General features: G+C 41.1%; 9 protein-coding genes across 29 annotated transcripts; 5 read left to right on the top strand and 4 right to left on the bottom strand.

The window, feature by feature from the left end:
• The first annotated feature begins 13,990 nt into the window (after nucleotides 1–13,990).
• On the top strand, nucleotides 13,991–73,354 carry col27a1a (collagen, type XXVII, alpha 1a). The gene is made up of 61 exons (XM_026298322.1): nucleotides 13,991–14,370; nucleotides 18,439–18,509; nucleotides 22,912–24,422; nucleotides 27,273–27,326; nucleotides 32,603–32,656; nucleotides 34,793–34,846; nucleotides 34,992–35,045; nucleotides 40,912–40,956; nucleotides 43,216–43,269; nucleotides 43,719–43,763; nucleotides 44,840–44,893; nucleotides 45,859–45,903; nucleotides 48,499–48,552; nucleotides 49,973–50,017; nucleotides 51,749–51,802; nucleotides 52,013–52,057; nucleotides 53,091–53,144; nucleotides 53,553–53,606; nucleotides 54,146–54,199; nucleotides 54,286–54,339; nucleotides 54,598–54,651; nucleotides 54,784–54,828; nucleotides 56,104–56,157; nucleotides 56,259–56,303; nucleotides 56,411–56,464; nucleotides 56,559–56,612; nucleotides 57,887–57,940; nucleotides 58,474–58,527; nucleotides 61,340–61,393; nucleotides 61,687–61,731; nucleotides 62,898–62,942; nucleotides 63,193–63,246; nucleotides 64,317–64,370; nucleotides 64,723–64,776; nucleotides 64,886–64,939; nucleotides 65,035–65,088; nucleotides 65,241–65,348; nucleotides 65,456–65,509; nucleotides 65,631–65,738; nucleotides 65,861–65,914; nucleotides 66,052–66,105; nucleotides 66,581–66,637; nucleotides 66,728–66,781; nucleotides 66,863–66,916; nucleotides 67,016–67,069; nucleotides 67,390–67,443; nucleotides 67,661–67,768; nucleotides 68,063–68,170; nucleotides 68,343–68,450; nucleotides 68,527–68,580; nucleotides 69,289–69,351; nucleotides 69,437–69,490; nucleotides 69,574–69,609; nucleotides 69,721–69,738; nucleotides 69,851–69,886; nucleotides 69,991–70,017; nucleotides 70,162–70,212; nucleotides 70,302–70,470; nucleotides 70,553–70,662; nucleotides 70,773–70,991; nucleotides 71,107–73,354. The coding sequence occupies exons 1-61, from the start codon at nucleotides 14,318–14,320 to the stop codon at nucleotides 71,251–71,253; spliced, it is 5,295 nt and encodes a 1,764-aa protein (XP_026154107.1). The 5' UTR covers nucleotides 13,991–14,317; the 3' UTR covers nucleotides 71,254–73,354.
• Nucleotides 73,355–74,788: 1,434 nt separating this feature from the next.
• Nucleotides 74,789–103,789, top strand: cdk5rap2 (CDK5 regulatory subunit associated protein 2). 7 transcript variants are annotated; one of them, XM_026296978.1, is made up of 51 exons: nucleotides 74,789–74,972; nucleotides 78,111–78,166; nucleotides 79,370–79,431; nucleotides 79,996–80,106; nucleotides 80,592–80,668; nucleotides 80,826–80,949; nucleotides 81,185–81,363; nucleotides 81,445–81,592; nucleotides 81,760–81,813; nucleotides 84,385–84,504; nucleotides 84,584–84,703; nucleotides 84,858–84,950; nucleotides 85,195–85,413; nucleotides 85,552–85,722; nucleotides 85,847–85,957; nucleotides 86,038–86,175; nucleotides 86,326–86,505; nucleotides 86,655–86,849; nucleotides 86,956–87,147; nucleotides 87,368–87,497; nucleotides 87,599–87,738; nucleotides 87,837–87,953; nucleotides 88,080–88,223; nucleotides 88,340–88,452; nucleotides 88,541–88,680; nucleotides 90,363–90,503; nucleotides 90,621–90,730; nucleotides 90,826–90,969; nucleotides 91,489–91,590; nucleotides 91,719–91,906; nucleotides 91,995–92,340; nucleotides 92,437–93,982; nucleotides 94,181–94,282; nucleotides 94,684–94,832; nucleotides 95,296–95,693; nucleotides 95,793–96,043; nucleotides 96,419–96,470; nucleotides 97,600–97,772; nucleotides 98,658–98,984; nucleotides 99,340–99,465; nucleotides 99,539–99,655; nucleotides 99,779–99,968; nucleotides 100,827–100,957; nucleotides 101,099–101,305; nucleotides 101,387–101,455; nucleotides 101,550–101,806; nucleotides 101,966–102,112; nucleotides 102,199–102,337; nucleotides 102,479–102,525; nucleotides 102,636–102,690; nucleotides 102,977–103,789. In XM_026296978.1, exons 1-51 carry the CDS (start codon nucleotides 74,920–74,922, stop codon nucleotides 103,117–103,119), a joined length of 8,844 nt encoding a protein of 2,947 aa, XP_026152763.1. In that variant the 5' UTR covers nucleotides 74,789–74,919; the 3' UTR covers nucleotides 103,120–103,789. The 7 variants fall into 7 exon arrangements, with proteins under 7 accessions (XP_026152763.1, XP_026152764.1, XP_026152765.1 ...); XM_026296979.1 differs by having other exon boundaries at nucleotides 99,542–99,655; XM_026296980.1 differs by having other exon boundaries at nucleotides 91,492–91,590.
• nup188 (nucleoporin 188) lies at nucleotides 103,790–116,731 on the bottom strand. The gene is made up of 43 exons (XM_026296987.1): nucleotides 116,673–116,731; nucleotides 116,162–116,216; nucleotides 115,983–116,056; nucleotides 115,811–115,895; nucleotides 115,634–115,714; nucleotides 115,323–115,367; nucleotides 115,134–115,226; nucleotides 114,896–115,015; nucleotides 114,524–114,735; nucleotides 113,967–114,081; nucleotides 113,614–113,814; nucleotides 113,309–113,389; nucleotides 113,121–113,213; nucleotides 112,916–113,035; nucleotides 112,703–112,829; nucleotides 112,451–112,609; nucleotides 111,938–112,064; nucleotides 111,714–111,801; nucleotides 111,544–111,620; nucleotides 111,325–111,439; nucleotides 111,088–111,208; nucleotides 110,915–110,981; nucleotides 110,383–110,508; nucleotides 110,042–110,282; nucleotides 109,748–109,954; nucleotides 109,499–109,668; nucleotides 109,315–109,384; nucleotides 109,158–109,225; nucleotides 108,868–109,063; nucleotides 108,649–108,726; nucleotides 108,443–108,528; nucleotides 108,186–108,331; nucleotides 107,933–108,111; nucleotides 107,339–107,539; nucleotides 107,145–107,237; nucleotides 106,882–107,034; nucleotides 106,400–106,537; nucleotides 106,239–106,313; nucleotides 105,853–106,068; nucleotides 105,601–105,732; nucleotides 105,449–105,522; nucleotides 104,820–104,949; nucleotides 103,790–104,601 (listed from the first exon to the last, which is right to left on the bottom strand). The coding sequence occupies exons 1-43, from the start codon at nucleotides 116,696–116,698 to the stop codon at nucleotides 104,422–104,424; spliced, it is 5,241 nt and encodes a 1,746-aa protein (XP_026152772.1). The 5' UTR covers nucleotides 116,699–116,731; the 3' UTR covers nucleotides 103,790–104,421.
• Nucleotides 116,732–117,784: 1,053 nt separating this feature from the next.
• On the top strand, nucleotides 117,785–121,383 carry dolk (dolichol kinase). The gene is made up of 2 exons (XM_026296990.2): nucleotides 117,785–117,920; nucleotides 118,341–121,383. Exon 2 carries the CDS (start codon nucleotides 118,467–118,469, stop codon nucleotides 120,036–120,038), a length of 1,572 nt encoding a protein of 523 aa, XP_026152775.1. The 5' UTR covers nucleotides 117,785–117,920; nucleotides 118,341–118,466; the 3' UTR covers nucleotides 120,039–121,383.
• A 419-nt stretch (nucleotides 121,384–121,802) lies between these two features.
• Nucleotides 121,803–125,253, bottom strand: phyhd1 (phytanoyl-CoA dioxygenase domain containing 1). Of its 2 annotated transcripts, XM_026296991.2 has the most exons (12): nucleotides 125,159–125,253; nucleotides 124,232–124,390; nucleotides 124,122–124,127; nucleotides 123,870–123,945; nucleotides 123,726–123,773; nucleotides 123,592–123,647; nucleotides 123,450–123,512; nucleotides 123,349–123,370; nucleotides 123,117–123,245; nucleotides 122,847–122,963; nucleotides 122,431–122,557; nucleotides 121,819–122,103 (listed from the first exon to the last, which is right to left on the bottom strand). In XM_026296991.2, the coding sequence occupies exons 1-12, from the start codon at nucleotides 125,189–125,191 to the stop codon at nucleotides 122,055–122,057; spliced, it is 885 nt and encodes a 294-aa protein (XP_026152776.1). In that variant the 5' UTR covers nucleotides 125,192–125,253; the 3' UTR covers nucleotides 121,819–122,054. The 2 variants fall into 2 exon arrangements, with proteins under 2 accessions (XP_026152777.1, XP_026152776.1); XM_026296992.2 differs by lacking the exon at nucleotides 124,122–124,127 and having other exon boundaries at nucleotides 121,803–122,103.
• A 740-nt stretch (nucleotides 125,254–125,993) lies between these two features.
• On the bottom strand, nucleotides 125,994–140,967 carry lrrc8aa (leucine rich repeat containing 8 VRAC subunit Aa). Of its 2 annotated transcripts, none has more exons than XM_026296989.1 (3): nucleotides 140,747–140,967; nucleotides 131,899–134,023; nucleotides 125,994–130,376 (listed from the first exon to the last, which is right to left on the bottom strand). In XM_026296989.1, exons 2-3 carry the CDS (start codon nucleotides 134,011–134,013, stop codon nucleotides 130,101–130,103), a joined length of 2,391 nt encoding a protein of 796 aa, XP_026152774.1. In that variant the 5' UTR covers nucleotides 134,014–134,023; nucleotides 140,747–140,967; the 3' UTR covers nucleotides 125,994–130,100. The 2 variants fall into 2 exon arrangements, with proteins under 2 accessions (XP_026152774.1, XP_026152773.1); XM_026296988.1 differs by lacking the exon at nucleotides 140,747–140,967 and adding an exon at nucleotides 139,235–139,410.
• Nucleotides 140,968–141,484: 517 nt separating this feature from the next.
• Nucleotides 141,485–142,739, top strand: dnlz (DNL-type zinc finger). The gene is made up of 3 exons (XM_026298362.1): nucleotides 141,485–141,850; nucleotides 141,970–142,109; nucleotides 142,444–142,739. The coding sequence occupies exons 1-3, from the start codon at nucleotides 141,563–141,565 to the stop codon at nucleotides 142,595–142,597; spliced, it is 582 nt and encodes a 193-aa protein (XP_026154147.1). The 5' UTR covers nucleotides 141,485–141,562; the 3' UTR covers nucleotides 142,598–142,739.
• A 180-nt stretch (nucleotides 142,740–142,919) lies between these two features.
• On the top strand, nucleotides 142,920–145,852 carry uck1 (uridine-cytidine kinase 1). The gene is made up of 7 exons (XM_026298361.1): nucleotides 142,920–143,136; nucleotides 143,580–143,739; nucleotides 144,407–144,503; nucleotides 144,593–144,735; nucleotides 144,815–144,909; nucleotides 144,991–145,039; nucleotides 145,121–145,852. Exons 1-7 carry the CDS (start codon nucleotides 143,047–143,049, stop codon nucleotides 145,312–145,314), a joined length of 828 nt encoding a protein of 275 aa, XP_026154146.1. The 5' UTR covers nucleotides 142,920–143,046; the 3' UTR covers nucleotides 145,315–145,852.
• Nucleotides 145,853–145,904: 52 nt separating this feature from the next.
• On the bottom strand, nucleotides 145,905–183,810 carry rapgef1b (Rap guanine nucleotide exchange factor (GEF) 1b). 13 transcript variants are annotated; one of them, XM_026297545.1, is made up of 27 exons: nucleotides 183,514–183,810; nucleotides 164,684–164,829; nucleotides 163,687–163,865; nucleotides 162,030–162,186; nucleotides 161,089–161,177; nucleotides 160,846–161,001; nucleotides 160,176–160,226; nucleotides 159,571–159,685; nucleotides 159,275–159,458; nucleotides 158,518–159,039; nucleotides 157,748–157,950; nucleotides 155,750–155,911; nucleotides 153,852–153,998; nucleotides 153,260–153,352; nucleotides 152,229–152,314; nucleotides 151,763–151,868; nucleotides 151,017–151,092; nucleotides 150,699–150,783; nucleotides 149,684–149,776; nucleotides 149,278–149,463; nucleotides 148,462–148,546; nucleotides 148,254–148,348; nucleotides 148,089–148,167; nucleotides 147,898–147,999; nucleotides 147,612–147,709; nucleotides 147,365–147,493; nucleotides 145,905–147,128 (listed from the first exon to the last, which is right to left on the bottom strand). In XM_026297545.1, exons 1-27 carry the CDS (start codon nucleotides 183,539–183,541, stop codon nucleotides 146,978–146,980), a joined length of 3,603 nt encoding a protein of 1,200 aa, XP_026153330.1. In that variant the 5' UTR covers nucleotides 183,542–183,810; the 3' UTR covers nucleotides 145,905–146,977. The 13 variants fall into 13 exon arrangements, with proteins under 13 accessions (XP_026153330.1, XP_026153329.1, XP_026153328.1 ...); XM_026297544.1 differs by having other exon boundaries at nucleotides 159,275–159,461; XM_026297543.1 differs by having other exon boundaries at nucleotides 160,846–161,004.
• Between the last annotated feature and the right edge of the window lie 18,598 nt (nucleotides 183,811–202,408).

A 202,408-nucleotide genomic window follows, 5' to 3' on the forward strand; every position in this document is an offset into this window, starting at 1 on the left:
AAACACGGGAAATTCTCAAAAGTCCATCTGTCTTTTTCTGACCTGTTTGGATTTCTGCAGGAGGTTCGGCTGGTGAATATAGGTGTGACTGTACTATGATATTAATGAGTTTTGTAGAAAGGCTCCATTCAAAATAGGCCTTGAAAAAAGAGGGGAAAACGGGGGCCCACTGGGACTAGGATTTCAGTTGAGCTTGCATCCTGCCTTCCTCTAAGAAAAGGAAGGAGTGAAATCAAAATTTATAAATTGCACACTTATCCTCTATTTCAGTTGCTGGAAGCAGCAGAATGCATGTGTGGGTGGCAGTTTGTTTTTTTGTTGTTTTTTTTTAGCTGAAATAATTTTTTTTTTTTAACCGGAAGCAAACGCACGGGACACTACAGAACAGAAGATATAAGAAATAGATGTAGACAAATAGAAGTGCCCTGAAGCATTTTTACAGACTCCAGCTTTAGACAAGCCTGTCATTAAGGTTTGGTTTACTGGGACAAGTGTGGTGGTTTAAGCCAGGAGGCTTCATATGAGACAAGGCTGCATACGTCTGAATCCCTGTTGGGAATGACAGCGGCCTCCGCCTGGTTGCTGGCACCAAAAATACACAGCTGGTGCTCACTAAGCATTGGGTTTGCAAACATATATAAAGTTAATTATTGTATATGCTCAAAGAAAAATATAGTAGACTGTAGCTAGCTACTAATTTTCTCTCTCTCTCTCTTGACTATTAGACTTTCAGTAACAAGCCCTTTCCATGTACATTAGGATTATGGGATTGCATTTATTTAGTTGTTTCTTGTTGTGTCAGTTTTACTTGTTTTATTTGCATCCTGAATAATGTTGATAAATATTGTAATATTTCACTGTGTTCTGTTAGCTTTTTCTAATATTTCAACGGTGAGTGAATGGAGCAGCTGACTCTGCAGCATGCATTGTGCACATGCAACCACCAGAGGTAGCATTGTTCTGCTGCAGACCCATTGGTGTTGAGCTTGACGTGTATATTTGCAGTGTGATGTTTGCCAAAGGACGACCTGTCCAGGGTGTACTCCTGCCTTTCACCTGAAAAAAGCTGGGATAGACTCCAGCAGATCCCCATGACCCTAAATAGGAGTAAGTGGGTAGAGATAATGGATGGATGGATGTTATTACTTATATCCTGATTAATTCAGTGTAATTCAGTGAAGATTCTGGCACATTCAAAGCAGGTTTCTAAATACTATATGAGAAGTCTGGCCATGATGCTGCTGGTTTGTTGGTCAACAAAAAATAAATCTTATTTCTCCTACACTTCCACCTCTACCCAAGAGTTTGTGCATTTTATGTTGTGGTGTGGGCAGCCAGGGGCCACAGTCATCAGAATCCATCTCAGAGCCTTCATTTACCTAGGTCCAGAAAAAATAGAAGACAGAAAGAAACAGGGAAAAGGCTAAAAATGAAGAGACAGAAAGGAAAGAGTGAACATGCTTCAACAAAATTACTATGGGTCAAAGGGGGGAACATTATCAAATGAAAGAAAATGCATTTAATTAGAAAGAAAGCAAGTGAGAGATTAAAGGGACAAGAAAAATGATGTGAAGAGATACCAAGATGACAAAGAGCAGAAGCAATGCAGCACTATTCCCTTCTCAGCCTTCAGGCCTTGGAGCCACTAACCATGAATCCAGCTTTTGTGATGTAACAGTGTATTGACCCTTGGAGGGGCTCCAGACTAAAAGAGGGTGTTTACTTGAACACGCAAGGAGCTCTAAGTGTTTCACAGCCTCCTGTGCTATAAGAGGGTCAACGTCCGCTGACTGCCACTGCAAATGGCATTGCAATAGACTGTCTTCCTTTTGGTTCCCTCCCTCCCAGAAATAACAGAGGCACATAGAGACTGTATTCAAAATAAGTATAAGTCGGTCCAGTTACAGTCAGTCACGTGTACCAGAGCCACAGATTAACATGGCTCTGCTCTGTGTACAGTAGAGGTCCAGTCCTAAATAAAGTGAGGCAAGAGCACTGAGAAACTGATTGGAAGTGAATCATACCATCTGTCACTAGTGGAGACTCTGTTTAACATAAAGGCTGATTCACTTCTTAACTGTAGATAGTGCAGAGAGGATTACAGTGGGAGCTGATGTCATGTCTTAAAATATCCTAGAGGTTAAAGACGTGTGTCTGTGGTCAGGTGGGTAAACATCTCCAAGCAGACTGGGATATCCTGGGAGACAAAAATGTTGAACAACAAGTTTGACTTTTATTATTATGTGAAGTCAGATGCTGATAAGAAAGATGATTATTGCATGATGTCATGTAGATGCAGACGTTTTCTTGCTAAATAATCGTCTACTGTTACTTTCCCTCAAAAACGATACGTTTTTAAACTTATTATAATAAATATATATATATTTTTTGCATTTTGAAAAACCTGAGCTTCTAGCTTACTGCATAGTTGTGCACCTACAAGAACAGAAGAATAAACGCTGCTGATTAGGACTAAACTGAGGCTCTGAATATCAATAATTTTGGAGGTATTTGGTCACAAACTGATCCTGTGATGGGCCTGCAGGAGAAGTCAGGGGATCACAAAATTCATTTGGCTACAACATCTAGGAACCTGAAAGCCTGCAACAAATTTCATGGTAATCCATTCAATAGTTGACATTTCACTAAAAGCCAGAAATGTCAACTTGAAGAATGGATCTAAAAACTGAAGCAGTTGTTCCAGACAGGAGGACTATAGATTTAACCTTATCTGTTCAGCTGGAAGTTTGGAAAATGATAGATTTTCATTTCCAAAAATGTGAGTCACAGGATAGCATTTTGGGATTACATGGTCTGGCACGATGGTAACTTATGCCCTATCCTGTTATAAGCCACGTTACCTTGGCTTATCATGCCCACAGTGTTAGTCTGTATTACAATTCTCCTGAAATGTGTTTGTTCCTAACACATCTATATAGTATTGTATTGTCACCTAAGTCTAAGAATTAATCCTCTAATTTATGAGTTTCCCTAAAAATAGAAAATTCCATACTCCACATGTAGGAAAACGTCAGAAATCCTTTGATTTTATGAGATTTGTGGGACCTAAAAATATGGCCATGCTGTTCAACTCTGTAGTACTCAATAAAACAATAAGGCAGTAAAAACATAAATGGCAAAATCAGAAGCTTGGTGTGTACACTCCAAATACATTAGAATGGTCTCATTCAGATTGACCCTGCCCATTATGGGGACAGCATAAGTCTGTGCATGTGTCATCCATTGGATGAGAAAGTGGAAACCAGCAGAAACTCACAATGAAGACAATGTGAGTCAAGTCAGTGGTTATGTGCAGTAAAAGCAGTTACAGTTACAGTGATGTTATGGAACAAGCATGTTTTTTATACCCATGAGAGGCAGTTATTCATGCTGTGTTGTAATCATTTCCTAAATCTTTTAACGGCATACTACTCTTGTCTGAGCTGTTTTAAATGTTGAGTTTTAAAAATTATAATTTCCACATTCTAACACTTATTGAGTCATAAAACCATTCAAGACGTGTTTTACACGGAGGAAATTATGCTGATTTTAAGCTGATGACTGCAGACATATACAAACGGCCTTTGTGTATATTCTATTATAATGTTTTCAGCTGGAACTAAAATGGTCTGACTCCTGACATTATGTGTTTGGTTACTGGGCATGGTATGGTGAAATATTTGGAGTAGGTGCTATTGGAATAACAAAAAAAGTTATTATGGTGCTTTTAATTATCTAAACAGTTTTGTCATCCTCCAGTGCAGTAGCCCTAAACTCACCGATGTCCCCGTGGGCACATTTTGCTGGGCTTCCTCTCCATATCCAGAGAGTAGTTTCTCAATGTTCTCAATGATTTTATGCATCTTAAACATCAGTTTCTGCTACATCATTATCATTTATATGTTCTCACTTTTATAAGCTTTGCACTGGGAGAAGGAAATACTCTTATTTTACAATTCAAATACAAAAAACTAATCTTAGGATAGACAAACAATGGCACTAAATAAAAAGAAAATGAGAAGTCATTGAGTACAAGTTTGGTTCTGAGAAAGTCTACAGCCATGCTGGCACTCTGAGACTGTACTCATAGGCAAATGTTTATATCATTCTACCATGCTGACGTTAAGCAGCTACTATTTTCCATGTTTGCCATGTTTAGTTTATGATGTTAGCATGTAAACATTTGCAGTTAAGAATAAACACAAAGTACAACTGAGGCTGATGGGAATATCACTGCAGGTATTTACAAACTGAAATTACAATCTGATGACGCCATTAGAAGAAATGCAAGAATTTATCCTGTTTGGAACTAAGAGTTTGTGTAGCAGGTTTCACAGGTTTCACCTTGAGTCTTTATGACATTTCACTCTAAGGTGAAAAAATAGAAAGTCAGGACATTACCGAGGTCAGTATCACTGATCGTCGATGAAACATGAATATCTGTGTTAAGTGCTAAGTACACCCTATTTTTGTTGAGAAACATCACTCTGATCCAAAAATGTCGACTTGATGATGGTGCTGGAGGAGAAATCACACCAGTCCTGAGCGCACGTGATCTGGAATGCGTGACTGTCTCCTGTCTGGTGTCTGCAGCACTGCCATCCTTAGGCGCTGCTAGCTTAGCTTAAAACATGACATAGGGACTTCATAACTCAACAATCAGACTCTAGAAAGGAGGCCAGAACAGAGCTAAGTGCAAGGTTCAGATCTCAGATTAGAAACTGTAAGAATTAAAGGTTGAGTGCAGCAGTGGGTACTTATTTGTCCAGAAGAAAATAAGCATACAGTCCAATGGAAACATTACAGTCCCCCCCATATATTGTGTGATGGTTAAGTAGCAGCATGGAAGATGTCTGTTTCTTATACCTAAATACCCTGTAGATATACACAGGATATACACAAACCTAAGTATTATCATTACTAGTATTTATTTTGGCTAGGGAGGAAATGGAATGTGTGCTGGGTGTAACAATCTGGTAGAATAATAGGCAGTCTGACAGAAGGAGGAGGAGACGCTGAAGGGTCCTGGTGTGTCTACTTTATTAAAGCACTGTTATATTTTTGACTGAATGATGTTCATGTAAGCACAGATGGTCTTTTTTCTATGTTGACTTAATTTTCACCTTACACTGACATCTCACCTTGTTTCACATTTACTTGGAACACCCACTTTGGTTACGTCTCCCCTGCACCACGCTCGCTTCACAGGCCACAAACATGCCACACAACTGTTGGAAAATTGCACCCAAGTAAAAGTCACCATAGTTGACATGGTGCCCTCGTTCCATGTTTTCCCCTATTTTTTTGTTTTTTGACTCAATTACTGTCATCCACAGAGCTTTGATTTTTATGGGAAAAATTTCTTGTTATTTTTATATACAGTATATTCTTCAAAGTTACAATTTGGGATCATTAAGTTCAACTAGAGGCATGTTTATGGAGGGAGGATCTTGGTGTCAAGATGATGGAAGACGAATGGGGGAAAAGCACAGAGCAAGGTTTCTCTCACCAAGTACATCAAAGTTCTCCAGAGTTTTCTTCTAAAAGGACAGATTCAAAAATCAGTGTGGTCTTTACTCCCACCATTATGGGAAATGTGGCTTGGCTCTGGATGGTAGTCCACATTCACGTACAGTTTCCAAAAAAAATCACATCTATCACACAATCTGTAATTTAAAATAATATTTAATAATAGTGAAAAGGTTTGAAAAGTTCTTTGGAAAGTGTATTTAAGGGCAAATGTCAAAAATGACTGTTGTACTACAAATTATTACATTAAACATTTGGCACAGTATATATTTAGTATATATTACTGACTAATTATTTTGCTATTGTGTTATTACATTTATTTAACTGAAATTGCAACATAAAAAGCTGAAGAGATATGAATTTTTTACAGCTTTAATCAATTACTTACTGGCACCATCAACGTGCAGTAATCCCTTTCACTTCTTTTGAAGAGTATTTTATTTGCAATGATGACCTGACCTATAATACAGCCTCCCTTGGCTCTATATAGTTGAATAAAACATTTCCTTTTCTATTTGCCCTATCTAAAACAAAAGTATTTCTATCCGTCAATAAACAAATGCCCCTTTTAAAATGAAAATCCTCTTCATAAAGTGATCCAGCTCTGAATGAACCTGGTCTGAGAAACACAGAATGACAAGCAGTTTTCAGTTGCTGTTTCTGCTCTTTTACATCACATAAGCCTTCCTATTGCTTGCCAGAGGAAATGAAATGTTTATTATATAGTCCTGAGGGCTTTTGCAGAGAGAGGTTTGGTGAATATAAAGAAAGGATAAGCTTTTCCTCCCTCCCCTCCAAACTTGGCCTTCTCCTGTGCCATATTAGAGGAAGGGTCACAGAAATAGTAAAAGTCAAGCAGCAGGTTAGATGAAAGAGCAGGAAACAGGGGCAAATGGGGCTAAGACTGGCAGCACAGTCAGAGCTCTGCCAATCTTCTACATAGACACTGCTTACATACTCCACTAGGCAGGATAAGCTGAGCACAAGTGCAGCTCCTCAAATAAGCCCTGCTACCCACCTAGGATAGCTCTGTGGCACGTAAAAGCCTCATGACTTGCCCACTGGGAGGCTTTAACCTGGATGAATGGATCCTAAACCAGTTCAATCTCTTGCTTTTCCTCCTAGGTTTTGCCTCCAGTTTGATAAATGCAGAAAACCTATGGAATAGATGGAAACCCTACTGCTTCAGGCTACATACAGATACAGTAAGCCACATTCTGCTGCGTAAGAATTTCAGGCTCCAAGTCAGGGTCTCTTTAATAAGAAGAATTATTCAGTTTGGCCGTACTATTGATGATGGCTTGTGTCACTGTGAGGAAGAGGAAGGACATAGGTTCAAAACAAGGCCCCATTACTTGTGTCTAAAATCCTCCAATTTCCTGTAGTCACTGTGGCCACAGGGAGTCAGATAATGTCCCACTATCAGAACCATCTGACTGTTATTCCCACGCACAGCTGCTGGCCTGGGCCGGTTTTGCTTTACAGAACAGCTAAGCAGTACATGTTCATATGCACACACAGTTTTTGCATACACTGATTGCATGCAAACATACTTATGCTAATGTAGTATGCACACAAACAGCAGCATTTACCAGGGTTTACCAGCTGTTATTCAGGCAAGGGTGAATTTCATGGCATAGAAACCACAAGTTAAAATTGCTCAGTGTTCTCACAAAGAAGGTTGAGGCAGGTTGTTTGTTGTTGTTGTATTAGCTGCTATTCTCACATCATTCATGCGTGGCCATGAGACACTGCCGTGATTCCTTCCAATTAGCAATCTCATGACCACACTTTAATACCTTGTGGGAATGAAATATTTTTGTTCCTTCTATGTTATTTTTAGCACATGATTATTATTTAATTTTAAATTTAGTCTTTAATAAAAATATGTATAGGTTTTACTTAACATTTAGTTTTCTCTGGTTTTAGTAATAAAAAAGGTATTTTCTTTAGTTTTCATTAGTGCCATTTTAGTCCCATGCAGCTGCATTCATTCACATTTTGACTAAAACCTTGTCCACTGTGTTTAGTGGGAGGAGCTAAATTGTGATGACACTGATACAGGTGTAGTGGACAGCTAAAGGAAGATGTGGATGGTTGATGCTTACGTGGAATATATGAATTCCCTGCTATTAACAAGCTGTTAAACTGTAAACTTTAATTTGTGTTATGAGGATGGTTAATAGGTATCTCATAATCATGTGAATATCAAGTTTGATTTCAGTCTTTTTTTTCTTAGATAAAAATCAGGTCAACCACAGTGATAGTGTTCAGTTTCATCACAGTGTTTCTTAATGGGGTAGCATTGGGCTTTATGGTATATTTACAGTACATTTATGATAAGTGAATTGAAGTTTGTAACAAACCTTCACTCACTGGAAATGTGTGTGATTGTCAGTGCAAACATATATAGTATCTAATTAAAGCTAGCCAAAGTGAAAGGGGTTATATACTTCTCAGGGTATGTTCCATTTTTCATTTTCTTACAAGTGTTTTGTGGTGTAAAACTCATGTTACTTAATAGTAATTAATTTAAAGTGTTATTGTTGCAAATTAAAATATTGTATATAGAAAAATATTAATGTATTCATTTTCTAGTGAAAAGTGATTTAGCAGGGGGTTGAAAACCTGCAAGGCAAAGGTACAGTGTTTGACGGGATATTTGTTGGACAGTTTCTCAGCTGGGGGCAGTAATGGTCAGGCTTAATTCATGGCAAAAAATTTCAAACTATTCCTTTAAAATCTACAGTATCTACAGTAATACCTATAGAGGAAGTTATATATTATGAGGGACATCCCTCCTTGTCAAGGGGAATAAGTTCAAGCTCCAGCTTGTCATTGTTGGAATCTGGGATAGTGATGTGTGTGTGTGTGTGTGTGTGTGTGTGTGTGTGTGTGTGTGTGTGTGTGTGTGTGTGTGTGTGTGTGTGTGTGTGTGTGTGTGTGTGTGCGTGCGTGTGTGTGTGGAGGTGGGAATGAGGGGAGCAGTCAAGCAGTAGCAGAGACATACAAATCCAAATGAAAGACCATCTGTTTGAAGGGGTCTGGGGATCTGGGGATCTGAGGAACTGACACTTCCTGACCACATCAGAATTATTCAGAGTGCTAGTGACAGAGGAGCCACAGGGTAATTCAAAAGGTGAAGGGCGCTCGTCCTCAAAATCCTCTCTTAACATGCAATATGTGTCTTCTCTAATATTCAAATGCATAGCCTTTACTCCTTTATCATCCCCTATAGCCAGCAATATCATTCCATGTCTCTGTATCTGTTCTTTTAATAAAGCAGTGATTTGTTTTAAAAAAAAAAAAAAAGGCTTGTGTGAGGAAGGAGACAGAGAGGCTGATGGGGGGTAGGGTGAGCCATCTCTGGGATGCAGAAAACACTGAGCCTGGTGTAGGACCTGCACCCATGGGGGGAGTGGATACAGCATCATAATGACCAAGCCAAATATTTGTCTAGTCCATATTTTGAGAGCATAATGAAGTCCTTTTACAGAAGGCATCACTGGAATCTGGACACTGATTTTTTGCCAGAGAGAGCAGGTTTCACTCTGCCCTGCTGTTTCCACTTAGGCTACTGGTCTCTGGTGGCCCAATCTAAATTCAATCCAGAGTCTTGGGTCCAGAATAAGAATGAATTATATTTTTGTTTGACAAATGATTAGTCCTGAATCAGAAATTGAAGTTCAACCTAACCAGGAGATGAATTGCACACTGGGATGGGATTTCATTACACTGTAAATTGAATAAGACATTTCCTGGAACTTAACTTACATTACATTTTGCCTACTGTACATGCTGTCAGGATCTACTGTTTGTGGAGGGAGGAGCTTGAAAGGTGGAATTTCACAGCACCTGATCCAGCCAATTTCTCTCTCACATCTAAGACTCTGCATACCTGTGCACACACTCACAGTACCTGTATAGTATACGTCTTCTGCGATTAGATGTGGACTGACTTCCTAGTGTGCTTTGCTGTTCTGATACTGCCAAGTTGGTCCTGTGTCAGTACTGTCTCTGGCTGCCAAAACAAATGTGTCAGCAATGATAAGCTGCAAGAGCTATACTGCCCTAGATCCTTCTGCTCCTCTTTTACATATTGCAGGATATTTCTTTTAAGGCTAGAGCCTTACCTGCCATGTTTTTTTCATAAAAAAAAGGTGTAATGAATTGTACAGAAAGTATCAGGGTGAGTAGAGAAGTTAAACATTATGTTTTACTTTTTTGAAAACCCTCCCCAGTTTTTTTCATATTTTTTCTTTTAATCAACCCTTTTACAAACAGAAAAAGTGAAACTCGCTTTAGTTTTATGGTGCTTTATATTATTATTATTATTATTCTTTTTGCTCACTGTTCCCATAATGTAGTTTTCAGCTGTGGCAGGCAGCTCTTTAAGCAAAAAATGCTCTAAAACTCTTTTACAATACCTGCCCCAGCACTAAACAGCACAGTTGGTGATTCGCAGGTGAACATAATGGAGGTTTCTCTCAGGATCTGGTGGAGACCAAAGCAGAATTGAAAGGAGAGCGAATGTTGGTCCAGAACTGCTCGATGTGTAAATAAACAATGGTTTACTAATGAGTCCACCATATCACCTTAAAAGATGATGTCAGTTGTTCTCACAACTTGTTTCTGCTGCCCCCAAGTGGCCAAACAAACTGTTAAGTTTAAGATGATGGACTCCAATTTTATATACCACACTAAGCTGCAGTTCCTGAAGGAAATTGAGTGCTATCACAGAACTCACTCAGTTATATGGTAATGCACTGAAAATTTCCACACAGCTGTCAAAATACACAACAGATGTTAAATTAGAAATTGCGAGCACTATGACAAACATAACAAAATGATGCAGTCCGTTTACCAAATACTGCAGCCATTCTTTATTTTTAGGGTTATTACTGTCACTTTGTATGGAATATTTGCACGTTTGTGACACTACACTTACTTTACGATTAACTCAGTTGTACTTCTGCTTTCTGTTAAGATGCAGATTAAAGGGAAGGTGGAAGCTGCAGCAGGATAATGAAAAAAAATGCTGTTCTCTCCGGACAAGGTAAAGTTCAATTACAGGTTTCTGCAAAAAATGTAGACTACCCTCCTTAAGCAGAAAGAAAAAGTACATAACACTCTCCTTTTTCTGGCCTCCCCCTTCATTCCAGTAATTTTCATATTCTAACCCAAGTAGGGTGAAAACCCCTGTCTTATGATCACAGTAAATGTGCATCATTTTAGTACATTCTAACAACATAGTAAGGAAATACTGCAGTGAACAATCTAAAAACAGCACATAGTGGGGGGACTTAACTCCATATTTCACACTTCATCAAGTGTAGCTATGTGTGGTGTTTAGTGTTGACACTTTCAATCCAGGGTACCCAGGTCTGTGATTCTGCCCCAAAAGAGCTTGTCTCCCCCAGCAGGTTATTCTGGTTATTATGAGAACTCAACATGCTCATTATGGTTGTGGCACTGTTTGCAGGGTGGCTGTCTACTCTGGTGTGCCAGCACTGGAAATGCTTGTGGTGAAAGAATGACAGAGAGAGAGAGAGGGAAGGCACAGCGGAGGAAAAGAGAGAAAAATGAAGAGGATTTAGCAGACAAAAGCAAAGAAGACAAACCAGAGACTGAGAAAAGGGAAAAGACAAAGAGAAACAGAAAGAGAAAGCTGGTCAAATTGAACTGAGAGTTCCAGAAATCACAGCAGACAGGAGCTTGTTTGACCACTCTCCACCAAGTAATCCTTACACAGGAAGGAGACAGGACCAGGGAACACAAACAACTGGACAGAATCACCTGTAAAGGAAAAACACAAACCACAGAGACACTCCACATATACAAACATGCGCATGTGCATTGACACACGCACGCATTCCTTGAATGAACGGACCTCTTGTGTGCAGAGGAGCTGAGAGAGACAGCACAGTCTGGTTCACCGCCACCACCTCCATAACCTCTGCCACTGCCCAGCGTTATAACACACCTACACAGAGGTGACTGTCTTTACCACCTATTTATTTGTTGAGTGATATCACCACTTTTTAAGTTAGTTAATTTGCATCTTTTCATTGCTTTTTTTTTTTAAATAAAATGACAGTCTATGTTACATAAGTTTAATGCAACCACTGTATTTTTTTGCTGACTTTTCATACTAAAACATCATTTTCCTATTAAAAAGCTCAGTCATGTGGAAACAATTCAGAACATGCTACTTATGTAAAACAGTGGTGACAAACAAACCATGAGAAACATGTGAACACCCAACTGAGCCCAGTGCCCAACTTTCTTAGATTTCAGTCTGTACAACACTGTAGTGGTTGTTTATGTGTATGTACACTACACAGCTCACTGTAAACACTGATATGCAAACAGCCTGTGTTGCTGTTACTCTTGCTGCGCATCAAAGAAAAGTCTTGTGTCCTCACTTAGACCCAGGCTGCAATTTGGGCTCAAGGCGTGGCTCAGCACCCATTGGGCTGTGTCCGCCCTGTGTACCAGTAATGACCCCTTCCCTATGGGGGAGTGTTTGATCTGGGCTGCCTGTGTGCTTTAGCAGGGCCTATTTCTGGAGCGTGGGGGGGATAAAGGGAGCTTTCAGACATGGTGCCAATGACCATAATTAAGCAGCTTTAAGGGGTGGCAGTGAGCGCGCTTGCATGCGCAGGGTTTGTAATTTGGAAGAGGGGGGCAGAGTCGCTGTGGCTCATTGGAAGTACATGGTAGGGTCGGGTGGCACCCAGCACTGGAACATAAGGGTCAGTGTCTGTAAAAGGGACTGTAAAGAAGATGTTAATGACTTGTGTCCATTAGCACCCACCCCTGGGGCTGGCTGACCAACAGGCTTGGTTGAAATGCGGAAAGATTGCCGTAGCTGACACACGCAGTCGGCCCCACCCTAACAGAGCATCATTGTAGGGGACCTCTTACTGCTCAAGGAGTCTGGACAGTTTGCACAAAGGGACAGCGCTAATGGACCCATGTCACTAACATCCTTACTCCATAGCCTCCTCAGCCGGTTGTTTGTTGTGTGGAGCATTCATCTGAACAAGCTGTTTGCTGTAGCACTAATTCAGAGTGTTTAGTTCTATTCATTCAGATTTAGTGAAGTAGGTGGTGTTTAGCTGATAAGATCCTAATATTTCAGAAATTATCCATGATTTACTTCAGATTGACTTAATTACAATTTAAACCTGATTACTGAAAATGTTTTTTTCCCCCCATTTAAGAAATGATTGAAGAGAATATGGGCTGATGCCCAGTGCTGTAAGTGTATGATTCTCAATACAATCAGTTTAGCTGATGTGGGAGGTACTCCTACACTTCATTCATTTGCGCTGTCAGGTTGTTCATCCAGGTTACAAAAACAAAACACAAACAACACAAAAGTTGTCATTATCACTCGTTTTATCCAACAATGCAGAAAATGTTGGTTTTGATTTGACCAGGTTTTGATATTTCCATCTGGAAAGGTGAAGGGAGATGAGTGGAATTTGGTTTTTGTTGTTCACAGCCATGAAAAGCTCAGATCTGGCTGTGGACAGAAACACTTTAAGCTGAAGAAATGGTGCTTAGTCTCAGTTCTGAAAGAAACATGAAATGTCTTATCACCCTGTTAAACGTAAATGTTCATGAAATATCTCAAACAGGTGGTGATGTCTGGCTCTGTCAGGTGGTAATTATCGGCTCTTTGGCTGTGCGGAGCTCTTTGGTAGGCCTCATCCTGCGCTAGGCCATGACCCCTCTTAAGATAATGAGAGCTGATCCAGATGCTGCTCCTTCTTCATGTTTCCATTTACACTTCCCCAGCAGAATGGGCAACTAAACACTGATGTCTCTCATGGAGGAATGTAGCAAAATATCTGTAGGACCTGGTTCAAAATGTTTTCACCAAGTGGAAACAACATTACTGCTACACTATGTGTAAGACAAAAGGTATCAGTCCAGACAATGACTGATACCAAGATCCTAAACATTATGTGTAATCCCTGCGTTGGGGGGGGGGTTACTCCCATCTATACTAAAACTCCCCTCATAGTGTTTCAACATTTTCACTCCAGGGGCTGATGAGACACATTTACAGTAAAATCTCTCTTTTCCTGGATCTCACATATAAAATCCAAAGAAATGCTTTGAATGACTCATAGCGCTCATAGATATTTTGCACTCAAACACTGAAGGACAACAAGCTGGACAACTACAAGAGAGAATCTCCAGCAGCCTTTGGTATTTGTGCTTGCTCCTTTCCGTCTGTGAAGCGCTGCCCAGCATGTCACCGTGGGTCATTCATGGGGTCCCCCGGTGCCTGGGGCTCTGGGCAGGATCCGTGTGGCCACCCGCTCCTATGGAGAAGGCGTGTAGTTGCTCGATGCAACCGCTGGGTTTGTAACTTGACACCTGGCTATGCGGTGCGTTTGCCATCGCTTTACCCACAGAAAACCTATTTAAAAAGGAAAGGGACCAGTCCAACGCTCCTGACTCCGTAACCCCCTCCAAAGAACCCAGCTTACTCTCCGGCTGCGCGTCCCTCTATCTGGATCGGCATAAATGAATGAAACACAGGGGAATATCGACACACAATCGCACAGGAAAACTCTCTGTCAAACCAGCCTGCCAGAAGGAATTTATGTCGGGCTTGACAGGCAATTCAACATGAGTTTTACCCTCTGGAACTTCATCTCAAGCTTGTCAAATGTGTGAAACGGTGACCGGTGTCTTCTGCGCCCCTTACAAAGGAGTCACGCTGTGATTAACGGATCAGGGTTTTGACTGCCAGGACAAATGAATACAAATGAATTTAGGCACCCGAAGGAGAGCTTGCAGAACCTCTCATTTAGACACAAAGTAAGTAACCTTTCTTTCTCCTTGTTTATTGCTTCTGTGTGCTCTGATGAGAGGATGAACATCTGCGCTGCACGGACCTAAGGAGCTGGATGTCTCCATGTGCGTACCTGTGCTGTGCCGGCTGGCTGTGGTCCAGCTGCCCATGCAGGAAAGGTGTCCACCGGGGACATCGAGTCTGTGTGTTGGTCTGTACAGACCATGGCTGTCATTTGTCATCATTTGGCATTAGTGGACTATGGCATTTACCATAACTTCGCTAAATTTGTCCAAATGTTTGTTTCCCCAATTTTATTTGAATATTTTAATTAAACTGTAAAAAAAAAAAAAAAAGCAAACATCAGGACCAGGTTCAGTTGGAAGCAGTTTACATTTAGTATCCATGTACTTTGGCATACAGAGTTTACTACCCTGACATCTGATGGAGCAAACAAAACAGGCAATTATTCAGAGCTATAAAGTTTAATGAGACGTTGATCAGCATCACTGGAGCCTGTTCTGGGTTTTGTTAGGATGTTGTCCATGTTTTCACTTTGCATTCAGGGTCCACAGCCAGATGCACCAGCATTAAAGAGGATTTTAAAAGTTGGATGAGAAATTAAAAGACAATGCGTTTGGCTTGTTAACTAGTCATGAATGTACTGAAGAAAAGATGTGGCACAGGAGGCAGGAGTTTAACTAGTGTGATTTAAAATGCAGATGTTCTGTAAGTGTTGACAGCGCAGGTTTTCACACACAGTGAAAAACACACTGAAATATATGGACTTTCGTTTTGACTCGACTGCAGTGTTGTCTTTTTCATTGAAGGACATGTAGCCACCAGACATCCATTCATTCATGCCACAGTTTTTAACTTGATGTTTGGTTTTATTGCGTCGCGAACATCTGGTTTAGATGACGGGCCAGTGGCGAGACAGTGTAAGGTAGGAAGGGTAGGAGAGATAGGAGAGGAAGGAGAGGAAGGAGAGGAAGGGTAGACTTTAGCACTTCCTCATCCTTTTTCTGAAACACCTTTGACTAAATGGGATGAGCTTTATTTAACACACCTGTTCATTTGACATTGTGACGTCTGTAGAAAGTAAACCTTAAGAGATCATTCAGCCGCGATACAACAGTAATATAATTACATCATTCACTGAAGGTGTAAGGTGTGGTATATTAAACACCGTGTACCTGCGCGGTGTCAGCTGCACAGAGCATCATTCAGCACATGTCCACATGATGTCGCTCTTTGTGTCTCACTCCTGGCTTGTCACATGCAGTTATTCCATGTGACGGTATATTTTGGCATTTGTAGACTGAAAAAACAACTATACAGTTACATTTTTAATACGGTGTATATTAGTAATATATAGGCACACAGACATGTAACTTGTATAAATTATTTCAGTCTCTAGTAAACCAAAAACATGACTCATTTACATGTTCATCTGCTCTTAGGCATAATACTAATTGGGAAATTAGATAAGAGAAAATTAGTCATGAAGAAAAAAATGAGACATTACTGGACAGAAGGAAAGCAGATGATGGGAATGCTGTGCCAGTATACTTCCAAACTTATGAGATGCCTGTACCACTCTCCTCCTCAGTGTCAGCTCATCCATAGGAATTTTCCAATGTGTGTGTGTGTACTCAAGGGGCAGGATCACCTTTGGGAAATCCTTCCAGGGAATCACTGAGTAGTTGTAAAACCTGTGGAAAAAAAGGAACTGGCTCCTGAGCAGCTTTTTCTCAGCCTTTGACTGGTTGCTGGACTGTACACAGGCTGCTGTTTGAGTGTGTGTAAGGGAGGAGGTGGTGGCGGCGGTGGTGGTTTTGTGAGTCAAGAGGTTAGAATCAGAGTTCAGACATAAGTAATCCAGTCAAGATTCAGACAAAGATGTAAAGACGTTGATGCCAAAATCATGTTATTGTAATGATGGTTTCAAAAAGAAGTCTAACAGAGAAAGACTGAGACTGAATCTGAGACTGAATCTGAGACTGAATCTGAGACTGAATCTGAGAGTGCATGAATTTCATTTTGAAAACATTTCAACAAACACCCAGTTTCTCTCACTCACTAAAGCATTTTATTGCTCGGTCAAACTGCTTTGGTGGCCAGTCCGCTCACCATGCCTCGATTACTTCTCAGCTGTTTGAAAGCAAATGAGATGCATGTGCACAGTTAAAATCAGCTGAGGTTCAGTGAGGAGAAAGATAGCATCAGCAGTACAGAGCTGTTTTCTTCCCCCTCCTGTCTTTGAAATGTGACTGCAGGGGATCACAATACAACATATAGGTTAGACTGTCTGGTTTAATGGATGACGTAGGAGTTGGTGCTGTTCAAACTGGCGCACATTTTGTCCAGTCAGCTTAGCCGCAATTTCCCTCAGGGAGTATTGTCATAGCTCACTGTTACAGCATGAAAACCACAGCTCAGTGTACAAATGTCAGACAAGCTGATTTAAATATCCACTGCATACAAATCCACCTCAGTCAAACCATGTTCAAATGCTCCGTAGACGAAAGAGCTTAACCTGTCAAAAGCACCCTGACAATCTAAACAAGCTACTGAGAAATTTTAAAGTTAAAAGCCAAAGAAAACAAGGCTGTTTCCCAGTAAATGTGGTCCAGTTTCACAGATGTAAACAGCCCGAGGGGCAAAATGAGACCCATTTTTGCTGCAGTAAAAATTCTCAGCATTCATGACTCATTTTCAGAAAGCAGATCTCTCCTCAGCTGATAAGAAACTGACTAAGACTGGAGCCAGCTGGATGGCTGAGAGATACACATTGGCTCACACAAACACACACACATCCTGAAAAACCACAGGGGTTGATTGTGATCAAGCTTTATTAGCAACCAGGAGCTGGAGTCTCCACAAACACACACTATCATACACATACTATTAGATATGTACCCCACACACACCCTGATTATAATCATTCAGACCAGTGGGGTGAGCAGCCATAGGTTGTTTGGAGTCATATTTCTTAGAGACGTCTTTATTCCAGTTTTTGTTGACATAAATGCAAACATGTTTATGCAATAGTTATGGATTTGGAGCCCTTGGCCCACACCCCCATCTGCCTGCTTCCCTGTGGCTCTCCAGCCACAGCTGCTATACACATTTCCTCCTCCAATGTGTGTGTGACCATGTGTGTGTGCATGACCTCCAGTGGTAAACAGTGGCTCCCCTGCCTGTCACCAGAGCACAGCCCCCCCACTGAGCCCTGCACACACTTCCAGGCATTCTCCTTTTAGCTCTGCAGCACACCTGGATGTGGTGAGGCTGTCGAGATAGACTATTACATTTTATTTTGTGTGTGTGTGTGTGTCTGTGTGTGTCTGTGTGTGTCTGTGTGTGTCTGTGTGTGTCTGTGTGTGTCTGTGTGTGTGTGTACATATGTTGGTTTGGGGGAGGACGTTTGATGGATAGGTTTAGTATAGTATTTCTGCCTTACAAAGCCTAGCTTGAGCTGTGTGTGTTTTGAAGCGAGGTGCTCTGATTGATTTTGCAGAATCCTGTTCCCATTTGTTATTAGTATCAGTAGCTCAATAGTAAAGCATATGGTTTTACTCTAATCCGTGTTTTGGTGTGAAGTGAGAGTGAATTGATGTGATTACACATAAATATAGTTTATGATATTTAAAACAGCTGTTTTTTGTTTTGTTTTTTTAGCCTCAGTCATGTTTTTGCAGCCTGTTAAGACTCATAGCAGTTCTATCTTCATTAAAGCATACTTCACATTACTGGTGCCACCCACCAATGGTTTTATTAAAGCCTAATAAATATATAAATATAATCTGTTACAAGCTTTAATAAGGACAGTGTTAGTGCTGTGAGGTAGCGAAAAAGGCCTTTGACGTTTAGGTCTGTTTGATCACCTCCACAAAAACCCATTTAGAAAAACCTGATCAACACTTTAAGCTCATTTTTGCTGATTATTTTTTAAAGGATGTATTAAAGCCATTTGTTACAGCTTCTAAAAAGCTTTATGAAAGAAATGGTACCAAATATTTTTTAGTACTTGAATGATTCAATGCTGTGTGACTGCTGCCTGTTCTAACATCCGCTCTTCTTTTCCCCAGGAGAGCCCTATTGCTCTGTACCGTTTTATACTGTACTTGTTACCTGGGACTTACACAAGTACACTCTGAAGGTAAGACTCACCTTCGGCTCACCTTTTTTCAGTCACATTATTTTCCCACCTCTTTCCCAAGGACTGACTAGTGGAAAAAGTATTAAACTCGGGGGGGATTTCTGAGATATTCTTCGACTGTTTGGTCATTGCCCAAGTGCATAAACACACTGCTATGAGAACTGGGCCAGGTCTTGTCGTGACAACGTATTGAGTAAGCCGAGTGATTGAGGGACTGATCAGATCATAGATTTAAAGCTAGCCAATACAGAGAAAAATTACTCTCCAAACGCTCCTGCCTCCCTTCTCTGATTTACAACATTGACTAGACAAGAGGTAAGGGTCACTGTTCCAGACAAATCCACAATAACAACTGCCCAAGTTCCTTTTTAACAAAGTAGTTATTATTTCTAAGCCCCTCTGCTGTCTAATCAATGTAAACAGCCTGTAATCAACTTTTTATACTAAAAAAAAAAAGTAAAGTATCTGCTCACTTTTGTCTCTCCAACAAAACTGAGTGACATGCAGCTTGCAGCTCAGCCTGTATTACCATTGTTGCCTGATGCTGCAAATACTCCACAGGGAAAATCTGTTTTGGGATGCTTGTAATCATTTGGGCAATTTCTTGTATCATTTGGTGATTTCCTCTGATGGAAAGCTGCACAGTCCAGTGAACTGGCCCCTTCTCTTTTCCGCTTATAATGATTGAGACTGACAAGGCACAGAGTTGAATAGGCCCAACACATGGTGATGCAAAATTCAAAACAAAATGTCTGAGTTAATCGGTTCAAGGCTGAAACCTCTTATTCAGTCCTATAAAGTCAAAGCTCAGTGATAAGCCATGTAAAAGCTTACATTTATTATCTTAGGTGAAGACATCTTACAATTACCCTGCACCCCACTTCAGACAAAGTGGTCCAAAAATCCCATTACCGAATGGAAAAGGAAAACTGGGCTATTTTTATGACAATTGAACTGGTTTTAGGATCGACTCTTTGAATTGCACTGCTCACAGAGATGCTCTCATAACCAACTGGACAGAATTATCTATCCTCTGGTGAGCTGAGGTTGATCCTTTCTTTTTCTGTGCCATTTCTGAAGCAGTAGCTCTGCTCTCCACACTGCCACCACCACTTTGAACAAGGGGTATCGCACACAAGGCCAGTGCCAAGCTGCATTTTATGGGGGAAAAAGCTCCTTCTACATTATCACTCCCAGGACTCCTGGCAGGTAGATGGCTCAGTTCTGACCAAACGCTTGCCCTTTTGGAGCACAAACTGAAAAAGCTTTCTGTTATGGTTCATTACAGAACTGCAATGGCATAAATTTAATAATAAAAAAGTCCAATTTAAACTGGGCCCAGTAATTAAGTTGTATACTATACCACTGCATTGTCCCTGGTTTGATTCTGTCCAGCAACATTTGTTGCATGTTATACTTCACTATATTTTTATAGTTGTTTTTTATTAAGAAACCTCATTACTGGTTTATAGTAGGTGAGCATAGACCAAGCAAAGAAAATGTGTTTGAATGAATCAGTGATCTGATGCTCTACAAGGAATAACATTTCAGAGTGAAGAGCCTTGGACTTTCTCTGTGCCCTACTTGAGTGACTTGGCACAGAGCAGGGATATGAAATCCGGCCATGTGTTAAACGCAAGTATGTATGTGTGTTCACATCCATACAGCATATTTCATACCTAAAAACACATGGTTAATAGTTGCCCCAGTAATAGTGCAATTGGTACTGTATTTAAATACAGGACAGGGATCTATGCAAGGAGCAGATGCAGTACATGTAATGCACCCCCCTGCTTCACTGCCAAGTCCCCTTGTCCTTTCCTGCAGAACAGACCACACAGAGAGGAACAGTATACACTATACCCCTGTAGATCTTGTTCTCTCAAACTGTTTTATAAAGCCCTAATGTTTTGAGGGAAGGAAAGTCTTACAGCCCTATACAGTACATGGACAGACCACAAAGAAATGTCTGTCTCAGAGGCATGCCCACATTTGGACCACTTTCCACAATGCTGAAAACTTGTTTTAGATGTGAGTACAGTATCAAATCAAATTCAAAACCTTTTAAAACTCAACATTAGTAATACTTTAGTGATTCTAGACTGGACAGATTTGGCCTTTTTAGTCACATTACATGTGATGTACTGTACATGAACTCTTTCTAAAACATTACAGCAATTGTTAGGACCTCTGATTTGTCTTTCCCTTCATCTTTCCCATTTTCTGTCATCTCATTAACATTGCAAGGCCACATTTTTGTCTTTTCACAAACAGGGTTTCTGTGCACGTCTCTATTAGACAATGCCCAGTAACCACAAGTCAGAATGAGCCCATAGACAGCAAAGCTTGATGAGCTTAAGTCTTAGATCACGGGTCAAATGGAGAAGTCCTGGGACCACTGAGACTGAAACAGTGAACAGAGAGTCAAAGTTGGATGAAAGGTTGGAAACTGTGTGCTGCCTCCAGTCAGAGAGATGCTGTACAGACTTGTGGTTACTGTGGTTGTGTTCTCAGTGTCCACACTGACTCTGTTGCTGAGGAGGACAGAGGGGAGAAGGGAAAGCAGGAGGCTTTCTGATGCTGCCGATGTGCTTAGGTTCATTAATCCCTCATGGTCTTAAAACAAAGAGACCATGCCTTGTTATCAGTGAAGCATTTCCAGCAGCATATAACACAAGCACTCAAATTTGTTAATTAATTTAGGACTCTGACAATGTTTGCCTCACAATTCACAAACATGTCATACTTAGTTTTGCACAGTATCCAATTGTCTTACTCTTGATGTATACAAAGAGAGGACTAGCTTGGTATTTTGGCGTAACCAAGCCCCCTCACTCTTAACTGTACCAGCCATCATGTTTCCATCAGGACAGGGTGAACAATAGTCGGTTACTGCTCCATGTTTCACATGAGCTCAGGGATGACTGTGCTAGTTATTGGTGCTTTGAGTCCCTGTAAAGAAAATGTTGATGGAGTGAAGATATAAAGATATAAGATATAAAGATATAAATATATAAATCTATGCTCAGTGTCACACAAAAATCATTGAAGGTTGATCGGATTCACAAAACCTCCAAAAGAATAACCTGATAGCATACCACTTTCCTAGAGCAAACCCAATTCACCAAAGACAGGAAAGCAAAAATTAGGTAAAGACCATACATTTTGAACCACAGTGCTTTGGTTTGGTTTGGAAAATCTGACTGATTTTTGTTACTCCTTGGAGCTGTTTACATGTGGCCACATTGGGCTTACATCTTGGTGTGAGCAGCTCCTTTAAGAATTTGTAGGCCTGCACAGCAATAAACATGCTGAGGCCATTTGTTGTGCGTATGCTTAAGACTGTTTTATGCTTCACTAGAGGCAAAATGATGCCACAGCTTGCCCTGTTGGAGAGAAGCATAAGGCTGCTTACCATGACTTTTGACACAAAACCACCACAGAACCTCTGCAGCATCTACCGACTTAAAAAGCATGAACCACACAGCCAAGGTCACTCCACACTCCCACACCACCAGCCTAGTTTTATGTCTGTCTGGCCCTGTACATAGTCATTTCAACTGGTCTAAAGCTGCACTAGATACCTAAACTATTTTTACTTTTTCCCATCTCTCCAGGCCGCAGTTTGCAGTCAGTTTTTTGTGGATGTCTTTTCTGTGTTGGCTGAAAGATCAGTCTGACATGACATATGGACATGGTGCTGCTATGCCTGTCCTGTGTAATAGCACAACATAGATTGGTTTCATTTTGTTAGTGGAAAATTGGCTCAAAAGCCAGTGTAGTCAGTCCAGACGCCACTGGCAAAGATATCTAAAATATTTCTGCTGAGCTTCACTTATTTCAAGAAGAAGCTCTGACAATGTGTCCAGAATGTCTTTTTAATCACTTTAAGATGGTAAATAGTTTCCCTCAGCATGATTGCTTTCATCCATATCTCCTAACTGTAAATGTGTGTGTGTGTAATTGTTGCTCACATGTCCATGTTTCTGGGTGTTACATCAGCAAGACTGGTAATAATTGTGTGATGAGTGTTTAGGGATGACACACACATACAATATCTAATCAATCTGGGTGATCAATTGAAACCCATTGCTCAACTGTGTCTGTGCAAACAGGGATGTATTTTCTCAATCTGAAACCATCCATTAGCATTTAGGCCTGTAGAAGAATTACCATGTTCCTGATTCTATATTTACAGTTTGTACATGACAGAAAATGTTATTTCTGTATACTGAGGTTACAGAACATGTAAATAGGAAATGAATGATCACCTCTAAACAAGACAGGTAATCCGAAGGATAATGTCTTTAGACTTAATATAGATCTGAAAATATATTTTCCAGTCATTTTCCTGTTATAATCATTTGCAACTTTTTAACACCTGTTTCTCCCTTCTATCCAGATGTGGACATCCTCCAAAAGCTGGGGCTTACGGGAGAGCCATCTCGCTCTGTACCAGCAGGGGTCATTCCATTCAGATCAGGGATCATCCTCAACCAGCGCGCGCAAATCGAGGCTCCAATGCGCTCAGTCTTCCCGGCAGCCGTCTGGCCCAACTTGGCACTGATCGTGAGTGTACGATCACACCGCGTCAACAGTGCATTCCTCTTCACCCTGATCTCAGGCCGCAAGAAGCTTCTTCTTGGTCTGCAGCTTGTTCCGGGAAATCTGGTCCTTCACACAGGACCAAACACCTCAGTGGCACTGCCCTATGAGCCCCATGATGGTCAGTGGCACCGGCTTGCGGTGGGAATTAATGGACAGAGAGTGACTCTATATGCCTCCTGCGGAGAGCAAAGTGTTCATGCGGACTTTGGGTGGGTCAGTGAGGAAGGCCTGGCTCCAGAGCTTCAGGGTTCCTTCCTGTTGGGGCGGACAAGCCAGCAGCAAGCCTCCCCACAATTTGAAGGAGCCATCTGCCAATTTGACTTGGTGCCTTCTGCACAGGCAGCTCACAACTTCTGCAGGTACATTAAGAAACAGTGCAGGGAAGCTGACACATACAGGCCTAATCTTTCTCCCTTGCTGCCAATTCTACCACGAGAAACAAACATCACAGGTACCGCTGCTACCCCTAAACGTGGTAGCCCAGAAACGTCCAGGAAGACCACGGCGTTGAGTCTTGCCAGGAGTGTTGCAGCAGCTGCCTCCGCTGTCAGATATGTAGCCCCTGCCCAAACAATAAAGCCCAGTCCTGGGACAAGTTTTACACCCCTGCTAGGCACTGTGATGCCAGTCACAGTCCAGCTTGGTTTGGCCTCCCCACCTCCCAAGACCAAAACTGAAACTGTCACAACACCACTCAGGACAAGAATACCCCCTACAAAACCACCAACTCCAAAGCCATCCACTTCTAAAGCTTCATTTCAGAAAGCCCCCAAACCTAGTTCCCCAAAGCCCACTCCCCAAAACAGCCCCAAAAAGTCAACTGTAGGAATAGACAAGAAAAAAACTGCTATTTCAGCTACTTCAAGCACCAAACTCTCCAAGACAAAGCCTGACTCTGCCTTATCAGACCAAGATGCAATTCCAAAGACACCACAACCTGCCACAGTCAAGAAAACATCTACCAAGCCTAATGTTACAACATCTAAAGTCACTCTGTCCAAACCCAAAACAAACTCTGTCAAGGTTGTTCCATCTAAACCAACGGTATCCAAAGTGTATCCCTCAAAATCAACAATCTCCAAAGCAACAACAGCTAAATCCCCTAAGCCAGTCTCCAAACAGACCACCAAGCCAACAAAGCAAACTAAAACAACCAAGGCCCCAGTTACCCCGCAACCTACCAGGCCTTCCTACAGCACAGTAACACCACCTGCTACTGATGGCTTCCAGAGCTGGGAGGTGCCACCTACACAGTTCTCTCTGTTGGCTGGACCTAAAGGACTAAAAGGGGCAGCAGGCCCACTGGTAAGAACCTCTGTTCTGTTGTGTTGTTTTGTTAGTGCTTGTGTGTGTGAGCCAGACAAAAAGCAATTAAGTAGATTTACAACATTTGCATATATGTGTTTACGCACTAATTTGGATTAAGAGTTAGCTACCACTGCATACATTATGGATGTAAGGTAAGGCCACAGAGGTGTGTGGCAGTATCTCCATCATTTTCTTTCTCCGTTCTTCTCCTGTGCACAGAAACTTCCAGGGTGGGTGTCAGGTCTGACGCCTTGTCACCTCTGCACCAGATTCCTCTGTCATAGAGGGCTAGTGGAGGTCACATGCTAGGTCATGGGTCAAAGTAGTCAGTAAACACCATCATTCAGCTTCCAAATACAGACACAAAGGTGGGGCAGGCCTATAGTATATCACAGGAAGTAGGAACACTGAGGCAAGCATGTCTACTTTCAAACTTTCTATAGATTTCAGTTCACACTCAACATCAGGGTGAATCTCAGTAGCATATTGGCTGATTTGAGATCATACTCTCTGGTCATAGATGATTTTATTTGTGTGAAAACTGAAAACAGAAACTATACTCAGATTTGTGTGTGGAGTAGTCTGTAATTCTATCACTGGAGATTTCAGAGTTTGTTGCGTCTAGGTGTGGGTATTTAACCTCTGTGCTGATGTCCACACTAGACGTGACTGCGATTACAGTGAACCAAAGTACTGCCATTTAGAAAAACAACCTGCAGTCTCAATATAATGTGTTGTAATCTATCAGGGAAAAGACACAGAAAGAAGGATGATTAGAGAAGTTTTAAGGTCATTTACTCAGGAACTGTCTACCACATTTAGTTTGTCATGTTATGCTGAATAATTGCTAAGGTATATCAATCAAAAGGTATAGCAATGCTTTCAACACCAAACTGTGCCTAAATAGCCTACTATACAAAACCATCAGAACAGAAACTGTAGGATGTGGTCTAGTTAGAGCCTGACGGTATGCATAGTTTGAGTCCTGACTTCAGTGCAGTCCTAATACAGGGCAGAATATGTTTAACAAGTTATATTATTTATCGTGGATGTGCATGCTTGTGTGTGTGTGTGTGTGTGTGTGTGTGGGTATATCTGTGTGTATCCCATTTTCTGTGTTTCCATGTACTGCCCAAGGAGATCCCTTATTAACCCAGTCACGCTTCCTTGGAAACATAGTTTGGATGTCATAAACACACATGCTCTGTGTATACTTGGTTTCTCATTTCTTCTCACAGCACAGTCTTACACACACACACACACACACACACACATACAGTTGTCTTTTACAAATAAACAGTCAGAAGCCTATGAAAAGCATTAAATTGACTAAGGTTCCAGCACTAGCGTCATCATTGATCATGCTTGATACCTAAAGCCTTACAGAGTATTCCACTGAAGGATAGCAGTGTAGGAGGCACAGTTCCCCTTCTGAAGCACCTCTGGCTCCTCACTGCTTCTTTAAATGTGACTTCCTTTGAGATCTGTTCACCTGAATGTGATTTATATGTTCAAAATGTTTATATGACTCCTAAAAGTGAGAACTGGGGTTTTAAGTTGAAGCTGTGCTGGCTGAGAGTTAAAGCTTCTCTTAAACCAAAGTGAATGTTTGAAAATTTCCTGCATATGTCGACCTGTGTATTCAGATGAATGTAAGTTCTCTGAGTACCTAAAAGTTTCCAGAATTAGAACATGTTTATGCTGTGTAATTTCAAATTATGTCAATAAAAGCATAGCATAGCTTGCGCATATAAAAGTAATATTTTTTAAATTTTGAAACAATTTCTTTCATAAACCACAGCAAAACCTAGAGCATAATTCAGATTCAACACAAATCATTCCATAACTCCCTCGTAGGCGCAGCCAGTAAGTCTAAATCTCATAACTGAAAACAGTCTTTGCCATCAGACTTTGTTTGAAATGTGAGTGGAAAATGCTTACTGATGTTAGATTTTCATGACAGTAACTTTTTCTTTTTTTTTTCGTGAGACTGCTAGAGACCTCTCTGTGGAACAGTTCTCTGAGAAAGATTGGTAAAGACAGGTGCAAAGGGGAAAAGACAGTAGGAATAAACAAAAAAGTACAATGCAGGAGGGCCGAAGAAGAAGTGTGAAGATGGACAGGATGTGTGTTGATGTTGATGGGTCCTTAGGCCACCACAGAGCACACCACCTGTAACAACTGGGGTGGTCTCAACATTGGAGGTCATCCTAGAAGAGATGTTGGGGCACCAGTTACAATCAACAGAGCAATGTGGAGCAGACTGTAGCCAGTCACACAAGTAACAGCTACAGTCTCTTTAAACTCAGATTAGTGTTTGTATGAGAGGTTAGCTGTTGTTTTGAAGATGCTATCTCTCAGTTCATAGCTTTGTGAAAATTGTGGCCACTTAATAGGACCTATACATGCATTTTGCAGTGAACAGAACATTTTAAATTGCAATATAGAGGCTTTAACATTCATTTATATGAGGATTCAGAGCCGTGTAGGGAAGTTGTTGTTAGCCACAGCAGCCATGAGGGCTCTGTTTTTCCTCACGTCTTTTGATTAAAAGAAAACGAACGAGCACTCAGGGGCATTGGGTGGCAGAGGAAATTGCCTGTTGTTTCTAGTGTTTCTACAGTCTCTTGCCACACACTGTCAGAACTTCCTGGTGGATAAGGTTGACCTCTCCTCACCTGGAGATGGAATTACCTTAGAAGGAAAAAGGATCACTTTTTACCCTGCAGCAATCATGCATCCTGTCTATGGAAAGGAGTCTTGGTTTTTATTGGTTAGATATTTAATGAGGTCATCTGGATGGTGTATGTAAATATGCAATCCTGACTGAATGCTCTCTGTCTACAGGGACTACCAGGACCTCCAGGAAAGCCAGGCCTGCCAGGCAAGAGGGGTCCTCGGGTAAGTCTCCTCGCTTGCCCTCAAACACTTCCAACCAAATGTACTTCTATTTCTTTCCTCTAGAAGTGCAACCATGTTAATGAAAGTCTTTACTACAGTTTATTGTGGCTATCTCTCTGTGTGCGTGTATTTTGCTACTGCTGCTGACGCACATGTTGACCAAAAGCTCAAACACAAACAGTCAGTAATAACCCCTTTGGCAGAGAAGTGACTCAGAAAGACATACAGACAAACAAACGGGACAGAGAGGACTGTATCCGTGTGTTAAAGCCTAGGAGGCAACGTCCTGGACCATTTTCTGCAGTTACAATAATAACTTGCCAAGCCAAGCTCTCACATCATTTTAAATCCCTCCCATCACCCAGCTGACAGTTACACACAATCTCTCACACACAAAGTTTTCCTATGCAAGCAGATTGACCATATTCAGCACTGGGCTGCGAGCGCTGACCTCCCACCCCTAAGCATAAACAGGAAAGCTCCTATAAAGACGGCCTTTCAAAAGGCTGCCTATGCCACAGGATGCCTAATAAAAGCACTGTAAACAGACAGAGAACACATGGCTCCACTGGACTTTCTTCTCTTCACTGAGCTGTTGCAGAAGGCTGAACCAACACTTCATAGGATCCTGTTCTAATGAAAAGCCTCATTCTCTGAGGCAGATAAATAGATATAGTCTCATTCTTGGTTCTTCTTTCAGTCAGACTGATGTATCCTGATATCTATTGGATAGATTACCATGAAATTTGGTAGAGCTGTCCCTGATGCCCTGAAGATGAATCTTGGCATTTCCCTGACAACAAAATCTGCTTCACCAGTACAGCCTCACCAAGTCGCTTCTGTAGATGCTTCTGTAGACTCAGATATGCCTTCAATTTCTTGTTAATTACTCGACAAAGAACTTGAAAGAACCTGAACTAATCTAAATGACACTTTTGGTTCATGTCTATACTGTGCATATGTACTGTACTGTTTGTATGTGGATCCATGTGCTTGTGTCTTTTTGTCTGTTTCTTGTGAGGCTCTAAAACTAAAACTAACTGCTGATCACTGTAAATGTATAAGGAGGTTTTTGTCTCTGCCTAAGTAAAGCTGCTTCAGTCACAGCAGCACCTGCCTTCCCGCATATAGTAGTCGTTCCACAGCATCAGTTCCACTTGGTGCATATTTTATAATCCAGACCCAACGTACCTTGAATACAACTTTAACTGGCCTTAGAAATGTAAGCACAGTGCTGTGTGAATTGGTAAAGCCAAGTATTACGTAAGTATGATTCCACATGGAACTATTTTTGTGTTACCAAACAGCAGCTTTTTTTAAATATGCCCCATATTTAACTTCAATATTTTAGGAACAATTTCTCTATTCAGGACTAGCAAGCAATAAATCAATATAATGAAGAGTATTGGTAAATTCCCTGCATATTAATAGAAAAATCAGTTACAATAAAATGGTTCAAACACTATGCACTGCAACATGATCTTCCCAGCATTGGTTGGAGTCTGGACAGCTTTGGACATAAAATATCAACTCTAGCATGTCTTTGGTTAAAGCTCTATGTCTGTGTCAAACCCCATTCATCAACAGTTTGTATTGACCACTCACCTCATACTGATTTACATCCTGGTGGCTTAGAAGTGGCCTTTGACAGCCACAGCAAAGCAGCTGTTGAACGGCCTGTGGCATTGTCAGTGGAAGTGGTGGGTTTGCAAAGTGCAAACAATGAAAACAAGACTCTTCCCTAAAAAAGCACTGGTAAAGGCCATTGGTTTTGATGCCTCCTTAACAGGGGTCTTGCCTATATAAAGAAACATGAAAACTTTCTGTAAACTTTTTTCATTTATCAAGATTAATTGCTACTGCCATGCACATGTGCATCTACACATTATCCGCTATTTTTCTTAGCCAAATAGGAGTGTGGTTTCAATTTGGAAAAAGACATTCGCTTGTTGATCATGGAAATAATCATAGCCACATCTGAATTTAGACTGCAGTTTGCTTATGAGGCTGCATGCTTACAGATGGCCTTGCATAATGTGATCGTACCCACCTCCTTCTATGTGAAAACCTAAATTCCACTCAGCTTTTTGCTAAAGACAGAGCTGCTCACAGTTTCTTGCATGACCTTCTGCAGCCTCGGATTACTGTCTGTATGATGACACACAGAGCACCATTGATCCCGCCAAGCACCACCCATGAACCTTGACCTCTGATCCCACACATGTGAGTGTGAGACGCCATCACTATGACAACCGTTGTATGATCAGAAGCCTTAGCTTACTGTCAGTGAATAGTCAGGGCAAGCTCCTTTGAGTCTGTTTGTCGGTGTATAATGGCGACGGTGGTAGTAGGGTGTGAGGAAACGTGTGGGGGGATGCATCGTGGGTACACAGGCCCATATCTATCTGAGAACTGACTGCATATATTTGTCTGGAGCCTGCTGGGTAAAAGGGTCTTTGTCTGAGTAAAATTTAAAAAATTAGATAGCCATCTTTTTTCATGCTTTTTTGTCACTAAATGAAATTCCCCGACATAAAGCTAATTCAGATCCCAGATGGACATTTCATATAGAAACTCAGAAAACTGAATGTTTGAACTTGAAGGTGTTGATCTCTGCTATGCCAGTGTGTTTTGGTAACACCAGGTGACAGATCAGCTTTTTTAAGGGCCTGTCTAATCCCTAGTGTAAACTGTGTATATGGACGTGTCCTCTGGAACATTGTTGTAATAGACTTCAAGACAGTGTAAAGCACAGACTATGCTCTAGTTCAATATTTTACAATCCCCCTTTGGGCACTTTAATACATTTTTTAATACCAGATTTGAAATGTTTGGCATAAAGTTAGCTCTAGGTTTCCATCAAATTTGTAATGGACATTATGAGCCATTATTGTTACTGCTACAAATACTTAAACACCTTCACTTCTCATATACTTGTTGCTGTATGATGTAGTTAAAAGCCTCTAAAAACATATGGTTGATGTATAAATTTATCTAATTTATTCATTCTGGACATTTCTGTTATTCCATAGTTTTGCTGTAAGTTATGTGGCAATTGGCTGCGCCTTCTGTTTTTTCACTCAGTGATGGCAAAGCATGATTTAACAAATATTTTCCAGCATCCTCCGGGGAAGTGTTTATATGGTGCATGTGTGCTCATTTTATTGTATTTATGCAGCCAGCCAGTGGTTTCGCATGCACTCTTGATCTGATGTTAGTTAATCAGATATTACCCCCTTCAGCTCACAGCATCATTCAGAATGGCTTTTATCTTTAATGCCTGTGCATGATATTTTTATGACTGTACATACATTTAAACTGTCTTTACAAGCTTTGTTGAAAGTCAGAATAGGTCTAAAGCATAGTCCATTAAATGGGCTTGTCTAAAATGTTCTCTATGGGAATGTATACTTGGGTGAGCTGTATCGCATTCGGATTTAAGATCCAGGACTAGATTATCAGGATGTCTTGGCTCTAAGTTGCACATGTGGTGTTTTTATTTAAGCACAGATATTTGTATACCTCAGCACACATATCCCCATAAGATGAAACATTAGGAGCTATCATGTGTATGTATAGATTTTGCTCTCTACTTAGGAGTGGCATGAATTGCACAGAGCTGGAAGTATTATTACCACAGGAGCCACAGTAACGCCCTCCTTTGCTGTTCAGAGGTTGGTGGTTTTTCATTTGATAGCCCTCAGCTTGTGTGCACCCCACCCTGGTCTTCTCTAATTAGACACCTGTTCTGAGAGAAAGGAACAGGCCATGGAGGCAAAAGCACCGAACCAAATGCTGGTGCCAGCCCGTGCCTACCAGTGTAATGCCCAGGCTTTGGTAAACCACAGGGTTAATTTTGAAGCATGTAATTGAAACATGTCTAGTTTGTTTAAGCTTATTTAGGGCACAACAGTGCCCCTTAACATTGTCTGCACATAGCAGATCCTAAGAAAATACCAGCTGCATACAAACTGAAAATGAAAGGGAAAGCAAGTGTGGGAGGAAAAGAGAGGAGAACTTTAAAATGTGAAAATACTTGGAATGAAAATATCTTATGTGTAAACACAAGTTAAAAACAGATTAGATTTTTTGAGTTTCTGACCTTATCAAAATGTACAGTCTGCTTTGTAATCCTGGGTGTTCTGTGATTCAAGAGAAAATAACATGTTAACACACGCTTAGTAATGGCCTGTTCATTCATGAGAAGCTCTGTCTCAAGTAAATCAGACATGACTGTCTTCAAAGCGCCCTTTGACAGGAAGAGCAGTTACAGCAAAACACAGTGTTGTCATGTCTGCACCCGACCAGTATGTCTGTTTTTAAACTTTGCTCAGAGGGCTTTTTTGTTGAGCTGTAGAACCAAGCCCAAAGATTACTTCGTTTTTCTCTGTGCAATAATAGAGAGCTGCCTGTCTGGATGTCCGTAGATGCTGCAGAACCGATCACTAACATAATGACTTCCTGATTTGTTGTGACTCACCTCAGTGAAACTGACTGACCCGGCCCTTAAGGCTCTTTTTCCACCCTCTCTGACTCTCTTGACCCTTGACCCAATGCGTAGGGGCGCAGGGTTGCCACACCATGTAGAGGTCAGAGAAAAAGTCACTTTGAGCAAGAGAAAGTAGACAGACAGATAGATGGGTTGTGGAGACACAACAACACCCCCTGTGCTTCTGTCTGACAGCAGCTGTTCAAACCAAAGAAAAATTAGTGTTGATTTATTCTATGGCTTCCAAAGGTGTTCTCCTGAACCTTCCCACGGGGGCTGCTGGACTGGGTGAGATGGTTCACATTACCAGTACGCTGCTACTGTAGATCTCACTGTTTGCTTTCAGACGCACTTGTGTTGCACTGCAGACAGAAACACACACCAGCAAAGGAATTTAAATTGTTATGATACAGGACAATCTGCATTGCTCATTAAGGTGCTTGGCAAACGTGTGTGTGTGGAGTTGGGAGGCTGTGGTGTGTGAAGCAACAGGCTTCAGGAAAACCACATCCATATGGTGAAGTAACTTCACAGAGCCCCATTTTCCATAAGTTCTACCCCCATCACCAACCCCGAATGTCTCACCACGTAACTCACACATATGTACACTTCATGTATAGGAAAACTGATTAAAGTAGCATGAAGGCTGAGGTTCTCCAGACACTCTGTATCCCCCAGCCCCCACCTACCTAGGCCTTCTGTAGTATCAGTATAAAGATTGAAAAGATTGATCGAAATTTCCTGATTACTTTTTGATTATGTTTTCTTTTTTCTGGTTTTTCCACAGGGCGCTCCTGGTCCCCATGGAAACCCTGGCCGACCTGGTCCGCCTGGACTCAAGGTATCTAACCCACTAACTCATGATCACATATGAGGCTTTATTATTTAGCCAACTGCTCAGTAGCCATGTTGATTTATCCCACATAAAACCACCACATAATAATGTACCAGACTCTACTGCTGATTTTATTGAATGACAGTGATATAAGATGTGTAACTTTTTTAGTTTTTCTATATCAGCTGGAATCCATCATATATTTGTGCTTTATGGCTGAAGGGACAGAGCCATCTAAATTCATTGCAGTGACATCTGGAACTTAATACTGAGGAGATCTATCACACAGCATGTGTTTTAAGGGTCAATGTAAGGATTCCTCATTTATATTTTAAGTTATTTAACAGTTTTCAGAATCATGGAGATCTGCTTATTCCAAGCCTTATGTTCTGTAAGTCAGTCTGCTTCCATTGCAACCTGGGCAGAGGGTAGTTCGACACCTGGAAAGTCAAGGTGCTTTAGGGAGTGAAAGACAAGTCACAAAGTCAAATGCCAAATAAATCTATTTTTAATATGTGAGTGCTGGGGACCGTGCCTGAGACAAATTCCTCGTCCGTTTGTCTGGACTGATGCATGCCTTAGCAAACACCCTTCACCTACCTGTATTTAAAGTGCAGTTTAAAAGTGCCTTACATAAATGACAGCTGTGGACACACCACCCACCCCACAGCCCTGACCTTCCCTGATCACCCAAAGGGACTGTGTTTGTTGTTGCCTCGCTGATTTATATTATTCCTTCTCCTTCTCTGTTCAAATTCCTCACTTGAATTCCAAACCTTCCCGTTCTTATGTAAATATTTCTATGATTATCTGTTGCCTATGCCTTTTAGGCGGTAAGCTGTATGTTAAAGTTCTTCCACAATCAACTGTTTCCATTTTTAATAAAGGAAAGTTCCTTTGGGCATCCAGTGGCCTGTTGGTTATAGAAATAGTTTGACATTTTGGCAAAACACACTTTTTATGCTTTCTTGCCAAGAAGCAGATGAGGAAATTGATACCAGTTGCATGTCTGTATGGTTAATCTGAAGCTACAGTAGCAGTAGCTTAGTTTAGCATAAACACTGGAAAGAGCTTGCCTGCATCTGGTAAAGTAATAAAATTTTACTACCAGCAGTTCTAAAACTTGCTAATTAACACATTAAATTGCATTTATTTAATACAAAAAAAAATAAACAAGCATAAAAATGACACTTTGTGGTTTTATGTGTTACGTGCCAGACATCCCCTTCCCTAGGAGCAGTGACTCCATCACTACATCCGCTCAGTGACGTAAATTTACATTACTGAAGTGCTTCTAATTGGATTTTGAAAAAGACTTTGCTAGTATTGGATTTAGTTTTTTCCCTGTTTCCACTATTTATTCAAAGCTAAGTGAGCCTATTTCGCTAAAGTTTCCCCGTTAAATGAATATCTAACCTCAAACAATTTGTATAAATGAAACAATAATAATGAATTGGTAGATAAAATCATGTTAAATCCAAAGCCAAATCCAAGAGCACCAGAGGAAAATCAATTACGTGGAAAAAGGCAAAGAGTTAAAACCCCGTCTGAGTGAATGAACACTGAATGTACTGAGTGTACATTGTAGGTAGACTGGTGCGGAACAGGGACCTTCTACCTGGCAGATGTGTTAAGAGAATGATTTCTGTTTGATGTCTTAGTGTGCACTGCAGTTTTTAGTCTTTCATCGTTAAGAAATGAAACATGGTTGTAAATAGCAGGAGTGGGAGTCGGCTCTCAGTGTAATTTCCAGTCCTTAGCTTTGATGTCCTGAAGCCTCGTTATTGTTACCTGCTGAAATTGAAGCTTGGTGTGTGACTGGAGAGGCACTGAGCTCAAAGAATGCATTGTGGCAAACAAAAGCTTCTGTGCCGTGCCAGTTCTTCTATATGAAATTATCAGTCACATGATCAGTCCTCTTGTTTTTCATCAGTTGTAACAATCTCATCTAGTTTATAGATGTTTATAGAAACAGGCTTTTGTAGCCTTAACCTTTTCCCTAGTCCGAATGAAGGTGCTGGTAAGTGAAATTTCTTAGTTAATGTGACTGTTAGTCCAATACTTTTAAAGATTGAAATCACTGAGGTATAGTGGAGTAATTTTCACGTGTACAAAGTCCCCCTTTGTGTTTTTTCTTGTCAGGGGAGAAAAGGAGACCCTGGCAACTCACCTGGACCAGCACCTAAAGGAGAAAAGGTATTTTATCCATTATTTTCTTACATGCTACATTAGTTTGGAACAACGTCCTGTCTGGCAAACCTGTAGTATATTTATGATTGTTATTTATGCAACTAGACATTCTTACATTTGTGCCTTTTAACATTTCTGCTGTATGTTCCAGGGAGACTTGGGGATTATTGGCCCTGTTGGACTGAGTGGCCAAGAAGGTCGGAAGGTAAGACTGAAAAGCTACGATCCCTTCAAAACGTCTCACATCTTCAGTTGACATTGAGTTGATATTCTGAGTTGAGCATCCGATACACATCTGAAAACATTAATTGTTTAGGAAACAGTATGTAGTAAGTATCCCATTCGCTATTGTCGAGATGTGTCCTTGTCTCCCCTCCCTAACTCTCTCCATCTTTATTTCTCTCTTCTTTTTTTGATGTGTTCACCATTTCTTCCATCTGTGTTTGCTGGATCCTGCACAGAGGGGTCTTAATGTTGGCAGGAACGTTGTCATGAAGGATGAAGGGGGAGGTTTTTGAGAGGATCGAGACCATGTACTTACACGCTCAGAGAGCAGAAAAAGAATTCAATATGTTTAAAATCCAAGAGGAACATTTAGGTTTTGTGTATGTCTGCGATAACTATCGTGTGCACGCTTTTCTGCGTAATTGATATGAAGTATGTGGACAATTTGTTGAGTGGCAATGTCAAAAAACAGAAACAAACAGTACGTGTCACTTATTGTAGTTAGCTTGTTAGCTTGCTGCCTAATTAACAATCTACCAGAAAAACAGAAATACATAAAACCACATAGATGACCAACATAAACATGAATATATATTATTAATATATGAGGTCTAAAAAAACATCCAGTTTGAAATCTGTTTGAATTACCACATTTGGACATGGCAGGTGATGTCAATGGGGGGGGTGTTGTCGTCTGACAAAAAATGCACAATACAGGAAGCAATCACTGTATCTTGTCTGCTGTCTAGGTCTGAGCTAAAATACTCTGGTTCAACTTTTCCCAAACTCAGATGTAAACACACGTCTCATGGTGGCAGAAGAAGAAGATCTCATAAACTGATTTCAGTCACACTGTGTTTCACACAGAGCTGAGACATGCACATATCTCAGACAGTATAAGAATGGGTTCAGTAATTGAATATAGTGGGTAGATTGTATACATTTCAGCAGTGGTGTAAAGTGCCTCTGCATGTATTCAGTCATATCCACAGTGCTCTGTAACAGTGTGTCACACTCTAGTTGGACAACTGCCTCAAGCTGAACATATGGCTTTTGTTAAGATCTGCTTTTCTCGCCTTGTGTGTGTCTTTAAGTCCATTTGTATGTCTCTGTGTTTCTCATACACTTTCAGTCGGAATGGAACATTTAAAGCTGCTGGAAAACATTCACAGATTTCTTTCCAACTAAATGAGTGTTGGCACTGGTTTGAAAGTTACACAATAACAATTGGACCTTCAGGTGAGAGAGCACCTCTTATATAACCCTGAGAGGGATGAGAGACAAAGACAGAAAGTACATAAACAGGCCCACAGTCTCTATATTTGGTCAACCGTCTTAATAAAGCCAAAGAGTCGATTATAGCTGCACATTAGGAGTCTATCAGACACTCGTGTCTGGGAAGCTGTTGCCATAGCAGCTTCATCAACACACACTGACATCATGAGAGCATGCCTCAGGTGTTGGTCAATGAACCACAGACATGATGACTGCAGAGGAAACTTGTTAAATTAACCACACAGAGTCAGCGTCCTTTCTGTACACGATGCAGAGACTTAACCCTGTCTCATCCTGTGTGAAGCAATGTACAGTACAATAACTTCTTAGAGTTCTCAGCTGCACTAACATGCCCTCACATTGCAATACTGTGACCGAGCCGTGACTCAGTGTCCGAAGTGTAGTGCAGTAGGCAGACTGTCTCTCGAAACAGGCTCCGTTCCGTTCTGTTCCCTTTGGTCTAGTCAGGTGGGATGTCTCAGGCGCTTCCTGTTCTAAAGCAGGTCTCGCCGCTGAGACTGAGACCTGGTGCAGCATCAGCACAATGTTGACAAGCAGCGATGACTTTAATTGCAATTACATTTCAGTGGCGGGCCACCCTGAAACCCCCATGTGCTGTTTCTTCCTCTTTGTACCTCTCTGGTTGTTTGACTTGCTCCGTCTCGCATGCTTGGCTCACTAGCTGTGGTTTAGGAAAAACTGGACACGAGCAGCTTTACGTCTGTTGTTCTCACACACACACCCAAATACACACAGACACACACACATGCATACATACAGGCTTCTAAATCAATGCTATCCTGACACTTCAACAGGGAATTCTGGAATTTGGCTTCTGGTTTTCCATGGAAAACTTTAATGGAGAAAGCAGTGGTGCTTTGAACATGTGATAGGAGAGTGTGATTTTACGCCACCAGACAAGCCAAGCATGTTCCACTCTGTACAACATTTGTTCTTCTAAGCAGAGTCTGAATGGCTTTTCAGTATGGTAGGTAGGGTCAGGGAGAGGGGACGCACACACTGGGCCAAACCACAACTACAAGGTCACATTTCAGTCCACACGCCCTACCTTATTGCTTCCATCCTGTTTTCTGTCTATTCCCACTGCTGGTCAATCTGTCTCTTCTCAGTTTTTGTCTGTCTTTTCTTTGTCTCTCCTACCTCTGCTTTTGTCCCTGAAAGCCAAGACATGCTATCTCTTAGCACGGAAACTCTGCAGGATTTTGAATACACATTCTGTTTTTGGTAGATATACACTATTATTGGTCAGTACTGTACAGTAGGTTATAGTGGGTATACTTCTGACATCAAACTGGAGTCTTCATCTTATTTTGAAAAACTAACAATAATCACTGGTGCTGGCTGTATTACGCTAGGATATGCTAGAGTAAATGTTTAACTTTCTTTTAAAGTAATGAAGCTGAATCCATGTGCATAAAGTTATTTGTCATACACATGTTGACTGTCAAATCGTCAATGCACCTGAGGAGCTTTCCGTCTGGAAAAATATGTTAGAGAGTGATGAGTATGAGTACATAGTTATACTGTTAAGAAGAGCACACATTTGTCTACCATTCAGTGAGAAACTGATGTCCATGTAGTTAGAGATCATTTTTAGACAAATCAACAGCCTCCCCACTCTACTGATATCACCACTGTAGCCGCTGAATGTTTCTTTCCATAGAGACGATTGTACAGTATTTCTCATTTTCAACAAATTTAATCAGATTCAAATGTAGCAAAATCTTTTAGTAAAAGAATGAAATTTTAAAGTTGACGCTACAGTAGGTCACTTATAATCAGCTTTACTGGCCAAGTATGTTGGACACACAAGTACCTAGAAAAGGACTTTAAAAGGGAGAGCAAAATAAAAAACAAGTTATAATATATGTATAAAACTAAATCAATGTTTTTTCTGCATGTAAATATACCACAATGAATCCTCATAGTGGATAGTCTAGTTGATATTGCCCCCTACTGTATTTTAGATTTCCGACAGAAATTTTTCCTATCAAACTAAATCCAAACCATAGTTCGTCAAATGAGAACATTTTCTGAATGCAAAGTAGAATGATATATTGCACCTTCTCTGCTGAGGCTAGACAGATTATTATTCATACTGGTTTTCTTCATTTATGCAAGACGGTTTCTTGTATAACATTAATCTGTCTGAAGCTCCTCAAGACCTGTTCCAAACCAAACTCTCTGTCTAGCTCCTACCCACCATTCAAACTAACAAATCCACATGCTCATGTATCATCATAGCATGATAATTACAGGAGAATTCAAATCAGCCACAATTTTTTTTTGCGCATTTCACAAGAATTACAAAATTATTGCTCTGTTTTCCACTGTGCTGGTAGTTCAGTAATACTGCCTGCCAGCAAACATGCTGCTGAAATTGTCGAAATTCAGACAGGGATGAGATGAAGGGTGTTTTTCCACAGGATACACTTCGACCAAACTGTCCAGGTTAAGTTTATGTAGCTGTTTGTTTTCTGTCTCTGCCAAACATCCACATGGAGGATTGATGTTCTGCTGCACATACAACAACACATACTTGGAGCCAGTTAACTGCTTAGTGCAGTCATGGCTCCATGCCGCATAGCAATTTTGCAAAGAGATGTGGAAAGATGAAAGCAAAGATTAATGAGGTGATTGGTATTTTCCTGCTACCAGTACAGTAGACATGCAGTGAAAGACACATATTCATCCTTTGTAGTGTGCATAGTTGTTAATAGGCCTGTGCTCAATATCCACAAAGTGGCTGGTAAGGAGTCGGGGGAATAATATCTCATTGGTAGATACAATGTGTATTTTAATTTGTTTGCATAGTGTTTCTTTTGGTCTTTTTTGTTTGGTGTAGGATGTGTGTGTGTTGGGGGGAGGCTTACCCAGTGCTACGGGAGAGCTGTTGTAAATGAAAAGCATCAGGGCGGGTTAATCTGATTGAACACACATGCTCATTAAACAAGTGGCATTGTAAACACAGGCAAACCGGTGGGAATGGCCGCACTCATTAGCGAACGTATAATGAGATAAGAATCTGAGATGGTCAAGCTGAGGTTGGGAGGCTGTGTTTAATACCCAGTACCCACAGCGTGTGTGTGGCTGGGAACAGAAGCTGCTGGACATGTTTGTGCTGTAAGTATGGGCTGTAGTAACATGTGCATGTATTGGGTCTGTGTGAATATGTATGTATATTTCTATGCACATGTGTTTGCACAAGCAAGGCACACTTCCTGAAAAGATATGCTCAATCTAAAAGTGGATAGAAAGCAGGAATCAACCTTAAAAAGAGCAGATATTCATATAAACGGGGGATGTTCCGATTTGGACACTGATAACACAGCTCAACAGTTTCAATTTACAAATGGAAATTTTCAGGCGAGTCACAGGCAATATTTTGTCTCCAAGCGCATCCGTCCCTGGTCCGTCCACATCACTGGTTACCAATGGGGCTTTCACAAAAATATGGAAAACACACACATATTTCTGCTTGTGTTGCAGCAGTGGTCTGTCAGCACCTGAGGATACCTCTGTTTGTTTTATTCCTATTACTCATGTGTTTTCATCCCAGCTCCAAGTGACTCCTCCTAGTGGTCTTTTGATTATGTGCAACAGTTGGAGTGAGGTAACTTTAAAAGAGTGCTTGGATATTTCCTGGAGAGATGCAGTATGATATTTAAAAGTTGGGCCAGTGTTTCACAGTTAACTGAAATGTACAGATGTTTATAGAATTTAATTACAGACACAAACACACAGTTGACACATATGAAAGTACTGAATGTGACGTATAACGCTGGTGAAGGCAGTTGCTGGTATGAAGGTGTAGACCAGTGAGAGTGATTGCGTAACATGAGTGGCGGGAAGCTGTGTCCTCTTACCCTGCTGCAGTCAGATGACTCTGCTAGAGGATGGTTTACAGGAACTCTGGAGTCTTGGCTTGGTACTTGTGGAGCTGTGGTTTAGGAAAATGGGACAACAGGAGTCTTTCATTTCTTTGCCCTTCTGTTTTTATTTTGTTTTTTCCCCGCTCTTTCCTTCCCAGTCTCTTTTTCTGTCACTCTAACAAACTGTGGTTTGGACAGCCATGTCTTCCCACCTTTTGATTTTGTTTTTTTCTGCTCTTTGCGGGGGATATGTGTTGCTGGTGTCAGCAGAAATGTAGAACACGCTATGTCAGGCTGTCTTCAGTGTTGCTGTCTGCTCTGGAGGCAGAGGAAAGGACCTGCTATCTGACTCAAACAGGAAGGCATTTATATGCTCAGCATGTCATGATCCTGGCATGGCCTCCCCCACCATCTCTGTGAACATGGCCAATGGAAAGTCTGATTCCCTGACAGGAGGGCAGATTGATTCCTTGCATATGGCACTGAACTTGTCTGTCTGTGCTGTCAGCATTACCATGCATATTTTACTTTCCACTTGTCTCTGCACCAGAAGAGAAATTCTCCCATGTTTGTCGGATTTTTTCCTCACCCATGAACTCCATCAGAAATTGTGTGTTTTCTCTAAATTCTCCATTATATTATGCTTTAACTTGTTTCCCATGTCTCATGTTTGTTTAGGGACAGAAAGGTTATCCTGGTCCACCTGGCCTCCCTGGAGAAACTGTAAGTATAATTTCCCATTTCATATCTGTCTTTTATATGGCTTTGATGCTCTCAAAGTTTTGTTGACCCATGCTTCTGTTATTCTGCACACTTGTACTGGCACACACACACACACACACGATGACGTCCAACATTCCTAAAACTTTCAGCTCATGCCAAGAGTATGTAATAATTTTCTATAATATTTTTTGTTTTTCTTCACATTAATTTCAAAATTCCTATCAGCTCTTAGTTTCTTACTCATAGATGTTACAGCCTGTTGTACTCCCTGTTACCTGTAGCTTCATTAGTATCATCGTTTTGCCTGTGGTAACAACCACCAGGGCCATTTTTTATGATGATTTTCCATCACATTCTCACATCTCATCTAATTCTTTAAAAGCTCAGTCATCATGCATCCCCAGGTCACATTATTTCTCAGGCTGGGTGTATGTGTGTGTTTGTGTACGTGCACAATTCATGCCTGCAGCACAGCCAGATTAGATTAGCCTGTTATGAAGCACTAGTGAGGACAGACATCTGGCCAAAGCACTGTGCTCTAGCGATGCTCTTCAGGATATCAGAAAGTGATGCCAAAGAGAGAGAAAATAGAGAGAAGAGAAAGAGGCACAAGCCAACTAGGCCAACAGTGACACACTCATTACTCACCATTACTCCGCGGCTTTGTATGACCTTCTTTCTCTGGACATTCGATGTTCTGTCTGTCTCCTGTAGCATTTTGCACTGAAACTATATGACTCTAACAAATGAAGTACATTGTTCTTGTAGTTTCTTTCTTCTCTATATGCTCATCTTACTGTAAAATGCAGAAATCAGTTTTATGAACTCTTACTTGCTGCTACAAGTGGGAGGAGACATGACTCTGGCTTTTTGGACCAGCCAGACTATTTTAAGCATGGATCATCCAGCCTTGTGTTCAGAACTATTTTCAGTCAGGCTGTGTCATACTACTACTGGTGTTAAGGAAGGACCTTAGTCATAGAAGCAGAGTGGAACATCCTCCTCAGTGTCGCACAGTCCCCATTCTCAGGGGTAATGTTAACAGTGCATAGAGTTCCCATGCTACACATCATCACAGGAGTACACAGGAGTACTTTTTCTCTCTCACCGTCATGTTCATCCTCGAACGCCCCCCTCTTTCCCACAGAGCTTGCTGCTTTGAGTCTGAATCATGACAGCACCGGTGACTGAGTAATAAGCACAACTGTTTGGCATTGCAGACTCTCCAGCTCTTGCGAGCAAAGGCCAGCTGGTGTGCATAAAGTGTTGATGATCTTTGTTACTGTAATACCATATGGGCCGTGCTCAGGGCTCCTTCTTGCTGGCCAGTTAAAAGTCCAAACTTCGCTCAGCCAAGTTCTTCCTGGGTTTTAACTGGCTGCATTATTCACTATATTTATCCAAGAGACGGAATGGCAAGCAGTGCGCATGGCTGCACGTCCAGAGTGTGTCAAAGGAAGTTTTACATGAACACTTGTGCGCTTCAAATTTTGGACAGAGCCTGCTTTTGTGTGTGTGTGTGTGTGTGTGTGTGTGTGTGTGTGAGAGAGAGAGAGAGAGAGAGAGAGAGAGAGTGTGTGTGTCTTATGCACACACACAAACCAAATTCCTAATTATCTGCTTTAGGGTGTACACTTGGCAAATCTAAACAGTATGTAAGAAAAGAAGAACAAACATTTGGCAGTAACCATGAGTACTGGTGTGCAACAGAAATGCCGACGAAGAATGGGCAATATGCAGAGGGGTAAATGTAATTATGTACTTAGGTACTTATTTGAGGTAAATCTACCTTATTTCACCACTGGTGATATTGGTAAAACTTATATAGTATTTCTATCACAATCACAATTTCTATCACAATATTGATATGTACTGTGTCATAATTATTGAATGCAGCCGGAGATATACTGTATCTACTGCTACTGCATACATCTCTATCTGTCTGAGTCCTAATTCTAGTAAAACAATGCACAATTTCCATAGCAGAAACAAACTCAAATGGCAGCTCTGGTGTATCAGCTATCTGTGCACATATTCTCAACACAAAGTCCCCTTTTCTTCAACTTAAATTTATTCATCCTTTCATTTTGCTGCAGTCCATCCCCTCTGCCCTGCTTCTCTCTTTGAAACTGTCTGCTACTGTGCAACATGGCCAGCCTGTGTGTTTGTGTTACTGTAGTTTTGATCACCCACCCCCCTCACCTCTGTCTCTTCTCTCCCCCTTATCCTCGCCCCCATCTCTCTCTCTCTCTCATTCAGGGAGAGCAAGGTCCAGTCGGAAGCCCAGGTGCCAAAGGTTATCCTGGCAGGCAGGTGCAGTAAATCCTCTGCTGTGACTGGTACAGTTGTACTCAGGGCCAGATATTGGGTTATGTTGATTAACTGACTTTTAGAAATATTTGAGGACATACTGCACAAAATACCTGAAATGTTTTAAAAGATAAAAGCTGTCCGAGACAATCACAAGACTGCATTAAACAGAAATACCTGTTACTGTCTCTATCCCCTCAGTGTGAACTAACTGGTGTCTTTGTATCATAAAAATATATTTTCATTCATTTGAACTTTACATTTTGACTTGTGAGTCAATAATATCATGTTATTTTAACAATATAAGTCAAGTCAAGTCAAAATCCTTGCCTAAATGCCATCATATTACAAAATTGCACACATTCATTGTGTAATTTGGCAAACATCATTTCAAATATAGATTTGTGAAAGAGCTCAGGAGCTGAAAATCACTTTTTCTCTATGTTTTTCAGGGTTTACCAGGCCCTATAGGACCAGTGGGGCCTAAAGGCGTTCGAGTAAGTTAATTGCACTCTTCTCAAGTTTCTTCACCTCTGCTCAAGTTTGATTTTATCAATCTAAAGTACTACTCTTGCTGCTGTGAATATGTGAATAGGACCAGTGAATATGTTTAAAACAAGGCTGTCGGCATCACTGACACATCAGGAACTTCCGAATATATTTACAGAGAGAGACTGTAGATAATGTTAAATGCTATTTTGTCTTTTAAACCTGTTGTTGCATGAGAGCATGTATGTGCGCCCACATGCAACAACATGCAAGGGCATGCATGTGTGAATGCTTGCATCCACAGCCCACATAAACACATTCATACACACTTACTCATGCAATGTGAGCCACTATTAATAGTATGCCTTTACTTGTAATGTAAACTTTGTATTACTGTATACAGACATTTACTGAAAAACTAACTGTTGATAAGCTTCTACATACTAAGACACACCCCTTAGGTACACAAACAAACACACAGTCACAGACACAAATAGCGATTTTTTTATGTTGCGTTCCAATAAAGGTTCTCTATCAGCTCCCCTTGGCTGCTCCAAAGCTTCCCCTGCCCCCACTGGCTGGAATTTCCTGTTTAAGCTCTGTATGAGGCCCTGCTGTCTTAAGGAGGCATTCTAGACCTCTCTTTCTCACTGAGCCACCTTTCTACATCCACTCTGCACTCTCTTGTGAAGCATACTCTATATTGTGTCCATATAAACCTGTTCAATTAATGCTTGCTTGTGACTGGCATCTAAGCTGTTCCTCTGGTGTTCAACTGTTGTGGTGGTTGTGTTTGTCTCCCTCTGTACCGACGGCCCGGTGTGATGTCCTGGCTATCTTCAGAGATCCCTGGTGTGAGGGTATGTGCCCTTGGACTACATCGTGGAAGCCAGCACCATGCAGTCCATGGGCATATACACTTGCCTCATGGTTTGGTTCTTCATGGCAGCCCACCCTATTCATGGCGGACCATCAGCCCCTGAAACTCTGCTCTAGAGCCATGCGCTGTTCTTCCTACTCCTTTATTGGTGTCCAGCTACTCATATTCCATATTCCTCCTCTCTCTTTTCCTTTGTTCCTGCAGGGTTTCATTGGAATCCCAGGGCTTTTTGGCCTGCCTGGGCCTGACGGCGAACGAGTGAGTTCTTATAAAAAGTATATTTCTCATAGTTGTGATTGCAAAAAAGTGACTTGATTAACTTAACCTAGGTAATTGTCCTGTGAAATAACAACATAACACTCTGCTATTTCATTCAGCTGTCCTGTTGTTGTTATAATGCGGGGGGAAAGTACCCAGCTGTCCAAGATGCTGCTGTATAAAGCTGTGTGGGAGTGCTGATGACTCACATGATAAAAGCCCCCTCTTAGAACCTTTGAACTGCCTGAACTCATCGAAGCCTCCTCCTTCTGTACAGCCTCTAAAACATGGAGTGATTAGCCTACTTATGACAAGTTCCAGGGGGTTGCATCAGTGACAGGGAAAGCTGTAATCAGTACCCCTCCAACGCTCGCCAGCCAGTCAGAGAGATGGCTCGTGCTTTAGCTGCACACAACAAACAGTGTTTGGCTGTCTTTTAAGAAACTAGCTGCTGTTAGATTAGCACATACTCTACACGACCAAGGTGTAGAGGTGTGAGGTGAGGTGTTTGGGATCACCTCAGTTTTCCATTTGTAATAAAAATGTATGTAGTTTAAAGTAATATCTCAATGTACTCCGAAAGGAGAGCATAACTCAAGAAAACAATTGGAGATTAAATTTTGGCATCTGTCGCATTTAGGGTTAAGCTGGACTTGCAGTCAATATAAAATGAAGAAATTGGGTTGGAAAAATGGAGGTGATTCCAAACATTTGACCAGTATTGTATATGTATGAGATGGAAGTATTGGGCCTTCATAATAGGAAGAAAAATCTCATCTCATCAGGTATCAGGCGTACCACTACTGTATGGCTTTTTAAATTGATGTTTTCAATCATTTATACCCAAGAGAGTTTTTGGTGTTGATGTGTTTTTAGATAATCTCAATGTTTCTCTTTTCTTTTCCTCTCTCTGCTATATTTGCTATTCTGTCACTGCTCTGTCTGTCTCCTATTTTGAATTTCAGGGCATTCCCGGTGAACCAGGGAAGAGGGGCAAGATGGGTAGGCCGGTAAAGTTTTGTCTCAACATACTTTACAGATAATCATTTCAATGTGTGATGAAATGTGCTGGAGGTTGTTGATCATGAATGTATCAGCTGGTAACAATGACTTTTCAATGCATTTAAATCATTATTACATGGCTCCATGCTCAAAACCCCACTAAAATCAGGCAATCAGCATTACAAAGAAGTTTTCTGTTTCATACGGGTCACATTCGGAGCTTTCCAACACCTACAAATATGAGGTCCGCACTTACGTCACTGATCAAGTCAGCTCAGTATTTCCATGGCTGTTGGAAGGGTTAACTATTGCCTGAACGCTGTGGAGTCCTACCAGTCGTATGTTGGGGGTTTTGGATGCAACAAGAAAGGATTCTGTTGGAAAAGGGCTTTTGGTCCCCCCAGTATGGAGCCAAGCCATTTGGAAGAAGCCATCGGTTCTGTTGTGTGTGTGGCAGTTTGTGTTCAAAGTCAGTTTGACAGCGTGTGTCAGTATGACCGTGTAGCTGTGAAACTCACTGCTGAGATCATTCTGCAGCTGTTTCCTATTGGCTTTTGGTAAATAATGCAATCATAGACCAAAACATCCAAACTCATGCAGGCCAGTGTCTGTTTAGTACGATGCTTTGAGAACTGCAGTTTATTCTGTAAATAGGCAAATGTTTAGCAAGTGGATGTGGATGCAAATTCCTCATGTGCGATTGTGTGTGTGTGTGTGTGTGTGTGTGTGTGTGTGTGTGTGTGTGCTCCCCACTCAGACAGGCCTGCGTTAGACTCACAAGGCGATTCAGAGGAGCCCTGTAATTTTAATGATTTCAAAACTGCTACAGGCCTTTATAACTGACCTGTAAACGTAACTGGAAACTGCACATATCATCATCATTGTCATCTGAGTTCATGCTCCTGAATGGAAAATGGACAGCTAGTACACTAAAGATGATCCCTGCGAGATCATTCAGAGAAGAAAGAACAGGACTGGAGCCAGACATTTTAATGGCGATAATCCCAGCACATGTATTCTGTCGAGGAAACGCACACACACGCAGTGCGCCATCCAGCAAAGACTAATGAGGGAATACATATACTGTATCCAAAACAGTGGAGAGCATAGAAAGTTTCCGAAGTGCTTCACCGACACTTCTACATTTCAACTGAACTTTTTTTCATATAAGTGTTTGTGGTTTGGCTTTGTTAGTCTTTGTCAGGCTCATCAGCTGCAGTTCCTTCACATAAATGGCAGTATCTGAGTGTGTGTGCTGCTGTTGTCGGATCATTTTTGATACTGAAGCTGAAAAACAGGGTTGTCTGACATCATGTACAGGCAGAAATACACTAAAAGCTCATATGACTCTTCTTAAAGGCTTTTTTTTAAATGCTGTACTTGGCAAAGCAGCTTTTCCCACATTTGTCCTTAGTTTGCACGGCAGCAGTGACAGCTGTATGACTCATCCTTTGGGTCACTGTCATGCTTCATTGATTTCTGTTGCACTTGTATTTCCCCCATTGTGCACAATTTCTTAGTGCAGTTTTATGCATAGCATTGACCCCACTGTGATACATTGTGGGTGGGAGGGGGTTACCAAACCTGCTGCAGAGGCATAGTAGGAACAGAAAAGAGCTTTTTCTGACATTGTATAATTAAAGTGTTTAGTGCAGTTATGATTGCTTCATTGACCCCAGTAGATAGAAGAAATATTTACATACCATCAGTCACAAGGATTTATTGTTGTTTGAATAGTGTCAAAATTATCCCAGACTACAAACTCAAACACAAAGAGTTGCACTTAGTCAGCAGAGTCTATTTCAAGGGCGAGTTAGAAATTTAAATAAATATACATGCTGAATATGTCTTACCCAAATAAGTGACATTTTCTGGAGGTATCCATAGTAATTTTGAAACAGCACATAGAGGCCGGAGCAGCTGAACCCAGCCATTATGAGTGTTCCTGGATGATTGGCCCTCGTGTTCTCTGCAGTGTAGTCTCTCTTTACAGCACCACCAACTGTTAGCACAGCTCAAATTAGCTTCCCATTTACTGTTAAATCGACAGAATAATTACTTAACTGCTGGTCTCCTTTTTTGCACTTAAAAAAATGTTTAGTTTAAGTAGAACAGTTGGTAGCCCACACCCTACAGCTGATAGATTTAATGCTTCTAATGATGCCATTATGCTCTTATTTTGTACATATTTCAGATTACATTATGTTTAATGCCATATCTGACTGTGATACTAATGGGTTAGCTATTACAGAGTGCAATTACAGTAGCAGTAGTGTTGGTTGTGTTGCAGTCAGCTGTATTTTTGCAGATTTGCTCTGGAAGCTTGTATTTCCCTTAGTGACGCTAAAAGAGCCCAACACTAACACACTCTCTTTCAATGAAAGGCCTATTTGGTTAATTTTACAATGATATTCTTTAACTCCATAATCAAGGAATGTGATTTTTTTTATTATAGTGGTAGTTTTTAGACAGTTAATGCACTTACTGTAGAATGAATTCGATAATAACAATCCATCACTTGAATACTTTTGAGATGAATGTCTGGGTTTGATTGTAGCTCTTGATGTGCAGCTGAACATAAAAGTTCCTCTCTCTGTCCTCAGGGGTTTCCAGGGGACTTCGGGGAGATGGGACCACCTGGACCAGATGGAGAGCCAGTATGTCACACACACTGTTACTCACACGCAGTCACAAACATCTAACAGTCCACATGCACACGTGATAGGAGAGAAGTCCCCTGGTGTTTTAGTGCTGTGACATTTTGGAAAGGGTTGCTGGGTAAATCACCTGGCAGTCAAGCAGTTTTTCACTCTGGACAGGCTTTACTGCTGTATTAAATGTCCCACCATCCCTTCCTCTGTAGCAGATAATTTTATTTTGGCACTTCTTTTCAATACATGCAATATGAAGACTGTGCTTTTAAATCCAACCTTTTCTTTTCGCCGCTACAATTTAATGACCGATCCACACTAATGGAAGACATCAAATTATTTCTCTTAACATTAAATGCTATTTTGGCATATTCACTATCATTCATCAAGTGTAGCACTTCATCAGTCAGAGTAAAAAGCTCTAAACTGAAACATAAACCCGTCAGCACACTGCTCTTTAAGAATCTCAGAAACACATGAAGCACCTTCATGTTTGAAGAAACACTTTGCTCACACGTCCCTGACTTTTCCGATGGTACAGTGTTGTACATCAGCCAACTCAACTCCCAATAAATTCTCTTTTCCTGTGTTTCTTTTTCCTGAAAGTCAGGCCTCATCCTTCTGAGTGTGAATAATGCGTCAAATAGTAGTGTATAGTTGGAATAATCTGCAAGGTCACATGAAATCCAAGATAATATTCTTATATTCATATTTCTACCAGATCAGTACTTCAAAACTGCAAAACATAAGAGCACAGACATCTAAGAGGTTCATAGCAGTGTGTTTGTTTTTTTATTAAATCAATATGTGGAAAAAGAGGTTTATTGTTTATTGTTTGTTTTGAAAAACAAGACTTTAGCCAAGCCTGTGACATTATGAGGCTGTACTCAGTGAAAGCTTAGTGATGTTTTGAGCTAAATGCTAACATCAGAATGAAATTACAATGCTAACATGCTGATGTTTAGCAAGTTTCATATTTATTATGGTTATTGTCTATATTTAGCATGTTAAAATTTGTCTAGTACAGCACCAAACACAGTATAGGTGAGACCGATGGCAATGCCATTAGTTTTTTCAGGTATGTGGTCGTAAACCAGCAATGATGGTAAATGAATAGTCAGGATATTATAAAACAATTCATCATGTCATTAGGGTCATTAGGGTACATCCCCTGGGGACCATGAATGTCTGTACAAAATTCTGTCTGTATATCACTCTTTCATTTTGTGAGGGTGAACTGACCTGCAGATTTGAAAAAGCCACAGTGGGATGGGCTCACACACACATGCACACAGCCCCCTCTCATAAGTTGTGTTGAACACTGAGCCACTCTTCTGAGCATGTTTGCTTAAAAAAGAGTCAGTAACCCCAGAAACCTGCTCCTTCTCCCTCTCCATTCATCCCACTTACTCTCCTCTCTGTGTAGGGTGAGATGGGAGCCCCTGGTCCAAATGGAGTTCCTGGACTCACTGTGAGTAGCAGTTTGCATGTTTCAATGTGTACTCTATGTGCTCTTCTCACATTAAACACATATTCCATAAATACACAGGTGTAAACAGTGTGTTAAAGGTAAACAGAGTAAGGCTGTTTAATTGGTAAAAGAGAATTTCACATAGCTGCGATTATCATTTACACTTAAAGTAACCGCTCTCCATATGTTGTTTATCAGTGTAAACATACAAATACATATAAAAGTAATAGATCATCATGAAATAGATCATCTTTGGAATCCAGAATAGAAAGATTATTGTTTACTTACATCTAAACATGACAGTGATCCACTGCTTGATCGGTCACACAAACCACTACAAGGCATTCTGTTTTCTTCTTAAAACTTTTTCTTGTTACCTATTTTTGAACAGTAACACCCCACCCCCCTTGCCCACCCATCACCTTGCCCTCCATGCCTGCCCACCCCGACAGCCACATAATTGTGTCTGATTATAATGTTTCCCTGGTTTCTCTTGTCGTGGTCCGTCTTCACAATCACTGCTGCTCCTCCTGGTCTATTCTAGGCCGCTGGTGGTGGCAGCAGGCCTGTAATTGGAGGACTGTCTGATTACAGCTCTGCTCTGAGCTCTGTGTCCTCTGCATGCATCAGGCCCAACAGTATAATGTACATTACACACCAGCAGCACTGAGCTACATTTTAAAGATATAAATATACAAACACTCTTCTCTGGGGACTGCAGGCCTGAGCATTGCCAGCACAATGTTTAAGTAGAGAAAGTGTTAGCAAAGACAACTACTCTAACTAAACAAGTCAGGAAATAGAACAAACACACACACAAAAAGCAGCAGTCCCATTGAAGGAAATGAGGAAACACATGGTGCAGTTAATAGTGGCAGAAAGTGACAATGCTCCCTGTACAGATCTGCACATGTGGAGTCAACAAACAGACACTGTTGTTTGGGGACAGATCATTTCTGCTGAACCCTGGAGAAAGTTTTTATTCTTGTTATACTACATTAGATTTGCTCAGCTAAATAAGAAGAAACTTCCCAGCCACCCTTGTTGTGAGGGATATTTTTGCTGTGTGTACTACAATAACACCCTCTGTCACACATCACAAAGGGACAAATATTTAATGCACTGAGCAAAGGCCACCCTGTAGGTCTTTGCGAGTAGAATTCCAGAAAATGATAATCACTGCAGCCTGTGATACTTCTGGGGCACATTTCACAAGCAATTTCATGAACATGACCACATTATAGACTCTCTTCTTTTCACCCACTGACAGAGAGCAGCTAATCCAGTCACATCTTTATCCAGCTGCTTTAATAAAGTACAGTACACCCATACCTTTACTACTGAAATCCTGTTCTGTTGTTCTTCTGCGCTGGGCCATGAAGCTCAGTGTTGGCTGCTTTTCCAGCGATGGAACAGATGTGACCTCATGCGTTTATTTGTTACAGTACAGTCTTGGCTTCTGACTGCAAATGTATTCCTTACCTTCCCAAAATGGTTGTATATTACTATTCACTGTTTGTGTTATGTGCAACATGACAGCCATCTGAATATTCCAGAAGCAACACAATGAAGATATTATGGTATTTACAGTAATGAATGCCAACATTGATGGAAGTGTACTCTGTATTTGTTAAGTAAAATATGGACGTCTGAGCCACGTGTTCATCTTAACTTTATGCATGTGATGTCTTTGAATACAAATATGTTTCTTATTGCCTCTTCTTGTGTCAGGGTGATATGGGGCCTGTGGGAGAGATGGGCCCTCCAGGACCTAATGGACTGAAGGTACTCACACAGACACACAGTTGGAAACTGTGACCTTCACTCTCTCGTCTTGTGTTGTTTTGTTTGGACTGAGCAGAGCTTGGATGATTTACCTAATTGATGCCATTAAGAAGTAGCAGCAGACAAAACTCTACCCCTGTGAAGGTGTATGCAGGGGATGTTTGGTTTTGTTGGGTCCCTCTCTAACCTATCTGTCGGTGTTTGTTCCAGGGGGTGCCCGGAAATCCAGGAGAACCCGGACTGAAAGGTGATAAGGTGATCTGAATATTCCTGTTATTGGCCTGTGTTTGAGAAGCATGTGATGGATATGTACTCCTTTGATTCCTACTGTAGTCACCTCTATCCAACCTGTAGTCATAGAGCATGCTTTCACTAGCTCCCATCAGTACACACTTCTGAAGATTGTATATACTTACAGTTCAGATCATAAGTATTTAGACAGTTACATGTTTTTGATCTTCAGATCCGGTGCTTTACCACATTCAGGGTAATGGCTACCACATTAAAGCACCAACTCAGCAGGTTTAAGCAGGTTTTTTTGGGTTATTACTTTATTTTACCATACAGAGCTATCATCAATCCTCACATGTAACTTGAAGTAAAAAAACAAAGTAAAACAAAAAGCAAAATATTGACACAAATAATAAGCTTTAAGTATGATAAAAACTATGGATAATATTGAAACTATTATTTATAAAAGGCAAAGATAAGTCCACAGAAAGCCAAATTATTTAGAAGGAAAACCCTGTTTAACTTTTATTGGTGAGCATTGGAAGCTGCTTTAAAGGTTATGTAATTTATTTCAAGAAATGTTTGGACAATTTGATATAATCACAGATAAGGCAGGCACTAAGCTCTTAATGCAGTCTGTATTACTTGGAGTTGGTTAATATTTCTTTTGTTAATAGCAGGAAAATATACATTAGAGTCAGTGAGCCTGGTGAAGATAAAAGTTTAAATGACCTACAGATTTGCAAATGACAGAATCAGTGTTAGTGATTTGCCCTAGTTCAAAAAGTATGTTATAGCATAGTGTGGAGTAATCACTATCAGTGCCTTTCTATGGCAGATTGACACTACATGAAGAAATTGGCTAATGCAGTGACCTAGATTTACTGCATGTGAATGTTTACAGCGTACTGACTGGTAATTAATATTGTGTGTTGAAATAGCTGAATGTGACTGACCAAATAGAAAGTTACCATATCCCTAATCCCTAATTTCTCTTTCCTTCTGTCTGTACCTCATCCATCTTTTTTCTGCATCTGTCTTTTCCTTTCTCCATCAGGGTGAAACTGGGATTCCAGGAGAACAAGGGGAGATTGGGTACAAAGGAGACAGGGTAAATCACCAGTCCAACACATATGTGCATGTTATAAATGCTCACACATCCTCTAACCTGCATCTTTTCCATTCATCAGCCCTTGCCCTCCATGCTTTTTCCAACACACACACACATCTAGAGTTACTCAGCCTTTGTTGCAGAATTGTGTCTTTGTAAAATGACTTATCCAGATGTGTGCTGTCCAGCTTATGGAAATTCTTATGTAAACCCTCCTCATTTGTCTGTGTGTGTAAGCAAAATCTAAACCCTTTTGGCACCATAGAAGATATTGTTCCCAAGAGATAACAAGTACTGAGCAGAGTCATGCATGTCTAATGTCTGCTTCCCTTGAAAAGAAAACAGGTTTTTGCTTTTGAATGCTGTACAACTGTCTTAGTTTTGATGTGTGTTGTTTGTATTGGGCAGGGCATCCAGGGACCACCAGGGTTACCAGGTATCCGAGGGAAACCAGGACCACAGGTTAGCTTTGGCTTTAGTGACCAGGATTACACAAAAATGCTACAATGTAGATGTAATGCTTTCCATCCAAAGGATTAGGGTGCTTATTTGCTTTTTCGTGCCAAGTGTTAGATGAGCGGATTGAGAACACTTATATATCTGTTTGATCCATAAGCTTATAGCCAGCAGCTGATTAGCAGTTAGCCCATCTATGTCCAAAGGTAACAAATCCCCCTACCAGCACATTACGTCTTGTACATACTTGTAGTTTTGTTGTAGGTCATGTTTTGTCATTACTGGCCATCTATTCAATACTTTACTGTAAACTTTATTGTGCTATGTAACATGGTAATGAGCCTTAGAGATGTTAGAAGGTGGCTTTTGTTACCTTCACACAGATCCAGGTTACCTGTTTCCCCGTCTCCAGTATTTGAGCTAAACCAAAGCAGCCAGCTCCTGGCATTAGCCATATAATGAATGGAATGAGATGTGAGTGGTACTGACTGTCTCTTATTGCTTAAGGACATTCCTCCTGTGTTCATTTTTTTTATTTTTTACAGGGCAAGCAAGGAGAGAAAGGCCCTGATGGAGCACCTGGACCGCCAGGCCCTGAGGTTTGTGTTTATGGCTCCATTGAATGTGTTAGTGGTTATTTCAAATAGATTGTATAAATTACAATTTTTTTAATTGATCATTTCAGGGTTTCCCTGGTCACATGGGACCACCAGGGGAAAACGGCCCTGAAGGACCAAAGGTGAGTAAAACGCCATCTCTATTGTCTGGTGTATGACTCAAACCATGAAACAGAAAAAGAATAATTGTCTTCAGCTGCAGTAGCGGCTCCTTAAAGCTTTAGCTTTTTTGCTAAAAACAACAAAAAACTGCTGTTAAAGCAAAGTTTCATGGCCGACAGTATTGCCTTCCCTGCCTTTCCCTGCCGCTACTGTTTCTAGCAGTGTAAGTGTAAATGTCACATTTACACATTAGTATTAACTTCACTTTACCCATACAGGGAAAACCAGGGGTCAGAGGTTTACCAGGGCCAAGAGGTTTGCCTGGCTTGGAGGTAAGCCCGTCAGACACCGCCCAAGTCAAAATGATCCCAAAGTGCCCAAAAGCCATTAAATGTTGTATGCCACAAGGTGTGCTTATGTCCCCTAATATAATTAGTGCTAACATCAACATCATCTGTTTCCAGGGAGATGAGGGGGCAATCGGACCACCGGGGCCAACAGGACTCGAGGTAAGTTATTAAACAAACACCTCCATAAGTTAACTGATATTCTTAAATGATGCATCCCAGAGTTTGTTGTATCTCAATGCGAGTTAATATGAAACTTATGTGAGCCAAAAAAGCAGGTCATTATTATGGATTTTCTGTGGTTTGCCTCAGAAAAGCTTGAGCTATGTTGGGCTGTAGTTTTATTGAGGTTGCTGTGCCTCGTCTTTGGATGCTTTGCAGTGAACAACTGCATGCAATCGCTGACCTTGTCCACCAGGGGGTGATAAGTGCCACCATGTTTATTGGTGCTGAGATTTACAGCAGCCCTAAAGTGCTAGAAGATGTTAATGGACCACTGTAGAAATGTGTTGACTTGATTTCCCAAATGCTTTATTAAATGTTTACAACTATAGATGTTTTCAATTCTAGTCACCTGACATTTTAAAATGTATCCACCATCCTAGATGCTGCCTGTTCTTCTTCTTTGATCTAATTCCTTCTCCCAATCATCCTGACCCTTCTTTCACTCTGACCCCCCTCCACACTCCCCACTGTCACCCACCCACTCTCTTCTCATTCTTCTACCCCTTCTCTCCTCCATATGAGGGAAAGTGGTGTATGACTCCTTCAGGAGAGGTTATTGATCTCTGGTCATGTGTCAGGGGTCGGCCTACTCCTCCACCTCATCTGGCCCCACAAACAGCTGTCTTTTACACTGCTCTGCTCAGAATTACACTCTATTTTTACCCCATTCTTTCTTTTATAGCAGTTCCCACATAAACCTTCTCAGTTGATCTTTTTTTCAGACATAAATTAAAATCAGATGGTAAAGACATCATAAATTCTGACAGCTCATCTTGTCATGTTACAGCTAAAATCTGTATGTTTGCTGTGTGTTTTTAAGTGAAATATACTATTAGCCGGTACAGTCTGAATTTCTGGAATAAAATGTTGGAATTGTTGAGTCACTCGGTCTTTAGGAGTTTGGCTTACACATTTCTGACCTGGAGTTATTGCTGGTAAAAAAGCACTTAGACCCCCCCCCCCCCCCAACTGTCTGTTCACAGCCTGACAAAATGTACTGTCAGCATTACCTGTACACACCATTGCATATTTCAGTGGCATACACTGGGGGCTGCAACATCTGCAGACGACTTCCAAATGCTCTCTACAAACTTTCATAGGAAACAGATCCTTTATGTTCCCTGAGAAACTGTCATGAATGGTAATGATGCATTAACTGGCAGTTGAAGATGTTATTCACTGTTTATCATTTTATGCATTGCTATTTTTCAGGGGAGAATGGGCAGAGAAGGATTTCCTGGGAAAGTTGGATTAGAGGGAGTTAAGGTAAAAAAAAAAAACTACTCACAGTTTTTTTTTCCCCAAACTATAAAACATACTGAAATTATTTTGTAAACAAATGACTAGTAATATATTTGTGTATGCAGGGTGAACTCGGTGTCACAGGAAATGTTGGACCCATGGGAGAAAGAGTAAGAAATTCTCATATAGCCACTTCCTGTACAGTGTAATTACACTTTTCCAAACCATATAGGCAAACATCGATCCATTCATCAGTCCACTGACCTCTGTGTTTCAGGGCTTGGTGGGTTTCGTTGGACCTGTGGGAGAGGCAGGACTGGCAGGCGAGAAGGTGAAGAAACATTGCTCTGTCCTTGTAAACTTAATATGAGCTGTTACAAGTCTTTAAAAGGTGAAGACTGAATGTTGTGTTTATGTGTTGTCAGGGGGACAGAGGGGAGATGGGCCTTCCTGGACCACCTGGAGAAAAGGGGTCAACGGTAAGATACTATGAAGAAGACCGCATGATTTTGGTTTGAGACAAGTGAAAATTAAAAACGTCAAAATATACGATTATATTCAATTTGATGGGGGGAAATGTCATTAGGAAAATTTCCATCTTAAACTAAACTGTGTCAGTAATTCCCAGGGGAATATATTGATGTATGTGACTATGATAATGCTCCAAAAAAAAAGAGGAGAACACCCTCCATAGATAACTTAGGACCATGTTTTCTAAGCCGTGGTTTGGCACTTGGCAGAAGGCCTTCAGCTGGAAAAAGCCAAACATTGGTTTAAACAAAGGACAAAATAGTTTCCTTCTAATCATTCTGCTAGTGGATGATATTTAATGACCTTAAGAAGTGCTGACTTCTAATTCTAAAACACCAATGCTATTAGGATTTGCTCATAGGAGTAAATAGAGGAAGGAGGATGATAAATTTACAGATATCGATCTATTGTTTGTCTTCAGCCTGTTGGGCCCCTAAGTGCCCCTAAAGGTCCTGGGCTTCTTTAGACACACACTTATCCTGCTCTTTTAAACAGAACAAGAGGCTTCTCTGTCATGTTGTGTCTTTGTCTGATGTGGATGATCGAATATGTTTAACCAAACCCACACACATTTATTAGAAATCTCTATTGGCCCATTCTCTCAGATGAATAAACAGAAACAGACCTTCTGGAAAAGCGCACATGATAGAAACTGAACAGCAGTGATGAGCAGACACTTATAGTGTAGCTATTAACAGAGAGCCCATACTGCCTTCTGTGCTATAGGTTTGCATGATGGAGAGGCTCTATTCTACTCAGCTAATCTGAGTTGCCTGCCCATTTTATCGTTATGGCTTTACAAATGGCCAAAAATGAGGTCCAGTGAGAAGCGATAAAAAGCAGCCAAAAGCAGTATTGTTTCAGATAAATATCCATCCTCTCTGGCTCTCTGGTTTTCTCCCCACATTGTCTCTTGTAACTACATTAAATGTGCTTTCCAGTGAGCTTTTCTGCAGATGTATGTACCTACGCTAGTGTCCATGTAGGCATGTGTGCGGTTGTAAATCCAGTTTATTTTATCAAACAAATTTAAACTTTTCAGAATACAGATTTCTGAGGAGTTGGTGTCTTTAACATCTTCACAATAAAAACTTAAATAGAATGTTATTCATTTATCTCATTATGTTCCCAGGACCCTTCTGTAATTGTGTAAGCATTTGTACAATACCCTCTTGTGTGTCAGTTGTAATGTATGTGTCATGTGTCTGTGTATATGTGATAGGGTCATCCAGGGACACCAGGGCAGACTGGACCTACAGGACTACAAGGAAGACCTGTAAGTCATCATTCGTTATATTTTGCAGGTGATACTCAATAACCAATGAGCTGTATGGTCTTCAACCACAGGGACTATATCTAAATTTTGTCTGGGGCTTATTAGTACCAAGTCTGGCTGTGTGAGAGGAAACTTTAATGCACAGTCTGCAGTAAAGGTTTCTCTGAGCATTATGAGAGCTGGCAGTCTCCTGCTGAACCTGTCAGTCAAAAGCCCAACACCTATAACCAATTAAAAGCTGTCCCTGTCTCCCCCTTTTCCTCCTGTTCTGTCCTTGGCGTTGAAGGCAGGAGCCACAGAGCCACCAAAACAAACATAAATATGGGGCTCTGGGGTGCAGCAGGACAGGATTCCAGAGCAGGCCCTTTAATTGTGCGAGTGACAGATCTCACAACAAACCCCATAGTGTTTTCCCGAGGTCAGGCTGCCCCTCAGGGTCAACAAGCAGAGAGCTCTGTGATCTGTCAGTGTAAACCTTTTTTCCTTTGCCCCTCTCTCTTCCGCTTTATCCCTCTCTTTCCTTTGTTCATCAGGGGCCCCCTGGAGCGACCGGGCCAGCCGGTACCAGAGGACCCAAAGGCTTACGGGTAAGTTTGAAGTCTCTCACTTCTTGTTTTTGTAGCTAAGGTGCTAACTGGTGGTCTGCAGTGCATTTATCAAAGTTCTCAACCTTAATAACAGATCCTAAACTTGGCAAAAGTGCAGATACACATCACTGTGCTGATTTGGTGTATGCTCTAATATGTGTTTATAGAAGCCATGTGTTACTGCTGTTGTTGAGCTGTTGGAAAAACCTAAGAGGGTGAATATAATGAAGTGATATGGAACAGCCTCTGAACTGATGTCATGCGTGTTTAATGGGAATGGGAGCTTGCATAACACATTCTCATGTTCAGAGTCAAAGCCTCAGTCTGTTTCATCCTTTTCAGAAGTTAGTGCTGATTACAGTACTACAGCTGGAGGAGCTCCAGTGATGTAAAACAAACTGCTCATTTTTTAACATTTCCTATAAATGGAACAATGACTACTACAGTTATAAGAAGGCTCCACCATCAGTTTAGCTAAATGACATTTGTCATGGAAAAAGTGACTTTTGTGGCTATTCTGAAAGTCGTTGCAGATAGATTTAGCGAACAAGTTCATTTTGCATTACATCACAGTAGTAAAAACATGATTTAGACATTCGATATCTGAGGCCATCCAGTGGACAGATGTTTTTATATCAGACCAAAAACGCTAAATCACTGTATGTTGCACTTTCAGCTGTCATGAAAATTGAATAAACTTAGTTTTCAGCTAACCCTAGTACAATATATCAAATTGTGACAAATGAATGCTTAATATTGCACATTGTTCCTTACAAATAAAAAATATGATAGATGCTAATGCATCTATCATGCATTAGCATGTTAGTGACCTGATAAGTGATTGTCCTAAAGTCTGACCTCCAGAAAATCATGCAGCGAACACATCCTCAAATTCACAATTCAAAGTGGATTTAAGATGATTTAGTTAAGAAGTAATGACAATAATCAATGAAGATGTAAATCATGGTAGTTGTAACTGTCACGGTGATACATGACACAGTACGACTGATGTTGCTGAGTAATTCTTTCTGTCTTTAATTTATTTTCCCTCTTGTGGTGTTTATATCGCCTCACTGATCTTTTTCAAAAGCTTTTAAAAGACATTTTTTTAAACTACCGTCCAATGTGCAGCTGGAAAGTGGGACAAAATAGCACTGAACTTCATCTGAGGCAGCTATGGGAGATGGGCTCTCTGTGGTTGGCCTCGACACACTCTCATGTCTCAAGCTGTGTTATCAATTAATACTAATGTCAGCAGCCACTGCCAGTAAATCTGTCTGCTGTCTCATGACTTATGTTATATAGTCCAAGCTTAGAAACCTGAGTGTAGCAGACTGGAAGACAGAGAGGTGGTTGTCTCACAGACATGCATGTGTGTAACCACAGACGCACACTCATGTCTCATCCCCTCTCCCTGAACACACACACACACACACACACAAACACGCACACACACGCCTTGCCTCAAAAGCAGTGCAGCAGCTTCTGGATTTGCAGTTCTTCATGTATTGCAATGCAAAACAACAATCTATTTTATGTCTCTTGATGAAGCAAAAGGAATGAGGGCATTTTTCCTAATGCTCCATGTTAGAAATGGTGTCATCCATGTCCCAGACCAGTCAGAAAAACACATCTTTGGGTAAAATTAGACACTTTTACAGATCTTACGTCGTCATGGCACTTGGCTTTGTTCTAACATGAAAGATTGTGGACTTAGAGAGGAGAAATAAAAACTGCAGGAGATGATACCATTAGACTAAATACCTTTAAATAGATGTTTTTGATTGTTTTGACTTCGTGCACATGCTGTTCCTTTTCTGCCTTTGTTTGAAAACATTCAGGCAGTTATGTTACAAATGAATGTAGCTGAGTGTAATTAATTCACTTTGAAGCATAATATTCAATTGTTTCCATGGCCTGATAGGGCCAAATATTTACCCTACACATCGGCTAATCAGGCTACGTAAACATAACCAGTGGGTAGCGAGTACCCCAGACAGGAATGTTAATGAGCATTGCTCATCCAGCTCTATGTATAATAGGCTTACGGCACTTTAGCAAGCGGCATTCTCCACAGGCTAGACCCCCACTGTGGCCAGTCAACTACCACTAACACAACAAGGCTGCCTGTGTGGCTGCATCTTGTTATACTTGCTTTTCCCCTGAAAATAATGATGGAAGTTAAAGATGGAGGAGTTTACCACTTGTTAATCATTACTGTTGTAATCATCAAACATTATCAGCTATAGAAGAGCTTTTCAGTGTCACAGAGTGAGGATGTTCCCCAGTATAGATGAGAAATCTGTCTGGGTGCGGGTGTAGAGCAGATAGACTGTACTGGTCCACTGTCTGGCTCCATTTATTACCACTGCTCACTGGACTAGCAGGCCTTTAAGGACTTTACATTGATGACTGTTTGATAGTTGCACACAGAAAAGTAAACCATCAGACTGTTCTGACACTATGTGTAAAGTGCAAGTGTAAATAACATGTACCTGCATGTCTCCAGACTGATTGTAGTATTAAAACCATGCATACAATGGAGAAATAGCTTTCACTGCCATTTGTGACCTGTAACACTTTTGACATTGTTCTTCTAAGCACACACACACACATATTCACATTTACACACACACTAAATAACATCAGTCCCTATTTATCCTCAAAGGCACTGTAGCCTCCACATTGCCCCTGGCATGGGGGTATTATCACTGTCATACTATACAGTACTGTTTGTTTACATTTTGTTGTGGCTGTCTGGCTGTGTTACACTGACCTCTGTTGGTGAAGTGACAGCTATCTTGTGTTTCAGGGAGCGATTGGGCCTGACGGTCCAACAGGAGAGATGGGGTTAGAGGGCAAGAAGGTAAAACTATGATTTTGATTGTGTTCATTTATTGGACCTTTTCTTGTTGATGCATAAAAGTAGAAACATTCACATTGTTAAGCTGCTCAGACACAAGAGTAAAGACTATAAAATAACATATAATTGCAAAAACATTTCTTCCAGCATACATAGAATCACATTTTCAGAGGGAATTATTCCTGTAGATCAAAAATAGTAAGCTACACATCTTCTCCATCCACTTAGAAGGACATAAATATACAGTAAACTGACATGTCTCAACACAGAGCTTTCTGTCATCCCTCACTCTGCAGGGGCCCGATGGTCCTCCAGGAAAAATAGGTTTCCCTGGACCACAGGTAAAGCACTGGGGTACTTTTATACTTTTCCTCTCCTTCCTCTCATATATTTTTTTTGGTACTCATGTTCCCCTGGAGAGGCTAGGCATCAGCATGATTTAGAAGACCTACATGTTACCAGCAGTGTGAGGCCCAACATCTGAAACAGTATATTGCTATGGGGAAGAGAACTGTCCTTGGGAGCTTTCTGCAGACTGCGGGCCAGATTTACATACATGACAGTGGAGTACAAATTGTTTCATGGCTCATTGCTGAGATTTGAGAATATTTACTCAGGCTGACATCCTCTTCTGAAACTGAGCTCCACTTTGTATTTGATCATTTACCATTACTGAAAATCGTGGTAGTAGGGGCCAATGACTCATATTAAGAGCCAATACTAAACAATGAAGGAAAGACCTAAACCAAGATATATTAAAGATATGTTATGCCAAAATATAATGTAAAATCTGCCACTTGCCGTTGCTCAGTGGAAGTTAGTGAGTGCGTCCAACACCGTCTACTACAAAAATGAAAATGCAATAGGCACTGCATGCCTTCCAACATCTAATAAGCAGGACTTCACACATAACATAGATATATATATATATACACTTAGATGTCACATGAGCCACTGTCCATTACAGTGATACATTTATTTACTATCTCATTCCCAGGCCTTATGAATGTGTGGACATGAGACAATATCTTGTCCCACATTACATTATCTCTTTCCCACCAGTGTTAGCCTTAACACATGATTTTGATTTATGTAGATTTTACATAGGTTTAGCTTCCTAAAGTCCAAACATTAGCTACATTTCAGGAAATGAATCTGAATAAATATATAAATTACTGACATTCTCTAATCAACTGTATATTTTATCATACTAATAATTCTGATATACCTCTTGTCTTGTATACACATTTTTGCCTACTATATCATAGCCTTGTAGGCAAGTTCAAATGCACCCAATGTCTAGTTCAAGTCTAGTGGCCAAACGATCACAACTATTTTTGCTTTCTTAGTGTTGTGCTATAAAATAGTTAAATGTTTATTTACATGACATAATAATATTATATATGAAAAGGGCACACCACTAAATGAGTTAAAGCACTTTTCTTGTGCTAATGAACCCCAATAGGAGCTTATCCTCTTACATCTTCTTTTTATCGTGTCCTTCCAGGGGAAGATTGGAGAGTCAGGGGAAACCGGGCCTAAAGGTTTTCCTGTGAGTTCACTCTGCTCATATATAGAAATAATATTCATACCTGTACATTTACTTGTATACTGCTGAAGAGACTAAGATGCAGCACCAAACAATAACATTTATATTCTGTACCTTATGTTGCATGCACAGTGTACATTATTGTGTTATATTATTTAAGCAGTAATGTGTGTTGGAGTCTATGAAATACTTTCTATGAACTGTATATGGCATTAATTCTGCAAAAGAGAATTACTGACCCCTCTGTCTCCAGGGTATCCAAGGACCCTCAGGACCTCCAGGGGACAAGGGAATAGTGGGCGAGCCGGTATGATCCTCTAACTCTCTCCCCATCTTTAATGATTTGGTTTCCACATCCTTTCTGCAGCTTTACACCTCCCCTGATATGTCTTAAGATCCTCAGCTATTTCATCCTGTTCCCCTCTTGCCTGAATTCTGTTTTCTCACTTGCAGTCTCTTCCCTTTTCCTTAAACATACTTGCTGGTTTTATTGGAATCTCTTTGGCAACAAATAGCCAGTTTCTCTGCCCAGGCCTGTTAGCTCCAAAATATCACAGTCAGGAGGTCATTTACGAGACGTATTTTAGTGATTATTAAGAATATATTTGACTGTATTAAACATTTCCTCTAGAGCAGCCAGATATTTGTGTCAAATTGTCTCATCCGTCACTGTTCAGCAGTGCTGAACTGATCAGCTTTCAAGGAAAATAGACGTGATTAATGCCATAATGGATGAAACTCTTGCTTTACAAAATTGCTAGTGATTTTATTTTATGAGCAGAGAAGGGAAGTGATAGAAAACATGTCACATTGCATTGTGATTTTAGCTCACCAATAATAGTGACAGGGACCCAGTTTGTTTTGTTTTTATTGCTATGAATGAACCACAGGCTGATATTCTCCTGTTTTCTATGACATAAAACATAAATGTCTAGTCAAACAGGAGGTGTGAGGGGAAAGTAGAGCCAGTATGGCTGCCTCATTACATACACATCATATTGTTAAAATAATCTTCTTCCCTCCTAATCAGTATCCATTTTCTCATCTCTTGTGCTGCACAGCTGCTTTAAGTTCATATCAAGCAATATGAATTGGAGACTACATGAGTGACCTCATTTGTATTATTACTATTGTTTGGACTAGATGCAAGTCAATCATGATGTATATATGATTTGATGCATAGAGACACATTCAGGGAAAAACTGTGTATAGATGGTTTATTGACTTCTTTTCTATTGGCTCATCCTTTACCAACTAGCCAGAGGTCATATTTACAGTTCTCATTAAATGATATCTGATGTGGATTAATCCACATCCTTAGATTTTTCTTATTTTCAATCCTGATTATCACTCACATATTTGTGTTGTTATCTGTAGGGACCACCTGGGCCACCAGGGACTGTGGGACAATTAGGAGAAATTGGTCACAAGGTGAAAGACTTTGCAAACACACACACATACTGTATGCATGCATATTTCTCATAGATAAGGCCACTGGTGTTCATCTGTCCATACTCACAAGGAGTATTGAATGCTATATGGTAAAATATGTGAAATCAGTTGTTTACTCTATCCCAGTAAATCAATCATGCTCTCTGACTGACTGATCTGTCCAATTAAACTAATTAACCCATGTTACATGTTCTTTTTGTCATGACACTACATACTGAAGCTCACCCCTAACATACTGTGATATCTAATGCCAAAGAGTCATTAGCTATTAGAGTCATCAACAATTCATTTCTAAAATCAGTCCTCTCTTTAATTTCTATTTGTATATAAGGGTCCTCCAGGCAAGGTTGGGGAACCAGGACTGCAAGGCGAGCCAGGAGAAAAGGTGAAACAATATATTGTTGAGGATTTTACCTCGATGTATAGGTTTTATTTTTATTGCCGTGTTTATTTTATACTTTTACATCAAAGTTTAATCTTTGGGTTTGTTACAGGGAGCCATTGGACCCGCTGGGAACATCGGAGAGCAGGGACTTATAGGACCGCGAGTATGTTTATTGACAAATAAACTATCACCTATGTTTAATAAGTAGAGCTACTGTTCATTTTATTAACCTGTGTGTATTTGTGTGCATGTGTACAGGGAGAGCCAGGCCTCGAGGGAGAAGCTAGTCCAGCTGGTCCAGATGGAGCCAAGGTGGATTTTTTTTTCTACAGTGCTGTTTTATTAGGCTATATCGACAACACCTCCAAACTAAAGTTAGAGATAGCTCTAACCTGCTTTTTAGATGATTGACATACATATATGTATTAAATATTGAAGAGTGTTTGTCTTGTGTTCATGCTCAGGGTGAAAAAGGTGACATGGGCCAGGAGGGTGACAAAGGAGAAAAAGGTGAAACTGGATTAAAGGGAAAGGAGGGCCCACCTGGAATTCCTGGACTTACTGGAGTCAGAGTAAAGCACCAGTCTCTCTGCAAAAATTATACACACAGATTTTGTAGCATGACTCTCATGGACTCCCTCGACTTCAATTGTTTCTCAATCTTGTTTTCTCTCTGTAGGGTCCAGAAGGGAAACCTGGCAAAATTGGGGAAAGAGGCAAACCAGGGTCAAAGGTATTAACGTCAAATTGTTTTTGACGTCACTTTAATCCTCCTGTTACACCAAAATATTTACACACAATGATACAGATGCAATGTAATCAGCTGTTCTAATATATGCTTTGTGTATTTCAAGGGTGCTAAAGGTCATCAGGGCCACCTTGGGGAGACTGGCCCAATGGGGAAGACAGGGCCAACAGGATTTATTGGTCCTAAGGGGTCCAGAGGAACTATTGGACATGTGGTAAACAGTAACTATATAGATATTTATCAATCACTGTTAAATCACAAGCATTTTAAGTAATATCTTTAAACACATTAAATAATACCTGATGTGCCTGACGACACAACATCTGTGCCCTTTAGGGGGCTCCTGGTCGAATGGGTGAACAGGGGGAACCTGGTCTTGCAGGTTATGAGGTAAGATACCCTGTTATACATATGCGTCTGCCAGTGTATGAACATTAAACATTATATAGACATTTTATGGTACGGTTATAAACATTTGGTGTAGACATTTTATATAATTTCTTGTATTTCTTGTATTGTCTATGCAGGGGCATCAGGGATCACAGGGTCCCATGGGGCCTCCAGGACCAAAAGGTGAAAAGGTACACCTCGTTCACTTTCTGTGTAACACTGGTCTCTAATTATTCTTCCTTATCTTATGTCAGATCCTGTCCTCTCAGTATATCCCAGCATCAGTCAGACACTGTGACTTTAGAAAATTTGGATTGGCAACAAATCACCTAAGAGTGGATCAGTAAGATCAAGTGTTTTCAGTGACCTATAAAAAAACAAGTATCCCAAAATGCACCTCTCTCTGTAGGTGGCTTTTACTGATTATCCTTGTTTTGGTTGATACCTCAGCACCTTTTTTCAAGACAACACTGTTAATGCATTATGGGTTTTAAATTACAGAGACACCTAATTACACAAGCATGTGGATGTTGTTGGTTTTTTTGCTGCAACATCATTTTGAGTCATGTGAGCAAAACTAAAAGTAAGATAACATCAAGTAAACAGCATGCAACAAAAGCTAGATTCAGTGTACTGAATTTTCACTGTTCTGATCTTTATCTGCAGGGCGAGCATGGGGATGACGGGAAAGTAGAAGGTCCTCCTGGTCCACCAGGCGACATAGTAAGTCAAGCCTGACTTACTTTTTTCCCTCCTTCTACTGTTTGTCTTTTATGATGTTGCTGTTCACTCTTTTTCTTTTATATTTACAAGGGTCCTCCAGGTGACAGAGGAGAGCGAGGTGAACCAGGAGACCCAGGGTACAAAGTAAGTACATACCATCATCCCACATTATCTTAAACTCAGTGGCCGTGATTAATAGGGAAATATTCTGTTGCTATTTCTCAGGGTCAGGTTGGTGTAGATGGGGAAAGAGGCAGACCTGGAGCTCCTGGACAACCTGTGAGTGTCTATACACAGTTCTGTTTACACAAACAAACAGCAGCCATGCTCACACAGCTTGCCTTTATCTGCTCTCATTAACATACCTGGCAATTTCAGGGCCACCCTGGACCTCGAGGGCAGCAAGGACCCAAAGGGGCTAAAGGAGCTCAAGTAAGCATGTCAAACTAAACAAATTCATGTGTTTGCTGTCTGTAATCGTGTATTACATTAGTTTCACAACAAAAGCATCTAGTGCAGAAGTCAGTAATCTATCTGAAGTAATGTTATAATATAGAAGTATTGTATTTGTTACTTCTGGCTTGAGAGCTGCTGTAACAGCAATGCTGGTCTAGTATTTCTTCTGTTACTTGGTAGTATACAGCAGGTTTTAGAAGTTCTGCACCTGGTAGAGTGTTGTTGTCAGTGACAATGATTTAGGAAAATAATAATAATCAATTTTACCATTAATGCACTTTGTTCTCATCATTAAGGGTCAGAAAGGCAAAAAGGGACAGACAGGACAAAAAGGAACCAGAGGACCTGAGGTAAAATCCTAAATTTTCTATACATCCACACCTACTGCACAAATTTACAAAATTTCATTACAACTGACAAATATTTTTCATATCTCAGTATTTTTAAAAAAGTTTGTAACTAGAATAATAGAGTAAAGTAGAGTAGAGTAATTTACTTAAGTAAAGACAGATGAAAGGCATTAACTCTCACACTTGGTCTAGATTTCTTACTATTTCTTCTCCTCAGGGTGGGGTTGGTCTTCCTGGGCCCAGAGGTGTTGTAGGCCGAGAAGGGCAGGAGGGTGTTCCAGGGGTGGATGGAGTCCCAGGGAAGGATGGGGTTAAAGGCATGCCGGTGAGAAATACAAAAACATCCCAATAACACAAAGAAAATCTGTTGGACAAAACAACAAATTTGCTAAGTTTAAAGACTTGCCTGTGGTGGGTCAAACAATTAGGGTAATCAAACAGTGAATGTTTTTTCCCCTTGAAACCTTGAAAGTAATTGTGACTTTCTATTTAATGAAGTGTATCTTGTACTATAACAAGCTAGTACTAACGCTCTACTTTAAATCCTATATAAAGACAAAAATGCTGTTTTGTTTAAGGGAAGTGTCAGCCTTATATTATTTTCTTGATATGTATCTAGGGAGAACATGGTGATGATGGAGAGGCTGGTCTTCCTGGCAAAACTGGCTCACGTGGCAAAACTGGTGTACCTGGACTTCCGGGAGATCAGGGGTCCATTGGACCAAAGGTAAGGGGAATGCTATTCACATCAGAACACCTAAAAAGTACTACAAATGGATATAATGTGCTGTTGTGCAAGAGATACACTAGTACACTAGTACACTAGTACTAGTACTGCTTTGAGTTTTAGATGAATGCCCATGAGTGATCTTCACTCAGTGACTTGATCATTCTTTCAGGGTGAGCAGGGTCTTCGAGGCCAGAGCGGACCTCCAGGGAAAACAGGCTTTAAAGGTGGAATGGGGCTGCCAGGGCCACAGGGAGACCAAGGACCTAAAGGACAACCTGTGAGCAGCCAGTCATTTTTAAAATATGATGTCTTTTTGAAGGCGCTGTGTTTCTGATTCTTAAATTCTTATACAGGGTGATACTGGGGAACAAGGTTTTCCAGGGATTCTGGGAATCTTTGGACCAAAGGTATGTTCAGCACCAAACAGCATCACATATTTCACACTTAACATGATTTCCCAACAGCTATAGGGCTTGGGTCACATACATCTTATTAAATATGGCCCATTCATTGTAAATCAGACAATACAAAATGATTAAACTACACGCATAAACAGTTGCACATACAGTATGTCAATCTATGTGGAAAGTCTATTTTACTATATATAATATATATATAGCAAATCTGTCAGTATTCAGTAAGGAAACACGGATCTCAGGTGGTGCTGTCTCATCACCAGATTCAATTGACAAATACTTTGAAGCAAGTCAACATAGGTTCTCCTCACTTCCTGCCTACAATCTGTTCCTTATGATCCCTTCTGGAACAGTCCCATGATCAGGAGTTTTAACATTAGTTTTAAACACTATTGCTATGTGACACATGCGTTTATCCTGTGTCTGTCTCGGCTGTCTCGTGATAAAGATTGATTGTATTTTACTGAAATCACCACTCAGGGCTTAAAGCCAAAACCTGTTAGGACAGATTGCTGGAAACATTGTCTTCACTATGGAAATATTTAGTGTTGTCAGATGTTCCATAATGAGATGTAGATATACTTAGAGATGGGAGCTGCTGTAGGAAAGAACATTTTGAAAAACTGACACAAGGAATTCCAATTTTAACAAGGTGTACGGAGTCTAGTGTGAATACATATTTATCGCTGCTGCTTTCAGGGGCCTCCAGGAGACTTTGGACCAAAAGGCATACGGGGGCCAAAGGGGCCAAATGGCATAATGGTAAGCAAACTAATGATCTCAGTTATGTTGATGAAATCCACTGGAAACTCTATTTAATTGTTTTGCTCCTGTTTTACTCCATCAGGGCAGAGGAGGATTAGCTGGCCCTGTGGGAATTATTGGTCCCACTGGAAGTGCAGTATGTATTATACAAATATGAACCTTAACATTTTCCTCAGCAGTTGTTCTTCCAGCTTAGTAACTGTGTACATCTCTTTACAGGGTCCTAGAGGAGAGAAGGGCAATCGTGGAGAGACTGTGAGTCTTCTTGATCTCTTAGCACATCTGTGCATTTCAGTTTATTACACTTTGTTTACATTGTGTACTGTGTGCAAGTTGATTTGATGACCGTCTTATCTCTCTGAACAGGGACTCCAAGGACCAAGGGTATGTTTGTATAGCATTGTTTTTTTTATTTATGAGTCATTAGTATTTTAATGTAGATATTTGATTTACAGTATGTGAGCCCAACAACATTTTTGTTTCCCTTCTTTATTAGGGATCTCCTGGACCTCGTGGTCCCCCTGGACCTCCAGTAAGTTTTTTATCTTTAAATGTTTAGGCAAATGGTAAACACATATAATGTCATATTTGAGTTGCATCGTTCATTTTATGAATAATTGTTTTTCTTCCCTTTAGGGTCCTCCAGTTGTCCCTCCATCCTTTGTAAGACATGTTATGTTTTCTGATTTCATTACATTCAATAAGGCTTAAAGTAGTTTATATATGCTGTGCATGCTAATGTATTCTCAAGAACAATATGATGGTATTGATGAAATAAGACAGTAAGAGTTTATTATTTTGTTGCAGAAAGAAGATGGTCTTCTGTTTGTGGATTCACACATGTCACTCAGGACTGAGGTTAGTGATGTATGACGTCACTATATCTCTGTATTATTTTGTCTTTTAACTTGCTGAAAACTGCATTGACGTTTCTTTCTATCTTTCAGAATAAGCCAGTGATGGACCTGCCGATGCTGGACCAGGGTGCAGAGATCTTTAGGACCCTCCACTACCTCAGTAACCTGATCCAGAGCCTGAAGAACCCACTGGGCACTCGGGACAACCCTGCCCGCATCTGCAGGGACCTGCACAGCTGTGAACAGAAGCTAAAAGATGGTGAGGGCGTGTGTGTTGTATTAGAGAATGTAATTTTATGTTTACATAGGCCAAAGATCTCAAATTACTTTTCATTTTTTAGGCACTTATTGGATTGACCCCAACATGGGCTTCTCGTCAGATATGATAGAAGTGTCCTGCAACTTTACTGGAGATGGACAGACATGCCTGAAACCAATAACAGTATCCAAGGTATCAAACACACAAAGGTCTACAAAATCACAAGATTTGGAGATTAATAAATATTACGCACACAAGCAAACATCATTAACCATCAGGTCCTTTTGTGCTTGACTGATCAGCCAACAGTCAGTGTAGGTCGTGTCCAGATGAATTTCCTGCATTTGCTGAGCTCTGAGGCCGAGCAACACATCATCATTCACTGCCTGAACATCTCAGTCTGGAGGTCAGCTGAGGATCAACCAGCTGCTCAGGGATCTGTAAGATTCAAGGCCTGGAGTGGGGAGGTGTTTGAAACAGGAGGAGAGCTTGAGCCAGAAGTGTTAGAAGATTCCTGCTGGGTAGGACCAATATGTTGTCATCTGACTTTGTGCCCTTTAACATCAAAATTTAAAAGTTGGCCTGCTCAGCTTGTCCCATTCATGTTTTGGACTGTCTTTTGTATTTGGGTTTTAGGTAAAGGATGGACGCTGGCACCAGACTCATTTTGTGTTCCACTCCCTGGACCCAACCCTGCTTCCTGTAGTTGACATCTACAACCTCCCAAACACTGCTCCTGGCTCACATTACCACCTGGAAGTAAGTCCTGTCTGCTTCCTGTGAGCGCTGAGCATAGAGGGATGGATCATCACCTCTAGAAGTCACCTTCATGTAGGCATGGACATTGGAGCAGTCTTCTCCAATCCATGGCTGAACACTGCTCAAGCGAGAACAAGCCCCCCCATCTCCCCTGCTCCAACCAGATCCTGCTTCACTCTGCCAAACTCCCATTGGACTGCAGACACAGAGTGAAGAAGCATGGGGAGCTGGGGGGACAGAGAAGAGCTGAGGAAGAGCAGGGGAGTTTGTGCACTAATAGCTTCTCAATATGGCAAAAGTATCCTCAAGCTCTTCAAGAAGGATCTCCACATGTGTGCCCACTTGGGAAAAAAAATGTCTCTATGCCACATAATCTCTCTAGAACATTACCGAGTGAAGGGAGACCAAGGCCAAGTCAATCAGCGTAACTTATTTTGTAACTTATTTTTGTAACTGTATACAGTCTGTGTACTTTTTTGGGAATGCCAATAAAATTTTGTCAGAAGAGAGAAATTAAAGTAATTGGGATCAATTAAATGTACATATATGTATGCATATTATTAACTTTTATACATGTGTATCTTATGTAAAGAAATAATCTTCAAGTGCAATAGAGAAAGAGAAGATAATTTGATATTTTAACCATATTTGGAAGGATTTTTAGAGGTGTCATTTTATTTGCCTTTGGTGCTCATCTCCTTGTGATTTTCTTACCAAGGCAGGCTCATTCACTTAAAAGTAACAGAATTCACATCTATATTTACTCGTGGACCACAGGGAGATCAAGGTTTTCAGGTTCTTCCCTAATGTGGGAAAAATCCAGTACCAGTTCAGCTCTCCGTAAATTACAGCTGAAGCCACAAACTAATGCGCTCAAACCGTCCAAGTGGACAAAGTCTGTGCATTAAATACTAATCGCTATACTTATCATTCATGCATTATTGAACTGGATGCCACTGATGATTAGGGAGAATAAATGTGGTTGTGGAGATTGGTGGTCAGAGTAGGAACATATCGAGGTATATGGTGCTCTAGTTCTCAGTACTGTTTTATTAATTTCTCTTCAACTGTGGAGTGTGAAATCAGGCTTACATGTTTCCTTGCTTACCTAAATGAATTATCATTTTATTATGATATAAGATAGGGGGGTATTACTACATGGTAATAATACGCCAATAATCTCTTCTTCTACCCAATATATGGCAGACATACAGGTATTGGCAATCCTTAGAGGAGAACTGAGCCACAGTAGAGAGGAGAGCAGGTCCAGGAACCAAGAAAAACCCCATCTTTAATCCCATCATCTCTCTGTAATGCAGGGTGCTAAGTAAATGATCTAAGGTGCTAACCATAGTGCTACAATTACACCACTTTGATAAAATAGTTTGATGTTTATAGTGCATGCTTTTCTTAGATGAGTAAAAAAGGCCATATAATATATTGCCCTGGCTTCCATAATGCACTATAATGACAGTATTTCATCCAAAACTATATAGTTCCCTAATAGTCAATCTTCTGTTGTTTATTGCAATTTACAGAGAGGCGTATTCTAGGGGAAAAATTTTTCAATAAAACACCCCCCACCCCCCCCCCCCCCCTCACAGCTGTATGTAATAATTTTAGCAACACAACTAGTGGAGATAGTTTTGATTCATTTCTTTATTGTAGCTGAACACAAATGTGTATAATTGTTCAAACCTTGCTGTATACAGTGGATCCCCTCTTGCTAATTTAATGTTATTTAATATTAACGTGGTTGGCGACTGAGCAGATTTCTATTGGTTAAAGTGATACTACTCTTTCTGACAGCTTTTTCTATCAGTTTGCCCAACTGGTCTTGGAGTTTATAGATTTTTTTATGTGTAAATTTGGGACTCCAGAGAACAAATTTATTGCAATGTTAATTATCTTTTATTTTTTTAATTTTTGTTATTTTGCCTGATGTTGTTTTTCCTCTGATAATCAACCATGTACTGTACCAAGATTCTGTGCTATTCTATAACTTTTTTAGGAATTATGCAAATATGTGAAAATAGTTTCTTCTTTTTGTAAATCTGGTGTAGACGTTAAAACGAGCTAAGAATACCTCACATTTTTACACATGACTTGGAACAAATATTTTCTATTGCCTTTATGAAACCTGTTTGGAAATATCAGCCAAATACATCCAACAAGACCATTTTTGGTGCCTACACCTTTTATCTGTCTACTCTTTATTCATTGTCCATTTGTTCAATAAATACTTTCAATTTGTGTGTGGATTGTTATTCTACATCTATTTGGATGCCTGGAATTGCCACAAAGAAAGGGAATTTAATACCTGATGTATGAAATAATTTAGTAAACATTTATTTTGACACTTCATCAGATGTTTACTGCAAAGTACTTTTGAAGCCTAATATGTATCTAAAGGTACAATTAACAGTTGCATATGTTTTAAATCATTTCACGCTTGCTTGCTGGAAATTTGGCCTGTAAAGGGAACCTAAAGGGCACAGGTGTTTCTAAACATATATGCTATCCAACACCTAATTTTAACATTGCTGGACTGTGTGACTGCAGACAGACCTAACTTTTTCCACAAGGTAACAGAAAATTCTTAAGCCAATTAATCAAAACAGTCACATCAGAAACATAGAGACAACAGGAGAAAGTCATGTCCCTGTAAACTTCATAAAGACAAAAGAAGTGGAGTAAAGAAGAGCACTGCCTCGTGGGGGAATGATAATGTGCTCAGACCATGGCCAGTTAAACCTGTTTGGAGTTTCTGTGACAAAAATTTGGACCTCTGCTGACTGCATCTATTGTCCTGTCTGGAATAACACTACAATATATACAATTTAATAGGGACATGTCCAGGGTGAGGAAACTAGTACAGAGCCCTTCATGACACGGCCACCACTGTTTACATTGCACTTTGTTGGTATAAATTTCCTAACAAATCTGCAGTTACACATTATACAAAGGCCCAACTGTAAGAGAAGGCGATGCGCTTTTTACACCACCATCACACCACTTCTCTCCTTTTGCAATAAAATACTTACTCCAGAGACGATGAACAGGTATACCACATGATGTCGCTAGAGTTGATAGATTGATTTCATGAGTAGTGGAGCCATGAAAGTTATAGGCTAGATATTTTGGCCCGTTTCTGAATTTTGGGTAATAAAATTCTCAGACTAAGTCATTATTGTAGACTGTACTTATACCAAATGCTATAATTAACCCATTTCAGATGTTAATTACGCGGCGCCACCATGCAACACACCCATCATGTATTCATCACCACAAACATACAAGTCATGTTGCAGCAGAAGAGACTTGTTAAAATCTTCATGAATCTGTAAAACACAAATTATTTCTCACACTGCTTCAGTTTTGTTTTCAGTTTTTTATTAGAAAATAAATATAGTATTTTATTTAAAATGATAATAGCACAGAGTTCGGTTTTCTAACAACTTACATCCTCACATTAATCATTCTAGTGTTTCAACCGAAATTCAAATATTTCCTACACACCTTGAAGGCAGCACTAGTTTCCAACGTTCACAATGGTGACGTCTACAAAATTGTAATGGCGGTAGCCTGGACTGGTTTGAATTCCATCCCGCTTTTTGGAGTTTACACCGCGTCTGGACGGTAAAATGTTGTATTATTCTGGTGGGAACACAAAATAAACAAACCAATATTATGGATTCCGTCGTGGGGGACGACCTGACGCTTCCCGTTGACATCAACGGAAGGTAAAACTACCAACGATAGCTAGTGAGCTAGCGTTAGCATGTTGCTAACTACCAAGCAACTAACGCTATTACTCGCTGCTTGGGCCGTGACTACTAACTGGAACAACACAGAAACAACACAGAAACACTGAAGTTGCTATGCCATTTGTAACTAAGCTACTTTAGGAGTACTACCAATAGTTAATTTAGCCACAATGCTTCTTGTAAAATATAACGTAGTTTTATAACGCTATGTCTCACGAGAGGTTAAAATTAGCCTTTCTGTTTTTGGTTAGGTGTTTGGCATTTGACTGACCATACGTTTGACATCTAACATTAATATATAGTAACATATATCTGTAATGTCGTTTTTTTCAGAGAAGACCTAGCTAAATAATGTTAATCTAGGTGGAAAAGGGAAAAGTTAGTATGTAACGTTAGCTTAACGTTAGTTAGCTACAGACACAACGGTGCACTTGACGTTATGTGTAATGTTAGAGTAAATCCGTTTGTTTGACAATCTAAAACATAATATTATATGACCATACCCGTACCAATGCGCAAATGTATGTCTGCTTTTGAATAAAGTACTTTAATCAAACCGAGTAGCTAAATTAGGTTTACAGAAATACAATAGCTTGAGTGAATAACCTTAGTTTTTTTTCTGCTGCACGTTTTCCCCCAATAACAACACAGATCAAATGTAATGAAGATTTGGGAACAAAACCAAAGATGGACTAAGGTTACCCTTCACTAATACACAAAAATGCAACAGAAACGTTACATTAACGACTTTAATGAACGCCTGCCATGCATAGTTTGGCACTGGTCGTACCGTTATAAATCATAGTCGGATCATTGGATGTGATATCACCGCGATTGGTAGGTCGGCTCGTTGACTTGTCACAGAGTGAAAGAAAGCGGAAATCATCTGAGCCAGTTTTTCAGCGGGGTTCACGTTACAGCAGCGGCACCTCCCTGCACTTTGTACAAACTGTAGAGTTAACATGCAATATTTGTTATGCTTTTTTCCTGCTTGCTCTCCATGACACGAGAGAAGAGCGTGATTGTGGTAGGTGAACCCGTGCGTTTTTTGAGCGTTGTTGGGTAGTATTTGCTGAATATAGCTAGTCTGTAGCTCTTCATACGCCTTTGAACACCTTAGTTATAGTGTCCTGGTATTTAAATTTGTAGTATCCTTGGTTTGTGTCCTTTCAAATGACCTGGCCCAGCTGTTCTATGTAAAAGCAGTCATCCAGGTGGTAAGCGTGCTTCAGTAATCCAAGATTGTTAGCTGATATGTGTGGTGTAAATTACTTATTCGGTAATTCTGAAACCTGATTCACTTTAGACATTTAGTTAAAAAAAATATGGCTTCACATACTGCCAATCGTTTAAGTTATTGTTTTTTATTAACTAACTTATAAGTAATATTGTTGTGGAGTGCTTTTATGTTCCCCGCTAGCAGCTGAACACAGTGAGAAAAAGAGGAAGTCACTGTTTACAGATTCTTAAACAGTTTCCACTGTGTGCTGCAGGGTTACTACAACTGCAGCACTGACCCAACTGTGTCACTGTTACTGACCATCAGGTCAGACAGGTGTTTCACTGTCATCTATCAGAGAGGTAGTTTCTATCAAAGGTATTTCACAGGTTTATGTCTGATGGTTTTACTTCTATCATGCTCATGTAGTGTAGAGTGTTTCCTCTCCATTGATGCAGGAAGGGGTTGCTTGGCATGTGAAACCTCAGTGATGCAATAATCGTCAACACGTTTTTGCAGAGGATTAATATCCTGGCTTTCATCTTTTATTGTTTCATCTTGTATCACAGGGAATGTTGGATCAGTTAAACTAAAGGCTCTTTTTTATGGTTTATCATTGCCAGAAGCCTGATTACATCTCCTGTGATTCAGTTTTGTTGAAGTCAGATATTTTCAGTTGTCTGTGTATGTTATTTTCTTCAGTGGGGTTACCTTTATAGTGTGCTGGGTGTGAAAGTAAAACAAGGATGAGGTCAGAGCAGTGCCCTCATGGTTTACATGTTCAGTCTGAGACTATGGAAGATAGAAATGAAGTGTGAATCTAGCAGGGACGTTCAGAGTTCCCAGAGTTGCTTGAAAATGGGTTTAAAGTCTTGTCTGTTTTTTTTTTCTATTAAAATGCAAAACATTAAATAGTGATGTTACTGTGACATTTTTTATTCTTGAATAGTAATAATTGCATGACGAAATGTCATTTGCACATACACCAGCTAGTATTAATTCTTAATTCTATGTAGTTTACAACATTTAGTAGTGTAGTTATGTCTGTAAAAAGTATAAGCCATCTTCATATGTTTACATGACATAAACAAATCATTATGGAACTACTAATCTTTGCTGAGAAATATACCACAGAAGTAGAAGAGCTGTTTTGTTTCCACTATCAGAGGTAGCATGGGAGGAAGTTATTCAATGCTGGACAATATATTATTAGACATAAAGGTCAGGTCTTAACGAGAGCTTGGACCTAAAGAGTGCATATAATTACCCTCTGAATGCAAATTTTTTTAGGAGAATTTTGCATTAAAGCTTAATAAACTGCATAACTAAATATACAAGTCATACATTTGTGTCGTGGCAAAGCAGCTTTGCTTCCTTTAGTGTCAGTGTGATCCAGATGTGTGTTGCTTTTGTTTGGTGCATTGTACTGTGTGAGTGACAAACTGTGCCATCACTATGTGATGCTAAGCTCATCAGAGCCACAGTAGTCTACTTGTCCACCAATGAAAGCCTTCTTCGTCCGCTGGTTTGCTCTCCTCCTGTCTGTCTGAACTTGAGAGCTAGGCTGCCACTGGCACATGGTCGCATACACACACACACTGCACAGCTCTGCCAGAGTACATGTAAATGAAGGAGAGAGTCATACTTAAGCTATTTTTGGAGCATCCTTAGGGCTCAGTGGAACTGGCCAGCGTGAGTAATGTGTAAACACCATGTATTTGTGTTTTGTGAAAACTATAATAATCGCTATACATGTATAGAGTGAGTTGGGATAGAGATTATTTATATAAATGTGAATTGTGTTTGTTGTATGTCATGGAAATGTAACTGTCACCCCTATTTCAAATAGTCTCAGTGACAAGTCTTCAGCACTAACAAAACGATTTTGTCCCCAGCTGCAGACTGCCAGACTCTGTAGATGCTGGAGAATATTCCACAGACAGCATGACAGGTATGGGAAGACTTTCTTTTGTTCTCCTTCTTTATCTTGCTCAGGTGTGAGTGTCCCTTGTGTATTAATTAATATTGCTGCTGAATCATTACTGTGATCTCCCACAGTTTTGTCTCTGTAGACCTGATAAGGGATTGGCTGAATGATCTCAGTTAGCCGATCTGAGCTCTGATTCACACTCATTCTTTTGCTGTGTGCGAACAATATACTAAAGGCTAGTCCAATATACACAAGCCAGTAAGCAACTAATTTATAGGTCAGGATCTGTGACTTTGTCAAATCAGTAGTGTGGACTGATACACTAAGACACAGCTGACATCTGCAGTAGGCTTATGATTTGATTTTCAACTAAAATGTACATTTGTCGTTAACAAATCTGTAAATGTAAGAAAAAAACGGCATATTTTTCTTTTCCTTTAGATATATATGCATATTAGGTCTTTGTGGGCAGTGATGCTAGTCAGTGAGCAGGATTGCTTTATAGCAATATTGGATTTCTGGATGATTTTTAAGTCTGTCTGATGAAATACCCTGATTAATAATGTATTTCATTCGCTAGCTAGCCATTAACAGAACATCGATTATATGATCATTAAAACTAGGCTAGTACCTTAATGTAGATGTATTTATTGGTGTATATGTCAGCTGACCAGTATGAAGAATTTGCAGTTCAGAAGTGGCGACCTATGTTTTTGATCATGCATAAATTGTCATGTTTGCATAGTTTTTAGAGAGCACTGAGGAGTTGATCAAACAAAATGCTCACAGTTTAAAAAATGTAAAGGGGTCTGTTGTTATTTGTTCATATTAAAAATAGCTCGCATCTTATGCAGCGGCAAAGACACAATGGAAAGATACAAGCGAGAGAAGCATAGATGAAATTAAGAGAATTCAGCTGGAACTTTTTGCCAAGCAGCCAAACTGTGAATCAGGAGTTAGTGTTGTGCAGTGTGTTGTTGATGTGTGCTCCATGAGCAGCAGTTGGCTGCTTTCAGCTGGTCTAAATGGGGTAGCTCTCAAGATGCTGTCTCAACTCTGATGACTCTACTGTCAAAAACATGACTGCTTTCTCTTTTATCATCCTAAAAGAAGTACTCTGGCTAATTCCTGAATGCTGAAGAAATAAACATTTCTTGTATGAAATGACTGTCATAGTTGTAACTCAGGTTAATAAAAATGTTGTCATTTCTGGTTGTTCTACAGCTCCATCCTTCCCTGACACAATGTCCCCTATCAAAGCTCTCACCATGAAGGACTATGAGAATGTAAGTGATTTGTATAAAGTGTGTATTTTATATGTAACAAATAATTTCATAATGGTAATTTCCTCTTATTGTTCCATCTTAATAGTACTGATTATTATTATATTTAAACGACAAGCCTGCAATTAGGAAGTATGTAGCCAACTGTACCCCACCACAAATACCAGAGTTTTAAGATTGTTTAAACCTGATCCTCATACAGACTAAAACCAAGCCAGACCATTTATGGAGATTTAGTGATGTGTGTAGGGGGACTGAGATGGGCTGAAGCCTATATTTCAGCATTTGAGTGGAATGTATTCTCAAATCTTTGGCTTGCGCTGTCTGGCTAGTTGTGTGATTAGAGGTTTACAGAGGGGTCTAGACTCCTACCTCCTTGCTTTGAGTCTGCCCAACCCCCATAACCAGATGTATGCTGTTCTGAGCCTGGAGCACAATGATGCAGTCTACTTCACACACACACACATACAAGAATGGAAGCCTCATTTGAAGAACAAACAAACATACATACTGTCTATATTGTTATTTTCCTCTGTATTAAAATATAATTATTATCTCCATCTGCAGCAAATTACAGCTCTAAAGAAGGAGAACTTTAACCTGAAGTTGCGCATTTATTTCATGGAAGAGCGCATGCAGCAGAAATGTGATGACTCCACTGAGGACATATTTAAAACGGTGTGTTTTTCTTTTACTACAGTATGCAAAAATATGCATAAGCCTGTTGTTGCCATGCATTTATTTTGCCCCTCAGTGCTTTGTGTTGCATGTGACTCAGTGTTTCCTACCAGGACTAATATAGAGAGAATTAACTGCAGCCACAATAACAGCTGGGTTTTGTTCATCAAAATCCTACTTTCATGGTCTTAAAACAGCCACTCTTGCCTTTTCATTGTTTTTGCTTTTTCGTAAGCACATTGGAATCTCCTAGACTCATTTGGGCCCTTGTGTTTTACATCCTCTCTTTTTTTCAGTGACTTTCAGAAGTCTTGTTAGATGATATTTTTATGTACCTGCTCCAGGATAAACCTTGAGCTTTATTAATTTGATTATATTACTGCATATTTCAGATGGCTTCATCTCTAAGAATCTCTAGTTTGTGGTGATTTCATATCTGTTTCTACCATTTTACAATTTGTGGACTGAGTATTGTCTGTTCATAGAACATTGAGCTGAAGGTAGAATTGGAGTCTATGAAGAGGGAGCTGGCAGAGAAACAGGAGCTATTAGTGTCTGCATCGTAAGTATATGCCATTATTCAGTCCTAATGTGTCAAAATCTTTCATTTTAAGAATTCAGAAAAAACAAGATCTTTGCTGACAGGAAGATCTTATCGGAGCTCACTTGTGAAAGTCCATAACAGCACTAAACTAATCTCTATGCTGAATGATTTTCAGGAAAGCGCTGGAGAGTCTGGCTGGTCGAGAATCAGGAGAACCCCAGCGTGTGAGAGAGCAAGCTCAGAGAGAAATGGATGCACTTCGAGATGCATTCAACAAGAGAATTGCTGACTTAGAGCAGGTAAAGTTCAGCCTAAGAAGTCACTTGCCACAATTAATATAATCGTTTACTATGCTCCCTAACAGCTGTAATTTTCTTTTTCATCCCCAGTAATGCATTGTCGAAAATGTGTTCAAGTTTTTCTGATACAGAGTCTAGTTATCATATGTGCAGCCCTGTACAATATTATGCAGGGTTGTACAGTCCTGATCAGTATAGGTATTAGTTTCTCATTTGGTGTTTTTGCAAATGTCAGTGTCTTCGAACAGCTGAGGAAGAGGTTGAGAAGATGGCAGCCATTGCTGAGCAGGAGAAGCGTAAGAATATTAACATGGAGAAGCAGCTCTTGACCCTTGGTCAACCAAGCACCTTCACCTCTGTACCTGTCCCCAGCCCAGTCCTTGACCTGCAGCAGGCCCTGCAGGAGAAAGACAAGTAGGGACACCAGATCAGCACAGACATGTTCATGTTTTTTTTTTTATATGAAGACTTAATGTTTTTTTTTGTGCACTCCAGTATCATTGAGCAGCTAAAGATCACTTTAAAGAACCAGGAAGCTGTAATCCATCAGAGGAACAACTCTGACCAAACAACAGATGCGCCATCAGCTGACTGTGTTAAACAGCTTTCAGATCTCATCACCAAGAAAGATCAAGAACTTGAGGTATGAAGCATCATTTTATGTTGTTACCATGTTTTAAGTACATATTTTCTGAGATTTATTGCATTATTGCAATTACATTTATTGCCACTTTATTTTGACATCTTACATGCAGCTGTACATGTAGTATAGAAAGACATTTGACTTTACTTTGACTGTCTGTTTCCCAGGCACTGAGGGATGAACTACATAGAGAGAAGGCCAAAGCACAACCAGACCAACAGGTTGGTGTTGTGGGGATTTCCTCACTGCTTAGACTCTGCTTTCAGTGCTGCTTTCCACCAGTCTATGTTGTTGACATTCCATATTTTTGTTTTGCCCACTGGGAGATTGCTATATAAATATATCATTCTTTCCTATTCTGTTTAAAATAACAGCTGTGCCTCAAACCATAGGCTGATTCATTTAACTGTACATTCATTTGCCAAGTCATTCTTCAGTCACAGATCGTAAAATACACAACAGAGAAGGGAATATTGGAACATTGTCTGTGACACTCTGTTGTCCCTCAGTACTTTGGTGTGTTCTATGTTCTTTCTTTTTTGTCATTTTATACTCACTTTGTTTTGGTGATGTTGTGGCTTTCATAGGTTTTCCAACATTGATTTCACAATAGTAAGCTTACATCATTAGTATTACAGCATGTGGGGAAGAAGGGAGTCAGAATGATTTCAGTTACACCCTGTATGATGTATTTTAATGTTTGATGTATAGTACTTAAATATCAAAAATATGTTATAGTTCTAGTTTAACTTCAGAAAGTTTGAATGGCCATCATGTAGTGATGATGAAAAAAGTGGTAGCAAAAGCATTATGGTCTGTTGGTGAAAGTACTCTCTTGTTAACATTCACAGCAGAAAACAGTTGCACAGTGTCCATGGCTCCTTCTCACCTCTTGACATATGGGCCCAGGTCGTAGTGTTAAGACTGGATTACTGTGTGTCTGGATGCAGTTCCTCTGAGAGTTATTTATGGTCTTCCTTCTTTACTGAAAGAAAAAATGTAACCTCTCAGTGTGTTAGATGTGGGTAATCAAAAGATGTGACACATATTTTGAAAGACTGGAGAAAATATGTTGACCAGTTCTACTTCTATGGCATGACAAGCCTTCAGGTTGCTTGTCAGTGTTAGAGGTGTAATGGAATGACAGCAGCGGCTGCCAGAAACACCTCTTCTAATCTTAAAGCGGATTTTTAACTGAGCTGCCAGCCAGGATGCACTCTATAAGAGAAACTATAACTTTCTTGTCCACATCCCGTTAAGACACACCTGTATAGCGTTGACCTTAATACCATTTTATATTATGGAATTTTGGAGTTGGCTTTCTAGATACAGTGTGGCACTGGTCGTAACACAGATCACTGCAGCAGTCCTAGAGGATTTAATCAGATTGAATGTGCGGAGGGAGAGTGGAATAGAGGAGGGAGCAGGGATTATTAAAGGCTTAGGGCTTATAGTGCTCTGCACTCAGTCATTCTCCTCTGTGCTTCTCTGCGAGTTGGCAGTCAGAAAAAATGATAGACGAGTCTTCCACGGCTGGCAGGCTGACGACCATTAGCTCCCTGGATAGTTTGTGTTAATGAGTAGCTCTTTGGACTCGTTTTAACCCGTTGAACCTGAAAGTTCTGAAGTGCCATGAGGGACCCATGTCGTATATGCGGTGTTCGTCTGATAGGAAACCAGTGTCGTTGGATCTTCAGCTCATCAGCAAAGAGAAAACTGAAAGTCATCCTTTCACATGTACTGGGCTGTGAGGTAACTCGTGATGGTCGAGGAGAGTTTCTCTGTGGGAAATGCGTATTTCAGTTGGAGAAGGTGGTACAGTGTGACGTACACATTAGCCAGCTACAGGATGAACACATCATTCAGATACAGAGGCTACAGGCAGAGAAAGAACACCTGATCCAGTGCATTGTACACATCTATAACAAAAATAACCCAAGCTTGGACAAGAGTGATGGGGAGAGTACTAGCTGCAAGACCCCACTCAGGTCTCCTGGGGTAGTCAGTCCTGATGATGAGGCTGTGTGTCAGCTGGCCTCTGAAGGGCAGGAGTTGAGAGAAAGTGGGAGTGGTCACGCAGAGAATCGCATGAGAAGGTGTGTGAGTCTGGATCGAATTGTTAGTCGAGGGCTCTTCCCAGTGCGCTCAGGCCTTAGGAAACTTGGATCAGGTGTAGGGTTTGATGGTTCTATGAAGAGCTTTGGTCTCCGTGGTACGCGCCACCGTTCGCAGAGCATGTACCTTGACCTGGTCCAGCGTAAGGGCATACTACCTAAACCTGGATTTAAAGGTCGCTCTACATCCCTGCAGTCCCTGAATCTAGACTTTTCCTCTGACATCCCTTCCAACCCTCCATTGAAACTAAAACTCAGGGAGCCCAAGTTGCGGGTTGCCAGATGTCATGTGACTGGTGACGCAGGAGGAAAGGTTATGTCCAGAGCACAGCCCCGCAGCTTTTCAGGTCAGGCTGCTTTGATCTCTGACCTGATCCAACTCCTGCGCTGCATCTCCAAGCAGCGAGTCTCTGCCCCTGCTGGGAGCCGCATCCCTGTACTGAAGAGGTTAAGCACTGGCCCTCTTAGTCTCCGAGCTAAGCACATTCAGAAAGGAGCAGAATGGAAGTCCCTGCCTGATCTTACAGAGGAATTTGATGATGAATATATCCCTGTCATAGTTGAGGTAGTACTTTTCAGTAATCCCAGCCAGGCAGCCAGCTTCGCTTTTTAACATTGTAGCTATTAAAATATGTTTTCCTTTTACTGTTTCCTATGTTGTCCGCATTTGCTGAAAAGAAGAGTGAGATGAATCAGTTAGACTCTTACAGTCAGCAGCTATCTGAAGAGCTCACACAGACAAAAAGCACCATTGAGAACCTGGGAAAAACACTGGAAGATACCCAGACACAGAACAAGGTACACAAAGATGTTTTACTTTAATATTTCTGATTAGATTAAGAGCTTTGTTAATAAAATCTCTTCTTCATATAAACAGACCTTGTCAGGGAAATTGGAGGAGAAGGAGAATGAGCTCAACACAGAGAAGAAAAATGCCCTGAAGAGAGACAAAACAATCCAGGGGCTTACTCAGATCCTCAGAGAAAAGGAAAAAGAGGTGTGTTTAATGCTATTGTTAACACATTTTAGATGTGGTAATATGTGGATCCTAATTATTGCTTTGAATTATGATCATTTTTTGCTTGTCTCACTAGTTTCCTTTATGCAGTATTCTTAGAAAACCAGTCTATCTTTCTCTGTGTATTGCAAAGATTGCAGAATTGTGTCATGAGATTGAAGACAGGGATGATGCTTTGGCCAAGGCTAGAGAGGCAGCACATAAAGCCCAACTGCAGAAATACCAGGCAAGTTCTAATGTGCCATGACAGACCTGTGGCATCTTTTGTAAAGAGCCAAACCCTGACCCTGTATGATAATGTTAATTTTAACTCTTTGCTCTATGTTTGTTTCTGTATGTTCAAAGATTTTATTGTGTTGTTAGAAACTCTAGAATGTAAGAGAAACATGTTTGTGTGTTTTATATTCATCTCAATGGCAAATACAAATTGCAGTCTCTGAAAGTCAATATTTCTTACATATGTCCCTCAGGGAGTAGAGGAGCACCAAAACCTATTAATGGCAAAGCAAACAGAGCTGGCCCAGCTCCAGGGAGAACACCATGCCAAGCTGCTTGAAGCCCAAAAACTACAGCGAGCTCTGGACAGGAAGGAGCAGGAGCTCTCTGATATGCAGCAAGCAAAGGACCAGCTAGAGTTAGATCTGGAGGATCTGCAACAACAGAAGAAGAAAGGAGACAAAGCCCTGAATGTAAGACAGCAGAAAACGTGGTGTCTGGTGAATTTTTCTGAATAAACTAAGCCATCAGACATTGTCATCTCAGCACTCTTTACTGTCATCATTCAAATATTGGCTTTTGTGTGAGAGTATTACCATTGCCCCTTTTAGGATCTGAACAATCAACTGAAGAAGCTGAGTGGTGAGATTGGGGAAAGGGAAAGTACATTGGAACAGCAGTACCAGGAGCTGCTGGATCAAACCAAAAGAAAACTGCAAGCACATGAAGTCACAATCCAGCGTCTTACGTCCACCCTAGCTGACAAAGAGCAGCAGCTACAGGTAACACAAAACCAGGAACATACACAATATAGGCATATTCTAGGCCAAAAGATTCAATCTTGTGTGTATTTTGTTCATAAAAATTGACATTTAACATATTTACCATATTCGTCTGTGTTATCAGGAGTACAAAAACATGGTCAGAGAATTTGAGCAAAGCAAAAGCCCAGGAGGAAATGATAATATGCTTTCTAAGCTGCGGCAAAGGCTGAAAGAAAAGGAGAAGGCTCTGGAGGTTTGCATTTCTTCTCTGCACTCATTTCACCACAGCAATTAGAATTTGAATGTGACACTGGTGTGTTTGCTCTTGCACAGCAAGCACTGGATGAGAAGTTTGCTGCCATTGAGGAGAAGGACAATGAGATACACCAGCTGCAACTGTCTCTAAGGGAGAAGGAAAGAGATCTGGAAAGGCTCAATAACTTGCTTTCTCACAATGAGGAAACCATCAATGTGAGTAGCTGTCACTGCTGTTGATGGAGGATAAATATTAGAAACTGGGGCCGGAAATGTTTCCTTTCTCTTTGTAACCAGTAAAGAAAGTGCTTTTGGGAGGTTGAACTTCAGTTTGATGCATCTGTCTGCCAATTGTTTTCTTTTCAGAGTTTTGACAGTCTGATCAAGGAGAAGGATGCAGAGCTGCAGCATCTTGCAAATACTCTCAAAAACCTTCAGAGAGCCAAACAAGATGTTGAAGATAACCTAAACAGATCACTGAGGGAGAAGGACTCCATCATCAACCAGCTACAGTTATCCCTGGAGGGCAAGACAAAGGACATGGAGGTTAAGTGACACCTTCACACCCACTGTTGTATATCCAGTGATGGTCATAGCATGTTTTCACAATTGCAACCTGGTCTGTATACAGACACTATTTATAGATATTTGTCTGGGGTAGTTTTTGACCTTCCTCTATGAATGTGTGTCTGTAGGAAATGGCAGAATCAATGCTAAGCCAGTCACAGACTCATGCACGTGACCTTGCTGAACAGATGGGCCAGAGGTTAAAGGTCACAGAAGCTATGCTGGCTGAAGCTGTGAAGGCCAGGGAAAGGCTGGTTGCAGACAATGAGAGTGCTGTGGAAGGGCTGTTAGCTACAATTAGCAGCAAGGATCAGCTTCTCAAGGTCGCCATTTAATTAGGAAAACAAACAGATGACATACATCTTTAACTTCTAAATGTGCCCACTCTACCTCTCTTTACTTTAATCTGTTTTTTTTTTCTATCTGTAGGAATCTGCAGAGCATCACAACCGCATGTTGTCTGAGCGTACTCAAGAGATTCAGGAACTAAAGAAGCAGCTTTCTGAGAGGCAGCAGCAGATTGCCACTGCTGAGAAGCAAAGCTCCACAACAGCCCAAGAGGGTTATCTAGAGACTGCTGAGCTCAGAGCTCTGCTTGCTGAAAAAGACAGCCTCATCAATGTATGTTCCTCTTGGATACAACAGTCAATCAGCTGTGAAATGTGCTTGACTTATAAGTTTAACAAAGACAGGAATTCAAACCTCCTAAAGAGAATAACCCATACTTCTTTGTCCCTGCTTCACATATTCTTCGACTTTGACTTTGGTACCTTATTTTGACGAAATGTAAGGTATCATTTGTACATCAGTGTGCTAACATGTTATCCTTGTCATTCTGCAGAAGCTTTTGCAGCGTGGTCAGGAGAGAGACAGGTTTCTGGCAGAGATGAGGCAGAAGGAGGAGACGGATCATGTACTGGAGCTCAGACAAACTATCCAGATCATGCAGGAGAAGTTGGATGAGAATGAAGGTGAGACCTTTAAACCCACTCACTGGATGTTAATGGATTAAGTTATGGATTAAGTGAGAAATAGGTTGGCTTTACATTTGATTCTGTTGTTTGCTCTGAAGCTGAGCTGTCCAGGAGAAACAATGAGGATAATGTGGAGAATGTTCCACTGAATAAGAAGACAGTCGTCATCTTGAAGAAGGAGCTAGCACAGAAAACGGAGGCACTGAACAAAGCACTGAAAAGAGAGAATGAACTGAAGGTATGTTGGTGGTAAGCATTTAATTATGTCTACTGTCTGGTCACTGTTCCCAACATGTGTGTTTTTTTGCTATGGCTTACATTGTTTTCTCGATCCAGATTTCATTGGCAGAGCTACAGTCACTGTTATCTGAGCTGGAGGGTCGCAGTGAAGGTCAGGCTGCTAATATTGAGTCACTGGTTGCTACTCTGAAGACTAAAGATGAGATTATTAGTGTAAGGATTGCTCTATTCACAGACCTAAAGTGACACAATGAAACACACAGCAGCTTTAAAAATGGAGCTTATACACTGTATGACCTCTCCTCCAGCAGTTCTTGGGTTTTGTTTGTCTCTGAGCAGGTTCTTCACCAGCGCCTCAGTCAGAGAGGGGACAGTCAGGCTGGTCATATCCAGGAACAAGTCATTGGTTCTGGCATGGACAGATCACTACCTGGGCTTCCACAAAGAGAGAGTACTATGATTGGTGGAGACAGCCAGCAAGAAGTAAACTGAAAGCTTTACCTACATTTCTGATGAACAGAATACCAGAAAATAACATATTTTACATTTAATCTTTTAACACTAAGATAATTTCCCTGTTATTTCCTGTCTCCTTTAAGGCTTTGCCCAACCTAATAGCTTTGCAACAGGAACATGATGCTCTAAATAAAGCCCTGAGAGCTGAACAACAGCTCTACTCCAGCCTGGTTAGAACTGTAAAGGAGCAGGACAGGTAGGGACAATGGTCAAACAAACTTTCATTGGGTTAACTTTATTTATGAAGAAACCTCACTGTCAGTATGTGCGTGTGTGTTCGGCAGTGCCCAGCGTCTCCATGCTCTTCAGCTGGAACTGACAGCAGTGCAACTTCTGAGGCAGCAGCTAGAGGACAGCGTCAAAACTAATGAGGAGCTGAGGGACGACTTGCAGAGAGAAATAAACAGAGCCAAACTCAGAGAAGGTGCAGTGCAAAAACATGGGTCGGTAGATGATAATGAGAAGTGAAAGAAAGAAAATAGAGAAAAAAGGAAAGGTCATGTCCTTAGTCCTTAAGTTGTTAAAAGATATCTACAAATCTACCTATCTATGTATGTATACATATACATATACATATATATATATATATATACACACACACACACACACACACACACACGATATGCACAAACATATATATATATATTTTTTTTTTGGTCGTGTGTTTGCTCCAACATTTCCTGCTGACAGTCTCACATCCCCTCTTCATCTGTCACGCTATTATGCATGTACACCTGGTCCTGTCACTCAGTTTTGTGTACTTTCTGTTTACTGTTCATTCCATCATCACCTTTTCATCTGCCTGTTTTTGTCCACACCTGTTTGTTTTTTTTGTTTTTGTTTTTTTGTCACTCTTTTAAATGTCACAGTTTCCCACTTACATTTCTTAGTTTCTTACTTTGTCTGTCCTTTATTTAAAGGGTGAATAAAGGCTACTGTTGGCCTGTCTTCCTCTCTGCCTCTCACTTTTAACATGTCTGTTTGTTATAACTGTCCCATTAAAAGGTTTGGTTGTCTGTTGACTGCATCATCATCATCATCCAATGTCCTTCTCATTAATAATCCAACCCAACTAAACATCTGTCACATGAATTAGAGGTTCAACTATATAAGCATGTCCTTATATAACAACTTTAAGAACAGTACTGAAGCTTGTTAATACAGCAATAGAGTGGCCATAATAACACAGTTTATCTCTCAGTGAATGTAATTTAGCAGTTAGTGCTTTGGATGAATTGTGACATCAGGACACAGCCTTGAGACTGATCAGTAGTGTCACTGTACACTCAGGGAGCTGTCTAATCGTAATTACTTCATTGTGTGTTAACATGCATGCATGTGCTCACTTATGCATGCTCATCCCCTGCGTCAAGAGAGCCAGGTGTATAAATAGGTCAGCTGTAAGTAACAGGCCCACAGCTCACGTTCACACAGCCACACTACGGTACTTACTGCTGTTTACCATTGAGCCACGTTTCTTTTTCTGGTTACGTAATCGTAATTTCCCAATGTTTGTATGTGTATATATGGTATATGTAAAAAAACAAACAAACAAAAAAAACACTTAGTGTAAATAATAATCATTCTTATTATATGGATTTTTTTTTCAATGCATGGTTTTCTTTGGAGGTAGATCATAAACTCACTTTAGACACTGCAGCTTTTTTCACTTATTGAATTTAACTGTTAGCTTACATAATTCACACTACTGGGAATTTGTTATGTAATTAGTAGCAGTGTAGTTTTACTTTCATTACGCACAGAGCTATCGTAAGATGTTTTTTTTTTTTTAAATTTATAACAATCTTCATGAGCAGAATTAGATGTTTCAGATACATAGTCATAAAATTACATTAAACTACATTATATGTTATTTTAATTTTGTCAATTATTTTCCTTTAGAGCCGTATTTAGTCTTTGATAAAGTCTGTGCTTTTTGACTAGTTTATGCATGTTTACATATGTTGCTATGAAGTAGAAAAACAAATGTTCATTTAAAGCAACATTTTGACTTAACCACACATTACACATTAAATGCACTGTAACTTAACTTATTCTTGTCACCCAGAGACATGGCAGTGAGTGTCCTTGTGTGTACCTGTTTAGGTAAGGACCTCATTGATCCTAAAGAACTGGAGAGCATGAGGCATCAGCTTGAAGATGCACAGCGGTGGAATGCCTCTCTGCAGGCTCGCTTAGGAGCCATCCAGAACCGTGGTGGAGGAGTTGGTGGGGCCAATGATGGTGGTAAGAGCAGAAAAAAAATCAACATATTTTTATATTCCAATGCGTCCTGCAACAAGTATTGGTAAACGGGAGTTCTTTTGTTACCTGTGAGTCTTAATATCTTTGTGTGTATTTCAGGTGACACTTTGAGTTTTATTGGTGATCAAACTTCCTACATGAGTATCTGTGTGGGAGAGGGCCATGATGATAGCTTGTCTTTACTCTCTCCACAAGAGCTGAAACAGAAGGTACAATCCTTTTCGAACTGTTTGCTGGAATGAAACAATCAAATGCAGGAAGAGAAATATTCAAAAGGATGAAAATGTGTGCATCTGGACTTTAGGTATTGGAGCTGCAGGATTGCGTCAGTAGACTGCAGACTTTAAACAATGAGCTGCAGAGCCGACTGTTACTATTGGAGAAATCAGGACATGCCATTTACCACAAGGAGGATGAAGAAATGGCCAATAGTAGCCCTTGGAAACAGGTTAGAGGCCACAAAAAACAGCTACAAAAGGAGGAAGTTGTACTTGAAGTTTATTTAATACATTTAAAAGTAAACACGCTTTTCTGTCATTTATCAGCAAGTGTATGCAAAGCATGTACACAGTTAGCAAATACACAAAGAATCATGTCTGAGTCATTGTCCTAACATCCACCTTTTTAACTTCTTTCTAATGTTTAAACCTACATCTTATCTTCTGCTCTGTCTAGCCTATAACTAATGTCCCTCTACTCTGTGGAGCTATATGTCTTGTTTCTCTAACAAATGTGTTTCTCATCTGTAGTAGGAGAAACCCTCTTTTTCTTTCTGTCACCTTTCCTAATCAGTCCCTGTTTTTTATCTCTGTGTCCCATGAAATGCTCTGTCTTTGCCATGCCACATTAGACACATCGTGCCATTCTGCTGTTGCTGTGCAGTGTTTTATGGATTCTGTTCCCTCGTTATGTTTTTTTTTTTACCGAGCCATGTGTGTCATACTCGCCTCCCATCCCATTACTCTAGCAGCTAGGAAAGATGCACGAGACACAGCCTTTGGCTCACAGTAACAAGACACACCCCTCTGCTCAGGACAGAGAGAGCCAGACAGACATCACACTAGGACAGGTATGAAACTGATGATAATCTATCAAAATAAACTCTTGAAAGTTTAAAGACAGATTTCAATGCAAATATTATGAGAATGTGCATTTCTGATGTAACTTTAAGAACAATTCAAAACTACTCCCCTTTAGCTGCTGTCTGGAAAGCTGTTGGATGATGGGAATATGGACAGTGGCCTTGGCCAGAGCAGAGAGCACACTCAGTCTGACAATAACGCCTGGGACACTGGAGAGGGAGATTGTAGGGACAACAACACAGATATACTAGCACTTAAATCCCTGCTGACTGACTGGGGGGCTACATCAGTCTTGCACTTTAGGTGGGTCTTGTCTTCAGTGGTGTCTGGATTCTGCTCCTGATTTTCCACTGTAAGAGACAATAATCCAGCCGTTATTTCCCTTTTGCAGAGAGCAGCTGCTCAGACTTAAATCAGAGAATGTGGAGCTGCGAGGTCTCCTGAAAGAACAAAAATCTACTGAGTGTAAAGAAAAAGAGAGCACTGATGCCTCAGGGAACAGCAGTGATGGACAGGCTGATTTGAAACAGTGTATGGAGACACTGAAGCCTGAGACAAAAGATAACTCCAAGGCCATCAAGCTGTTGAAGGAGAAGAGAGAGAAGAAGTGTAATGAGGTGTTAGAAGGGGAGACCCCTGTTACCACTGAATTAATTGTCACAGAGGGGATGGAAAGTCCACAACCCCAAGGCCACTCACAGATCAAGAGCACAAAACTTCATGTTGCAAGACATGGGGTAAGTTTTGTACCATGATATTAATAGAAGAACACACCACATTGCTCCCCGCACAATGTCTAACTTCTTTAAATCTGTTGTATTTATTTGTTTTAGGCTGGTAAATCTCGCCTCCCTGTCCCTGTGAGGATGAGAGCGGAAGCGGGCAGCAGCAGGCAGTCTCTTACCTGTGACCATTTACAAACTAATGCACCTGAGCACCTTCACTCGGATGATGTCTATTCTGACCAGCATGTAGACTGTGACTCCCCCAAATTACTTTACCAAAACACTTCCCCCTTTTCCACACTTAGATATACACATGGTAGCAGCAGTCCAGTAGGGTCGGACAAGGGCTCTGAAGCTGGACACACGTTGGATCATGCTCAGACTGATGCTCTTTTCAACCAGTTGGAGCTTCTCCACCAGGAGTGCCAGGAGAAGGAGGCCCTGATCAGTAAGCTCAGTGAGCAGCTTGAAGAGCTCCATACTCAGCTTCAAGATAACGAACTGCTTAATCACCGTTATGTGCAGGCCTTACAGGCTGCAAAATCCACTATTGCATACCTGACTGCTTGCAGTCTGGAAAGCCAAGGAGGATTTGGATTGCACGCCAGTTTTGCCACAGCCTCTGGCTCAGTGGGGTTAGATGCTGCCCTCCACAGCAGATGCATGGAGCTACAAATAGCCCTACAGGAGAAGGATGAATTCAACAGCCAACTTATAGAACTTCTGAACTCGGCAGAGCAAGCCATTTCCTCCTCTGACAGCAAAGCAAAGAGTCCAGAGATCAGTGACCTCTGCTTAAAGATTGAGAACATCTTACAGCAAGTGAATGCACCCTCAAACAGAGAGAGGTCAAGGATTGTTTTTGGAAATACAGAGAACTCTATGCAGGAGTTGCAACAACATGCAGACTCTTTGCAGGAGGCACTTTGCGAGCAGAATAGGGTTAATGCAGAATTGCAGGAAAAACTAAGAGCTGCAGATGCTGCTGCACAACAGGACTATAACAGCGACAGTGTGGGCCAAGATGATAAATGTTCAAGGCTGGTAGCAGCAGAAAAGGAGTCAAATACACACCAAAGGGCAAGAAGAAGCTCTGATAGCACTAGATTGAATCAGGAGATGATGACAGTTCTGATGAATCTCGTTAATGCAGCAGAGTCTGCCATTGCCTCTTTGGCAGCACACTGTTCAAACACCAGCTCCTTACCTTCTGATGGATCATCACAGATCAGCTCTGACCTGCAGATGAATTTAGACAGACTTCAGGCAGCCCTGCAAGAGAGAGAGGAATTGAGAGGACCCACTCAGCCATCCACTAAATCCAACAGCAGTCAGTCCACCACTTCAGCTGGAACAAAGGGACATCATCACCAAGATCTCCATGAAAATCTCTGTCTCCTCCACAAGGTCTTCAGTGATTGCTCTCAGAGAATTTCTGAACTGCAGGTTTCCCTACAAGAGGAGAGGGGCCATAGAGAGGAGAGTGAGGCTCACAGGACAGTGCAGGATGGAAAGGCGTTACCTCCAAATGTGCAAGCACAACTAGAAACTCTCCATAAAGCACTGAGGGAGAAGAAGAGAGCATGTAAAAACTTGGAGGAGAAACTGGCCACTGCTCTTACTAAGGCACCTTCCACTGAAACTGTACAAAAAGGTAAGATAACATATGCTGAAGGTACTTGCTTAAAAAATTTAAATTTGGATTCATTTTGTAAATCTGCAAATGATATGTTTGTGTGAAATTAAACCTTTTCATTAATCCTAATTAATCAGAAACAGAGTAAAGGAGAGAGTATTTTGTCCACGTTAAATGATTTCTTCCTAATCCACCATATATTACCTCCAATGCCAGCTCTGGAGCAGGATGACAAAGGCGTGCAGGTGGATTTTCAGGACCTGGGTTACGAAACCAGTGGCAAGAGTGAGAACGATAGGGAAGAGAGCAGTAGCACAGGTAGACGGCCTCTGGACAGACTGCATGTCTGTCTGCTGAGTGGTCACTAATCTCAAATGTGGATAGTTTCTTTGCATGAGGAGTGAACAGACGCAACTGTGACATGGTCTCTTACCTTGAGTTTTGATTTTTCAGTGTCATAACTACACATTCTCTCTTCTGGTTCTAACTTGGGATTTTTTAACATTTTTCCCCAAACCTGACTGGGTTGTCAGTACTCAGTATTGATGAATTCTTGCATGTTTTCACTTGGAAATTTGGGAATGTCTTTCCAGCACTCAGTTACCTTTCACTTTTATTTCTTCACTGTATCTCCAATGTTTTTCTTCATGGTGCAATCACCTTTTTGCTTTCTAGAATTTGTAATTTTTTTGTTTTGACTTTCTGTGTTGTGTTGCCAGATTTAGAGGTTGGTGTGAACCCTATTTGCAGTGCCTCTAGCCTCCCTTCCCTGCTAAAGCATGAACAGGCAACATTCTCCTCTACAGAAAACCTGGACTCAGCCTCCAGCACCCCATATCCTAGTTCACCAGCTCTGAGTTCAGCAAAGGTATTCAGCTTTTGGGTCACTAAACCCCTCCTCTAAACAGCATTTTTCTGTATGTCATATCAAATTTGTAGTGCTATCATAGCACTGCATACGGTGTTTACCTGCTTGAATGTAGGCAGTAATCATTAGTATATGCTTGCTGACAGTTGCTTTCAAGGCGAAGAACACATCATCACCCACATTAGTTTGTAGGGTCATAGCCCTGTTCAGAAGGACCACATTCACTGTGTAGTGTTTCCCTAATTCTCTGATACTACAAATATATCATTGCAGGCTAACATTAGTAGCTCTGTCCTGCTCTTTATTGTATCCAGGGAAGTTTACATTTCAGCAACCCCAATAATTTGTTACAAAAATTTGAAAACATATTATTTGAAAATGCAAACAAGTATTTAAGCTAAGCAGTTAAACAGCATTATACTAGAAAAAGTAACATATGTTTAAATTTTGCTAACTTCCTCAGGTCAGTTTGAAGAGCCTACATGTCTATGACGAGTACGGTATTTCAGAAGACCCGCTCCAGCTTCAGGCACAAGTCAGAGAGCTGAAGGTCCAGCTAGAAAACCAGACCAAACTCATCCTCCAGATGCAGAATCTTCTGCGTAGGAACTCCCTCTCCAGTGACCTTGTTGCCAATAACTCTGACCCATCCATGAACAAGGATCAAGAAGGGACTCAGAAGGAGGACCATAGCCAAGATAGAAGTTACAGAACTGGGCAGCTGAGGGAGAAAAGAATTGGGGATAAGCAGAAGGACAAAACCAGCCTTTTGAATATGGAACTGGAAAAAGAGAGGTCCCAGAACCCAAGCATCGGTGAACAGTTGCAACAGACTCGCAGTCGCTCTACATCACCTGCAAGGTAGGCAGGCTTTTTTTAAACCTGCACTTTCAAGTGAAATCTTGTATCATGCTGTCCACTTTGGTGTTTTTTTTCCTTATTATTATTCCATCTCCACAGACTTGACTCCCTGGTGCAGTTGCAGGCCAGGGAGCTGTCCCAGCTGAGGCAGCAGATCAAGGAGGGCCGCAGGCTGGGAACCCTGCAGCGCCGACAGCTGGAGGAGCTGAGCAAGGCCTTCAAGGAGCTGCTGCAGGCCAGTGAAGTCGACTACTACATGGGGGAGGTGGTCAAAGAGCAGTTGGAAAAAAGCCTGAGTCTTTTGGACCGCCTGGAGGGATGGCTGGACAAAAGTAACTGCTGTCTGGATGGTATTTTCATTCCTTATCTTTTGAAATATGGTGCTAATCAGAGCCACACTGCACAGTTAATTGTTAGATATCATTTGATTTATGATACATTACTTTGCCAAAACACACACAACTCCAACAAGCATACATGCAAGCAATGAATAATGACGGGCTTTAACAACTGCTCATTGACTGACTGGGCAGTGAATAAATCACAGTAAAGATTTAGTAAAGGTTCAGACAGGAAAGAAGTGTTACAAACAGGTCTGCCTTAGTCATATGAACCCGACTGACCGTAGTTGAACAAAGAGAAAGCGGAAAGGGATGAACACAAAAGAACAGACAACTGATTCCTACAGACAGTTTCTTGACAGCATCTTGTCTTTTGTTTGCCAGGAGAACCTCATCAGGATACTGAGAATGTGGCTGCTCTAGAGCTGTCTCGCAGGTATGTCTCACGGTCTTACTGCATTTGTTTATTGTTGTCTTAATTACCCTGGGTACCTGGACAGTGCATGTGGTGTTGGTTTGGAATACTGTTTTGTATGGAATAAGATATGAGACCATATGATATAATAATGAGGACATTGAAAGTAAATAATTCATTTTTTTAGTTTCAATTTAAAATTTTTCAGTTTCAATTTTCCTTTTTTCAGTTTTGCCATGTAAAACTTCTCCATAGTTTATCTATGGCCTTTTATATTTGGACACTGCACTACAACGATAATGATGTGAGCTAGATATGAAAAAAATAAATAAAAAAGAAAGCTTTTAAAATCATGCTGACTTTGAATTTTCTTGCTGTAGAAGTTTTACATGGCTTGTGAAGCCTTATCTTCTACAAGGCAGATGAGACATTACATACAAGATTTCTTCCAAAACACATTTAATTGTAGAATTTTTTAGATTCTATAAATTACTGTATTATCTTTCTTTTTTTTTTTTAGGAGTAACATTGACTTAGTTTAGGACAGCTAATTAATTTTCTGCAGCACTTTAGTACCATTAGATTAGAAATCAAAATTGTGCGTAGTGATGTAGGTTAATCCATGTTAACACTGATGTGGGCAGTGTTATGGAGCTTCAGCAGGGATCAGTGGCACTGCTGTCGTACAAGGAGAGCATGAGAGAGCCTCCTGACAGCCCAGCAAGAATCCATCAGGAGTTAGATAATCTGCGTGTGGAGCTAGAAAGTGAGAGGGAGCTGCTGCAGCAGCACATCAGTCTCCTCGTCTACCAAAACCTAACACTGGTTGAATGCACCAGGGAGCAGCTGGACTTGTGAGTGGCTTTGTTCCAGACAGAGCATTTTGTTTGCTGTGGACTCCTCTTTAATATTTTCCAGCTGCGTGTTTCAGCTGAATGCTACAGTCCATCTTTTGAGGAATATAGTTATTTTTCTCCATGACCTGTTTGGTCTTCTCTTTTTGAGTGCTGCTTCTTGAGCTGTTTGCTTTTTTTGTTCTCTAACACTCAGCAGCATGATGCGAGGGCTAGAATCCAGCTCTCTCAAAGACTGTGCTGTTCCAGCTGCTGTTAAAATCACTCATACCACTTCCTGTTCCTCCTCTGCCCAGGTTAGCTAAAGAGCTACAGGAGAAAAACCGACTGATCCAGAGTCTGCAGAGCCAGGTCAGAGGGCAAAGCCCCAGCAGCCATCACAGCTCTCACTCTGATCTGTACCACTCAGACAGGACCTCCTCCTCCTGCCACAGCAGTTTGGCCACACAAGATGGCATTCGAGCTCACAGTAAGCAGATTCACATGCCATACCTGAACATAACCTTAATTATATCATTCATTTGTTAATGTTTATGAAAGCCAAGGTCAGTTATAGTCATAAGTGTCAAAGATGCTGGCCTCAGTCAGGATTCCCTCAGTTTGCGGCATTTCAAATGAATATATTTCTCCTTTTCTTGTCCCAGTGGTATGTCATAGAGATCACCTGAGCTCCTTGTCCATGGGGCCAGACATTGTAGTCACAGCCTGTAATACCACTTATTTTCCACTCAGACCCATTCTGTTGCAGTGAGGCATCCCGCAGGACAAAGCACACCCCTCAAGGGCAGAACAGGTGTCTAGTTTCGATCCATCGGCACTCAGATGTGCATTATTCAGTACCACCTATCCAGTTCAATCATCAATTACGTTTCCCTCTGGGAAAGACATAGTGTGGAATTGTGTATAAGTGAGAGGTCCAGCAGAGGGGCCTCTGGATCAGAACTCAGAAGTCCCTCAGTGCAACACCACTAGTTGTGAATACTTGTTTTTTTTGGCTCCAGACATTATAGTGGCCCATCCTGTTCTGCAGCTACTAGTGTTAGTATGTAGACTGTGGATGACATCCCGTTTATGAACTATAGTTCCTTAGGCATGAACCACAAAATCCAGTTATATTAAACTAAATTAGTTGAGTTGATTCAACAGTTTAATGCTCAATTTAAAACTCAATTTATTTAAATTACATTTTAAAAAAATGTATCTGTTCAATAAATTTCTGTCATTTGTTGACTTATTTTTAATGTGAAGGGTGATGAGAGGAAACAGGCTGCACACAACAATAAAAGCATGAAAAATGAATGTTTTGCACATGATGGATGTATGTATCCGTTCTTGTCTCTCTGCGTGTGTGTAGGCCGTCGACACCCCCCTGACTGGACGGGAGCAGCTGTCTCTCCTGTAGGAGGAGCACAGGAGGAAGGTGACACTGCCTGCAGACTGCAGGGCCTGCAGAGGGAGAACAGCCGACTGCAGGAGCGGCTGAGGAGCAGCGAGGAGCTCAACGCCACCCTGCGCAGCGAACTGGACCTGCATCGCACAATTATAACACAGACCAGCTCCTACCATCAGGAACATGATCAGAACCACAACCAGGAGAGTTCAGGACTTCAGACGGAAGCACAGGAGGAGACATCAGCTCACAAAACGAATGCTGTAGAACTGTCTGGTACAATGAATTCAGGTAGGTGATTATAATATTAGTACGTTCAGATTTTTCAGGTTTAACAGTAACTAGTACAATATACTTCATACAGCAATAGTTCAGTTCAATTGAAGAAGCAAGATCTAAAAATGTTTTGAACATATAAAATTCTAACTAATTGTTACAGTGAGTTGTATTTTATCTATTATGGCCTTGGTGGTAGTTGGGAAGCTTGTCTTTAGAACTTGGATAATGCAGTTACAAAGCCTTAACATTTAACTGACTAATCAAAGACACCATCTTTCGCTTATTAGTCCCCCTTTTCATTTTTTAAGTAAATGCAATATTCAGTCCCCATTTGTTTAACTGAGCTTTGTGCATGTGTATCGCTCAGACCTACTGGCCGAGCATCTACAGGAGATCCGAGCTTTGCGGCAACGCCTGGAGGAGAGCATTCGTACCAATGACCGTCTCAGGGAACAGCTGGAGAAGAGACTGGCTGAGGTGGAGAAAGACCCAGGTACACTCTGTGTTATTCCTGGAAATTCTACAGACCAAATGGAAACTACCTTTACTCATGAACTTCTCTTCAGCAGCTACCAACATCTTCATCCATGGCAGTGAGGAGCAGGGTCAGCTGGCCAATGAGGTGCGATTCCTCTGGGAACAAAACCAAACTCTGAAGGAACAGCTCAGCTTAGAGTCTAGAGGTAAAAGGCTTTTTCCTAGCAACAGAGGTCAGGTCACAGTTGCTTCAAATATTCCATTCAAATATTTACACAAATTTATCACTGATACAATGCTGGACACAATTTTGTTCCCCCCCAATCTAGACAAGCTAAAGGAGAATAAGAAGCTCCAGGAGACTCTGGCCCGGTGGACAGCCAAACTGGAGCAGAGCCGGAAAGAGTGTGAAGCTCTGAGGCAGGAAAACAGTCGACTGCAGGAGAGACTGGAGCTCAGCAGCCAAGAAAACTCACAGCTGCAGGATTCACTGCACTACAGCAAAGAAGAGCTATACAGGTACACACACAGTCATGTATTAGTGAATTGTTAGCACACACTTCTTGATATGTCCTCAGTACACTCATACTATCATAACTACTTTACTCCATGCAACCTGAAACTACACAGCTGCTGTTGACCTTTTTAAAGCTTGTGACTACCACCAGTATTTCATACGATTAGAACAACTCAAACTCATGATAGTCTGTCATTTTGAAGGCTCATCCATGAACACGTGCATGCATACTTGAAATTAATACAGTTTATCTTACATACCATAATGGTGGGATGTAATGTCATGCACCAGTTTCTACTGAGACAACTGAGTGAGGCAGACACCTGAAACCTGGCCTCTAGTTTAGTGTCAGGTCACTTCTCCTCTCGCTTTCCTGTATAGCTCCGTTTGTCAGCCATCACTAAGTTTTGATAGAAAATGTTTGTGTTGATTCAGTTTAGTTACAATTTTGGAGACATTTTTTGTGGTGCTGTCTAATCTGTAATGTTCTTATCTGCATTGTCAAACCTGTTGTCAGCCTTTAAAAGAAAATACCATAGGGCTGCAACAAACAACTATTTCAATAACCAATCAATCAATCAATGTTTTTGACTAATCGACTAATCAGAATTTTACAAAAGAATATATAGCTGTTTTCAACTCAAAACAATGGAATATTATAGGGACTTTCACTCTTCTCCACTGCTGCCATCTAATAGATAAATACATTTGTTGCCAACTGTTTTAATAATATAATTTAGATTAGTTGTTGCAGCCCTAAAATAATAGTCAGCACATCATTTAAGAGTAGATGATTGTTTTTATGAATTGTCCTACTGCTGTTTTTCTTCTCATCATTGAAGTTTGGTTTCTGTTTCCAGGCTGCAGTGTGAGGTGACGCTCCACAGGCAGCAGCTCTCCGACTCCCAGCATCTCCTTCAGTCCCTGCGAGTGGAGCTGCAAGTCTACGAAAAGATGAAGACTGAAGCACAGAAACACAATAGTACTGCAGGTATTTTATGCAATAGAGTGATTGATATTAGACATGGGTTATATTATTTACTTGTCTTGGAGACAATAAGCGAATAGTACTGCTGTGGTGATGATGTAAGGTAAGCCCATGTTTCCTTCACTGTCGACTGACTGTGAACAGAATCGAATGAGACGACCCAGGAGCCCGTCCCTCCCTCTGGCTCTGTGGACCTGGGCGAGCTCCTGTCAGAGATCAGGCATCTGAGGCTGCAGCTGGAGAGGAGCATCCAGACCAACACGGCACTGCGCCAGAGGCTGGAGGAGCAGCTGCTCAGAGGACCCAACCGCTCTGAAACTATCAACATCAACTACCTGCTATCCTCCCCAGGTAAATGTAAGGCACAGTTCAGAAGAATGTAAGGACACACGTGGAACCTGCCAACTCATGTTTGGTTTACGTTGGTCTTAGATGAAGGGGGCAGGTCACCAGCTCGCGAAAGCTGTGAACCTCACAGTCACTCCTTTCAGTCTCAACATGGTAAGAAAACCTCCTCAGAGTTGGCATGACACTGTTCACATGACAGCAACACTGAACCTATTTTAAAACACCTGTACATGATTTATCTCTTCAGAAGACAAACATGCTCGTCAGGTGGACAGTGGCTCAGTCAGCAGCAGCTCCGGGGACAGTGTCTCTGGTGCTCCCTCTCGCCTGGTGCCAGGCCACCGCATGTGGGCCAGTCGCAACGGCCGCCATATTTTGGGTCTGATCGAAGACTACAGTGCTCTTCGCAAACAGATCACAGAAGGCCGCAAGCTGTCGCGTAATATGGACACACAACTGCAGGAGTGTCTGTACATGCTCAAACAGCAGAGCTCAGACAAAAAGGTACTAACAAACTGTTTTCATTTGTAGCTGAACGTGAGGATTGTAATGAGGTTTAAGTGATGTTTTCCAGCAAGGAAAAAACTTAACCTACCATTCAATAATTTCCACAGTATAGACATTTTGGCAAAGGATTTCCTGTCATTGTGTGCATGGTCACAGGTGATAGAACAGCAGCACCTGAAGGGCCTGTCCAGCAGCATGAACACAATGCAGCAGGTGTTAGAGGAGGCTGGTCGGCTGCTCAAACTGGTGTGGAGAGTCACTTTACCAGCTGGTAACACGGCAGGGGACGGCACCAACCAGCAGGTAGACGCTGAAAGCATGCACTGTAACTACCATGTCTAGTTAAGTAAATATGGAGCAAATGTAAAAGTTTTAATTGTCCAAATCAGAATGAGCTGCTGAAAACCGAGATAGCCAGACTGAAAAGCAGGCTGTCGCAGCAGGAGAAGATGCTGAGTGGAGCCGTTAAACGTCTCCGCACAACCAACCAGCTCAAAGAGGGAATGGAGAGGGTCATCATCGATCAATGTAAGATTTTTTTTCTTCTTCATACAGCTTGAATGCTAGAGCAGAAACAGCTAGTTTTGATAAAGAGGGTAATTTACCAAACCAAAATATCAGATTTTCTGTATCTAGCTTCTAAAAATGAATCATTGTTTCTTTTCTCAGTATCTCTAACTCATGGCGTGTTGAAGAAAGCAAGGGGGAATTTAGAGGTGAGTTCAACCAAACAGCCATCAATAAAAAATGTCAGATGTTTTCTTAGTGGTGAACTGTTCAGTGAATCGCTCTTTTCCTTCTCGTCCTCTCTGTGAAATAACGATAGACAAATTACTGTGCCCTGTTTGGCCTAAGAGGCCTGTGTGAAGCACCAGACGAAGGTTAGTGTGGTTGAAGTGCAGGCTTTGAATGCTGATGCATGAGGTTCAGAAACCTTTACTGGGTTCACGCTCACTGTTGCATGCTGCAAGCAAACATTGTATGCATCATGACATAGCAAAACAAGTCATGTACTAAATCCTGCCATTCATACTGTGTCTGGACATTATGGACATAGAGTGAATAGGTTGGATAAAATATGCCCTGGCCAGAAACATACGTCTTGCCTGTTGTCAGTGTTCACATGCTGATGCTGCTGTTACAATGTTATTGTCTGTTCTGTTGCAGGAAGTCCCAGCCAATGGCCAATAGGACACACGACAGACGCTAGTCCTGAACAGATAAGTGCTCCTGCCACTATGCTGACTACAGGCAGGCACTCTGAATCCTCAGAGGATGGCAGCAGTCACATTTCTTCACACTGCACTTAAATCCACAGTTTCAATGCCCGGTGTTGCTTTTGATAATGTAGCTACCTAATCTTCATCCTGCCATTCTGTCCTGCTCTCAAACTGTCCCCTCTAAGGATAACGTCAACTTGTTAACCTGCCATACTTACCCTAAAAGTGGGTATGGTGACTATAGCTAGTTCTAATCCTGCTTCACTGCCTCTGGTGTAGAGATTTGGAGAAATGGGAACTGGGGCAGGATTTCAGTCAAATCATTTTTCTTATCTTGATTTACTTTCCTTGAAAAGCAGAAAGAGCACAAGCTATAGTCACCGTACACACTTTATGAGGAAATGTAGGCTTAAAAACACAAAATTATCTTCTAGTCTACACATTGTAAAAGCCTGTTTGTACTAGAACTGCACAGAAACCTGCCTGTAATTTGACTCATTTTTAGGTACTGAAGTTGTACATTTTATTTAAAAAAAAAACTTACAAAGGCATTTAAAAAAAAAAAAAAAAAGTTGTAAGTAAGCTGTAAGTTAAATATTTTTCCTGTATTCTTTTTTATGATGCTTTTAAGGACATCACTATTTTATTACAGACTTGCCTTTTGTTTTCCCCTGTCAGTTTGTGTATAGGATGGTTCAGGGCTGCTGTGAGATCAAAGAATTATGTGTAAATGCAGTAAAGACAAACATCTAAAACCTAATTGTGGTACTTGAGTGTCTTTATTAGCATAACCTTTTTAAAACATAGAAATCTTAGCAGACATTTCAAAATGTGTACATAGGTAAGCACAAGTAAAAAAAAAAAAGACTAGCAAAGTTGACATCACGATAAAATGAGAATTAGAAAAGGTTTTCACACTGAAAGTTTTTCTACTACATTTTAAACATGAGGAAATTAGCTTTAAATGGGCAGCACTTATCTGTCATTGTTTACTGTCAGAGTGACCTATAAAACTAGGTCCTGGAGAGATGGACCACAGTCAGTGACTGATGTTTAGTAGCACCAAAATCTCCTCATAGTACATGTTTTTGGACCATCAGGCAGCTTTTCATTGGCATTTTAACACTTTGGTTATGGCTGTGATAGATTCAGTTGCAGCAGTTTTGGCAAAACACAATTTTAATTGATTACTAAACAAGGAAATACTGGTACTCAGTCCAGACCAAAAAATTGTGCTATTTGAAGTACTAGACTTTGTCACTGTACAATAAAGTGAGATTTTTGTAATTGCACTGCTGAAAGTATAAAAACATGTTTACTATGCAAAAAACAGTATTTGTACTGGGGAAAAATGCCACTTGTAGTTCTGTCCTTTCTACTGCAAATCTACATCTATCTCTGCACCAGTCTAACAAAGGCCTGAACAAGCTGGATGAATGGTTCCTGACCTTCATCTCTCGCCTTGGAGCCCGGTGTGGGTGGCTTGGACTGGGTGGAGTGGAGGATGCCGGTGGCCGGAGATGATGGAGAGCCCCTGCGGAAGTGGCGGGACAGGCTTGAGAGAAGAGTGCTCTGAAGGTGAAGAGAAAGAAAAATATTCAGTCAATATATTATAAAGGATAAAGATGCCATTATTCTCAACATTTACCAAAAAATAAATAAGGTTTCTACAGTGCCACAGTCGATTCTTAACACTCCAGGCAGGTTTTTACAGCACCAAAAAAAAAAAAAAAAAAAGATACAACAGGACCAGAATTCTTATGAAAGTATCCAGAGGAAACATATCTCACCAGTTCAGAGCTGAGCTCCTGCTTCAGCCTTTGTTTGTCTCGGGGCAGGATGGACGGATCTTTGAGGCAGCGAACAGCCTGAGAGATGAGCACGTAGAAACAGTTCTCCATGGTGAACATCAGCAAAGACCTGAAGAGCAAACCAAAGCTAATGTCATGAAAAATAAAAGTTACAGTATTAGAATGGTGATGGTTGAAAATGCTTACTCTCCTAATGAATATGGCGTCATCTGCTGGTCAATCCTTAACATTACCATTCCATGCAATATTGAGGGCACAACACCATGAACCAGTCAGGTAACAGGTGAGCACACGTATTTTTGATAACAATACAAGTTCTATATGTCCATCCATCCATCCATCATCTATAACCACTCAATCCTTAACCAGGGTCACCTGGATCTGCTGGAGCCTATCCCAGCTCTCTTTCGGGTGAAAGGCAGGGGGACACCCTGGACAGGTCACCAGTCCAGCACAGGGCCACATATAGACAACACAACCACACACACTCACTCCTAGGCTGCAGTTCTATATGTATAATAGGAATACTGAATGGCCTGTTATGATTATAAACACCATTAATGGAATGGAATAAAGAGATCATATTGCTGAGGTGTCAGTTTACTCACTTCAGGGCTTGGATCTCATCTGATGATGCTATTGAAGCTATGCTGAGGGAAACTGGCTCCTTCTTCTTCTCCATCTACAGACAAACAGAAACAATCAGGGATCTGCTGTCACTGAAAATATCTATGACTCTGCTGACACGTGTGACACGGACCTCGCTCAGCATGCTCAGGGCTACGTTGATGGTGGCCAGCAGGGTTCCAAATGAAGGAGCCACATCAGGGTCAAACGCTGGAGTTGTGAAGCTGAGCACAAACAGGGTCCTATACTCCGCCAGGTCCATACACTGACAAAGACGGACATCAGCATTTTACCAGACAGGTTTCCTTACAAATCCAGTACAATAAAAACTGAGAATTAGACTCATTTTTGAGACGAAAAGGCAGAGCAGCTCAGGTGGTCTGACCTGGTCCAGGAGTATCTGGCAGCAGTCTGGGGTGAAGTGCTGCAGGGCTGCCAGGGTTTTGCTGAGGATCTTCAGCAGACTGCACTGCACTGCCAGCAGGGCCTTCTGCTCAGCCTCCTCTCTCTCCCCTCCACAGGCTGCCTCTTTAGTTGGGGTCTGTGTGGGCCGCTGTGTCCTGGGGAGGGGACCAGGGGGCATCGCCTCACCATTTTTAGCCTGAAAAAGAAAATGACCCCAAAAAACAGAAAGCTATTATTTACTTATCAGAATATACCTTAAAAATATCTAACAATTTCTGAAGCAGCATGAGTTTTCTTGGCACCTTCCAACACAATTCCTAGGCCTGCTATTGTGTAATCATACAAAAATATGCTTTGCTGTCTGACCTGGAGGTAGTGATGGAGCATCTTCTTGCTGTGCAGCAGGTACGTGCAGGTCTGGCACAGGTAACACAGATTTACCTGCAGGGAGGAGATGGAAAAGGTAAATACTGAATCATCAGTTGAACTGTGCTTTATATTTGTTTGTTGTCGTTCCGTGCACTTGCCTGTATGTCATGGAGCAGTTTGGGCAGGTGGAACTGCCACTCCTTACAGAAGCTGGAGAGCTGCAGCAGGAAACCAACCGTGTGGTCGGCCTCGTCTAGACAGGCCAGGCTCTGCACTGTTCGCACCGCGTTCAGACACTGAGCAGGAGAGAAGGCAAACAAGAGGAGCAGTGATACTGAAACATGTGACCTCAACCTTAAGTGTTTGCAATACTGGTGTATAAACCTGGTTAAATGTATATTGGTTGATATCTTTGAATATTTAGAAATTAAACAAAACAAGCTATTAAAATAATTCAGGTTTAAAAAAGATTCAGCAAAGGGAGAGCAGTCTTTTATCTGGACATTTTACAGATCAATTAAATAATTGAACAAATGAGTGATAGATTGATGGAAAATAATCTTTGTCATTGTTCTAAAGGGTATAATCACATAAACACCCTGCCCATGAAGGCACTGTCTGCCCATTCCTACAGTCCTACCTGGAGGATGCGTTCTTGATGTACTCCAACAAAGTCCAAGGCTTCGTTGATGAAGTTGTAGCGCAGAGTCTTGAGCAGACTCTCCATTAAGGACATGCAGAGGCGGTAGACTCCAGGCCAGCAGGCAGAGTCCTGGGACTTCCGGGAGAAACTCTACCCAGGGACATGGACATAGTCCATTAAAATCTTATAGATCCTGCGTGTGTCCCAGTCCCACGCTAAGAGCAAAATAAATGAATGTGCAGTGATAAAACATCTATCACCTGTGAAGCTCCATTTGAAGAGACCTCATAGACACTGAGCAGAGGGAGGCAGATCGTCTGGGTGACTCCTGCTCCAGCTACAGCTGCTGCTCCCTGGACAGCAAATGAAGACACCCTCAACCTTTGAAATCTTAAATTAATGCAGAGCCACAAAGATTCAAAGCAGGAGTGTGTGTGTATGTGTGTCTCTCTACCTGAGGCGTGCGGGCCAGTGTGAGCAGCAGGTGAAGTGCAGCCTCAGTGAAGTAAACGTTGTGTTTGGATCGCAGGCTGAGCTCCACAGCGCTCAGCACTGAGGGGAGGACTGGAATCTTCCTCATCACAGACACCCAGTGCTCGCCATCCTCATCAGTGCGACACAACTCCTTTGCCAAGTGCAGCGCTAATACACACACCTGATAAAGAGAAAGGAAAGTTCTGAAATAACCAAACTGGTTTTACACTGTTATGCCATGTGCACTCCTGGATCAACAGGAATAGGACTAAATATATTAAAAAACTCCAGAAACACTAAATCTTAGCTCCAATAACATAATAGACATAATAAATATCCTATGAAAATTTGCAATTAATCACATTTCACACTAAACCAAATTTCAAAAGTAACGAATAATCAGAGCCTTTCTCTAACCATCAATGTGCCAGAATACTGAAAAAAAAAAACATTTAGAAAACAGAGACTATTAGCTTAAACTGGAACTGGTCTGGAATCAAAATAAGCTTTTAAAGTGGGAAATGTCATTTACAACAGAAAAAAAAAAAATTGTATCACTCCTGCATCAGCTCACCCCGTCTCTCTGGTCCTTCTGCAGCCCGCGAGGAGAGTCTGTCTCCATGCTGTCCTCGTCCTCTGCTGCGTCTCCCATATGGCTCATGTGGCGAGTGCTGTCAATGAGGGCCAGAGCCTCATCTTTCACCGTCTCACACACAGACAGCAGCAGCTGAGGCAGCTGGGAAATATCGCCACCTGGTGGCCAAAGAAATTAATGAACTAATCTAATAAATACAGAACACAGACAGATGCACACAAATGCTTCTTACTGTTGAGTCCCTGAATCTGCAGCACAGAAATGAGAGTAGAGAAGATTTTGGCTTTGGTCCTCTCCATCAAATGCTGGTCAGCTTGTAGGACACTCTCCAGGATCAGGGACAGAGGAGAAAGGATGTCAGGAGCTGTTGCTACCACACTGGAGACAGGAAGCAAGAGTTTAGTGAAGACAGAAGAGTAAGAATATATCAAGTGAGAACAGTTGACATTTTGGAAACTTCTAAACTCTGTCAAATGCAGGAACACACACCTTCTCCACTGCTTGAGGAGGATGAGTAGCAGTGTGGCCGTCATGGATCCAAGACGAAGACAAGGCACTGACATGGGCGTTGTTAACTGAAAGTCAAAGAGGTAGACAAGAGTAGATTTTTAAAAAAAAACCAAACAAAAACAAAAGAAAAGAAAAGATCTACAAACACAAATTACAAGAAAACCCTTTAGGTTGTGATGACTTACAGCAGCTTTAGTCCCGTCCAGGACGTCCATGAAAAGCTTCAGTTTGGTTGAATTGTCCGTTAGCTGCATCACATCAGACTGAAAACATATAAGTCACCTGTTATCACTGCAGCGGATTTATGTATATCCCAGTTAGCTTAGCATAAAGACAGCTGGTAAGCTGGCATGGCTCTGACATCTGCAGCTAAAATATTCCAACTATGATGAAGCTTAGCATACATGGCTGGTGGAAAGAATCAGCAGCATCCGCCAGGCAGAGATCAACATCTGGGTCTCTGGGAAGTAGCAGATGCCTTCGTCCTCCATCTCCGTCACGTGGCACACCAGAGATTTGACGTACTGGGACCAGTATTCATAGCGCCGTGCATTGGAAAACCTCTGTAGCCCATCCTTCAGTGACTGCTCTAAGGAGCCGCTGCACCAACATAAACACAATTAACATCAACTACCGAAGATTTGAATAATGAAATAAAAACAATAAATATGGACACAGGCGATTCTGAAATTACCTGACAACATAGTAGATCTCCAGGCCGATGATTTTCATGACAAAAGCACATGTCTCCAGAACACAAGGCTGAGGGCAAAATACAGTTCTCGAGTTGGCGGACAGCAATATCCAACTACTCAGGAAATCATGAGGTGAGTGTAAAAAGAGTAAAATACCTCTGTGGTGTCTGAAGGTGGGGTGAGTGTTCCAAAAAGAGGCGTCATCAAATTCTCCCAAAACTGATCTCTGTGCAAAAAAAAAAAAAAAAAAAAAGCAGTAACATATTAAATACCCTCCGCTTCCAGTCTTTCTGCTCATACTGTTCCAAGTCAAACTATTGTCTGAGGACACTGTGCTTACTTGGTGCGTAGGACAGAGATGGCACTATCTCTGCGATCCTGCCAGAGGGCAAGGAGGAAGGCCAGGGCTGCTCGCTGGAGCAGTGGGGGACACCAATACTTCCCCTGCTGCTTGGAGTCAATCAGGTCCAACACCACATGAAGACAGCTCCACTCGCCCAGTAGGAATTCCTACAGGAGAACATAAAAAAAGCATTAACACTACTAAGGGTAAAAGGAGATATACATACTTTGTTTTTGTTTTTCATACCTTTGACCCCTCACTACCATCTTTGACATCCAGGTTGAGAAAAAGCTCAATGAGGCCTGGCTGAGTTTCCACAGCAACTGTAAGAAATTCGAGGATCATGACTTTGATCCTCATGTCTTCTGTTTTGCTTTGCAGCCGAGTGAGGAACGCATCCCTTATAGCAGCTGCGTCACTGCCAAGACAAGCGTAGACTGACATGGGAGCAACCTAGAGAAAAAACGTAAGTTCAATATAAATGTCTAGTATTACACCAAACCAAAACAAGACACTGTACATAAATACTGAAAGTCTTACTGTTGCAAGTCTTTTGAGCAGCTGGATCGCGAGGCGAGGCAGCGCTGGGTCATGTTTGTGATAAATGTACTTGGCCAGGACAACAATAAGATTGTTGCCATGACCTCCATGCTGTGTCAGCGCCTGCTCCAGAGGAGAGACAACGTCAGAAGGCGGCTTCAGGCGAATCACATTGTTTGTGACAGAGAAGGCCAGTTTGACTGTCTGGATCAGGATCTGACCAGGACCCTCTGATCCGCAGCTACAGAGTGTCAGGAACAGAGAAGAAAACATAATAGATGAATTACCAAATATGGCAATACAATTAGTCTGAAGTCAAAAAGACATGAAGACACATTCACCTGCTGGGCTGTGCAGCGAGGACCACATCTATGGTGTCCACTCCAACTCCCATGATATTGACGACTGCCTGTCCAGCCTCAGTGTTTGCCAGGCTGTAGATACACAGAGACTGCAGGGTGGGGGTGCTGCATCAAGGAAGACAGACACACATTAACAACTTGACAAGTGTGTTAATCTTATACCTTACAACTCCTTATGGCTGTGCTAACAGTCATTGTCATTATCAATTAACTGGTGGCAATTTCTTTGACTAATCAATGAATTAACTGGTCTGGAGTTTATCTGTTTGTCTATTGTTTTTAAATGTGCTGTATAAATAAACTTGACTCAGTTCCAGTACAGACCTTCAGCAAACTGTTCAAATTATTGAATTAACTTCTAAAGTTACTGAGTCCAATGACAGGAATTATTAAAGTAATTATTATTCCTGCCAGCCTGTGTGTAGGACTTCTGTATGTTCTACAGACTGAATTTACAGAAAAAAATGTACAGATAAAGAGTTAAAACAGAGTTTAATTGACTTCTTCTTACCTGCCCTGGTCCTCTCCCTCAGGGCTCAGATTGAGAATGGCGTGGATCAGCTCCAAAATAAGACAACCTGCAGCAAAACAAAGCGACTGGTGTTTTTTCAGGTTTTCTGCTCATTTGTCCCCAATCGGAAAGAAAAATGTAACTTTCCCCCACCATAATAAAGATGTCTTTACCTATCCTCTCCCTGACGCCATAGGTGTTGTAGCGCCACTTGTGGTACGTGGGCAACATCTCCTTAAGCACCAACAACACACAGGGGATCAGCCCTTTGTTCTGAGTGCTGCCAAGCTGACCCTGAAATCACCAGCAGAGACAATAGCAACACATGCAAGTTACAGAACTATCACTTGTGTATTTAAAATAAAATGACAGAGTTTAGTTGCTATTACATATGATTAGGTAGAAACTACCTTGACCAGGGTTGTAATTAGACGAAGAAAGGCGATGGTCACAGCATACTCCCCCCTGGGCTGTTCAATCTGGACCAGAAGGTTGCCATAGTTACCTGCCTTCATCCCTTCAGCACTACAAAAAAAAAAATTGAATAATTTTTTACTTCATCCTCAAATAAAAGCCTGGAAAGCAAGTTAAACATCAGGCAGCCAACATGTTGAACTTTTTTCCTTTACCTCACACACTGAGTTATACTGGTCAAAGGGTTGGAGGCAAATGGGAGGAAACCAGTGTGGTGCAGACTGGACCACACCTAAGGATAAAAATAAGACAAGGTGTGTGAGGAGAAGTGAGAAAGATTCAAGAAGAATTTCCTGTTCTCACTGGAGGATCCCAGAGAACCCACCTTCCCAGGCATCCTTGCAGCCAGTACAGAGAGGCAGTTCACACAGGAGGCGATCACATCCACTGGTGGGTTGATGACTGATGTTAACCTGACAGACAAAAAAAAAAAAAAAACAAAACCAAAAAAAAAAAAAATTGACAAGACAGATGATGATCACTGGTTGCAAATAAGAATAAAATAAAAAATACATTTAAAAGTTCAGTGTGTCTGGAAAGTTAGGTCACCTCTGCAGCAACATGTAGATGCGTGAAGTCAGAGGCAGCAGACAATCTGACACAGTCCAATCTGTGCTTATGATCTTATGGACCAGATCCAGGATGGGCTTCACACGTGCGCAGTGAGCTATAACATCTGGCAAAAGAAAAGGCAGAGAAACAGAAACAGGGTCACTATGCTTCATTTCAATGAACATGAGTACCGTGGTCTTGGGCCCACATGCACCATCCCACTGCTGTAAAGACTCCCTAGCTGAAAACACTCCCAAACAAATGTACACAACACTATGGTTTGTGTACTAACTAAGCACCTTTACAGTACCCACATGTTTTTAAAGATTTAAGTAATCAGTAAAAAAAAAAAAAAAAAACATAAAGCCAAGAGCCACGGGGAGACTTCAGAAATCACAAAGTACTGACAGGATTTGTCGCGAGTATCACAATGAAACAATGAATATTAACGATATCTTTTTAAAAAGTGTATAATCTATTGGTGAGAATATATGAAGAACACTTGTGTACCTGCAGTTGAAACAACGTGCAGCAGCATCTCCACCTCACAAGTGAAAAGAGTCCAGGAGCTGTACGAATAGTCCCAGCGCACCACGTAACCCTGATCACCTCCAATCATCACTTGGCCCAGCACTCCCTGTGGCATCCATAGGTTAGTCTGCCCTTTGCCTGAGGGTTGACATGAAACAGCATTATATATCTGCATTCAAATCTCACAGAAATAACAAAAAAAAAAAAAACAAAAAAAACAAAAACCCTCACCAAGTGGATAGAGGAGCTTTGGTGTTTGTCTCCTCCACAGTGTCTCATCATCCTTGGAGATGATGTCATTGGGTTTATGTTTGTAAACTTGTGTGTAGAAGAACATCTTATCCAAAAAGTTGTAAACCTGTAACACAGAAGCAGAATTACATTGTTAATCTATATGCATAAGGCATTGCTGAGTGTGTAGATGTAGAGCAAGTGTGAAATTACCTTTTTAACAGTTGACTTGTTTGACAGAAGTGCAGTTAGAAGTTGTAGCAACGGTCCAATCTTATGAGGGAACATCCCAACTGCACTATCCAGGATCATTCCCAATCCCATGTTAGGCTTCTAGATTAAAAACAGCACAGGTTGTCAAATGTCATCATTCTCTCACTATCTTGTAAGAGTCTTCTCTTCTGTTCTTTTTCCTCACCATTTCCCAAAACACTTCAGCCAGATTGGGAGCAGACAGAACCTCACAGGCAGCATCGATCAGGTGAGAACACTGTGCCGCTGCACCGCCAGTCTGTTACATGCGACATGATGATGGCAAGTTACCAACACAGCTTACAGCTTAAATATGACTGAGAAAATATAGACAGTGAAAATCACACTGTATACCTGTAAGCTTTCTTCTTCAAAAGAGGCAATAACAAAGGAGAGGAGGCCGTAGATACACATCTTTGCTGTGCTCGCTGTGCACTGAGGAGAGTCATTTAAAAACATAACTTTAATGTAGTATAGCAACACAAATATTAAGCTAAGAAATATAAAGAATTTTTTTTTCAATTAAAATATGACAGTTTGGTCATCAGACTCTGTATAATATACGGTGCTCTGTAAAAATTAAAAAAAAAAAAAAAAGATTGTGGGACATCATTTTCAAAAGTTTGCTTCAGCTCAGATCTTGACCTGTGTTCTCTTACATTATTCCCAGACACTCCGAGGCCTTTGAGCATAGTTGAAAGGTACTTGAACACCTCCAGCTGCAGGGCTGTGTTGCCTATTCTCCTGATCACAGGACTGGACTCATCTGGCCTAAGCGTGTGTCTCAGCAGGACCCAGGCCAACAGCACCGGCCCATGATGAGGGATGTCACCAAATGTCAGCAGGAGCTGATCCATCTCCTGGAAGAGAGTATGGATCACATGAATGCATAACTCTGCAGCCTTTTACTTTTTTTACCTACTCTAGCTCTTTCCTTTACAGCCTGTATGATTGAGTTTCATTGCTCTGGGACTCATACATGTTAATGCGTCAAGTCAAACTCAAATCAAACCTTGATGACATCACGAGCACTGGAGAACTGATGTTGCTCTGTACAGTCTTCCAAGGCACACTTATGCAGGAAGTCTATGTCCATTCCCTCAACCAGGATGAGAGAGCTCAAATATCTGCAGGCCAAAGAAACATAACAGATATTTAAAGACCACAAGGAATTATATAATAAGCAAAGTACTAGTTCAACACATTTATCAGCTGATATTGGCTTTGCCTAGATGTAGTACTGGCATATACATGTCTGATAAATAATAAAACTGCAGACCAGAATAAATAAAAGATAAGATCAGGATGATCTAGAATCACTGATGCTATTATGTAGATTTTCCACTGTTTATTTCCAACATAAATTGTCCCATGCAGAGCTAACTTATGGTTACTGTAAAAAAAATCTGATGTAAATTGGTCGATTGTTATGTTATGTGTTAGAAAAGGTAGAGGTCTGCCAGTGTATTATTACATTTTTCAACTCTAAATGATCAATATCAAATATTTTTTCAAACTAAAGGCACATTTTAAACATGAAAGGCACTAATTAATGACCACCACTCTTACCCGATCCGCTCAACTAACTCATCCATGCTTTTGTCTACTAGGTGTCTGTTGGTTTGGCGCAAACCAAAGCCCTGTTCCTTAAACATTTTGGTGAAGCTCAGCAGGTCAGATGGGCTCATCTCAAAGTAAGCGTAATACAGGAAGATGATCTCTAGCAGCAGAGACTGTTCTCTCAGACACTGCAGGAACCATCGAGACACCTGCCGCTCCGTCTAGAAAATAATTAATTATTATTTTAGAAGATTTCACAAACAAGTTATGACTCAAGGTAATTACCCCAAACAAAAAAAGCAACTGTATGATGTTACAGTTATAGCATGTCACAATAAACAAATCCCAAATATGAACCAAACATATGAAGCAAATAGTCACCATGAGGTTTCCATGAGTTTCCCATGTTGGTGCTTCTGCTCTGAAGAGATTCTCAAACTGTGATTGGTAATTGCTTACCAGGTCTTTCTCCAGTTTATTGACGCAGTTACAGTATTCAGCCTGGACAATTAACAAATATCCAGATTTATGTTAGTGAGATAACCACAAATATAACTTTGTTTCAGTGAGAAATGCAGCTATGTTCTTCTGATGTCACCCAAATTCCTCTGCTCCTCACCCTGTAGGGATGTCGCTCATCCTGAAAGTATGTCAGCAAGAGGAGGACACATCTGAGCAGACAAATGCGCTCCTCGTAGTAATAATCAGCTATCTGGAAATACACACATGCAGACAGATATAATTATTAGAATAAATAATGAAGTGTAAACTATACAGAAAGCAAATGGCTACAGATTTGTGTACTGACCTTAAACAGCAGGGCCTGACTTTGTCGCTCATCCTTGAAAACAACCTGTATAGAAAACTTTGTTATATATATTTACAATCTTTGAGCTTGTGGCTCCTTATAAAAGCCTTTAAACATAAACCACTACTAAAGGAATTGTAGAAGTACATCACACATACAAAACCGAGGATTAAAACAAGAAGGCTTAAAACCATGTATTAGTAAATATTATCATTTGTCTGTTAAAATTCCTTAAGGCAGGTGATTGTATATTGTACAGGTGGGCTATGATTAAAGTCACAGATTCACAGCCAAACAATTAGAAGAGGCACCTTTAATGAATCACGGGTTCCTCTATAATCTTCCTGGAGGTAGCATTGTAAAAGCTGCACACTTTGCTGCTCATCAAGACCCTGTAACAATTTCAAATGATTACATCATGATGCACACCATCAAATCTAGACGGTGAATCAAATATTTTGCATAAATCGGGCATTTCCAATTCTTACCAATAGTTTACTGATCCTCAAACCAAAATCCTTCAGTGGTTGTGCAACATCTTTTTTCTCCTTTACTTTTCCAGCAGATGTAGAGCTGCAACAAATTATGCTAACAATTACCCTCTCAGCTGTCTCAAATAGTAGTGTGTTTGATGTGAAAGTCAAAGTAAAATAAATATACCTGGGTGGCTTGTAATAACTGAGTCCTTGATGAAGTCTGTCCCAGTGTCTGTCAAGCTCTGCCCCTATCTGAGTCTGTGGTTGTGAGAGATTTCAGAATAGTTTGATTTGAACCAACCAAACTAATAATGTAGGTTGTTTTGCATATGTAATACCACATGACACTAAATGAAGACATACCGTCTCTCGCAGTGCAGATCTTCCCATCAGTATGGTCCATAATTCTCGACAGCTCCTAGAAGAAGATACGAAGTATTTTCCATTCAAACATCTAACCTAACTCAGTCATTGAACAACCATGCCCAAACACTAGCGTTTCTTCTTCATTGTCACAATTACAGAGCGTCGCCTTCTAAAGGTAATTTTGAATCGCATTTAATTACATTTAAACGCCAGGCTCGTCGTCCTTTTTAATTACAACACTAGTTAGTTTCACACAGTCGACATTAGGGGCATGCTGTTGTTGACATGCGGCTAACACACATTCAAACTGCTAGCAACTGCTAAGCTAGGCTAGCATGATGCTAGCAGCTCAAAAGACACGGTGCCAAATACAAACGCTATGACTAACACAACCAAATAAACAGACACGTTTGGTAAAAATGTTGGCTCGCCGGCAAACACTTCAGAAACTACAAAAAGTACACAAAAGTAAGTTAAAGTTCGTCGCTATCCATAAGGCTCTGCCTACCTAACGTTCATCTCCGATTCCGCCATCTTCGATACTGCCACGTGATTGGACACTCGGCTCTGTCGTCACTGCTGTCGTAGACATCTTCTTCTTCGCTGCTTTTCGTCCATATACAGGACTGACGCGTAGGGCAGGCTGTTCAAGCATTAAACAGATTATGTACATAATTATAATTCAAGACATCTACGATTACATTTAGACTAGTATGAATTATAATTGAATTACATTTTGACTAGTATGAATTGCTCATACGCCTTGAATGGGAAAACTATTTATATATATCTATTGAATTTTGACTAGTCAAAAGTCAAATTACAGATGCCTTTAACGGACTAGTCACAATTCCAAATAAAGATATGTGTGATTTTAAAGGATATCTTAATTATCGTTATGGATATCTAAAACTAATAAATTACTATGATAAGATCAGATTCAGGTTGTCTTGTAGTTAAGTAAGTCAGTAGTAGTCAGTAGTCATTGGCTAAGGTGTTGTAGAGCCTGATGGCTGTGGAGATGAAGGTTCAGTTCTGCAGTACAGTGAAGTCAGTCGTCCACTGCAGTTGCTTCTCTGCTTCGTCGGAATGTTGTAAAGGGGATGGTCAGGGTTTTCCAGGATGACCTCTACCTTTGTCTGTGTATATCTCTCCACCACCCAGCCATCACACTTTGGGAGAAGATGTGCAGCATCATCCATTTTTCTTACTAGTCACAATTCAATTGTAGATATCTGAAATTATAGTTCTGAGTAGTCAAAAAAACATTGTAGATATCCTAAATGTTAGTTTGTCTTGTCAATCTATTTGATGCTAAAACAGCTTGCCAGTAGTTAGCCGTGGACCTTCATATTCTAAGCAAAATATGTAATGAATTAGCTTGTACAGTTCATATTTTCTGGAATATGAGACTCATTTATGCTTAACACCGAATTAGATAAATACAAATATTGATTCTATAGCATACGCTTTATTTATCATAACATTCCTTGACACGAATATATATAAAACACCTATATATATATATATATATATATATATATATATATATTAGATGTATATAAATAAAAAAATAACCCCACAATAAAAACCACGCCTTCAAGTTTCATTGTTGTACCACGTGACCCGGCTGTCAAATATGGCCCCCTCATACTGGGTGTGAGCGGCGCGACAGCTGATAAAGAAATCTGTCCAAAAGGGCCGAGAGGACTCACATCACCACAGACCTTCGTCCAGACAACACTGCACTTATGCGGTAAGCAGACCGGTCCTCGACAACCCGGATTTTATCGCCGCTCCGCCAGCAGTTTGCTCTTTGTGGCGATATGCTAACTCGGTAAAGTCAGCTGTGTGTCGGGGGTTGCAGCATCTTTGGTTCGCAGAGCGACGCGTTTCTCGGTGTTAGTGATGTAGAAACGATTATTAGTATTAGTGTAGTGTTGAAATTCATATTCATGTGCTGTGATGACTGGGTGAATGTGCAGTGTGGTCATAGTTCAGCAAAGAAAGCAGATAATGCTTGGCCAAGGTTCACTGGGAGGATAAGCTACACAGCTTCACAACCACTAGATTCAGTCTTACAGTGTGTCAGGTTTGCTTTCATATATAATCTTATTTGTATAATTCATGTTGAATAGGAACCTGACTGATTACAAATATTCTCCCATTTTTGTAGACGTCCTTATCAACTACTCAGTGCCAGGCAAATGATGAAGTGTGCCGGAGAGAGGGAGTGACAGAAGAAGGCCTTCCCTGTTGGAAACCATCTGTTCAGATCAACTGCAAGCTTCCACCCACAGCCATGCAGATCAACCCAGTGCTTGTGGAGTCCACCGTGGTTTTGGCAGTGGTGCTGTGTGTCCACATGGTCGTCTGGAACCAGCACTCCTGGTGCAGCATAGCCCTCTTCATCCAGGCTTTCTATGTACAGCACAAATGGGACCGTCTGCTCAAATCGGGCGCCGCCGTGTTCCAGTTTCGTCCAGGAACAAATAGCGGGATTGTCCCAGCCTCAATGGTGATGCCCTTGCTAGGGCTGGTGCTGAGAGAAAAGTGCTCTGCCTCAGGGAATGTCTACTTTGAGCGTTTCTCCATGGTGGTCACCATCACAGGCATGATGCTGGCTCTGTTTCTTTCCCTGATTGCGCTCGGCATTACAAGACCCATGCCCACAAACACTTGTGTGATTGCGGGCATGGCAGGAAGTGCAATTCTCTACACAACAAAACAGACGCTGACAGTGTCTGAGGTGATCGAGGTCTTAGAGGTGCTGTTGATCTTTGTGTATCTCAGCCTGATTGTGCTTTATTTGCTCCCTCGCTGCTTCACACCTGGAGAGGCGCTCCTCATCGTCGGTGGAATCAGTTTCATTGTCAATCAGCTCATCAAGCGCTCCCTGAACCTGGCAGAGGTCAAAGGTGATCCAGTGAACTATTTCCTGCCGGTGGTAGTGTTGGGCTCACTGCTGCTGGGTGTTTTCTTTGCCCTGCTCTTCTGTTTTATGGAGTCAGAGACCTGGGTGTCGTCTCTTTTCTTCCACATGATGACAGCTGTTCTGGGTCTGGGAATCCTCATGCCGTGGCTCTCCCTGTTCATCGGCCGGCATCCCATCATGTGGCTATTGGACTTTCTCACTTTAAATGACAGGAGACTCTGTCTGCTGGGCTACTGGGTGTTTCTGGCTGTCGTGGCCACCTGTGTTGTGTTCCATCAGAACCATCAGCGCCAGTCAGGGTCCAAGAAGCACCAGGCCTCGACTGTTGTCCGGAAGTACTTTCATCTAATTGTAGTAGCCACGTATGTTCCAGGGCTGATATATGACAGGCAGCTGCTCCATGTGGCATCTGTGGGTTGCTTGGCAGCATTCTTGTTCCTGGAGTACGTGCGTTACTTTCGGATCCGGCCACTGGGTCAGCTGCTTCGGCAGCTACTCACCTTGTTCCTGGATGAGCGGGACTCTGGGCCTCTGATCCTGACCCACATCTACCTACTGCTGGGCATGTCTCTGCCCCTTTGGCTGTTTCCTGGGCCCTGTGCCCCTAAAGGGATACTTCCTGGTGCAGGTGGCCTGGTGCCTTATGCGGGCGTGTTGGCTGTGGGGGTCGGCGACACTGTGGCATCAGTATTTGGAAGCACCATGGGTGAGATCCGCTGGCCCGGTACTAAGAAAACCATGGAGGGTACTGCGACATCTGTGTTTGCCCAGATCATCGCTGTGGCCATGTTTCTCATCTTTGATGCCAGCATCAATCTGAACTCTACCTACTCTTGGATTGTTGGCTCTATCACTCTGGTGGCCATGTTGGAGGCCTACACCTCACAAATAGACAACCTCCTACTCCCACTCTACCTCTTCATCCTGTTGTTGCTTTGAATGGACAAATGGCACAAACAAAAAAAGATCCCACCCCTCCCCATCCTCAGCCCTTTCTTGGGGGAGGCAAGAATGGTGACTTGGTGAAAAAAATGTAACAGCAATATGAAAAATGACAGTAGAACTAATAGAAGTCCCTTTTAGGAATCAGTGGGCTTGATGGGGTTGTTTTTACTAGCACAAGAAAGAATGGGTGAAAAGCTGACAGTCTGGGACATTACATCAGCAAACCAATGTGGCACGACAAAAAAAAAATCTGCTTCGTACTTAATTTGACAGCAGGTGTGATGTTAGCATGGCATTAGAGTCTGATGTCTTCAAATCACAAGTCATTTCAGTATCGGCTGCTTGGACGAATGAAATGGTAATTTCAAAATAAGTTACCAAGAAAAGTGATGAAGAGCTGCTAAATATTCTTTGAACAAGCGATAGCAGTGGTGTATGGTTACTGTGTGCGTCAGCCTTCTGACCACAGTAACAACTCCTGAATTATACAACAGGAGATTCCATTGAGCCAAGTGGAAAAATGTCCTTTAAACATGTGCAGACGTCTGGACGTTACAGATGCTGCTAAATGGCCACTCTGATCATAAATAAGGAGCTTTTCCTTGTCCCTTTATTGCAAATAGATACATGCTTTTGTATTGCCTTTGAAGAACATAATTTAAAGTTAAAGCTTACTGATGTTTTCCTAATCAACTGTTTTCATTATTAGAATATTGTTTTGCCTCCCTAATGGCAATATAAAGGACTTAATGAAAAGATTTGCCTTAAGAAGTATATTTTCTATCACACTATTGTGGATGAAAGCATGCTAGCCCCTTTCAACTCTTCTTTCTAAGGGCTGGTTTATACTTTGATATGGCAGAGCTCACTATACTCCTGCATGATACCAATGTGAAATCCAGTACTGTAATTTGTATGCAGGTATACTACAGTATATTTTTCTTTGGTACAGTTACCTTGCTTAATATTGTGGTTTGATGGGACCCTTAAGAGTATACTTAATATGTACATTTCCTTGTGTTACTGAGCCTTCAAACCCTGCACATGTTTGGACTGTGGACGTGCGCTTTGGGCCAAACTAATGAACACAGGCCCTTTTGTTTTTAGCAAGAATTTCATCCAATTATTTGCTTCACATAATCATCCTCATGTCATCAGGTTGAATCTCATCATTCTGAGATCATGCTACATAGTATTACCTGAAACTTGTTTTCAAGATGAATTATTTAACAGCCTTTGGTTTCTGTTCTTCAGTTCCTTGGTGTCTTTATATTGCCATGATGATTTATTAGCATGACTCTAGCAGAATGTTGTTTTTTTTTGCCCTCCTTACATTTTTGAAAATGTAATAACTGCATGCTGAGCGCACTAGAGGAGAAAGATCAAACTGATACGCCTCCTATTTTTAGTCAGTTTGTTTAAAATGTCTTTGAGGATTGAGAATAGGGACCTGTGTGACTGCACTCTGTCATGAATATTAAATGTCTGCCTTCTCAGTTTGGTTTCAACATTAACACTAAAAGGTTTGGATGTTGTGGTTTGAAAGAAATCATACATAAAATGAAGTTTGTTTTTTTTTTCATTTCAAGTTTCATCTTAAAATGCACCTACCTTAGTGTTGTCTGTAAAAACTGGAATCTCATCTCACTTTGAAACAGATTTGAAAATAAACTGAATGAACAAGAATAATGCTGGTTAGTGCCAACTTTAATGAGGAGACTGGATAAAAATAGATCTAAGTCACAGCTATCATGCCTATCAAAGTTTATGAGGAGCTTTCAAAAATGTTTATTCAAATGAATTCTTCTAATAAAAAATCTAAATGTAAAAACGTTGATATGTTTAGTAAAAAAGTGAGTTAATCACCATGGATCCAAAACTGAGTTTGCTGTTGAAGAAATTCTGGTCAGGCTGCATTTCATCATGGTGTCATGAGACTGCAGCACATTTGCTGTAGTTCAGTTCATACATGTTGGTCCTTCAGGAAATAATCTGCAGGAAAGACGTTCTTCATTTGGAGTAGAGAGGTGGGAATGGGAGCTCCTCAGTGGGCTGCAACCTTTAAAGACCACAGAGATGGAAACATGACAGGAATCAAAGAGGCTTTAAACTCAAGTCATTTAATGTAAGACTGTACATTCAATTCCCCCTCATTTCCCAGGATTAACCAAAGTCTGCTGATTTAAATACATCATGTGACCTGACAGCAAGAAACAAACATCTGTATGTTTACTTCTTGTTTCACTTTTGTAATCAAGTAAGTTTGTGGCAACAAAAGCCCTCAGTATATTGATTTAAACGTGGGTGTGTATTAATGCTGTATGTAAATGTTAAAGGAAGCTCTGAAAGACACACCACAAAGCCCCCCCAACTCATAAACTCTCACCAGTTGTCAGGGCTCCAGCAGGTGTCATGGGATTCCATGATGTGGAAGGCGTAGACGTGGCGAGAGTCTTCTGAGGTGTTTTCAACACTGCGATGGACCACTTCCCCGTGGATCAGGACTACACCACCTGAACACAGAGACAGATGGAGTTTGGGATCAACAGCTTACCAACTCTCTCACAGCCGTAGTAGGCAAGACAGCACTAAAGCTAACATCAACATTGGGATTAATAGTCTTAATTTTCCGAGACTCTAAGGTGACACCTTCAAATGGCTGATTTTGTCTGATGAACTGTCAAAACCCCCACAACATTCAAATTTTTAATTATATAAAAGCAGCAAATCTTCACGTATGAGAACAAAGACGAAGGCATTACCCCCAAGAATAGCTTTAAAAATGATGTAATGATGCATTACCTTTTTTAACTGGTGCAGCAACAAACTTCTCCTCATCATAGGCCTTCTCTCGACCGATGAAGTCTGTCAGGGGGTAGGTGCCCTTTGGAGTACGCACCATACGCCGAGAAATACCACCTGGGAGAGGAATAGGGGAGGAATGTTACATTCAAAAATGAAAATAAAAACCTATTTCGGTCTGATGGAGTGATTGATATACAGTGTTTGATACTGAGTGGAGCTCGTCCTTTGGAAGCAATAGTGGACTGTTACTGTATACTGTGAGCTTACTGTTGTGTGACCCCGGGATGAACCACAGGCAGCCATTGTTGACAGAAGCATCTTCCAGGGCGATCCACAGCCCCATCACTCTGTCCAGCGGCTCAGTGAACAGGAACGTGGCGTCCTGGTGAGGCGTCACTGAGGAACAGACAAGAATCTGGTACAAGGATAGTTCATGGATGTTCATGACATTTTCTCTACTTTACACATATGTTATACACTTGCAGTTTAGTTTTCATACCTTCCCCACCAATCCTTGGTTGCTGGAAGACAGAGAAAGAAAAATGTTGACAATCTACTGATGTAACATCATCAAACACGCGTGATAATGTGTGGTCTTACCTTAAAAATGTACATGCTTTGGAGTATCACAGGATGTACAAGTCCCAGCTTCTTAGCGATGCCCTAACAGAACAACATCTGATGTAAGTGATGGTTATCACTCTGTACATCATTCACTGATACTGTTCAGCAGTTGACCCACCTGGACTTTGGGTGAATGTGTGACCTTTTTGTACAAGGGCTCATATGCATGTAGTGCTAAAAGAAGAAAAATGGGATTAGTTAGTAACTTTTGCAAAGCTCAGTGTACATGGAGAATTCAAACAGAAATCTTACCATGGCCAACTTTATTCAGTGATCGTTCTTTTGGTACAATGAATTCCCCTGCAAGCCAAGAAATGCTTTACACATCCAATTTTACACTTCTCTGTATAAAAAAAAAATACTGGACGTGATGGAAGGAATTTCAAGAGAGCTCACCTTTGTCATCAAAAACTCCTTTCTCAAAGAAAAAGCGGATCTTATCTCCGCTGGTGATGAAATAATCCGCGTTTCCCTGCAGGTCAAAAGTGAATTATTTGCATTGCACAGGGCAGAAACAGCCTCCACTGAAGAGTCACATTCAGTTGACATTAGAGTTAGGTAATATCCTGAAGCAGGACAGTTAGGGTCAGGGTACAGCAGTGTATCTACAGACTATGAATGAATGACTTGAATGAAGTGAAACCTCACCTGCATCTTTAAGTGCAAAGTGATGGAAAGCATGTGAAAAAAAAATACTGTTGAATGAACTGCTGACACTGCCAGAGGTTTATCCCCTGTAGAGCTGTTTATTAAGTGACCTGTGTTTTGAGCTGCTCATCGTGATAGGTGGTGAAGGTGGTGCGGCAGTGCTCGGGAACATCCATCTGGTCCACAATCTCTGCCATCCTCTGCCTCAGCTCATCACAGTCCTGGGATGTCAGCAGCCCGTCCAGAACCACATACCCATCCTGCAGGTACTGTCCAGAGGGATGAAGCAATTCACAGGGTCATACAATCCACAATAACACACTAAATATATAAAATAAATATATTAGATTGAATGGTGTGGCCATGAGTCTTAGGTTTGAACATTTTCACAAATCACATCACAGCTGATTGGTCTATTTCCACTTTTCAAAGATGAAAGTCATGAAGTAGAGGAAAACAAAGCACTTACATGTAGTTATGTTAATTTTACCTTCGTGGATCAATAAAGTTTATGTATTGATTTATCTGTTAAACTGAATGTTGTTTAATTAACGCTACAAAAATCAGATCAATGTAATTTCATTTACTATCAGAAGACAAAAAGTGCAGCAGGACCAGGGGAGTATTTGTCATTTTTGCCTGATAAAGAATTGAATCTACTGATTGATCATCTAAACAATCGGCACTTCATTTGTTTTCGATTGATTATTTGTAAATCATTTGTTTGAACACTATTTCATGCATCTGGACATGTGAGCTCAGTGTAAAAGGCCACTTGTTATGTAACGAGTCTGTAACGCGCACCCGTTCATTCATATGAACCACATGACAATAAACACACTGCAGGAATATTATACACTGGTGAAAACGTCACTGTATGCAGGTAAAGTGTTGCATGCACTTTTCTTTTTTTTTAAATGAATCGTTTTGAACTCGAGGGACTGCAATAAAAATCAAGCATAAAATGCAGACCTTAAATTCATCATGTTTCAGTGAGCATGCTTTCTATTTTTATGATTTTTTTTATAAATGCTCACCTTTTGCACATCCTGATCTGTTAGAAAATCCATGGTGGTCTGCTCGGGGGGCTCCAGCTCGTCGAACAGGGACGATGTGTCTGTGTCTTTATGAAGCTCTACTCTAATAGGATTTTGAACTTTAACTCTTTCGTTGCAACTTCAGAGCCACAGCTCGTCTGTTATGGAGGGCGGCCTGTAGATGGCGCTGCTGTAACATGGGAATAAACGCAAAGGAACTACTGGGCCATCTAGTGCCCTCCACGGTGAACAGCTACCATACTAGCTTCAATTATTATTAGTGACATTGTCAGTACAGATTTATACTAACAAACCATTGAAAGTATTGGAAGTAAAAAGTGATGCTGTGTTTTCAGATATATTTATTATGGCAAATGAGCAGTAAACAATATAGTTCCTTAATTTTCTATTAAGTAAAAGTATAATACAAATTAAGGTATAAATGTTTTTGTAGGAATTACAGTGGATTCTAGTTAAAAAAGTAAGGATGTGATCCACAGTAATTCACAGTAACCATGTGTCAGCTCAGTCTCTAACATTTTGCACATGAGCAGTGCAGTTAGTGAGAGCACACCCTGCTGGTGAGAAGGAGAAACAGCTGAAAAACATTATTGGCCATCACTAGAATTCCCTGATTGTCTCTAGGGAGAATCAATGGAGCAAGAGTGACCTTGATGGCATTGACAGCTCCAGAGTCCTAGTCCAGTTTCCAGACTCTATATGTATAAAATGGCCACCTTACAGAACTGATTCAACTATTAATCTTATTTAATAAGGTAATACAACATGAAGCATCATCCACCCAATGAGGAATCAGAATTCTCTTTGCAAGTGGTTTAGTGTTAAGTGTATATTTTATTATCATGTTTCAGAATGGTACAAAAGTAGGGCCTGAACATTAGGAAATTAAAAGTTCAGCTGTCCATTGTTACAGGCGTTCTGCTGAAAAAGCCAGTGTCCGGTCCACATGACAACAATTCATTTACAAAGGTCTTGTCACATGTGATGCAGACAGTACTGATTAAAACAAGCCTGTCAGAGCTTACAGTTTATATTCAGTAATGATTGTTGCCAGGAGGGCCACAAAGCACACAAGTTTAGCTTCAACAAATGAAATGGGTGTGAAACCCAAAAGAGAAAACCAACAAACTGTCATAAATCCTTGTTCTACAGGCGGAGGAATACAGGTGAATTTATTCTACATACTAAGTTCAGTCATGTATATAAAAAAGGTTTACACATACATGGTAGATGTGAAAGCAACGCAATCATGGCAGTTCTTTTGAATAATATAATTTGTTGGGCGGTACAAGTGAAATAGCACGTAACCACCCCAAAGTGTAGTCTTCAGAAAAATTACAGTTATTAACAGACGATGGGTGCTGTTACACACAATGCCCACACAGGAGGGTGAGCTCACCTCCATTTACAGTATGTTAGATTGTCAAGAGTAGTTTCTGCTGTTGGAAATCCCAGTGGGACAGGAGCTGTGTCTGAAACTATCAGCAAGTCCCTGCTGAAAATCCCTCTGAACATCCAAATCAGTAAAGAATCAATCATGCTGCTTCACACAAACTACACTACTTAAGGCATACAGAGCATACAAACAAGCATATTCCACACTACAACAGAAATCTCAAGAGACCTCAAAAGTTACAAGCACAACATTAAACATGTACTGAATTACCATAATGTGTTCTGAGAATGGCCAGAGCTTTCTTGTAACTAAGGGGAATTTTATTGGTCACTAAAACTTCCTTCTTTCAGTACTCCACAAATGGCTAACTGACCTCATCACTGACCTTCACCCGAATTCACTGACGCTGACATGCAGGAAAGCGACTCTGGCTGCAGGAGAAATTTGCTCATCCTGTGAGTCAGAGGGAAAGCACTGTATGGCTGTAGTCATAACACTGCAGGTCAGAAAAAAAAACAAAAGACTGATGTGATTTCCATAATAGTTGTGGATATAAAAATGTGACTCCAAAACATTTGGATGACTATAGATGTGTCATGATGCTGACACAGCCAGACCATAAAATAGAGAAAACACCTGATGCATGATTATATCATCATGTACAGTCAAACTATTCTGATAAGGTGTGAGTGATGCCCTGAGAAAGATTTCTATGGCACTCTCAATCTTTAAGTAGAATGAATTTAGGGTTAGATAAGGAGCAGAGCACATTTACAACATTAACTGCTGGGCACTGTTTAAAAGTCGCAACTGGACATTAGGTGGTGAACTGCAACCGGCTGAACTGCAACACTACAACAAGCCTTGTTCCTATATCAAATTTCCTTTGGAGTGACATAAAAGTTGCCCTACCACTCGTCCGTATACCTGTGGTCAGCTACTCCACAGCAGGGTATGCATTTTTGCAGGTTAATATGTTACTATCTACCTTACTGATTTGTATTCATTGTTTGGCATCCAAAGAAGGTCAATTGTCATGATCTGCAGAAGGTAATGAAAAACAGATGTTTGTTCTAGAAAAGTGAAACCACAGCAGGCATATTAAGGTAGAATATAACGTAAAACATCATGGAAAAGCTCAGACGCCATTGAGTTACTGTCTCTCCCTGGTGGCATCTGCTCTCTGTCTGTGACCTTTGCTTCCAACTTAAAAAAAAACCTGGTTGCTAGTCAACAAGACAACAGGACTGCACTTTAAGACTATGTGGGAGCACTTTACTAGTGACCCCCTCAAAGGCCATTTGGATCTTCAGCCCAGCCCTCAGTGAAACAAACTTCACTGTCAACAAATGTACAGTAGAAAACTCCCCTTGAATCTCTTGAAAAGCTAAAAATCAGTTGGTAACAATTACACCACCTACCTACTGTATGGCTGTATGGCATTAAACAGACAAACATGTGACCTATGCATTTTACAACATGAAAAAAAAAAAAAAAACAAGTCCTGAATGTGATCATTATCAGGACATACGGCTTGTAAAAGGTAAGGCCTTATTAACAACAAAAGATGCCTGGCTGGAGTAAACATAGCAGGGTTACTCCAAATGAAGCTATTAAATCCAAGGTCTTAACAAGGAGAGTCTTTCAAGCACACAAAGCATGTTGCACTAATTTAGACCAAGGGTCTGGAAATCACATATTCCACATACTCTCTCAGCGAATAAACATTTCCCTTGTGTAGGTTGGTCAAAACCAGTTTCCTTCAGTTGATAAATTCCTGCTTGTCCTCATTTTGCCTTTGAACGGATAAACAAAGCCCTGACAAATGTCCAGTTTTCCATGGAGTAAAGTGAGCATGATAAACAGCAGAGGTAGCACACATACACACAGCCGGCCATGATTCACAAAGAGCAACACTTTAGCTCTGGAGGCTGACAGCAACTGGCAGCTTTTAAAGACTGGCTCGCATCTGCAGCTCATCCACCTGGAGGAGCCATACAAGTAACAATCACCGAGGTCTCATAGGTTAAGCTTACCAAGCATTAAAGTACCTTGATTCTCAATCATCTTATTAGTTAGGATTATTATTGTGCATGCGTGCATATGTTTTACTTTAGTAAAAAAAACAAAAAAAAACAAACAAACCAACAGTCAAAGTTGTTCTGAATGTTTGAGTCTGCAGCTTTAATACAGTGACAGCAAACCTCATGTCAGCACAGGGGACACTAATTACACTCTAGTCAGCGAAGCAACATACATTAGCATTCAACTGTGCAAAGGTCACTTAAGATCTCTGACTATAGACTTAAAATACTAAAAACGCTTAAAGCAACAAATCAATGGCTGTGAAGAATGTTTGGCATTCAATCACTCAGAATTTTGACATATTACTTCAATGCTGAACTAACCCAATGAAGCCTGTTTTACAGGCCCAAACATGATACAGTGTATGGCAGCATTTTAAAGGACCAAATTATGCATCCTGAAGAAAATAAATTCTTCACCTTGTTTCAACAAGTCCAAATGCAATGACATAAGGCCCATCACACCTACTTATAAAACACATCAGTACTCTGTGCACTGTTCAGTCATGCTAAATAAGGTAAAACCTTTTTCTCACACCTAAATAAGATAAGATGCTAAGTGAATCCAAATAAAGAGTCCAGGAAGAATGGTTTATTTCTCCACCATAGCTTCACAGCTCCTATACAGCTAACAAACAGCCTGCCACACAGGCAGCATTATAAATGAACAACGTTCTGCCGCGGTGGTTCCCATTGTTTCTGGCAGCTTTCCCTTGATGTTATTTCATCAGTCATTTGAGTTAAGGCCTAAACTGTCACCTAAGGGATGACCTGTTAATCTTCATTTTGTTCCCATAAAAAGATGCCTCCAGGTATGTCGAGCAAAAACAAACAAACAAAAAACAAAAACAAAACACAAGGTCAAACCTTAATGCCTCAACAACTTGGCTGTCAGTCACACAATACTTTTTCTGACCACTGCAAATGAAAAATTAAACTGTAAAATTTAGGACAATTAGGAGTAAAATAAGGAGTCTCAGAGCCAAGAGAAGGTCAGGCACACACTGCTCTGAGCATGTCGAAGTTGGGTATATATCCCATGGCCATCAAAGTAGCAACAGTGAGCACGTTTAGCTCACTGGCAAGGCTGAATCGAGCAATGTTTTTCTGTTTTGGCTCTCTCAAATAGAGGGGTTTTCTTAACAGAATTCCTTATATGGCCTGTTTGTTCAACATCAGCCACTTGCATCTTTAAGCTTGATATTTAAAATGAAATGAAATAAAAGCCACATTCTGAAGCAACTTTGGTTATGAGATTTTTTTTCTTGACAAAAAGGAAACGACTCATTTCCAGGCATTCTTGGAGATCTGGAAGAGATCTTGTCATAGAGCCCCCATCATTTTTTTATGAATAACCTCTCAAGGTTTGCTCTTCTTTACAAGCAAAGATCACCAAGCTTATTGATTTCTAAAATCAAATTTCTCTCCTCTGCGGCTCGACTCAAGCCTGCTCCTTATCAGCTCTCCAAAGCTGCTCTTTGACTTCTGAAGGCAAAGTGTTGAACAGGTCCTCTTCCACCACCAGACCACTTCTCTTCAACAGCCGACACTCCCCGAGCTCCACAGGGAGACACTCTAGCCGGTTCCCTCTCAGCTCCAGTTGGGTCAACCCGGTGAGTTCTCCAAAACGCGATGGAAGCGTCTGCAGGCAGTTGTTTCCCAGATTCAGAGTACGTAGCTTCCTGCATTGGAACAGCTCTGGTGGCAGAGTCTCAATCTAAAGTGGAGATGATATATGATAGGAGGCAGAATAAGGAAAAGAATTGTTACCAGTGAAGAGCAAGGCTGAACTGGTCAGTTTCAAATTAAAGTCATGTTCAGAGGAGTCAGGAATCTGAGATGTGACTAAAGGGGATTTAAGAAAAGGAGGCCAACAAAGTAATAGGAGCAAGAACACAGCACAGGAGGCGAACCAAAATAAGATTAAAGGACACGTAACATTTGTGTCAGACTTCAGAAGACTCTTAACAAATTTAGGATACTGGAGAAACATAAAAAAAAGATGGCTTCAAAATCAACGAATAATTTCAAACCCCCAATTTTTCTTATTAAAACAAAACATCCAGAAAAATAACATCCTATCAAAACTCTTATATGGACACTGTATTTATAATTACTGAACTAATGGCAACGGATCATTTGCAAACCGTGAAAGAGGATTTAGACAAGAGGGACCTTAAAACCTCAGGAGAAGTCAGAAGGGTCTCATTAAATGGAGCTATTTTTGGCTGCACATAAACCTGTTGGGACCTATTTTCAGGGTGCAACCACACAAGCAAACAGTAAAACAGCAGAAATCGTGGCCTTTACTGAAAACACATGGTGTATGGATGCGTGTGAGCAAAAACACGGTTTTAAAGAGAATGTTGTTCTCACAATAAACAAACTGTTGCTCCCTGAATGAAATTCCTACATTGCACTTCAAATAAACAGATTTTATTTTTTTAAACTGAATTGACCTAATTAACCAAAAGCCAAACGGACTAAGGCAGCCATGATTGTAATGGCAAGGTTTGGTGTAGCCAACAAAATATTTAAGGTAATGACCTTTTTAATTGAAATAAACAACACCCTAAATAAAGGGCATTTGTGAGGGTTTACTTGGAATGCAGTAGTGAACTTCTCAGGAAGTCAACAGTATACAAACACTTTTGATCAACCGGCTTCTAAAGGGGAGAGGCAGCGATAGGGCGTTAATCCTGCTCACAGTATCTGGGAGAAAAACTAGGTTTAGTAATCCCTAATAGTTTCTAAGGTAAATACACTAGTTTTAATAGTCTGCACTTCATTCCAGACAGAATGACTTTTACCTAACGTGTGACAACAGTCAGTATAATTTGTCTGTGTGTGTTTATAACATACCACTGAATGATGACCTCTTTTCTTTCTGTCACTGGACATAAACAGACTGAGATTATATCAGGGTTTTCTTTGGCCTGAATTTGAGTATTTTCTCTGCATAAATGGAGCAAAAACTGGAAAACGTCTAATGACAAAGTACTATATTTGTTTATAATACATAATTGAGCTGTCAAAATCTCTGTTTAAAGCCATAATTTCTAACCTATACATGAATATTTCAACATTAATAATTATTCTTTGTAAATACATTATCTGTCCATCAAACTTATTCACACCATAAACAGAAACAGAAGGGTAGAGAGCGGAATGTGGGAAATGACAATGAATGAAATGAAAATATACAATGAACAAATTTAAGGGAATTTTTTGCTTCTCACCCTGTTTGCAGTCACAGCGAAGTACTGCAGGTTCTGGAGGAAGCCGACATCAGCATGGATGCTGGTCAGGTTGTTGTGACTCAGGTCCAAGAAGCGCAACTTGCGGCAGAAGAACAGCTGGCTGGGGATTTTCTCTATCTTGTTCCTGTTCAGATACAGCCTCTCCAGGTTAGTAAGTGTTCCGATCTGAATAGGGATGTAGGCGATCTGGTTGTACCAGAGTTTCAGGCACACGAGCCGATGCAGGTGCTGGAAGCTAATGATCTCCTCTATTGTCTTCAGATTGTTGTCCTTCAGGTCAATCTCCTGCAGGTTGTGCAAACTAAAGATTGAATGTGGAATGCGTTCAAGGTCACAGCGAACAAGCTCGAGCTCTGTCAGGTTAACCATCTTCTTTAGACTGTTGAGCACCATCAGTTTGGTACCCTCATTATTAATGGAGAGCTTCTGGAGGTGCACGCCAACGTCCGTCACCACCTGGGGCAGCTTGGTCAGGTTGCTTTTCAGACGTAGCACTTTGAGACTCTTAAGCTCTCTGAGCCCATCGATGACAATGAAACGATTGTTCTCAGCACTCAAGTTCCCTGTTAGGTGCAGTTCACTCAGATTCTTCAGGCTGTAGATCCACAAAGGAATCTCCTTGATATCGGTGAACTTGATGTGGAGAGACTTCAAGTTTTCCCTTAGAAAAGCCAGAGCTGGAGCCTCAATTTTAGCTGGTGTGTGATACAGCCACATCTCCCTCAGGTTGGAAAGCTGAGCAATGATTGGGGGGATAGTTACATCAGGGATAAGCTCCAGCTTGAGCACTTCCAGCTCTAGCAGATCAAACACTGTGTCTGGGATCCCACTGAGCATAAACAGATGCAACTCCAGCTTGTCCTGGGAGTTCTTGGTGATGCGTTGTCTCAGCTTCTCTAACGTCCACTCATTGTTCAGGTTTAGCTGCCTCAGCTTGTTCTCGCTTACCTCTGACAGGAAAACAGCAAAGCGCTTGGAGTAGAGAGGGTCATACTGATCTATCATGTGCAGCATGAAGGCAAAATCGTTCTTTACATCAGGAATGTCACTATAGCTGCTCTCTTCCCGGATCGATTCAAAGGAGTATCGTTTGAGAGAGCGACTGACCATCCAGCACAGAGTATACATGCAGATAAGACCATAAACCACCACCAATATGATGTAGAAACAGGCCAAAATCTTGAAAAGTGTTGCTAATGGATGAGCACAGTAGAACATGCTGTACCCAGTTAGCCTTTGAATGTTCACTTCACACACCACACTGAACCTGATGTAGCGTACATAGTAGGCTGTGTAGCTAATTATCAGTATAAACTTGATTACTTTGATGATGGTCTGACGTATGTAAAGACGGTATACTATATCACCCTCCTCCACATGGATCCTGAACTTCTTCACTTTCTCAAAAAGAGCTTTGGCTTGCTCGCCTTCCTTTTTATCTAAAACCCCTGTCTCAGATCGATCCACTATTCCCTGTTCAATTCTGGACTTCGTTCGCTGAAGCATGGGCATGCTAGCCTCAACATCCTCACTCACAAATGAGGACTTCTTGTCCATTGACCCATTCATTTTTCCAAGAGGCTTGGGGTCACTCTCCTCCACCACGGTCTCAGACAAAGCCCTTGTTGTCCATGGGGAGTCAAAGCACTTGAGGAGGATAGAGACAAAGTGTTCCAGTTTGGAGCTGGTGCGGGGGAACTTGAACCAGAAGTTGCTGCAGGCCAGGAAGATAAGAGTGTGGAGTAGCACCAGATAGGGGAAATATTTAGCAAACCAGTGTAGTTTGTTCTCATAGCAGACGGCATCGACATAATTATACTGATGACGGTCGAGGTCATACTGGATGCCTTTGGGTTCTGGTGCGTAGGGGACGGTCATGTTTGGGATGGGCATGGCCTCACATGACTTATTTACCACCCACTTGCAGGGGAGGCAGATCATCTTGTCTTGTGTGACCTGCAGGGTCCCACCGAAAACCGCAATCATCAGCATGACGATTGAGATGTAGTCGGTGAAAACGTCCCACCATGGCTTCAAGATACGGTACGCTGGCTGGGTGTCAGCAAAGTACCGGAGCTCTGTGATGGGAATCATGATGGTTTATCTAAAAAAAAAAAAAAAGAGAGAAAACAGGAAATCAGCCGGTGCCATGTAAAGTTACAACCATAATAGACTGTATTTCAACATATCAAAGTGTTACTTAACACTCGGAAAACCTGCGGTATGTTAAGACCATATGCTAGAATTAGTCATTTAATGAGTTAGATATATAAAAAAGGTTTAACTTGGAAAATGAATCAAACAATTATCAAAATTGTTTTTTGAAACACAAGACATCTAAAACTTCATAATATAATCTATAATGTAAAACATTAAAGGACCACAATCAAAGCCACACTTTGTACTGTAGAGTTCAAATGTTAATTGCATAAAATTATCTCTAAAAGCATGACTAACTACAACCAGATGACATAATTATATCACCATTCGATGTCCAAGTAGAAGTGCATTTCCCCTTCTGCTCATTTCATATCATGCAGTAGAGTTCGATGGAAGCCTGCAATGATCTTGCTGAGTTCTGTTTCTTACATTGTGAGAAAATAGCTGCTTACTCAAAATATCATGCCAAGCATACAGAATCTCACACAGATCTTTCTAAGTTGTGGTTTAAATCCATAAACCCTATATACAGGTAGATAATAAACTAATGAAGTTATTCTTTTCATACAGTCAGCATGTTAAAGGCCAAGCCAGGGGGGTCAGACAGGTAGCACATTATATTAGCAGTAGAGTCTGATGTGCCTCAAGGATATTCTGGACATCCTGCATGTGCTGACAAGCACATTGCACTTCAGAGCCTGCAGAGTGAGCCTGCACAAGCATAAAGGGACCACAGACCCTGAAACAGCATGCCTGTGTTTCTCCACCTGTCCTGGTGTGCAGCAGTTTCTCTGCACAAACATGTTCACAGCTAACTGAATTACCTGTCTTCTCTTGGATAATGACTATAGGTAAATTCTTTACAAGCAAAATGTCAAAACACAAACATCACAAAATACATGAATGACTAACTTCAGTGTACCACTAAAAGCTTTGTCAAAAGGTTACCACTACTTGGAGAATAAATCATTAGAATGAACAGGCATGTTGATTTATTTTTTATGTTTTGAAACAACAACTTGAACCTTGACTTGAAATCTCAGCAAAATGGAAGCAAAAAAAAAAAAAAACTGACCATGTGACAAATGCATCCTAAGACTCTTCCAGATATCCATTTACATTTCAGTCCATCTGTCAAACCACAATGAGACTACTTCCTCACACAGTATTTGTGTATGAAATGCAAAAAATACAGCAGTCTTAACAGTTTTTCTCTTCTTCAAATGGTTTCAGAGCTTAATGTTGACTCTGGACTAAGCTATTACATGGATTGAAAGCTTCATGTGGACAAACCCAATTCTGTAGCATAGTATAGAAAATATTTAAATAGGAATTTATTACTTCTGTTTCCTACTTTAAAAACAAGGAGGGGGCAATGAAAAAAAAAACTGTACCTTCTTGTCCATATAACCTAGCCCTTACTTACAGGAATACAGTGAAAGAGGATAGCTGGTCAAGTGGTCACAAAAAACCATTGTCTTATCCAGTTCAAACCAGAACTGCAGTACAGTCGCTGCGGGCCTCCTCTGTTAGCCTGCTGCTCTACCTCAACTCTATACAGCACATAGAGATCCAGGCAGCTTCCAAAACACCACTATCTTATGAAAATTCACATGGTATTAATGCCAGCAAATGTTAATCTTTGACACACACACAGTTTCTATTGCACAAGATGGCAACAGAAAAGCTGCACACTTGCAGCTGCACATCCAAAAAAAGAACAGTACAAGAAATATGTTTGTTCATGCATTTTTCTGTTTCCTGTGGCCAATGGCAGATGCCAGAGAAAGAAGCAGCAGTTTCCTAATTCAAACTATAGATAAGGGCCTGGCATAAGACTGTGCTGACAAAGTCAAGCTAAATGTAACTATAAAGATTCATGTTACACACGTGAAATTAAAAGTTTCAAGCTTCAATCTGCTATTCAGATATTATATAACTACATTTCTACACTTTCCAGCCTCCTCCACTGGCCCTACTTTGCCTGAAAGACTGTTATTGCATGTCAAGCAGCCTCTTCTTGTCTCTGAACCTCCTCTACAACCAGTTTCCTCCCATCAGCTGCTGCTGTTTGTGCCAAATAGGCTGTGACCAAACCCACCCTGTTCATGCTGTACCTGCCTCACAGTGTACCTGTGGCTAAGTTCTGCCTGAGCCTGTAAAATCTACCTCCCTCAGGTTCCAATTCCCCCCTGCTGAAACTGTTATATCACTACACTGTGACAGCATCATCTCCAACCTTGCTTTTGGGACACACAGCCACTTTCAAATATAGATGCTAAAATGATGTCCTTGAAACAAATGCATCATACATTGTCAGCAGAGAAAAACACAGGCATCAGTTTCAGTTTGCCTAGATGGCCTGAGTCTCTATACTGGTAATGCTATCCACTAGCTGCTGTGTCATGCCCTGCATCTGCTCTTTATCCCAACAAGCTGCATCATACAACTTACCTAAACTTTGAACTGACATCTCTAACACTGCTGGAATTATCTCCTAGTCAACTAAAACATTATACTTCTGCACCCTTTACAATTGCGAAGCTCCTCGATTTCAATGACCTATCCCTTCATCCCAATCTGTTTTAGGTTACTGTTCAACTTATCCAACACTCTTTAGCATTAGTTGAAGAGAACATCCAAGATTTAAGTCACATCATTGCACCACGGGAAAATAAACACCAGTCTGCAAGCAGCTTATCTTGTCTATGAATCACACTGCATGTCTTGCCACCCCCTCACAACTGCAACCAAGGTCTTCTCCTCTGACGATCTAAAACTATCTGATTACTCTCACCACCATAAACAGTTCCAGAGGAACATGCTCGCCTAATCCTGAAATTAAAATGGATTAAAAGAAGGAAAGGTTCAGACTCAATTATATAGCAGCTCAGCTCTTAGTTTCCTGTTTGTAGCTGTGGCCTGGTATGTTTCTCCTGAATTTGTTCACTGAAGAGAAGACAGAGGTGCTTTTGTGATGAGGCTGTGACACATGGGCCAACAGAGGTGCAGGAAAACCTGGCCATTGTGAGTGCCAACATATTACATAGCCAACTATAATTTCCCTCAAGGACATTAATGTCCCTCAACTGAAGCTACAGTCAAACAGAAATAGAAAAAAAAAAAAATCAGACATGTAATTTGCAGTATATACCATAGTTTCTCCTGTGAAAATTACACAAAGTCAGTCTGTGGTTGACTTCATTTAGCTGAATTACTGAAAATTGACAGCCAACATCAACAAACAGAATAAATAATGTACACACTGCCTTGTGCTCAGTCTATGCTGGGAAAGGCTTCAGCACCCTCTCTTAACTGGATAAGTGGTTTAAAAAAAAAAAGGTGGCTGAATGGATGGAAAGATGAATGAATTCCAGCATTACCATCAAGGTCTGACTTGTACTGCATTGCATTAGAATTATATGTGCTTTTTGTGTTAGGTACATCTGTCAGTAGTCTTCCTACAACATACATTTCCATCTGAGAGATAGAATACACTCAAAGGACCCTTAAATAGGAAGTCCATATCCTGAGTGTGCATACTATGATTGAGCATTGATGGGAGATTTGTGATTGATTCTTTCATGAGTTCTCAGTTGACACCTTAGTATCCAAATCTCAGTGTTGCTTAAAACATATTGAACTACATCAAAATTTCGTCTGACCTTTAGCCTAATTTTTTATTAAAAGTCTGGCAGGGATGGGTGCACAACAGAGCTGGAATTGAATAATTGACAAAATTAACCAGCAATGGTGTGAAGAAAACCTGCAATTTGCATTTTTAAACATGTTGTAAAAAGGGTTAATTGAAAAGATTCAAAGTACTTCAACTTACTCGGTTACTTGACCGAATGAATCAATGTATACGAAATGGAAAAACTAATCAGCAGATTAGCCAATAATGAAAATAACTGTTTATAGCTACCTCTGAGAAAATAATGCAAATATCAGGCACAATATCAGATTTTACACAAAGGGAAGAGACACTCTTATCCAAATAATTCAGATACTAGTATTACAGGTAACATACATGGATGGATTGGGACACAATAGGCCCCTGGGCTGTGGGCACAGACATGTAAATGCCCTCACTCCCCTCCCCCATAAAAAGGAGCGAGAGCGAGGTATTCAGGCTGAGAAAGGTAGAGAACAATCAAAAAACAACTTAGTCGGGCCATTTGTGGCAGATTTCTTCTGCACAAAAAAACAACAAAAAAAAACTTTCCTGTATTTAAGATGTGAATATGTAATTTTGATTTTAATTGTTTGTGAGTTTATTGTAAGCTCATTCGGACTAAGTGTACTTTCTTAATTAGGTGTGGAGGTTAAAAACTGTACTCTAGGTTTAAGAGTTCAGGATCACATTCTTGGCAGCTGATAAAGGGATGACTGACATCCACAGATCCTTCCAAATCACAAGATTTGTCCTGTGCCTTGAAAACAAAATCCTTCGTGATGGGTCGTCTGTATCAAACAGAGCTATCACAGCTTCAGATCTCAGCCCATCTGCCCAGCCCTGGCCATGGCAGACTACAGGCATTAAGAGAATGGAGCAGCTCTGGTCCACAAAAAAAAAACTACTTTTCCATCTAAAGACAGGAGTAGTGTTGCCACATTCAACACACACTTATCCACAAATACACACTGCATGTTCACAAACACACATCTGAGGTAAAAGCCATTTAAACCACTCCGTAAAAGCCTGGGTTGGTCACATTACTTGACTATTGTGGCTGGCCTGACTGTGACTAGTTACTGGATCAATAAGGCACCACAAAACACAACAATAACGCTATAAAGCAATTTACACAGACATAACACAAATACCACACCAAGCACATAAGCCCTTTGTAACTGCAACGTGTGCTGTAATAAAAACAGTGCCCTGGTGATCTGACGACCGATTTCATTATCAATCAATCTTATTATTTTTAAATGAGCTAATCGATTAATCTAATAGTCCGTTTTGATTTCCTATACATCAAGGTGACATTTTCACGTCTTGCTTTGTGTGACCGACAGCCCAAGCCCAAAGACACCGGTCGACAACGTTGTCTCATACCGATGCTCAGTTAGCACCCTGCGGCAGCACCTCACTCTCCTGAAGCGCGCAGCTAGCAACCTACACACGCCGGGAAAATGAGAAAACACCCACCTATTTTGTTAAAGCTGGTGTCTCTCGCCTCCTCCACACACGGGTGACACATTTCTCAAACGTTTCTCGGCAGCAAAGTCTGGTCGGACACCGGACCGGACACCGGGCCGGACCCCCGCACGAAGAAGACACGGAGAAGAAAAGCACACGGACGAGCGGCTCCTTGTAACCGCTGATGCACGAGACTGGCGGAAGTACCACAAATTATCCGCTTTCAAAATAAAGCACGGTATCGGAAAGTGCGCTTCAAAAAGAAAAAAATCAATCAAGAAATCAAAACCTACATATGAATGGGAGGCTCCATCAGTAGTGGAAGAAGTTAAAGTAAAATCATCAATACCACAATTTCAAAATTTTATTTTTGTATAAAGTTATCATCAGTAAAATGTACCACAGTACATGTCCTACAAAAAAATGTTTAATTACACATGACTTCATTAGCTTGTTAAGACTAATGAAGGCAGCATTTTATTGTCAAGTCAATTAGACACTTGTTGTAAGCTGGAGTAAACACACAAAGCAGCACAACATGGAAATACTGAAGATGAACTACAGGCAGGCCTAGCTCAAAAAGTGTACTTTAATATGCTTGAATGTAATACTGAGTTATTGCTTTATTGTTATGGGCAAAAATATGTTTACAAATTTCAAATTGCTAACATAGTTTTTTGTGTTTTTTCCTATTTGTTTGTTTGTTTTGCTTATGTTGGAAATCTTGTGTTTCGGTATACATGTCTTGCTATGTTGCCACACTTTTCATTTAATTTTAATGAAGAATTTTAATTAGAGTTTTTATGCCTGATGAATGATTATGTTGCACATCCATAAAGTGCTGCACAAGAAATTTTGTTTTAAAATAAATTTCCAAGATCTTACTGTATTCCAGTGCTGTTAACTTCATAATAGCCTCATAACTAAATGACATCTAGTCATTTTTGAACAGCAGATATTTGTATTTGTAATAGCAAGAAAAGCACATTTGTAACTAATGACAATAACAATAATTTGGTTCCATAATCGATACAGCAATGCCACATTATATTGGCGTAAGTATATATTATTACGAAGGCTATGATGCAATGAAATACAAAGCAGAAATCATTTCTATCTCTTGTCATCAGTGGACATCATCTTGTCACTACTATGTACCCTAATCTGCAATACCTATATCATACAGACTTTCAAATGAATTCACATGGTCAAACCACACAAACTCCACACATATGGACAAGGCCTTTCAAGAAGATGGCATCCTAAAGCTGATCCTAAGGTTTTGTGGTAAATGTGTTCAACTTCATTTTAAACACTGATGCACAGATTCATTTCAGGTAGACAGCCCAACCTGTTGTAATTTCCTGTTAGATTCTTGTATACATAAAATGATACATATTCTGTGCTGGTTTATCATTAGGAGATACATGTACAACCTAAACTGACATTTAGTTCAGGTATCAATTAGTCTTCAACCAGTATAAGAGGAATACATTGCACAAAACCTGCAAATGGACTTACCATACTGGCAGTGTGTCAGCTCTGGGAGGCCTCCTAGTTTTAGACTGACTGCAGTTTCCCCTAAACAAGCTTCCCCCACCTTTCCGTGCAGGATTAAGGAACACACCCTTCCGTCACGAACAGCTCTCTAATATTTGACATTTGTGCAGACTGTCATTCAAGCTGAGCTGTAAACTCCTGCTGCAGCCTTGGAGCGAGCCAGTTGGAACAATGATGAAAATAGTTTTGTTACAAATATATGCCATTCCTCAAACTCCCTCTAAAGGCCTGGCAAACAATGAGGTGATAATGGCTCAGTGCACAGCTCAGTATAGGTTGTTAGATCTACTGCCTCTCTGCCATCTGAGGTATTTTGAGAAAGTCTGCATATTATCACCCTCTGGTGGTTGGCTTCACAGAACTGACTTGATTTCACATTAGGATATTTCACCAAAATTTAAACGAATAATTACTTAGATTTTCTCTTTGTACCCTTTCTACTAAAAAAATCAACTCCAAGTAAACACGGTGATTACTCTTTTGCAAGTTTGTCTTCTCACAAGCTGACCACCACCACCTCAATTCTCATGTAGAAATCGTGTCCATAAACATGTGCAGACCCGTATTTTGGTGTCACAAACATGTACAGTCTCTAAGGATATGATTACTCGTCTTACTGAAATGTTATCCCGTTTGTTTTTATAAAATTTCTAAGTTAATAAAGTTTATTTAAAAAAAAAAACCCCTTTTAGTGGATATGATGTCATGAAACCGCGACAAAAAACACGTTGATGAAATCGCGTATAATTCCTACGCTCCTGAACACATTAGCTGTTAATGATGTTTTTACAGAAATGTTTTGCCCACTTACATTCAGCGCATTGTTCTTGGTCGGCGTTCACTGGCACCACGTTGTTTCGATGTTATCGTCGTTCAGCTCGGTCCAGACCGTGCTCCGGGTTTCACTGCCGTTCTCCGGGAACTCCGCAGCCTTCACAACATCTGGGTAGTTTTCCTTCTTTGTTACCTGCCGAAAGACGTCAACTCTCAACTTCACCGAATATTAGAAGCGACACTGTTGGCAAGATCCAGTCCACACATTATCATCTCATTTACACATGCAAGGTAACGCAACAAATGTTTTACTCTTATTTTGTTAAAGTTATTTTATTTTAAAATCCTAAAACAGTTTAGATGTCATGCAAATTCATAACTCTGACATGCAGGCTGTGCTATGTTTGCAGGTTTGCTCCACTAGGACCATGCAGAGGATTTCAAAGCTGGCTTACCACAAAGGTGTAGTGATAGTGACATGCCCAGGATGTAAGAATCACCACATCATTGCTGATAACCTCAGCTGGTTCTCTGACCTAGAAGGGAAGAGGTTGGTTGCTGCTGGTGGCTTCTCAGCTCATATGATGCCAAAACTATTTCAGCTCACTCATAACGCTGTTTTTTCTTAGCTTGAACATTTAAATTGAGATAGGTAAGTGTGGAAGATACATTTTATTGGGGAGTGAGGATTAGATGGATTTGGGCAAGAATTCAGAAGAAGAACGACAAACACCACAGCTGAGATCATTTCAGAGTAAAACAACTAAAAATTAAAAAATATATATAGATATATATATCTATATATATATATCTTTGATTTACTAACACCTGTAGGTGTTTTGTATTTCTAAACCACTCATGCCCTGTGTTGCTTTATGCTTTAGAAACATTGAGGAGATCCTTGCTGCCAAAGGAGAGACGGTGATGAGGATTGAAGAAAATACTCCTTTTGAGATTGTGGTGGATGAGTCCAGCAAAGACAAGTCACAATGTGAGGAAGATGCTGAAAAATCTGACCACAATCCAGAAAAACAATAATGTTTATCCATCCATCCATCTTCTGTACCCGCTTTTTCCTGAAAGCCAGGGTCACGGGGATCTGCTGGAGCCTATCCCAGCTCTCTCTCGGGTGAAAGGCAGGGGTACACCCTGGACAGGTTACCAGTCAATAATGTTTATATTAACTGTATATATAGTGAAGTGTTTATATTTAATGCAATAATAAAAAAAAAGTTTTGTTTTGTTGTCATTCATGAAATTGAGAAACACTTTATACTCTATAGGTAAATTATTGATATTGTATTCATGTATATAATTAGTATTATTCTCGTATTTCTGTTAATATTGAATGCAGTTCTGCTCTTTGGGCGTCATGATACTTGGGTTGAGAGAGCGTTAGTTCTCGCGAGAACTGCGTGTTGTCGCTACGGCTAGCACTCAGCAAGGCTAGCTAGTTTTGTGCAGTCTTTTTCCACTGCTGGACTGCAATGGATGCCTTCGGAACTTTGGACGAGGAAGAGAGGCCACGGCATCGTCCTTTCCTAATCGGAGTCAGCGGTGGAACCGCCAGCGGAAAGGTCAGTCCCTATTCTGGCTTCAGATCTCCCGGAGCGTGGAAATTAGTATCTAGGCTAGCTTAGCCTGGTGTGCTAGCACCGCCAACATTAGCCTGTAATAAAACTGTCAAACCATATGACACGCCCCCTTCGTAGTACATACTTTAGTTAATTATGAATAAATGAACTACAACCAGATTTCAGTAGTAATTTTTACTGCATTTGTTATCGCGCCTTTGGGCAGTTTAGCGGGGTCCATAAAGCTAACAAGATGCTGTTGTGAAATTGTCAGTTCCCTCCCAATGCAACACCGACAGCTGACTGGATATACGAAATAATTAGAAGTGTTCGCCAGGATACTGTCACAAAGTAGATTTTGATTTGTCTGCGCTAGTTTATCTCAATAAGGCTTCATGACACACCCTAAATAGCAACACATCACTGAAAGACGTTTTCTGTCATAGTCAACAGTTTGCGCCAAGATCATGGAGCTCCTGGGTCAGAACAAGGTGGACCATCGTCAGAGGAAGGTGGCGATTATAAGCCAGGACAGCTTCTACAGAGTCCTGACTCCAGAACAGAAGGCGAAGGCGCTGAAGGGCCAGTACAACTTTGATCACCCAGGTAGGCCCGGGGCCCAAAATGGCAACTTTTCAGTCACTGTTTGGAGTCAGTTTTTCAAATATTCTATATTTGCTTCTTCCCTTTGTCCTAGATTAGAGTAAGAATCTTTTGGTTTTGGACTGTGAATACATATTTTAATTTCCAGCCTGTAAAATGGTGCCCAGTAAATTGCTAGTTTGAAATCATGATGTAGATTATTCAAACAAATACATAAAATATACTTAAAGTACAAAAAATAAAATTAGAAGCTATCAAACAAATATGTTATAATATTTTCTTCTGAGAAGTAGAAAAAAAGAAATACTCAAGTGCAGTACATGAGTAAATGTACTTGTGTGGGTCTGCTGTGTTACACTGAAAGATTGCATTGCGTACTAGGTCAGTGTGTACTCAAACCTGTTCTGGTTGTTTGTAGACAATAGATATCAATGTGTATTTCACAATTAATTTGACCGTCTGTCAACCCTCCTTTTTCTAAGAACTATCAATAGTGTGCTTCACTGAACACTACTTTAGAATATTTTTCTTACTTACCATCTTCATCATCACTTATTCTGAATTATACATTGTGCTGGCAGTTTATTCATTGATTGATTTTTACAAACTAAAAACCTCGGCCACAAACTTCTCTTGGACCCAGTTCTGTTTTTTGTTTAATGTTTTGCAGAGGCATTCGATAACGAGTTAATGTACAAAACCCTGAAGGACATAGTGGAGGGAACGGTGGTTGAAGTGCCAACGTATGACTTTGTCACCCATTCCAGGTACGAAGGAAGCATTTTTACACTGATGAAATTCCAAAGAGAAATCCTCAGTTTCAGTGCCTCAGCATGAGAGCTGTGTTTGTTTCTAGGTTAGAAGACAGGATCACAGTGTACCCTGCAGATGTGGTCCTGTTTGAGGGGATCTTGGTCTTCTACCCCCAGAAAGTGCGTGATATGTTTCACATGAAGCTCTTTGTAGACACAGATTCTGATGTCAGACTCTCTCGTAGAGGTAATATCGTCTCTGTTACACACACAGTATTCCAAATGTTGTCGCAGTGCATCATTGATTTGACCTAATTTTTTTGTAGTTCTGAGGGACATGAACAGAGGGAGAGATCTGGAGCAGATTCTCACTCAATATACAACGTTTGTCAAGCCTGCTTTTGAGGAGTTTTGTTTGCCTGTAAGTATTATGGTCTTCATTAATTTTGTGCCTCTCAGAGCCACCTCCTTGTATTTTTAAGAACATGTTTTTCTTTCCCAGACAAAGAAGTATGCAGATGTCATCATTCCAAGGGGAGTCGACAACATGGGTATGTGATTTTTCTCACAGTGATGGTGCCAGTTTCTCCAACATCATATGTGCTTGACAAATTCTTCATGTCTCTCACCAGTGGCCATCAACCTCATTGTGCAGCACATCCAAGATATTCTGAACGGAGACATCTGTAAATGGCAGCGTGGGTCCATCAACGGCCAGGGACGGGGCTTGAAACGGGCTATTTCTGAGCAGGGTGACCTGCAGAATGGAGCTACTAATCCTCCAGGAAAGAGGATCCTGCTGGAGCCCAGCAGCCGGCCTCACTGAGCCTGTGTGGATGATGTATCCAGACTGTGAATACAAGCTTTTAGTTGATTTGTGCAGAGTGAATCAGCAACCATGTTGCCAGTCACAGCCTCTGCAGCCTTTTATGAAATATTACACACAGTCGCATGTTGCAAGCTGCCAGAGCTGCAACCTGTTTAATAAATATGTTTCTGTAATTACTGGTGCATAACTAATATGCAAATTGTTTGCTTTCCAAACCCAGAATACTGGTTAACTGTAGTCAGATGATCCATTACTGAAATGGGAGCCAGTTTTGACTTTGTCCTTAGTTTTGTTGCTCTAATGGAGATTACCATAATATATTTAAATTGTATTCATACTAATGTATTTTTGTTTTTAATAACTTATTGAAATCAAATTAGGTCCATATTAATGTTTCACTTGTGCAGTTGGTACCTGGATTGGTACTTAGTGCTTCCTGTTCATTATCTAATATTGCAGATTTGCCTTATCTTTTTTAAGTTCGTTTTCCAGTCACCATTGTATACAACAATAAATGGGAATTATGATCTAAATAGTCAGTCTTACATTTTTTGACAGCGGAAATGAAGCTTTTGGCCAACACTGTATAGAAACAGAGCTGTTTTATTGGAGATTGAGAGCACAGTGTGATGTGTTGGTGTTGACCATTATTCCAAAAAGGAATCAAAATGATTTAACTACAGCACATTTTGGAATGACAAACACACAAGTCACCGAGGACTTCAGTCACACACAAACACTCTTTCACACACCGACATGACTGGGACATGATTGTGATTGCCTGATGGTTCTCTACACTTGGAACACGGCACACAATGATTCTTTATGACATACACAGATCACAGCATCTTTAGTAATTTATCTTTTTGTGTTGTTGCTTTGCTTTTTTTAGTGCACATATGTATGGCACTTGGGAGAAGCTAAGCTTTTCTCATAAGCATAAACATCCTTTTTAAGAACAAAAGGAGTGTGGAGCACTGTATATAATACATTTCATAACCATACATGATTCTTACACAAAATGTTTCAAAACAAACTCATAGGTTCCAGTCTAATGGCCATCCTCTCTTCAAATCCCCTCATGCTCCCTCAGCAGATTCTCGGTGCGCAGCCTGCACACTGACATCACAGTTCATAACAGGCTGCTGTCGAGGTTCTGCTGCTCGAGAGGAGCTTGTGAGTCAGGGAGATGGGTTGCAAAGGATAACCAACAAATGGCACATACATACAGGTAGAGGAAGGAGCAACTTGGACAATAATGGACCATTCAGCTCAATCTCACACAAGCAACCGCTCCAAGTCTAAAACAGAGAGCCCAGGGAGCAGACTTTGGTTATTTCCGTAGCGTCTCCCTGCCCGCTCTGTGCGATTCTTCACTCCTCCTTGGCACCAGGCTTCCTCCCGCTTCATCATAGTCACTGAATCTCTCCCTATCTAAACGTCAGAACCACAGTAATCCCAATTATAATCTCCCAGAGCAGCAGAGCTCTTGTAAACCTTGGCCACGCTTCAGTTATCTGTAGTTTGTTCTGTTCCCCACAGTGAATCTCCCATTAGCTCCAGCAAATAGCTTCCATTTGTCTTTTTCTCAGTCTGTAGTAAAGTGGAGTTAGTGTCATGAAGCACAGTTGGAGGTCAGTCTTAGAGGCCCACGGGGGCCCTAGGTTTTCTCTTCGCGGTCTGTCTTACGCCTGGTGATGTTTCTGGGCTTGATCTTCAGCGACAGCTCCCACAGGGCCTCCTCTGCCAGGTGGTCGCTGAAGTCGTTGAAGAAAGAGACAATGTCCTCGTTGCGCTTCAGCTCATAATGCCTGAGATAAGAAGAGGCCGAGGTTTGATGAATGCAGTAATTCATTATAGAGAAAACAAACAGCCCATGTGGAGATGACAGCAATGTTTTATGTTATTAAAATTTAATGAAAAACAAAGTAGGCACACATTATATTTCCTGCCAGTGGAAAACAAATGATGGCATTTATTACTCTGATTGATGTTTCCAAAGCTTTCAATTAATACATCTTTTCATCAGTCATCCCAATGGACTTACACTTGCTGAAAGCGCCGCATGCTGTCCAGAATGTTGAACTGCTGCCAGCGTTTGGAGAAATTGACTTTCCCGTCAATGAGGTCGGGGTTCCCCAGGTGGACGAAGGTCAGGTCCTGGAGGATGAGACCCCTGAGGAGAGGATGAGGAGGACAGGCTAAATAAATTCAAATGTGTTGAGGTGCCATGTTGTGATTGAGTACCAGCCCTGTATCAGTTCAAACATCAATGTAAACACTTTTTCACTTACAGGTACGGGATGCATGGAGGCTCCACCTCAGCCAGTGCAGCTCTGTATGCTCTGAAGGAGGAGGAGCTGTCAATCAAAGTACAATATTCCTCTAGTCCCTGATGGAGAGAGAATAAGGAGCATGTATAAGTGACAAACGTGATCAACACAACCATCATACTTCCCCACAATCAATGTACACACATGTGTATGTTCAGAGAGAGATCTTCATTAAACTGCACCATCACTGGACAGGACACTGAAATATGATATAACTCCTGTCATGCAAATCTTACAGTCCTCTCACCTCTGAGGTCTGTTTCTGCCACTCCAGTCTCCTGATGGGGGCAGAGTCCAGGGCTGACAGTATTGCCAGGTAGGAGTTGAAATTATTTAACTTTCTTAAGTGCTGTAATGAGAAATGTGTATGAACAATGTAGTGTTAAACAATAAGAAACCTCTAAGATAACGAGGATATGTAAGTGTAAAGTGACTCACCTTCATTATCTTGATGAACTTGAGAAGCAGCTTCTCTCTGTCTTGGGCTTTCTCCTGCTGTATTATCAACGAGCGGACCCTAGAGCACAAAGACACAGAACAGAAAGGTGTCAACATTTATAAAGCCATGACAAATAAGAGGCGAGTATGTGGTTTTGGAGTTACCAATAGCTCATGTTGTTAAAGTGCTCTGTGAACTGAGTCAGGTTGGGACTCTTCTCCTCATTCTGCTCCTTGGCCCAAAGCAGGACCTCAGGAATCTGAACAGTAAAATAGAAGAGTTAAAAAAAAAAAAAAAAAAAAGTTGGGGTTCACTGTCTAGAGCTCAGAGGAAGGATTGACAGCTAACTCGAATACAAAGAAGCCACCTCACCTCGATTTTATAGAAGAGCTCAGCATCTAGAAGAGTGAGCTGATCAGCTATCTCATGACTGCGGAAGTCATGAAGTGTTCCAGGCCTATTAGGATACACAAACCATTATCATACTTTAGCTTTTAATGTTGACATTGCAGATTAGCCAAATTCACAAACTGGAAAGGGAAATGAACAGTTTGTAGAATTAGATTAGAATATGGACTTTGCCATTTTAAAGGCATATTTCGACTGCGTCCACAACAATTGGCAGATAGATGCATGGTTAATTGTAGCTTTAAAAGGGCAAAGTCACATCATTAGCTCACATCATTGAACTTTGCTGCTGCTCTTATGTGGACACTACAGCTCTGCAGGTTTTTTTCTCTTTGGGTCAAAAAAAAAAAAACATTCCTAATTGGCTCAGAGTGTAGTGGCTCACTGTAGTAAAACAATAGCTTTTGTATTTTGACCTTTAAAGCCTGTATCCACTAGAAGTGTAAAATATTTTGTAAAATGTATTTTAAATTGTTAACGTTAACATTGTTTTGTAAACTGACAGTCACACAAGTGAAACAGAAAGCAGCCTCAGACATAACCCTGATGAAGGCAGGCTAGCTGAACACATCTGGGGAATAAGGCATAGTGAACTGGAGAGGCATTGTGCAGCGTGTTTCAATACTGGATACCACGGAAACATTATCAGATCATTAAGAACATGATCTGGGAATGACTTTCAGTTTAAGTATTCTTGTGGTTCCTGATGATCAGTCAATGGTAGGCATGATCAACACACCCTGTACAAGTCTCAGAAAGAGCTGAACCCCTCTACAGTACCTTGCAGAGACCCCTCGGGCAGCAAGGGGTTTGAGGGAGTTAGTGTAGCGCAGGAGCTTCTTCTGCTCAACCTTATCCAGGATGTTCTTGCGGAGTACACGAGCAAGGCTGAGTTCGCCATTGCACACCAGCGTGAACACCAGGTCCATCAGCTGTTTCAAAATGTCCTCAGTCAGCTCTACCAGGCTGCCAGACAGAGGAAGAGGAAGCGATTAAAATTATGGGGTAAACAGAAGAGCAGAAGGGGGAGGGGGGGGACCCCAAAAAACATATTGAGCAAATGTGCACAGTTATGAAAAATATCAGTCAGAGGGAAATTTGAACAGAGGTCTGAATGATCTGCAGACGTAGGGACTTTTTCACCTCCACATCTGATGAGATGTTACTCAGATTAAGTCCTACTCACCACAGCTCATCCACCACACGAACCAGCACAAAGAATGTGTTCTTGCTGACTCGCTTCTTGAAGGTGTCCGGACTGTGGCAGAACCTGGTGTATGTGCTATGTGGTCAAGGACAAAGCAAACAATACTACATACACATAGCAAAATATAACATGTTTCATTAAACCATTACAAGATTTTTTTCACACAGTCAAGGTGCTGCATTAAGGGATGAGATGAGACATTTATAATACAATATCAATACTAATCAGTTCAATCATTTTACTACACACTTTTACTACATAGTGTCTTTGATTCTGCTGAAATTAAAAACTATTTTATTTTTGGTGCATTAAATGCACTAAAACACTGTCATGGCACATATTGAGTTTTCTTTTTAACACTGCAGTTCTCTCTCAGCCTCACTGCAAGCATACACACAGCATTATAGTACATAGTAATCAAAATAATTACAGTATTGTGATATAGTACTGTCTACTAAATGTCAGTCAAACAGTCCATCATAGGTCACTAAAACCCAAGGTGATGTCTTCAGTTGGTTTTAAGGTCGATAACAAGCTCAAAATTCAGTACATTCAAAGAGACACAGGATTAAAATAGGTACTGATAACTGTCCGTTGAGTAATTCATTAAACAACTAATATGTTTCAGATCTACAAAGCAATGGCAAAACATCAGAATAGCAATAGAGAGCCAGTGATTCACAGCTGGGAAAAGTTCATGACAAAAACTCTCTTGAGGTGTCATTAAACAAGACACACAATCACAAGAAGCCCCACTAAGTTTCAGTGGTGATTTAGACTGGCATCCATTAACACAGTATAATGGTGTTACTGTGGGTCTCCATCTGTGAAATCATATGAATGAAAGATCTGAATAAGAGCAAACAAACAACATAAACAAACCTTTCTTTCTTTCTGGTAAATAAGGATAAAGAATAAAACTAAGCAAACAGTCTTCTGCCAACAAAATAGTGATTAAAGCTCAGTGACACGTTGAGTGATTCGAAAAGGATATCTGTAGTGTAGCTTCTTAATGAGGTCCTCAGGGGTTATAAAAGTCCGATATGTAGTCAGAAAGGCTTCACAGTACAAAACAAGATCTGTCAGGGAAAAACACAGAAAAAAAGAGGCTTATTTCAGCTGACATGCAGTCAATGCTCCCAATTAACTGACTAAAGCTGAAAAGGCATCAGGAAATGTGAAGGCTACATAACCCAGACCAACACATTGCAAATAACTCACCCAGAGAGGGACAGAGGCTATATTAAATGCGCCTCAGATGAGGACATCACAAGAGTAATAACACATTGGTAATCTGCAATCTATACTGTACCTTTGCGGTCTGTTTCTGTAGCGTGGACTAACAGAATATCTCCTGATCCGGCACGAACATCAGGGCCATCATCGTTCTGGGAAAATTAAGGAGAGCAAGTGAGCTACAGGCAATAAAAAGGTGGATGAGATTGAAAACAGGAGAGAAAAAGAGTGGAGAGGGTTGATGTGCAGTGATGCAGTCTAGCCCAAAACGTAGCCTGCACCTTTTCTCCTCCTCCTGTCCTGCTTTGCCTCTTCCTCCAAACAACCCCCACCTCTCCCTGTCCTGCACCAGATAGTCTGATGACGAAGAAAAAGTCAGACTTGACGTGAATGATAAAAGCTCCACCACTGCAATATGTTTTCTGTCACAGCTCTACCTAATGTCACCACAGTCTATACATCTTTCATCCTCGCATTTCTAATCTCTCTCAATCTCCTTTGTAAATCACTGTTGTCATATTGGCCCCAGCCTTCAGAATTGTGGGCAGCACTTTTAACACATCTGTCTTTCAGACTGCACCACCGAGAGGCGGAGGAGGAGGGGGGTGCTTTGGCAGTTTGAACTCTGCAATTTCAGACACTAAGCTCCAGAGGGCAGCAGTGGCTATCAGTGCTGCATCTCAAGATCTGATTTCACATCTGAGTGACTCACGGTGACCTTTAGCCTGTGCTGAACTAACAGGATAAAATGTGCTGCATGCGCTGGTGCTGCACAGTTCTGTCACAACAAATTTCTAAAAACAGTGTCCAGCATCATCGTACTTCCTGTTTTAGTGTTATCCTGTTCATAATCTCCTTGTGGTCTATCAGGGAGAGCTCATCCACATCTTCCTCATCACTCCCAGCCGACTCTGCTGACTTCTGCCTCCTAAAACACACACACACACACACACACACACACACACACACACACCCTCATCAGAACAGGCACATTCACATCGCTCTGAGGCAGCTGTGTCCCAAACCCATACTACATCCTAAAGCTGAAATGATAAGACGAACCCGGCTGCAGACAAGATGGCGGATTGCGACCAAGATTTACGCATTTTTAATCTTGATCTAAAGTTGGCAACTTTTTTCCATTATTTGGGTTACCCCTCAACCGTGGAGAGATGAACAACTTCCAAATGCTGCTGTGGTCAGCCATAGGGTCTGCACCCAGGTTCGTTTGGAAATAATAAGCTGATTAATTCAACATAACATATGACACAAACATTATGGTCATTACCTTTCTTTGTCCAAAGCCTCTTTGCTATTGGTGGATGGTATCTGAGGGGTGGGGTCCTGAAGTGCGTCATCAGTGACGATTGCTTCCTAATCAATGGATGGAAATGGAAAAATCAACATCTGTACAGCTGTACACGTACGACTGGTGAATAGTTCCATGCAGTGACAGGAGGCTGGCTATTGACGAGAGCACACAGAACACCAGGACATGTTTGCTAGAGTGGAGGATGGATGCTTTGCATAAACATCTATCACTCCCTAATAGTGTTGACACAGATAAGGTAAAGGGCTAACGCAGCTTTTCTTCATTATGAGCGGGAAAAACCCCAAACAGAAAGACACCAGAAAGTAGAACTCTCCTTCCAATACTGAAACTGCACCAAATGGAAAACTGCAAATACAGTCACATATTCAGTGACTGTCTCCTCTCACTCCCATTTACACACACCACATCCCACCATGCCTAAAATAAATCCAGAGTGCACACACTGGCCCAAAGGAATACAGAAACAACCACACACGCGTGCACTGTCACACATGCACAGGTGCACACAAGCTGTTATGGGGAAGGTTATTGGAAAATTGAAAACCGGTGAACCATTGAGAATCCCGTTTGGAGTGGTGATGTCAGGTGTTAGATTGAAACAAGGTTAAATGCTTGTTACAGTTGAAGCGCAGCCAGAGAGACAGCAATCACCAGCCAGGCAGTCAAAAAAAAAAACATACAGATGGACATCTTTTCCACAGACACCAACCACAACACGAGTCCCTCGCAGGCAAACCTGTGAACCTGAAGTCAGGCTCGGTCAGGTTTGGCTACATTTACATTCTATTTCAGTGCCATCAGTTCAAGAAATGAATTAATAAAAGCTGCTCAGTGCAACAGACGACTGGTGAGAGATGTCTGTCAGTCAAACAGGCTTACTCCTTACTCCAAATACTTCAGTCTCTGCTCTGAAACTGATTCATATCCTGAACTGATGGGACATGAAAATGGAGTCGACCTTTCACCCGTGGCGGTCTGCTACTTACTCTGAGGGAGTGAGGCAGCTCCCCATTGGCCTGGCTGGATGAGTACAAGTTGACGTACTCCCCTTCCCCGCCCTCGTCATTCGCGCTCTCGCTCTACAGGAAAAGAGGAGGGACACAAACCGAGGCGTAAGGCAGCGGAGAGGGCCACAGAGGGTTTGCTAAGGGTGGGACAGACGTCAAGTGTGAATATGCGGCTAGGGAGAGACAGCAGCTAGCTGAGGTCTGGTATTGTACAGTGTGAGGTGTGTTTCCAGCTCAGTGTCCTCAAGACCACCAGGTGGCATTCAAGTGCATCAATTATAAAAGGTAATATTATTTCTTGGCAAAACAGAACATGCAGTGCAACATGCTCTACTGGGATTCTTTGAGGACCAATAATCAGACAGCAGACAGTTTGTGGGTAGTGATAATGACAACAAGATGCCACTAAGTGAATGAGTCACTATATTTCTATCTAAGCAACAATACTGAATAGCAAACTGATGTAACACCAGTCAGTCAGGGTTCCAGCACATTTTATTATCTGTCGAAGAGAGCTGCTTCTTTTAAGTATCCTGCTTATGCTTCCAACGTCTAGCCTTTGTAAGCTCACCGCTGAGGTGTGGAGAGAGTCAGTGAGAGAAGACTCAGAAGGAAGACAGACAGCCACAGAGCCCATTGAGCCAGCCAGGGAACCGTTGGTCCCACCCCCGCTGCCATCCAGAATGGTGGCATTGGTCAAGGCAACCTGGTCCAAGCTCTGTGATTGGTGGAAAGAACGGAAGCAGGAAAGAAAAAATGAAAAATAAAAGACGAGACTAAAGGATTAGAGAGGTAAAGACAGAGCAGACAGAAAAAGAAGCTGAACAATAGGAAGCAAAGGGGGGGAGTGTTCACTTCATTCTCCAACACCTCCATTAAGCCTGGACTATGGGAGTGATGTGCCTGAACATGAAATGCACTTCAGATACATTCTATACCCAGGAATGCAAAACTAGAACCAGTGGTGTAAGAAACATCCTCAGTGAGAAAACATGAAAGATGACAAGACATACAAATACATAAATAAGAGAGCATCAACTCTAGAGGTAAATGTGTTTAAACAAGTGAAGTCTCAATAATGTTGTGTGTGTGTGTGTGTGTGAGTGTGTGAGTGTGTGGACAGCTGAAAAGACGTCTGCCAGCAGGGAGGTAGAGGTAACTTGTTTTAACATGTTGCACATACCAGCCCTGTTTCACCATACCAGTGTACAACGGCACATACACAGATCACTGATAAACACCCATACTGACACACACACATACATGCACATGTTCACCCACAGACATGCAGGGTCAGCTGGAAGTTAAAGGCTCCTCTTTCTTCTCTTTTTCACAACACAAATTTAGGAATTCCTGTCTGCTACTGCATATTTCTCTCTCTAACCAATGAACATATGCAAAGCAGCTTTCCTGCCATGTCTTACCTCGCCCATGACATCCCCCCAAAACACACTGCCCCAAAGAGTCAAGGAATACAGACATTCCACAGAAACAGATAAATGGGATGTGAAGAAGTGTGTGTGCATATGGGGTGGGCGGGGAGACAACTGTGGACAACTGTGGAGGGGGAAGTGGGGACAAGACAAGTCAAAATAAAGAGAGAGATAGTGTGTGTGTGTGTGGACAGTGTCTGATGGAGGATGAAGACGACAGGGACAAGAGAAGAGACGAAGAAAGATGAGCAGAAAGAATGTGTTTTCCTATCAGGACCATCTGGTGCTGCATTCCACTGGAGATATCCTGAGAACATCCGCACTGTGTCCAGACGTGTCTCACACACCATCGGGTCATCATAGGTCAACCCCACTAAAATACAGACCACACCACTGGAACATATGTCTGTGTACTATGAGGTCAGGGTCAGGCTGTAATTGGAATATAGCAACGATTAACCACCAGTTAGTAACAACTTGTTGATGGTCGGAATATTCCAGTTAACTCCACAAGGGGCTACTTTTCATACATAAGACTCAACCAAGTGACTCCACTCACTGTATGTCTGAGGCAAAGTGAAAAGAGGGAATGAGTCAAATAATCACCTGCCATGTGGATGCATCAGTGCAACACACAGTGTTGGAGCCATAGGCTAAACAGAACCACAACAAATAACTGCACACACTACACACTACCACACTGAGCACACATTATCACAGCATATCTATTATCTAAAGCCTCAGCTAAACAAAAACACAACACAGGACAAAATCACACTTGTTAATACAAATGTACACATGAAAGGGTAGAGGAGCGAAATTAAAGACCACACAGCAACCAAACCATCAACTTCTGACGGATGGGCCCCTTTGAAATCTCAAAGGGGCCAGGGGTAGATGAACAGACTGCACCACATATGGAGCACATACAGGTCAAGCCATCCCTGGATCATTCCAGGACCATAAAATAGCACCCACGCCAGAACAGAGGATGGGAGGTATGGGATTTTGGGGAATAGGGGTAGAGGTAACTCACCGTCGGTGTGGTCAAGGATGCTTGGCCAATCAGGTAGGAGTTAGAGACGGACATGCTGAGGCCCAGCCCAGTGCCTACCTCCTCCATGGCCGCTACAGACGGCTGGAGGTGGCAGGAGAGAGAGGAGGAAGAGGAGGAAGAGGGGGAGGAAGAATGGGAGGCCTGAGAAGAAAACAACACGAAAGAAAGGTAGAAATAGTAGAAATAAAAGGGGGTGAGAGAAATAGGGGTTAAAGAGAGGTAAAGAGGAAAGAGGCTGTTAAGTTATAAAAGGAAGAAAAAATGGGTTGACAGTTGATTATGCTAGTAAGCAAGGCTGAATTAGAGCAGATTTAATCAGTTCGGCACAGTGGTGAAGTCAAAGTGGTGAAAGCTGAGGAGGATTCTGGTGGTTCAGCTGAGATGCATCAGCTCACAGGCAGCACATACAGTATAACTAAAACAGAGAAGCGAATGAGCAGACTACCACTGCTGAGGTATAACTGAATGAGTCTACAGATCCTATGTTTAAGTTACATGTTTTCCTGGAAAACTCTAATAACCAGAGGGTATCATGTGACATGTTGACAAATTTCTTTTTAATGTCATGAGCTTTAAGGGCTTTACAGAGAGCAGGCCAACTATAACAGGTTCTAAACAGGCCCAACATGTTTTATTTTTCACCCATGTTTTATCCACAGCAGCTGAAATTACTTTTTTTTCCCCAAAGCTATGTAAAGTCGCCAAAACATGTAAGCCTGGAACATGGGTTTATGGAGGAGGCAAACAGGCTTATTCCACTAGGCCACGATCTCATCAAGTCCAAAACACAGGCAGATTAGGCCTTGTGGCAGGAGCAGGGATGAATGCAGTTCATGTGTACACCCAGTTCAACAGAATGATATAAATATATGCTCTGCACGGGGCTCCAAATACATGTCTGTGGTGGCAGAAATAGGACAATGGACTAAGAGAATGAAGAAAGAGCCCTTGAGGTGGTCTGTGTAGACTGCCACTCAGCCACAAAGTCTATTTTCTTTCCTGGGTTATAAAACTGTACGTCTAGCTACACCCTGGAGAACTGTCATCTGTTTACTGTCCACAGACGCACCATCTGCATTTCTACAAAGCTTTAGGGCAAACCAAAGATAAATTTGTGACCTTCAAACATGTGTGGAAGGTAATGTTACATTAAAAATTTATGACTACATAATGAAGTATGACGTCAAAAAAATCTTTAGATATTATTTAACACTCAAACTTTGATTGGGGCAAAGCAGTACGTGAGTATGTATCTAGTGGGAAATAACCCAAATTGTTTATACCTACCAGAAAAACTTCATATTCATTCCTCATAATGAAATGCAGTCTTACTGTCTTCTTTAAAACTCACATGGCTAATCACTGTGAACCCACTCCTGCTATGACCTGTCCTACGTTGTCATTTCCTCTCTTCACTGACTCACTGTCAGACAGTTGTCTCAATTAACCCAGACACAGACCCAGATTTAGATAAGTGGATTGCAACTGATGTGAGCCTGATAACGGCTGGTCTTATCTCCTACTAACGACCAAACACCTCCATGTACACACAGATGTCTGTGTTGGGTACAGACACGGTGAGGAAGAGAGATAGCGAGGGTGAGGGGAGGGTGAGGAGAGAAGACGATAGGAGGGGGCTCAGAAGAAAATTGATGAGGATTACCACTGGAATGGACTTTAGCCCCAGAATGCTATCTGCATTCTTACCCATTTGTTCCATCCCAGATAATATAAAGCAAAGGAGACAATGGGACCAGTACTGAGCTCCCTGAAGACCCTAGTTATTATTATTCACATGCTCACCAACTCTCTGTCATGGAACTCTAGGTAGAACCTCATAATTAAACCCAGTCATTAATAGGTAATAATCTCATAATTAACAGCGAAAGCTTTAGAGAATTTTAGTAAAACATCACAGTAACGAGTTTGGTCTTTCAAAAGCGTCACTTCCTCATACTTGTGCACATGGTTTCTTACCAGTTGCCTTTGTTTTGGGGGCAATGCTGGGGGCTGCAGTGGCTCGTGGACAGAGTCTGTGCTGCTGAAGGAGTCGTTGAAGCCATACACCTCCTGGAAGCGCTTGTTGCGCTGCTCGTAGATGCTCTCACTCTGTGGCATTTGGTAGAACACGGATGGCTGCGGCTCGGAGTAGTCTTCCACAAACTGCATGTACTGGAGGACTGGAGGAGAGACATGGATTAGATATAATACACAAAATCCTCCAGAGCCACGCAAGATATGACACGATACCATGGACTTTTTTCACAGGCTGACCAATTGACCAAGTAAACTGCACCAGTGTGTAAAATCTGATGTATCCTATTAAACTGACAGGACAGTGGTTCACTTGAAATTATCATTATCATTTAGTCATTAGTATGAAGAGTGTTTCAACATGCAGAAGCGTCTGACTGTATGGAATGACATAATACAGTAGCTTAAGAGGAAGTGATGTAGCAGGTGTGTCAGGAAATGACCAGACGTTGCCCTCTGTGCCCCTGGAGCCAGACCCATTGTAGCACATCCTGGTATTCACTTCCTGCCTCTATTCAGTGGAATATTTCCCCGATATAAGCTATGCTTCAATGAATTGATGAAGTGCAGCTCTCTGTCCTTTTCCATATCAACCTCACTCCTTTAATCGTTCTTCTATTGGATCGTTTATCCCTTCCTTTGCTTCTGTGCATCTCATTTCTTCTTCCTTGTTTTCTAATTACATTCCCATACCCTCCATTTGCCTCACTTACTGTGCCTGCTTTTCTTTTCTGGAAGTGGCGGTGGGCTGGTGGGGACATCTGCATTCTCGCTGGCCATGTACTGAGTGACGAAAACACTTCCATTTGTCTGGGGCATGGGTGAAATGGGTGTGAATAGGGGGAATGGTGGTGTAGGGTGTAGCTCCTCTTCTGACAAGTTGTCATATTGAGAGGGGTAGCGCTCGTACAGCACCCTGGATCCATCAGAGAAGGACGATGTCTGGGTGCTGCGGCGCTTTTTCTGAGGCAGGGCGGGTGGTGCGCTGATGCGGGAGGACTGTGAGGGATTAGTTTGGTTGGGCTGGGGTGTCCAGTATTCGGACTGCTGCTGGGGTGGAGGAGCACTGAAGCGGGGATGTGAAGGAAGCTGTCCGGGTACCGGGGAAGAGGACTCGCTATGAGACTCAGGCAGGGGACTCAGGCACCCTCCCACTGGTATATGGGGGAGGTTTTCCCCAGATGACAAGTCCTGGTGGAGGAAGTCGTAATCTGGGTCGTAATTTTCTGTGTTGTCTGAAATTGTAAGGAGAAGGTAAACATTAGATGTCTACACACACACACACACACACACACACACACACACGAACACTTACTTGTGCTATAACTTCTTTATAATATATGAAATCAAAATTGTTCAAGACCAATGCATATAAGCAACTGACTGGTTGCCAGCTGGCAAAATATCAAAGCTGCACCAAACGTAACTGTGTATTTGACTGTGGTTTTGATGAAATCTTTGCCTTCTTACCAAGGGTCTCACAGCTGGTGTTACGAGAACACTGACCACTGTCCTGCTCCATGGAGGAGAGCTGTTCATCAGACTTGCTGAGTTTCCCCATGCTGCTGCAGGGAGACAGGCGTGGAGAGTCGCCACCATATGAGTGGCTTCCCCCAGAAAAACGCCTCTGAAGGATCTCCTGCTCGTAGTCTTGCTGCTGCACACAGAGAGATGAACTAATTGGTTATCGTACTTCCTGTAAGCTCCTAAAATGAACCTGAAGTACTAATCTTATCTCTTATCATGAGATGGAGTTTCATTCTGACCTGTCTGTGGACACTGCAGGGCAGGCTGGAACCACGACTCATAGGGGCAACCACTGCCACTCTTGTAGGGGAAGGGGCCGACTGGCGCTTCTTCGGTGGAAGAGCAGGTGGAGGACTATTAAAGAGATAAAGAGAGACAGCAGAATAGGAGTGTTTATCTGAAAGTCAAATTCGACAATCAGGCACAACACACTTTCTCAGACATGTTTGCAGACACAAACCCATGTATGAATTGGTGAACACACACACTGTCATCCCAAAGTGAGGGTGTTTCATGTTAGCTTCTTGAGACCATGACATGAAGCTGTCCTGCTTGTCAAACCTAAATTCTCTGAGAGTTAATACCAGGTCAAAATGTGGGCAAAGAATGGAATGTAAGGCACCACGATATGGAGGCCAGCAAAAAGACACTGCATAGGTCAGTTACACTCTCTCATGCACTGAACTTTGGATTGGATGTGTTTCTCAGGAGATGCCCAAAATGACACAAATATTGGAGTAATGCAGCCATGCAAGGAGGAAACACTTCCATCCAATCCAAATGCTTTATGGGGAGTCTAGGGTGGGATGTTAATGAAGACGAATGATCCTAAGCACTAACATACTTCTCCTTCTGAGAGGGTCTCCTTTGGCCAGCGTCAGCACTCAACTGTGCTCTGTTCCCAGGATGCAACAGGGAAACCAAAGATGAAAGAAATTGAAAGACAGGAGATGGAATAAAAAAAGGAAAAGACAGAGCAACAAACAAAATAGAACTGCGCTATACTGAAGCCCCAAGTGTGAAACTAGAAAAAGATTTTGAGGATTTTTGAATATGAAGAAATCCTCTTCAATAGTCATAACCTAAAAACTATCCTTATCCCTCATTTCCAACAATGCTTTGAAAACAATCTAATGTGGAAAAGGTGTGATGAATGAATGCAGAATGGGCACTTCCATTTTGTGTTTACAGTGCAAAATGTCTCCCACATGACCAAATTTAGCTAGTGACAAAACATTACAAAATAAATAAAATAAAACTTGAACTGGAAAACTGAACTGGAAAACAACTTATCACCTCAACAAACTACAAGAAGTGGAAGTGGAAATCAGTTAAAACCGTAGGCGAAAAAATTCCTACAGATCTGACATTTCAGCCCAGTATTAACTTTCACTTTGACCAAACCAATGCTTGAATGTTGCATTTAGGTCCATTAAATGCAACAAAAGCATCTCTAGTGAGAGGATGAATGCAGAATTTTACAACTGCAGTTGGAAAGTGTGTGTTGTCCTCACCTGAGTTCTGCCATCTTGGCCTCAGGAAGGGGGGGTTTAGGAGGGGCTACATCCTCATCTGGCATGTCGGAGGTAGCCTCTGCAGGAGTAGCTGCCGGAGATGTCTTTTTTGAGACCTCTTGTTCCCGATCTATTGAGGGCATCTCTGATGACACGCTGCTGCACATATAAAAATTGTCTGAATGAATGAACTGCTATGAGTGTCTGACTGTTTGTATTCTGAAGGGGATGCTTCGTGCTCACCTCTCTGCTGTGGTAGCAGGTGGTGCAGATTTAATAGGAGTGGTGGCTGATGGCTGCTCCTGTTTCTCTATGGTCAGCTTCACCAATTCCTGTTAACAGAGAGATACCACAGCAGGTGTGATGAACTATTAAGTATGTCTTTCACATCATTTCAGACCATTATTATAACCATTCACCAAAACAACACAGGGTGTTTTTCATTTGGCTAAAGTGGAAAAAAGTGCAGGCGCTGCATTAGATCTAACAGTGGAAGGAAAAACCCTGCACAGGAGGATGGAGCCCATAGGGATTTCCCATTTAGGTTTTTTGGCTCCAGTTTCATTCTGAGTTGTTTAAGACTGGGTATACCCTCTGAGGTTTGCTGCTTTGGTGTTGCCCTTGTCTCTGTGGGAAGTCACTACAGTCTGTTGGATGTTCTTTTTATGGCCCCTGAACCTAATCTACAAAAGTTTAACATTTATATATAGATAAATAGGATCAACTGTTAAAATAACGCAGGGTATTGCACTTATACTGGTTTAGGGGTGACAAGGGGACAAGTGTATGTTCTGCTTATCAAACAGCTGTTCAAGAGGTGTGGGACAAAAAAAAGAGATGAGTCTGGTTTGCCAAAAAAGGCTTTCTCGAGGCTTCACAGTCTAGTAACCAAGATGCTGAGCTGGATGTGGCGAAGTGCCCCTGGGGCACATGTGCTTAACATGCACTTTGGTCAACTCAAGTAAAATAAAAGCTACTCTCTACTGTGTATCCCAGCTCCCGTTGGGTGGAGCACTCAAGGGAGGGGAGAGTGAGGAGTAGAGACCACATCTACTGTGGCAGTAGAGTTAAAAAAAACAAAACAAAACAAAACCAAGAATTAAGAATTCTTATTAGGAACAAGATTGGCCCTGATATGAATCCTTAGGATGACTATGGACATCTCTAAAGGCTACATTTCCTACCTTTACTCCATCCAGCACTGCTTTGATGACACTGGTGACAGATGCCACATTTTCCTTGTCCTCCAGGTCAATGCCATCCAGCATCACCTGGTCTGCCCATCGGATAAGGTTGGCCAGACTCTGGTACACACGGTTATGACAGGAAGAGAGTGCCGAACTGTTGGAAGAGTGTGAGAATAGGGTTGGGCCAGTGTAAGAACAGAACAGAGCAAAGCGATGGAGAGAAGGCAAAAAGAATTACGGAAAAAGCAGAAGAAATTATCATATAGATCAGATATAAAAGAGGTGAGGTAAAGAAAGTGAGACAAGGTACAGAAACCAGAGATGGCAGAAAGAAAGACACACAATAGAGGGATGTCAAAAAGGTAATCTGACAAATGTTTTAAAAAATATAAGATATCACAGAGAAACCAGAACACATAGCACACTTCCATCTATCACCTATTAAACTACATATTTACAGGGCGTTACAGGCATGCCTGGGTGCATGTTTTGAGGCTGGAATAAGCTAGTTAGTGCTGACAGAAGATTGTATCATCACACAAGGCAGCAAGATGTTGTTTCTGCCTGTAGTGAATGGTGCATCCAGACCCAACACTAAGGTGTGGCACAGGCCTGTACCAACATGCTGCAGCTGATTCACACTGCTGGAATATCCATCCACTGACTCTATACAGCTTAGCCCTGAAGTGAGTAGGAGACATCTTTAGCTAAGAAGGATTTAAGGGATAGTGGAGCAGTTGGGAGGGCGGAGAGGTCTGACCCAGAAATACTATGCAAGCCACCGGCTGTACGTTACACAAAAACTAAGCAGGAACAGTGAATTCTGACCAAGGCTGCTGCTTTGAATGCCCCACACAGTTTGGAGATACAAGATATACTAACTGTAGCATGTTAACCAACTTAATATTGTGTGACACACCACAGATAGGAGTCGCACCCACTGCTGACCTGGTTGTTAAACTAATATTGATTTAAATCAGTGTAGACAATCTAACACTGCAGTACACTTTTCAACACAATGTTCAACAAAATCCTTCTTTCAATGTTTGTCACACAGTAGCATCTCAGTGAACTGATCTGTTCTGACAGACAGGGAAAGGCAAGAAGACAAAGACAGAAAAGTTCTAACATGTCTTCACAATTCAAACAATGCAGCAGCTAAGGTTACTTTCGCAGGAAGGATTACGTTACCCAGCAAAAGAAAACTCATTCTATCACTTTATATATTTGAGAGGCAAAATTAGTTTCTCTTTCTCAGAAGTAACAGTCCTGATAACGTGCCGTATCAGCAGGGATTAACACAGGAATACAACTCAAAAGCTTCAGGCATCAAGTGCAGGAAGCCTTCATATGAGGGATGTCATCAGGCACAACATATGATCAATCCTCACAGGCTGCTCAGTGTTGGTGGGCTACATTCAGCCAGTTCTAACATGTCCTGCATGAATACCAGCTATGTTAGAAATCGCAACAAAAGGTAAGAATGATGAGAATGAACTGACAAATGCACTGTGAATAGTGTCACCCATGGAAAGAAAGAGATGCATAAATGCTTTTATCATGTGGTGTAAGTCAGTGGAGTGAGTGGGAATAAACACGGTCAAATCTTAAACAAAAGGTTCTATGCAGTGTTCTATTAAAACACGTGGCTCACCTGTGCTGTATCCGCGCCTCCACCTGAACCAGTGGCAAGATGGCTTCAAGCACCTTGCTGGCTGAACCTGGAAGCATCTCCAGCACTTTCTTCTCCACAACCATTTTGTCCACGATTGTTTTGAAGTAGCGCAAGGCACTCACCACTTCCTTCTCATGCTCCTCCAGCCGACTAACCTTCTAGAAGAAAAAATGTAATGCAAAAAACCATCTTAGAAACCCATAAATGGAATATACCACATAACATTCATCACTAAATAACTCATTTGGTGCTTAAACCATCACAACAGTCTGGGTTCTGTGCTAAGGTTCTATTATTCTATTGTTTTACTTGGAGTTCAAAACACCATCTATCAAGTGATGTGGCTTGGAGCATTCTTGGTTCTATAGAACAGGCTCTTTCAGCTTTGCTAGTCTTTACAGGGTTGCTGGGGAATTTAGACTCCAGACCAGAACTATTTGGACAGCTGCTTATTTTTCTGTTCTTCGCTCTGTTTCATCACATTCAATATGAAATGTTTCAATCAATACCACATGAAAGTGCAAAGTCTCCTTTAATTTGAGTAGGTTTATATCAATATTATTAGAATTGTGTGTGAGCCATAACCTTTGTAAGACTCAAAGTACTAAATGAGACATGAAAGGTAACTGGTTTGTCAAAATCAAGTTATATATTTCTATCTTGCTCCTGTACTCATTACACAGAAAGTCTTAAGAGGGAGTTGAAGAGTTCATTCAGGAAGTGGCCTGGTTCCATTTATGTCTTTATAGGTTAAGACACCTGCTCCCAGCCGCCACACTGGGACTGGGAAGCTGTGGGAACAAGCAGGGAGACTCGCACACACACATACCTGACACAATGGAATATGGGAGCACAAAACATTAGACAGGAAAACAATCTTCTCACAAATAGGCAAACAAACAAAGAATAGGTGGGAAAGAGATGGATTTCCTTTAATACACACATATTATTTTCTGGCACATGACTACATACACACCTTGTTAGCTGGTTTCTCAGTACTCTTGGCTGCTGGCTCGGCCTGCAGTTGCTTGCCCTTCTTGGAAGGAGTCCTCTTGATCTTGGGAGAATGGAACTTGTCCATCAGCTTCATGGTGAAAGAGGACAGATGAGACCGCTGCGAGTCTGTGGACAGAGGGAAAAACAGAGAGAGTCGAGTGGTCAGGCAAGGAGAGATTCTCAGAGGGGAACAGGAATTGGATTAGAACAGATTGCACAAGCATACTCAAGTGTTGATAACATTAACACAAAGCCACTCTGGGTAAAATTATGCTCAAAGAGCTCAACACCAGCAACATGCATCGACAAGACTAGTATAAATAAGGAAAGAGGTTTGCATCCACATTTCATCTGCTCTTTCAGTTTCCAACCTAAATCTGCTAGTTCTATCAGCAGAGATAGATTTAGGGACAGAAGAGTCCACCACTCTGGTAATTCGAGAAGAATCCACTCACTGCTCTCCTTCACACTGAACTAAACTGAGTATCAATGCTAATAACAGTGGGAGCTGGCAGGAAGCGTAGGTTTTATCAGTGACAAAATTATACCTCTATCTGCTGTAATTTCTACTTAGCTCGATGACAGCGGGATCTGGCATTCCACAGCCATCAGTATAAAAACAATGAATGCTGAATAACAATCAACAGCAGGAAAACACCACACACTAGACTTCCAGCCCGACAGGGCTTTCATCTGCACCATCAATCCACATGCCACGCACATAGCCTACCTTACTGTTCTTGCTCCTCACATCTAATTCTCATCATCTCCTGCTCAGAGCAAAAGCCAACGTTCGCTGAGGTAGATGAGGACAACTGAGCGGCTCATTATAAATGTTGATGAGAGTGTTTCCAGTGGAGTTTCCTCCCTATACCAGTACCAGTGATGATGCATGCATGCATAACCCCTCTTGTTTTACACTGCATAAAATCTTATCTCAATGTGCAAAAATAAAACAACCCTGGCTGCTCTGCAAGCATCAGTAAATTGCCAATGGTGCACAAGTGATTTAATAAACTAATGAGCTACTGCAAATGTATGTAGTGACTGCTCTGTCACCTTTAACCTGCATTTGGTCTGGTTCAGGTCAAACTGCTCACATGTACATGCCAGGCAAATTTGGTTTTCACATATCTGTATGTCAGATGTGTTAAAATGCATCCTGACACTATTATTAGAAGACTTGTGCAAAAGCAAATATAGAAGTTTAAGAAATTCAGAAATAGAAGGCTATTTATAGGGGTGTTAACTATTTGTGTTCTTCTGTAGATTTTGTTACATGCATGATTAAAAAGTATTGTTCTTGTTGACGGTACCTGTTCCCAACAAAGGGGAAATATATTGGAAATGACCACATCGGCTCTTAAAAGTTCAGCCAGGCTACAGATATGGTAAGCTTGAGGTTACACAACACTGAAAAACAGCTACTAGTGAGCCAAGCAGGACTTAGGAGAGAGGAGGAAGACAAAGAGATCAGAGTGTCAGACCAATGACTAGACACAGTAAAGACCTAAAGAAGGGGACTACTTACTCATCTCAACTCCTGTCTGGATCGATACTCTGTAGCATCGCCACAGGGGAGGCTGTGCTGCTTCAGTGCACCTAAACACAGCCTGAACAGCACAGCCAGGGCTGACAGTGTGAGAGGATTTTTTTTCTACCCTGAGGCCGTACATATCTGTGATAGCCAGTTTTGCTGCAAGCCAGGCTGTAATATATTATTTTTATTAGATGTTACTCTGTGCCAATATGTAGAGTGGACTATATGATTTTGATTGCACAGGAGCAACCAAATGAATTCAGTCTCAGATAATCCTGCTGTATCTGTTTGACCCTGCTGCCCCCTTATTCCTGGCACGAACACAGGGAATGAGGCTAAAATTGCAGTGTCCTGGTCCCTTGTGCTCAATCCCACCTTGAACAGATCCAGAAGGACTATGTGTGAGTTTACAGCTGCAACTCAGTGTTCCAGCCCCGAGCTGAGAAGCAGTGACTTCAGCAAAATGAGTCACCACCATGATTGATACAGCCAGCCCCTCAGACACCATCGCAGCCCCCGTGTCTCAGCTGTTTATCATGCACACTGCGCTGGTTCCCTGTCTCCTCTGCTCCCTGTTCATTTCATTCCTCTACCTCCTCCCTCCCCCCCCCCCCCCTCCTGCTTCAGCTGTGAGGACAGCAAGCAACACCCTCGCCCCGTGAGTTTGCTGGAAGTCGAGCTGAGCATGGAAATGACATCACCGACAAAAAGAAATGAATAGGGTGAAAGAGTCTGCAAGAGAGAGGGGAGGAGGACAACATTCAGTGAATACAGTGAGGTGCTCTGTTATAGTCATGCAGACCTCTCAGTATTCACCCCTCCACTAGCAACAGGCCAGCCATCCTTCCTGTTCTCCCCAGCTGCCTGCCTGCTGCTGTCCAGAGTTATGAGGTAGTGATGTCATTGGTTGTAATGTCTCTTGTGCTGAATCTGACCAGCCATAGATGGAGTGTTTTCACAGCAGTCTAGGCAACAATGCTCCTCTATGCTAGCATGCCTCCTAAATTCTGTGCGTACTCTAACACACCTGCAAAATATTTTCATACATCTTGAGGTGTTTCTTTACAGCAAATATTTTGGATTTTTACTACTTTAAGATTGAGCTCATGAACAAATGGGGCCTGGATATAGACACTTCAATATTCCCAGACAGAAACACAACATTCCTAATACTTTTTCCTTGCTGATTCCTGCTTTTAGGACACAGTGAATAACAGCAGCAGAGCCAGCCTGATAAACAGTAAGGTGTGGTTACACTTCCATAAAGCATTAAGTGTGTCTCTTGTCAACACACACATCCTTTTTGAGCTTCACTATAATCTCAGTCACTTGTAGAGTGCAATGCAATGGTTATATTTATGATGTTGGGGACATATGAAAAATTAGAAAATCTCTAAAATCCAATTGATAAAAATAAACAGTGAAGGATTAAGCAAGTAAACATCTTTTTGGAAGCATTTAAATAGCTCAACACTTTGCTGCTCTGAAAGGCCTTGAGGACATTTAAAACCAACACTCTGGTCTGAATGACTCTTAAACAAATCATGGGGGAGTTCTTACACAAATTTGTGGTATATACTAGAGTCCCCTGGAGCCTTTCAATGCAGGATTGTCTCAGTGCTTCATTACACAATAAGAAAATACAAATATATGCACACACACAAACACACCGGGTCTAAATTTATGGGCACTACAGGGAAAAATAGTGTTAAATATATGCTATACACTTTAAATTGATTTTCTGTGTATATTTCACAGTGCTCTCATAATTTCCAAATTAGCTGCAGACCCAAACAGTCCTGCACATTCAATTTTGTTGCTTAAATCTTATACTGCCAGGCATCAGTATCCGCCCTGAAAATTTTCCCCTTTCACAACACAGACGTGCCTTAGCTGACCCACCGGCTTGGTTACAGTCTTTCCAGAACAAGATTCTAAGACACTGTGTTCAACATACAAATAAAAGTTTTATTTTGTGTGACTTTCAAGGATCAGTCATTTGGACGTGCTGTCCCTGTTGTTTCTACCATTACTAAAATCCTACTTCAAACCTAAGCCCAACATGCATCATACAACAAAGAGCAAACATTCCCATCTTTGCACAAAGATATAATGAATAAATGAAGCTGTCAGAGAAACATTCTTGAAGGTCCTTGAAAAACTGCTTACTAATAAACTAATTCTTATTAGTGTAAACAGTGTCTATCGTTCTATTATTATACAACAGGCTCTGTGAGTTGAAGGTAAATTTTTACAATATTTACTAGTTTAATGAATGACATACACAACCAGAACAGACTACACATATTCAAACGAGTAGTTAGCATTAAAATCCCAGGATCTGAGTAGTAGTGACCCCTATAACTGGTGACATGATCTTGTTCAGATCTGACTGCAGGACTGACAGATGGGCAGAGTGATCTGGCTCGTGTTCAGTACAGGTGTGATCTATACAGGACAGCTGGTCGGCCCCTCACTGGCCCAGCACCCTCAGAGCAGCATGAAAACAGGGTGGCGGGATACAGGGGAGGCTGTGTTTAAGGTTACACACACAGCTGTCACCTCTTGCTCGCCTTCCTAAGTAGGTGCCGCTCAATGAAAGTGTGTCTGTGCAGACCCTACGTATATAGGCTGCAGCAGTCACAAAGGTCACTGGGTCAGCTGTTGTGAATGGAAGAAGACAACAGGAAAAACTTGAGATCACATAAAGGAAATAGTTAAATGATGTCTGCAATATGTCAAGGTTTGCTCAACAATGCAGAACAGTGAAGTAAAATTAGTTGAAAAGATGTTTAGTGCAAGAACACACTACCTACTGTACATACTGCACAATATTTTATATTATCTCAGCAAAGCACTTTGGCTTTATAAGTAAAGTGACTAAGAGTAAGTTATGCTAACAGCCAAGACCTTCTGTGGGCATTATGTTTACAGCAACTGCACTAAATTTCATGACAAACCATCTGACAGTTAATCTCATAGATACAGTATTTCAATAAAAATCAAATATGATAGTGATGCCAGAGGATAGGTCATCAGGATTCCTCCTCTGGGGTCCATGAATAACTACCAAATTTCATAGAAATGCCTTTAGCAGACGTCAACCTGCTGACATTTACTATTTACTAGGGCTAAGGTAGGAAAGGTAAAAGCAGGTCTAAAAGTATGCTGGATAGATTTAAGGGCTCTGTAGGTTAGCGCTAGGGAGTAATGTCGTCTGTCATTGGGTCAGGCTTATGATGACACGGGACCCAGAGATCAAACTGGGATAAGTCAAACATCATCTGACATTAATAGTGGGGCTTACAGCCCACTTTTGCAAATTTTAGTGCCGCTTAATAAAACTAAATCTCTCTCATATTCACCAAGAGAAAAATACAAATATGTGGACAATATATAAAAAAAACAGGCTATTTATTTCAGCTTCTGCTATAAATGTGTAAAAATGCACTCTACCTCACTTTTAATATTTGGCTACAACTGGTGTTAACATATCTCCACAGGCAAGACCTGCTGTGGAGCAACAGCGAGGAATGCAAGCCTGAAGCATGTGAGATGAACAGCAGGAAGAAAATGGAGAGGAAAGAGAAAAACTCAACAGGAAATAGTTAAGTGCTTAGTGAATTATTTATTCTCTCCATTGTAGTGGTTGGCTTCCTGCTGGCTGTGCTCAATTTACAATAGGAATCCTCTTTATGTCTTATCAACAAGCAGCACTATAGGATACAGCTGAGTACGTGTGTGTTTGCTCCAAGCTAAGCTACAGTCCAGGGATGGTGGGGCTGTGAGGAAGCCCTGGTATGAAAACGTGGCCCTAGTTAATGCTCGATTTGAGAAGTAATGGAGAAAGTTTTCCAGCTGCGCACTTTTGAGTATGCCAACATTCAACAAGGAGCCACAGGGAGACTGATAACCCACTTACTGAGTAAATGAGAGACAGTGGATGCTAAGTGCTCAGCCCACTAATAATCTATTGGATTTCACTTAACAAATGGAGGCACAGTAGATGGTTTCTACTGGGACAATCAAATTATCAATGAAACGGACACATCCAAATACTGGATTTCTTCAGTCAATCACTTCCCAATGATTTCTAGAGCTGAAAATAAACATAAGGGCTGAATAATATTGACTTGGTGACTAAGTGACTATTACCTGTTTCTGCAACACCTGCAACTCACTCTCAGCTCATTTAAAATAAGCAACTGCTTTTCAACTTTGATACAAAACCCAAATGTGTTTGTGAAACAAGTTTTGAGTTTTTATTATGTTATTTTTCCTCCCACCAAAACCACCATTTTATCATTTACCATAACTCTTGTCGGAAAAAACTGTTCATATTGACATTTCCATGATTTTGATATTTCAAGTCATTAACAACTTACACCAACATGCCCTTCGATGTGTTAATGACTAGCAAACCAGCACCACACACTATCGGTCAAAGATCACAGGCAAATGTCAGTGTGGTGATTGAGATGCTCTGTGTGATCTGCATGGGAAGAGAACAGGGCGACCATGGCAACAGAGGTGATTTATAACACAGACCAAATTATAAAACAGTAAACAAGACCCAAAACTGCTTAGAAAGACCATTTCTGCTCATGTGTGTTCAATGAAAAGGTGAAAGTGCAAATGTACATTTACTGCAAGATGACAAAAACAGGCGCTTTCCCCGACAGTGTTTGTGCCATCTAGACAAGACAAGACACAGGAGACTGACGATTGAGAATACATCTATACGGGGAAACTTCTGCTCTGTGAAACCGATATCATTATCCTTATGAGTCATGAGATCGCACTTTCAGATAAAGCAACAACAAAAGTATTATCACCCACTTTCTCATGGTTTAGTGGCATTTGATGGTAGGTTTACCATAGAATAATCACATGTATTTGTAGAATACTTACAAATCAATTTTGATATTACCTTCAATTTAATAAACAACACTCCATGTAACCATATAAGCCATAAAAAGCAATAAGCAGCAGGTAGAAGGACAAAAAAATAAAATCTAGCCTGGTGACACACCTTTGCATGCTTCAGTCAGTTTCTTTGAGTGGTACTGCTCTTATTTCCATCTGAGTTTAATGGGACAAATTCATGATTCATTTCAAGATGATTAAAAAAAAAAAACGCATTTGCATTTTGACACGAGTTCACCTTTTTGGGAGGAAAAAAAACGTTTAGAGGAAGAAAAGTAAAGGGAAACAAATAAGGTCTTCTAGTCATAATAATACCTCTAATACATTTTAAAATAAACTGGAGCATGTAAATTTAAGACTGCTGATGTTAAAACAGACTGTGTGCAGGTCCGTAAGTACACACCTTACAAATGTGATGTGGTGGATGATATGCAGATATTTAGGGTAGTGGGTCATTGTGAAGCTTTAAGTACTTTCATTGACACTGAAAGTTGAATTGTCAGAATGTCAGAAGTTCGCTTAAACACTAATTGAAAAGTAAAATAAATTAATTAATCACAGGCTTCTTGTGATGCAGTGTCCAAATAAAGGACAGGTTAACTACTAATGTACGGTCTACAGGAATAAAAAGTTAAGTTCAGCAGGGACCTTTGTTGAAGACCTCAACATCAGCTGTAGCTGGAGTCAAAGCTCACAAACACCAGGTTTGTATTTTCAGTAAGTAAATTATAGTATTATCACAGTATTAATCAGAGGTCAGTCATTCCATCAACTGTTCTGGTTAAGCTGGATTTTCTTCAAGAGAGTAGGAAATTTCTCTGGAATAAAAACTCAGGACATATTTACATTTCCCTTGGAGAGTTTGACACAGGGCTCTATACTGTGTCTAGGCCAGTCTCCTGGAAGGCGGTGTTTTGGAATAGGGTGGGACCATTAGGCCAGTGTATTGTGTGGTGGCATAAACATTTACACAACTCTAGCGTCAGTGCCTCCTCTGTTTAACTATGAAGTCCACAAAACTGCTTGTTCCAAAGCTCTCTGTCCAGAGTTAACACCAACTTTTCTGTGATTCTCCGTTTCTCTGAGCCTTCCTATCATTGCTGCAGCACCAACGGGTGGTTCACTTTTACTGTCAACACTGCTGGTGCCCACGCACTTCCTCTTTTCTAGTTTGTGTGTGATGTTGGTGAAGACCACATTGTTTGTCAACACATGTACATCTCTGTAGGTTTCTAAAGGAAGGAACATAAATCTACATATAGCATTGAGACTGATTGTTCAGGTGCCATATTAACCCCCCACCTCACAGCTACTTTTATTATTACTCATTTATTCCTCTGCTCCAATGCATTTGATGCCCCTTGTTTTCACAAACACACCCTTCCACCCATGTTTTGTGTGCTTGGGTGTGTAACTGCAATGAAATTACCATCAATTTATGTAGGATCCCATGTGTAGCAGTTTCAGTGTTACATTACATTGCACTGACTTTTCAGTAATTCTTAAAGTTCAAATAGTCCTCACTCCACACCAGAGTACTAGGATAGATTAATATGGGTGCAGGTCACAGAGCATGCACTGGGCGAGTTAATGGAACCAGTTAATTGGAAGCACTTGGCCCAGCAGTTCAGTGGAATTGTATTGAAAGCTATGGATGGAGCCCTGAGGTCTAGGTCACTCAATTGTCCTATGTGCAACAGACACACAATGCATGAGCGTACACACAAGCATCCACATCGTAGGACAAAAACAAATGAGTACACAAAGAATTCCCTATAAACTATTCAACCACAAGCAAAAGGCTGCAGAGGGGACGCTACAGGGGCCAGTTTTTAACGGCAATGACAACAAATGGAACATAGTCTGCACCACATGCAAAGGGAAGCGTTTGATGCCCCAGTTGTAAAATAAAAAACAAGAAAGCTGCACACACTGTTTGGCACAGGGGCTTAATAAACAGTGTGCAGTGGGAAAGGTTCAGAGGTGAGAGTCTCTGTGTTTAACTGTAGGAAGGGATGAAAAACATGCAATCACATGTTCTTCCACATGTTCAACTAGGCTAATGTACTCGATTTTTTCTTTTCAGTTCAATATAGTAGTCAAGTAACCTCAAGTTCTCTATTAGCCCTCTGTTTATGTGTTATATCATTCCCTGTGGTGAGTGACCTCCTCTGTGTTATCAAAGAACAGGGGTCCCAGGATAAATAACTGTTAGTTGTAGCTCTGATTGTGCAACTGATATTTGGCCTTTTTGCTCAGCCATATTGGGAATCCAACATGGTGACAGCTTATGATTCCACTAATGTGACACAAGAGATTAATGAGGCTACAATGACACACATGTACAATGTTTCATTGCAAGGCAGGGCAAGCACTTTTGAGGTTGATGGTTGAATGAGGGAAATAACACAACACACACACACGTACACACCATCCTGGGTACCCCTCCTGTTCCTTCCCCCCCCTTGACGCCGAGGCCACTGGCACGATTTCCTGTCCCTTGTCTCCCTCATGGAGAGCCGCTCCCTCTTTTGTGGACAAACTTCACAGTCCACAGTGGCCTGGGCTTACCTCTGCTTCTACAGCTCTACTTGATAACTTCTCTCACCTAGTAGGACTGAGAGTGAAGCTCACTGCACCACACAAGCACCCCACATAAACATGCTCAAAGCAGTCTGATCCTTCAAGTGACCTTCTGGCTACAGTGGTTTACTGCATTTTTTAGCATTCCATTTAAAGCTTGCTATCTGAACCAAATGCTTCAGCAGAGTGAGAGCAGCCGGCTGACAGGCAGCAGGTTCACCTTGGGTGAAACCAATACACTAAAGAACCACAAAGTGCTATAAATACCCAGCTTGTCGGTATCTCTAACATCAAGCAGCACCAGAACAGAGACACTGCGACAGCTAAAAGCCCTGTGATCTACTGAGATGAGTTCTCAGTGAACGGCAGCTGTTTGGCAAGACAGCACGAGGCAAACAGGCACTATAAAGCACTTGAGATAGCAGACTGATGCCACACAGACAAACAGCCACAAGAGAACCAATCACTTCACTGCCCAAGTACAAGACAGGGACAGATACAGAGAGACAGAGAAAGCATAAGCAACAGTGTTCTGGTGAGTAAATGGCCTCAAGCAGCGAGGAGTGGTACCACTCTCCTCTGTTAGAGCGCTGCACAAAGCTGATGTTGTCTGCACAGCAAACTACTTGTCATCCTCTTGACACTTTGTGCACACACTCTGCATTGGACAGGACTGACAGGCAGATGCCAAATTATACAGCTCATCTTGCAGTTCAAATGCACCATGGCAAACCAAACTCCCTACATCCTGATTGTTTCACAGCTTCTTAAAAATAGGCTTGGATGACAGATGTGTCCGACACAAAGAACAAGGCTCACCCTTGCACAGTCGCTTATAATTAGCCATCGGTCGTTTCAACTGTGTTGCAAATGAATAATCAGCTACACACTAAAATAATCTTACTGTTTCTTTTTTATTTAATTATCAAGACAAACAAAACAATGTTTCAATCTCTTTACTTTAATTTGAAGGCATGTCATCTCACATGACTGTTCTCACATGCTTTCCCCTTGGATTTAAATTTGTGTTGCAAATTTCTTTCATTAAATATTGATGTGTCACTTCTGAGCCGAGTATATTCTGCTGTCGTGTATTTTTGAAATAGGTCATATAAAATGGCTTTGAGTTTTTCTTCTTTTGTGGTTTGATATTTTTACACATGAAACAGCGTGTCAGGGCGGGACACCGAGGAACATGATTTGAGAGTTTAAACAGAAGGTGGGACAAAGACTTTAAGGACTAAGGTGAGTGCTTAGGATCAGGAATGAAGAGTAAGTATTTAAAACATCTAATATTTTAAAGTATTCACTGAAAAAATCGAATGAGGCAAAATATCTGGTTTTGATGTCACATCAAAAAAAAAAAAATCTACATGTACTAAATTATTCAGAAGTCATACTGTGCAAAATATGAATGAAATAACTTGCGTCTACATAACTGCATATCATCTTTCAGTGATCTATTGATCGACTGATGTTTTGTCCTCTGGCCTTCCTCTGAATGTAGACACACTGCAGCAGACATACTGAACAAAAGAAAATAACTTAACTATACAAGATCTGTGCCAAAATACTCGGCATTATATATATATATCTATATATATATATATATGAGAGAGAAAGATTGTTGGGTACTTTAAAACACATCTGGTGCGCTAAAATGATCCATTTGGTGTATTCAAGAGAGTCAGATTGTACATGACCAAACAGCTACACTGCCACAGGTGAAATCAGTAAGGACATGTCTACAGGAGAAAAACATTTTGGATAATTGTAATGTTCTGTGCACACCTTTTCCTTCATCTCCAGCTGCAAGTTAACATCAGATGGTACTGGAGGACTCAGACAGAACAAACAACAGGTTTGTGGTTTTGCTCAGAAAGCATACGTGAATCTTGAGTGTAAACAGTCCAAGTATGATTTCGCTCAACCTGACTTTGTTGTTCCTACCAGATATAAGAACAAAAATATTTATTTCATTAATTTCAGTGGAATGGAAAAGATATGCAGAGCAGATGTCAGCATGTGTGTTAAAATGTGTCAAGTCTTCAGAGGATACATTTCCTGTTTGACCAATGTTCAGTGCTTACAGGAGACAACTTCATCCATTCAGACAAAGGATTTTCCAGTTTACTTATAACCTAATGAATTCACATTGCTCCATGTTTTAAAAACAGATTCCTTTACTTAGGTTGGACGATGAGGAACACTGAAGAGGAAGTGGGCCAGTGAAGACCGACATTCAAACAGAAAGTCTACTCTACCCACAGAGCTGCAGATTCAGTCACAGTCACTGATGGAATAAACACAGTACATCTCCATGTAAGAATGTCATATATTGAGATAAAAATATCAGACCAACAATTCAAAAAAATAAGCACTCACACATACACAGAGACACATCAGCATCTGCCTTGACAACAATGACTTGTTTGCAAGCAATGTCAAATTCTCTCTCCATTCCTGATTTAGACTGCCATCGGAAACTGGCAGCAACTGTGGGACATCCCCTTCATTGCATGCCAGCTCCCTGACCAGGCCATGCCACCCTGGGGTCTGAATGATTTGACACATTCAACACAAGCACGCGCACGCACGCGCGCGCGCACACACACACGCACGCACACACAGCTGGATAGAAAACCCATTTTTTCTGTGTTGCCTGCTTTACCCCCCCAGCTCTAAAGACTGTTGCAAGGCCACTCACCATTTCTCCATCTGTCTTTCCTGCTCTTTTTGTTTTGGCTTTTTAGAAAGCAGCACGAAGACAGTTGCTTTAAATACCATACAATATATTACACCCTATTTGACAAATGCATTCTCAATAACTGCGTCTCTTTTCTAATAGACATATAATATGTGTAGAAAAACACAAGTCTAAGATGTAATATGAAATTGTAAACTGAAAGAAGAACTGAAAACAATGACACAAGACACATTTGGAGTTTCAATAATGGTGCTCAGTCCTGCTAGTTTTAGTTCCAGCATCCAATTCAGGATATATATAGTTATTAACATACATTCAATTGATCTAAGTAATAAAAAGACTGAAGAACTCTAGGCATGTCCTGGACTTACAGCCACTGAGCTTTGAGAATGAAAAAGTATACTGTCTCAATTTGTGTGTCAAAACTTTGGCTGGTACTGTATATAGAATACAGTATACATAAACAGAATATATATACATAAACACATTTTAAACAGACATTGAAAAATGTGAATATCGGCGGCATATCTGCGACAGACTCATATTGGCCGATAAAAATCGGCAAAACGATATATCGATCGGGCTTAAATCAGAATAAATGAATATTTTAACCTGGATGTGTAAGCAATACAGAGAAGGTATAATTAGTTAACACAGCTGCATTGAAAGTTTCTCTGCAGCTGAAAAGTTTTGCAAAAATGCACTATGACTGTATCAGCTGTTTCTGCTTATTGGAAAACCAGCACGTGGAACCGTCCTCTTTGTGACCTTTACTGTGGATGTTCACTGCAGTCCAGTGAACTGTGCTATAAAACAATTAACAATAGCTCAAAGTAGGTCTGTGCTGTATCATATCGTCCACACCATAATTCCTTCCCCACAACCTGTCATTTCAGAATATTAAAAGATATGCGTGATGATGTGTTTATATACATGCTGTAATGTGGCATCTCACAGCTTCCCACAAAAAGAACAAGCATGGCAGAAGACAGAGCTCACAACAACAAAAAAAAAAAGGACTTTCCTCTGTCATTTGGAAATAGTTCAGCTGCAAGTGATCAAATGTGAATCAAATATTTGTGAATTACAAGTTTATGCCAGAAGTCCATTAAAAACAAAAAGTCCATCCAAACACATATTTATTCCACCACCTCAAGCAAAATCACCAGCCAGAATATGAGGAAAGACAGACGTTAGGCTGACAACACATAATCCAACTCCTTGAATTCAGAAAGCATTGCTGGAACAAACTGTTGGAGGTGAGGGTATTTTGCTGAGCCAAAGGACTGACACCAGTCCAAACTGTTGACAATGGATTTACAGTTGACAATGATGGATTCATGAATAAAACCCATGTCATAGTTTCTATGTTAATTAATTGGTGTAGATTAGAATCTGATGATGATAAGGTTGCTTTTCAGATGACTGTTTGTTTGCACAGCTATTAAGACTGTATGCTGACATGACATGTGGGCATAAAGATATTTTTGAACACATCTGTTTTCATTTCGTCATTTATATGGTTATAACAAAAATGAAGTTAATTAGCACCCAGCCCTAGCTCAAAGCATCATCAGCATAACCACAGAATCACAAACTGAAGTGAGGCCTCCTCTTCTATACCACCATTAAGTCTGTATGGTTAAAACATGTTGCTAACCCCACCCACCCCTAACGCGAGCCATCGAAACTACTGAGACTGGGCAGGTCATAGTAGACAGAAAAGATACACACGCCCATACAAACAGTGCCTTTAGTGCCTGTTTGGCTGAAATGCAAAGATTTATTAGGCTGAGCACACCACAGACTGTGTGTTTTCAAAACAAGGTATTATGCCACATGGCACTGTGTAATTACACAATGATGGACTCAACTACTTTAATTATGGAGCCTCTATGTGCTACCGGCTCACCAGGGTGGATCTGTTCACACAGCTTAACTGGAGAAGCACAAGCTTGCTACAGACATTAATAAAACAAATACTGTTAACCCCAACATGTGGGTCAACAAACAGGCTCAGCTACCATGGAGAAGCATGGCAGGCAGCTTGGATTTAACACTGCAACCAATACCAATTTATTGGATTGCATAACAGGATTAAGACCTCAGCATCAACACACACTGGCAGGTCCCCACCTGATGAACCAAGGTCAGAGAAGTTATGGCTTCTGTCTACAAACTCTGGGGGTGATAAGACAGGGAGGAAGCCTGTGATGGAAGGCCGTGGCCCTGCAGAGCAGCTTCCACAGGCTGAATCCACCCAAGACTTCAGCAGAGCAAATGAGCACTTTCCATAAAGCCACACGACTCAAAAAGCACAACGAGGAATGTCCCCTGCATTCTCTTCTGCCAGAGAGCTTATTTTACATTAAAGCTCCAAAAATGGCAACAGTTCAGTTAAACAAAGAGGTACACATCTCCAAAAAAACAATAAAACTGTATATCGGTTTAAGAAGAAACAGCTATAAATAAATGCAGTGTTCACGTAATGAAACTTCAGCAACCAACCACTCAAATAATTGTGCAAGTAAAACAGAAACCTGTGCATGAGAATAATTTCTTAACCTCAAAATTTCTGTTTACATGTGAATTCACACATGTTCTTCTGACTTCAGACTTTCAAAAAATATAGTTTGTTTTTAATTATATATGGAAAAATTACCCCAACAGTACTGTCTCTCAAGCACCCAGACCCTATTTACTCAGCAATATTAAAAAGAAAGCATTGCTACAACATTTAGCCCTTACATTACAGTCTAGCATACGTGCATCAGGAGCAGTACTGTATCTGTTTGTGTGTCTTTACCTGCATCCTCATCAAGATCGCCCTGTAGAGAATCAGCGTCCTCTGAGGAGGCCTGGCTCCTCCAGCTTATATTGCCCATCCAACAGACCTGAGTCCACACAGCTACTAATCCAGGGGGGATACCGATAGTTACACTTTCTGTATACTGAAGACTCGTTGGTCAGGCCAGCATTTTTACAGCTATCACTCAGTAACACTGCTGACAGTTAGTCACAAACACACCAGTCCTCATGATCATCACCACTTGACTCAGCCACATTACATAGCACTGCAGAGGAAGGATCCACAAATAGCTAGGATAGAAGGCATGAGGAATTTTGAAGTAGTTGCTTTCCTCAAATCAATTGATTATGACATAATTCTTTTTGTAAATACGGATAAAATCACATAATCCTGTAGCAAATGTCTGAGTGGGTCAGTCTGAGCTGTCATCAGTGGTCCCAGAGAAGCTCCAAACCACCGTTATCAGGAGTGTGGATGTGACTAAGAGTCACAAGGAACTGAGCAGGCCACCTGCAGGAACAATTGACCTGCTCTCTCGCATGTAGGCCAACACACAGCAGTAAAGTCAAATGAAGCATCATCTTATAGGATGAACGCTTCTGAGAAAAAAGGTCACAGATGGAAATGAAGAGATGAATACAATCTGTAAACAGATGGACTGAATTACACAAGATCTCCAAAAACTATCCTGACTGCCATTTTTAGCTCCTTGGTGTTGAAGATGTTGAAGGTGGAACAGCCGTCAAGATAGCCGTGCTACAAAGTCCGGACTGCCCTCAGAGATATAGCCTTTCATTGTCCATCTATAGCCCCAGTTCACCAATTACAGCATGTAATCCATTCATTCATTCTCTCACTGATTCTCTCTCTGTGCAAAGACTTGAATCCCGTCAATGCTCTACCTTTCTCCACCCTCTTTCTTTCTCTTCTTAAGCTCTCTTCCCACCCTCTTTTTGCTTTCCCATACATAGCAAACACACAAAAAAAATCTAATTACAACACAGCTAAACCTACATGGGAACAGCAAGCCTCTCATTCTGTGGGAGAGGGAGGCTGAAATGCTTGATGCCATCAAACCTCAAAATTGCAGCATGACAAACCAAGACCCATAGCTCGCCCTATGCAACAGTGGGATCACTCATCAGTAATGTGTGTAAAGCTAATAGTCTGGGGAACCCTTTTGTAATCGTGACGACTTTAGCTCTTACTCAGAGTTTTGGTGACTAAGGCATGTGGGGCTTGCTATTTCTACACATGAAACAAGAAGATATTTTGGTCTGAAGCAGTAACCAGTTGGCAAACAGAAAGCCATCAAAATGACTTACACTTCAGTGTTAACTCTGGGAATGCTTTAGACTAAACTCTTTGCATTAGAGCTAAACCCTTCCAAAGGCAAACACACAGATACACACTCCCACACTATGTGGGGGGTGTGAGTCTAAAATAAGGAACTGATGGATCAGTTCCACAGGGCGGGCTACTACCATTGACTGTCCAGTAAGAGAGGAGTCTACAGGCTAATTATAAAACACTGTACTACGCCCACAACTTTGTTACCAACAGTGATATACCACAACTGTTGTGTCACAATCCCAGTTTCCGAGAGCAAAATAAGGACATACAAATTAGCGACTTAAATAATGACTCAAATATTGCTTTTTGTTTCTATAAGGAAAGTCACAACAGATGTGCATCTTTGTTTTTCTACAGGAATGTTTCTTAAAAACTGGCTGCAGGGTTCATTCTGAAAATGAAGCAAGAGGAGTTTGCTTTAATTAATCTCTGTCTCACTTTTCCCAAAAAAGCTGATTATGTCAACACTTTAAAGGGTGTTGCACTAATGTGTCACTGCCAACTTTAATTGCAACAGGGGACTTATTCCAGCCCATCAATACAGGTCATTTTGATCTGCAGTATCACTCATCATCCACTGGTTTTACAACAATGACAAAAACAATATACACCCATTTTAGATAAAAGACCATTTATAATTTAACATATTATGTACAAATGTAGCTGACAGCTTTATTTTATGACCTCATTTTAAAAAGTCAAAAAACAGTACACTAAGCAAAAAATGGCAAATAAAAAATATACACTCCCATATTTTCAGTCTTCTCCACCCAGTTCATTTTCTCTGAGGAAAGCAATGAGATACAAATGTGGCTGTCTGCTGTTGTTAGCTTTTGGGCAACGTAGACACTGAATTTGTTTATGATTACAGTTTGGGCTGCCTGAGTGATGAAGTCATGTGGGTGCGTGCACAGAGAATGGGGTCTAGTGTTAAAACAGACATGAGAACCACCCACTTAATTCCCCTCGGAGGTTACATCCTTACTAAGCTCCACACAAGGGGTGCAGTGGCAAGTCTAAACAGGTAACAGTGTCAGTGCTTACTGCCCCGAGAGAGGACAAGTCAATGACAGCAGTATCCATAGTGATGGGGGAGTGTGTTGATGCAGCTAGTGACCCTGCAAGAACCACTGCTGATGCTTTATGCCAATGATATGCCTACTTGGTCATTGTACTGTGGTAATGTAATGTCTTAGCAGCTTCCTATCATAATATAAACCATACCCCCTGACTATATCTATGAGCAAGAATCCATAATTAGATAGGAACTTTCACTTTCTCCAAATCTTTTTCACTTTAGTTTTCTCCTGCAGGCTCCAGTGAATTAATCTCCCTCTGCCAAGGTCTAAAACCAGCTCCCTTTTCTGTAGAGTTTCCACAGCCTAAACAACAGGCTCCTTTTAACACAATCTATTTCCACCAATCCTTAGACACATTCTCTCTCTCTGAGGCAAAGGCTTAACAGGCTGACACTGAAGCAATGCATGCTGCAGTTTTTTCAGTGCTGCCCTGAGTCCCCTGCCTTGCCCCCTCTTTCCATTTCACTGGCAGCCAGCACAGCATGTCCTCTGGGGACATGTGTGGGATCGATGGGTGTATGTGGAGGAAAGTAGAGGCCACAGGCCAACAAGTGACCCATAAACACAACTAGGCAGCGTGGGGAAGCAGATCAACGTGAGAGGATGGATGCAAGAGAGAAGTGATGAACTGGGCTCATAGCGCCTGTCATCCAAGCTCATCATAACCATCACAGTGAACCAGAATCTGCTAAAACGACACTGCCAGAGTTTTCAGTTAGCTGTGACCATATGTAGTCATCTTGTCTGCAAGACACCAAAGGAATCGGAAACTTTTACGCCTCTGAAGAATGACTGACCTAGTGGAGGATGACACTCCCTCCCTGCCTGTGTGTCCATTTACTGCAGGCATCACCGGGCAGGGAGACAGCTGGTGGACTGGGATGCAAGTGTAGCTGGCGCGTATAAAGTTTTTTCCAAAGCCATAACCGAGAAGATCCGTGTTTTCCCTCAGCCCCAGTGCGCTCTGCAGTGCTGTATTAATCCTCAAAGCTGCACACAACATCAACAGAGCCACTGCACACAACAAGGGTCAGGGCAACGAAAATTGCCACGTGCACAATGTAGAAATCAACACAACACAAACACACACACACACACAGTCATGGGCGTGAACGCGCTACAACTCCAGTGTACGGGCTAGCAATGGAGCCACTGCTAGCTAGTGAAAGGCTAGCCTTTAGCTGCTGCTAGCAGCCGTTACAAACCTTAAATGTTAGTATGAAGCGGGAAAACAAGTCCAAGCACCACCACTTTGTTTATTTAAACGTGTTAAAAGCTTTTCTTCCTCAGTGCAAAGACAACATTTGCTCTTGTATGTTAGTGATGCTTTCAAACAACCCCACCATGGTATATTTACGCTGGGAGTGAATGGTGAAAAGCCGGTGAAATACTATGTGAGCTATAAAACAACAACACGTTTATTATTATTATTATTATTAATATTAGCCTGCTTACGACATTGATCTGACTAAACTGCTGGAGGGGCACCGAGGTTAAACACTGATGGCTTGGTTATGGAGATATCTGTAACGCTAGTTGAAATGGCACAGAAAAGCCTTTTGCTTTTAGCTAGAGCCAGCTAGCTGATACGGTGAGGCATTATTTTAACTGGATAGCGGAGAAAAGAAAAACCCAAAAGGCCCAATTAAACCACCATTTACACCGAACATAGTCGTTACCGGAGCCCCCCATTTGGCGTAACTATCGGTCCACAGACCCCGTATTTGATCCATCCGTTCCCCGGGTGAGTAATACCGTTATACACTATCCCGAGGTGGAGCCGTGTGGTCGAGTCTAGCCGGGCAGGACTTACCTTGCTTGCTCTCTATTTTTCCCGACATTTTCGTAGCCAGCAGCTGTGATCCCACTCGCAGTTCACCAAAACGTTAGCTACAGACGAGCTCCGCCGATGTGTCTGCTCCGATTATTACCTCATTTTCGATATACTGTTGTACCGATGAGACGATTCCGCCAGGGTTAATATCATATATTTATAGGCCACACACATTGGTACGGTCAAAAACTGTCTCAGTCCGTCTCCGGGTAATTTTCACTGGATACACACAACACACGCACACACACGTTCATGTCTAGAGCCTAGATTGGGGCAGAGACGTCTCACCCAGTGTAACAGCGCCCCCTTGAGTGAGGAATTAGTTACAGCAATCTGTCAACATGAAGATGGGCGTGTTTGTAGCAAACCACTGATTTTCTGTTTGCAGCGCGTCTGTGGGCAACATGGATCAACATAACTTGCAATGCAGTAGTAAGTAATAATAATGCTGTTATCATATGTGTGTAAATTCTTACATGTTTATTATACTTTACACATTGTTCTAGGCTATTTAACACCCAGGGACAATCCTGCACATGTGGGCTGAAGCTTTTAGGGAATATCCACCTGCACTATACAAATCTAACATACACCACGACATATGTATATTTCTATTTCTTTCTTACCTTATGAAATGCAGCATGTCTCCCCACAGCAGACCTCCACAAAATATTTTATTACTCTCATTTTGTCACTACAATCTGGTTTTAAAACTGCAGTCACTGGCATTTACCTTGAGTTGATGATATCTGTGTTGTTTACATGTTTTTGGAATATATAACTGAACTGAACCTCACATGTTTTATTCATGTCTTTTTTTCGTTCTTAAAAAAATTAAAATTCACTTCTTCATGAATTAAATATTCGTTACCTTAAACATATTGTATCTTATGTTATGTCCATAGTTTCCATATTGCAGCATTTTTCCAACTAAAATCTTTTCTTTCTTTCTGCACCAACCAAGTTAATCTAACTTTCCTCAGAAAATACTCTGGCACACTGTGCAGGTTCTTCCTGGAAGTGTAATTGCTCTACTATATCTTTTTTGTAAGAATATTGTTTTGGTCCATACAGTTTTTCTTGAGCCAGGTCCAAGTTCTCCACAGCTCTCCTGTGCCCACCAACAAGCCTAGAATACTTTTGTGTAACTAGCTAACGTTTGTGCAATCATATTCCAAGCTCAAAGAACTTCCTCATTCGATGCGTCCACTGATAAGACATCTAGTTTTGTTATCAATCTAGTTAATAAGTGATGGCATGAACAAAAGTGAAACTCATCAGCTATAAGACAGAACTGTACATCCTCTGCCTGTTATTGTAAAACACTATGGGAAACTGATGCGTGCATTATATTAGTTAGGGCATCAGGTCTAACACAACTGAGTATATATTCTTGTTACTGTTCCTCAGTCTTAACCAGTTATAAATAATTTTATTTACATTCTGTACAATGATCTTTGATGTTAAGACATTTTGTAACTTGTGAATACATTCGACAGTGATTAAAAAAGTTGAAAAACTAAGCCTTTTGATGAAAAACTTATCTTATTTGGAAATATATTGCTGCATTTGAAACTTTAGTTTGACAACTAAGTATTTCAAGCCATTTGCAGCTCACATGGAAGCACAGAGCCCCCTGTTGGGCTCTGTGTAACCTTCACTAGATGCAAAGCTGACTTTTCTTCATTTTCTCCTATCAATGATTCTTCCATTACCCTTTGTTCATATGACAGGAAAAATAAGGGAACAGAGCTGGAGAGAAAGGGAAGTATGGCCTCTGATTTCAGTAAACTGCTGACTAAGGCTTTTGCCTACTTAGTGCTGTGCATTATCCCTGCCATTAAAAAGCAACCATCTAGATTTTGTCTTTGGCATATCAAGGCGAAACAAACATACCCTGTCATCTTTTTATGAATAATTGATCTGACGGACAATATGATCTACATTCACTGCGCGATCTGGGTCATCTTGTATGCTTGTGATGCACTCATGAAAGCAGAGGCATGTAGGCTATTAAAATACTGAGATAAGAAGGTGATTATATGTTGTTGGAAGCTTCGTTCACGTTTTCATCAACTAAGTTATCAGACTGAGACCTTGAGAGTCAAGGGTTCATATTTACACTGGCTGTCATTATGGCCGCTCCCTTGTGCTCTTGCTTGCACAGCAAAAACCACACCCATATAACAAGTGCAAAGTGCTTGCTGTGTAGTGAGAGTATGTAGGCGTATGTGGTGGAGGAGGAGTGGAAGGAGTGGAATACCTTTCCTGGGGCTATGATAAAATCACAGAGGGAAGACAATGAACTCCTAAGCAGTGGCAGACTTGTCAAGACAAGATAGGCCTCACAGCACAGCCAGAGTAGGTCTGTTTGTTTTTGCTACATTTAGCCTGTCAGTACTGTAATTTGAATTAACCTTACAGCTGTCTAACTCAAAGGTCATATACACTGATTGGCTTTACCAGGCAATGTGACTCTCTCTGTCACTAAAGACAACGGTTTGTTAGCTGTTATATGAAAAGCACACGTAGACATTTGTAACTTGTGACTGCGTTCAGTTAGAGAAATGATTGACATCCATCGTATCAGTTTTATCATTCATGTCACACCGGTGTCACGGCCATGCAGTGTAGCTCTTTGCTGCTATCTATTGGCTACACACCACAGTACAAAGCAAACCCTGCTATTCCAGTTGAAGCCACACAGTGGTGCTCATGAGCTTCTGATGATGCTTATATCTTGGAGGTCATGTTTTTGCACTATGTAGTGGTTTATTTGCAGCAATCTCTAGGCAGGTGGAGGGAATGCTGATGAAATGTAATGTGAGAAGATTAGCCCAATGTAACAATACCTGGCATTAACGATGATGAAATTGCTATTTTCTTGACAAGACTCACTGAAATGATACAGCTGAGCTGAGGAATTTAGATCAGACAATGACAAGGCCTACAAGAAAGTCAATATAAATACATTTACCAATTAATAAGTTGTTGTCTTCTTTATAACAACTTTATACTATTGCTTAAGTGATAACCTTCTAACATGGAATAGATTGTCAGAAGAGCACACAGACAACAATCAATCACAGCGCTTACATATTCAGGATCGAAATCTATAATGAATGTGGGAATGTTTATACTGGTTCACACTGGGAAGTTTCACACTGGGCTTAGATTCTGATCAGGTCTGCTGTGGGCTGGAGGCAGTTCGTGGTAGCCAGGGCAAAGAAAGGAGAAGCGAGACAGTTTCGTGAGCTGAACGTTGTCAGTGGGAGCTGGGAGAAGAACAGTGTTTGATCTCTGTGGTGGTGGGCGTGTGATGCAGAGCTCAAACACAGTTTAAGGCTCTCTTAACCTTGGCCAGCGGTCAGGCCCCTCCGTCTGCCTCACATCTGAGAGTTGGGGAAAGAGGGAGGGGATCAGTGAGGCTTAAATGACTGAATACATTTAACCGAAGGAGAGAAAACTACCTTCACAACATTCAGGTCCTCTGTGTTTGGCCCCTTTGTTAACATACAATAGAGCATTTTTTCAGGTGATTTTTTTCATGGTGTAATCAAAATGGATGGACTGATGTATCAGTGGGGGGGTTGGCGACAAGTCAGTGAAGACCGAAGAGGCTCGGGACGAAGGGGACAAGGTCTGTAAGTTGTAACCTACTCAATACTGCATGACAATAGAACACTTTGTCACTGTCACAGACACATGTCGACAAGCTCAGGAAAAATTAGATGGGGGTCGTTGGCATGAACCATGGAAAAACATGAAGAGTTGCATACTCTTTCCAGTATGAACAAAAATCAATGAGTGCATATTAACACAAGCCTTAAACATATACAGAAAGCTTTATATAAGGGCACACACATTAACATCATTGTGTGTAGATGTTTGTGGATGCATACACACCCACATTGGTAGGAATTATTTATGTGCTGAGACAGGCATTGTTGAGCTGCTCTTTAGAGCACTACAGGGCGGCAGTCCTGGCTTTTGGAAAGCACAGCTGCCTGCCTTTCAAGATGGTTCCGTCCTAGCACCATGACAGTGGAGGTGTCATTCCCTAAACTCCCTCTCCTCTCTGTTGCTTTCACTCTCCTCTCTCTGTTTGTCATGGTGCTTTCAAAGGGTGGGGATTTGACCTGTCTTTATGTAGGACCCTCCTCTCCACTGTGCCAGTCCCTCCAGTGTCCCTGGTTGACATTTAACTGTGAGTCTAGGGCAAAGAGGGCCACAGAGCATCAAATGAGACTGGCTGCATGGGCGCAGAGCGAGCCGTACCACTCCTTATGTTGCACCTCCACCTCCATTAGGTGCTGGAGTCCCTGGGGTCTGCAGGCGCCTTCAGCCTGAGAGGTGAGCTCATGGCTTTGGATGTAAATGCACAAAGAGTGCAGGAGTGTATAGGCCAAGCCTGCGATGTAGTGACATAGAGAACAATTACACTTCTTTAGATTATCATCTTAGCAGTGAGCTTCAGCTTCCTTTTCTCCTTCCACTTTCCACTTTAGAGGACTAAATGTCAATGTTCATCCTTTTCTTTATTCTACTCAGCAGGTTAGAGGCATTTAATGGGTGTTTGAGGGCCTTGCTTCTGTAAAACTAAACTTTTTTTTTTAATTGGACAAATATCTCACTTGCATTTATCACTCTTTAGGTACTTCTCTCTAATGTATGAGATGCTTAAGATTGAGTGAACTACAAATTTTAAAATTTCGTCTCACAAACATTTTGGTGTTTTAAATCCCTCTCAGTAAAATCTGCCCTCTGGATGACTGTCTCTTCACACAAATCACTGCACTATGTCAGTGTGTAATGTTGGTCAGTTGTTCTGGTAGGTGTTATCAGTGGATATGGCAGTTCACCAGGATGTGTCACTATCTATTCACACTTGTCCAGCCCAGTTTTGACAGATGCATGGTGTTGTGAACTAGACACGGAGTGAGACAGTCTGGTCTGTGGGAGTCACACTTAAGTGCATTCCAGTCCTGGGTGAGGGGGTTACTGTACTGCTGCCCTGAAAAGTCCTACAACGTAGCTTAACTGCCTAGCTATACAGCTTACAATCCACACAAGGGCCTTTTAACAGGATCAGTGATTAAGGCTGTGAGTAATTGAATTAGAACCATGCCGCCCCAAGCTAAAGCTGCCTAACAGAGACTTGGATGGAATAAGATGAGTAAGTTTGGGGGTGGGATAAAAGGGGCGCTGAAGAGCAGAGCCCACACACTATGAAACCTATAACGAATGATTACTGATTTGAGTCATTAATTAGGACAGTCACGGGGCATAAAGTAATGGAAACTTTATTAAGAGGTTTTTATATATTTAAATCCAAATTTTCAGTCCTTTGATGCACGTAGTGGGTTCGTCTCTATATATGTACAATGTGTTTATGGTCATCCAGAACGTGGTCATTCCTTCACTGGACAATGAAAGCAGGACTTTTTCTTACTCTTCTTCATGTCCTGCCCAGCCTGTCACATGCAGAGAGCAAGGCTGTGTCCCAATTCCATACTCCACATTATTCCTAATCAGGTTTTGAGTATGTAGTGAATTAATGTGGGAAAAGTGTCAAAAATCATACTCATAGATGTCAATATGCATGCTAAATGTGCTTGTTAGTGAAAAAGCTGCTTACAGCTGGAAAATCATAAATTCTACATGGTGTTGCTGATACAGCACCAGGAATACTAAACAGGTATTTAATCTATTTAAAAAAAAAAAAGAACTTTTGCATTCTTTCCTAAATTGAAATTGGCAGCAGTGTTCCAAAATTTGTGTTCAATTGATATTTTGCTAGTGTTAAAACAAAACAATAAAGTTCTTTGAACATTAACAGATAAATACTGTGAAGTTTAGCACATTGTATTGGTATGTGGTGTGGAAGTGGGACACAGTCTAAGTCAAGTCTGATTGCTTTCTCTGCCTTGAAAAAAACCCATTGTGACAGGCCATTATTAATGTAGAAATGCCCTACTTACCTACACAAACATGCAAACACACACACAAGCAGGCACCTACTGCTATACCACTCATCTGCAATCTAATCATTACACCCAAGTAGACCTAAATGTTGTTTCATAGCAAAAAAGGAGTGTTGTCTTTCCTCACTTACTTCTTTCCAGACCAATAATTGGGAAAGAGTGGATCCTATACCAGCACACACTCCACAGAAGGCAGGGAAAGCCCTGGACATGTTGCCAGGCTATCACAGAGCTAACACAGATTGACAGATACACACACACACACACACATCCATTCATTCCTGTGGGAAATTTAGAATCTCTAATCCACCTAATTGTATGTCTGTGGGCAGTTGGAAGAAGCCAGAGTATGCACAGAAAAAGAAACCCATATGGAACCCAAGGGAATAGAAGCAGAATGCACCAGTGGCTGTGGATCAAGCCTGGGTGCTTGTAGCTGTGAGGTGAAAGTGTCACGCCCTGTCATTGAGCTTTAGAGGTTAAAACACATTTTGACCTCCTTTAACCTCTAGTTCAACCTTGTCTACATTTTAATTTCCATTTTAATATTTATTTTAATGGCTGTGTCTATGATTTTCAACCATTAAGGGCAAGGTTTATTTTTAATTAAAAAAGCAGGATGATAGTATAGCTAGGATATTTACAACTTCACAGCTAAATTATTTCCCAGCAGTTCTTATCGTCTTCATTTTTCTACTCCTATGTTTTTTAATTTATCTATGTACAATACAGAATTACATTAATTTAAACTTGCACTAATCCATATTTTATATTCAAAAGAACTAAAATGTGTGTGTAGTCAGAAAGGTCTAACTGTTATGAGTTGACCAAAACTAAAAGGAGATTAAATACTGGACTGAAAAACTACTCCCAATAAACACTAATGTTGCTCCTTGTCCCCTGGATGTGTAAATAAGCAGCTGTTTGCTAACATGTTAGCTATATCAGCTGTTAAGAGACAGTTGTGTTTACAGGTTGCTACACTGCCACCTAGTGGTAAAAAAAAAAACGGATTCTACTTTATAAAAGTATCTAAACTTCAAATTTTAATATTTGCTAAAAAAAAAAAAAAAATTCAGAAACCTACTGTTTAAATGGTCTGGGTCCTTACAAGTAGCTAAAAAGGACTCTGCCCAAAACTGTGAACACTATTATAATAAGAAGATCTTATATGTGATCTTATATATGACTTTACATCACCCCACACTGTAACCCCATACACACCTATGCACCTAGGCAAACACTACGCAACCAGTCTAGTAATTCTATGAAGTGTAAATGTGTGTGGCAGTGCAAAAGGAGGACAGAGATGTGGGGACAAAAAGAAGGAACACCCTCCTCATTATCTCTCTCAGTCAGTCAGCAAACACTAAACACTGAGGCAAAGAGAAAAAAGGTGACTATAACTGACAAGAAAAGAGAAGCAGCAGTTTTGATAGAGCTGTGTTGACAACTTTCCAGGAGCTGATTTAGCGAAGAAAGGTACATCTGTTGAGCTCCAACGACAGCCATTGGGTTGTTCTGACTTCTTTAGTTCTGATGTGCTGCAATCAACTTTTATGTAGACAGTAATCTGGTTTGCTCTGCACATTGCAAAGATAGCAACCTGGAAACCCGGAGCCCCTCAGTTCAGGCAATATGATGGATATTAGTGTCTGTTTAATTGGCAAAAAACGAATCCTGTCATGAAACATCCTGCTCTCCTGCAGCACAGCGCACAAGCAGCTGATGCATACAAGAACACATCAAGTCACATAGACACATACTCACTCCCTTTTTCCTCTCCCTACTCTCTCTCCCACTCAGTTTCAGTCTCTCTGAAGTATAAATAAGTAGTTAGAGTGTTGCTCTTACAAGAAGTCAGGTACTATGCAAGACAGAAAAGACGACTTCAAGGGCAGAAATGTTTGGACAGCTTGTGACAGCAAAAATGCTTGATCCAGGGAACAGGTCAGAGTATGTTAATGACACAAATGAGGGGACATGGACAAGGGATGTATATGCATGTGGAGTTCAGGTGTGTCATGTATAATATATAATTTGTGTAGGAAGGCCCCAACAGTGTGATGTTGTCTGAAACACACTGTCCCTTATGGCTCTTCTCTCAGCTTCCCTGAGACTCCTGTGTAGTCTTGTCTTGTGTAATATGGACACTCTAAAGCCCGGGGAATAAAAAGATTTTAAAGGTTATAAATACTGCATTTCCCTGAGATTCCCAGTCTGTGCGGTGAAGGACTAAAGAACTGCACCACATGTGTTGCACTAGCTCACCTGTCTTCACAGTATTGTCTGCCTTGCATGTACAGGGTCATTGTTAAACAACCACAGAAGCAAATGAACCTGTGTGTTTAAGCCCATGTGTTTTTGCAGCTGTGTTTATTTTGAAACGGTAAAAGGAAGAAAGATGTCGAAACAGTAAGTGTATTGTTAGCTCTTCATTCACAGCTTATCAAGGTACCACTTTACACCTAGTCTCAGGCTGAGGTAACTAGCACTCGCAAAGGTGCTACAGGTGAAACAACACACAGGAAACATGTCCACACAGTCTGTTAGTTGAACTAATGGAACTCCACTGATTTCACACTTCAAATTTAGTAACTTAGCCTTAGTGTTCAGCTACTGATGGTCGAAGCAGTCACCAAAATGGCATGATTACAGGGGAAAGCTGTGGTGCGATCTGGATGCAGATCCCCACCAGTGAGAGCCAAAATAACTGTATAAGTGATAAATAGATGGAAATAGCCCAGAGCGTCCTGTTCACAGGCTGGCTGCCCCGCTCTTTGATCTCTGGCCCTAATGAGTTTTCAGAACAGAGCCAGAGATGAGAAGACTGGCCTTTTCAAAAGGACCCTTGATTCTGAGGGAGACCTGGGGTAAAAACTGCTAGAAGCAGGCCTAAGATTCTGTCTCAGCTAACATTAGTATTCTCTTAAGTATTCCCTGCTACATTAGTAAAGCCTGCCATCTCAACTCTCCAGAGCAAGGTCACTCATAATAATGAGCTAATTCATAGCCTACAGAGGCTTATAGGGATTGAAACCATACATTTGTTTATGATACAAAACGCCTTTTCTACTGTAAACAGAAAGCTTAATAATGTCAATAATTCCCTTTGTAGAGATGGCAGCTCCCCGCCCACCCCTGGGTGAATCTCGTACTTGGATTTGTTGTGAAGGATTAAGTGCTAAACCACCAGTGGGCTGAGACACTGCCAGGGGAAAAATATTTGTTAAACTGCAAAGTGCTTGTGTACAGCACATTCACTTAAAAGTAAAATCCCTCTGTGAGAATATGCATCTGGATATGCAATCAAAAAGAATATTTAATGTCTTCCCCCTCCTTCAAATTCAGCATGCGGTGCACTCTGGAACGCTCATGCTCTCCTTCACTGGTGACAGGCATATAATACAACTGCTCTTCACATATGAGCCTCACATGACTCCCATATGATGGGCACCTCCACATCATTGAAGACCACATACCAGACATTACTGTAAGGATGCAGCTCTAAACAATAGAGGACAGAAATAGAATTTTGTAACAATGCTAAAAGAATATAATTTGGCTAATCATAGGCAGGATATTTATGGACAACTAAATGAATTAAAACTGATTGAAGTTCTCACTTTAAGGAGAGGCAGCCTCCTTTTTTATTGATGATGAAAAACTTTAGGGATCCAGTCATCTTTTCACATGGGACTCATTGGAAGTGCTTAATGATATCCAAGCCCTCTCAAAGGCTACAGAAGTAGCAGGACATCAAAGAGTGGTTGACAGACAGATTCTGAGTTGCATGTTAAAAGCCCATTCCTCTTTAAAATGAAAATAAAACACAGGCGAACACACACACACACACACACTGACACACATATACATATCACCACACTACGAAAAGATCCCATCATCCCCTCAATCTCTCTGCAGTGAAATACTATCTCTACCTGAAGTCATACACGTCACTACATCCATCGTTTTTCAAATCTTTTTATTTCAGTTTTTCATACTCTTCAAACGGCTCGTGCTCAGGCATAGCCAGGAATGTTTTTGCATCATTAGAGCTAGTGGGTGTATTTGGAGATAGACTAATGACAGCTTGGCTTTCCGGCTCAAACGAGAGCCATTGCTCATTTACCCAAATAGGTACATAGATAGATGGGGGGTGGTGGGGTGGGGTTGTAATGAGGCCTTATCAAATATTCTCTAACACAAGTCAAATGACACGACATCCGACTTGAGCCATTTAAATTGTGGATTGAGTATGTGACAACTGTTAAGCATGCTAATGTGTATTTTTTGGGCAGTAAATCAGCTGGACATCACCATGTCCATTTTGCTGTCTCACAGGATGAACAGTCTGACTGATCAATAGGAGCAGTGAAATAGAATGAGGACTGTTTTATGCTATGATAAATTTACTGGCAGTCCTGATTCACAAAGAATGGCCTCGGATAGATGCTTGAGATTCTGCCATGGTCTTTTGCGATCTATCTTTCTCTCTATTTATCTCTCCACAGCCTGCCTCCCATGCAAACTCAAACTCACTCCATTAGAATATCCATATGAACCACTGTCAGTACTCAGCAGTTGTTTTATTTAACTTCTTATACATATTTCCCAAATCTTCTACCTACTGCTGTTTTCTGTCCACAGGTCACGTCCTATTTGTCTTAATAATTAACTGTTTGGAAGTAAACACCTCAAATTGAGAGTCTGCACTGACCTGGCTAGTTATAGAATATTAACCAAATGCAGTGGCCCTATTTTCCTTGGCTGACTCCTTTTGGAATCACAACACTTCATAAAGTCCCACAAAACCCTGCATCTGCAACAGCCCAGGCTGATACAGATTAGACTGTAATATGGATTGATCCCTGCTCCCGCTCCCTCCCACCTCTCGTCTTCACACATACCGTATGTGTGGGTGTGTGCACATACACCATGTGCTGCAGAATTTGTGTACAATTTTTGAGCGAACCTCGGCTGCACCCACATTCACCTAACACACAGCTCATTTCCAAACCCTCGCCAACCTTCTTTTTTAGTTTATTTCCCCCCCTTTTTTTTAATTCTGGGTCTTTCTCTGAGATTAATTCCTTTCTCCCCATTTTTGGGCTGTCAACTTAGGGTATGGAGTCATTTTTTAAAGGCTGCCGTTCCTGAGGACGGGAGACTGATTGAGTTGTGGCCTTTTTCTGAGTGGGTAAGGAACAGGATTAATGTGTAACTCTTGAAACCAACATGTTAAAAAAAGAAAAAAAAGTTGAAAAAAGTCCTCTGGGAGAGGGTTAAATAATGAAAGTTTAGGAACAAAGGTAGGATTTACTTTATTATTAATACTTTATGACAGACACATGTTCAGGGGAATGCAAGTACAGGAAATGAAAGGTTTTTGACAAATAGTGTAGATGTTAAAGTGCCTAAAATGAATAAATTATTATCAGAACAATATTTTCTATGATTAAGTGCTTAATAGCATAGAACAATATAAAGTTACTTACTACATCTGTATAATTCATTGTTGACAGGCTACAGAAGGTACCAGCTACAGTTTAATCATATATCTTACCGTTACTGGAAAAAACAAGTGCAGAAATGTTGCAGATTAAACAGTGTGTATAATGCAAAGGGGCTTACTGTTTACTTACTGCTACCTACAGTAGTAACCGAGGGTCATTTCCAACTACATTTTTAAGGGGGTTGTGTTAGAAAAGTCTGGTTCTTACTGGATTTGAGAAGTTTAGCATAATTGCAAGTGAAGTACGGCAAAACATTTGACAAATACATGTGTTAGTCCTCATGCCAATGATGAATTAAAAGTAAAAAAGCAGCTGAAAACAATTTGTTTATAAGTTAAGCAAAATTTTCAAGCAATTCATGAAGCTAACTTGGCTAAAAGAAGAGTGGATTTCATCAACTGACAAGTTCATCATCATTCTTTAATATCAGAACAGACCAGATATTGTCTAGTGAAACCTCTTAGGCAGGTCCCTGCAAGACACAGTCTGAAGGAAAAAACACCATCTGAAGGAAACCAGCTCATAATTACAACCATTTCTCATCAAGACAATAAACCTGTGGTTTGTTAAGGTGGAATCTTGGTAAATGTACACTAAAATATGCACCCTTATCCTGCAGAAGTACTTCTGTAATCAATATATTAGATAATATTTTATAAGTGTGGATTCAACTGTCACAAATCATGACGGCACCATCTGTTATAATACATATAATTAAATTAATTTCCAGCAGGAATGAAGTTTCAGCCCTGCTTATTCAGACACCCAGCAGCTCACTGGCTGCTCCTGCTATCTGAAGGTAAGGAAATCTGCATTCACCAAGGAATTCCTGAGAACCAATGTTCTCAACAAAGAGGAGTGAATCAGAGGTTGGGCCTGCACTTTCTCATGAACTCCTCCCAACTCTCTCTCATCGCTCCCTCTGCTCTCCTCTATCCTTCCCGTGGCCACTCAGAGCTGAATAGCTGATTAAGCACACATTGATTAGCGCAGGCTCATTAGCATCCTGTTTGCACTGACCCCCCCGCCCCCCCTTCCCATTTCCAAGCAGCACACACACACACACACACACACACACACACACACACATCCACACACTTAAACACACAGACTCTACCTCTTTCACTGAGCCCCTTGCTGCTCTGACTCAAACAGATTAACAAGCACAATATTTCTGCCAGGGACAGGAAATCACTGAACACTTGTCAAGAAGCCGGGAATCGATGGAATTCACATCATTGACCCCGACTCACCACATGCACCCCCTAAACCACCTACGCCTCCAATCTTCCTGACCTCTCCACCCTACCCATGGCACCGCTTTCTCTGTTGTGTGCCTGCACCAGCATACTGTCACTGATTTTAAATTTGCATTTCTTTACATATCCAATCAGGCAGATGTCAAGCTCCTAATAACCTTTCACACAGGCATGGACACACATCTTAACACCTGCACACACGTTCATACAGTAATCCAGAAATGATCTCACTCACTGAAGTTAAACTATACTTGTTAGTTCCAGCCATTTTCTCATCTTTTCATTTCCTGCAAAGTTTAAGGCATCATTGCCAGACCCAGCTACAGCACAATAAGGTGTCTCCAAGGTTAACTTCATACTTTACAAGCAGTAAAGCACAGAACACAGGCTGTGGGTGTCTGTACTTTGTCTCTGTGTGTGGTGTTTATGCATAGCGTTTTATACACGTTTGCATATTTTTTTTTTTGTTTACACAGAAACTAAATTTTAAAAACACCGTTGCTGGTGTAAAGCAACTTATTCCCAAAGGTACGCATATTCAGTGCATTGGATGATGTAAGATGAAAATATCTCAGCTGGAACAGAATCAATACATACTAAAATATGTGTGTTCGGGTAGCCGTCCAACTATGACACATTTTTGTTAAAATAAAGGACAGAGAAAATAAACGTGTTGCTGATTTCTCCATCGGCCATCTGTTGCTGGAAGATTCACACAGAGAGAAAGAGGAAGGGAGGGCTGCTTTCATTATTGAGCTTGATACATTTTGTACCTGTTTTTGATACATCAGTTTATACCAAATACCCGTGTTTCATTGTGGTTTTGGTTCAATTTAGTTCTTAAGCCAGCTATAAAGTATCCACTAATGTGGGGTTAGTCTAAGAGCATTTTGCAGAAGAAAGAGAACATTTTAGAAGTATCTTGGGATATACAAAAGATAAAAAAAACAGCTACAATAAAGCAATAAATTGACTACAGTGTTTTAGTTACTGTTAAGATGGTGTATTTTTTCTCATCGACTGAACAGACTACGCTCGGGGCTCTGTAAGCTCTCACTCTTTCATGGAGGTTTCTTTTCTGGCTGCTGTGAGGTTTCTGGAGTGTGACAAATAACCCAGCAGGCCTGGAGCCCACAGCTCAGTGAGCATTCCAACAATGCCATATTACTGCATTAATATTTAAGGTCTAATGTTTCCCTAACTGGCATTCAGACAGCTGGCTAAGAGCCTCTCTCTAAAAGCATGTCAAGCCTGGCACTCAGTGGAGCGTCATATTTGTTGTTACTGTGTTAAATGTTTTGTAAAAAAAAAAAAAAAGAAAAACTACTTAATTATGGAGAATATTTAATGACTTAAAATATGTCCTTTCTAGGTGTGATATGGCTATATGGCTCATGTAGGCTACGTTTGTTCTTACATGCACTCGCATTTACATTTTGAACTTTTACAATAAGTAATAGTTAATCTTCCTCTATAGAAAATATATAATGCCTTTTTGCTCATTTGAATACTTTCTGTGGTTTTGCTGCTACAGACCTGTGTCATCTGGTGCTGGTAGTTTATGATGAGTGACAGTTATCAAAAAAAAAAAAAAAATAAAATAAATAAATAAATCAATAAAAAGAGGTTCAATAGTTCTGACTTTTTCACTTCTTTGCTTGTTCTACTGTAATGCCTTGTTCTAGCATGTTGAAGAAGAAGAAAAACACCAAAAATGTGAAAAAACCTGTTGGTGTATCATTAAAAGTAAAGTGCAATGGAAACTAATTTAGCAAATGCTTTCATGAAATACAGTGAGCAAGTGAAATAAATGTCCACTGAAGCGACTGGAACTTGTATCAGATAAAAGCATCAGATCTAAGGCCACTGCAATGTTCCTCAAATGAATGCATGAAACAAACGTACAGTAAATATCATATTATAATATCAAATATCATATTCCATCAGTTTTGTATGATTTACCACTGTTTTGAGATTTGACTGATTCATCAGGGGTTTTCAGGGGTTTGACAGTACTGGACCATTAGCCCCACTGGTTATGAATGTTATTGTTGGAAATGGACCTTATTTGACAATGACTATAGACCTTTTCCACAACAGTAAAGGACAACACACACTATAACTTGCCTGTTTAAACTGCCAAATGACAATGCTGTTAAAACAATTGACTCAAAGTAACATAGAGAAATGAAGCAAAAATCATTGTCATGTAAGCCAAGGGGGAGACAGGCTGAGTAGATTTGGGAATGAAGAACAGTGATAACTGCTGCCATAGACTGAGACAGAGTTTCTGAATCTGAGAATCTGGAACACAAGCACTGATTCCTGGTCCTTTGTGTTTCGAGTTTATACATTTTCTCCCTATTTTTGCTTGGATCTCAATCAACTGCTGTTTCCATAGTTCAAAGAAACAAAAGCTACACAGCTACACACAAACTGTCTGCTCTGTATAACCATGATGAGATGTGACTGTGTGTTTTTGTTGAACCTGTAATACTGTGAAACCTGTTCAATGGATGTTTCCCAGCTGTCCACACAGTACTGTCTGGAATAGGACACGTCACAGGAAGACAATTAACAAATCATCCACCACTTATAATATCAGTGCACATTTTTCATCTTAGAGCACAGACACAAATGTAACATGGTGTAACATGAGAAAATCAATGCAGGCTGCAAATGAAAATAAAAAACATCTTGTTCTCTGACTCCATCTGACCCTGACTCACCAACAACCTTTTGACCACAACTGATGGCGCTTTCCCATTCAAGTCATTATCACCCTGAATGCTGCACATGTGTTAGCATGTTTATTGCCAGACTTATTATAAAAACATTTATGATGTGAGAAAAATTATTCTCCAGAGACATGCATCAGTCACAAAAACACTCATCCCCCAGCGTACATTCCATACCAACATGTTTTTCTGTTGTTTACAACCTCACCCCTTTTTCTTCTTTTTTCTCTTCTGGCTTCTGTCTCCCAGCCTGTGGATGTACCTGCTCTGCTGGACTCTCATAACCAGAGCAATTAAATCCCTGGTGGCAAGATTACTTTACAGCAAAGGTTGTGGCCATCAACAAGTATGTGTGGGAGTAGTCTAAAATTATGTAGGATTACACAAACAAGAGCTTCAGTAACAGATACAGTCAGCGTGACATGAAATGGGAGCGGAAGCTGTTGGGATCTAGTCAAACCTGGAGGCTAATTTTAAAGGATGGGGAGGAGGAATGTCGGGGGAAGAGCTGCTGGTGCACTGTAACTGAACCCAAAGCTGCAGATTAGCAGGGGGCAGTATGACGTATGTGTGTATATGTGAACATGTGTGCATGTTCATCTGTGTATATTTTTGAGTGTGTGCATGTGTGCACAGGAACGTTTGCCATAGCTGCGATGGAAGGAACAGATGGGCGGGGGAAGTGGACTCCTGTGCCTGAGGAATACTGTGGCGCTGAGGATCAGAGTGCCGCCTACGTTCCACCCTGGGCCCCAGTTACCCACTACAGCACATGGAGCCAGTCCAGCACCAGCCCATCATGGACCAGCCCCCCGCGCCATCTGTCTCCTAGGACAGACAACCCCCCTTCCTCCCTCCTCCTTCCTCCTCCTTCTCAGCACTCCTCGCCAGCCCCGCTCGCCACCACGCTACCTCCATCCCAAAACCAAGAAAACAGGCCCAACAGTTACGTGTTGCTTTTTGGAGCTACGGGAAGACAGAAGGAATTTGGAGACATGACTCAAGGAGGAGATGGAGAGCCCAACACATTTAAAACCTATACATGAAGAAAATGAAATAATGATTTATTTATGACAAGCCTCATCTACACAGTTTTCTTTAGATAATTTGGTATTAGAGTATCTTTGGAACACTTTGTAGGTGGCACAGAACGACAAAATTGAAACAAGTTAACGCAGTCATTTTTGGTGCTATATAAGCCAAGGTTATTTAAAAATTGAATTACATAATATGGATGATTTAATTTCTGATTTCTATCCAGCAAACCACATTGCTACCTGGTGTCACCTCAGTACCATCTGTTAATATGAAACGTATCTGATTTATTCAGTGTCATTTGCCACAGTCCAAAGCCAAGATTATGTCCAGTTTGTGATAAAACTGGCCCCTACATTGGTCTCCTGAAAACCCAGCACTTCATTTCATAACACAGATCTGATCAAAGCAAAGTCATGCCAGTGTTACCTCACATTAACTGGCAACTTTAGTTGGTTGTTTGACTGTTGTGTAGAAATATTGCCACCAGTGTGAACATGTAATGCAAAGCACAGTCATTTTGTACAGGCTGGAGCTTAAAAACAAAGGAAATGAAAGCAAAGTATTTGCAAATGCAGCCAGTTTTTCTGGGTTGAACCTTAAACAATTGGCCTCTGTGAATTTATTTTGACTGCTCACTCATTTTGGACTAATAATATGCAGGTCAGGTTTGCTCATGACAAATATATGAACCAGGATATTCAAGCAAAGATGGAAAAGTGTGTTCAGTGTCTAGTTTAACTGCACTAATGTAGGAAGATAAAACCTTTGGCCTGCCTTAATCACCTGTCAGCTCTGTCAGTGGCCCCAGCCCTCTAACTGAGAGGGAGTGTCTGATGTCCCATAATGCCCTGCATCTCTGGTGTCTGTGGAGATAATGAGACAATACTATATACTGAAGCTATGACACCATGCTGGCTGGGAAGGTTGGTTGGGGTGCACTAAGGGACGATAATGAGGGACAAACTCTTGCAGGCATGGGGGTAGTGGCAGTGGGTGGATGGTGTTTGGAGGCAGCCGCAGCAGGAGGTTCAACATGAGCTGGAGGGAGGTGGAAGAAGAAGAGATGGAGAGGAAGAGGGGAACAAAGACGAGCAACAAAATGCAGTGGACAAGTAAAAGGAAAAGCACTGCTCGTAACAGATTAATGAAGACACTGAACAGCTGGACATCTGGTACATTGTGTACGTGTGTGTGTGTGTGTGTGTGTGTGTGTGGGTGTGTGTGGGTGTGTGTGGGTGTATGTGTGTGTCTGTGGCTGTGTGTCAACTTTACTAGTATACCAAAGGAGTGAAGAGTGAAGGAAACCTCAAACTCTGCACCTCACTAACATCATCTGCTAATTTATTTGCAGGGAGTAAACCCAGATCTTTAAGTAGGAGGGAAAACATCAACATAAACACTCTTCAGGCTCTTGCTGTAATGACATGACTATTATGATGGTAAGGGGGTGTTAATTTAACGCAAGACAAACAAAGCTTCTCTAACTACCCCCTCCGTGTTATATTAATAAAGCTGTGAACACTCTCCCTTAGGAGTCACCGACTAAGCTCGCCGCTTGCCCCGCCTGTATTGAATCTCCCACACACTGCCTTCATTTGCACCTCTGTAATGTTCTGTAATTTTTTGAGCTTTCTACCCATTTCACCTGTCTTAATTTCCTATTCATTCTTTATGGAAAGAATTTCTCTTTTTCCTGATAATATAAGCAGATTTTTTTTTTTTTTTTTTTAATGCTGGGAGTTTTGAGATGTTCTCTTTGGAGTACGTATGTATGTGCGTGGCAATAAACACACAAACACACACACACATACAGGGATACATGCAGGGCACCAGAATTACATTAATTCCTCTGCCCTTGGGAGAGAGGTGTATCGATTGGGCCTCGGTGTGGTTTGTCACAGGTGATCACAGTGATTGGGACACTGCTCAAGCGTGTTATCCAGCGCTACCCTGGAGGAAACCACCGGAACGACTCAAACAGCACAAACTGACTGGCATTAATGGGGAGCACCGCCCGTATTATACGCACAATCAAGCGGGGCGGGAAAATGACTGACATGCAGAAAAGCAGCCTGTGTGTGGCCTCGTGAGCAGCGAGTAAGTTTGGGACATATTACAGGTGAAATCTGTGCCTTTCAGGCCATGATGCTGGCTTGGAGCCAGAGTTAAGGTCAAAGCTTTTCTTCTCCACAACAGTGCAGAGACGCTTTCCCTCAGTGCTCACCTACATCCTGCAACCCTGTTCCTGCCTTTCTGACATTCTTAACCTGTAGTCCCAAAACCTGCAGGTGTGACTCCTGCTGGACTTACACTGGTGACACTCCCTGTCACTCTACCTC

The sequence above is a fragment of the Mastacembelus armatus genome, chromosome 12 (assembly GCF_900324485.2).
Source record: "Mastacembelus armatus chromosome 12, fMasArm1.2, whole genome shotgun sequence".
Classification (NCBI taxonomy): Eukaryota; Metazoa; Chordata; class Actinopteri; order Synbranchiformes; family Mastacembelidae; genus Mastacembelus; species Mastacembelus armatus.

Coding starts and splice junctions, on each gene's coding strand:
- phyhd1 (XM_026296991.2), bottom strand. CDS start 125,191: ATGGATTTTCTAACAGATCAGGATGTGCAAAAG. Junction 123,246..123,348: donor ACCAAGGATTGGTGGGGAAG/GTATGAAAACTA, acceptor TCTGTTCCTCAG/TGACGCCTCACCAGGACGCC. Junction 122,964..123,116: donor CATCCCGGGGTCACACAACA/GTAAGCTCACAG, acceptor TTCCTCTCCCAG/GTGGTATTTCTCGGCGTATG.
- lrrc8aa (XM_026296989.1), bottom strand. CDS start 134,013: ATGATTCCCATCACAGAGCTCCGGTACTTTGCTGACACCCAGCCAGCG. Junction 130,377..131,898: donor TCGCTGTGACTGCAAACAGG/GTGAGAAGCAAA, acceptor TCTCCACTTTAG/ATTGAGACTCTGCCACCAGA.
- cdk5rap2 (XM_026296978.1), top strand. CDS start 74,920: ATGGATTCCGTCGTGGGGGACGACCTGACGCTTCCCGTTGACATCAAC. Junction 74,973..78,110: donor CCCGTTGACATCAACGGAAG/GTAAAACTACCA, acceptor TTTTGTCCCCAG/CTGCAGACTGCCAGACTCTG. Junction 81,814..84,384: donor AAGCACAACCAGACCAACAG/GTTGGTGTTGTG, acceptor TTTGCTGAAAAG/AAGAGTGAGATGAATCAGTT.
- nup188 (XM_026296987.1), bottom strand. CDS start 116,698: ATGGCGGAATCGGAGATGAACGTTAG. Junction 115,896..115,982: donor AGTTATTACAAGCCACCCAG/GTATATTTATTT, acceptor AATTTGTTGCAG/CTCTACATCTGCTGGAAAAG. Junction 111,621..111,713: donor CTGCAAGGATGCCTGGGAAG/GTGGGTTCTCTG, acceptor TTTTATCCTTAG/GTGTGGTCCAGTCTGCACCA.
- rapgef1b (XM_026297542.1), bottom strand. CDS start 183,541: ATGTCGGGAAAAATAGAGAGCAAGCAAG. Junction 153,353..153,851: donor ACTCTCTCCACACCTCAGCG/GTGAGCTTACAA, acceptor CTTTTCCTGTAG/AGCGAGAGCGCGAATGACGA. Junction 148,547..149,277: donor GCCCGAGGGGTCTCTGCAAG/GTACTGTAGAGG, acceptor GTATCCTAATAG/GCCTGGAACACTTCATGACT.
- dnlz (XM_026298362.1), top strand. CDS start 141,563: ATGATGTTTTTACAGAAATGTTTTGCCCACTTACATTCAGCGCATTGT. Junction 141,851..141,969: donor ATCTCATTTACACATGCAAG/GTAACGCAACAA, acceptor CTATGTTTGCAG/GTTTGCTCCACTAGGACCAT. Junction 142,110..142,443: donor TCTGACCTAGAAGGGAAGAG/GTTGGTTGCTGC, acceptor TTTATGCTTTAG/AAACATTGAGGAGATCCTTG.
- dolk (XM_026296990.2), top strand. CDS start 118,467: ATGCAGATCAACCCAGTGCTTGTGGAGTCCACCGTGGTTTTGGCAGTG.
- uck1 (XM_026298361.1), top strand. CDS start 143,047: ATGGATGCCTTCGGAACTTTGGACGAGGAAGAGAGGCCACGGCATCGT. Junction 143,137..143,579: donor GTGGAACCGCCAGCGGAAAG/GTCAGTCCCTAT, acceptor TTTCTGTCATAG/TCAACAGTTTGCGCCAAGAT. Junction 144,910..144,990: donor TTGAGGAGTTTTGTTTGCCT/GTAAGTATTATG, acceptor TTTCTTTCCCAG/ACAAAGAAGTATGCAGATGT.
- col27a1a (XM_026298322.1), top strand. CDS start 14,318: ATGAATTTAGGCACCCGAAGGAGAGCTTGCAGAACCTCTCATTTAGAC. Junction 50,018..51,748: donor ATGGAGTTCCTGGACTCACT/GTGAGTAGCAGT, acceptor TTCTTGTGTCAG/GGTGATATGGGGCCTGTGGG. Junction 61,732..62,897: donor TAGGTTTCCCTGGACCACAG/GTAAAGCACTGG, acceptor GTGTCCTTCCAG/GGGAAGATTGGAGAGTCAGG.